Source organism: Colius striatus, chromosome 5 (assembly GCF_028858725.1).
Source record: "Colius striatus isolate bColStr4 chromosome 5, bColStr4.1.hap1, whole genome shotgun sequence".
Taxonomy (NCBI): Eukaryota; Metazoa; Chordata; class Aves; order Coliiformes; family Coliidae; genus Colius; species Colius striatus.
In genome coordinates, this window is record NC_084763.1 from 12,818,993 (window position 1) to 13,107,350 (window position 288,358).

Sequence of the window (288,358 nt, forward strand, 5' to 3'; positions counted from 1 at the left end):
CCAGTTCAAACCCCTGCTAAAGCAGGTCCACCTAGATCAGGTCACACAGGAACGTGTCCAGGTGGGTTTTGAAAAACCTCAAGAGAAGGAGACTCCACACCCTCCCTGGGCAGCCTGTGCCAGGGCTCCCTCTCCCTTACAGGAAAGAAGTTTTTTCTCAAGTGGAACTTTTTATGTTCCAGCTTTTGTCCATTACCCCTTGTACTATCACTTGACACTACAGAAAAAAGTGCTATCCCATCCCCTCGACATATACCTTTTAAATACTTTTAGATATTAATGAGATCCCCTCTCAGTCTCCTCTAGAAATGTCATTCAAATGTCTTTTGTCAGGTTGTGACCTTTTAACTAAACCCATCAGACTGTCATGTAGGCTTGCAACCCTCCCCATTTTTTTTCCCTCTTGCCATGTGTTGCACAGTTATGGCAGTGCATGAACGGGACTGTGGTTTTTCTACTCCTTCCTTCTCCCCATCACAACATTAGGCCCAGTGCTGATATTTCTCACTTGGGAAGAGGCAGCAGGCAGGGCTGAAGCGGGCATTGAGCAGTTGGTTCCTCTGGAATAGGGCTTTTCTAGTAAGTGTCCAGCCCAGCTCAGGCTGAGGCTGTTAACCCATCATGTGGGTGATTCATATGTCATCTAATAATAGCAGCTCCTGGCCATGCCAGCAGAATAACTGACCATGGAAAACTCCACACTGTGCTGGGCTGCGGGCCCAACAGTGCTCCTGAGCTGAGCTGGACACAGCTGATGGTTGGCCTTTGTGGGGCTCAGCGAGAGGCTCAAACGGCCCTATGGGCATTGTTGTGATCTGTGATGGTTCTCCAGCCATGAGCCCTCTGTCCTAGTGACAATGCCACCACCTGGCTGGATTGGGAGCTGCTGGAAATCAGACTGCTTCTCCTGATACTTTACATACAGCAGTCACAATTCATCATCTCCTCTGCTGGCTAGCAACCAGCTGGTAACTGCACGTAGCCTAACTACCCCCTGCCTCTGGCCCTTCCAGAACAAAAATGTGTTTTTTCTTACTTGCCATGCCAAATGCTGTTTAGAGCATCTGCAAGATGCTGCTACATGGCTACCAAATTCTTCTTGGAGGCAGAGCTGCTGCTGCCTCTGCTGCTGCAAGGCAGAAGGTTCCCAGGGGACACCCATCAGTCCTTTGTCCTGATGTGCCTGGGGAGAAGGGGTGATGGGAGGGCAAAATGACACACATATCCTCCACATAGACTCCTGCACTACCTTCTCTTGTGCTTCTGTGGTGTTTGAACTGGCTAGTGAAAGGCAGAAAGGTGGAGAGTGGAGATCTCATCCCTGGGAATGTGCAGCTGAAGCCTTGTCAGGCCATGGGTCCACGTCTTGGTTACAGAGCAGAAGTGGCGCTGGGGAGGGTGTGAGAAGCACATCAGTAGCCTGTGTTACAGCCCTGGTCAGTTAATTAAGGATCTCGCTTTGCATGAGTACAGTGATCCAGAGCAGAGCCTACCGGGTGGGAGCAGGGAGGGGTCCTGCAGTCTGCTGTTGCAGCCAGGCTGGCATTGCACAGCGGACTGAGACTCCACTGCCTGGCAGCAGCCAACTGCTGACAATCTTGGGACCTTGGTCCCAACCAGGGCTTTCCCCTTCCACTTCAAAGCCTGAGCACCTCTGTGGCCCAGGGAGACAGTGTGCATCTCAGCGAGATAAGGTTCCTGCTGAGTCCTCAGAGGTGTGCACTAAATACTGCAAGAGGTTTAATTAAAAGCCAGAAAGCCAATGTGTGATGGAGCTGAGTAGATGTGTGTGAAACAAGCAATACTGCAGCACAAACCAGGCACAGAGACAAGGCGAATCCCTTTCCTCCTGCCGTTGAGCACCATGGCTCCGAGTGCAGCTGCTGCCACAAAACCTGCTGCATAGGCCCTGGCCCTTCCCCACACACTCCTTGCCACTCGGCTGGCACTGCCACCATGCCCTCTGCTCCCCTTAGCAGGGAGTTGGACTGAATGATCTCTAAAGGTCCCTTTCAACCTCCACCATCCTGTGGTTCTGCCATTTGCCCAGTGGACCCTGGCTGCCTGGGGACAAGGCCTGCTGCCGCACACCCACACTGGCTGTGGGACTTTCCTGGGAGGCAGCTGGCTCATCCTGTTCACTTCTGTAATTTGTTTGCCTTTCAGGAAAGTTCTACTTTCATTCCTGCCTTAACCTAAGCTGGGGCTGGGGTTTTCCAGCCCCCAGGGGCAGAGTGGCACAGGGCAGCTCCCTGCTCTGGCTGCACTACCTTGGGGAAGGACTAGAAAGCCAGAAGTCAAGGTCCAGCTATTCTGACACTAGCAGCAGTAAGGCAGCTGTGGGACTCACCTCCCAAGGGTTTCAGATGTGTTTTGGAGCCTTCGTATATTGCAAAACACACAGAATTATCCCTGAGTGGAGGAGGAAAAGTTGTCCCTGAGGAGGTCATACGTGGCTGCAGCTCTCAAGGATGCCTCTGATTTGAAGCTGGGCTGGTCCCACTTTTGCTGAGTGCTTGTGGTGTCTCTAAAATGAATAAATACTGTCTTTTGGCTTTTTTTTTTCCTCCAAATCTGATGGTTTCATTACAGTGGACCAGCATTTAGCACCAAAAAGACGTTGACCAAATACTCATTCTCAGCAAACACACCAGTCGCAAGAGCAAATCTTAAGCTATGCCACAATCTAGGGACACAGAGTAGCATTTTGGCTTTTGAGGCATTCCATTTTTAAGTTTAGGGCAAAGCCAGTCAGGCATGAGCTGACTTTCCCGTACCTATAAGGGTCTCTTTTAAATTGAGGAAATTTGCATCCAAACCTGACGGAAAGCCTAATGTTTTTAGGGCAAGGTTGATAACACAACTCATCACCTGGTGCAGGAGCAGAGAAGAGATCCCGTCACTGCAGCCTGTGCTGCTGAAAGAAAATACTTTGAGAACATACACAAAGAAAGGAGGATCAAGTTCAGCAGTGGCCATATTTGACTGGATAAACCAAAGCCTTTACTACTTGCTTCAGGACTGTAGGTGTTTTTTTGTTTGTGTGGGGTTTTGGGTTTTTTTGTGTGTGTGTGACAGCTTTACAATGAAAAGTCCAAGGAGATTTTGTACTTTCCTGGGCTTTCTGCAAAATGGTGTCCTCTGCAGCACTTCTAAGGGAAGCATGGCACAGAGGGTTTGCAGACAAGCTACTGAAACCAGAGGAGCTGCTGAAGGCAGAACTGAGCCTGCCACAGGCGACCCCAGCCCCTAGTTGTGTTTCAAACAGAAGACCACAGAATCACGGAATGGTAGGGGTTGGATTGGACCTCTAGAGATCATCCAGTCCAGCCCCTGCTCAATCAGGTTCATCTCCATCAGGTCACACAAGAATGCCTTGCAGGCAGGTTTGGAAATGTCCAAAGAAGGAGACTCCACACCCTCCCTGGGCGGCCTGTGACAGGGCTGCCTCATCATCACAGCAAAGAAGTTTTTCCTTAAGTGGTCCTTTTTTTGTTCCAGCTTTAGTCCATTACCCCTGTCCTACCATTGCACACTACAGAAAAAAGTGTTGCCTCATCCTCCTGACATCCACCCTTTAGGCACTTACAAATGTTGATGAGGTTTGCCCCTAAGTCTTCTCTTTCTCAGGCTGAACAGCCCCAGTTCCTGCAGCCTTTCCTCATAAGGAAGATGCTCCAGTCCCCTGATCATCTTGGTGGCCCTGTGCTGGACTCTCTCCAGCAGTTCCCTGTCCTTCTTGAGCTGAGGAGCCCAGAACTGGACACAGGACTCCAGATGAGGCCTCACCAGGCCAGAGTAGAGGAGCAGGAGAACCTCCCTCAACTTGCTGCCCACACTCTTCTTGATATCCCCCAGGCAGCCATTGGCCTTCTTGGCCACAAGGGCACATTGCTGGCTCGTGTTTAGTTTATTATCAACCAGGACTCCCAGGTCTCTCTCTGCAGAGCTGCTCTCCAGCATGTCAATCCCCAGCCTGTCCTGGTGCATGGGGTTGTTCCTCCCCAGGTGCAGGACTCTACACTTCCCCTTGTTGAACCTCATGAGGTTCCTTTCTGCCCAAATCTCAAGCTGGTCAAAATCTTGCTGAAGATGCAAAGACTGCAGTCACAGATCACAGTCAAAGTGAAGATCTTCCATCTCAAAAGAGGTACTGGTTTCAGCATCAGTATAGAGGTTGCTGGGCAGAGGAGGATTCTGTTGCATTTTGCTGCCTGATGCTCCATCCCTCTGCTCTGCTGATGCTCCAGATAAATTGGAGGCAGTACTTTCCAGCTGCCCATGATAAGCAGAGCTCAGGTGAAGAGCTGATTGAAATCCAAGCACTTTCATGAAGGTAAGAAGTACTATATTGGTTCAATACTGCACTCCACAGAGCTAAGAAGGGCATTGCTGCCTCCCTAATTGGGTGAGGAGCCTTTACACAGCTTCAGGCAGTTTCTGTAATTGGGAGAATATAGCAGCAATCTCCAAGGGACCAGCCAAGCAGAGGAAAAAATAATGTGCAATGTTTTTGCTTTTACTCTATGCCACAGCCCAGCCCAGCCTTGAGAGGAGGAGGAAAGGGCAGGGAGAGGCATCCAAGGCAGGGGATTCAGGGCAAGCATTGGAGCTGTGCCACAGGACTCACTCACACTGTGCCAGCCTGCAGCCGGGCCATGTGGTGGGTATGGGTTTGGGACACCACATTGTGGACTTCAATGGGATGTGACTTCCTTGATTTTAGCTGGAAAAGAACCAAGCATAGCCTGGCATGTCCCCAGGGATGGTGTCAAAAGGAGACGCCTCACTGGGGTCAGTAGTGGAAGCCTGCCTGCTCCACAGGTGACGTGAAAGGGAGCAAGCTCCAGGGGACTGGCCTCACTCAGTTATCTGAAAGGTCTGTTCCAACCAATGATTCTATTTCCAATATGATTCTATGCTCAGGTACAGCAGGAGTGGGGTCGTTCAGCTCAGCTCATTAGTGCTACTATTTCTGTCTCTGGTCTTTTCTCAGTTCAGGTCCATCTGGGGCTCTTTTCACTCATTATAGAGTTTTCCACCCTCTTGGGTATTTTTTCCCTCTGCTCCTGTGTCTTCCAGATTTTTGCCACTGTTTCATATTGCTGTCCAAGTTATTTGTCTTTTCTGTCTCGCTCTGGTCGTGGGAACATTAGTAATGTTTTTCTGCAGAGCAGGGTGGTTTAGAGACTGCCTCACAGACCTGACAGCTACTCTGGCGCTGCTGGCAAAGGCTTGAGCAGCTCAGCCAGTCCCTGGGAAACGATCCTGTTTACAGTTCATCATCATCTGATCTACCCACTGCTTCTCACTCCTGCCTGGGCCCAACTGTGCTTGGCCATGCTGTGCCATGCCATGTTGGGAGATACCGTCCAGGCCACTCACTCCCCACTCTCCTGCCCGCCTGTGGATGTGAAGGGAAGCGTGACTCACATGTGCCTCCCACCCATGAGTAACAGTGTTGGTCTATCACGTCCCAGACAGCTGGGGCAGCTCGGAGGGAGGGCAGTCACTTCTCCAGCAAGCCATGAAACAGGTCACGCTGTCCCTGGGACACGGGTGAAATGGGAACAAGATTGCAAGACACAGCAGCTCTGAGCAGCCTCGCATCAGACACAGGGGCTGTACCCCACAAGGCAGGCAGGCAAGGAGAGATGTGTGCAGGGACTCCCATTAGACACAGTTGGCTCTTCCTTCTTCTTTGCCCAAAGCTGCTCCTTTTTTCCCTGGGAAATGCATGGGGCCACAGTCTGAAACCACCGAGGACAGTGGGAACATGGAGAGCGGAAACACAAAGCAGTTATGTGCTTCTCAGAGTGGAAAGAGGCCCGGGTTCTTAAATGGGAGGCAATTTGAGCATGAGTTATTAATATTAGTTGTTTGTACTGGGAAGTGGTGCCTAGGGGCTCCCATTGCACTAATCACGTAACAAAGCTGTGTTCCCAACACAAATAGCTTGTGTTTCAGCCTGCAGAGAGTAAATCCTGTCCTTCCCATTACCCCCTCTGAAAAAAAACAGCATCAAGATTGCACAGCCAAGACCACAAAAATGGGGAAAGAAAAAACACAAATGACATTGGGTTGTCTTACAGTGCCATCACTTACACCCAGCCAGCCCAGAAGCTCCATCAGCACCTTGGGCCCACACCGCTTGCTCTTCCCCTTAGGCTCCCCTGCTTCACCCCTGACCCCAACAGGTCTGGCCTCAGCATTAGTGGTCATTTTTGTCTTGTCCTTGCATTTGGGTGTAGTAATGATTCATCATCTCTTTAGGACAGTGGGGAGGCTGGGGGGGGGGGGCTTTCGTGCTGTGTATCTGTTGGGGTTTTTTTTTCAATCTTTGCAAACAGCAGTTCTCCTGGGTACATTCTTACATCCCTTCTGAAGTAAGCAGCCAACTTAATGAATTTAAAGCCTTGGCACTAAAGCACAGACTAAAAGTCAACAGCATTCACTAATTTTGGATGGCCCAAACCATGCTGCCCCGCTATGTTTTGTTCTCATGAGGACTTATTTTGCATTATTTTGCATTTTACCAGGGTCCTCCTGCCCCCAGCTGCAACTTTTCACATGCAGGTCTTCACTGGCTCAATCTTGATTCAGGCTGTAGGACCAAGAATGGAACCTGCAGCCCCAGGTATTTGCTGGCAGTGCTCACCTCTGCAGGTGCTCATCTCCCACTGCCTGCAGGGGCTGTAAGGCTCAGAAATGCCACGTTCAACTCAAAGCCCCTGATAGACGTGCTCTGTGGGCAGCGTGGCTTCTGATGCTAGAACCCCCATCGCCACAGTCCTGCTTGTTTCCTCGCTGCTCCACCATGTCTTTGTCTGAAGCTGGTCCCATGCCTGTTGGTGGAGGAAGCTGAGGGAAGCCACTGTCTCCGGTGCCCCATTCATCCTCCAAAGCGAGATGGTGCTGGAGTACTGCCAGACTCTGGGAGGATTTTGGGTAGCAGCTTATGAAATGAGGCCTCCCTCACAGGAGGGTCTCCTTTACCTCACCAGACCCCTCTCAGGCCTCTCCTTCTGCCTCACTGGCTTCTCAGTAGAGCACCAGCTACACCTCTTTCTTCTGCCTTTTGTCTCTCCCAAACCTTAAACCCTGTGCTAAATGACAAAAGCCTAATAATGGCTGAAGAGTGAACAAAAAAAAACCCAACCAAAAACCCAAAGCAAAAATCAAGAAGATAAGATGAGAAAGTAATACCATCAGGTTACCTCCCTTGGCTCACCTATTTTGGCTGAGAAAGGATGAAGGCAGGTACTGAGCATGGCTCAGCAGAGTGGTCTGGATCTTGCCAAGGTACGAGCAATGGAAGCAAAAAGTCCTGAAACGAGAACAGTTCAGTCCCCTTAAAACTAAGCAGTGCTACAGCTTCTTCTATACTCTTTGCCATCAGTGACTTGACATTGCCCACAGCTGCTATACTCACCAGGAACACTCATTAAGTACATCAGCTTTGAAGGAAGGCCTCTTTCAGAGGCCTAGACAGCCCACTAGAGAAGAACCTAACCAAGACAGAGGAGCTTCTCTTCCTCCTTTCTGTGCTTCTTCATGGATGGCTGAGCCTTTGCAAGAGACTCGCCTCAGTAAGAGAGGTATGGAAACGCAGCCCCATGGAGCAGCCCAGGGCCCAGTGCAGCTTGGCTCACAGTGGAGTTAACCAGGCTGGACTCTACCCTCATTTCAAACATTTTATCTATGTGGCACTGCATTTCTATTTATTTCTCCCACCAGGTACCCCTCAGCCATTTCTCTTCAGAGAATCACAGAACTATCTTGGTTGGAAATGACCTTTAAGATCACAGAGCCCAATTGTTAATGCAGCACTCCCAGTAGACCATATCCACATGGGAGAAGGGTCTGCACCCTGCTTTGCTTCCCTGTGGCTTTTTAAAATGTGAATGAAGTGAAGCAACAGGCTGGGAAGCATAAACAGAAGAGCTAGCGACCACGAGTGGAAGCGGTACGTGTGCTGATTGCAGCCAGGCTCTCTAGCCAAAGGAAAAAACCAACTCCCTCCCCCAAGGAGATACTTTAGAAGCTGAAAGCTCAGAACTTAAGTACAAAGGCTTTTGTGTTTTTATTGACATTGTAAGAAACTTTTTTTTCTTTCTTTGTTACAAAAGAGCTAAGTGGTTCTGAAAGCAGAAGTACAGTTTATAAGTACACAGTGCTACAGACCCTTCAGATCAACCTAAGGCTCGAGAAACATCAGATCATAACTGCAGGTTTATCAAATGCAGGCCACTAAGGCCTGTTACAGCTGAACACTATTCCTACCGTACATAAATGTATTTACACACTTTTTATTGTTTTGTTTTTTTAAAAAAGGATTACAAGCTTTATAAAAAACAACAACAACAAAAAAAAGACCTTTTAAAAAACTTGGGAAAAAAACAGAATGAACGAATTTTTTTATCTTACACATCTGACAGACTGACAACAGTAACTGTTCCATAGGAGACATTCCACCAATCCAAGGACAATAACACGTGAATACCAGAGGTTTTACAAGACATTTTGGACACTATTAACAGTGGTATGTGCTATTATTAGCTGAATGGTGAGTAGAGCCTCATCGGGACAATTTGGCAACACATCTTGGTCCCTCTCTTTTACAGGATCAACACAAAATAAGGCACATACATTGCAAGAGTGTAATAAACACTGCTGTTCAGAAGGACAAGCCATTGAGCAATGGGCATGGGTGAGCCAACCCTTCAGGGGCTGGGGGGAAAAGCAGGGACTGAGCGCGAAACATCCCCTGCCACGGGGAGGGACAGGACCATCGTACTCACCGGCCAAGCCCTCTGGAAGCCCACTGACTCCTCTGCCTTTCCTCCTCCCTGCTGCACCTGCCAGATGAACTCTCACTAGTGACTCCCACTCTGTGGAAAGCAAAACCACCTGGAGAAAGAGCTTCACTCAGGCAGAGCGAGGCGGATGCACCCACAGCCAACAGTGATCAGTCTGGAAGACCCTCCACAGAGCCATTAGAAGACAAGGTGACTTAGATGCAGGCTGCAATGCTTTAGAAATGGGAAATTCACAGTACATTCTGCATTTTCTAGTGCTCTAGGGTGAGAAGTGGTTTTCCAACTGCTATCGCAGTGCCAACTGATGCACCTGGTACACAAAAGCAAGCTTTGGCTCTGTAACTGGCAGAGCAGGAAGGAGCTGAAGGGGTGTCAGCAAACACGTGAGCAATATTGGTGGGACTTTCCACCAATGTTTTCCCAGACTGCCATACAGTGAGAAGGAGGTTGACAAGTGGAAGCTGGTGTCCAGCTTAGCAGTGCCATAGACAGCCCCGTCTACCTTATCAAAACAAAGCCAAATCCCAAGACTACGATCTAGTGATACCCTCACAGGCACCAAAACAGGTTCTTTTGTGTAAACCATAAAAGTGTGAGAAGGTACTAAAAGCTGAAAAGTGACACATGAAAGTAAGTGGCACATACGTGCTTAGTGGTGAAATGATAAAGCATTTGCACAAACCCCTGGGGACACGGTGGAGTCAATTCTTCAACTTTGCCAAATCAAAATGGAATGACTTTCTGGGCATGTAGTTTCAGCCAAGACACATTGTTGGCCCAACCAGGCTGAGTGAGTGACAAAGGTTTGTCAAATCTGGGAAAGCAAATTAGCTCCTCAAGCAGTCCCTTTTAGCCTCGAGCAATATGAATGGCTCCCTCTAAGCTCTGATGGATCACATTTGTTAATAGGTTCCCAGCTTCAGCTGAACCAGCAGATGCAATTACGAACTGGAAAATTGAGTTTAAAAAAATAAGGTGTTTTTTTGTTTTGTTTTTAGTACATCGGCTCTGTAACAATAAAGGCGTCTCTCCCAAGCCACCTACTCCCAAGCTGGTCATAAGCCTCCCCGTTAAAATTGTTTATCAACATGTAATTGATGGCTTAATAAACAGCCAATGAGTGGTTACTGAGAACCAACAGGAGCTGGATGATGATAAAAGCTGTAGGATATTTATGTCTGTCCTGATTCTAGCTCACAGTGCAAATCACTTGGTACAAGCTGTGATAAGCCCAAACATGGCCCAGGCACAGGCTTCCTATGATATCTTCCTACTAATTTACAGCTTTTTCCTCTGCTTCTAACAGCTGTTAATAGATCGGCGTTATGGGACAGCTACACTGAGGCTGTATTCCTACACATTCCTCATGTGCCATGCCCTGAATCAGCTGCTATGTCACCTTTTTTTAACAGTTAAAATAACATCTCAAAACAAAAATGTGTGCTATGGCCTTCTAGCCTATACGAATCACGTTCTGGTCCTACTCCTAATGTGGACTGGGCTAAAATTTATCTGTCTTTCAAAACTGACCCCACTCACCCTTCTCACTGTAGAACCTACTCCACTAGGAGTGGGTGAACTTCAACCTTGGTCTTGGTAACTGCTCTTCATCCCAACTTGTTTACCCGGGAGCACCGTGTGTCCAGGGGTGCAGACCCAGAGCCCAGCATGGACAAAAACATGCTCAAAGAGTAGTCACTTATGGAGCAGATGCCAATCACCTCTGTCACTGAGCAGCTCCACAACCACAGCGCCTTAGTTCCAAGTTTTCCTGGTGTAACTGAGCCTGGGCATTGACCCACTGGTTTGCTTTGAAATGAAATGCACATTGGTGTCACTGAGAGGATGGGTTGGTCTTTTTGAGTTGTGATTAGTTACCAGGCAGACTTGCTTTCTTTGCTATTTTTAATGGCAGTTTAAATTTCTTAATTTTGTCACACCTGGACACAGTGAAAAAACCAGTTAAGATTCTCAGATTGCTTGCAATTGCTCTGATTTATTTGGCTAGTCTGAGAACCGGGACATTCATTTTCTGCTTGTTTTACGTGCCATGACCATGATGCTTTTGAAACTGTAACTGTGTGTTACACCAATTTCCTTACTTTAAAATACATGATCCGACCTGATCTAGCTGGATGTACTTTAGTAGGGGGGTTGGACCTGATGATCTCTAAAGGTCCCTTCCAACCCCCACCATTCTGTGATTCTGTGATCCATCCCTGAAGCTGAATACACTAAAAGGGATGTGCAAGACAGTTCTCCCAGAAAAGGAATTGCTACTGCAAATAAGAACCAGTGTCTCAGCAAATAACATCTCAACAGTTTGCATATAAAAAAAAATAAAGTCCCTAGTGTGGAAAACTGCAATTTTGTTATTTCATTTTATGAAATACTCTGTAAGACCCTGTTCCTCTCTCCACAAATGTGGTAGGTAATGAATGGGTTATAGACTACCCAAATCACCAAACATCCCCATAATTTTACTATCCAGTCATTTTAGAAAAGAAGAAGGCCGAAAAGCAGAATACTAGATACTGTAAAAAATGATAGTTGGGCTAAGAATTGCTTTTCTCTTAAGTGGATTAAAGATGGCAGGATCTCGGTACCATTAAGCAAGGCAGTGACAGCTATCTGCATGTGCTTACAAAAACACGGGTTTACACTTCTTATTTACTTCAACCTCCTAATTTCTTGTGCACCATAACTCTGAAACTGCAGCCTAGGAGTACCACAGCAGGGCATTTCTGAACTGGTTTTCCGCCTCAGTGAGATGTATCCAACGCACCCCGAGAGGAAGTCATCACTGTGGGCTCACTTCACGCCGTGCCTTGGTTATTTTGTGCCTATACGTGTAGGGGGAAAAGTCGTAACGGTTTTACAAGGTCTAGTTTCTTTTGAGTAACAGAAAATTGCAAAGTCATTTCATCAGACCTTTCTTCAAAAAAAAAAAAACAAACCAAAAACCCAACCGAACCCAAACAAAACAAAAACATGCACTTCACACGTTTACATTGGTTTACAATTTAAAAAACAAAATAGAAAAAGGAAGCATACAGACATTCAAAAAGGAGGTGAGAGAGAGAAGAGACAGGGGAGGGAGGAATGGGTGTAGCAATACTGATTCAAAACTGAAATGGAAGACAGTTTCTCCCTAGAACACTTTAGGGTTTTCTGAGTCCTTATTCCATAAAAGGAATATACTTGAAACACATCCCATTTAGGTGAGATGAGATTGCTAAAATACATACACAACTAAAAAATATGAGTCTTTTTTCCATCTGTTATCTCCTAAGGGTTTTTTTTTTCTTTTTTCTTTTTTAATGTCTATTGCATAACAGCAAGAAACTTGCTTTCTTCTGCAAGTGAGGTCAACAAAGAGCTCATGTCCCCAATAGCCATGTTGGTTGTGCTCACGGGCATAGCTGGGAATGTAAGAGACGCTCGGGGAGTGGTGAGGCGTGAGGAATTGCGGGAGAGATTCTGAGTGATACTCGGGCTCAGGGCTCCTGAAATTAAGCTGACATGGTCCCCATCATCTATGATAGCATCAAAATCAATCTGCACACCCTCTAGGCTGTTGCTGTCAATGCTGTCAACTGTGCTTGACACTTGGTTAGCCCCCGGGGAAAGAAGCTCAGATGAATTTGCAGTCGTAGTCCCCTGCAGCAGGCAGTTAGCTTCCGAACCAAAGAAAGAACCTGTTTTCATAGCTTGGTGGCTAAAGCCCGTGGTTTGGTCATATAACTGACCAGAGTAATTCTGCACGTTAGAGCAGAACTGCTGTGATTGACCTTGCATCTCCATCTTAATGGTGTTCACCCTGTACGTCTGGTTGCCATCACTTATGTGTCCTTGCTGTTGTGACAGGTTGTTTCTCAACACGTTTTGCCGTCTGTTGCTGCCGTAATTGGAGCATGGCTGATAACATTTGGCCACCAACAAACCTGAGGGCTGGCTACCAATGGTGTGAGACACTGGTGGACAACTCTGGAGCCCCTGGTACAGGCTGCTTTGTGAAGTAGGACTAACCTGCCCCAGCATCATCTGACTGGATTGATTGACTCCTTGGTAACGAACGCCATCTTTGACTGGTTGGTTTGGCAAATATTCCTGTTCCATCACATTGCTGCTCTGCATCCCATTTGCCATACTGGTGGCTTGATCGCTGGATGCCATGGGGTGGCCGAAATTTTGCTGGTTCCCACTCACTGGCAAGTTACTGCTTCTCAGCTTCTGCCCTTGAACTGCCGCACCACAGGAATTGTCCATTGCCCCAGACATCATTGCTTGCCTGCTGATGCTTTCACTGTAAGGCTTGCTGGGCTGCACGCTGAAACAATTACTGGCCCCACTGCTGGGAGCCATGCCCTGCTGTACGCTGCAGGAACCGTTGGCCTCCAGCAGGTTCTGGTAGCCATTCTGCTGGGCCACATTGCTTCGTGCCAGGTTTTGCTGCTGGACCATCATGTTGTTATACAGCCCGAAGGCCCGAGTCTGCTGCACTGCGGAGCGCTGAGTACACTTCAGTTTCGACGGAGATAAGTCAGAACTTCCTGAGCTCACTTCGTTCCACTGAATGGGCAGGTCGCTCTTGTTTGCCTCAGCTCCTGCCTGCTGGCTGCTTGGAACAGGGGCTTGGTCAAAGCTGCTGGGGTTGCTGTTTCCTAATGCTGAGCTGTGGTGCATTTTGTTGCTGTCTAGGACATTGTTCAACAAGTGGTCGTACAGGCCCTGGTTCTGGGAATTCAGATACTGGACCACATCATCTGGCAGGAGATCCTCATCATTCAGGCTGCTACCTGCTTCCATAGCAGCAGCCTCCAGGGCGACGTTCTCGCTGATGCTCGGGGGACAGGGGGAGCTGAAGCCGCGGAAGAGGCCGCCTTCAGAACGGGTGTAGTTCTGAAGAACGAGGTTGCGCTTTTCCATGGATGGAGGCAAAGCAGGAGGGTTAAAGCTATTAAGACTGTTGAAACGCTGGACTCTAGGGACAGAGAGATTGTCGGAGGCCATTCTTACTGGATCACTGGCTCTCCTCGTCCCATTTCCCAGAGCATCGTGAGACAGAAAATGCCTCCTGCTGTAACCATTTGCCCCATCATCACTACATCTTCGAGGGGCATTCACTGGAGGCAGTGGAGATACTCCAGACTCCCTGCAGTCACCTAAGAGTGCCATCCTTGTTTTGAGGCTCATCCTCTCCATGTTAGGCAGTGGAGTTGGAGGGGGTCCACCAGTAGCTGCTGCATATTTAGCTTTCAGCCTGTATTGCTGGGCAGGGGTGAGGCTGAGAAGACTGGGCAGGTCATCGCCCTGGCTTGCTTCGCTGGAGCGCCGGGAAGCATCCGTGGAGATGGGGTCATAGGAGTCAGCGACACTCACGTTCTGCGGCCTGCCCTCTGCCTGGGAGGCATCGCTGGACCGCCGGCTGGAGAAGCAAGGAGAGATTCCAGAGGACCTGCGGCTGCTCAAGTAGGCTGAACTGATCGTGCTGGTATTGCTGTCCCTCCTGTTCAGCATGTTCAACACAGTGATGTCCGTGCTCGAGAGTTCGTTCCTGTTTGGCAGAATAGTCATGGGTCCTCCTACGCTGCAGCTGCTGTTTGACTGGGTACCTGCAGGTAAAAGTCACAGTTAAACTGATGGCTAGAGAAAACACCCAGTAAAGGAATAAAGGGAGCACAGAGGAAGAGCCTGAATCATCACAGCAAATCATTGCAATGCTCATTCTCAAAAGAAGTAGCGACAAAAACTATGTCCTTAGGTTAAAAGCTAATTTGGAGACTCAAGGATAACATTTCAGTGTGAATCCCAACACAAAATATATAGGCCATAGCCACAAACTGTCATCAGCTGGCATAGTGCTCCAGCCTGCAGTGCAGCTATGCTGGCTGATGTGCCAGAAGCACACACTGGTAACCAAGTTTTTTATAGGCAAAATATAACTGAGCCAGCATTCTCAGAGAATGGCAAAACATACAAATTGGAGGCTATTCAAGGTCATTTCTAAGACTTCTTGAAATATTGTTGAAATAACTCCTAACAACTGCAAAACATATTTTCTGTTTTCCTTGTTTTGTTTTGGTTTTAAGTTAACAGACTACATTTCTTCACTCTACATAGTTTCTTTCAATTGAACAGGTTTCAGAAAACCTGGGCTGTCGCTGCTGGGTGAGATGCAGCCACATGCAGAGGCAGCAGGGACATGCATTTTGGCAATGAGCAGCTCCTTGTGTACAAAACCAACTATGGATCTTCAGAGTTCAGTCTCGCCTTTCTCTCATTCATGAGTATCTGCCCTCTGGGGCAGATGTACGGCAGTAGCTGTACATACGATTACTTATACATGTAGAAACAGTTTAGAGGGCAGCCCAACTCATCTATGCGAAGGGTGCCTTGCTAAGGGCTCATCTGAACGATGTCCACACAATTAACAGGCAGGTATTTATTTTATCTGCCTTGCTTCAAAACAAGAGAGGATTATGATCATCCTGAGTCCAAACCTTTAGCTGCAGCATGATGCACAGCTCCCTTGCCAGCCCCTGGTCTGTAAAACATGGGACTACCAGACTTCTCTCAGGGTAGGCAGTAGGACTTGTAATGCGAGGATAAACAGAGTGACCCGTTTATGAACCACTCTGACAGCTGCTGAGTTTCATGAGCTGCACTACCCTTTTGCAAGGATTGCAAGTTCGAGCTAGCAAGCAATGAATTTCAGGACAAAAAGCATTGCCGCTCCTGTTACGTGTGTCTCACCATTTCCTATGAGAGGCGGCAAGGTCGGGGCTTTGGAAGGTGGAACGGGGTTCAGTCTTGGAAGCATTCCATTAACTTGCTTCAACCTTTCTAATTTCACTTGCTCCATCCATTTGGTCCCTGTCATATTCCTCCTGGCCTGCAAGCCAAGTGCTGTGGTGGCTGTGGAAATGGTAGAGTCCATGATTGGGGTTTCATCGATGACACTGAGGTCTCCTACACTACCACCACCGGTCAGAGTAAGCTCGATCCCATTGTTGGAATAGTTGCTGATGGGGGACTGTTGGCTGCTGCATGTAGACTGACCACCAGGGCTTGGCTGAGATGTCTGTTGGGGTGAAGTAGGAAACAAAACAACGTGAGGATCAAGAAAGTACTATTAAACAACGTAAGAACTGTAAGGGTTAAAGCAATGTAGAGGTGAGGGAGCCCTGGCACGGGCTGCCCAGGGAGGGTATGGAGTCTCCTTCTCTGGAGGTTTCCAAACCCACCTGCACACATTCCTGTGACCCTGACCGAGGGGAACTTGCTTTAGCAAGGGTGTTGGACTGGATGATCTCTAGAGGTCCCTTCCAGCCCCTACTATTCTATGATTCTATGGTTAACAACAGCACTTGCTGCAAATGCAGATCTAAATGGAGCCAAAGAAAACCAAATGCAAAGTTTAGCATTAAATGACAACAGTGATGGTTCATTAAAAGGCTTTCTAGATATTGATTTTAACTGCAGTGGATGACATTGTAAATCTTGAAATTAAAATCCACTTTATTATCTTGCTGATAGTACACAATATATCTGTGAGATTTATTTCAGTTAATCTCATAATTGCTTCTAATACGTCATGTCATTCATAAGTATGCATGCATGGATCCTCTATGTTGGGTACATGCTGCTCTCAATTGAAGCTGGAGCTCAATAAACTGCAATCAGAATCCAATCATGTTATGAGGTCTAATTTACACTTCTAGGCTTGCAGCAAGCAAACAAACAAGACTCCAACACCACCGGAATTTGGTTGGTTTTTTTTAAATTAGACTTGTGGCTAAAGAATGTAAGTATTTTCCAAGCTTCAGGCTCATTGTTATGAGCAGCAGTTGGCCTGAAATCCTGGCACGTAACAAAACAGGGACAAAGCATCAGTGAAAAAAAATACTGTATCATATTATCCATGTCCTGTCACCCCAGCAGCACTAGGGTTTAACTTACACCTCTTCTTAAACCTAACCTACACCATCTCTGCCCTGAATGGAGGAGGCAATGATCTGCTGAATCAAACCCTTAGTTTCATTAGAATTTATGATGCTAAATTTACAAATGTAAGTACACGGTACAGGCTGCTAATCTACAGGGGTATCAACCTGCCACAAGAGCTTCTTTCTTAACAGTGTTCTAGTAGAATTCTTGCTGTGGGGAAACATGGGTTTGGTTTATTTTTTATACTCGTAAAAGTTATTGTAAAAGAATGGAAAAATTTCTCCAACAAACCGAAATTCAGACAGATAGACTGACAGACAAAACAGACAGCAAGACAGACAGAAGTTTCTGGATGTACTACCCCATGGTAGGTTGCATCAGCAGTGGGGCATGCAATGTCGTTTTGCTCCCAAGAACAGTTTCATTATCTTTTGGGTCTTTTTTCTGCTGTGCTTTGTATATATCTCTTTGTTTCTGAAAGCCTGTGATTTTTATGCACCTTTTACTGAGAAATGCTGGTTAGAACTTCTGAGGTAGTAGTGATGGCTCGTACTTCTAACATCAGTGAATGAAGACACAGATAGATTCATGGCACTACTGTAGCTTCATATGCCTCCGAGGAGCCCATTAAGACGCAATAACCATTTTATTATTTCTAACTCGAACGATGATACTTAGAATTTACGAGGCCACACTGAGCAAATTTGTTTCCAAATCCTGGCCGTGGCAGATTTAGTGACAAGAATAGAAACAACCATTACTATACAAAAGGGAGCTTGTGCTTCTGGACAGTAGCTCCGTGCCATATGGAAGAAGAGTAATAACGGTCAGAAGCCTGTTCTTGTAGCCACATGTCAAGATCACAGTGAGGAAGTTACTGAAATAAGTACTGTATTATGAGGAACACACATTTCTAGATGTCCAATACAGGAAAAAAAAATGGATGTCTCATCTAGAGGGGAAGGTACAACAACATTTCAGAAGACATTTCACCACTACAAGTTAGATTTTTCACAAGTCAAGTGTTGCAAAATATCACAGCACATTACAGTTGGGAATGCGTTTGATGGAATGCACATTACTAAATAAAGGAATGATTGGACAACAGGCAGAAGTCTAAAATAAAAACATAAACAATGTTGCAATAAGAAAAAACAGCAGAAAAATTAAAATGCCCTCACCTTATTACCCACTGTCCTTAGGAAGTTAGAATAAGACATTTAAGAACATTAGACAGAAAAGACATCGGATTAGTTGAAAAACAGAAAACTGATCTTAATTCATACAAGCAATGAAAAGCGGGAAATCCAGAACTGTTTTTAGAAGACATTTTTCAGCACTAAATATTGAATACTATGTAAGAAATCAGCATCCTCTCCTCCGAATTTTATTCCTGTTAAAACCACCTACTCTCAACATGCCTACAGATTTACCTAGCTATGAAAAAAGAGAATGGGATTTGCTGCTTTGTAATCTGAGGTAGTTATCAACAAAGACAGTAAAAGACGTCCTTTAGACTTCAGCAGGAATTAACTCTGGGCCTTTGGAAGTTTCTGAATTCAAGGCTAATACTCCACACATTTTGGGCACAAGCCTTAGGCACAATCTATTAGTAACTCAATGAGTAATCCTTGGAATAGCAGCATGATTAACAGCATGAGCAGAATTTAGAGGGCCTGTATTTGTAGTCTCCAAGGGCTGGTACCAGATAGAAGAGGAGGGAGAACCTGCCTTTGCTAGTTTAAACCCTTGTAGAGAGGATGGATGGCACGTGAAAGGCAGGCGAATAAAAAAACTTCTTTATTTAGGACAGAATGTAAAAAAAATGGAATAAAGTCCTTTCAAGCACTCAAGGCTATATTGGTTTAATGCAATACATTAAGGTAAACCAGTTAAAAGACCTGAAGAGACTCTTAATTCAGCTTAGTTTAGTTAAACTGGAACTAGTTTAACTTGGTGAAGTGAAATTCTCAGGTGAATGTACAAGGTCACATCACAATAAAGAGTTAACGTTGTCAAAAGATCTCTTCCTGCTGTTTAAGAAAATCAGTTTATCCTGAATAAGTGTGATCCATGACCTGAAAAACTCAACCCTCTAAAATCTGGCTTTTTCCCCAGGTTGTCCAAAAATCAACATCATCAACATTATCATTTTAGTCTTTTGGATTTGTGGGGTTTTTTTCTGCATGCTGGTTCTGAGCCTGCGGCATTCACTTTCTCCAACATTCTCCTGTAAATGGAAGAGTGGAAAACCCCCCATGTTTTTAAAAATGCAAACTGTAGTTTTCTCATAATATGCAAATTCCAAAAGATGGAGCTTTAAGAGAATCAATTATTGTGAGAGTTGCCAACACTGCACTTAACTTCATATTGCACAGACTAGACGTCATCTTTTTATTTGCTATCTCTTAGGCTTTAAAAACCTTTCACAATGTAAACAAAAAGAAGAAAACTTCACAAAACCCGACCTTGCCAGGTGGAGTTTAGGGCTTGAGCATTTCACAAAGGGATTATTAACTGGTTGCAAGAATGAAAAGGACAAAGGGAGTGGAGCGGTGTGTTGCATACCATTGGTTTTTCCGACTTGACTGCTTTCACTTGGAGGCATTCATCACGCTTTGAGGTAGTGTTGCTGAGGTCCTTCTGCTCACCAATTGCACCCTGAGTCTGATGGCCCGGTGACCTGCTCTGAGAGTGGCTGCCTGGGTCTCTGGGTGGCGGAGGCCTCGGGTGGATGTCTCCCCGTTGCTTCTTGGTGACGTGTGCCTCCGGGCCGTGCACGGTTTTCACGTGCTTACGGAGAGAGCTGGGGTCTGTGTAGCGCTTCGTGCAGCCCGGTATCTTGCAAACATATGGTTTCTGCCAAGACAGGAAAAACAAATTAAGATTTAATTCCACGTGGGACTCATGAAGAGCTCCTTAGAGCACAGCTGGTGTTACAGCTATAAGCCTTCAGAGTGCATTTTTTATCTAATTTATGGTCTCTACAGTGACTGCCCCCGGTCAAACCTATTAATGCTCCTTTGTTTTCATAGAATCACATAATCATCATGGTTGGAAAAGACCTTTAAGATCATCGATGCCAACCACTATAAACTAAACCATGTCCCTCAGCACCTCATCTATGCATCTTTTGAATATCTCCAGGGATGGTGACTCCACCACCCCCCTGGACAGCCCATTCCAATGCTGAACAACCCTCTCAGTGAAAAAGTTCTTTCTAATGTCCAGTGTGAACCATTCCTAAAGCAATTTGAACCAATTTCCTGGCATCCTACCACATCTTACTTGAGAAAAGAGACTGACCTCCACCTCACTATACCCCCTCTTCGGGTAGTTATAGAGAACGATCATGTCTCTTCTCAGCCTCCTCTTCTCCAGGTTAAACATCCCCAGCTCCCTGAGTCACTCCATAGAAGACGTGTTCTCTAGATCCTTCACCAGCTTCGTTGCCTGTCTCTGGACACACTCCAGTAAAGATACCCATTAATGCTGTATAGCTTACAGAGGGCAGAGCCTCTCAGAACTGGCACAGCTTTGACTTATCTTAGCAGAAGAGTCAACAGACCTATGACAATTTATGGCCTAATTTTCTATCCTGTTTGCTGCCCTCAGCAGTTTGATAGCCTGTTTCCACCATGCCCAGTACTCCTTGAGAGGCAAACAACCCCCTTCAAAACATGTTGGGACATTTATTTGGGCAGGATTATCTGAAGAAGGATTTTTTTCCTGTCTTCTTCAGATCACCAGTAAAATGTCAAAGCACAGGGTACTGTATCATAAGCATTTTCACACTGCAGAATTCTAAGTGCTAGCACTGTTAGTGCTACTAGCGTAAGTACCTCCTCACTTTTTTTAGAACACACTTCTCTGTGAATTTCTGTAGTTCACTAAGCAATGTAGAATAAAGCAAATTTACAGTCTTGCAACTTAGCAAAGACTTTTTCTTCTGTTATGAGAGGATTTGAAAGAAGTGTTGAGCCCTTCCTAAACACTTTAACTGACCCAGGAAACAAAGTTTTCTTTCCTCACTTCTATTATTGGTTTCCAAGAAACTACCACTTTAAAGTTTTATTTAAACTAGCCTTCAAGAAAAGAAAAAGAGACTCCCATGTACAGTTCTTCAAAGGGGTTTTCTGCTTAGCTATGGCACTGAGGAGCCTTGCACAAACATAGCTGCTTCATGGCTATCTAAGGCCTGAGCCTGCTTCCACTGATGTCAGCAGAAAAAATCTCCTATTCATCTGATAGGTGCAAAAATGGCAATCCTGAGCAATTTCAAGTCAATGCTGAGCTACTGAGGCAGGTTTTCTCAAGAGGTCATTCAAGAACGAGTCAGTTAGCTCTCTTCTACATGTGTGTAAGGCTTATTCACAGCAAGATATGTCAGCTGCTTTTAAATCTGTCTAGAGGTTATGCACTTAATAAAAGTAGCACTGTGAGGAGGTGACTGGTTGGGTCTGAGCCCTCCACAGTACTCATGGCACTCCATCAGTATACATGGCCTAAGAATATTAGCTTGTTTCGTTGTGAAATAACCTAGAAAGCAATTTTTTTACTTCCCTTGCTGCTACATCTGCCAGCAATGATGCACAGCAGAATTCTTTTCCTGGTTAGACATGAAATTCTGACCTTAAAAGAGAGGCAGTAAAGGGCATTTCTGTAAGTTTGAGAGGATCTTACCCATCAAGTAGGCAACAAACAGATTGGTTCAGACTGTGAATGAGAAAAAAAAGCTCTGTCAGTTTTGGGTGAGACCCAGTGAACTTTTCTCTACCTTTGTGACAACTCACAGCACTGTTGCTGGGCTTTGGTGCAGTTGTTAGCTGAGGTGCTGAGAGCACTTGCTGCAGGAACAGGGCAATGCTCTCTGCTTCCCCTGTGACTCAAGAGATGCTGCGGGGAGCAGGGGACTGGAAGAAGACGAAAGCTCCTGGGAGATCCTGCCAGCCCTAGAGAATGCCTGTAACAGACTTGACAGCTAGAGAAGGATACAAGCCTTGTGGAAACTGATATAACTGCTATGGTTTCCACACCATGCAGTTGCCATACTGGTATGTCCTCTCCTTCCGCTACTTCCAGGTTTAGGCTAGAAGTGAAGGACTATAGACACAGGTCAAGGAGGAGAGACTGAGACTGAGATGATGGTACTTTGTGTGTAATATGAATGGAGGCAATGAAATAGGCCCAGGGTATGAAGACAGTGCCATTCCTGAAAGAGGGAGTGCAGTAACAGGAAAGACAATAATAAAGATGTGTCACAGTGAGAGTTTAGGAAACGGCTGTGACTGACACAGTTGGGTTTTTTGAAAGATCAGATCCACCTCACCTCTACTCTGTGACATCTGTTCAGGATGAAAAGAAAGAGTGAAAGAGCCCAAAGAAGAAGGAAAAGGCATAACTCAGAACTTATAGGGCAACTCAAATTTTACAGACCTTGCAGATTTATCCTCAGCTGCCTGCAGTCGCCCGAAGGGACTCTATAAGACATAGGGAGAGCTGTGGCTCAGCAGCCCCCTGGCCCCAGCACTGACCCAAGCAAGAGTATGTGCTCCAGGAGTGGGACAGACCTTCCAGCCTGGAGGGAAACACAATTCCAGCTTTTCTGGGAAACCAGGATCTGTCCCTGTGTGTTTCCATTTGACTCTTCCTTCAATTAATAGGAGGAGTCTCTTACACTTAATAACGACCCTCAGCCTCACTAGGTCTGTATGACATGGGACTGTTTGTGTGGGTTAGAGTCATCTAGAACTCACATTCCTTTCAGGTTGCTGAGGGTTCCTGTGCCTGTCCTCTGTAATCAGTTGCTATGACCATGTTGTAAGTCTGTTCGAGGTTGGATTTTTATTATGTTTTTGAAGCTGTGCTTACTCACCTCATTGGAATGAGTCCTGTTTTGGTGCTTGGCCCGGTCAGATGCATTGGAGAAAGCTTTGTTGCAGCCTTCATGCTCACATACATATGGTTTCTCTCCAGTGTGAGATCTCAAGTGCGTTTTCAAGTTTTCTAGTCTGGAGTAGGCCTTTGTACAACCTTCAAACTGCAGAAAAGTAGTATTTTAATCTTCAGACTTTCAGGAAATGGTAAAGACTGACCTATAAAAGTTTAGAAACTTTCCAAGTCTTCATAACCTTGCCCCATGTAATTTTGGTTTGATTTGTTGGATTTTAATTTACTCAGGCAAACTTCACCACAAACCAAGTGAAAACGCTTCCAGCATTTTGTAAATCTTCTCTTGCAGGAGAACACAGTATTTGTGTACTTTGCCTGAGACAGAAATCCATTAGGATGCTGGTGGCCAGCAATAACACCCAGCTCTGTACAAGTGCTTTTAAATAATTAAGCAAACTGAGCCCCATTTAATAGTGCCTTTTGGGGCTTCATTCCACTTTACACTTGAGGAAGTGGGTCAAGTTATCCAGTGAATCCCCTCTTGGAAAGCTCTTGTCACCTGGATGAGTTGGATAATGAAGCAGACGTGGTAGTCTGTTCTCCAACCACAGTGTGACAGACAACAGAGCAGGGAATGCAACATCTGTCCTGCTCTGTTCCCTCACAGGCCCAGCTCCCCAGTCCAAGCCTGGAGCTCATGCCCCTTTACTCACAGTGCATTTGTGTGGCTTTTCCCCTGTATGTCTCCTCATGTGGACCACCAGCATATACTGGGCTTTGAACGGTTTCTGCTCCCGGGAACAGTCCAGCCATCGGCACACAAACTCTTTCTTCTCACCGTGTATATGGTCATTGTTTATATGCTGTTTGGGTAGAAGAGACAGTACAGTTTAACAGAAATGTAACATCCTCATTGGCCTTGCTGCAGCTTTGTGCTGGAATGGCACCCGGGGATCAGCTCTGAGCCGGGAACCTGAAGCACTACAAGAGTAAGAAGATTGTCAGTGCTCAAAATCTAGCACAGGGCTCAAACTACACGTCTCACTGGAAGTCCAGCAAGGCCCATGAATTTGTTTGGCATCAAGAGGCTTTGAATCAGGCCTCAGGGATACAAGCTGTTACATGGGTCCTGTGTAATCTCATGCACAGTACCACTTGTGCAATTTACATTGAGTAACATCTTCCTGGATCAGGGATGCCTTATGTTAAATACCAGTCAACACAAAAGTGTATACAAAATCAAGCCTTTAAAAACACATCCTCCAACCTGAAAAACCAACAGAACTGCTAAACCAAGTTTCCACTAAAACTTCTAATTCACTCACTGCTAATCATATTTTCTTTCAGTAAACACACTGGGTTAGTGTACACGTTGTGGCAGGGGGAACAAAACCCTACTCATGCAAAAAACCTCTAAGCACTGAAGCATCCATCAAGACAGCTATTACCAAATATGGCTGAAAGTCTTTGGAAGCAAGACCTGCTCCAAGCCTGTTGACACACCGGCACGTGTCTTGCTGTGGTGTCACCTGTGTGAGCATATCTAGAGACAGGCTAGGGCTGTGTACCTTTTACTCTTCCAGAAAATCCACTTGCTCTGTTCCCTTCACTAACACCCAGCTCAGCAGAGAATTTAAATATGGATTTCGTTGTCACCGATTGTGTTTCTGAGCAGAAACACACAGATGAATCAGGGCCAGATTCAAGATCCGTTACTTTTTTCAAGCTTTAGCTGTTTGGAATTTTTACACAGCTTCACAAAACAACAAAAGTACTCTGCACCCGGGCTTTCAAAATCCTGCGACCTGACTCATCCTCCCGGATTCTGTTGGAGCTACCCTGCCTCAGAGTCGGAATTTCCATTGCTGTACTTTCCAGCCCAACTTGCAAGCTGTGCCACTAGATGGCTGCATTTCGCAGCAAATGAGATGATTTCCATTCGGATACTTGACAAAATCCTGCCCGAGTTGATATTTGATGGCAGCACAGAGATGAAATCTGTATCTACTCCGAGAGCAGTTCACAGAAAAAGCCAGCCATCCACAAACTCCACAGTTCATACTGGAACACGAAGAAGATAATCCCAGTCTTTTCTAAAGCCCCCAAAACAATCAGAAGGCCAAATAAAATCACTTATGTTCACAATTATGCAGCATCACCATGACAAGCAGATATGCCTGGCTTATAAAAGATGACTGACTGCCCTTTTTCTCTGAAACTTTATTGCGTATCTTAAAAGTCATGATGGGGCACAGAGCACAGGAACAGAGCAGATGTGCTGGACTTAATACAATGTGATCTGCAGGAGTTTGTGTTTGAAGTGCAGATCTCTAGTCTGTTTGTACCATGCACATTTGTACCAAAAGTGTACAGCTGCCCTGTGCTGTAAAGTAGCACTGAGAGAGAACGATGAGGTTAACTTTCACTCTTCTGAAAGAGAAGTAGTAATGGGACAAAACACATTGAAGTAACTCTTGGCTAAATCTTTCTGTAAACACAACAGATTGTGTTATTTTATTATACCTACCCAGCCAGGAGGGAAATGACAACTGAGTTTATCACAGGCTTTCCACTCGATGCAGGACACTTGAAAGCTGGTTCACTGGGTTGACAACTTTGCCTCCCTTCCAGCTGTGTGGACACTCAGGCACCATGGAAGCTTTTTCTCTTTGTCCCTGCAAATGAACTTGGTCCTCACCCTGCAGACCTCTAGGCTTTATCTGTGTGCACATTCTCTAAAACTGGCCTTTATCATGGGTGTAGAACTCCTCTCCTCACTTCCTCTCCAACAGCGGATCACTGCAGCAGCTGACAAAGCCTGTCCAAGACAGTGATCATTCGTCCCTCTCTATAACTCCACTGTTTCACCTGTCAGATATCTTGTGATCACCGTCAGGTCACTGCATAACTGTGTCTTCCTCCATACTCACCTGCCCTGCTCTCTTATCCTGGCACTCTTTTCCTTCTCCATCTGCTCTTCCTACCATCAAACCCCTGTTTATGCTGTTTTCCCTCATTGTTCTGATGCTCCAAGTGGCCTCTGAGAGCTCACCTGCAAAACCATCTCATTCTCATTCAACTCCTCTGAGGATTCTCACCTTCAGGTAAAGCCTAGAAGAAACAAATCTGTGACATCACCTACTAATCTGGGTAATTTCTTCACCTCTCAGGTGAGCTGTTCAATTGCTTTTTACACAAGAGTGATATTTCAGCAGACGTATAAACGCTCTCAAATACTGGAAGGCTGATCTGGAAGAAGGCACTTGCTAGACATTAAATCAGCACAGGTAAGAGGCCAACAGGCAGTGCTCTCAGATAAGGAGATTCACAGCATTTGTCACCCTGACCACGTAGGGCCAGATTCAAACATCCCCACTCACTCAAGATACATATTATTTCAAAACTGATCAGTCACCTACTATGAACACATAGGCAGAACTAAGCAAATCCAGAACTAAATCGACAACGGGATGTTTTATTGTTATCATTTAACAGAAACAATGTGCAATATTTACAAGAAGTTTAAAGGATGAGGGAGGCCTCACTGTGCAAACAACGTCAATTAGGAAAGTTCAGAAGTTTGTGAACTCTGGCATTCAGGTTCTTTGGCTCAAATAATTACCTTTGGATTTTGCACGGTGTTTTTGGCTCCCTGGTCTCTATTATGAGGGCGAGTGAATAGTTTTGAGCTTGTAAAACAAAGAACAGCCAGGAATAAGAGTATTATGCAAAGCAGAAGCTTTGGTACAGTACAATAAGGATTTATAGGGTTTCAATTTATAATCTGTTTGTAACCTTATTACACCCATGAAATGTCACATTCCAGGGACTAGATCAGAAGGATTTTTTTTTTCTGGTGAAATTGAATTTTGATGCAGTTTCAGGGTGTGAAAAGGCTTTTCTTTTAATTTTGTCAGCCCAAATCTGCAAGTTTTACTTACATTGGTAATCCTTCTTACAGTAAATAGGCGCATGAAAGCCAATATTACTCTCTAGTGTCAGGTTTGCTAACATAAGGCTCTGAAGCACCAGCTTGGTATTATTAAGAATTTCAGCCCTGAAAAGGAGCCCCTGTTAAAAGCTAGCATTCTATTAGCTATCTCCCGTTGCACACAGCTCCAAAAACCTGCCAAACAGGAGTTGTGCGAAATACCAGCCACTTCCATGCCACCTCACTGCTCATTAGTGAAACTCTGTCTTTAAAAAATGTTATTATCATCCATCTCCAAAATATCTTACAGTGAACACAGGGAGCTGACCTAAGTAGTGATTTTGGTTTCAGAACACTCTGGCTTTGAAGGATGAAGATCTGAGATGGTTTTCAATTCCAAAGCAAAAAGAAAAAGCCACCAAATTTATTGAAATCAAGGCTGAAGCTGGCTCATCATCTCTAATAGTGAAACTAAAAAAAATAACAAGGTAACAAGGAGCACAACCTGCAGTGTCCTGGAGGCAAAAATGCTTACATGGCAAGAAAAACCATTTTCAAAAGAGACCACCTTAAATCTTGCATATTCTCATATAAAAAAGGACACTGTATGTGCTACTCTGTATTGTAGATGATGTGACACTGGAGGTAGGATCTGTAGGAATCGTAGTGTTTCATCTCCCTATTCCATATGTTTCTTAGAAGAAAAGAGTATCCAAGCAAATCCTAGCTGACTGCTTGCTATTTAATACACACACAAAGGCCAAATCTCACAGTAGTCAAACAGCAGGAGGAAAGCCTCTTCATACAAGTGGAATGAGTTAGGAGGAACAACGGAAAAACAATGACTGTCACAAGCAACTGAGATTGCATCTGAAAGCAAAGTATTGCTTGGTGGGTGAAGCAGAAAACATTGGGAAAATCTCCTGAATCTGCTTTCTAACATAAACACCACCCTACTGTATGTCAGGAGGAGACCATGCTGTACTGGTATCATGTGGTAAGTTAGTGGCACAGTGGAGGCCGTCATGGACAGAAACCAGTTTAATTTCAACTATACAATGACAGTTTCACACTTTTATCTTCTCACAGTTATCTCCCTGCATCTTAAAAATTTATAAAGGAGGTGCTAAATAACTTCTCACTAAATCTCACTACTGACATCAAGCAGAAGAAACATTTAAGCCATTTTTAGCACAAAACTCCGCCTGGACTGTACTGCCACACAATATCACTCAAACCAGTATAGTCTGCTTTGTTTAATGTCTTTATCAATGACCTCAGTGAGGGGATTGTGTGCAACTTCAGCAAATTAGCTGATGACACCAAGCTGGGTGGGTGTGTAGACCTGCTTGAGGGCAGGAAGGCTCTTCAGAGGGACCTGGACAAGCTGGAGGGATGGGATGAGGCCAATTGCATGAGGTTCAACAAGGCCAAGTGCTGGGTTCTGCACTTGGGCCATAACAACCCCAGGTAATGCTACAGGCTTGGGCCAGTGGCTGGAAAGCTGTCTGGTAGAAAAGGACCAGAGTGTTAATCAGCAGGAGGCTGAACATGAGGCAGCAGTGTGCCCAGGTAGCCAAGAAGGCCAGTGGCACCCTGTCTTGTATCAGAAATAGTGTGACCAGCAGGACCAAGGAAGTGATTGTCTCCCTGTACTTGGCACTGGTGAGGCCTCACCTCAAATACTGTGTCCAGTTCTGGGCCCCTCACTACAAGAAGACATTGAGGTGCTGGAGTGTGTTCAGAGACAGACCACAAAGCTGGTGAAGGGTCTGGAGCACAAGTCTGATGAGAAGTGGCTGAGGGATCTGAGATTATTTAGCCTGGAGAAGAGAAGGCTGGGAGGAGACATGATCAGTCTCTACAACTACCGGAAAGGGAGTTGTGGGGGTTGGTCTTTTCTCTTAAGTAACAAGTGAGAAAACAAGGGGAAAGGTTTAGAGGTTTAGATTGGAGATTAGGAGGAACTTCTACATTGGGCTGTTAGACACTGGCACAGACTTCCCAGGGAGCTGATGGAGTCTCCATCCCTGGAGATATTTAAAAGACATATAGATGAGGTGCCGAGGGATATGGTTTAGTGGTGGGCTTGGCAGTGTGACGTGAGTAGTTGGACCTGATGACCTTGAAGGTCTTTCCAATCAAAATGAGTCTATGATTCTATGATTTGCTGCATAGGAGAGTAAGTGTGAGTGGCAAAGAGGTGTCACAGTGGAACGGCTGCTAAATGCTGCTCATTCACAGCTGCATGAGGCAGTTGCAGAGCCCAAAGGCTGCAGAAAGGAAATGTGCAGAGACTGTGTCTGGCAGTAACACACTGGATGGCTCTGAGGCTGGTTTGGAAAGGGATTAGCTGTCCCTGACCTGCAAGTCCTGCAGGGAACTCTCTTACTTAAGGGTTTTATACAGGGGGATGTAGATTTGTCTTTAAGCCCACATACAGTTAGAGGCAGGAGGAGAGTTCCTGGTCATTAGGCCCATCCCTTGCTGTGGCAAGCCCTGCTATACATAATACCAGCCATGGACAGAGCAAGCTTCATCTTCTAAGTATACTAGTGATCTGCTCCCTATGCTCCTAGTGGAAGGCGTCTCTAGGAACTCATTTCTCTGCTGGTTAAAAAATAATTTCCAGCTTTGATTTATTCATAGCCATTTTATATTCATTTGTTCTAGTGCCAACACTATCCTTTAGTTTAAACCGCTCTGCTTCTCTGCGTGGTGTTTATTTCTCTCCCTTCTTCACCTCAACTAACTGCCAGACAGCACTCTCTTCTCTGCCTTCAGTTCACAGAATCACAGAATGGTAGTGATTGGAAGGGACCTTTAGAGATCACTTAGTTCAACCCTCCTGCTAAAGCAGGTCCACCTAGATCAAGTCACACAGGAATGCGTCCAGGTGGGTTTTGAAGACCTCCAGAGAATGAGACTCCACACCCTCCCTGGGCATCCTGTGCCAGGGCTCCCTCACCTCACTGGTGAAGTATTTTTTTCTTATGTTTAAATGGACCTTTTTGTTTTCCAGCTTCTTTCCATTACCTCTTGTCCTGTCACTAGATACAACAGAAAAAAGTGATGTCCCAATCTCCTGACATCCACCATTTAGATATTTGTGAATATTAATGAGATCCCCCCTCAGTCTCCTCTTCCACAGACTAAACAGCCCCAGTTCCCACAGCCTTTCCTCATAAGGAAGATGTTTCAGTCCCCTGATCATCTTGATGGTCCTGAGCTGGACTCTCTTCAGAAGTTCCTTGTCCCTCTTGAGCTGAGAAGCCCACAATTGGACTCCAGATGAGGCTTCACCAGGGCAGAGAAGAAGGAGAGGAGCTGGATTAAATATGCTGGTTCCTTTTGGTCTTCTCTAGGATGACGAAGTTCTCTTCTTACCCTGCTTTGGCTTGCAGTGTGGAAGCCCATCATTTTGTTCCCAGGTTCCTCATTGCCACTTCCAGGACTGTATTAGACTATCCTTCTTCAGTGGTTCTCAGCCCTCTTCTTCACCTGCTCTAGTATGATATCAACCTTCTTAACAGTGAGAAGTACACCAGCAGTCACCAGATCTGGCTTAACACAATTCAAACTTACTTGTTCTCACTTAGGTCTAAGTAACAGATCTCTCTTTTGCATTGGACTTATCATAGAATCATAGAATGGCAGGGGTTGGAAGGGACCTTTAGAGATCATCTAGTCAAACCCCCCTGCTAAAGCAGGTCCACCTAGATCAGGCCACACAGGAACACATCCAAGTGGGTTTTGAAAACCTCCAGAGAAGGAGACTCCACACCCTTCCTAGGCAGCCTGTGCCAGGGCTCCCTCACCTCAAGAGTGAAATAGGTTTTTTCTATCATTACCAAAGCATCAGAGTACCTCATAGCTTATGAATGTACCCCTCCTAACAACAAACTGAGAAACAGTATCTACTATTACGGTAGAGGTGGGGTCTTAAAGCCCGGGAAAGCTAAAGCCTAAGTGCATAAAAGTATTTAGGTGTCTGATCTGCACTAAAAGTAGTCACTTGTTCATGAGTGGTGTGCATACTTTTGAGGTTCTTGACCCATACGGCTTCCAGAGATATCCAAGTGGTTGTAAAATAAGTACCAGCACTCAGAAAAGTGACAGGGTAGCACTTAAACAAATACCCAACGCATGCTTGCCTGCACCCCAGGGATGCATCTCATAGTTGCATACTCATCACTGCTCCTCACTACCATTTTAGGTAGTCAGGCAACTAAGAGATGACATCAGGCAGGCCTCCCTACCATCTCATTAGCATCTCGATAAAGATTAACTCCATGATCCACAGCAAGATGGACAGACAAAAGCTTTCTAAAGAAGTCAGGATATAAAGGAGGTCCTGGTGAGGCAGGAAGCAGTCCGTGACAATAGAAATCTCATTGTGAGGAAGAAAAAAACCTGCATCTCTGTGGAGTGAAATCCCCAGCAGACTCTTTGGACACATTCCAATCACTGCAATTGAGTCTCTCACTAACCTCTGTGACTCTCTGTTAGAACAGTGCATGCATTTTAATTTCCTCTTATCTGCTGGAAAATAGGTACGGATCCTGTCTGTCCTTTCCCTACTAAAGATCATGTACAGGCACAACCAGGCTAAACAACCACAAGAGACTAATGCCTCCTCCCTGCTGCAAAAGTCAAGAGTATGTTTTTGACCTCATGTCCTTAGGGTGGCATAAGTACTTAAGCCATTTTTAGGTCCTGAGACAGAAGCAGCACTTAAGCTGCTTTAAACCTTTATGGTGGCATAAATGCTTAAGCTGGTTGCAGTTCTTGAAGCCAAGTTGAAGCTATAGCTATATGTGAAGGATTCTGCACTTCTGCATAGGGACATGTGAAGAAGCTCAGATAACTATCTTCAACTCCTGCTTCCTTTCCTTGGGATGCATTTATTGTTATTCTATTAGAGTTCTTGTGGTTGTCTTGCATACCTTATAGAAGATTTAAGAAAAGCTGTTGTGACAGATCTCTGCTAACACTGATTAGCAACATGACAATTTATACAACCTGCTGGTCTGGCCCAAAGCAGGTCAGAGCCTCGGCAGTCTTGACATCTTTTGCTGAAACGGAATACTCACAGTTAAAATCAGCTGGATCTGAAAAGCCTGGCATGGCAATTTCCTCTGTGTATAACGAATGCACTAAATACTCTGTCTGCACACCGCGCTCCTCGCCTTGCAGCGTTTGATCTTGTCATTCTATCTCAATACTTAATTTTCAAAGTTTTCCACTATTAGCAAATGAAGTCCCCTGCTACCCCTAGATTTGGTCATGATTGTAAACCTAAATGTGGGCTGGTAGCATACCACACTTCAGTAATCAGATATTTCGGGGTTATGTCTGAGAGAGAGGAGCGTGACTTTTTCAACAGTATAAATATATATATATATATATATATATCCTGCAAATGTTTATAACTCCAGTGTGTCTAAAAAGGTTTCACTAATTTTGAAAAATCAAATAGCTAAATAAAGTTTCAGTCAGAAAGATGCTTATTTAAAAAATGAACATAGTATCTGGAAAATAGGAAATATAACTTACATTATTTAAAATAAATCTTAATATAAGAATTCTGTGTCCATGGCTGTTAATTGCAAGAAAAAAAATCAGACCTCAGTCATCACTCCAGCTGAATTCAGACTTAAAACTCATTTGCTACTGTGCCATTCTGGATTCCCCATCTCTTTCCCTTGACAACTGGCTATAGTGGTCAGTGGAGAAAGGGAGGGATCAAAATCAGAAGCACAAGTCAACTGAAAAACAATGATTTGTAACTTGAGAGAGTCCACAGAAGTGACTGGGTGGGGATGACAGGCACAGGAGAAGAGCATCACAGAAATCACCATCTGGAAGATGGGTTGGCAACAGTAAGAAGGAAGCAAAGTGGCAGCAGTGGGGGGGGTGCAGGGAGGATATCACACCATGTTCTAGCTGTGCTGAGACGCTGCAGGGTTCTTCTCTGTAATAGCTTATCACCTTTTCTCAGCAAGATGCTGCTGTACTTCCAGCAATACTACCTCATTGGCTCATAAACTTCTTATTCACCTGTCTCAGACCGAAGGGCTCGGGTTATTCTGGCTGTTTGACTCCAGCTTCTGAGGGAATGTTCCCTTGTGAAGGGCAGACTGAGGCGAACCTCAGAGATGTTGCAACAAGCAGTTGGGGTCAATAGCTGTATTGGGCCAGCACAGCTGCCACTGTGAGAACACTGGGTTTACGTATTTTCAAATGTGTCAAAGATCTGGGGTCAGTGCAACACATGAAAAGAGAAAGTTCTTGTCTCAAGAGACATACAAGTTCAGAAATGTGGAATGCACCAAGACCAAGAGCAGTCAAACTGAAAATTAATGAACAGTTGCATTTTGTGGAGTTTACTACAAGCCTGAACAGGGGTCATCTTTTCGCCCCAAATGCTGTTTAACCAAGCCATGTCGAATCAAATGATTTTTTATGCATGAGCTTGGTGAAGTCTTGTTCTCTAAATGTGAAACTGTATTACTAATAAACAGGAATATAATAATTCAGAGGACACAATCCAGCAGGACTGTTTCCTTCTAACCTCCCTCTTTTAGCTGCAAATATAGGTCTGATTATTGTTTTTTTTCATGTCTCTGCGCTAACAATAGCATTAAAAGTTCTGAATCCCCAAGTTAAAAAAAAAAGTTTTCTTTCTACTTTTCCTTTTGTTCTGTTACAATAAATTCTGTAGCAGTCTTCATTGCCTATCAATAGGTTAAACATATCCAACTTGTACGCTTAAATGCTAAAGACAGAGAAGTCCCCAAGGATACGTCAATCGTTGGCTCTTGTACAAAGAAAATACTGTATTTTGCTCAGAACAGCTTTCTGTGGCAATTTAAACACAGTGAGACAGACACAATATCCTGGAGAGAGGAAAACCTGCCTTATTACATTCCTGACCCAAGAGAAAGGATCTGCCCTTAGGACATAAAGAGAATCAGTGGGGGGAAAAAAGAGAAAAGTTATCTAATCCTAAAAATAAAGGCAGCGGTTCGTAATACAGCATGACCTTCCTTTAATCTCTGATATAGGAGTTATACTGTATGAATGTGCTATAATACCAACAGGGCAAACACAGCTCGCTCATCCGGCTGGGAACCGACTCCCTCAGCTTGTATCTACGTTTCCAGGTTTTGGACAGCTTTTTGATAGGCTTTGGGATATTCTGTGAAGGGAATGGAACTTATGGGATAGTGCAGGGGATTCTTTCCCAATAAGATCACATCTTGTTCTTGTTTCATTTAATATATATATATATTCACGTGTACAGTACAGTTAAGCCTGCAAACTGCAGCTTCACACAGGGCAACATTTTACAGCTCTGCCTTGATTCCCTGTGTAAGAGCATGCAGCTATAAAGCAACAGGCAGGAATTCCAAGTGTTCATGGCCAGGCTGGATGGGGCTTCAAGCAACCTGGTCTAGTGGAAGATGTCCTTGACCATGGCAGGGCGGTTGGAACCAGACAATCTTTAAAGGTCTTTTCCAACCCAAACCATTCTGTGATTCTGACTCTGTCATCAACCTATAAATGTAATAATTTGTCAGAACACCAACAGCAATGTTATGCACATTAATCATTCCATTTCCACAATGGTAGGAAGGAGGCTTTGATGACTCTCGGCTTTGTTTCTTCTCTAATATTTTCTTCCATAACTCAGTCTAAAATCAAGTGCCATATCTTTCATTCTTGTACTACTAGCTGGGAGGTTTAATAGGTGAAGCTGGCATGTTACAGGAATTCCATTTTTCTTTACTTTTTTTCTTCAAAATGTATGGAAATAATTTTCCAATGTCTGCAGCTGTGATAACTGAGCTTAGCCAGTTCCTCCAGCACAGATGCTCTGTATTACATTTGCTTTAGCTCAAGCAAGGTATCACAGCTTCCATATTTTGTGATGTTACCAAAGAAAAAAAGGCCTCATTTGTCTTCAACCACCTACCTGTGACCTGCCTAAGGACAAGGCTAATTGCACTCCTGTGAGGGAGCTGTGGCAGAGAAGTGAAGGAATTGAAAATGGAAACTGCAAACCAGATGTTCAAGTCAACTGTACTCGACCAGGGATGTTTTGGTTATGTCTCTGACCTCCAAGAGTATGCCCTGCTGTTCTGAGAACTGTCAAAACGGGAAAAGACACAACAGATTTACCATGAGGATGACTAAGTTCCTGGGACACTGGGATGCAGAAGCCTGTAGGGAAGCCATGTCCCAGTACTGCTCCTGAAAAAGTATGAGGGACCAACTGTAAGAGGATCACACCTGTCATTTCTGCCAACCACCTTCTCCTGCTGCCTGCATCACTTCTTGGCTGCAGCTGCCCTTCCTCCCTCTGCCCCTGTGTGCAGCCTCTGCAGTCTGCATCCTGCACTCCACACCATGGCCTGGATGCTACTAAACTCTCCAACGTCCACTGACTGCAACATCTTCCCTGGTGCAAACTGTTTGTGTTCATCCTGGCTTGTATCAGAAATAGTGTGACCAGCAGGACCAGGATAGTGATTGTGTCCCTATACTCAGTGCTGGTGAGGACTGTGCCTCGAATACTGTGCTCAGTTTTGGGCCCCTCATTGCACAAAAGACATTGAGATGCTGGAATGTCTCCACAGATGGGCACTGAAGCTGGTGAAGGGTCTGAAGCACAAGTCTGACTGGGAATGGATGAAGGAACTGGGGATGTTTAGTCTGGAGAAGAGACTGAAGGGAGACATGATAGCTCTCTACAACTACCTGAAAGGAGGCTGTAGTGAGGTGAGGGTTGATCTATTCTTCCAAATACAAGTCATAGAACAAAAGAAAATGGCCTCTGTTGTGCCATGGAAGGTTTAGATTGGAAATTAGTAAGAACTTTTCCCTGAGAGGGTTGTTAGGCACTGGCACAGGCTGCCCAGGGAGGTGGTGAAGTTCCCATCCCTGGAGATGCGTAGGGTTCACTTTTGTGTTTTTTTTAACCTCCTCACAATTAGGTTCCCAAATTACACCCACATTTTGTCTGCTGTGTAAAGGTCACATGAGAAAAATGTAGAGTAACTTGGTGCCTGCAGCATAAACCAAGAAACCCAAAAGAGACTAGCAAGGAGAAAAGCAGAGGGAGAATTCAAAAAAAAAGAGACTAAACAAAGACCACTTGCTGAAGGGTTTAAGACCCACTGCTGACTAAGTGATGAAATCGTGATGCTGGCCTTTACGATGCAATACTGACTGAAGGTGTGCTCTTCTCCAAAATCCTATAGTCTAGCCTTGCACTGATGATCTTCAGACTGCTCTGCCTGCTTTCGTTCCTTCTTTCTCTATCACATATGCACACAAACTCTCCCCATAGGCTTTCTGAGTGGTGACTGCAGGCAAGAGTGCTACAGCTTGAGATACAGGAGGGTTCCCTGCCTTCAGGAAACGGTTCTATGGCATGACTGCAAGGAGATGCAATGCCTTCTCCTGCCATAAGTTCACAAGACAGGAGATCCTCATTGCTTAAAGCTCCATGTTCCTGGCGAATCTGTTACACATTCCTCTCTCAATCTAGTGAAAGCAGCAGGGCAGAATTTGAGGGGGAAGAGGGTAAAGACTGGCCTGAAACCAAACATCTGCCCTTTGCTAGGTCTGAGGTTACCAGTGAATGTTCCCTAAAAGTGCATTGTCTGATACTTTCTAGGAGTGACAGAATAGGGAAAAAGAGAAAATCACCTGAGGCTCAACTTCAAAATTTTCTGCTTCATGATTTTTGCATTTAGGGATAAAAATTGATTTCACGTGCAACTGCTACAGAATTTCCAGGAAAACCCAGTTAAAGGCCATTAAAACTCCCTCACGGGCAGTACACAGCATGAGCAATGGCTGATTTCCTTCTTTACGATTCTGAGCTCACGTACAGCTGCGTACAATCTTTAACAAAAGCTTACATGAGAAACAGGCCTTACCTTAAAAAAAAACACCCCAAACCCAAACAGCCTGGTGCTTAGCACTGCTACAGATGTTAGCGTAACACACTTAAAAGCATACATTCTATTTCTGGATTTTTCTCACTGGCAACAAAAAAAAAAGACCACAGAGGACTCCTGCCAGCATAATTGAGAAGGAAGCCATCATAAAGAGGCATTACAGTCAGGTATTTCATCTGATTTGCAAACAGTATGAAGAATGAAAACACTGTCCTGATTTTATAAGAAGCACACCAGCACACTTGAGGCAAAAGAACTAAATACTTTGGACGTTTTCCCACATTGCTGCAGAAGACAAAAATCTATAGGCCTCCCTCCTGCCACCATAACTCATAAGATTTCAATGGAAATCAGACCTGCTGTATACATTAAACCTGAAATTAACTATTTTCCTCCCATACTACTTGGCTTTGAAAAATTCCAGCATTGCTCCTAGCAGAGATGTTTAGATCTTGGTTGTGTGAGCTCTCATGGCAGCCCAGAGGCCCCTAAATTCAAAGGGGTCTAAACACACCAAGCACTCTGTAGGAGAGGGGCTTTAGCAGCTCTTACAGTTAGTTATTGGGCTGCAGGTTCAAGCCATGCTCAAAGTTGTAATATTTTCCTTTAAAATGATCACAGGAAAACAAAACGGGAAGAAATTTCTAATCTTTACATTCCACAGCACAGACCAGACTGCTGGAGCCAAGAAATAAGTGTTTAATTCTAACGAGGCCCAGAGCAGGAAAAAATAGGAAGTAAAAATGTACCCAGTAAAACGTCCCAACAACTGTGGTGCACCAAATGCACAAACAAAGCCAGGGCTGCTTCATGAACATTGTATGGCCTTAAGAACAAAAACCTGTTAAAAGTTACATTGTCTTTCAGTGCACTGGTTCGGAAGCACAGTGCAAGCAGGTTAGTACCAACAGGCTCTTTGAGTTAAAATGTAACCCTATATTACAGCAGATTTATATCTTTTTGTATTAGTAGAGACAAACCACTTAATCCCGTGAGCCAATTTATAAATCTATGAAAGGCTACAGCAAGACGGAACAGGGAAAAGCTAAAACATACCATTTTAACAAGATTTTGAAACCTCCTAAACTCCCAGACTGGTACAGTTGGTCATTTATCTATGCAGAAGGATCAGCAAAACACTTGATCTCTTACAAAACAAATGTTAAATAATTGCCTTCTTTTCCTGAAAATCCTATGCCCCTAGTGGAGCAAAATACAAAGTAAACCACAGAATGTTAAGGGTTGGAAGGGATCTCGAAAGATCATCGAGTCCAATCCCCCTGCCAGAGCAGGACCACCTAGAGTAGGTCACACAGGAACTCATCCAGCTGGGTTTTGAATCTCCAGAGAAGGAGACTCCATAATCCATCTGGGCAGCCCCTTCCAGTGCTCCCTCATCCCCACAGTGCAGTTCTTCCTTACATTTCTTTGGAATCTCTTATGTTCCAGCTTATACCCACTGCCCCTTGTCCTGTCATTGGCCATCACTGAGAACAGCCTGGCTCCATCCTCCTGACACCCACTCTTTATGTATTTGTAAATATTAATGAGGTCACCCCTCAGTCTCCTCTTCTGCAAGCTAAAGAGTCCCATCTCCCTCATCGTAAGGGAGATGCTTCACTCCCTTCATCATCTTTGATGCCCTGTGCTGAACTTTCTCCAGCAGCTCCCTGTCCTTCTTGAACTGAGGGCCCCAGAACTGGACACAATATTCCAGATGGGGTCTCATGAGGGCAGAGTAGAGGGGGAACAGGACCTCTCTGGACCTACTGCCCACAGCCCCTCTAATTCACCCTGGGATGCCATTGGCCTTCTTGGCCAGGAGGGCACATTTCTGGCTCATGGTCATCCTGCTGCCCACCAGCACCCCCAGGTCCCTTTCCCCTACACTACCCTCTAAAAGTTCTTTCCCCAACCTGTACTGGGACATGGGGTTATTCTTTCCCATATGCAAGACTTTACACTTGCCCTTGTTGAATGCCATTAGATTTCTCCCCACCCAACTCTCCAGCCTGTCCAGGTCTCGTTGAATGGCAGCACAGCCGGCTGGTGCGTCAGCCACTCCACACAGTTTAGTATCATCAGCAAACTTGCTGACAGTGCCTCTGTTCCCTCAGCAAGGTCATTAACTGTATATTGAACACTACCAGTCCCAGGATGAACATTACCCTGGTCCTCAGGATGTGTGAAGCACATGGCCACGAACACTAAGCATGTTGACAAGACTTGCTGAACAACATGTATTTTCTTTAGTTCAGCATTGGACCAGATTCTGTAAAACCACATTTGCTTCTGCTTTTAGTACTTTGTTAATGATGACAGCACAGATAACAGCAATCCACCTGAAATGAAAGAAAATATATTCCTCATCGGATCTTCCTGTGTAAATCAATCAACAAGTCTTTTTAAAGAGACCTAAGCTTACCACATGGATACATTCAAACTGTCTGTATGACAAAAATACTGCTGCTCTGTCTGCATAAAGAGACTGTTGACTAGCAAGGTTTATTTCAATAAATGCACATAGTGTCTCCTTATATACAATCTACAAAAGCTGCAATTAAGGTTAGGAGATAATGTCTGATCCACTTTTTGCAATGAAATGCACAAAAGCCCTAAGAAAGCTGGAACTCTAGTGACTTAAAAACACCGAATCACAAAAACTACAAAGAAAAATGATAGAAGTGATAAGCATGACCAAAATCTTTACTAGGAGATGCATGTTTTAATGTTTGTTTAATCACAGAGGAGACCGTGACAGAATTAATCCAACATCAGTGGGTGACAGAAGCAGCAGTGTGTTAAAGCCATGATATAACAACTGAACTGGAGAAAGTATCTGAGGTGCTTCCATCCTCATACCTCTAAGAAACATTTCTAACAAGCTTCAGCACATGCAAGTTTACTGCTCCTCTGAGACCTCTCTTGGCTTTTTTCCACTGGAGATCCATTGAGAATTTACCTTTCATATCCATGCTAAGCTTGATCATCCCTGTCAACACCTCACAAAGTCAGGGTTAGCAAAGGTCTCTGTCACACGTTGGAAGTTAGTTGCCCTTGATGCTGCAGCGAGCAGCAGCAAAGGTACTATTTTCTATTCTTTCAAATATACCATAGGCAGTCTGGCATTGTAGGTAGACTACAGGTGTATGTTTGAACTTTGGAATGAAAACTGTGCAGGATCTCCTAGTAGAACATGGAGGTATCACCTAACACATGTAGAAAAGAGTCCAGGGCAATTGGGTTTTTTCTGCCTTGCATTTCATACACTGACTTTAACTGATTTGCAGTGAACTTACAGGTGCTTCTGGCAACTAAAAATCAATCCTAAATAGTCCATTTTATCTTGCAAGTTCATCTCTTCTCCTATATACTATTGTGGCACCTCCTGAATGGGCAGACTTGTGCTGGCAGTCAACGCTAGAAGTCTGCAGGAGTAAATCTAAGGGTAGTTCTGTACCTCTGTAACTCTCTCTCATCCAAAACCTACCAGAGTTGGAGCCTGGCGCCTCCAGAATGTAATATAAAACACACTTCTTTGTTCAGGTTTTTTTTTACTAACCCTAAGTGTCAGAATCCCCTTGGCAATTAATTTCCTGGCTGGTAATCCCTTGGCTCTGATCCATGCAGAGAAAGTGGCTGCACTGGAGGGAGGTGTGCTGGGCACATGCTTTGCAAAATGAAGTGGTCCCTTGATTTAAATGACAGAGGCCAAGTCTGAAAACTTATTTGCCCTGCATAATGAATTAAGTTAAGCTCCCTGTTAAAAGCTCTGTAAGCCAAGTGTAATGAGTCAAATACTGCAGGTAGGGTTTTCTCGGTTATCTACAATAATATGGCACAAGAAAGATATGCAAAAACTATCCTAAAAGTAGTGAGATTCAGAAATATACATTGTACAATAATGAGCACTGATGACAGTTTAAAGGATAAAGCCTTTACTTTACTAGCTTTAAGAAAAATTACACTAACACAAAAAGACAAAAACATCACTATGGCATAGACATAGTGTATTAAGCTTCTGTAATTTCACCTCCTGTACAGAGGTACAAAACTCTTGTAGTAATGCCTCTCCCAAGCAGTCAGGCTAAGCTGCTTTGATTGGTTTGAACACACATACATATTTATATATTTTTATATATATATAGCTTAAGGTCTTCTGAGATAAAGGGATAGAGAAACTGTGAGGACATTATTCCTACAAGTGGTCAAACTCTCAAAAACATTTTGACTAAGTTTCCTTTACTTTTAGACAAAAGGCTCTTGCAGGAGGAATAAAGTTGGTACCATGCTCATATGTGCTCTGACGAATGAGATACTATCTTTTTAACTACCTCAGCCTGAAGTGATTCAGTCTTAGCTGAAGTGTTCTGATCCTGGATTCCTCAAATTAGGAAGCATTAAAGGTAAATAAATACAGGAAAGCCACTTGTCCTTCACATTCTAAAACACTATAAAACCTTGGTCTCCCTTTCCACATTGTCCTCACATGGCGGGTCTACCCACGAGCATACCTCCAACAAGGATCACAAATAGAACCAATGCTAAGTGAGTAACAGAAGGAAAAAAGGACTGTGAACATTTTAGGTACGAATACTTGTGGAGCAAGATCTTGCCCTCAGTGAAAACACTCTGAAAAAGATCCTTAAATTCAAGAGGTGTTGCCCTTATCTGGCAGAAATCACTCCTGAGGTACAGTCAGTGCTAACTAGAAACAAAGGACAGACTATGTTGTGTTTCTCTCTCAAAATTTAGTGAGTGCCTACTTGCTGCTGTGCTGCTGCTGGTCTTTCTTTTAGTGCTTTCTTGACACATGCAGGAGAGGATAAAAGCCTAATGGGTGCGAGTGTCAGCACAATATAAATTACTGTGAAGGAAAACTTGATGCATGGCTTGGGATCTGAAAGAGGAATGTCCACCATTGTTTGTGATTATGGATCACATCGCAATCTAATAGCAATTTTTATTTAATCAATAATTTCCATGCTGAACAGACAGCCCTGTTACAGAGAATCGACAAGCAGGTACTGATAGCGACAAGGCTTGTTATTAATCTTTACCCTGCCAACATATCAACCAACTATTGTAAAAAAGCACCAGCAAGATGGATTTGGAAGTAGGTCTTTCTTGCTTGCTTTTCCTTCCATCTCTCTTTCTTTTTTCTTTCTCCTTCTCTTTGTATCTCTCTCTTTCTTCCTCTGCCTTTCTTTTCTTTTTAGCTACACAGCCTCATTACCCTTCTCCCTTTCCAGGTACATAATGTTTCATACACTCTAATTGTAAGTTTATTCGAAAAACCCGGGGCTTGAATTACACAAAAAGGCAATTCATATTAAGCAATTTCACAAATCAGTGGGACCTAGCACAGTGCTCAGTGTTAGCCATTATAGGCTAATAAATCATACTTTCTCTTTGAGATGTCAATCGCCAAAATGCTTTGTAAAAATGTTGGCATCTGTAATTCAGCGAAGCCTTTTCATCTTGAAATAAGATGCTCCAGACTGATAACAAGAATAATCCTCTCTTGATCAAAAAAAAAATCTGCATTTTACCAATTAAAGCCGCTGCCAGAAGCCAAATGGAGCAGCACTGAGACTCCACTGTAGTTTATCTCTGCTAAACACAAGGAGGGATACAGTTCGAGCTTTGTTTCATTTTCAGCTTGACTACTTTATCTGACGGAAAACTGCAGCATCTCGGCCCTGTGATACACATAAGAATGGTATATGTGGACCTCATACCTACAGTGCAAGTCACCAGAGGACCCACTCCTGACAAAACCACCACCCATTCATTTTATAGATTAGTTACCTAACACCTTGAAGAAAAGTCATGCTCACACAAGAGTTTAAGCACTGGAAAACACTCAGTTTGCTTCAACACAACAAAAGGCTCATCTACCTTTTGGGTTTTTTTTTTTCATTCTTTCTTTCTATTAAGGGGTTACACAGACAAATGAGACTGTAAAAATTAATCCATGCAGCCCAGCCCTCCCAAAATCAAATGCAGAAGCAGCACATGCACCCGTATTTAGCTTGCCTGTCCCTGACTCCATTCATGCATGCTGATCAGCCACTTTTGTCTTAGGAAAAGAACTTCCACATGCCACTGCTGGACCAGCACTTACAGGCTTCTGTTCTTCCAGGCATCACGGTTCTATGGGCAAACCTTTTGGGTGGAATATGGATGGCTACAAGGGGGAACACAGCACTTCTGATTAAGACATCAAGATGAGCTGAGCTAGGGGTAACATTCTATTCTTCTGGAGATGACAAAAGCAGTGCAGAGACACACCACACCAGACAGAAAGTTCAAGACAGATCTTTCACTGGTTCACCATAATAGCACAGGCTATGTAACAGCAAAGCATTTGGCCAGCAGTAGCAAGGCAGGAAAAAGCTGCACAGAAACCACAGCTCTGCCCAGGCTTTGTCCTGGTCCATTGGTCAGAACAGAAAGGTACCTGGGGTCAATGCATAAGTCCAACCTTCTTCGCAGCAAAGAGGCAGCAGAAAAAGCAGGCAGAGGTTTCCCTTTTCTCTTTTTCCATGATATGTCAACAAGAGTTGGGAGCCAAAGAGACAACTCAGTTTGCTGCTTTACTCTTGCCTACGAGTTTGTCACTCAGCAGAGGCTTCCCTGGAACTTTGCTGGCAGCTTCTTATCCTACATTTCTCCCTAAAACTCAAAGTTACCCATGAAACACCACTAACTTGAGGAGTGAACTCCCAAGCAAAATAATCACTTAAAACAAGTACATATATCCACAAGCCATGTAAATAGTGATTAAAGGCATGGACAGAGGCCAAACACTGCTCCCTGCCACACACAGCCCTTTCCACTCAAGTGCCCAGTTGTTACAACGTCAATCTGAATATCCAGAGTAACTTCTTGGGGTGTAGGAGGAGCACTGCTCATCTCTTAACCACAGCAGTGAAAAAAACCTGCTACTTAAACAACATGTCAGAGTTAGCAATCTCTTTCAGGGATACCATTTCAAAGACAATGACTTTGGACAGTAGCTGTAGCAGCAGCAGCCTAACAACAACTTTTCCTAATACTGTGAAGGAAATGCTAATTACAGAGGAATTAAAATGTAAAAAAAAAATATGATTACATTTCTCCCTCTAAATCCCCTCTTAATACTTCACAGATTAGGATGGATTTATTTTTTTTGTAAACCTTTCTCTATCAAAAAAAGAGAAATCCCCTTTATGTTTTTTTTCCTGCTTCTCCTCTGTGATTCATCAATAGCCAGACTCTAGGTAGGGGAACTGCCGATGTGCTTGTGTAGTGGAGTGCTTAAAGAGGGCATGAGCCAAAGCACAGCTGGCCTTTGGGTCAAGCCCAGAGTGAAAAAGATCACAGAAGGCAGCAGCGCTGACTTTCAATACTGCTGGAAGGGAGAGGGTATCACGGTAGCTAATGTTGAGCAAAGATGTGCTGGGAAGGCACACATGGGCCGTGCCAGACTGCAAGGGCTACTGAGGCTAAGGGCAGCAGTGAAGTCTGTCTGCAGTTACTTTGCCTGAAAATCTGACAGCACTTACATAGTTACCTTTGATAGGAGTTTAAAGACTTGCTTTTTTTAAACAAGCCAGCGTTAGGTATGCAGAAGGAAACTGAGAGAGAATGAACGTGCACTTAAGAGCACAGGTCTGTTTACTAGCTTTCTTATGCCATGTAATGAATTGCTGGCCTATAAATGATGTCACAGTTCAAAACTATGGGCAGCCTATAATCCAGCACAGTAAATCGGTGCCTTAATTATAGCTCAGCCTTTAAAGAAGCAGTAAGGAAGAGATTTCGAAATAGAAAAACTTATGGACAGATGTCTCGCATGATTATTTGCTACAATTTCTCCTCCCTCTCTCCTCCCCTTGTTCCCTCACAGTTATGAAGGTCAAATATACTGAGAGGATGCACAAACTGGAAGAAATCTTCCCATGGCACTTGCTTGCCTCTGAAATAACTCTCTGCTTTCTCCATCTTGTCCCAATCTTCAGCCCTAGCCCTGGGCTTGTCTCACTTGAAGAATGGTTTCTTTTGTCCACAGCATTGCTTCTCCAAATATGGATTAGGATCCAGATCACAGTGAGTAAAAAATAAGATGAGACAAAATAGAATAAAACCACCAACAAAAACCCCTTTGCTGTTGTACATATAACATTCTCCTTTTGTCAGGGAAAAAAATGATTACTATAATGGATTTCATGTTCTTATCTATTCCTTACTCTTTTCAATTTAAAGGAAACATTTCTGAACCTTTCAGGGCAGTAGCTGTCACTGCCACGCACAATGAGCCTGCGAATGGGCTGAAGTCTCTCTGTGTTACTGCACTAGAGCCAAATAAAACTATAATGAAAATACACTGAAAACTGCCTCTGCAAAGAAGAACTAAAAAGTAAATAAATCCCTGTATGTATTTAGAGTTGCGTGCAGAACGGGATGTGTATTTACATCCCTTTGGGACTGTGAAGGCACTTCACATAGCTAGGACTGCATCTGTGTCACAACCAGCTCGAAAGCACACCTCTGGTGCCCAGAGGCAAGAAACCCGAATACACAAAGGATAACCTGTCTTTTGGGGCAGATGGAGCTGCCTCCTTTCAGATGTAAGCACCTACCCACATGGCTGTGGCAGCTTGGGGCTGTTTGCTCACAGGGTAGTTTCTCCTCCTGCAAGTAGTGTCTGACTCTTGGAGTTTTTTACAGCTCTATCACTGCAAGTATTGCTTGGGGAAACTGCTATATCCGGCTTATTCTGCTGCTGTGACTGCATCTTTTTTTAGAGAAGAGAGGTGACGCTCTCTCCAGTTCTTACTGATTGTTCTCCTACGGAAGAAGAGTCAAGGGAGAAGCCAGAGGACAAGCATGGTAGAAGAGTGAGCAGGACTTTCGAGTCTCTTGACTTCGAGTGTCCTTAATTCTGGGCATCCAAAATGAGCCACTCCAAAGAGGTCTACAACTTCAAAGACCGGTTGGGTTCCTCACCTCTCAATCAGACACAGTCTCAGACACGTGTTCCAAAGTACATGTCACTGATTAAGTCACCTCATTCAGCTGGAACACAGAAAGTTCCACTTAAGGAAAAACTCCTTTGCTATGAGGGAGAGGGAGCACTGCCCAGGGAGGGTGTGGAGTCTCCATCTCTGGAGGTTTCTAAGCCTGCCTGCAAGGCATTCTTGTGTGACCTGATGGAAGTGAACCTGTTTTAGCAAGGGGTTGGACTGGATGAGCTCTAGAGATCCCTTCCCATTCTGTCATTCTGTGATATCATGACAGATGCTGCAAAACCAGAGCCACATTTCATGCAGGTCTCTGGATCACTGGCCAATTTCTGTCGATCAGAGCTGAACCCACCCTCTTCTACAGGATAGAGGGGCAAAAACATGAAGAAAAGTCAGGGAACTTCACATTCTGGGTATCCTCAATGCATCCTGGTTACCTTGGGAATATTGAGTACCTAAGAAACACAAAGAACTTTCCTCTGGAGTGATAAGGGAGTGTGGTGGAGCACTTCAGCAGTTGCCCCCGGGACTGTCGAGGGAGCGATCCAGTTACCAGGGCAGTAAGACCTCAGCAAATTATATCCTGAACATAAGCCATCACTATCAGTTTAGGGCTTTCTAATCTCATCTTATCAAATGTAACAACAATGAGAGAATTTCATTGCTATACAATTAAGGAGAAAACACACACAAAAAAATAGCTCTACAGTTCTTCAAGCATGTTTTTGAATAAAAAATAATTATCATCAAGGCTACACAGCAAGGGGGATGAGAAACAGGCAGCACTGTGCTTTTCTGAGTGCCATTGTATTAATATTTAACAATAACTTCAGTCATCTCCTTGAAGGATAATTTTCTTAAACAAACTTTTATCTTTAGTGCCTAACCCTTTTGCAATATTTTATTCTTAAACTGATTTCTGTCGAGGGGAAAAGAGACAAACTGCAACAAAAAGCAGATTTATAAAAATATACAATATCTTATTAGCTTCTGGGCACTCAAGTGCATTTATCACATATTTAAAACAAACTTGAGCTCAGCTAAGCCCAATTATAGTATCTCGCTGGGCAGAGAAATTAATTAAACAGTGGAATGATAAAGACCCCAGCAGCAAACTGAGGCTTTAAAATAAATAAGGGTTTTTTTTTTTTAAGGAAAGAATGGGAAAGAAAGAAACCTCTAATACACACGTTCAAACAGTAATGTAAGCAATCTTTTCATGAGTGCAGCAGCAAAGAGGACTATGTGGCAGATGAAAGCAGGGGCGGCTCTACCGTAGCTCTCCAACTTTGTGATTTGCTAATGCACAACACGCACACCCCTTGGGCACCAACTCCCAGTCACCCTGGGATCCCAACACTGCAGCTCAGTGACTGAACCAGAACAAGGGCACAACTTGTCAGGATTTAAGAGCTTTCAGCAAAACCCTTCAATTGCAGCCGGTACCCTATTCCATAGAAGGATATCAATTATAGATAGTGACTTGCTTTAGCAGGGCAGTCGGTCCTGTCAGGCGCTAGATAGACAACCATGAAGAATCATGAATCTTTCTATTAACTGTAAGAAAGGGGGGGTGGGAGAGGGATGGATAGGTGCTATAAATAAAGCAGAGCATCTGAATGGCTTAACACCTTGCCTTTTGGTGTATGCATCACAGAAATTTAACCATGCTGAATCCTAAGTGGTACATATCGCTTCAAAACGAGAGCTCCCGCTCCAAAACCATTTCAGTGTCAAACCCCTTCTGGGTGGGTCTATAATGATTCTTTTATGTCGTTTTTCAGTTATTTATTCATAGCAGGTTCTGTTCATAAACTCAGTCAGAAAACATTGCCTCTTGTGGTCTAAGCACACATTCACTAGTGCCCAGATTTTACAGTAATAACAGCGGGACTTTGCTACAGAAAGAAATGCAGAAAAATGCCATCAAAGGCTGATTATTGTGCCCAAGATTGCAACTTCTGCTCTAAAGCTATACCACATATTCAGATACAGACCACATTTGTATTTACCATTTCATACATGCTGTATCACACATAACTTTGTAATGCAGATATTGCTAGAATTTGATTCACCTACAGTTGATTTCTAAGTAAATCAGGTCTCATCATTCCCCAAAAGATAATAAAACTATCCTCATGTGGTAGAAAGAGCAGAAGATGCACAAATTCTTATTTACCTCTTTCAAAACACATGCATATATGCACCCTCTATATCATAGGAGCAATGTCATCTGTAATGTGAACTGAGTACTGTGGAAAAGCTCTCCTGAGCTCTGCTTAACCCGGCGTGACTACAATTCACACCAAGGTATCTAACCCTTTAGGAAACAGCCAGAAACATACCTCCATCTTTTCCCTAAACGCTGCATTTCCTCCACAAATCCAGTGTTTCTGGCTGCAGTGTCTGGCAATAGCCTGTTTTGTGCTACTGTATGTTTTGGGCACAATATCTTACTATTAAGTATGGCTACATACAATAAGTTTATTCTCCTGAATAGAAACCTCAAATCCATTAATTTGAAGACTTACTGCTAGCCTGCAGAGGTGCTGAAAATTCAGCCTTATGTACAAGATGTACAAAAGTGCTTTTTAGGTCTTCTTTTTTCCTGAAGTGCTGCATTTTACAATTTTTTTCTTCCCAACTGAACTTCCAAAGCCCAGGGAACTCGTTTAGAGAGTTATAGGGGTGTAAGAATAATCTCTAAATCCTTCCAAGTCAAATATACAAATGCATTTTCCCTTCTACTGATTATACACTACATACCATGTACTCCTTGAATTGAGTGACAGAGAAAGGGTTTCTTGCAATCCTTTGTGAAAGTCTGTATAGTTCAGTCTGAGTTTCACTGTACAGTTCACTTGGCTATTTGGGCAAGTAGGTATATGTACATAACAAGATGTAGTATATACGTGTGTACTGCTGTATTACACCCATCCAACTTCTGAACATGTGACTGCAGTTCATGCTTATCATCCTCTCAGAGTGCCAGGGAATATGGGGAAGCCAGCAGATGTTATCTGGATGAGTCTTGCTGGGCAATTTCAGCTTTTATTGCCTTTATCTACGCTAGTTGCCCCTGCTTTGATGATTATTACCTGTCTGCCAGTGAGCCTGCAGAGCAGCAGCATGTGTAGCCGTGAGAGGCAGAGCCCTGCTGCAAGATTTGAGGGTTAATAGCCTGATCCAGCTACAGTCTCACCTGCACACAAGCCAGCTCAGATACCTCCAGACAGCATCCATGTACATGGCCCTGAGCTGCAGGGTGAAGACCCCATGGCCAGATCAGGATCGTTCTTGATCTAGGCGGACCTGCTTTAAAGGGACAGTTTGACTAGATGATCTTTAGAGGTCCCTTCCAACTCCTACCATGCTGTGATTCTTTCTCTTGCATTGGAACAGCATCTGGCATCACAGGACTCTGGCTTGATGTCTCCTGCTGCTACTGCAATGTAAATATTACTGAGTAAAGGATGTACTCATACCACTGAGACATACACTTGTGCCTAGTTCAGGTACATGCACACACACGTCAAGACAGGAGCTCACTCAGTGCAAAGACACTGAGGAAAGGACAGTTATGCAATCTGTGTCTACTCAGATTTACCTATCAGCATTTGGGTAGGAGGCATGCAGGAGCCACATCAGTGGAGAGATTTGCAAGGACCAAACTGCTCTTCAGGGACTGAACACTTTCTGTTGTGAGTCACATACCTAAGCAAAACCAGGACTGTCCTCTCCTGAGACACTACTGGGACACAGACTTCATTTCCCCGGCTTCTGCAAATGTACATCTGTGGCAATCAAGGGCAGACAAAATGTGGGACAGACTGGGGTGAAGGGCCAGCCTTTCAAAGAATGTTAGATGTCTAAAGCCCTTTGCAATTCTGGACAGAAATAACACACTCAAGTCCCCACAGCAGGGCTCTGTCAGAGCAGCAAAAGAAATCACAGACCAGAGCCCCACCACTGAGTCACACTGACTTTTATGGTGTGATTTGTGCTACTTGAATGTGATGGTTGCAATGATGAATTTATTGTCTTCAGGGTATCGAGTCAGGACTTGCACCTCCTAATCTTAAATGCCATCATAACATCTGAATCCTGATCCCTGACAAAAAGAACTCCTCATATCATAGAAAAATCTTTCATATTCCTTTTTTTGTCTAGAAAAGCCCATTTCAGATGGTGCCAACATGCAGAAACATAATAAATATGCCTTTTTTCAGAGGAGTCTTGCTGCTGAGCCTTATAACACAGTCAGATATACTGTAAAAACCACACCAGAAACCACAAATGTATTTAGCAAAAACCCCTAAACAGCCAAACTATCACACTGTCTATTTAACTCACCTTATACAACAAAACATTAGCTATTAGCTAACAGGCATAGTGGAATGGAATTAAATTGTACATCGGAAATGTCAAAAAATCCTCTTCTTTGTTTTTCATTACCAAGGGCCCCTTTGTTCTGAATTTCTCTTTTATTTCATATATTTGGGTGTAAATTATTTATGATCTTTGCTGGGATAATTTCTGAATATGCAGAAAGGTTTGCTATATATCAGAAAGCTTTGGCCTTACAACAGGCAGATAGAGAGACTGTGCCTGTGCAGAGCCCCAGATGATGTCAACGAGTCTGTTTGCACGGAATCAATTACAAGACCAACACTTGATCTTTTAAATGTGTTCAACCCTTTGCAGCAGCCGTTCATATGGCATTTCTTCCCCAAAAGATACTGTGATACCCAAAGAGTCTCTCCTCACATTTCATTTTGGCCTATTAAAAGTGTTAAGTAATTACTTGTGTGAAATATGTCCAAAGGATTCTTTTAAAATGTCACAGTTTTGCCATTACTTTAGTGTTTTACAGTCTTTCATTTATTATTATTGTTGTTAGTGGTGCTATTACTACCTAATAATAACAAAAAACTGAAAATACATCTTGATGAACAACACCAAGAGGCTCACACACTCCAGGAAGTCAAAGTTGGTGTTGCTTTCCTGAAGTCAGTTTTGCAGCACCAGTTTACCATTTTGCATAGTGTTTGGGAAAATATGGTGAAGTTTTTAAATTGGTTTTCTTTGGAAAGAAAAAGAAAACATTTTCCAACAAGCTATTTCAGTAGTAATGGGCACATTGTGCAATAGACTCTGCATGATCTCCAGGAAAGTATTAAAGACAATAAATATGACCCTGACATAGTGATGATGTGCTGAAGATCTTCTTCTCTAATTTATGCTAGGAGTTCCATTTTTTTTTTTCCAGAGCTTTTGCTATGTTCTATGAGGCTGGTAATTGAGAGAGGTGTTGCAAAACAGTAAAAATCACTTATTTTGAAGAGGTGGTAGAGAGGAAGAAACCACAAGGCAGACACGACTAGTATTTAGTGTAGCATGAGAAAGATCACAGAGTTTGCTTTGGCTAAAAAGACTGAAATAACTCAGTCTCTATGTATTTAACCAAATAACTCCCTTCAGTTTGTACACAACTGTACACTGATATCAAACCTCCCCTTAGGGAAGGGGAAGAATTTCCCTCACCCATTTCTACTGTTACAGTCCCTTTGGGGAGAAAAAATCAAAGTTGGCTAAAGGTTAATAATAATTCATGTCCAGCTTACTATTACTCAATAACTATCAAAGCCTCTAACTCAAAATAGCATTTGCTGGCTTACAGGATCAGAGCCATTACAATCTCTATTGAAGACTTTATTGAATTTTACACTAAGCTTTAGCTGACTGAACAGGTCAAGCACTGTGGCTCCGAGTTTTCTTTATTCTCAGAAACTCATAAACCCCTCTCCAGTTTGCAGCGCTGTTAGCTAAGAAACTTGACTCAGCACAGGGTCAGAGAACCTGACACCCATGAAAAAGGTCACGTAGTTTTAAAACTCAGTTCCTGAATACCATTAACTTACATGCACTAGCTGTTCCTGCGTGTCAAACTCCCGGGAACAGCCTTCCCAGTGGCAGTTTGTCTCATAGACCACTTCAGGCTCCTGTTTGCTTTCATCTTTGTCCCCTTCCTCTTTTACCAGGGTCATTCCTTCTGGCTGCTCCTGGAGAGAGTCAAAAAAACAAGGGTGAAGAGAGGGGAGAGGAAATTCTGAAACCAATGAGGAAGAAAAGGGAATTACTTCAGCATTAAAAGAAATATGATGGGGGTATGAGGGGGATCGTTTTGCTCACAGTTCACCATGTTACTCCATTTTACAAAACACAGAAGCCCAAAATACTCCTGGTAAGCCAGAATCCATCTGCAGGCTATATAAGTAAAGTATTTTTGTACTCCTTGGAAGTACTCACTGCAGAGAACTTCTACAATTTTTTTTTTAATTCCTTTACATTTAAACCAGAAGCAAATAACAAAAGCTTGGCATCCTTCTTCCTGTATTTAAGTAGTTTTTTATTTGTACACTTGGCTCTTACTCTTCAGTGAAACCAGTAGTGGAAAAGGTACTATTCCATATAGTTGAATTAATTGGAATTTGACTTTACTACTAGGGTGAGACACAAACTGCATCACCAGTGACACCAGTGTGTTTTCATTGTTACTCCAGTGACAGTTTTGCACACTAAAACCTTTTCCAAGAGCAGACTGTCAATTTTCAGACCACTTGTTGGTCTGTTCTTGCCCATAACATGTGCATGAAAGGGGTGAGCCAGGGAAGAGAGTATTTCGGTTTTTGACTTTCCACCTTCAGTTCCTCAAGGTGCCTCATTATCCCAAGCTTGTTATTTGCTGAGGGTAGCAGTCAGATGGCAGCATAAATATTTGGTTCAGATTATGCACTCATGCTATTTTTCTCTTTCAAACCTGCTGAAGGATTTAGACAGATCTCTGCTTTGTTTTCATGGATTCATTCACAAGATCGAGTCTCTGATTTTCAGCTCCCCCGGGTCACTGTAAACCAGGAGCCTCTCTACTAAAACCAGTGGCATTAACTGGTATAGAAAGTATAGGAAATGAAACTGGAGCCTCACACTGAGGCCTCAATGCAGTTCAGTGGTAAAAGTCAAATATTTTTCTGAACAGAAACACACCCTCAATAAAGACCTGAATGTCTCTTGTTCACATTTCCACAGCAAACAGAGGGTTGAGCACTGTCTTATCGATTAAGAAGGGCCTTTCCATCAGCCTCCTTCTTCCCTGCCCTTGTTCTGCAAGAGATCCCTTACCCCAGCAGCCCCTCACCGCTCACGCTTTGCCCTTGCTAACTGTGAGCTGAGGCTGCCTGTGTCTGTACTATACAAAGGGCCGCAGGAGTGCAGGAAGCCTGAAAACATGCTACAGGCAAAGTGCATGTTCCCTCTGGCAGAGAGATGAAAAGCTTATGACTGCAACCTGAGTGTCATACCTGCAGGCTGCCTGCTCCTGGGCTGGGGAGGTCCTCCTCAGGCTTCATCTTGGAGCGCTTGTTGTGCATGGGATCTCCAGTGCTGCTCACTGCAGATTCGCTTGTGGGTTTATTCTGCTGCAGGTAGGTGATGTTTTGGGTTTGGTTTTTTTCCCCAAAAAGAAGACAAAATTAGACTGTGATAAATATGTAGCTCCAAACAAAAATATGAAGCATCTGTTCAGCAACTTTATTTGGAGAAGCTACACTGTTAATTATATTGGATATGCAATTACGTTGTACTTCAATTACATAGCATTAACTTGTGGAAGAGCTGCATCACTCAGCTTTGTAATGCAGCAGGGAGAGAACACAAAGGAGGACATCTGATGTGATTCCTTGCTATTCAGGCCAGAGAGGGGCAGGGGAGAACTTGTTTTTCCACATAACAGTGACTTCAGAAAGGCAATTTGAAAAGCAAAATGACTGTGAACCCTTCAAATAAACACAAGAGAAAGATTTATTTATTTCATACTTGAAGGAAAGGTTTAACACTTAACATCTGCACACAAGATCTCAGCTCTTTTACTGCATTTCCCATTTTAGTGGTGGATAGGAAGGAAAACGGAACACCAGTGTGAGACTCGGCCAAAAAACCCTTATATGAAGTCCTGGATTCTCCCAAGTCAAAATACAAAAATACAAACAGACATAAACAGGCCAGAATCTGTTTTTTCTCTTGCTGTGTGAGACTGGACACCATTATCTACACTTGCAAATGGATCTTGTAGGAATCCAAAGATCTTTTAGAGATACCTGAACTTGCATGGAGCCCACAAAAAATCAATATGCTTCCTACAGCAGCATGTTCTGCTTCGACATTTGTAAAAGCTAGCCATGAGATAAACAGCTCTCAGACTGATAAATAGCCTATCCCAGGTCATCTGGAAACAGACAGCACTAGTTAATAACAGGAGAACCACGAACTGTGATAAACTCCACATTACGGGCCCAATTCATTGCTGTACGACTCCGGCTTTTCAGAGCACATTTTGGTTCCTTGAAATAATTAATTCAAACTCACTAAGTCAAATTTCACACAAATCAGAGAAGAATCTTCAAAGCTTTGTACTATCTTTGGCTTCCTCTGTTGCTCACAGATTGAGTTACTCACACCTGTGCATATTACAGTCAGCCTGATTTGGAGGCGAAGCTGCTAATCTTTAAAATTGTAACGTTTTGATGTGTGTTTTCCCCTTTTTCTTAACTCTCTACCTTTACTAAGTTTCTGTCTAAGATCCAGGAGGGACAGTTTGAAATGAGAAGCTTCTACAGCACACTGAAATATTTATGAGGAGTAAAAAGCACCCTACCAATCAGGAACCGTGGATATCCTCCTGTGATTTATTAATAAAGGGATGGCAAATGCTATAGCTGCAAGAAAACTGTTATCGAAGGGTCTCAGTGACAGTGGTGATTAACTGCCATCGAGACAATGTCATTTATTTCATTTTTAAATTAATGGGATTTAAAGGTTTCTTTTGCTGTCCTCACCTGTGTGGACTCAGAAGGTCCAGAGCTGACCTGGACAGGGTTCAGTACACTGGGGATGCCAGGAATAGGTCGCTGGGTAGGGAAAGTTGGAGCAGGATGGATGAGTGGAGGGCTGTGTCCAAAGGCTGAACCTAGGGTTTGCTGACGACTTATAATTTGCTGATGCATTTGCTGGAGGGATACCGGTGTAGGAGGGTAGGTGAAACTCAGAGCAGGGCTGAATTTGGGAGAAAAAGGAGGGAAGAGGCAGGAAAAAGATGAGGGTCATTACAGATGGAACCATACAGAGTAAAACTTTAAAATATATTTGATATATTTACATTAACTAAAGGCAGGACCCTCCCTCTCTCTCTTGTATCTTTCTTTGTGTCCCAAAGGATGATAAATTCTGGTTAAACATCCAGAGTTGGCTGGGATTTACTAGTGAGTGCAAAAATGATACTGTAAGAAAACATCACATTTTTTCCTAACTTTTACCAGGAAAGCAGAGAAAGCCAACCGAAACAAAATTCATAAAAAACTGAAATAAAAGGCAAGCAGTTCAATAACAGCTATTTATTGCAATAACAAACTTTATATAAAGAAAAAGAATGGGTGCCTACATGCTTTATAGTACTTTTATTGATAATGCAGTTCCCTATGTTCGTGGGTACGGAGCAGTTCCTTTAATCTTGGCTCATGCTACGCTCTTTCATATGTCTCTAGATCTTATTACAAGAGGAGAGAAAATCAATTGGTTAAATGTGTTCTGAACACCAGGCTTGTCATATCACTCATTTGTTTGCAAAGATGGAAAGCTCAGTTCATCCAGAATGTCACCTAAAGAATTTCCATCAGTACCGTTTGGTTACAGAAACTGATGGATTAACCTTTCCCCTCTGAAATTGGTGATCAATGGGTTTCAATGTAGAAATATTCCAATGGGAAAGCACTTCTCTTTCTTCCAGTTAAACAACATTAAATGTCTATTAAAGCCCATTATGCATGTTAATACCTGTCATCACTTCATTACTTCACCGTATTTCCCAGACTACAGTGACTTTGGAGGAAATTACACTGCCATCTAAGGACCTATTTTGTGGGTAGTGCCAAAGCATTCTTTGTGTCACACTCGAGAAACAAACGGTGTGGAACGAAATCTTCACTCACAGGATCACGGGATTCTCATTTAAACATTTGCCAATAACTTACAATCCTAAATTTTTTGTGGGTTTTTTTAAATAAGAAAAAGTAAATTAATTGGGTTTTTTCCTTAAAAAAACACTGAACCACGACAGTTCAAAAGAACCATACAAATTTAAAACATTAGGTCTTGAAAGAGAGAGGTGCAAGAACAATACCCTTTAAGAATCAAGGCTTCTTCTAATGTCAAAAGGGTGGATTTTATCCAAATTTACAGTCTGGAGTCTTAATTGCTATTGCTGATAAGTGCATTAACTGAAAATACTGAGATACAAAAAGAGCTAAAATCATTTCAACCGTTTTAAGCAATAATTCTACAGAAATCCTGTGTTCATTAATCTGACTATACATTTTGTCTGTTTGACTACAATCCATAAAGAGACAGCTTCAATGTGATTACATTACTATTATTCTTGGTGAGAGCTCTGCATTACAATACTTTACCCATTTAGGACAGAATATCATTAAGAATACCCTGGGAGAATTTTACCGGTCTTTGAGGAACTCTCTTTTCATTTTGCATTGTATTCTTTTTAATAAAGGGAGGCAGAAATGTAGTGAAAACAGTAATTGTTCACAGCAAGAGTTAGGAAGAAATCAGTAATAATATTCAGTTATTGCAGCTCTACACTCCCTGTTAGTGTTCCTGTAAGCAGCCATGAATGATTACAGCAAGACTTAGCTAAGGTAGCCACTATGGATGATTGATAGGACATTAATCAAAAGATGCATATCAGGCTCAGAATTTGTTCACAAGCTTTCTTCTAATAGCTGATTTCATGTTCACTGAGCTCTATGCCAGTTTGTTCAATTTATTCTTCAGTCTACAAGCCATTCATCAAAGAACACAATGATTTAACACCCCTTTTCCTTTTTAGTGAACAAACATTACTAAGTGTAACTACTCTGGTCTGTTCATTAAAAAACATACAATTACAATGTCATACATGGGGCTGAAACAATGCCTCCTTTACTGTACCCCGGCATGTTTTGCTTCCATTTATACACAGTGAGTTCATCCCATGTACTTCAAACACTAGACGGCACCATCCTGAAGGTGCTAGCAAATTCACCAAGATCAACAAACACAACATAGAAACAATTTGGACAAAGAATTTCATTTCTCTGTGAGTGGTTAATGCCTAGGACATCTTCACCCTTCGTCTCAATCAGTTTAAAAGAAAAAAAATAAGTGGACTCACTTCACTGGAAGCTCCAAGCACAAGGCAACTTTGAAAATACATGTTGGGTTTTTTTCCTTTCTAGGTGTTTAAGCATGCAGATCAATACCTAGCTTTGTAAGTCCAGGTTCAAACCTTTGGTAATATTATTCAGATCTTACATGGTAAAAAGACAAACTTACAATTCGGCCACAAGGCATGACTGGCTTAAGACGTCAGCTCAGAGATGTCGATCCTGCCCATCACTGCTCTGTCACTGCAGTCATATGTGCATCTGCACCAAACAATTTTTAAACCTATCCAAAGCAAGAGCACTGGAGATCCCTCTCAAACAGTTCAGGAAAGACAGGGAGGAACTGCTGTAATCTGAATATATTTTTATCTCAGTAAGAAGCTGTTAAGGTGCCACTGATTAGAGACTCAGGAACTCAGATGCTGAAGACTCACCTTTGGCCCCAAGTTGGAAAGAGACTGTAGGAGCCTCAATATGTATATCAACAACTTGCACTTTAATGCAGTTCACATGTATCCACTCAAGTTTAGCAATATTCTCCACTCAGTCTCTCCAAAGATGGGAAAAGACAGCTATGTTAATAGGCTATTTTTACTCACTCATACCTCCTTTGCTTCCTCTGCCCCAAAGAGAGCAACACAAAAATTTATCATGCCTCCCCAATGGCAAAATACCTTGTTAACAAAAGGACAGAAACAACTCTGCTTTAACAGATAAAAATTCTAGTTTAATTATCTTGCAGTGACGTGTCTTGCACCAGTACAGTGTAAGTGCTTAAATGTTAAGCATATTTGCTATTGTCCTCTCTGTATAAACAAAAGGGTTTCCATCAAAAGGACAGATTTTACCTCATAGAGATATCTTCTTTATCTACATTTGCTTTAACATCCTCTAGAAGGAGGATGTTAAGACAGGCATTGGCAACTTTCGTTCAACTTGCAAGCAAGCCAACTTGTAGGGCACAGCAGAGGAGAGAGACATCACCTTAGCTACTGGTTCTTACTAGAAAACTCACACCAGCAGCAGACGCGTAAAGACACAAGATAGAGAGATGTTTTAAGGAAGGGAGGAATCCTTATTTCTTTAATATCTCTCTTTTGCTCTGTGCTCAGCAGCAAGGATTGAATCTGAGGTACTAGGAATTTCCTACAGAGCCTGTCAACCTGCACTTCATTCTCTCCGCCTCCAAACTTCAAACATCTCAGATGGAAATGAAAAGGATATCACGAGGGACCAGAGGAATGGCTGGCACAGCTCAGAGGAGTACGCAGACAGGGTAACAACGGTTCAGCCATCAGGGGGATTTTTTTAAATGGTTCAGAGAGCTGCCTTCAAATAATTCTCTCCAACTGTTTCTGGAGAGTTCTTCTTAAGGCAGCATGACCTGGCTGGGTTTAACGTCACTCACATACAAGATACTGTCACAGGGCAGCCTGGATGATTTTTCTGATCTGAAAAGATCAGAAGGATTGGAAGAGAACAGAAGGTGGCAGGTCTTTCTCTGCGTTTCAGAAACCATTCAGGCTACTTGACAATAAAGTTGATGTTGTGGGCCAAAAAGAAGAAAAATAAATCAAAGCTTAGAACTTTGCTGGCATGAAGCACACACTCTTGGGGAGACCTGGATTCCTGCTCCTCTTCCCAAAGTTTTTAATGTGCTTTGTTCAACAACTTTTGAATACAGGATGTGTGAAGAATTCCTAGATTCTGAGCCCCCTCAGACTGCACGGCGTCCCTCTGCCTTCACCAGCAGTTGCATGTCTCCTTGCTGGCCCCACCACAAGCTCACGTTGGTTTCACAGAACCACACCAACTTACGCGTCCTGTCAGATGCTCACGCTCCACCTTCCCAGCCCCATGGTGCACCCAGGGCCTTCATGCTCGATGTGTCCAGGATCCCACCTCAGCAGCACACTGGGCCTCATCCTCATTTTGTTCATTGTCATGCACAAAGATTCCTTGGTCAGTGTTCTAAACCAGGGCGGGTGGGTAACCAACATTGCCACAGATCCCGAGCCATTTCTAGCCATGAGGAAAGGTGAGCAGCAGCACCAAATGATGCAGTACTTAGAAATGCACACCAAGATGGCACCAGTGCAGCTCAGCAACTGTAAAACTCATGCCCAGAGGCAGTAAACAAGACCTTAAAGACACCATTTCGAGAGTCCAGAATTACTAAGACCAACAATCACATTTTTCAAAAGCAATGAGCGGTTTCAAAGGCCTTAATTTGCATCATGTTTCCTTTAAGATACCTTAAAGGGGCTGTATTTTAGACAAGGGATGCTCAACACTTCCAAAATCCAGATGCCAGAAGAATGCAAGATGCCTGCCCCATTCCCTCACATTTTCCAAATCAAAAGTCACTTCCAAAAAATCTTGGATTTATAGAAGTGTAAGCAAATTATGAACTTCTCTCTTCCATCTACTTACTGAGAAATGAAAGCCTACACCACTGGCGTCAATCTGATTTGTATTTACTGTTGGAGATTTTTTTATTTTAAAACAAAGTAGGGAAGGAAAAAAGAAAAAGATGAATGCATGTAAGACTTATGCAGGTTATCTTTTTAGTTGAGTAGTTCTATGGGGGGTAAGGGTTAGAAAAAGTATGTCATACTTCTGCTTAAACATTCAATAACTCATACACAATGATAGAAAAAACGCATCGGTAATACTCTTTACTTTTCCGTACTGTGGGCTTCTGTGTCTGTCTGTCAGTCTGTCTCTCTCTTTTTCTCTTCTCCTCCTCTGCAAAGTCTCAAACTCCCTTCACCAGAGGTAAAGCAGGGCAGTGAACTACATTGCAATTACATGAGCACATCAAATTTTAAGCAACAGACTTCAAGAAGAAGAAAAACAGACGTTATAATCAAAACCAAACTTTGTGGCTACTTTGTGGCTGTCCTACTAACAAGGTCATCCAGTTTCTGGTCACAGCTGTGGAAATTTACCACAAAACAGCTGTGAATTTGAAGTCAGGATACATTCCTTCTTTCCTATACATTGCATAGGTGTGCCTAAAGAGGGAGGCTGACACAAAAATGACCATGATACCTTCCTGTATCACAACAAGCATGCAGTTCTGCAAGATCTGATACACTGAAGTGTAGTGAAGTGCTTTCCCATCACTGGTTCTGCTTTGCAGGGTTTTAGGAATAGAGCTTTTCAAGCATGTAAACTAGGGGGCATTCAATAACATCTTATTCACAATCTTTCTACCATTTTTATAATATGAAATAAGAGTTTTTCTTTAAATCCTGTTCGTTTCCCTCTGCTTTCTAAATTATATACTCAGCTTTGAGTAGACCATGCAGACAAGTCATCAGTTGCTTTCCTGTCTTGTCAGTTAAATACAGAGGAAAACAATAGCAAACTGTGACTATGAAACCAAACATGTATCGTGATCTTAAAGGCAAGTATGAGGCTTGAAATCCTTTGAAACAAATTTTCAAAACTGACTAGGTTTCATGAATATCCCTCTGCATTTGTAATGCTGACATATTTCATTAAAAGTCACCAACTTGGAGACAAGTCATCTAAGTGAATTCGTAAAAAGATCAATAAACATCGATAAAGTATAGCATATATTATACTTTTCATCAGATAATATTTATTGTTTTACAACTGCATTTACCTCACATACATCGCTGTGTCTTTTTTCACTTTTCTATTACCAGGTTATATTTATCAGTCTGTGGTTTGTACTTTCTGTTTGGCTTACCATATTATCTGTTCTGTTTTATGTACTAGGCTAGGTGAAATTCCTCTTCATTAATACATTGCCATATTCTGGAGCAAAATGGCACAGTTTCACTGGGAGCAACTGAGCCACACTGACTGACCATATGTGCTCAGATAGCATAGACATCTTTGTCCTTCTCATTGGGATATTCCTGTTCAGGATTTCCTAGGCTTTTAACTGGACTTTGTTTTAACCATAACCTGTGTAATTCATCTGTGCTCCCTCCATGAAAGCTCACGATCCTCCTGGCAAACATCATTTTGGAATTAAATTTGCAGCTAAGCATTTTTGGATTTCTAACTGACATCATCAGTTGTATGGAAAGTGCTAATTATATCTGCTTTTAGGGTCTGAAAAATGGAAGTAATGAAGTGTTAAACTCCAGCACACTACTCTTAGCTCCAGAACTTTCCTGGAATTTTTAACTCACTGGGTCCCATGACTTTAAACTCTTTGAGCAACACTGAACAAGTCTCGAGCAAATTGAAAGTGACTTTTAATGATAAGATCTATGACATACACATTTACAGGCATGCATACATCATCACATGTGTATCTGTGTATTTGGGGATCTCCAAAACACTTTCCCTGAATGTTGTCATCCTATAATCTATATGAGCTTTCTATAGCGGGGCAGCTGCAGAATTACATTTACACGCAGCTTGAATTAGATGCAACTTTCTCTAATACTAGTGATTTGCATTTTTATTCACCTTGTAGCCCTTCTCTGCCATTCACGTTTCTTGAAAGAGGTTATAAAATGAGGCTATTAATGGCATGATAGAGCATCATATACCCCTCTTTAGACTAACCATACACAGCACAAGACCAGTGAGAATAAAGCCCTGTGCTGCATGTAAGTGATGTATCTAGTTGCAGCAGGACCTGTTTTGGTGGGGTTACACCTGATCTGAATTTGACTCAGTCTGAACTGCAACTAAGCCTTCATTTACAACACACTACTTGCAATTAACTAGAGATCTTTTAATGCAAAAGCTTTCACTCAGGCAGCTTTGCATCTCACTTAGGCAGATCCCAGTAAGAGGGATGATCAAATAGCAAAACACCTGTAATGCTCACATAATTAACAGACTTTTTATCCTGTACATCCTATCGTAAGGAGCTTCTTGCAAGGCACTGCCATGTTGTGTTCTACCTGTTCTACTCTAAACATGTTCTTTCCAAGATTAATTTCATGAAGCAGCATTTGATTGTGTCCTTTTACACCGATTTAATTACATAAACAAACAAGCTTATAACTTACAGTCTAAAGCAGAAATTAAAGGTAAGAAGAATAAAGTGGTCGTTTGTTCATAAATGTTAGACATAGATTCTCAGATGAGGTCTTCTAGGATTCAGTGCAGTTGTCAGCAACCTGGGTATGGAGTTGAGCAATGACAAAATGAAATCTGCATATATGCCAAAATTATTTTGAGCAGCACGATGAAGAGCTAAGAGGTTCCCTTCAGAGCCAAGCATGCTAGAACGATCAATACAGACAGCAAGATCTACACTTGAGGGGGAGTCTAAGCTGCTTGTACACTGGTTCTAAATTAGCTGAGCCAGCTCATGAGAAGTGCTCAATGTAGAATTCAGTGGAGGAATGAAAAATTGATCAACATGAAGCTATGGCAAAAAATGTGTTAAGACAAATGGAATGGGAAACAGAACACAGAAAATCATGGTGCATTTGAATGGCTGGTCCTCTTCTGAAACATCCTTGCATAGAGTAAAGGGAGACTGTTCAGACACTATTGGCAGAAATGACAACACAGAACTCTCTGAAGAGCAAACTGAAACCAACTGTTTGCCTCAGAAAGGAGTTGAATAAGAGGAGACATAATAAGAATATATAAAATATTGAATAAAGAAGGAAGACTGAGAACATGAGGGCTTCTCGTCTTATAACTATGAGAAATTCTGTTAAATTCAAAACCTGGATAATTTAAACCTGAAAAAAAAGGATACTCTGCTTTTTTTATACAGGGCATAATTAGAATGTCTCTGCTGGAGACACTTTCACTTTTCTCTGTGATAGACTTATAATTCAATTGTCTATCTTAACTCTGTTTTTATTTTTGTGTTTTTCTTTCCATGTTTGCAAAGGGAAACACAGACTCTCGTTTTCCTCGCTGATACTAATGGACTGCTGCCTAAGCTCACTCTAGAAACCTGGCTATCCCTTTCTCGTGCTCTTTGTGAAAGTTCTCTCCCCACCATCCCCCGATGCTCAGCTCCAGAGCAAAGTGATAAAAGACAGAACAGCCACAATCTGTCTGTAATTAACGACACTATGTTAATTCCTCCTTCTTATTCTGATGTCATCAGGGAAGCAGGGCAGAACCTGGGGGAGGTGGGGTGAAGTGCTACTGGGCTTTCTCAGTTTCCTTCAGACCTTGAAGGAGATCCCAAAGGGCTCCCATGCTCACATGAAACTGAATTTTAACGCATTATGGGAGAGCTAAGGTGTATTCCCAGTCACATCTGACTAGATCCAGAGAAAGCCTTTTGCAGTAGGTGGAACTTCTGATTTAAATACCTTCTAGCTAACAAGGAATTCATCTAATTTTCTGAAAACTGACTTTATAAATTTGGTATGGGAGGACTGCTAAGGAACTAGAATAATACAGAAGTTCTGCATTTCAGATCATATAGAACATGAAGTCCCAACCTCCTTTGTTCATTAAAGACCAGCTAATCTTTTGTAAAGATTTGAGTCGGTACTCTTCATAACATGGGGAGTGATTACTCCCTCTATACTCACTCTAGGCCACGCTGCCTCTCAGAAAGAAGTGCTACTGAAGTGCAAAGTCTAATAGTTGTCACAGGTAGCAGATACAACATTAAGTACATCCTGACAAAAGATTAATAGCAGGGGTGCTGCACTGCAGGACTGTGGCAGGTAACCAAATGAGTAAATGTCAAATGAAGGATTATCCTCATTTGATGCTCTTTCATATGCCTCCTTTCTGCATAATCTCTCTCCCAGCTGAGACCTAAACCAGGTGTTTTCAAATGCACAAAGTAGAAGCTCTACCTGGTGTGCTAAAGGAGATCCACTATTAGCTGTCAGCAGGAGCGACATCTTCTTTTCAAGTACTCAACCAGTAGTCAGGATATAACATTATACTGCCAGCTGACAATGACAAAGCACCGCCAAGTCAGGCCCTATCTGGATTGCATTAAACTATTATTATTTATTATTAGAACTGCACTAGTACTCATATCAAGGACCAGAGCCCTCATGTGCTTGACTCTCTAAAAACACAGCCCAAAAGTGTCTCCTTTCATTTGATTTCATCCTCAACATCCCACAGTGCTCGTATAGAGGATTCTACACTGAAAAGCTGTGTGACGCACAGGATGTAATCTTTTAGCTACAGGATGTACTTTTTTTAGCCAATGTAAAGACTAAAGAGATCCTGGAGAGACAAGCAGCACCTTTGCAAGAACAGGTAAAAATAAGAGTATCAAGCCCGCAAAATCAAACATGTCAGAACTAAATCTGCCCATACTTTCATATGCTGACTCATCAGCTTTTAGTTATGTGACCCTTTCCCCTCTTGCAGGACTCATATCTCATTCAGTGTACCAAGACGCACATTAGCCCTCTGTGAGAGACCTTCCAATATTTTATATCTCCTTGCCAAAAGTATTGCCCATAGGCCTTCTTTCCACTGCATTTAAACCATCAGTGAATAGATAATTACTGATATCCTCCTGAGCTTCTCTACTGCACTCATCGGTGTATAATCTAAGCGCTTCACAAGACATTGCTGCTTTTAACCTCCCCCTGATTTGATGGGGAAGGACTCATTTTGCACAGGAACATGAATCAAAGAAAGAAGAAGGTAAGAAGTGCCACTCATTGTGGCTGCCCAATTTCAGGCAGGGAGACCAGATATCTCCAGTAATGAATGACAGAAGAGGAAAAGAGCACAAGATGCACCAAAGGAGGTTTAAATTGGAGATTAGAAAGAACTTTCTCACCAAGAGGGTTATTCAGCATTGGGACAGGCTGCCCAGGGAGGTGGCGGAGTCATCATCCCTGAAGATATTTAAAAGACACCTAGATGAGGTGCTGAGGGATATGGTTTAGTTTAGTGATGGACATGGCAGGTTAGTGGTTGCACCTGATGACCTTAAAGGTCTTTTCCAACCATAATGATTCTATGATTCTGTGTTAATTAACAAGACACGGTACATGAAATGTTCAAAACAGCTGCCATTAGCTTCAGATCATGGCTGTGCACACTTCAGCTCCTCTGCAGAATTAGGAGTGGTAGGCTATGCCTCCGGAAGGGAAACTCTATGAGCTTGGTGGCCACTTCAGATATAATCATCTGGCCCAGTATCAGTCTGGGACTATGCTGCAAGAGCAGGGTTCACCCTCCAGGCATCAAAGCACCAGGTAAACTACTCCTTCCTCTTTTCTTGCTGCCTGGGACAAGGGAGGAGGGCGGCTTTGACTGACCCAGAGAGGCCGTTCTGCCTATGCACTGAAGCAGGCAAGGGCCCTTCTTCAGTGCACAGACAGAACGGCCTCTCTGGGTTCAGTGGGGGTTTGGTGGTACGGTGGCCTCAGCAGCAGCGGGCAGTCCCCGGCCTCAGCCCGACATGAGGCCGTATGGCAGCTGCAGCAGCAGCAGGCAGTGCCACAGCTCCTCTCAGCCGCACCCACCATTTTGCAGCCCTGCCGCTCTTAGAAGCTGACGGAAGATCGTGCTCCACCAAAACGTTTTATCCTGGCTTGCTCAACCTGGAAAGTTCCAGGTCTTTCTCTTTCACAAGGCTGCTATGGCTGGGCAGCCAATTTAGCCTCCACAGGCTGCCCCAAGGAGGTACCAGATGAAGCAGAGCTGCAAGGAAAGGTGCTCATTCTTCCCGGTGGAACTTGCTGAATGCTTACTCTATTTCACACATGCTAATGCAAAGCTCTTAAGGGCTTAGTTAGCACTTGGCTGAATGGGACAATTTCTTGAGAACAGCAAGGATTCTGCCTCTAGCATCCAGGCAACATTCTTGGCACACTTTAGCTTCTCAGTGAAAAGGTAGCAAGAGGTCTTCTAGTCTGTACAGGAAAGCCTCTTCTTCCCTAACTTCATTTGGATAAATTAATAACTTTGCTGATGCTTTTTGGAAATAGTCAGCATTAGGTAGGTATCTGCCATGAAACGTGCTGCCGAGAGTAAACTATCTGGGCTCAGTTAAAAGTGATTGGAAATCAGATTTAAAAGTAGAAGGATTGTGTAATGAGAAGTGTAGGTAATGCAATGGTTGCCTAAAATACAAATACTTCCTGTTGTGCAAATCCATCTAGTGGCCTGCTGCTCTGTACCATATTGTTGCACCAACTCCTATGAGATTTACTTGCAAGTCTCCAAAGGCTGGGACTTTACACTAAGAAAAGCTTTCCCTACAATTTGATCACTGTCATGGACAGGATATTAAATGCATGAACCTACAGCTTGATTCAGCACAGCAGTTCTTGTGCTGAATGCATCATTTTCAAGATGAAGTTGCAATAAATTTTTACTGATGGTCTTGTTATTTAGTCCTGTAATTTATTAAAGCAATGAAATGTGGCTTGGGTTTAATACTTTATGTGACTTTATTTTGGTGTAACTCTTTTATAGACTGGTGCACATGACAGAAGTCAAAGGGCATCAACAGATGTGAATTTCAAAGCTGGGAAAAGAGCTAGCTCTCTCCCTTCCACCAGGGAGAATGGAGATATACACCTGCAGCTTTTCATGTGGAACTGGCGTACTCTTAAAGAAAAAAAATATTCCTCTGAATCACGTGAAATTTTGGACTATGCATTCCTGAAAAGCATGACCAGGAAGGGCTGAGCGCTTCCATCAGCCATAAGCTCAATGACACAAGTCTTGCTTTCTTCAGTGCCACCAGTTCACAAGATTCACCGTTGGAATCCTTAGCATCCCTTACTCAATCTCTACCCACAACTGACTCCAGTTCCACAACTGCCTTCAAGAAAACTATTCATCTGACTTCAACTTTGGAGGCATGGCCCTTAGGTTTCCAATTCTATGTGTCAAAACTATATACCAACCATTTCCAGCTGTAGAGAAAGTGTAAAAGTAGGGAAGACTTACTGCACTGCAGAGACTACGCCAACTTTCATGCACTTTACCCAAGTGACAAGTAATGGAAAAGGAGATTGGTAATTGTAGTGTCATCCCATCTTAATGACAGTGAAGATATACCCCTCCACACAGTAGATGTATTTAACAGATGTGGTCCAAAACTGCCTCCAGCTATTGCCATAATTCATATTCCCCATTATGGAGCATCATAATAGGGATGGTGGTTATGGAGATTGCAGACTTGTATTGCAAAGCTATGATATCATACCTGTGAAATACTATACCTTTTTTTCAAGTACCTCAGAGCTATCAAGCATGACTATTTAAAAAAGAAGTGCTTAAAAAACCCAACAGCCTTTACACTAATACCAAATATTTACAGTGCTGTCACTTTCAAAGTTTGTCAGGCTCATAGTTTCTAACACACCAGTTGCATGCCCCATTTTCTCCAGAAATCCAAAGCCCCATAGCCAGCTTTCAAAGTTGTTAAGTGTGTCATTTTTGCTGGAGAGGTGTATTTTGAGCCTTGCCAGAAAAAAGCTCTTTTAGATCTAAAGAAATGGCTGTGGGGACTTGCTCTTTGTCTCATTGCAAATGGAAGGTGGAAGCTGCTTTTAATCCAGGGACCAGCAGCACTCTTTGTTTGAATGCCATAAATGCAAAACGAGTACTTTCTGAGACTTTGAGGTGGGGAATTTCTTTATTTTTTTCTTAGTACCAAAGGAACTTTTCTCAGCTGACATGTAGCATTGTCACAAATACAACAATGTTCTGCAGTTGCATTTTTTATTTTTTCCACTACTTCTCTTAATTTTCTTCCACTTCCTTTTTTTTACATTCTTGCTTTTCTCCCTGTGCTGTTTGCTTTCCCTTTCCTGTACAACTTCTTCTCACCATCTCCCCTTGCTACTCTGCTCTTCTGCCTCCAGAACAACAATTTTTGGCTGTCTTCTTATACATGCAAGTGAAGCAGCTAAGTGAAAATCACATAATTTCTGATGATACTGGATGGTAATGGTACTCCCTCGGTACAAAAAAGATAACTTAGACACTGAAAGTCTAATCTTTCAATATACAAACTAAAATATGAAAAAAAAAATCACTTGTAGATAAATACCAAGAATCTCTAACTAAACATTTTAATTGAATGGTGTCAAGTGTCTGTGCTTAACTCTCTGATGTTTGTGATGCAGGAACATTTCGCTGTCCATAGTGTCTATGGCCAGAAGAACCCAAGTGACTGAAGTCACAAACCTATCCTAGAGCTTCATCTCTGAAAATAGATTCCTGAGTGCACACACATCCCCTGTTACTACCGGTCAGATGCTGATTACCTGCACTGGATGAGATAATAGGGCAAGAAGTCTCTTGTGGTTACCTTTCTGAGCCAGAAAAATGAAGTATTATGCACTTTAATTTAAGCTCCAGTATACATTATAGAAACTGCAAAATACATATATTCAGCAAACAAAGATGTGGGCATAATTCACCTTTACATGAGTGCATATGACACATAGGTGAGTATATACGATACAGGTAGAAAACGCTGTTCTTACCTTATTGCACTTGCAGATAAGTGTCCGTAAGAACCACTGGCTGAGGAACTGCTACGAGAATTATTGAGAATTGTGGCCAAGGAATTTGGAGATGTCCTTATCATGGTCTGAAGGTCAAAGCTGTGATCAGATAGGGGGGATATAGATAACGTACGCTTTCGGCTTGGTCTCGCTGACAATCTCGGACTTGGAAACCTGGCGCCTGTTATGTAAACACAAATAATTATCCACTAGGGTACTTAATCACATTTATTTGTTATCAGTGATAGGTAGAGGGAGTCGTAAGACACCAACAGACTATGACAAGCCCACTTTCTCCACTTGTGATCTACTGGCTACGATTGAGGAAAATTAGGAAGAAAAATCTATCTTCCTGTGGCTTACCTCAGGGGAGCTCTGTTTATTAATGTGCAAGCAAAATGATAAATTGCTAAACAAAAGGAAAAGACTTTTATGAGTTATCCCTCTCATTTCTGGTGATTTATTAATCTGATGGCTTCTTAGACATTCACATCATTAATTCAACCATGAGCGATGAGACAGTGGTTCAGATCCAGGCTACCAGCAAACCCAAACCCACATCACTTACAGCCAAAGCTAAACTACTTTTAACTTTTCCTTTGTTGATCATTATTCTACCTGGTCAATACTTCATGTAAAACTAAAAATTGGGACTGAAAAACCACCATAAATGCCCTCTCTATCAGCAGAGGTCAAATTGACATTCACAGCACCAGACTGAGAAAAAGTCCAGGATCCCATGATATTCTTGTGCTGGGGTGGACAGGTATCTGTGATTGCCAAACTTTTTAAGAGATTAAGCTTTTCAAAGCAGGGAAGAGAAGGCAACCATACAGACACTTAAATAAATACATTTATAAATTTTCTGCTCTGAAAAATCTGTACCTCTTTTGGTCTATTTTACTGTGTCATCCCAACTCTCTGCAGTCCTGACAGACAATAGTATCACCTTAAATTTCTTCCCTTTGTTTAATTATTTTCAATCTCGGTTGAGACTGAGGAGGAAAGAATTAGCTTCCCCACTGCGTATTGAACTATTTCCTTTTGCAGTACTGCTGCTTCTACCTTTTTAATCCCTTTAACCTGTAATAAAGGACTGACTTCTAACGTTCCTGACAGCCAGGGCATGCAGGTCTTGGGTTTGATGCCTACTTTACAGCTAGTTCTCCCAGAGTCCCTGACATTCTCTGTAACTTGCTAATAATTCACAGTTGGCCACAAGTCTCCATTACAGGTCTGCCTTTCTGAATGCTTTATCACATCTCAGTGCCCAGGGCCATTTTTCAGCAGGGTATTTAAGCTTACGTGTCTAACACTAACCAGGAGAAGAGCCCAACTGACTCCAATTAGACTCACCTCAAGGACAGAACTGGATTGGAATCTGCCACTACGGTTTCCATACACACCTAAGTGGGTTGCCCTCCTTTCTGTGTGTGCTATCCAAGAGCTTCATCTGGTATCGAAAGCTGCCATTTTATTGATGCTGTGACTGTGTGATCAGATCTCTGTTTATAGTTCTTCTCCTAATCTGTATTTAGATTTGTCCCAACCTGGGTGTCAATTCTCTTTAACATTTGCCTAATATAGAGGTTTTCCTTTATGCTCCATCTCCACAACAGGCCTGAGTCTTTCAATGAGTATTCAAGCTCTTGATTCGTCATTTAAAACTTAGACATAGACATTTATTTCTTCCTAAAAGCTACTACACATTATTTTATGTAATCTGTTTTATCTCCTTTCTACGAGTTTGCTGTTGCGCTGTGTCTGCTTGATATTTTGTAAGTGCTGTGCTCCGTGTCTTTCAAAGGCAGAGATCTTTTATTTGTGCTAAAGTAAAAACCAACAATGATCAGCGGCTATTAGAAGCTGCAATGTACTCAATAAAGAAATACAAGATATATGTCATAGTAAAACCAAACCAGTAATACTTTACACTTCCATCTTTCATCTACAGCTCTCCTCTGCTGACTGTCAGCATGAATGAGAACAAAACCCCTGAAACCAGTAGTGGTAATGTAATTTGCCTCAGCTAAGAATACAATGTAAGTGCTTTACAGGTGAATAAATTCTGTTATAATGGTTTTACAAGAAGATAAGTAAGTAGACATGTTCCTGGTTAAACAGCAAGTGAAGGGCACAAGGAAGACCTGCTAGACACTGGCTGATCAGCAAAATGAAGTGTTACTCAAGCACTGCCACCAGAGTATCATTTATTACTAGCAGCAACCCTAATGATGGGCTATATGACAGCAAGAGTTTGCAGGAGAAAATCTTGAAAAATTACTTCTTATGGATCTGAAGTCCAGTTTTGAACCTGTACAACTGCAGTGGGATTGCCCCTTATTTGAAAAATTCATCACAAGCCTGCTAAACATGGACTGAGGGCTACTGATGTTAACTAGAGAGAGGGTGCATGGGTTTGATCAAAAAAGTGGAGCACTTGTTAAGAATGCTAGCACCTGAGCATCTCTCTTTGAAGCTAAGATTGGGTAACACAACAAGGAGACAGTAGTTGTGCTTTGCTGCTTCTGTGATCAGACACCTCTTACTTTGCATGCCACAGCCACCCAAGCAGACCTGCTGGTACCTCATTCTGCACCTCTGAGGGGACTGAACAACCATTACTGACAACTGCTCAGAGCTCTTAGTATCTCAGAGACAAGCAAGGTCATCCTTTTCATATCATATAGGAGGGCAATTTATACTCCTTGTGGTGCCCTGCAGATTATCAAAAACTTCAATGACTTCCCTCCTCCTCCTCCTTGCCCTTTCTGGATTGAGTCCACCTCCTTTACCCCTTGCGTAAGGCACGCTATGGCTCTTATAAGAGGCCCCTCACCACCCGCCGCTCGTTAAACCTCCTTCTTTGCCTGCCAGCTTCTGCCAGGGCATCCCTGTCCCCACTCTGCAGGGGATGCCCTGCATCTGAAGCCATTGATAGATGCTCCTTCCAGCTGCGAGGGGCAGAGCCTGGGCTTGAGCCACACCATACAGCAGTCTCAGACTTCTTCTCTTCCAGACAGTCCCTGGTTCAGAGCCTACTTAGTACTAGGAATTAGTCTCCTCCATCTACCTGGCATGGGAAAAACCTCCTAATGGTCAACAGTCTCCTGCAAAAAGGAAATATTTCTGCTCCACAGCAGGAACCAACATCTGAGGCTGGGCAAGCCTAACACAGAATCTAACACAGAAGAGGGGGATTCACTTCAAGGGAGACCACAACTTTCAAACTTGAAAATACAATAAAATGGAATAACTGGGGATTTTTTCCAGATCTTTATGGTTCAATTAGGTTTCACATGCCTAAAAGGTCTTAACCATGAGCTGACCACTCGTTACTCTGCAGGACATTTGCTAAACCATTCATTTAGCAAAACATCAGTCTTAGTATGTTACTATGAAAAGGAATCGCTCACAATTTGTCTGTGCCTCTGAATACTAACCCAACTTTTCAGCCTTGAGCAGGCATTTATTTTAAAAACAAACACTTCAATATTTACTTAGCACTCTGAGATCTTCATCTGCTCATGGTATTCTCCCACCAAAGTGTTACTTTCCCTACTCAATAACACTTTAAAACCAAAAAATGCAGTAGAACTGATTCACTAAAAAGCCACTTAACTGTGTGCAAGCAGTGAAAAGAAAAAAAACCCATCAGCTTTGCCAAAGCATGCAAATGGAAGCTGACAGTGAAAATTTGTTTAGGAGTGTCACCTTTTTGGAGTAGACGTCATAGTAATAAAAGTCAGTAGTTAATAAAGATTCAAGTGTGCCGACAAAAATATCCAGCAGGTGTCAGAAGAAAAGATCTTATTCCTGGGATGGAGATCAATTCTAAAATAACAGATATCTATCTCCATCATAAATTTCAAAGAATGGAATATGCCATCCAGCAAATCTGCCCATGAATTTGATTTCTGAGTTGAAGTTTTTAGCATTGCTTAATCATTTATAGGGCAATCTTCAGACATCTATCATTTATTCCATTCCTTTAAATCAAACTTCTTTGAACCTGTCTCAAGCACTAGTATTTGTTGAAGTCTGTGAATGTGGCAAGTTTGATTTATTTTTCTTTTAAATTAAAGCTTTCTTTCCTTTCCTTCTGTTTTTTTGCTTACAGATAGGTAAAGTTTGTTTTCACTTCATGAAAGTTTAACACAATTTTTGTCTTAGTTTTCAAAACAGTAAACCTGTCGCTAGTATAAGAGGAAAATGAATGGCTTTGCTACTCTACCCTCAGTCTCTGACTGTGCCTGAAAATCAGAAATCGAACCTAGTCCAAAGCTTCTCACATTGGTTTAACTCTTCAAGCTGGTCAGATATGCCAATTGGTTTGTTATCAGTGTCTCTAGCACAAAAAGAGATAGGTGAATGATGAATACTTTTGAAAAAGGAAAACCTCCCATTCTGATTGAGCATAAGTAAAAGTTACTCAGAGTGAGTATCTTGATACTCTCAGGGTAACTCTCAGGGAACATGGTTACCTTCCACTGAACATCCTTTAGAAGCAGAGTAAAATATCTTCCTTAAGCGAAAAAATCAGGTATCAAACCCAAGAGGCTGTCATTTTTGGAATTACTGAAATGCTTAAAAGGTAGTTTTCATATACGATACCTTTACAGTCACAACAAGGAATTTCACTCGCTGCTACTGTGGTACTGTCAATACCTTCCCCACTTACTCCTCTCCTACTTTAATATTTCAGGGTAGCACATCTGATCCTCTGAGATCAAGCAAGATGGGAAGAGTTGGTTAGGGATTCTGGTCACCAAAACTGTAGAAAAGCTTTATAGCAGCAAAGAAATTTCTGGTCCATTTTTCATGTCACATACACAATCTTGGCCTTATTCTTCCACAATATATTACACAGTTCATGGACAGTGAAGTTCAGAACTTCAAAAAGTCAGTACTTCTCTTTAGGCAAGATTTAACTTTCCTATTAATGTCTCTCCCAGTTGTATTGTCTCCATTTTGAAATCAGTTTTCCAGCACCACAGAGCAAAACAAAAGGCCCAAAATGGCACGAACTCTATGTAACATGCTTTTGTGCCCAGTGCACGCTGGTGTTGGAATTATCATTTGTACTACACAAGAGAGCAGAGATGCAAAATTACTGTGCTAGATGCTGCATATATACATAATTAGGAGACAAATTTGCTTCACAAAAGAACAATGTTTTACTTGCAACTATTTGGTTGTTGTGTGGAATAAATGAGCAGCAGCCTTTGAGTGAGTTAGCTTGCTCAGAATTTGATAGCAGATAAGGAGGAAAACTACCAATCTTCCTTCTCTTTCCTTTGGCAAGACTGAGCAAGAGCAAGGGCAAAGGAGTACTTTTAAGATCACTATACAAACCCTTATAAGAAATATCCAAACAAATAGCACTGCTTTGCATTGATCACTGTACTTTGTTATTAAATGCAAACAGAGGCAATCTTATTGTGCTTTTGGGTTTTTTTAAAGTCTTAGTATTGGTTTCCTGCTAATTGTTTTGCTCTTGTTTCTAATCTAAAACTCTGACAAAGAAGAAAGGGGTTTTCTTTAGCATGATGAATGATGGGACATTCAGATTCCTACTTAATGACAATTAATTTACTGTACACCCATGCAAGCTACGATAGTTTTAATTAGTTCTTATAAAGTAAAAGGGTAACTTCATATTCTGTTTAGATAAAAGCAGCTATTGCCTGACTAAACACATTCTCATCAAATACAGAAGGTGAGCTGAGTGACCTTACTAGGATTCACTCTTATTTTAATTCTCTATTTACTGTTTAAAAATAACCCATTTGCATAATAGTGCTACACATTTTTGTCTTTAACTCCAAAATAATCCCTAATTGAAAAGCTGCTGCTATAATGAATCTCAAATGAGTGATCTTAATTTTTAAAACCAAACACAAAACAAATTAAGGTGCATATTTCAAATATATTGTAGCCTAAACCTAGTGACAGCAAATATCCTTATTATAGAGAAGGTTGAGGTACTTTTTATGAATCAGAGTGAAGTTAGAGGCAAAGGTCAAAATATTTTTCTCTTAAGTGGGAAGTGATGCTGTTCTTGGGATGCAGAAGCTGGAATTCTTTGTAGATTACATCATACATAATCTCTACTAACACATGAAAGTGCCATTATTTGTGTGAGTACTGTAATGTCTTCTGGTTTTCTGAAGTTTCCTGACATATATCTGGGTATCCATCTTCCAATAGACTGGATAGACCCATTGAAGCCTGCATCCAGATATGTGGTTTGGTACTGCTGCCTACATGCATTCATAAATTCTCTCCCAGTAGGAGCTAAAACCACTGAAAGTATGAAAGTACCACTGCCTATTGCAAGAGGCTAGGCTAGATCATCTTTAAAGGTCTCTTCCAATCCAAACTATTCTATGATCCCTTTATTTCAATGAAACCCTGTCCATTCACACAAGCTAGAGATTTGTCCTTGCAGCTGGCACATAGCAATACATTTACACTACCTGAACCATTCATAACAGTTTCTGTTCTGCAAGATATTAATAATAGGTATCCAATATATTAGCAGTGTACCTCATCTCTCCCTATTCCTCTCAAGATTCAAATCAGGAACTATTACACTCTTAAGCTTTCAAGCGCTGAAGCTTCCACATTACTTTCTGGTTTAAGTCCAGACTACTTGTCTGGGTTTATTGTGTTTCTGAAGTGGGTTCAAGATATGTTACATTACTGTAAAATCACTATGCCTGCTGCCAGTGTATTGAGACTAATAACAAACTGAGTTAAAAAAATCCTTCACTCTCAAGGTAACAGAATGAAAATAGAGCCCCTGCCCAGTTCCACAACTGTCTGTCTTGCCTGATTCTTCTAACAATTGTTGGTTGGTCAACTACTTCACACTCTCAGATATGTCTTCTGCGGGAGTAGCTATCTACGTTCCCATGAGTGCCAGAGGTGAACCTCCCACAGTCCTCTAGATCCACAGATTTGTCATGCAGCCAAGAGCCGGAGAGAAGAAATTGCATGCTAACAAAGTTTTTTAAAAGCTGTGGAACAACAAAGTGGTCTAATAATATTGTATTGCTCTGTACTATCACACAAAAGTCAACAGTCATTACCATTTCTTGTCACCACCCTTTCTTTTCCATGTTGGAAGGAACTGAGTACATCCCAAAAAGCATTTAAGCATCTTATGACTAGAGGGCAGTGCTCTGCATAATCTCTTCTGGCTGATCAAAAACACCAATAATGAGCAGTTTGGAATGGGGTGCTCTCTTTTCCTCCTTCACCAGAGAAAAGGATACAGATTGGAGGTCTGAAAGATGCTGAAGTGGATTAAAAAAAGGCTCTTACTCTTATAGAAAACTAAGTCAGGATCCTTGAGAATTCCGCTTCACCTTTGAAGTGGTCTCAAGTCTATTGGCCTATGATATACAATCTGTAAGCACGGCTGTCACTCTCTAAAAAGGGCATGCTCTCCTAATGGAAAAACAGATGTAAACCTTTTATTAACAGGAGTTCATCATAGAAATACTCACTCCAGCAATGAAAGTGAGTTGCAGACTGTGAACCGAAAAGGACATTTTCAAAAGCACTCAAGCCCTGCTGGAAATAAAATTTCAAACCTGTTTTCAGGAGCAGTCCTGTTCCTCTCCCTACTTACGTCCTTTTCAGACTTGACATAACTCTTATACATCTGGCAATCAATGCTTTGACCCTCCAGCCTCATGAGAAGGCTTACATTGACCCCCACTTCTCTGTCTTTGTGGAGGCCTTTTGGGTCAGACCAAGCACAATCCACGTGGCTCCCTTTGTAGGAGTGTTTATATTTCCAGGATATGTCACTTACTATCCATGGCATGAAGATATTCCATGTGAAGAGCCCCAGCTCCCGCCGTGGCAACTGAAGGAATGATGTCTGCGTATGGGCTGCGCTGCCCTGCCAGCAGAGCCATCTGATGGTAATATTCAGCTGGGCTGACGCCAGCATGTGGAGCTAAAAACACAACACAGAAAGCACAGTTAATGACTTACAATAAATGAGAAGGAAAGTTTTATCACATTGCTGGCTTCTCTGGCTAGTAAAACAGCTTGTTTATCTTTTCATGTAATGCAAAGTCTGTAGTATGACAGCACCGGTCAATATATTTCAACCAATCACACTGAAAAGATGTCATTCAAAAAACCAGCAAGGCATAAAATATTAATGAGCTTGGTGATCTCATATTTTTTATATTTATTATTAAGTGACTCAAAAAGTGGCAGGCTGACAGCAATGGAAACTAATATGATTTATTTAGTGACATTAAAAAAGCAGCAAAGCCTTGCTAGACCGGTATACCCATTTACTTCATTCCCAGCCCAAAGGGCTCTGTTTCTAAGGTAACAACACAGCTGAACTTCTACAAGTATTCATGTTTCTGAAGTCTCTGCTTAGAGGAACAGAAGATTTTCACTCACACTGGAAGTTTGTGCATGAGTTTAGGAGAAAACAAGGACAAAGCATGTTTTCCGGACAAATACCCGTTGTCCATGAATAACATAAGGACAGTTTTTTGGGAGGACAGACTGAAGTCAATGAATATTGCCATCCCATCTTTCAAAGTTCATACTTTGACACACAATCACGTTTGCAGAGTTAAAACCACAGACTGGATAGGTTCTACATTCCATCAGCAGGATGAGGAGTAATTATCAGTGCTCTGATAATGACTCTTAGCAGCCTTTCTCTCCTGTAAAAGCAGTATGCAAGCTTTCTGTTCCCCTGCGTGCCATCAGCTCACGTGCAACTCTTGACAAATGTAAAGTTCCACATCATTTTAATATCATCTCACCTGGTAGGCTTCAGATGCTGCAGTAAGCAGAGGGTCATTTCATGGGCTTATGTAAGAAGTACTCATGAAATAAGATGGGCTCAATCTCTTTGAGCCTGACTGCCTTGCTGTGTGACCTGAGGTGAGTAGCCCTCCTGTCTTCTCTCTAGTTGTCCCACTTGCAAAACAGTTACAATCTGCTTACACTCTGCTCACAAGATCATGGTATTTAAGTTTGCCTACAACACTTAAAGATTTTTAGGTTTATAGGTCACATCCCAACAGATTATTTCTATATTCTGTCATATTATTGAATGAGATTTTTCTTTGATCCCAGCAACTGAACTTTGAATGGAAATAAAATTTTAAGCTGGTATTTTTGAATTAACAACTTAACCTTAACAGTATCACTTTATCAGTACTACTAAAAAGGTTAATTTATGTTTACATTAGTGAATAAGATCCTAAATGCAAACCTTAGAAGCAAAGAAGAAACATTTACACTCAAAGGCGGTAAACATGGCACTGGAGTTTGGATAAAATTTTATTCAGCAACAGGTTTCTAAGGTGTGTGATCTCTATTTTTACCAAAGAAAATGGAAGAATGTGCTTTTCATATTATAATATCAAACATAAGCAATTTCAGGAAAGGTTCAGAAAAATAAAAGCAAATTGAACACGAACAGGAATGGCATAAAAAAATGAGCAGAGAGAAAGAAAAGGTTGCTGGTATTTTTTCCGAGTTAAAAATTGATTTCTCAATTAAATGTAATCTAGTTTAGCCACTACCACTTTCTGTGAAATGGCAAGAAATATAGACCAAATTTTAAAAGAAGACTCACACTGAATCACTGAGTTTTAAAGTTTTACAGTGGTAGGCAACCATCATGTCTTTCCAGACACATTTAAAATACTTCCTGAGCTTTCTGACATAAGTGTCTGGGTTAACTAACAATAACATTGGCTGCAAGCTTTAAAATGAACTGCTGTAGAAAACAGAGTGAGCACATAATTGCATTACTAAATGTTCCATATGCTGAGAAATGCTCTGGTGCTCTTTAAAGATCATTCCTTACTACCTTCTTCAAACATAACAAATTAGCCTACTAAATGATGTATTGCATGAAGGGTAAATGAAGGGTAAATGGGAAGGCCCACAGCCCTGAATTTTCTCCTGTTTATTCCTGAGTAGCTTCAGCTCTGCCCCTGCTTTTTTTTTATTCGACAAGAGAAGGCATTTGTTTCTGCATTGTGGACACTGCTGAGCCTCATTTGAACACTCTGCTCTACACACACTATCAATGGAGTCCTTACTCCCACCCCAAACCCCCTGTGTTACTTAGAGCGGTCCTTGGCCACCCTCAGCCCACCAGTTTTGCCGGGTAGGTGAAGTGACAAGATGGAAGACACTGTGGCAGTCATTAATTACAGCCAGCAAGACTTGTAGTGAACATGTAACTGCTCTTCGTTATGTTGCTGATTGTTTTGGCTCCTGGCCATCCCCAGGTCTGTGAGTCAACAGACTGAGCCCAATAGTACACTGGCCTTATTATCTAACTGGCCTAAAGCAATTAGGGCAGCAAGAGAAATCTCACTATGACTTTCAGAAGAACAGCTTCCAAGTTTTCATAGTTCAAATGTTATATGACTTAGTCCATGCTGTCCATGATGTTATTAGTCCATTATGTACATGTATTCTTTTAAATCACAGGAGGGGTTTGTTTGCATTCCATTAGGGCCCAATCTATGACTTGGACTATCTGATCCCAGGAATCCATTCCTGAAAAAAAAAATTCACTGTGTAAAAGTATTTCACTGATCACACAATGAACTGTGGATTCCAGAGAGCTAGTCTAACAGCTCTTCAATGAGCAAGCTCTTTACTGAAGTATCGCCAATGCCTCAATCAAGTTACTGTAACTCCTCAAGGTGCTGCACAACACTCAGGCTGCAGTAACTGATCAAAGATGAGCTGTGAGCCTAGAGAAAATGTGAAGTAACATTTATTTGTTTAAGACCTAAAGACAGAAACTTGAGCTAGTAACTTTAGCTTGTACTTATGAAAGGCTGTTAAGTCAGCAATCAAAAGTCAGGGGATGAGCATTAAGACAGAGCATCCACACCTGAGTGTCACTGTGTCATCTGAAAGCCTGTGGGTATCCAAGGTACCTACATGAGGCTGGCAGGTATGAGACAGGCCTTAAGAGAGGAAAACTGCCTTTCTGAGGTAGCAGCTGGTGTTGAGGCAAGGAACTTAACAAAACTAAACTGACACCAAACACCTACATTGTAGACAGATGAATCTGAGCACCATTGTAGTTACGATGTAGCTCCAGATCCAGCTGGTAATATTCAAGTGTCTGTATTTGGGTGAACCAAACAGTTCTCTAAAGCTCTGCTGATTGCACTATCAGAACTAACCAGAAGACAATAGCAAAATAAGCATACCAAAATCACTGACAGATTTCTAAATTCTTTCTAGAGACCTAAATTTAGGTGCCATCACGTGGAACCAAATTCTATCTTGAGACACCCTAGAGTTTCAGAGAGATTACCCCTGTCCCATTGAACATGGCAAAGCACCTCTAAGAGATCTCTGCCTTTCTGGAGTGTCAGTTGGGTGCCAGGTCTGACACCTCAGTGTATCTCAGATAGCACTATGTCCTTACATCTACACAAGTGAATTCAGAGTTTTCTACCTGAGACCAAGAACATACACTGGCTCATGTCATATAGTTGTGTGAGAGATGGTTTCCTTCCCTGGTTTCTTTGTGTGTGCACCTTGAGCATACCTTAAGCATAGCTGAAATTCTGTAGGAATGGGATCTGGAGATTGCTGAAGGAAAGACAGTAAAGTATTCTGCATATCGACTTTTCTGAAAAGCCCAAATATACATTGCAGGAGTTTTCCCAATGTATTCCATTACATTATAGCTCTAACATGTTTATCAAAAGCTCCAAATCTCCTTGAGTCAAAACATGTATTTCTGAGCAAATTATTCCTTCAAAATATTTAATACTTTGTCTAAAATAACAAGGGTGGCCTTAGCAAGGACTCACACAACATCCAAAGCGCTGCTAGGAAAGCCCTATGTGCATGCCATGTACTTTGACTGACAATAGGTCATTAAAATTTATTCTCATAAGAATCTGTGCCCATAACTAATGGATTAACTGTAAAGGTATATGTTCTTATAAGCGAGGATTAATTAGTTATCCATTTGGATGGGGTGCACCTCATTTTTCAAATTCAGCTACAGGCAGTTTAACTCTGGGAAGTTTCTGTGTACGCTGGGAAGATCTTTCCTATAGTCAAAATAATAGTTTCATTTTCTTAATTATACATATTTGTTTCAGAGTACCTTGTATTTTAGCACTCTTCAGCAAAAGCTACCATTTTGAAATGTCAAACTTCTTACTCTGTTATTGAAAAACCTATTGCTAGCAAGACTGAGCCTTTTTGCAACTTTACTCATTGCTTGCTTCAGCAAATTGAAATGAGCAGGACACATGCCAGAGTAACGACAAGAGTGATTGCAGGAGTTCACTTCAGCCTAAATAACCTGGCAAGTAACAACTACCATCACATCAAGACCTAAAGCATCAGTATTTCAAGTATACTCCCCACCATTTAAACTAAAGGGGCTGGTCCTGATCATCAGCCACTTATACATCAGCGTCATTTCATTGGGTCATATCATTCTCTGTGAGGGTGACAGCGCAGTGGAACAGGCTGCCCAGGGAGGATGTGGACTCTCCTTCCTTTGAGGTCTTCAAGACCGGCCTGGACATGTTCCTATGTGACCTGATCTAGGTGAACCTGCTTCTGCAGGGGGTTGGACTAGATGATCTCTAAAGGTCCCTTCCAATCCCTACCATTCTATGATTCTACAGTAAACTAAAATAATTCTATATAACTTTATCTGAACTACTGACTAAATATAAGAAGCCAGTACAAATAATTACATGACTGAAAAATATTACTTTTATTAACAAGCCTTTGACACCTGAAGAACTCCATGGTTATACACTGATGTACCCTCATAACGAATTTAGTTCAGCTCAGTGCAGATACAGCACATTTCTTAGCTGAACCTGTAGCAGGGAGTTGGACTGGATTATCTCTAGAGGTTCCCTTCCAACTCCAACCGTTCTGTGACTCTTAGGAAACCAGAATTACACCCCAAGTCAGCTCTACAAACAAAAGATACCACTAGACATACACCACCCTTCCAGCTTAAATTTTGAATGAGGCAAGGCTTTTTTTTCTTTTTTTTTCCCCTTCTCCCTGAAGTTTCAACATTTGTGAGATGTACAAATGAGCCATGATTGCCTGATGAAGTATTGAAACATTTATGACATAATGAATATGTCTGACAAACCTGATGAAGCTGCTTTGAACAAGAGGGAAAAAAATGTTGACAAGATTAATATAACTGAAGTTGCTACAATGACAGAAAACAGAAAGCCTGTCTTAACCCACCGTCTGTTGGGCTGAGTCCACGGGCTGCCGAGATCATGGAAAGGGATGGGCTGCTGTGCAGGGACCTGATGTAGTCCATGTAGGGGTTAATGTATGGGTGAGAGGTGCTGAAGGGAGACTCTGATGTGGCAGCAGGATTTCGGTGTGGGGAAATTCTAAGGAATGGAAGCTCTGAGTATGTCGGGCTACTAGATAAGGCAGAAGGCCTAGAAGAAAAAAGAAGAAAAGCACAAACCAGTCAGATTATCTATACAATGAAGAAAAGCACTGTAAAATGATACAGTTTCTTGAAGAATAACAAATGTGTTGCACATGTAATAACTTCCACTAAAATCAACTGTCTAGAAAGAAAAAGAATAGGAAATGAATTTTTTGCTTTAACCATCGTTAGTAAATTTCTCTCACCAACTTTAAAAAGAGATTATATTTGGTTAAATCTTTACATCCCTCAGTACCCCTTCCCCGTGGAGTTCAGCAGAAAATCACTTTAATCGATATGAAATATGTACTCTATATACCACATATTAATTCTTGCTGCAATATGGAGGACATACTGAGATGGTGAACCATTTACACCTTTCAAAATCACAAGGCTATTGGAGTATCGGGAGTTACACTGTGCCCACTCCCTTCATTTGGCAGCTTACTTTTCCTCAAAGTGCAAGACTGCTCATTTATAGAGAAGATTATACAACATTCTATGATACTCTAAGTTGTTTCAGAAGACTCAAACTTTGTAAGTCATTTCAGACAGTTAGGTCTTTTGGAACATATTTTTGTTGGTGTCCCTTATCATGAAAGATGCAGAAAACTTGGTGGCAAAGGAAGAAAGATTGCTGGGTATGTTTGTTTACAGTGTGGCACCAGAGACTGGTGCCTTTAACAAGATCACATTAATTAACCACCTCGTTCTTGCAAAGAGAAAGCTGTTACGACTTCTCGGGCTCCATGTATGAAGCTTTGATGAAGCAAGGCTGAAAGCTAAAATCACAGCTGAAGAAAAATAAATAACCTGCTGTAATGCTTCCTACCATCCCACCCTGTGGATATGACAGTGTCCAGGCTCTGTGTGGAGACCCTTCTCTCACAGCATCCTGCCTCCATAGTCACTGGAAAAAGTCCAGATTTCATCAGACGGGGTTGGAGTGCCTGCCCTTGCCAACCTGCTCTTTGGTTAAAGACAATGATTAAGCCTGTCATGCATTTGCTGTAGTCCAACTGTCTGACCTGAACTAAATGCCTTTTTGTCCCTATTTTTCTAATTAATTTAGCATATATACAGCACAGACACAAGCAGCTGCTGTGAGAGCAGTGAGGGCAGCCTATCCCTTTGATGCTGCTGGCTTACAAAGAATAATAAAACAAGAAATGTATTTTTTGTTCCTTTAACATACACAAACTGGTCTCAATAGAGATTGTTGTCATCATCCAAAAGGCCAACAGAACATAATCTTACACAGAAGCCAATTCTGCCCTGCTGTCAGCTCGGAAATGCTGGTGTATGAGTGGGACAAAGATCAAAGTTATACATTCCTAACGTGACATTGGCTTCCCTGCCAAAAAATCCATGAGGGCTCATAACATCTGGGGAATAAAGATTTTCTTTTTCTTTTCATGCTTTTCTCCCTCTTTTCCCTCCCTTTCTCTATTTGGCTTTCATCTGTTCCTTGCCCTTCTACAGCTTTCGACAAGGTAAGCCTGTATAGCCTTTCCATTTGAAATTATCTCCTAGCTCCAAAGTTTGTTAGACAGCTCGAAACAGGTACCAGGAGCATAATCACTTCTTTGGCACTTAAGCAAGTGACCCACATAAAGCCCAGCCACTCGCTGGTATGTCTTCACTGAATTTAAAACGCACTGAGAACCTGAAGCGAGAAGCCTTTTTCCATCACCGTGCAAAACAGGCATAACAGGCATCTCCTTTCCTCAGAGCACTTTTTCTCTGTGTGGCTTTGAAGCACCTTTGTTTTACAGTGGAAATGCAGTTTTGCTCTTGTTGATACTGTGAAACCTGACCAGCCATGAAGTATTTGCTGTCTTGTGGTTCCCTGTCAAGCTGAGTGTGGAAGGCAGAAGCCTTAAAACTAACAGTGATGTAGGAAGCAAAAATACCACAGCTGGATATCACATTACAGAGTGAATTTCCCATCCTGGCAATGAGGAAGATACAGTAGTATAGCAAATTCAATACAAGAGTAACAAAGAAACTAAGTTTGGATGTGATTTTTCAACTTTTTTTTTTTTAAGGTGATCTAAAGTCAGAAAGAGTTAGAAACCTGAAGAGCATGGAAGCAAGCAGGAGCCCTGGCCTTATCTGGTGCATGTCTAACAGAAAACTGCTTAAAAGCTTCTTGCAAGAAGGCGGAAAGTTTGTATCAGCCTCAGTGATTCATTCTCCAGCTGGCCAACAGCCAAACATTGCTGCAGGAGCAAGATTAAGAGCCAGGCTGTCAGCTTCTCCCTCCAAATCCAACGGGAGCCATTCAAGGACACTGGGACTCAACTGCTTCTACTCCCCAGCGCTGCCTCTTCCTCTCTCCACTCCTCTGAGCTCAGTTTTCCAAGGATACTAAGGAAAGGATGCTGACCTGGGTAGCATCAATCAACAGCAGGCATGTGAGCTGTATTATCAGAGGCAGAAATAAGGAGTTATCAGATTCCGCATAAAATTCCCACCTCTGGATTCTCATGTTTTCTAATCTCTCTCCAACGTCTGATTTCAAAATGCTGCTAACTTCTCCACTAACTTCTAGACTGTACTTTTCTCACTCCTCCGTGTTTCCAGACCCTCCTTTCCCTACAGTCCAATTTTCCCTACTGCATCCATCTGCTCTCAGCTACCACTATTTTGCCAGATGGGGTTAAATCACAACAGCCCTGGTTTATTCCAATAAATACCACATATTCTTTCCTTCCTTCCCCTCCATGATTAAACTTCACTGTGAATATCTTTCAAAAGTATTGTTTAACTCCCTCCTTCAAAATAAAATGTGATTTTTTGAAAGGGTATAGTCAAACACACTTACCATGAACTGCTCATTTGCAACCTCTTTGTGTACCAATAAAGAATGACCCTTGCCCTGTAAACAACAAACAGTGCAGCCCAGAAGCTGCTCTGCACGCTCATTCAGTGACAAGCAAATCTCCAAATGTGGGTGGCAATCAACTCCCATCATTTTTATTTCACATGTACTTTGTCTCCAGTCTTGGCAAATGGTGGTCTGTCCTGGGTCTGAGGCTACTTCATGAGATGCAATGAGGTTTCACAGTGTGAGAAAAAGAAAGGACATTTTCAATGAGGCTGATTGAAATTGTATGTCTCACCTGTAAACCATGGGAAAGCAAAACTTGCTCTTCGTCTTCTCCTAGACAGGGATTTTCCTGCTCAGCAATGTGCTCAGAACCCTAAGGCTTTCTTCAGAGGGAGTAAAGCAGATGCACACTCTTTTCTGAATCAGAATCTTTGTGTCTCGTTCCAGAGACTCTGCAAACTCAACTCAAATTTAATACAATGCCCATCATACTTTCAATACTTATTTGAAGTTGGAAGTCTCCAGATTTGGAAGTAAAAGAGATCCTATGTCTGTGTTTTATCTCTACAGTTTTTATCTTTTATCTTTGTTAATTCTCCCAGTAACTGTGATGACATCTACACTCCTGATGTAAAAGAGAAGCACCAGAGTGAGGCTGGCTGTGAAGGCCTCTGCTCCTTTCTGTCTAGACATTGCTTTCAGCTGCAGCAGTTGAACTCTGCACAAGACTGGCTAGCAGCAGCTTTGGATTTCAGCTGCCACAAAAACCAAAGTGCAATCCCCTTTATAGCTCATGGAGTCCTTTTTTTTTTTCAATGTGGAAGGAAGATCATGGGAATCTGAGAGTTGATGCAGCAAGCACAGGGAGTTACATGTATTTCAAAATGATCTGCTTGTACAGATCATTATCCAGTATTATCTTGAAAAGATCACATATCTTTTCCATCGGCAGAGAGAATCAGGGTAAGTGGGGATCATAACACGTAACTGAGGTTGGTTTTTGTACCTAAGCACTATAGCCAGTTTTACAACGAAGATCTCGTGTTTCAAATTCAAGTGGAAATCCTATCCCTTTTTTTGGCAGTAACAGAGTAGCTAACTCAGGCAGGTGAAATACTGCAGCCTGGCTATGACTAGAAGTTAACATGCCCAGGCAGGAAAGCAAGAATAGAGTTTTTTGACTATGTGGTCCTTTAGCCACACCCTCAGTGCCATCCAGACATGATTCAAGAGCGCAGTTTCCAGACCCTGGTGCAGTAGGCTGAGGTGTGACAAGTGTCAGATTAGCTCCAGATATTATGCTAAAGAAGGCACAGATTATCAGTCAGAGGATCAGTCAGAGGATCAGTCAAAGTCCCATAAAACTATGTGGATTTGGAACTGAGTAAGGGTAGTCAGCCCAGGAGCTGAAGGGGGAAGAGGATTCGAAGAGACCCAATTCAGGGTGTTGGGGAACAACAAGGGCCAGTTGCTCTGTAAGGGAAGGCAAACCAAGGCCCAGAGGCAGGACCAGAAATGTGTGCTACCTACAACATAGCTCAGGCAGGGACTAAAGGCCCCAAGCTGAGTTTAAAAGGGGCTCTTTGATGCATGGGGCCTGGGTGGATGTCCCTGGTGAGGCTGTTCCAAGGCAATCAAGGCCTGTTAATGGCCTCAGTATTCTCACACAGGGCTTATTTGCTTTGGAGTCCTTGAACCGCTCTAAGATATGCCAGAATATCAATAAAGTGCACATTGTCCCTGTTCTCACATCTCTCAAACTGTGAAAAATAGAGTGGGCCCTGGGGTATACTGCACACCCTGTGCTCTTCAATAGCAACGCTTTCTGGAAACAGACATAAAGCCATTCAAGACAGCCATAAAGGTCTGTGTCACAGGAAAATCTGGATGAAAATTGGATGGTTTGGTGTTAGAGAAGTGATCTGTCATAAATGGTTTCCAAATACCTTTAAGCTGTGCTTGGGTAAAAGCCTCTTCTGCACACAACCTGTCTTAAAAAAAAATCACGATGCTTTAAACATTTCCTCATTTTAAAGGAAACTATAACTGCAGGACTGGAAATTTTAATGCCAAGTTTTGTCCTGATACATTTTTAAATGGCTCTTTCATGAATCTGTTGAAAAATACATTTATATTGAAAACAGCAAGTGATCCTTAACTAGAACATTGTAAATATGACACTGAGCTGAGGTTACAGATGGAACAATAATCTATCTCACAGAACAAAGCTTGTCAACGAAGTGGGATGAAATATGGTAACATAACCTAATTTATTATTGCCTTTTCATCCAACTTGTTATATTCTGAAAGCGTCAAAGTTCAAACCTCGATATTTAATCATTTAACAGTAAGTTATTCAATGCTGGAGCAAGCACTGATGGCATAACTCTCATACCAACAATATACACACTGTTTCTCTGATACCTGTTCAATTCAGTGATGTCTGGAGAACTGAAAAATGTTAAACTCATTAAAATGCCTGTGTGATCTTTCTCTTCTCTTCCCTCTTCTCATAAAGACTTTCTTGTTATGTTGTGACTCCCATTTTAAAGCACATTGCTGAATTCCTTTGGTAGCATCTGCCATGTTAAATGATTATTGTTTGTTTAATGCCATAGATGCTTGTACAGACTGATCCTTCGACACCCACAGTCAACAACTGGCTAATAAAAGGGTTTTACAATGAGAAAGCTGAACTCTAAGAAAGTAAGGCTTGATCTTGAAAATGTAAGTGAGAATAATTCTAATAGCTAATCTAATAGATTAGCCCAAATTATCAAGTTACTCCTCACTGTTACAAGCACACACACCCTTGCAGGTGCTCAATGAATCAGGGTCAGGCAGCTAACTATATGCTTAAATGATGCAGAAAAATTAACAGTCAAAATAATCATCCTGCTTCTCAAAATCTTTAATTGCTATTATAGGGTTCAACCCTACATAAACTGCAATTGGTGTAAAACTGCCCACTGATTTAATTACTAGAATCCTTAACTGACCACAGATATAGGCTTCTTAAGCACAAAGTGCTGGCTCATTCTGCTGTCCCCGAGAGCCACCAGTAAAACTTCCACCGACTTCAGTGCAAGGAAGAGTGATGTCAGCACAGACTGTTTTTAAAATGCAACTCCACAGTCCCATTTCTCTTTGCCCTTCTAATTGAATTTGTAAACAATCAAACCCATAAACACATAGTATGGGAAATCAATAACATCATCTTTTAATACTTAACTTTAGGCAGCTCATTCTCCTAAAATCACCCACTGACTCAGAACTACTGTGTTGTATTCTTTTTCTTGAGGAAAACTAAGTTTATGACTTTGAACGTTCAAAGAATTAGAGTTAGCTGAACACACAGAAACGTCAGAGCACACTTCATGTAAAAGAGCCAGTGCTACGAAAAGGTAATCACTGTTAACTATATCTTCTCAGTGGTCCAAATGAAGAAGAAATCTAGTTTACACGTAAGAGGGGCTAAATCAGGGTTTAAGGCAGACAAGCTCTGGTTGTCAGAAGACACAAATGACTGTTCATGGTGCTGGAAATCACGCACAGCAATTAGCCGATGACCCTCAGCAAAAGTATATTAGTCTGATTCCCCTTTTCTTCTTTGGGAAGTGTTTAACATTACGTAGTTACAGTTAAAAAATTGCTACATTAATCAAGGCACTAAGTCCTTAGTCAGTGACTGTATTCCTGTTTTTCAGCTGATGGACTGCCTGAACACAAATCTAGCTCTCTTACATATACCCTCTGCTACTTTTAATACTTCATAAATAACCCAACCAGCAACTTGTGGATGCCGTCAAGAAGAGTTTATGCTGTAAATTGCAATGCATAATCATTATATTATTTAACATTTTGATTGTACAAGATCAGCTGTAGCACTGGTGACCCTCAATGCACAGTAACACCTGTATTGACTACAGGGACTAACTCCTGCTTCAGATCCCACTGAGTCAAGGTATATTCATTTCATTACATGAGTCTTGACTAGGAGTCTTGATGTGTGATCCTTAAATGTGTATGCAGATGCACTTATGATCAATTCATTTTTCTCTTCTTTATGCAAAAGACAACTAAAACCATGTACTGTCTTCCAGTATTTGAACATGTCAAGCGCAGGCTTCTTGTTCCCTTCCTCACACAATGGTCATTTCTGCAAAACAACCTGCTTCTGCTTTTCTTCTTCCTTACATCCTCCCACCAGCCATTATCACTGTTGCCTGACACTACTCTAAAACATTGTCCAGTTGGCCTTTGCTCACAGAGCATCCCAGCTTGCCTCTCTTTCCTCCAAATCCTTCTTAGAACTGCTGCAATGAAATCAGTGACTAGGGGAGGATTACGTGGATTTACTTGCCAAGTTCTTTGCTTGTACAAAGGATGCAAATATAAAAAAGGACTACTCCTACCAAACAACACATGCTTTTTAGGCTTCTAGTCCAAGCCTTCTTGCAAATTTTGCAGCCACTGTGTAAGCTTTCACTGTTCCCAACCACCCAGCTCCTGCCTCCCTCAGCGTATCTCTGCATTGAAACACTTCAGTGCCCAGTTTCAGCAGGCCAGAGCAAAGTTGGCAGACTGTAAGTGGGACAAAGGCACATCGCCTGATCCTGCTGAGGGACAAGACATAATTCTGGGGGCAAGGAAAACAGCTGGGGTTGGTAACCCCAGAGGCCATCAGAGCCGACTCCCCAGAGTTCATTTGCCAAAGCTGTTCATCTGAGAGCAACTTCTGGCAGAGCTCCTTGCATTTGCACAACGTTCAGCAGAGCTCTGATCCTCCACAGAGCTGCTGGGACATTGCAGCAACATAAATAAAAGTAATGCTAACAAGACAGGCTGTGATTTCCATCGCTTACTTCTGCTAGAGTCTTCCCAAGCCATTGCCTTACTTTGCTGAGCTCACACTGACTTCTATCATCCATAAGTAGGGTAAGACCCCAAACCTGCACAGCACAGCCCCATCTCAGTGCTGGCAACTTTTTCTTCCCTTGTCTTCAGCTGGTTTCAAGTTTATTAACTTGTGGTCATTAATATATTGAGGATAATGTATCAATGTTGCATTTAATGCAGAATTCATCATCATAAATACAAAACTGATGTGCAGGGCAAGCAACTGCTATTTAAATAAACCTTGGAAAAGTATTCCTACACGTTAGAGGAGAGGTTGCCATGGACCTCCACATATCATTCCTTCTACAACTATGCTGCAGCACAAAGCACATCAGAAAAAGCCAAAAGGTCTACAGCACACTCATTATCTGTTGTTATTAAGAACAGTCTGGACAGTGAAATTACCAACTGCATTCCTACAGCAAACTTCCCTGCTCTGCAATTCTCTTTTGATGCTCTAGAGGTGGTCTCATTTGCTATTCAAATTTCAGCCTCCTCTCAGTTACAAGCAGGACCTGCCATCTCTTGAAGTGTTTAACCACAGTGGCACCATCATATGAATATGTGGGCACATACAAACCCTGACAGCATTCATGTACCTCTTTCTTCCTTCCCTTTCCCCTTCTCTTCCTCCCGTAAAAGAGTGGGTCAAAGGCATGTCAGAAGCTTTCTCACACTTAATACTGTTAAGCCAGCTAATTGAATAAACATTTGTTTAACATTTGCTCCTATTTCACTAATGCACTGTGAGAATGAGAAGAATTTTATTCCTCTTCTCCCCCATCCTCCCCCTTCCTCAAGAGTGCCACTAGCTGTTATCACAGTGACTAATGTGCTGTATGTGGCCATTATAGTCTTCAACTCTGAAATTACACCCAGGATGAACGATAGGCTCTGCCTCTATGCTGATTGGAGTTGGATGATGATTGATTAGAAGAAAGTCAGACTACATAGCCATGCAAAAAGAACTGCACTAAGCCACAAGCTTAAACAGTAAAGAGCGTTTCACCAGTGGCTGCAGAGCTATTAGATGTTTTCGTATGAACAACGTTTCTCACATCCAGGTTTGCACATTTTATCTTTATTCTTTCAAATCCTGAAATTGCTTGGATAAGAGGGTTTTATATATATATTTATACACATTTCTAAGAGTAGCTTGAACTTTTAGGGGAAATTGAAGAGGCTTTGTGTCAAGTACAGCTAAATCCAACCTTTCTATATCAAACCCCTGCTAGAAAATTACTGTGCAGATGATAAGGCTGAAAGATATAATAAAAAGTGACTCTACTCAATTTACACTGCAATATTGGTATGACTGAATATTTTTCATTCAGGTGACTGATAAAATCACTAAAGTGTATTGCAGATAAATAAAGGAGGCTTCTGTCAAGAATAAACACCATTAATCATGAAGTCTCACCCTCTGAGTGGCTGTGCTATGCAACTGCACAAATGCACCATCACAAGTGGCATGTGACCCAGTGCCTCCTTTCTTCCCCTGTCTCTCTGGTGATGCTGTCTTCTCAGGGAACTTTTATTTCTTTCTACTGCCTTTGCAACATTTAGAAGTCCTGTAATATCTTTTCGCTTTGAGTTTATGCACTACTGCAATCTAAATTTCAGTGACAATACATTCAGCTAAAAATTGATCCCATTTAAGACAAAGTGAACCAATGCAGACTGTGGCCACATTGCTGTAAATACAGCAGTCCAGTCAGAAGCCTGTATTTAAACTGGTGAGGATGAGATCTTCGCAATTCTAAATCTGAAAAAAAGTAAGAAAATTTTATCAGCTCTCCCAAGCCTTCTTCCTCTTTTCTCCCCAAACCACATTTCCTTACTGGTTTTATTACTGAGATTCACTATTCCCAAATAGTTGCTGAGTTTCTTTTTGAATATACAAGTATAAAATTTCTCAGCATCACAAATCCACCTGAGCAGAATGGATGAGTCTCCTTTCAAAAAGCAACTTATGCGCTAAAACTGGACATGTGCTGAAAGAAACTGTTACCCAGCAAAAAACAGTCACACAAAAAGAAAACTGAACAACTTAGGCAACCTTTTTGTAACCTGTTTTAGGGCAAGTGATGATTCAATAGTGGCCACGTTATTAAGCTGGAATGAAGCAGTGCCCTACACACTAATGAGGTTAAAAAATGCAGTTAGGTCTTCGTGTTAAAGGCACTTAGCAAGCAGTTTGCTTGGCAAAGACCAACTGTGTGTTGAAGCACAGGACTAATCACACAGGCAGAAATCAAATCGACTGGAAGAATTAGGAGACTTGCGGCCCGGAGGAATGCAATTCATGCAGAAAAGCAGTTGTCAGAGTGAGGCCAGGGAACTGTGTGGGAAGAAAGCAAAATAAACAGCTCAACAAAGAAAACAAAGACACTCAAATAGTGGTTTTTCTAATGCTTGAGTACACTGAAACTTCAGTGGGTGCATATGACAAAAACCTCATCAAAGACTACCTCTATACAGGCAATACATTGGTGAATGGTGTGCTGGTTCAAAAACACTTAGAAAATGCCTGAAGATCTCTAAAAAATAACCTTGAAGTCGTTATGCACAACAGAGAAAGTGTACATACCTATGTGTGTGTATGACTGGGAGAAGAAGAAAAACACTCCTATGGTACAAAGCTAAAAGAGCTGAAATGGTTTCCACGATTACTCCTGATTTTTCTCTCCCCCCTTCACAGATCAGAGGAGGCTGTAGCCTGCGTGCAAAGAGCCCTCCTGCCTATGTGCAGCGATACTCTTGGTGGAAAAATGGCATTGCTAATTGGGATCCCCTCCTGCCGCGAGAGGACTAGACGACTGCACCAGAGAGAAGAGCCTGAGGCTGGTCCTAAAGCTCAACAAAACCCATGTGGTATTCAGAGGAAGTTTTCCTTGTGAGGGGTAGGACTCGTGACAGTAAAATCAAACTTTGAAATCAACTGACATGAATTTCACAATCTCTCTGTTCTCTCCACAAACCAATATTTTCAACTAATGCCTTTTTACTCTCCTAATTTAATATTTTTCAATCTTTCGAGAATGAAGCTTTTAGCACTTTTAGTACCTAAGTACCTCTCTCCTTGTTTTATTCATTCGCTGATGAATTTTCCAAGCCCCTTCCACCTCCCATTGGAGAATGTCATGGCCATTATTGTTTCAGCAACTTTCAGCTTCTCTTCTTCCCTTAACTCCTTCCTCTTGCTAAAGCAGGTGTTCCTTCTCCTGACAAAGCACCTGCAAAGCCTCTCATGTTACCTCAAATGAACACTTACCTCAATCCCTGTTCTGGGAGTGCTACAAAACACTCATCTTCCAAATTCAAAACCAAAGCAAAATAAGCCCCATAGGTTTAATTTCCAGTGCCTACTGTAAGTCACATCCATGATATTACAAAACTGAGATTTGGGGGAAGAGAGAAAGCTTTTCTTCAATTCTAACTTCATATGCTAAAAAGATCTAAACTGTTTAAAACAAAAGCAAGTTGGCAATAACAAAACAGAAATTCAGTGACTGAATGTCTCTCCTTATGCACTTGCTACCTTCATTTGGTTGTGAAGGGAACATTTGACTAAAATTCTAATTTTAAAGGACTACAAATCCTGACAGAAACAGTGATGTGAAGGCTCAGCATTAATAATTTCTGTTGAGATATGGCTGGATTTGCTTCACATCTCTATACTAACATTAGCAGACTGCCCAAAATTGATGTTCACAAGGATTAGTGTTGACTACTACTGAACAGAGAGAGTACCAGCTAGAATTTCTCACCTAACATTACTACTTGCAGCTGGAAAAAAAAGTATTATGCAGTGTACAGAAATTTCTGTGTGAAATTGTATATGCATTTCTGTACAAAATGCACAGATTATTTTCTGAAATGTCTCCTCCCTTCCTGACAAACCCAAGATTTGGGGAATAAAAGCCACTTTATTGCATCCCAGTAATAGTAGCAGATACATATTAGACATATATGCTGAAACCAGGACTGTGACTCAAGAAGTGAGTCTGTGAAAACGTAACGGCTCCTGAGCTTCTCCCATCCTCTAAGAACCACTGTGATCAGCAGGTTAGAAGGGAGGAAGAAAGATATTCTGCTAACAGTCATGTTTCTGTCAGTATCAAAGGTCCAGCTGGACCTGCGGGAGCTGGCTGGGGTGCAACTAAGAGTGGGAGAAAACTCATTTCTCGTGTTGGGCTAAGGAGTTTTGTCTCAGTCAGGCCAGCTTTTCTATTTGATCCTCCAGGCACTGAAAGCCATTGTGACACCACATAATCCGCACTGCAAGTCGGTTCTCACAAATGGTGAATATAAAATAGCTGGAACATCACAGCCAGCAGAAGCAACAAGAGATAAAGGCTTCACACTGCTTTTTTTTCTCTATTTGTGTGCAAAACTGGAGTTTAAAAAGCATTTTTTGGGTAAAGACATAACTTTGAACAACATTAAGAACCAGAAATGTGTGGGGTCACCGCTTCTAATGTGACTGTAGAGGAAAATACATGAAAAACAAGTACTAGGTGTGAAGTAAATGAATGTCCTGGCTATATATTTTTTAGAGTAGTAGTAGTAAATTCAGCTTTGAAATCTTTGAGGTAAATGCACTATCTAAATGCTGGAAGTATTATTAGTTCCCTAAAAAGAGTAGGTAGCTAGGTGTGCAGATAAAAATCCAAAGGGGAACAAACTCGCTTGGGGCACACCTACAAGACCAGGACAACCTACACATTTGCTCCCTTGGCACCTCTGCAATTCAATGTAATCCCAGGAGTAGAAACATAGTTCCCAGAAAAGATGTCAGGATGGAAGCCTAACATTTGAGGAAGCAGTACAGCAAACCAAGACAGAGGCAGCTACACAAGCTTTCTGGGTACTGTCTTGATGATGTACACTAATAGCGATCTTCCAGGGTGAAGTAAAGAACACCCAATTGCCCCTGGTCATTCAGCTTCTGCCTTCCCTGACAAATCTGTCTACAATGTTGTTAAATGGGACTATTTGCGTTGGTGGCCTCTATAAACTGGACTAGACTATCAATCTTTTCTTCCACAGGCCAGCGGAAAAGGCATGATAAATCTAGGCTGAATTTCACCAGGAGATACAGGACTGAAAGATGTGTATCTTCAAAGAGACAGGCACTTAAATCTGATATGTTTAGAAATTCTCCCTCATGCAAAATACTCCCTTTTTTTCTGTTGATCCTTAACACCAAACATCACAGTATCTCATAAATAATGCTTTCAAGAAGGCAACAGGTCTGTTCATTCCTTCAGAAGCTTTGTATTCCTGGCTCACAGGCTTCAGGATTTTTGCTTCTTTCTAACATCTGTGGTGTCTTCAGAAAATTACCAACACTCCTATAAAGTTGACTATAAATGCAGTCATAATCTACTGTAAGTTCAGACCTACATATTCAGTGCTGGAAGGAAGCAAGCGATATATTCTTGTCTGGTCTTTAATGGTAACTTCACAGGGCTCAGCTTCGATTAAAAGCTTCTTCTAAAATAAGGTCCCAAATAAATGGTCTTGGACTTGTAAAGCATCCCGAGAGCAAAAATCAAACAGCATAACATTTTCCTTTAAATTCCTTCCTCTATTAATTGATAATATCAGTCACAAACGTTGGCCCAGCCTACCCTGAGCACACAGATAAAACGCTCATTGAGAGCATTCCTTTAGGTGGAATTAGAATCTTGTCTTATTTTATTCCTAGCATCATATAACAGAGAATATGAGAGGGACAGCTACCTAGTGTCCTATATCTCAGCAGCACACCTGACACCAGCTTGAGAGCCTGCTTTTTGTTACAAATATGCAAACAAATCTAGACATATATACAAAACCACAACGGGTTGAGTAAGGGTGACAAGAAGGAAAACAAGGTGTTATTTAACTTTGATTTTTTTTTTCCTTTAGGGGAAAAAAAAATAAACTAAAGACAAACCATACTCCAAGATGATAGGTCATGATGTCTTTGTTGGGGGAGAAGAGAGTCTAAGTTAGGAAAAGATTGCAGGAGGGTAAAATGAAGATGCACTGTGCTCCTGCATTGCAGATGTACACATTGCTTGCATTTCTTCCAGCTTATAGCTACTCTCGTTTTAGGGACTTCCAATTCACAACACTGAAATCTTACCAATACACCTTAAAAAAAAAGAAAGTAAAAGAAGAGAAAGAATGCTAAGACTGTAACATTTCAGTTCTCTTTGAAGCAAGATTTAACATGAGTGGAAGAATTGTACTGAAAAAAAAAGGAGTCTGTCACAGTCCAGTACCTCACAGGCCACTGCAACAAGTTTGACAGCAGCCTCTATAGAGTTGGCTTGCTTCTGGTTCACTGCACGTGAATACCACAGTCAATATCTGCTCACTCGACTAATACTGCTGACTACAGCACAAAGAACACAGGAATTTTGTCCAAGAAACCACAGGCTGAGAGCCTCTGAATGTGTGCTATATTTAGAGCTTGCATTCTTTGCAGCTGATAACAGAATGAGATAATAGAAATTTCAAGCACCAGAACTCTAACACTGCAGCTATTCTGTCTATTTCTGGTTAAATGTTAAATTAAGGTAATGATCCACAAGTGATGGTTTTACCCACTGATATTTTTCCTACTTGTTTTGTTCATGTTTTTCCTCTAATTTTTCATCTTTCTCAGACTCTATGTAGCTCCTTCTGTTAGTTTTAAGCATAAAGACATGGAATTACTTCGTCCTTGACAAATGCAAGCACACAAACACGCACATTAGTATTCACATCTACACACAGGGAGTTCCCCAAAAGCTTGGTCACACCTAGTTATTCCTCAGTCTCCAGAAATATGTTACACACACACAGTGTCCTGAGGCATGACTTTGCTGGCCATTCATTTTGCTTCCATCATCTCTTAATTCATGCTGGTTTGAAAGCCCGCTTTGGGAACTACTTCTCAACGGCAGCCAAGCACCACTAACTGCCCAAATGGGATAAAACAGCTAAGTGGCAGTGCTGTCTCGTGCTGATGGATACTTTACTGCTGATAAACCTAAGAACTGTTTCTCTGCAACAATATAAACCATATAAATCTGTTTAGGAATCTGTTTTATTGGATTGGGCCCCACCAGATGAAGCTGTGCCGCTCTGTCTCTCTCCTGGGGCTCAGGCAACTGATCCCCTCCAGATTACAGAGGAGCAGCGTTCCCAAGGACCGCTGAGGGCTTTCCCTCTTTTTTCCTCCATTCATGGCCACCCCAGGAAGTTGCCCTGTGAGTTGTTGCTGCTCTGGAGTGACCGCATCATGAGCGGTGCTGAGGAGCAGCCAGCTGTGGAAGCCCGAGTGCCTTTTTCACTAAGGCTGGGGGGTTCCTGCCTCTCTTTTTTTCCCACATAAAAAACCACGAACAAAAGATTTGGGGGAGGTTTCTACGAAAGGAGTTCTAACAAAACAAGCCATTGCATTTTATAAACTTCTCCTTCTACATTAAAAAAATCTCACCAAAATCTTCCTCTTATCTCAATCGCTCTAACTTCCCCAGTCACCCCCAAGTCAAGCTGGCTGTACCACAAGAACAAAGAGCCTCTCAACGCAATATTTATCTGCTGCTATTGTTTCTCCTTTATAAATCTGTAGTTCCTTAGCATTACAATTAGCTACTCCAGAGAAAATGATTATGTCACAAAGTATTATCTGCCACAGAAACAGATGAATGATGTGAACCAAATGTAATCTGGTGCGCTTAGAGGCAATTCTGTTGACTTTCATGTAAATGTGCTTGCTAAAAATGGGGATGATTTTTAGCAGGGAATCCTTATTTGATCTAGAATTTATTTGCCAGCAGAAATGAACCTTTTAAATAAGGTATTCTTTTGTGACTACTGCTTCTTCCTAGTAGGAAGAATGCAAATCTGTGAAAAATACAGAAGAGTTTAATTGAGTGTGCAGAAACTTTAGACTACAGCTCGCCTAAACAGAATGTAACTGCTACACTGAAAAATATTTACCTATTTTTACCCACATTTTAACCTACTTTTTTTCCCTTTTAAGCGTGTCAGAATCAAAAATTTAAGAGACTCACATAATCTTTTTTCCCCCTCTGCAATTTAATATATGCCACCGATAATTTGTTTTCCAAACTTTTCCATTTCAGGTAGTCTTTAAAAACGGTCTGTTTCTGAAGCAAGCCTGCTTGTACAGGAGAATTTATGACCTACAAGTCTTCGGGTAATTATTACTAAACAAATGCCAACAGCTAAACAGAACACTGATTTACTAGTTTAAATGATGCAACAGTATATACTGAGTGAGAGACACTGCAGTTCTGGTCTAGACTCACGCTTCCTCTTCCCTCCTTTGTAAAAGGCCTGGCACTGAAAACTGCAAACTATCTGGTCAAGTTTAAGCGTGGGTATCCAGCCCTGCTATTTTACTTCTGTGAATTACCATCACTGCTCTGTCATGAAGAAAAGGGGCATACATGTTCTTTGCAGAGCCTACAACATGCATATCCATTGCAAATAACAAACTCTAAATAACATTAAGGAGTCACTGGATCATGCTGCTTGCTTCTTAGAGACTTGCTATAGAAATCCTCCAGGCTATTAGCAGCTGCTTATTCTCCACCCTGCACTTCACTTACAGGGTCAGGATTCTTTCTTGGGATGCTTCTCATTTAATACAAGATTTCTCCCTGCCTACCGAAAATACTTTCATGGATGATTCTGAAAAGCGGTAACTGTAGTCATCTTTTCACATTGCAAGAGCTCCCCAGTACTTCTTCCACGGCTCCTAGCTAAACTATAGAAGCCCTTCCAAGTCTTAAAGCAATTAAAGCCAATTCAAGGAGGGATGTTTTCTCACACTGGGTGGGGCTCTCCTTCCCACAGTGAAAGGATCAATGAACACTCTGACAAGCTGATGGACTGCTTGCCAAGTCTCCAGTTTAGAGGTACACTAAGGTCAAGCAGCAGGTAAAAGATTTAAGGGGTTTAAACCCCAAGATTTTTTTAAAAGAAACAAGAGTTTAGGAATAAAAGCACAAAGATAAAAACCAAAATGTCAGTGATGAGGCTGGGAAAAGCTAAATATCCTATCAAATGTACGACAAGCACTTTCATCATCACGGATATTTTTTGGAGTCAATGCTTTAATCTTCTCACATTTAGATATCCCCCATTGTACTGCAAGGCCAAAAAAATCAGGGGCTGATGAAAGTCTGGGCCTGACTTTCCTTTTCATCCTTGTGTAACTGATGTCTGTATAAATCAGATATGAAATAACATACCTAAGAATCAGACTCTGTTTTTATCAACTAGAGGCTGACCGCAAGCAGAACACATGCTTTGCTTTAGTACCAGTGCATTCACACTGTTCAAAATATCTGCTGAAGGCATTTATGTTAGCTAGTGCACAATTACCTGCACGTGCATCATTTCAAGACCTAAGACTGCCAAACTCAGATGCAGCTAGCCTCTATCAGTAGTTACAAACAAAAGAAGCTTGGAGCAGCGTTGATCCTAGGAAGCTACAAGACAGTAGCTTTCTCCTGCATTTTTTTCCTTGCAAAGGCAGCCTCTCCTGGCCATAAGCATATGGTTAACATCAGTGCACCTACCCTTAGATTTACCTGCTCACGCTTCCCTACACACAATCCAGGGCTGAGGCAAAATAGGATGGCAATGGAAAAAGAGATGGAGACTAAATAGACACATGTTTTGGAACATGTGCAGTCTGTCTTGCAGTACATTCATCCCTGGAACTTTTAACTTTCTACCAACCTCCTCTGACATGTACATTAAGCACTCTGAGACATACACAGGCCACCACCCTGGAGCCATTCCTGATACTGCCATCTGACAGCTGTTCCGTGCTCACTTCTGCAGGAGTGTGCCTCCTTCGCAGCCACTTTAACAGCTCCTGGAAATACCAGGTTAGGTCACCTTCAAAGACTGTCTAATTCAACTTCAAAATTGCACAGATTGGGAGCAACCTATTAACACATACCTATTAAAGTATGGGAATGAAAGAATGACCAGGGATGGCAGTGTCCCAAATCACTGCAGTTAAATATGTCAGTAGAAGTTTGCCTCTGCCTTAGAAGCCCTTTTTGGTTTGTTTTTGTTAACAGATAAATAAAAACTCTCATCCTGGCTAAGTCCGATTTTAAAAGCTGTGAGACTATAAACTTGTTTACATTTGCATTATCATAAAAATAGTCAAGACACCTTTATTCTTCCTCTGCTCACTACTAACAACTCTCCCTCCAAGAAAGTCAACATCAAAAAAGACATCAGGCAACAGAAAAAGGCAAAAGGAAATTTATGCTTTGGTTCTTGAGGAGTAAAAAGAAAAAAACCCAGCCTGATCAAACTATTGGTTTATGTTCAATTAAATACCCTTATTAGCAGCATGATTGTGAATCGCTGCATGCCAACTGGGAAGGCATCGCTCTCTATTGGATAGCCTAGCAAATGTTAAGGACCAAAATGTAGTGTAGCTTCAGTGTCTCCTTTAGTACTTTATTTCAGAAATGAATTTTGAAAATTAAGAAAGAGCTAGACAAAACAACAATGAAGAAAAACAAAGCAAGAAGTGGGATTGCTAAAGCCATGTCTCTTTTGATGTGTTTTAATCATATGATGCTTAACAAGTAATTTCATTTGCTAGTTCAATGAAAGTAGAAAAACTGAATTACAGTTTACTGGAATATTTGTTTTTAAAACTAAGATTCATGCCTTGAATTTTGAAAAAAAAAAAAAAAAAGGAAAGCACAAGCTGCAACTCCAAATTACACTGTTCATATGTTGCTATTAAAGAACAACTTAAGATTCATACATCTTTGCTGAAGTACAAACTGAAGATGTACTGTAGAAATTCCAGGATATCTACATAGTCCTAACAAACAGGTTTTCCTAACACAAGGTGACACATTTCAGTACATATTCATAAGGGTTTGGGGTTATTATTAGGCTGTAATTGCAGTTGTTCTAACACCTAATAAGCCATGGCTGGAAAAACAAAGGCAGGTTAATTTGTGATTTCCTCTACTCATTCAGAGGCAAATTAAGTGTCAAACAGCTAATACAGAACATATTTCATTTTATGAGATTTTAATTTAATTCTGCACCATATCGTTGATGCCTTAATGTAGGGTGGTTTATCTAAGAGGAAGAGCAATTTATAAACCTCTTTCAATTGAAATCTTTAATGATAGGATACGATAGCATAATTACAGCAATGCCTGCTAGTCCTACTACACATAAGCATCTGTCAGCAATTCCATCATAAACATAAACCCTTATTTTAGAGGTTTGTAACTCAAATCATAAAATTTGGCTCCAGGCTGAAATTTGGGATACAATGGTTCTGCCCATCAGCAATTAAACTACCAAGAATTATACATATAAATACATACACATCTTTAGAGCTGCAAGTAACATTAAGAGCTCTGTAACATCTTAAAGATTCCTCCTTTCTTTTTCCACTTGGCCATTGTTCAAAACTATGTGCAAACACTGTATGTACCATGCAGACAAGGCCCACTTGTTTTTTCCTGCATTTGTGTTATACCTGAACTAATTCCACTAAGGCTTGACAGGTTCTGGAACACATTTCTAAGAGCTTGGATATCTGCAAAGATGCCAATTTTTTTCCCTTTTATATTTATATTACACACACACATTTGAGATTATTATGAAGCTGAGGAGAAAACTACTCATACAAAGAAGTCATTGATGAAGCTGTGGGTAAACATTTGTATCCTGACTGGTGTTCTTGCCATTTTCTCACAGAATTCTCAAAGAACTTTTCAGACCCAGTTTATTTGGGTTTGTTGTTTTTTTTTCCTAATGAGTGCTAGGACAGCATTGGCTCCAACCAATCCCAAATCTAACATTTCTAAGTGAAACTCATACCAGGCTCCGTAAAACTTGCAAGAAAACTACTGGATATCTACCTCATACACAAATTAAAATGTATTCCTGAAATTCACATAAGTCTGACAAACTTTAACATCTACAAAGAAGCTGTTGGACTCTGATAGGGTTTTTCTGTTTTTTAAGTTGCTTAAGTTTGTGTTTATGTTTAATAGCACTAACCACAATGGCTCTGAGGGGTCCACTACAACTCATCATTCCAATGGTGACACAAACCAAATGAGCAGAAGAATCGACAGAAGTTAACACAAAAAAATAAATGATTGGTATCAAGGAAATGTCGTGTTTCAAGCTGGGGCTGGTATTAGAGTGTATTTCTAAAGCAGCTGCCTGCAGCCATATCACATCATGCTGAGATCTCCTCATCTCTAACAAGCCTTTGCAGGGCCCAGCTGAGTCACCGCTGCGCCTCAGGGCCTGGCGGGGAGCGGGTGCACAGCACCTTTCCATGGAAGGGCCGTTGATTTTGGTGTCAGAGGGGACTAACAACTGAACGCCAAATGAGGCATGAAGGGGCACATGTCCTGGCACTTTTATCAATGGAGGCTGCTAGTCCAAATCTCCCACTGTCACCTGACGTGGGAAACGGTGGTTCACCCACCCAAAAGCCCTGCCCGTGGGCACAGAGTGTCATGGTACAGCGCTGGGTTCATGCAGCTCAGGCTCAGCACAGCAAACACAGCCAGGCAGGATCTCACGTGGCACTAGCTTCAAACGGGGCAGGATCCTCCCCCTAGCTCCCAAAAACATCCAGGCAAAATATTCACTGCACTGCAAAATCTAGGATGACAACATAATGACTCTGTCTGAGTCTGCCACCTTCAGCTTACAACAGTTTTTAGCAGAAAATTCAAGCATGTATTTAAGTATATCTTATGATGTGATTGACTGTGGTGTAAACAGTGGTGCATCACAGGAACTCTGAGGAATAAATCACAAGTTTCTGTACTCTTTTTCTATAAATATCCACTTTTTTTCTACTACCCAAGAAGATCGCAACACAGATTTATTACTTACCTCCAGGCAAATCTGCTCTGGAATTACAGTTCAGTAATAGAAGACTGACCCAAAAAACACATTAGTAAAATATTGTGTGCGTATTTGGGCATGCATTTAGGATAGTTAATATCAATTAATTCCGCTCACAGAGGAGGACTTGTTTTAAAACAACTTCATTTTTCTTCTGCATATATGTAATTACACAGCTGTAACTAATAGCCATAGCAAAGCAATCTGCCATCTAAACAACTAGCATTATTCTTCAAATATTACTTGTGCTTTTCTTCTTGTATTTTCTCAGTATGAGAGGTGATTAGTAGATATGATTAAACGTATATATCAAACCTTTTAGCAAAGTACCAAGCTCTGCTTTTCAGCTCCATTTTTAATGGCCCAGTTTTCCAGACAATGCTGATATCCATCTCCCCATATAGAATAAGATAATATTTATTTCTACAGGATTTCACCACTAGCATCCTTTTTTAATGCACATTATCACTGGTATTCATTTCTTTTATCTTTGTGTAAACCATGTGCTCTATCACATTTGCCATTTTGTTTGGGTGACATTCCCATCAATCAACCGATTGCCTGTGCGTGCACACAACAGGGACTATGAAAATTTACCAAAAATTTCATTATGCTTCATAGCAGTCACAGGGGGGAAAAAAACCCACAACAACCTTTGGCATGAGAGGAAATTGTAGCTATGAAGAATCCCAAGCCTAATACAGACAAAATACATGTTTTGTCTGGCTGTATTTCACAAGGTTCTGAACGTTTTAATTTAGTATTTATAGAACGACAGCATACAGAATAAATGTCAGCAAAAGAGATCAGTAACACTTGCCAGCCACCTATTATAACAGGAATTCCTCAGGCACCAGCCTGGGTTTTGCTTCACAAGAAGATAATCTTCACACTTTCCAGAAGTGAATCTCACTTCTTGCCTTCTCTGGCGAGGCTGGCAAAGCACTCCAGGTGCATGGCTTTAAGTACTGCAAAGGTTCATATACTTGTCCATTCTTCCATGCAGCTGAAGTTAGGGGAGACATTGAATACTCACACATGCAGAGGAGGAATGGGAGATGGTTCGTAATGGTAGCGTCCCTCGTGATGTCTCGCATCAATTGGTACAGGAGGGTGGAATGCCGGAAAGAGGTGAGGAGGATCTGAAAAAACAAGAGAGGTTCCCAAATCTGAGTATCTCCAAAAACATTCATAAAAACAAACAGATATTTAAAAACACATGTCAAAAGCACTACGACTTAAGGGTTGCACTCTTCTTCCCCGCTGCAGTCAGTCATTCTCACGTACTATGGAAGGTATGTCTGTGAGAAGAATCTGGCCCACAGTATTTATGTGATTATCTATTATCTATGCATGGTTATCTATTATAATCTATTATTATCTCTTTACTAATCTTAATATCCTCTTTTTATAGTTTAAATGGAAAGGGACATAAAGCAGTCTTTAATAAATGATTACATGCCTATATGTGAAATGTCAGATCAAAAGGACCAACAAGCCTTTCATAAGCATTCCTGATTTATTTAGTTTTTAGTAGAATAACAACAAAAAATCATCCCAGGATAAATAAGAAAAGAATATAGTACAATAAAATAAATATCTATCTCTTCAGAGATGTATAACAAAAAGCAAAACTGAAGCATCATGCTGAGAAATGACTATCTGGAGTAAACTGGACAATGGAGTTGAAAGGCAAACACAATTGGAAAAGGCCATGCTGGAGATGCTTAACTGCATCCCACAGTGGTTGCATTCAGGGGAATGTGCCTGAGGACAAGGAGAATCATTTCATACACCACTCTTAAAAAGGACGGGTGCTTTCTTTGTCCCCATGGTTGGAGACACAGGGACTCACGGCAGCAGCAAGCTCCTCTGCTCCATCTCCTCAAAGGCTTTTGCAGCTGCCAGGGCTCTCTGTTTCCCCGCTGCTTCTGGAAAGCCTCGGTGACGAGGCTGATAAAAGAGGGAATGTGCCCTGCGGCTCCCACAGGCTCTGCCCTGAGGGGCCAACACAAGCCCTCTGGGCAGCCCCCACCAATCCTGCCTCTGAGCCTTGGACAATAGAATGCACACGGACAGCAGTTCTCCACGTCAGCACACTGGCATGAGTGATCTGTGTGCCTAAAGGTTATTGCTGACCACCAGTGCTGCTCACCACTGCCTCCCAAATGCTTAGAATTCAGGCTAAGACACTGAGCACCTCAGAGGCACCAAACAAGCCGATCCTGCCCAATTGTTACTCGACTGCCACCTTGGATGAAGTCATGTGTTTATCCAACCAAAAGCTAAGAACTACAGTCATTAGATCACATAATGGAGTTACTGAAATGCTTCTAGAAAGAAAGAAAACTTTAATTATGCACTGGCAGTAAAACTAAGCCTATTTTAGTTTTGCCTGCTGACTCCTGAAGGCATCTTCTCTTTGCACATCCTTCCTTTCCTATTCAGTAAAATGCAATCTTCCTCTTAGATTATGTCATCTGGGATAAGCAGTTCCCTCATGCCAACTAGAGATTGTTAACAAGCATTTCTCCCTTGGTGTTTGTCAAAAGTTGTGTTGGGTTGATTTGGTCTTATTACGCTTTGAAGTTGGAGAAAGAAATAGAGGAACAATCTGGATAGCCCTAGAGGGAGTAAACAGAGGGGACAAAGAGGAAATCATGTAGATTCTGAGGAAATAGTCCCAGTATTTCATGAAAATCTGGAAACACATGACATGGACTGTCCAATTTCATGGCTTGATTCTCGTGAAACACCACCAGCACATGATCAGCCACAGCACGTTTCTATCATTTACTGCCTCGGGACTTAGGCACTGTAAATGAAAAATAATTGTGGCTTACTCCTGGGAGCTCAAACTCGCGGTAGCTTTGATTCCGGTTCTGCTGCAGCAACTGTGCCTTGGCATGCAATCTGGTACAAGCTTCACTCACCACACCAAACACTCCTGGGCTTCAGCAGGAGTAAAGATGGGTCAAAAATGCTTGCTGAAATACATTCCTCACCAGCTTCCAAGGTGGAGAAAAAAAGGACGGAATAAGTGTATTTTAGTACATCTCCCTGTCTGCCCTGTTATCTATTTTGCTGGTATTTGACTACAGCCACATAAGCCGAAGGGAGGAGGTTTTAAAGCAGACATCTGGCATTTCACCATAAAAACTCTACCACTGTTTTTGCAGCAAAGGAAGAAGTCGCTCATGCCCTTGTAGATGCACAGGCAAGTCCTTCTCTGCCCAATGCATCTTTGAACAGTGAGTATAGGGAGCACAGGTGAGACCACAAGTATTTTGTCACCCTTATTCAAGTCAGACGAGACGGTCTCCACCTGGTCAAGACAAGCAATGCACTCAGGACGCTGAGCCTCACCCAGCCTGAGCACCTACCCATTAAAAGCAGTCTCAATATTTATGCAGTGAAATACCATTTAACCCTGCTGAATACCATCATCTATCTTCCCCTATCAGGGAAATGGAAAATGAGTATTAAATGACCCAAAAAGGGTATTCCCCTTTGTGGGGCCTATGCAGCACAGAGCACCAACAAGTCATATTTAAGGCATGGGACATAAATCTCCAAGAACACCTTTTGGAGTCCTCTCACATTAAGCTCCTTTGTATATCTTGGTTGCATCTTATTTGCAGCTTCCATCTGGGAAACAGCCGCACTCCATCACAGCACAGGGAGCTGTCTCCGTCAGCCCAGCGCCGACCAGAGCAGAGCTGCATATCAAACCCCAACATAATTATCCATCTCACAGTTTATTATTTACACATGAGCAATACAGCTGGTGAACATCATAACTCAAATGTATATGTAATAAGTTACTACACTATAACCATCTCCTGTTGCAGTCCTTCGGAAAAACCACATGATGACTTTTCCAAAGTCAGGCTAAAACTGCTGAAGCGGAATAAAGTGCCACTAAACCTGGCTACCTCCTATTTATCATATAATTTCCTCACTGATGGTTCCACAAACCAGCTGCTAAGTGCTGTGTACTCTACTGTCAGCAGACTAACATGTTAAATTGGAGACAAGGAGAATAATGTGCAGAACTAGCAGAGTCAATTTTACGGAGGCAATTCAAATTCTGCCATGTGTGGGTCAGCCCTGAGTGCAGAGGTAGGCAGTAAATTCTACTTGCTTGGGGGTCCAAAACCACTCCACTTTGAAGAGCATTGAATATTTATACAGGTAGACTCTTAGATCAAACAGAGACCTGCCAAAGCAACCAGTGTCCAGGGCTTCACTTGGAATTCACTTTAAACTACATAAAAATGTAATCGGTTGACATGTATTTATATGGAAATACATAGTAAAAGTTTGCACAGCAGTAACTCAGGCTGTAGCCAATTTCACATTGCTTTTTCATATCCCACTCAGTAACCATTTCATTAAAGACACCATCAGAATATTGCAGGCATATTCTGACACTGTTATTTATGCTGGAGTTAAGACTGAGACTGCTTACAGGCTAGGATTGAAGCTGGACCTACCTGACTCCTGGCTCTGCTTGTCTAGAAAACCAGGGGACAACATAGTGTAAAAGACAGGATATACCTGCTCTGACAACGTTTCAGGATACTCATTTAAACTGTGAGGAACAAACTCATAACAAAGAATTCCTCTCACCAAAATGAACAAAAAAAATGTAACTTCCTATTCTGCTAGTGAAACTATTTATTACCATTTCATAGAATCACAGAATCATTTGCAACCTGTTAAAATTCTGGCTGATATGCAAACTACCACAGGCAGTTTTCTTAAAGACATTCAAAGGCAACTGTACTTTCTGGACCAATCCTTCAATTACATCCTTACAGAGACCCCCTGACATAAGCGTAGAGTACAAGAGTTGAGCCGTACAGATGGTGTCTGTGTATTTGGAGCCCTTAGCTCCAATTCAGCAGGAGTATCCGATTCCATACTTAAATCTCACTATTTTCAAGAACCTGTAAGGACACACCAAGGCACTGGAAATGCACTTAAACAGATTCCTCATGCACTGCTGAGTTTGGTATCTGTTGTCACTTTCTGAATTCTCTGCTGCCTACTACTGTAAGCTTCCTTCAGATGCTCTTCTGTCTCCTGCATAACTAACAGGGTCTCCTCAAAATGGGAGATACACCTGCCCGAAATGCTACAAACTCATCCATTTTAGCACTGTGAGATTTTCTGGAAAATATGTCAATTTATGCTGACTTTTGTTGTGTAAGAAGTGCCTTTTTATTTCTTCTTCAAGAATCTTTCTTGCCTTCTTAAAGAAAGTGAATAGGATCATCTCTCTACAATTACAATCACTCTCATACAGGGGAAAAAAAAAGAAGAGACCTACACTTGTTCTCTGGGATTCAGCAACCTAGGGCTCAAGGAAAAGAAAGTGGGAGAAATGACAGGTATGGTCCTTGCTGCTGAACAGCAAACCTGAACTAAGTGTGACGAGATATAGCAGGCAGAAGCGATTCTCTGCAAGATCTGGTAGAAAGGCAGATGATGCTAGCTGGCTCAAAGGTGCTGCACAACATTTTGAGACAACAATAAAGAGGTCAGGCAGCTCCAAAGCTCACTGAAGTTAAGAATAACTTTTCTGTAGACTCTATAGTCTCTCAAATAGGCTTTACTCAGATTTGAGATCTCTCCATTTGGACAGTTCGGCCACAGTGGTAAGGCTAATAAAACGCTCTGCTCTCAGCTAACCCATGTGCTCAAGCACCCTGCAATTCCTGCCAAATCCTTGGGGAAGATGGCTGCTGGAATAACGGGTTTTTCAGCATGTTAAAGAAACATTTGCTGCCATAGAAAACACCTGCATCACCTTGAACGTGCCCAGTGTGGCCCCAATACCTGCATCTATGTCATAAGACGAGGCCAACCAAATACAAGCAAACACAGTGAGTTCTCATTGGGTTTTAGAATCATAGAATTGTTTCAACTGGAAGAGACCTTTAAGCTCATTGAGTCCAGCCTCTGTCCCAGACCTATCAATGCTAGACCATTTCCCTAAGTGCAATATCCACCCATCTCTTAAATCCCTCCAGGGATAGTGACTCCAGCACCTCCCTGGGCAGCTGTTCTAATGCCTGACAACACCTTCAGTCAAGAAATTTCTCCTTTCTTTAGCAGATTTGGCCACATAACTATCAGGTCACCAAACCAAATGTCAGAACTGAGCCAGGTGCAAACTTTATCTCAGATATAGCCTCGTTCGAGATGAAATCTCTTTCTCACTTAAATTCATTATGGTCATAATGTTGAATTCAGTGGCACCAAGCTTTCACACCAGATGTAACAGTAACAATATCAGGCAAAATGTAACCGCTCTGCTAATGTTTTTTCAATATGCAGAACAGTTTTGAAGAGTTAGCCAGTAAACTTCTACACTTCCTTTGGTTCATAAGCTGATCACCAGATGGGAATTTTCTAATATTAAAGGTCTGCAAAATCCCTGAGGGCAGCACCATTTCTTTATGTACATTCACTTCAACTGATTTGAACTTAATGGTATTATCTCAGATTCACAGAATGGTGGGGGTTGGAAGGGGCCTCTAGAGATCATTCAGTCTATCCCCTTGCTAAAGCAGGTTCCTTGCAATCAGGTCACACAGGAACTTGTCCAGGTGAGTTTGGAAACCTCCAGAGAAGCAGAGCCCACAGCCTCTCTGGGCAGCCTGTGCCAGGGCTCCCTCACTCCGTATTGCAAGGTTTTATGGCAGGAATTAGGTTCTTTTTTTGCCAAGCAAAGATCTTATTTTGGACTTCTGTTTAATTACAGCTTGCATTGCATTAGGGCTTAATAAGAGCACATGTTGTCTTTGAGAGGTTTTTAAGTTCTCTTTCAAAACGGGTGAGTTATGTTCTCTATACAGATACACAGAGGCTTTAATCAGGAAGAAAAATGACTGAGCCACAGCCGCAAGTTAATGCATGCACTTAACTTTGTGCACTTTGAAGAGTCTCCCTACAGTGACCAGGGTTGCTGCTTCAGCGTGGCTGGTTGCTATTTGAACCACTGCTTATTTGCAAGCTGATCCACAGATGTGCTACAGCCAGTTATCTCAGGAGGCTTTTCCCTGTGTGAGCGCGTGCAGGCGCACATTTCCCATGTGGCCAGGGTCATGTTGACATGGACACGACTACTCACCCCCTGACTTCAGAGAAGGAGAATGGAAGTAGGAAAAAAGAAAAAAGCCATAAGAAAACTGAAAAAAACCCAAACCAAATAAATGGATAAAGCTAAGAAATGGACAAAGGGGGAGTGAGAATAAGAATTTTTAATTGGTATGTTCTTTCCAGTTAGTAACTGGAGAGTTTTAATTGTGTTTTAATTGTGATAACAGTAGATATAACACATTCAGAGGGGAAAAAAAACCCCAATTTTCAATCAGATCATACCTATTCCATGTGTCTGTGTGTTTTAATGATGGTCAGACTTTCCCTCCCTACTCTCTGCTTGTGCTTGCACAGACTATACACTGACCTGAAAAATAAACCACAGGAGTTCCAGGCCAAACCTCACAAACAGGCACAGCTCCAACTCTTTGCCTCTTGTTAGGGCTGAATTTCTACATTTGCAAAACTGAAAATTAAGACTTCAGGGCATCTTAGATCTCTGCCATCCATTTTACCACTTCTTAGTTTGTAAACTTAAACGCCTTGTGGGAACATGCTTTATTGTTTTTGGTAGTTCCACAACAACCATCATACCAAACACATGAAGGAGGAGCAGCTATCGGTGTGTTGGAAGAAAAGTAGCTGGAAATGATTTCATCAGCTGGCACTGAGATGTCTTTAATATGCCAAATTTGCTGCAGGTATTGGCTAAATAACTGCTGGATTGATGTCAGTTTGAACACTTTATTATTCCTCCCAGCCACCGCAACTCTGCTGTCTGAGGAGCGGGACTGCCTTCTGGAATACTAACCAAACTTCCTCTAGTCCATTCAACTGGCTCCAGTGCTCCTTACCATCCAAAAAAACAAAAATCATTTTTAAAAAGTATTAAAAGACAGATTTGCAGGGTAATAAATGTATTGCATGAACAAACTCCTTTGGACTGAGAGTCTCAAATTCTTTAAGAATATAATTTGTGATTCTTCACAGCCCAGTGACTTACAAATGAGTTTTTCACTGGGATGGACTCACTTGTAATTGAAAGAAGGATTCCTTATGCTGCCCTGATCATGCAGTTATGAACTTGTCTGGTGAGTAAGGTGGGTACAGCACTGCTGCCTCACAACCCTCTCAGCACACAGGTTTTCAGAGGAGGAAAGCCAAGGAAAGCCCCAGTACAGTCTGCCCAAAAACAAACAGCAAATTGGTGGAAACATACCAGGAACATCCCACCTCTGGAGCTTCTTCCACCTAAACAACACTATCTGCTTCATTCTATAAGCAACCTTAGAGTAAGCAACATTTGCATATAGCCAGCATTTGTACATTGGTCCACACTTGCAGGAAAAGACAATGCTGGTTGGACACCTTAGCCTCAACACCATGTCACTTGGAGGGAAAATTGTTTTATCTAACGCAGCTGGCTCTTGGTATGGCACAGCTCATCTTTGTTTCATAACCTCTGGATCCCACGCAGCATTTCTTAACAAACTTAATAATGTTGTCTCTGCAAGAAAATGACAAATTATCCTCTGCCAGGAAGCTGACAAAAGAAATCCCTCCCTCTGCTACCTCCAATGGACTCTGCAGAGAAAAAAATAATTCAGCTTCTGTCTTGCAACACACTTGCTGTTTTCTTATTGCTCCCTCTAAGTTCTCATGACACCATGTGTCGGGGCATCCTCCACCACTTAAAAATCCACCCCCAGGAATTACGGAAAACAAAACAAGCATCCATGTTTAACTCTCAACAACCTCAGACAAGTGGTTTCACCCAGCTGCTCTGGAATGCTTCCCACCTTTGATTACACACGTGTATGAAGGATCACATCCTCCACGTTTCCTCTTCTACAAGCAGCAAGTAACTGGATGCATAACCGCAGTACAGACACAAGTAATTTTTACCTATGTATGTGTGCATACCCATTTCTGTAGCACACAGCAAATTCCAGTGGTTGAAGGTAAGCTACAAAGTGGAAACTAAGGAAATTAAAAGATTATAAAAGAAATAAATCCTGAGTCACAGTGGAAGGAACTAAAGGAGAAATCTCACAGCAAGGCTCTCAACTTCAAACTACTCCTAAGCAGAGTTTTAATGTGTGCTTCTTGACCAGTGGGAACAACGAGCTGACACACAACAGCGTGGTTTTTCCCTAAGACTCTCAAGAAAAGCATTTGAAAACCCTGCTATCAGTTGCACACATTACTTCAGCAACAGAAAATATATGTAGGATGCAAAGGTAAATATGGCTAAGGAGAGGTAACAGAAAACTAGAAATTAGAACAAAAAACTCCTGGAAATATCCTTGTATTTCTGCTGATTTGATGTGGGAACAAATAAAGACAAGTTGGGTAATTCAACAAGCTTTGGTGGCATTCTTAAAAGTTTATGAAGCAGCTGCATGAGTCAGTCTGCAAATGTTACTTGTTTAAATCATGCTTTGGAGATTTGTGTGCTCTGCTGTGTGTACCAGAATCAAGTGTAGATGCTGTTTGAAAAGGATAAACCTCAAACGGTTGGATATCAGTATAGCACAATGAAAATCACTGTAGCTAAACAGATTTCCAGCAGCTGAAGGTCTGGACCACAGGGTGAAAGACTTGGAAATAGGTTATACTTCACAGCTTTGATGAGTAATTTATGGCATGATAGGAATTAGAGAGGGAAAAGTATAATTAGATCAATTATGTCTATTTTTAGATATTGAAACAGTTCAGATTCTACAGGATGCAGAATCAGATGAACACTCAAGAGATGTTTCATTTTTCCTGCTGTTCAACCTGATTTTTTAAAAATTTCATCTAAATATTCATAATTATTTAGCTTCTCCCTGTACAATCCTTAGCAATTGCTCTCCTTCTGTGGTGTTTACACTCTTGAACCTCTCGCAGATGAGCAGATAGTTATCACATGTGCTGAAAGGCCACTCGATAATACACATTTATTGCATCCTTTCATCTCTATGTCCATATTCTAAATTAACCACAGTCACTTGGTTTTGCTCCCTGGGTTTTTTCCAGCTTGGGACAGATGTATAGTTGTCATCCCTGCACTCTTGGGCATCAGGCTTTCACATAGGCTGACATGACACTGTTTAGGAAGGGGCAGCCTTAGAAATTCATACTACTAATAACCTATTTCTGCAATTTTCTCTTTCTATCAGGGCAAATTTATTTCTTATATACAGTCTCAAATACCTTTACTTTTCCCACTATGAGACAGTGACCTACTCTACCATTTCTAGGGGACTGCTGGTGAAATGGGCACTGATCAAATCAAGTAAAGGCAACACAAAATGCCTCTTGGTTTTTACTTCTTGACATTTCTAAATATCTGACTTTAAGCTGTTTTCTTCCTCCTTGCTCCCTCATCCTTCATAAGCTTCTTAGAGAGTTTCTCCCTTATATTTCTTTTTTATGCTGGGTTCTTTTTGTTTCAGATCATTACTGAAGATGGAAAGCATAGCAAGTTCCCTTAATTTGCCCTATTGACAGTTATCCTAAGTGCTCATTCACCGTATTTTTGAGAATGTCATATTGTCGATATTCCAGTCAATCTGAGTTAGTTTTTTCAGGCTAAACTTTGAGGCAAATACTTTTAACAAAAAAGACCATAGTCAAACTATGTCACCTCCCTGTCCCTCACTCTGGTCGCTGTTAATATAGAGATATCCTTTCTAAGACACCCTGATCCTCTTCAGGGGAAAGTCATAAAGAAGAGACAGAATAAAACTATTTAATTCACTGCCCATTATTTATTCAATTCTTTAAGAAGAGTGGTTCAACCGTGATTCTTTGTGAATCTCACTTGAGTTTTGCTTATAACCTTTTTTTCAGTCTGTTTTTCTTTACAGACAACTTCTTGTTTCTTGTTACCCAGAAGGTGAAAGTATCAGTTTTAGATAACAGTCATGCTTTTTGTTGGGTTTTTAGGATTATTGTTAGGATCCCCTTAATTTCCTCTTCCCCATCAAAGGGCTTTTCTCTCTGTGGGAGAGTATGAGAAGTTCCTCACAAAGTAATATCAACACCTTCACCTTCATCCCCTCCCTGTCCTTTACAGACACAGTGGCAGGATCTGGCCTACATTTCTCTTCCTTTGGGAATTAAGCACTGTTTGCCAAAAGTGGCAAAGCTGCATCAGTCACAGCTAGCACTACTGCTGAGAAATGGAATAAAGGGAATGTATGCCTGAACTTGCTCGTTTAGAAACATAAATAAAAGAAATGATTGTTGGTAACCTCAGCTCAACTAATGCTCATGGCCCTTAGTTAGCAGTGTGGTGAGTCAAAATCTGGTGGCATCCAAAGCTGCAGAGTAGGGGTACACAGCTGCAGAGGGCACCTAGAGTACCAGCTCCAGCATACCCTAAGCAATCCTGCCCATGCTGCACAAGTCTCACTACTAGGACTCAAGTGCCATGGACTGCATGGGTAGGTTCAGCCTCAACACAGACCAAAACCACTGCTGTCAAAGAGAGAAAAGGAAAAATGGAAGAAGGGAGATGTGAACAGGCATACAAATGCAATAACAGGCAAAGCAGCCCGTAGCACCTGCAATTATTTTTCTGTATAGCAATAGCATAAAAGCAAACTCTTCAGAGCAGTTTCCATCTTTACATCACCTGTACGCAGTGCTTACCAAAAAAAGGCCCCAGTCTCTGACCAAGCTTTCAGGCACTACCACAGATAATTACAACAGCACAGCTTCCTCCAGCCTGTAGTCCAGTCAGACCAGAGAAAAAGTTCCATCACATGCCTAAGCAAACCCAGGCAATGCTACAGGCTTAGGGCAGAGTGGCTGGAAAGCTGTCAAGCAGAAAAAGACCTTGGGGGTGTTAATCAACAGCCACTTGAACATGAGGCAGCAGTGTGCCCAGGTGGCCAATGGCATTCTGGCCTGTATAAGGAACAGTGTGACCAGCAGGGCCAAGGAAGTGATTATCCCCCCACAGATGAGGCCACATCTCGAATACTGTGTTCAGTTCTGGACCCCTCACTACAAGGACACTGAAGTGCTGGAATGTGTCCAGAGATGGGCAACAAAGCTAGTGAAGGGTCTAGAGAACAAATCTGATGACTTGCAGCTGAGGGAGCTGGGGGTGTTTGGCCTGAAGAAGACGAAGCTGAGGGGAGACATGATTGCTCTCTATAACTACCTGAAGGGGAGTTGTAGTGAGGTAGGGGTCAATCTCTTCTCTCCAGTAATGAATGACAGAACACAAGGAAATGGGCTCAAGTTGCACCAAAGGAGGTTTAGATTGGACATTAGGAAGAACTTTTTCACCAAGAGAGTTGTTAAGCGTTGGAACGGGCTGCCCAGGGAGCTGGTGGAGCCACCATCCCTGGAGATATTCAAAAGACGCATAGATGAGGTGCTGAGGGATATGGTTTAGTGATGGGCCACCCCATGTGAGGTGACTGGCTGGACTCAACAATCTTAAAGGTTTTTTCCAACCATAATGAATATTATGATTCTATGAATTCTCTCTTTATTTTCCTAAAGGAAAAGTCAAGGGTGCTAAGAGAAGACAAGGGGAGCCAGAAAAGGGGAAAGATAGCCAATGGTACACAGACCACCGTTCCCTGCCAGAAGAGGCTATGGACACAAAAAGCTTAATTGGCCTCAAGGGGAAAGTCACAAAAAAGGCATGCAGTGAGGGCCCAAATGTGAAGAAGCCATTTACACACCAGGAAACTCCTGGACTGCAAATTTTGAGAAGTTGGGAGAATGCCTTGGGGCAAAAGGAGAGGAGAATCACCTGCCATGCTCTTATATTAACTTCTGGGCATCTGCTTTGGGTCATTGCTTGGAAAGATCACCAGGTCAGAAGGACCTGTGCTGTGGGTTAGCATGGCCTCTAATGCTCTTCGCACTCCTAGTGTTCCTTAAGGCCAAGATAGCTGCAAACTCCTTCTCCTGACATTTAACCAGCATATCACCAAGAGCAATGCCCAAGCTGCAGGATTTCAGCCCATACAGCTCTGCAGCACAAGTATGAAGACTTTCTGAGCATGTAAAAGTCCACCTTTCAGTTGTAGGTTTGCCCAACGTGCTGCACAAAAGAGAGCCTTGGTCTATGGCTAACATCAAGCACATGGTGGTAATTAAAATCACTGCCCTGCCCACTGAGATGCAATCCTCCCTTCTGTACTTCTGTGAGGAGTTCCAATGCAATTTACCTATAGGAAAACAGAGGACTTTGGGGGGACTTCATTTACTTTCCAGCAAAAGAAGAGGAGACAGCTCTTCTCAGTCCCATCTTCTGGCAGTCTTGGAGCTTTTCCAAAGCATTAAGCATCAGTTTCCCTCCAGGAAAGTGTTTGATGCTCTACTAAATGCAGTGTCACTAGGAGAGGTATAGTAACCTTCCATATGGAAAAGCCATTTGACACAAAGGTTGGAGGTCAAAAGTTTAAATGTTCTGACAGAAAGGACAGCAGTCAATAGCATCAAAGGATTTGCCAGTTCTTAATGCTACTATTGTCGCCTTTTTGGATCCTATTGAAATTCTAGCATATTTATTGCAGTCCTGGAGCATAAGGACTTTTTGTTTGTTTTAATCCCTGTGCTGAACCCAAGGAGTCTCAAGTGTTTTGACTCCCCTTGCTCCCGAAGAGAATGTGCAGAGAAACAATGCCAGAGGATGCAGCATTGTAGTCCCAACCAACTTGGCACTTTCTTCCCCACCAAAAATTATAAATAATGGATGGAAACATATGGTCTCTACTGGACAGAGCTGGAAATCTCTGCTCCTGTACTCCCCACATGACCGGTTTTAATTGTTTTGTGCTATGGCAGGGGGGCGAAAAGTGCTCCCCATCATCCAGTTCTCTGCTTTGCCAGTCATTGTTGAGAAATGTCATGTTGCAGTCGACTAAGGCTCCCATCAGGCACGGCTGCGGCAGAGCTGGGAACAGCAGCGAGGCTCTCCAAAATGAATTGTAATGCCATAACCACAAAGAGTATCACTTGTCCCAGTCCTCCTTCGCTCTCTGAACTTCTGCTTGCAGTTAGGCAGAAAGTTATTAACAGAGCTCTGCGGTGCATGTTCCAAGCATTGTATCAGCCATCGATACTTTGTGCCTTGCCAGGAGCAAGATCCAAGTTCATTTGTTACTACCTTCCTCAGATTCCTCTTCCCCTCTCCACAATAAGGATTAGCAGTTTAAGTTATGTTGCTGACCTCCATCTGGCTAGGCAGAAACAGATGTCTGCGCGCTCAGGCATGATCTTATTTCAAAGTGGGGACTCTGGGTTACTAATGACGTTATAAAGGCAATAGCATATGTTGGCTCTCAACAGTCTATTGTCTAATTGGGATGGTTTTAATCAAATATGAATGTACCCAAGTTTTCGCAGCTAATGAATAAATCCCCTTTTTAAATAACGACAGTAATGTTGAGCTCTCCATGGAGGCAGCATCCCGAGGAATGCCTACATGAGCAGCAGTCGACCACGGAAAGCCTGTAAGAGGCTGCAGCAACACCCGCTGCAGCCCGGTTCCTTATTTAAACAGCTCCTAACTGCCCTTCCCAGAGGTAAGCTGCAGCCAAATTGTTTTCCTTCACTTCACAAACCAGATATGCATGGCTTATTTGAACAGTTTACTTTAGTCTCTGTTTAAATACCTTCTACCACATATTTCAAACAAACAGTTCACTTCATTAGAAAGGCAAACAGCCTAGCCACAGAATACGAGCACTTGAGTCGAACCACGCAGGGCAGAGAAATCCTCTGTCCCTGTGTAAACACTGCCTGCTCTGCAGCTCCGGGCAGCATCTGCCTGCACCACCACTTCAAAAGCCTTTTCACAAATACTTCACACGTCTGTTTGTAAGTAAATGATAACCCTGAAGAGATTATCTGCAGGGCTGAGAGCCCCGGTGACTATCACTGTTGCTGCACAGGCAACGAATGAAAAGTCAAAATGTTCACTACCAGCACTAGGTGAGTTATGAAACTACAATAAACTCAGTGACAATCCAGTAACATCAGCTAAACCTGTCAGACTGGAAACGCAGTGCTGCTTTGGTAGCTTGCTTTGGCGTATTTGGGTCCACAAAGGGATGCAAGTTTTACCCTTAGCAATGGAAAGGTTACTGCACCTCTATCGCTAGAGTAAGTAAACTGGCACACAGCAGGCAGTTACACAAAGAGTGAGAAAGCTGCATAGCCAACAAATCACCAGATAAAGTACTTCACTACTTCTTTCGGGACAAAAAAAAACCACAAGGCGATTCAAACGCCTCAGGAGCACGACATACTCTCAAATCCCAGAAAGGAAAAGGTACAAAAGCAGAAAGAAGAAAAAAGGCAACTAGACATGAAGAGGAGAGGCTGTGGAAGGCAGTCAGTGCTAGAATGCTCCGTCCCCTGCCCTCCCCTCCACAAGCCTACTCTGCTCCTGGGGACACCCCCAAGGGAGCAAAGCAGCTCAGGAACAAGAGCTTGCTATCACTCCCTGCTGGTTTTACTGCTTTGTGCCAAGCGAAAAGTTTTAATAAAAACAGTGGAATTTGCATGTTTAAGGGAAAGGACACAAGGTAGCCCAGTACAAGTAGGGACCCGTTCACCACATCCATCACTGCCGTCATCATGAGAGTGATCACAGAAAGCTACGGGGATGGTATCTCTTGGCATCAGTCATAAAGCACAGACCCCTGGTGTACCCAGACCTTTAGCATAACCTTAACAAATGAATTATTAAAAAGGAAGCAATCAAAAATCTAAAAATCCTTCAGGAAGTTCATATGCAGGGCCTGACTGCACCTGGCTGGAGGGCGAGGGTTCGTCAACTGTGAGAGGGCTGAAGTTATTCCAACTATCATATAAAGAGGAGATAACATTTTTTTAAGGGCAATCAAGTATTGTCAAGCATGGACATGATGGTTAGGACACCTCAGCAACCATAACTTAAACCTTGCAGTGACTCAAAACGTAATTTTCAGTTATTTTGATTCTCAAGGTGAAACTAAGTCCCACAAAGTCAACGACTGTTTTACCATTCATTTCAGTGCCGGCTGCGTAACCAGCTCTTGTGATTTTATCAAGAATCTTACTTTTCAGTGGCTTTTTTTTAAAAAGCTCCAGTCTTTTGAGTCATGTCACTAAGTAAGAATCTCAGCTTTCATTTAAATAAAGATCCCCAAACCAAACAACCAGAAAAATCCCACACGTGTGTTTCCAGCTGTTACAGTTGTGGAGAAAAGCTGGAAAATAAGAAACCCTGAGGTTTCGTAACCTGTGGGCAAATTAAAAGTTCCAACAAAATCACATATGAGGTGTGTAGATACAGGATCTTTCAGTAGGCATGTGTTTCGTATGCTCACATACAAAAAGTTATCTTGAACATCTAGATGCAGGGGCTGGCAGGATGGTACATCTGCATTACAAACGGTATCTGCTGGCATTGAAATCTGTGGGGTTTAATTGTCATCATCTGTAAAATTTTTTGCAAAGGTTTTGGTCCATAGCAGAATTACTCTTCACATATCAATGATTTTTTATTTGACTACACAGATGCTTCCTGTACAAAAGGTATTTTTTGTTCTCTCTATTGAGATCTGAGGATTCTGCTACATGTTGCTTTAAGACTATTATCTGGGTTTATGAGGATTGTCTACTAAAAGACATGAGGCAGAAAGATATTTTTTGAGCATTTTAGTGGAAAGGCTGGACTTAGATTCAAAGTGGAAATAAAACTCCCTAAGTTTTAGCATGAACTAGGAAAAAAGAAAACAGTCTTAGCCATCTCTTTGAGGGGCTACGATAATACAAGCAATAAATTTACTATTATTATTACAACTGATAACACCAGCTGAGCTAATGGAACTAAAATATCTTCTAAACCAGTTCTTGGAGAGCTGATAATATTAACTTTTAGGTGCCAGGAGTTGGGGATTTCCCAGCATACCAAGCTGGCTGACTTACTAACACTAAAAATAGGACTCTAAACCCTGCTGTTCTTGTGGGCTATGTACAAACAATATGATTTTTTTCAAGCAACTCTCATCCATTCAGAAGGGTAAAAAAAAAAAAATCCATTTCTTTCAAGATGTTCATGGCCTGAGGCTTTTCTAAAACAAAAAAGGGGAAAAACAATTTATTTTTTATTATGCCATTCCCCAGTCTTCAACTGAAAGCAGATCACTCCTGTAGAGGTTTTTACAACATTCCAGTGAGTCCTCTGTTGCAGTTTTTTGTTCCCTAGCACCCTCAGCTACTAGCTGAAATTTGCCTGGCCATTCTCCTTAAAGTATCTTTAGTAGAAATAACTGTAAGTAGTACAAGACTTAACAGATAATAACATTGTCTATTGCTTCACTGCTGCACATATCTATTTCGTATATTACAGTATCAAAATTACAATAGCTTGCATGTCTAAGTCGCAATTCTAACTTCTGCCTGATCACTTGAATCAAGGAGACACACTAGCCTATCCTGGTATTTAAGACCCATCCTAAAAGTTATTTGTCGGTGATCTCACATTTAGCAAGAAGTCACGTCTACTCAAACAGCACATGGTTTTGTTGGGTTAGTGGTTCAAGGAGTCAATCTAAACTCCATCTCAGGCAGCAGTCAACAGACTACAACCTTTCCTTCCGAATCCAATGAACCCTCTTGCCACAAAGGGACAAGCACCATGATGAAGAGTCAGTTCAGAGATAAGGAAATCTGATCCACAAACACAAGGAAGAGTCCTAGGAACACAGAAAAAGCATCATCCTGTCTTCCTCTGCAAATGTCATTTCTGCTCCTTTATTTGAGCAGCCTGCAATTAGTTTCATTTCATCTACCAATACTGCAGCCATAAACCTCAAATCAGCTGAAGAGAACAACTCATGTAAGCATTTTATGAATATACTGTAAAGAGTGAAATACCTAGTAAGCTTTCACTGAAGAAATACAGGTCCCTGTTTTGGCTCCATGAGAGATCACCACTTCTTGTCTTTTCTAAGTGGTTAACTTGGGGTGACATCCCTTTGGAAAAAATGGCCTCTCACGTGATGCCCAAACCCAGGGTCATCCTCAAGAGACTCTCAATCACACTTGAGTTCAGTGGCCTTCTTAATAGAAGAATGTGAACAAGCTGCATCAACAATAGCCTATGCTCCTAGATTCCTCCTGGTGACATAGTCTCGTTAGTCAAAACAAGATGACAACACTTCACTGACGCTTACAATAATGGTGGCACAAGCTGCCTTTCAGTGCAGATAAAGAGCAAATAAGAAGGGTTTGCCCCTTCTTCACGAGTAAACAGGACCAAAGTCATAAAACAGCAACAAGTCTAACATTTAGCATTTTCTTAGTTCACAAAAAGGGATCTCTAGAACTTGCTGAACAGTCTCAAATGGTTAAAGCAGGTAGGAGCTGGAAAATCGCTTTTCATAGGCCTGCAGATTCATTAGTACATTATGGGTAGAAGTTGAAAGAAGCAAGTGACAGAGATAATCACCAACAACAAACTTTAAACTGAGACACAGTGAACAATCCTGTGATGAAGTACAGTTGAAGTTGAGACCAACAAAAAATGTTTCAAATAGACTGTCAACTACCAACTTCTCCTTCACATACAAGGCTGGTCTGTTCTTGCAGAAATCTAAAGAGGTACTTTCAAAGGCACCCCAGCTTCCTAAAGCACTCCAGCTCCATTCCAAGCAGATGGGGCTTGTAAATCCTCAGGACAAGAGGTGCATGCCTCTTCCCTCTCACATGAAAGATTTTGGGAAGGTCAAAGTGAGGCAGCAACAACCAGGACTCAAGAGAGTTGAGAGTCGACACTTGAACACCAGACAAGCCCTCATGGGGCACTCAGGGAGGGCTGACTCATTGTGCCAGGCACAAGCAGGGATTTCTTAGCCAGGTGGAAAAGCAGTTTTCAAGATGAAAAGCTCCCTTTGGCTGTCTTTGCTTGTGGCATTCATTCCTATTTGTATCTGATTACAGATTGGCATGGAATTTGCTTTTTGGGGGGGAAAAAAAATCAAGGGAGAGTCTCCTTTTCAGACATAGAAAGAAAACAAGGGCCTCATGCTCTTTCCTCTCCCCTTTCCCAAGCTGCACGTAACAGGGTGGCGGTCAGGGGGGCTCTGTAAGTGCCCCTTACCCTCTGTAAGTAATCCATAATTAAGTTCATTCTTAACTGAAGCACTTGGCTCCTGGATAAATGGTGTTTCTCCTGCACACGTGAGCTCAGCAGAGAGAAATCTCTGTCTTGGAGCCGTGCACCTTGAGCAGAAGGAAACTCTTTGTTCCCTGGTGCTGAGCTGGTGGATGAGAAGGACCGTGAAGACCACTCAGAAACGTTAAAGAGGATGTGCACAACTCCTCATTTGCACCAATGGCCAGCTGTATGCATGACAGGACTGAAATAAATGTGACTGAGAGCCAAGTTAATTCACTTCACTTCCACAAACCCAGCAAAGCACCCATCAGACTCCAAACACAATGACTTTTTGGGAGCCTGATGGAAGCCTGGCAGGAGAAGGAATGTAACCAACACAAAGCAGCCTTGTCAAGGGCTGTGTTGTGTATTCAGTTCTTTAAGAAAAGCCTTTCTACCAGGACCAGGGACATCTGGTACGTGTATGGAGCAGCCCACTGAGGCTTTGCCTGGTCATGGAAGATGTGACTGGCACATGTAGTATCAGAGAACATTGAAGCTCTCCTCAGGACTGGGAGCTGTGTCTCCCATGTGTGAGCCACACAATGACTGGGTTCACTCCTGCAGCCCCAGAATGGCAAGAACAGCTAAGCTGTCTCAGGGAATGCCCCCCACAGCCACTGAAAGAGGATCCAGCCCTGGCAACCCTCCACTTCTATTACCTCACCACAGTTCCGTGCTAGTACAGGGACAGGACAAAAAGCCTAGAGCCACCAAACCCACGGGTGAAGCCATGCTTGCACTGCATCCACCCAGTCTGGTTCACAAGGTCCCAGTAAGAGTGAGTTGTAGTAATATAATGCCTGGTATTGCAGTTGCAGTCCTAGTCTGTTTATTAAGGCAGTGAGCCTGGAGCTTGGGTAGCATAGTGCCCACTACACTCAGTATCACCACCTGAGCTGGTGGGATGCTGGTGGGCACAAGCATCAAGCACACCTCCAACTGTGATGGACTCGCCTGTGGCCTAAAGATAAGTGTGAAGGAGTCCAGCTTGCAGGCTGGCAGGATGCTAAACTAATGCTCCAGTTACACTCCCAGGGCAGTGGTGAGCAGAGCCAGCACCTCAAGCAGGGCACGGCTGTACTAGGAGCTCTTCGACATATACGGACACATTCAGCCTCCTATAGAGGCTCATACCTTACCAGCCCTTAGCAGGCTGAAGGCTAAAGCAAGCCAGGGAGTTTCCAGCACATTAAATAAAATATAGATGTGTCTGCCAGGAAGAACTTTTCCAGCCAAAGTTCTCTATTTAATATCCCAGTGCCTCTCCATACGGTGTTAACCCCACTATGGAAAAGAGAAAAAAAACAGCTTTAAAAAAATCAGACTTTGGACACAATCCAAAACCCACATTCCCAAAGCAGCTGAGAATCACTATGTGGACAATTCAGTACACACTGTTTTTCATTTGACAGCTTCAGCCTCAAACCCCCAGGCGCTGGCATGTTGAACTGTGTGTTTAAATCCTGCCGCACTGCTCCAGCCACGGCATCTGGAGGGGCTACAGCAGCCACTGCCGCCATAACAGGTATTACTTTTGATGCCAAACCAGCCAGGGAAGAGGGATTGGCAAAGATCTGGTTATAGATGTGTGCAAGGGCCTTTGAACATTTTATTCCCCTCTTGCTTGCTGGCGGCAGCCTGTGCCAGTACAGACACTTTGAAATGACACAGAGAAAGTTGAGGAATCAGGCAAAAAAGTTAACAGATGAAAAAGAAGAAAAAAAAAATCCCCTACAAGCCACAGTTTGGCATAAATGCAGGTTTTAGGAAGCACAGTGAGAAAGATCTGTGTGGATAATGAGCAATACTCAGGGACCTCTTTGAGAAGGCCTCATAGAGCTCATTTGTTGCTGAAACAAATCTGGCAGGCATCAACCACAAAGAGAGGTGAGAAGGAAGAGGGGGGGGGGAAGAGACCAGAGCTTGGCTCAAGGATAAAGAGAGAGAGGGAAGCTGGCCTCCTGCCAGGATTTTTGTGAATGGGTGGGTGTGTAGTATCCATTTCCTCCCAGTTCCATGGGGGAAAAAACAACAAGAGGGTAGGGAAATGTTTCGAATGATATGTTATTTGGTAATGCTTCAAATATGTGCAACTACTGTCACATAATTTTATATTTTCCTGGTACTATGGGTATTTTCTAGCAGCCTGACTTCCTTCTTCACAAAGTTATATTTCATCACGTGCTGACTGTATTAGACTTTTACATGTATTCATAAAAAATGCAAGGCCCTCTAAGTGAAGAATTCTGAATTTATGAGTATAAAAGACATTACTGTACCTTAACTGTCTTAAATACTCATGCTAACTTCTGCCAAGCTAACGTTTTCTTCTTCCAGGATAAAGGGACAGCAAGAGATGTTGCAAGAGGTCTAAGATGCAATCTCACAGGTGTTGCAAAAATCAGTTTCTCCAAAGTATGTTTGAAGCATCAATATTGTACTTCATTGCTGGCACGACAAAGAAGGAAAGAAGCACATTCGGTGACAAAAAAAATGAACACATGAAAAAAATTAGAGCTCGAATATGGCAAAGTTTGGAGTGTGGTTGTTTTTTTCCCTGGTTGTATCATCAAGACTTGTCCTTGTCTTTCATTATTTGGATCAAGTTTTTCATTACAAAAGTTGCTTAATTATAAAGCACGTGAATTATGTGGTGGAGATACTCTGAGCTGAAACAATTATATAACACTGAACAGATTATATCCATTTGCAAAACAAAGCAAACAAAACTGTTCAGAGTATGTCACAGATTCAAATGAGGGATCAAATCTAAGAGAAAGGAGTATACAATAATTACAGCCAAGACTGAAAGAGAAGGGCCTAAAATTAAGCTCCTCAGCAGAAATGAGAGTACACAAAGTTACAGTTCCCTAAAGTCAACACATTTTAAAATGGGGGAAGAAGGGGGCTGTTGGACTTCAGTGGTGAAAAATTACCCCTCTTCATTTTCATATGTATTTATTACTCATTCAGTGATCAGTCCCAAACTTCACCACTATTGCTAGCTGATTTTCCAAACTTTGTAACAGAGGGTTGTAGAAAATGTTCTGTTTTCAGTGCTCAATAAGAACTGTAAAAACTTCCAGTTAGAAAAGGAGGATGGTGTTTATTCAGGGTGAATACCAAAAACGAAATATAACTTAGCCCTGGAACTCCCCAAAAAAGGAGCTTTAGGTTTACTCTACCCAGCATAATAGTTGCAGGATTGCCCTGTGGGGACCCTAGGAACTGTTTGTTTAGTTTGTTTGCCAACAGCTTCATAAAAGAGCTTCTAAATGAACGGCCCTCAGTAATTGCAGTGACTCTCCAGCCACATGCCCCAGAGTATGCCAACCTCTTTGAGACTCTTTCTGTGCCAGGAAGAGTGAGTGGGGATCAGTGAAAGTCAAAATTCAGTTTCTAAGTCCTCCCCAGCTCAGCTCGGCTGCAGGATTTAAGTAAGACTTCAAGGCTTGCCTGTAAAAAAGAGCAGCCTCCAGCTTTGCAAGCGCGTGCTTGAAAAGTGTTTTGAAGATGTAAAGAAGAGGCTGTCACTTAATAGAGCGTAAGTATTAAATAACGATAACCATTTAACATTCCTGCAGAGCTTTTTGAGTCAACAACTTGTCACCTTGGGCTTAGCTGACAGAAGCATAGAGCAGCCACAGAGAGCAAACAAAGTTCTCCCGCATCTCTTCAATCTCTCTCTCGGGGTTTGAATTTCTTGCAAACAATTTATTTTTCTTCCACTATCTTACCTTCAGAACAGGTTATATATTTTGGTGCTGCCCTGCCACCTTGTATGAATTCCATTTTTATTGGAGTACAGACATACAAAAGAAAAGAGAAGAAATCCTTTTTGAGAAGATCGTTTTAAAAGAAATATACATTCAGTACCTAACAGCTACTTGATGTTTCTGACACAATTACTTTTTATTAGGATGTTTTGTTTTAAATAGATATATATTCATTATCATTATTATAGATGGCTCTGTTAAGCTGTGTACCCCTAACCAGAGTATATCATACATGTTGTCCATCATGCACCAACAAAGAGATTCTTATTTTCAGTTTAGCACAAGTTCATTCAACAAGCAGGATGTGATCATCCATGCTGAACATCTATCGTGGTATATTCTAAAAGGTGACATCAGTCTGAAAAGACTCCATGCTTCTAAAGTCAAATGGATACTTTACTGAGAAAAACACCCAAGGTAACCAGCACTGCAGATACACCTATCACTTCTGGCACATCCCTATAGACTGGCATCTCAGTTGTTTCTTACCAAACCAAAACCTCTGCCATCATCTCCAACTTTAGTGATGGTTTAATAGTTTGGGGTTTTTTTCCCAAAAAAGAAAAAAAAACCCAAATCCTTATTCCTGCATCTTTTCCACAAAATGTGTTAACTTATGGGGATTGGCATGTAATATGCCTCTTACCACGTTCCTATCACATCCTCTTAGTCTTCCCATCACTTTGTGTTAATACCTTTAGTTGATGTTACCACTCTGATCATCTTCACTGCTCTGGGAAAATTCACTTTACTCATGTGTGTTGCTGATATATCTAATGACTTCTGATCTTCCCACTACAGGAGGGCCAATTGGTGAGCCTTACACCTCTTTCTCCTTTGCACTAAGATGTGGTGTAGCCTTCTACACAGCTCATTTCCTCTTTTACTGTCAATTATTATGAACTCACAGTTTCCTCATATAATTTAGATCTTGCTACTGCTTACATCAGGCTGTTCCCTTTCCTATTGTCTTTTTGTTGCTTGTTCATCTGCTGGATATAAGCAAATATTTAGTGACATCAAAAAGTCTTTTTGATTCTCAAGGTGGAGGACTGGTTTTAAGCTTGTTTTTTTCACACCTTTCTGTCCCCATCATTTCTACCAACACTGCAGCACCTCAGTCCTTGCTGGAAATCAAAGCAAGATTCTCCAAACTAACCCCTCGCTGATCCTCTTTGCTCTTTGGGTAGGCATCACTTCTGCCTATTTTGTCTTTGTTGCCAGATGGAGCACAATCCTTACAATTCCTGATGTTTCAAAGTCATCCTGGAAAACATGAACTGTGTTCAAATTCCCAACTGCACACTTATTTTACCTGAATTCTGCAAAGTGACAATGGCTCATTTCCTAAGCATTGATTAGAAGGCATGCTACACCCACCAAGACTTATCTTTATGACCTGAAGCTTACTATTGTGGGTCAGAAAAAATGGTTTGGTTTCATAGTTGACAGCTGCATGAAGAAGTGTAGGTACACAACTATACTACAAAAACATAAAGACTATTGAAACTGAAAACTTCTGAGACATACTACTTGTTACAAAAGCTTCCTAAGGTAAAAAAGCTTTAAATTAATTTCTCACTCTTTGGAGACAGAGTAGTTAAACATGTAGGTTTGGAAGGACTGTGGAATATTTAATTTGAAATCAGATTACAGCAGGGATCAGAAGCTCCAAAAACTCCCTGTGATTAATACTTAGAAAAAACAGTGAGAATTTGCCATTCTGTCTGCAGAATAGATAAAACCATGTCTGAATTCAATTTCTAGAAGGAAAATAAAACAATCACAAAGTACCAAGGGTAACAAGCTTCAGATCTGTTGAGGTGATCAGAAGCAATCCTCTAAGAGGCAGCCTGCAAAATGCCAACAGCAAGAGGCAGAAGGAATCACGGTTGTATGTGCAGTGGAAGCAAACACACCTATAGGAAGTGTCCTGCCTGCGGACAGAAACAATGAGGTTTTGGAAAAAATGGTAGTAAAAAATTACAGAAAAGGGACTGAAATGAGTATATGTCCAAAATAAAGCAGAATAATTGCTTTGCAAGAGGATTTGAAAGGATGTTTAGTGAAACAAAGCCCTGAAACACAGATGGATCCTTTTTACTTACAGGTAAATTGGAAACAGAGAGTTTCCACAACAAAAATATCACGTAAGATGTGAAGCACAGAGTGGGAGAACAGCTTATTAGTGGGCATCTGACAGCTTGGTGACAAGATTGCCACCTGGAGTGCTGACACATCCTATTCCTAAGATGAGTGTTCAGTTTCCTGAATGCTGTTTACATCCACTTTTACATATCTTACACTAGGCATTTGAATGAGTGAGAAGACTGACAGATATGTTGACCTCTTGAAAAGTTTAGTGCTCAGTCTAACATGGTTTCTCTACACCACCAGAAAAGTGAAAGACCTGAGTACCTGCAGGACCAATTCAATCCATCTTAGCAAAGGTGTCTACGTGACACAGGCTGCTCCAAACATTTCCAACTCTCACCACTACCTAATGGAAAACCCAAACCTTTCAGCAGTCATCAACCTTCACCTCATTATGTTCATCTTAATTATTAGCCTTTTTCTTTCAACTATTCCTTTCTCAATAAGGACCAGCCAAAGGAAACAAAAGGAACAACCAGAACACAGGCTATGTAATGGAAGTCCTGCAATACATGACATATACATTCATACATGAACAGAGCAACAGAAATGAGCAGCTGAGGTACTCCCACGCCAGGAAGCTGGTTCTGACTTCCATGGGGAAATTACTAACTACAGGTAGAGAAACAGAAAACACACAGGGCACCTTCGGTTTCTTTCACTAAAGAAGAGGGAGATACCTATAGATTCTGGAGCATGGAGAGTAAAGACAAAACAAAGTGACACATCAAACAAAAGCCTGTGGGGCACAACAGAGACCAAAGATGAAAGCAACTGACAACAAATGCATGTATATTATCAGCTGCATATGCAGTTTCCCTCTGTATGGTAGTGTTTGATTTTAAGAGACTGCTGTTTAAACTTGATCAACAGAATGAGGTACATGAGCTCTTTTCCCTAAAGTTTGCTGGCTTATCCACTGGTAAATGAAAGACTCACCAGAGCCAGGTGTTTTGAGTCAGTTCTCATTAATCATTATGTGAGTATGCTGCAAAGACACTGCATAAAAAGAGAAGGAAAAAGGTCTCAAAGAAATAAAGCACAGAGAGCAGAAGCCAAGAGAAAAAACCTAACAGGAACAGAAGCAATCCAAGTCTGGAATAGTTGGAAACTTGAATGGACATTCCTCACTTATCAGAAAGACATTTTCAGTTCTGCTGAGAGGCTTTGTATCCTCTTTCCTTGATTCTAGCTAGTCTGTAACACCACTCAATTAGGCAATATGAAGTAATTGGTGGGAGCCACAAGTATGCTACAAATCCCAGGTCAAGTCAGCAGGGTTCTACTGTATATTCTGGGCTTTTTTTTCTTGATTACTTAAAAATGTATACACACAGAGGGACATAATGAACTGCTATATAAATTCCTCTGACTTCTTGGACACTTGACCCTGCTTCCAAAACTATGGATCTTTAGAATAACCCAGAAGACACAGTACAGGCATGCTGAAAGCCATTGACTGACCTAGTGATCGCCTGTAGACCAACACTGACTTCTGTGAAAGATTTCAGTGGGTCTTCAGCCAAGATGTTGAATCAGGCCCTATTTTTTAAGGAAAGGACATTAACACTACTATAAATTTTCTTTCCCTTGCAATTAGAATTCTTTCTATTTGAGTTTACCAATATCTTGTGCTTTCTTCAGCATTAGAAAAACAACAGCACTCATGAAGGTTCTAAATTTACACCTATTAATAGATTTAAAAATAAATATATACCTGTATATCTCGGGGAAAAAAAATGATGGGTAAGGATGTAGCATAGACCTCGTGGTTATTTTTAGCAGACATTATAGGTTAATTCAGTGCAATAAAACCTATCAACTAGTGGATGACTAAAAAAAATCACTTGCTTAGTGAAGGTGAAAGACCTGTACTCAATGCATTCCAGTAATTTTTTCTTATGCAGATATGACTATTACCAATTTTTTTTAAATCTTAAAGTTGAATGACATCAGATTAGATTTAATTCTCAGAACATAAGGAAAAACTTGCTTGAAAATATGCCAGTCCAGAGCTTTTTAATGTCTGTAACTTGCTAGTGGCATCTATACAATTAAGCAGAGCAGTTCAGCATAGGATAAACTTAAAATCTGCCCTCTTTAGCAGAGGCTTTAAGACTGTATAAACTAAGTGACCCAGTGTGCAATGAAGCAGCCCATTCTTTCTCCAGCTTGCACCTGTATGTTGTGAGCTCAAGTCAGAGCACAGAGCTGAGTCAGACCAGACATCCCAGCTCACATAACATACTACATGCATGGAAATGTTGCTTTCCTCTTCCCCAGCTATACAGACGTATGAATGTGGTTTTCCTGTAGATAGCCAAAAGTGGGTTATGCTGGTTCGCCCTTAGACAGGAGAAACACAGCATGTCAAGTTTCACACTCCCCATTCCACCCGGAAACTTCACAACAGTCAACCACATTCCCTGTTGACAATGTATGGATGTAACTGAGTATTAACCAGCCCAGCCTCAGTGGTGCTTCTGTGATGAGTAGTAGTACTTTTCTACGAGGTCAATAGAAATGGTTAATTCAGACAAAATCTTTAGGCTTACTTTAGCATCTGGTTTTCATGTCAGCATTATATGAGTATATGAGCATCAATGAAGATGTAAAAGATGACAACAGAATCATCCAGGTGACAGGCAACTGTACATGTAAGAGCAACCATGAATATCAAACAGCTAATGTACCAGTTTTGAGAAGAAAGCTTCCTTGCTGACAAATCATTCATGTTCATTGAAGTCTCACACTTGGTTATGGTAAAGGACAAACATCTTGGGATCTTACAGGAGAAAGCTTTCCTTTGATACATCTGCAAGCTTGTCATGCTTTTTTGACTTACTGTAAAATAAAGAAATGGGACAGGAGGCTTTTGAGACTCCGAAAACATGAAGAAAAATAATGGAACTCATTACTGAGCACAGTTTTGACTTGTTTGAGGTCTGCTTTTGCTGGTGAATGGAACAAATGATGTTACCAGGTGAAAGCTGCCAAGTTTCATTAGAGTACTTCTGTGAAAGTGTATGATCTCAGAGGCTATACATGTTAATTTACAGTAGAGTTTAGATTAAAGTGATGAATGTGTATCTAGTGTACATTTAAATGCTATTTTAAAAGAAAACCATGCTGAGGCCTTCCTGTTCAACATGCCACTGCAGATTCTCCAGCGTAAAAGCACAGCACCTCAAACAGTTGCTACAGTCTCTATTGGTAGAACAACATTGTATTTAATTAAATGTCCACTATAACTGTAAAGTTCCTTTCCTAACCCTGGGTACAGCTATCAGAATATAAGTAGTTTGAATAGTGTTTCATATCTGCTTGATGGGTAAAAGCTGTCAGAAGGTCCTGTCAAACATGAAACAGAGTAAAAGATAAGATGAATTTCCTAGTAAATTCAGTTGAGTCTTTTTTCCTCTGGTTACCATTTCACTGTTTCTCTTTGCAGTGAGCAGACCTAGCACTCATCCCTCCTGAAACCATTTTTGTATCTTCTGCTCATTTTACACACAAAGTCATACACTAATCCAGGTGCATGAAGTAAACAAGATGAACATGGGTGCTATCTGCTTACATAGAAATGAATCAGGTCCATTCTTCAGTGAAGAGTTATTTATATATCTTTATCTCCCCATTTAGAACAATGTGCCCAAACCACAGCTAAACTTAAAACTCCAATTCAGTCATCAATTTAATAGAGTGCAGGAGCAGGCTTCCTGCTTATGTCTCACACACCTCCTTTGAAAGGGACAGGTGGTGTGACAGGCCAGCTGGACCTGCCTGAGGAACCACACGTTTCCTACCCACAAAGGCTAAAACACTGCAGAGTCTCCAAGCAAAAATCTCCTCGACTGATAACACTATCAGCACAGAACAGTGGACAGGATGGTCTTGGGAAGAACACCAAGCGTGCTGCAGGCTCAGCCCAAGCTTTGCAGGAGCAGCTCCCCAGGCTGCACTGACCCCTTTGGTCTCTGGGCACTCGACCATGTAGCAGCTGACTGTGTACTACTCAAGCATCACTAGTTTAGAAAGCAGTGCAACTTCATGGTAAGTAGATGCATGCATTTCAATCCAAATTCACTTCTTTTTCTTTTAAAATTGGGTCTGTTTAAATTGAAATTGAACACTGTGCTGGTAGAAGCAGGACTTAGCAGCATCTGCTAACAGCTGTGCTGGTACAAACACAGCTCCTCTTCAACATGTGATATAGGAAATGGGGTAACAGATTCTGCTTTCTGATCTGTGACTTCAGCAATGGTATCTGGAGGTAGCAGACCAAAAAAGCAGGCCCAGAGATGCAGGGAGACACCAGCCCAAGGAACAGGAACGGCTTCACAGAAAGGAGTGTGACCATTCTCCATCAACTGTTGTAGTAGCCTTGTGCAATCAGGTGAGAGCAGGACTTTGAACCCTCTAATGAGCTGAAGAATGAGGTAATTGTCAGTAAGCTAAGGTATGGAAAATAGGTATGTATTTTTAAATGTCAGGGGAGATTCCAGCAGATAACAGCAAAGGAGGTAGATAAGTAGTAAGGCATCAGAAGGATACTCAAGTGGTATTTTCTTTTACACTGAAGCCCTCAAGTTAAAAACAAAGGCCAGTAAAATAAGAAGTTATGTTTACTGGGTCCCTAGACTTGCCAGCTAATGCAGCTATTCATCAAAATATTGCATATTTTTTGCATGACACGTGTGTTCGGTTCAATCAATGGCAAGCTGCTAAAAATCTCCTAAATATCCTATTCTAAACAACACTTAGCAGCTAAAACCAGAGCCTGATTTTGATTTATTGAATAATTTGACTGGAGAACACCTTAAGTCACAACAACATTAAGTTCAATAACTTTTCATTCCTTTGCTGAACACCATATGAAATTAAACAAAATAAAAATTGACAGCACCAAGCTATCCTGAATCTATTCCAGATGGATTAAGTTCACTGTATGTACCAAATGGAGATTTTAGCTTGGGCTTGACATTGCACTCCACTGAACACAATTTAGTTCCATTGAGTTCCATTGACTCCTAAAAACAAATCAGAAATAAACCTAGGATGTGTTACCAATTCCATTTTAAATCGAAATATTTCTGATATTAATTATGGAGCAGAAGGAAAATGTTGAAGACATTTCAACTTCAACAGCCCTGCCATTCTGATTAAAAATATCAGCTTTACATCTGCAAGAAATTTATAAAGTGGACTCTTTACAAATTGTTATGGAGCAATTTGTGCACAGTTAGTTCTTTGTTTAATCGAGAAATCTGCCCAAACCCTGATTGTGTGCTTATTTCCCTAAGGCTGGGAGTGAAGGTTATTTCATTATGCCTTTTGGGAGCTGCAATCTATCTAATACGTTTCTGAATTATTCCAGACTGAGCCGAAGCTGAACATAAGAACAAAGCCTTGCTTCCACAACAGAAAGACCAGCCTAACTCCCAGCTGGGAAGACTTAGGCAGAGATTTATAAGTACAAACACTGAAGAAATTTGCAAGTAATTGCATGTATTTGCTCTCTGTTGTGGTATGCAGTAAACTAATATTTATTAAAACATATCAGCACAGTACTGCTTATTATACACTTCCCAGTCTCTCCTTGCAAGGTTTAATGGAGATTTGTTTTGGGTTATTTCCTTTAGTCTTTCAGAACTAGAGTGCTAATGAAAGAAAGTAAAGAAAAATCGGGATCATTGAACAATGCTGTTTGTGGAGGTTATAATGTACAAAACCCCTATCTCTAATGAAATAGCATATTGGAATTGCTGTCAATGAGCAGACACCTGGAGAAGTCATGGCTTTCTCATTTTGGAGAATGCTAGGGATACCCAGATTTATTCCATCCAATGATGGTTCAAAACTGCCAATTCCAAATACAGTTTGTTTCCCAAGTCTTTTTAATGTGCTAGGTAAGAGGAGCATACCTAGCTAACATTATCATTTTCAAAACCCTAGCAATTTAGAAGTAAACAAAGGAGCAGATGTAGACATAAGTTTGACTCTGTCATTCTATCCTCATCAGGTAAGAGAACATACATCCTCCACATATCTGAATCTACAACATCACAGCCTAAACTAGTGAGAGTTTACAATCCTATTCTATCACATTATCAGATTGTTTTAAGAGGGCACATTCTCTGTTTTGTAAGTTTATTTGAAAGCAAATATTCCTGATCAACACTTAGCATGTCCAAAAAAAAGATTTTCCTCTACAATTCCGTACAGAGAATTCAAAAGGAAATGTTTATAACAGGATAACTTCATGTATAGCAAGTGACTTGTACTTAGAGTTTAAAGGAATATATCCTATTGCCTATATATCAAGTCCTTAGCATAATACTCTAGTTTTATCACTCTTTCATGCAAGATATTTGTGTGGCTCTTAGTATTTTGACATTACAGCTACAAGAGCAGCACTTGAGGATTTCAATAGTAAGAATTCAGCCTGTCTCCTACTAAAAAATGAAAATTTCAACTAGTAATTCCTTGGGGTTGAGGTAATGTAGTTTAGAGTTGATAAGAATAATGTGCTTATTTACTGTGTGGGTAGTGTAAGATTTATAACAGTCTTAACTATTAATTTTCATGTTTATAAGCGCTGGGATTGTATAAGCTATAAGACAGGTTAACTCCACCACTGTCACTTAGCAACTGTAACTGGCTAATAAAATAAGTGTTTTCTTTTGGGAATTCCCCCTTAAGGTCCCTGAGCTACCTTTTTTGTCCAAGTTGCCTTTTTAACTTCTGTGATTGTATCCAAAGTGTCAGCCTTATTGCATGAAAGCATCTTACTAGAGACAACAATTAAGCAGATGCTCAACTTCAAGAGACTTTCCGCAGTTTGTGGAATACAAGGACACAAGTAAACACTCCAATGTGACAGGAAGCTTAGGAGTCTTTGGTGATTTTAAAAAAAAGAAATAAGAGCACAACTTCCATTAAGCAAGGAGGGAAAAAAAAACCAGGCCCATCATGTAAAAATCTAGGTGCAAGTAGAGCTGGCCAGGCTGATTATTGCTCCTCTGAGATCTGCTGCATTCACTGCACACCTGGTAACACCTAAACTTTCGTTATGAAGCAAAATTAACCACATGTATTACAACACAGCCTATTTTCATCTTGGTTACTGGCGAAATACACATAATGAAGACATCCAAATTTGAGACTAGAAGTTAGGGCCGAGATTTTTAGAAATCAGAACTCGTAAATTGGGCTCTAAGGGTAAGATCTTCAAAAATATTCATCTTACTAGGAACTCGGTGTAACTCGTATTAATCTAATACTTAAGTTAGAGAAAACACTCATCATTTTCAAATTACCAAGCATCAAACTTCAAAAAAACCTTCTCAATGCTCAGCACTTCTGAAAACCCAGTCATTTATTTACATTGCTGCATGAGGTCATAGTTTGACTACACATGGTTCTTGAAGTAGTGTTTATGGTTTAAACAGTAATTAACCATCAAATCACTGACCCAATCTCAATTCTTAAACGGCTTCACATTGAAAGCACTGGCCACACTTTTTTCAAGAGCTATAAAATGAAGGCTTAAAGAAACTGCCCATATTGAAAACTAGGCTAGGAACAGAGATTTAAATCCACTTTGAAAGTCTTTCTAGTTAATTAGTAAGGTATAAGCTTAGAACATTAGACAAAGATTTTTATTTGTGGCTTTGCCATAAACTTCCTTGGAGATCTCCAACAAATCTCAACCTCTTTGCATGTCAATTACTACAAATGGGAAATGGGACTGTGTACCTCTTTGAAGGAAAATAGCACTTCATACATAACACAAAATACAGGGCCTCTCTCAACCAACCCCTGCAGTTTTGATTCATTTTTGGAAAAAAATAACATGAGTCAATGATGAAAACATTCTCCACTGACTTTGCTCTATATTAACTTTGTTTATAAGGAATCATGTCTAACAAATCCTTTATTATCTTAGAGAACTGATTTCTTGAGCAGATGGAAATATTTCCTTTCCTTTTCACCCCCAAAAAAGTTACACCTTGTAAAAAATAGGGTATGTACCAAGAAAAAACAAAACAGATAATAGACTAAAATTTCAAAAAGGAATCACTTCCAATTGAGCTGTTTTCATAAGTACTTCATCTGTTTTTACAAGGTGAGATCTAATTTTGAACATACTTGCAAACCTTCAGCTGCCTGAGCTGGGGAGGGGTTTCATCTCTAACAAGTCTCAAATCAGTTTGTGTACTTTACAGGATTAGACACTCAGCTCTGCTGAAACAGTTTTGGGTACCTGCAGAGCCAAGGCCAGATCCCACTGTTTCATCCTGTATCACCCAAAACAAAAAAAGAAAATCTCTATTTGCCACCTTTTTCTCTTGTTACAGCATGAACACAAGACACACATCCCATGTGGCTCTAGTTTTGGGAGACGGGGCCAAGAAGAAAGTATACAGAGAGGTTAGGAAAATGGCTGGTCTTGTAGATATAAAAGCATAGATGAAAATAAGTCTGGAAGATACGTGAGCATGCACACGATTCATAGAAAATATGGAGAAAAGTTTGGATGGCCTTGATGGAAAGACCAAAGGGTTTACAGAAGGAGACCCTAAAAGTCTCTGAAAGACAACAATTTGGAAATTCATCCAGTTCTTTTTTTTTTCCCCTCAATCAAACTCTTACTATAGATTCAAAACATATTAACAAAGAGTTTAAACACAACAGTTGGCAACTAGAATTCACTGAAACCATTGAACTGAGATTAACTCCTATAGTTCTTGCAGATTCCATTGCATTTAGTATCACTTCTGAAAGAAATTCCATGCTGCCAACATACATGCATTCAGGAGCTGTAAGGTATGTATGTAAATACTTAATACACAAACACTTCTGTTGTATTGCCTTTTTCTTCCCAGATTGGTATTTTCTAAATGGAAACAAAGACAACCATCAGACTTACTTTGAAAAACTTGTAGTCTGTTCTACACTTGTTGTCTGAGATTAGTTTTGATTACTATTTTGTTCCTCATTAATAAAAAAGATAAGATTCTACTGCTAGTAATAAGGAATTTACTACCATTGCAAAAGTTTCAGCTGAGAGAGATATAAAGCTGAAAAACTGCAACTAAATTTTTAATGTATGTAATGCAAATATATATATTTTCACATATATATATTTATACATATAGAGAGAAGTTTGGGTAGCACCTGCAGTAGTAGGGTTATATAAGGATTTACAAGATCCTATTTTAACCAATTATAACTTTTGGGAAACTTCTTTTTCACAAGTTATGTTTTTCACGATTCTTGTCCTACTGAGAAAAATCCAGTACAATAGTTTTGTTTTAAAACCCAGACCCACTAGGTTTTAATTTACATATATTGTTTTCCCCTCACAATGAAACAGAATGGCTTAACTACATGGGTTGAACTCCCAGGATAGCTGATTCCCACTGATTACTAAATATTTCTGTATTAGGCATCCGTTTCTTGCCTTGCTGCAGACTGCAGCAGTTAAATCCTTGGACCACAGCATCACATGCCCATCCCCATCATGCTGTCTGAAATCAGCACCTCCTCTTTGTCCATCCAACCCACTTGCTTTTAGGATGAAAAAGAAAAGGAGCCAGGGCTCCTTGCAGAATAGGTCACAATTTGGCCCAGTGTAGCTGAGCACATTTTTCCAACCAAAACACACATTACTGTGCTAAACTGCTGTTAAACTGCAGTGGTGGCTTTCGATATGAAAAGATGTTTCACAATGGCATCTTGCATTGAAATCACACAAACAGCCATTAAATTCAATTAAATACTTAGCATGGACAATTTTCATACATTTGTCATTGAAGGGGAAAAAAAAACCCCCTCCCATTCTCTGTATTTTATGAAGTCAGAAATGTATCAGCAACTTTCAGAATAGTGCTATGGAGCCTAAATTTCTGACAACTATCTCTAAGGTAAAATTATAGAAGGGGACATAAATTTAACATCATGTTATTGAAAGTATTTGCATCTTAGAGACAGGAAGTATAGATTATTCTACTTATATAGATATTTAATATATACATTAAGACTACAGCTAGAGCACTTGATTGCATGTGTATATATGAAAGATAGGTGTGTCTATAAAGTTAGGCTGCCAAGAATATCACTGTGTTTCTTCAGAAGACAGGTCTTCTTGAAGGCTTCTACAGCACCTCACCTCTTGATATATTTTATTACTTTTATTTTAGTTCATCTTTTTTTCCCTTAGTTTCTGCTTCTCCCCCATCCTCCCGCCCTCTCAGAATTTGCTATTAGGGAAAAAATTCACATGGGCAGAATTTAATGGTCTTCACAAATACAGTAAAAATTAATTATGTGTGTTACTCTTAAGTTATATGCAGTTTGGAAATGTTAAGCATATATGAAAGTCACTTGAATATTTATGGTAATAATAACACCATACAGGTTTACACAGCATTAGCTATAGGGTTTCCTGTAATACTTCATATATAAAGAAAATTAATCTACTATACATGCATTGCAAGCATTTTTCAACAAACCACATAACTTCCAAACAGAACACTCAAAAAACAACCCAGAAGGCTTGTGAAGGTACTCTTTTGCTTGTTTTTTTCTTTATAAAGTTCTTAAAATCTCAACACGATTAATGAACAGGTAGTCTGTAGGCAACAATGCACAACTCATTTCACCCCAAAAGGATTCAACTTAAAGCTACTGCTGAGTTTTCTAGGTAGAAGTATGGGGATTTTTAAATAAAACATGTTACCACCTTTCACAGTACTTTTAAATAGGGCCATTATGCTGCAGAACATGAGTTCAGAAGTGCCACACTGAAAGACTTGCCTATGAGATAGAGATGAGTTCCTTAAGCTATTTATTACCTTCAGTGCAGTAAGTCTACTTTTATTTATCAGGGTCACTGATACTGTTTTCACTTATCCAGCATGAACTTTTGTCTTCCTTTTACCTCAACCACCATCTTTTAGCATCAAAATGACTTTAACACCTTGTTCAATTAGGGAAGTAATGAGGGATACGGAAGAAAAGAAATCCTGTTCAGAGTACAGCTCCTGCCTTTGGAATTAAGTTTGTATGCCTTTTTATCCACCTCCAAGACATAGATTTAGAGTAGAATTACAAAAACACAGTACCAATAACAGAATTTATCAATGAGCTGGAAGGCACTTGCTTCTCATTGCATCACCAAACCCAGGGCATGATTCCTACACGTCATTGCTGCACTCTGCTGCTGTTTCACCAAGAGCAGGCTTTGCCCTCTGAAAAAAGCAGTAAGTGGGTTTTTTTCATAAACAGATGCTTATAAGTGCTGATGCATCTTTTTCATACTGATTCATACTGATAATGTACAACATTTCCCATATCCTGAACCCTCTTCCCCAAGCAGAACGGCACGAATGCAAAATACACTAGTGCAGGCACGGGAATAAACTGGCAATAGGATGATTTCTGATTGTGAAGCCAAACACCATCACTCCCCTCTGGTAAAAAAAGGAGAAAGAGGGGTGGGCACAAGAGAAGAAAAGTAAAAAGAAAGGGTGCCAAAACCAGCAGGCTAAGTAGAGGAACCGGAAGTGTACAATTCACTACTAAGGGTTCAGTGTCTGCAAAGAACTGCTCAAGCTGTGCTCAACAAAAACTCAGAAACAGCCCAAGAGGGAAGTTAAAAAAAAAAGACATGTTTGGTTTTACTGTCTGTCAAATACTGTTATATATGAGTCGCTTAAAAAAACTGAATGAAAGAATGAAATAATGCTTTGTACAGGTGGTACTGAGGTCCCTGGCTGGGCCTTTAGACAAAACCATTCCCATGTAAACCTTAAAGAGGATTAATCCTCAAGGACCACTGTAATGAGACCTTAAAAGGCTGAACAACAGCAGCCTATCACGGAGGGAAGCAGTAGCCTGCTCCCATAAGTCCTCTCTAGCAGAGTTACATCAAAGCAAACTGGGACCAGATAGCAGGATTCTGCAAGAATCCCTTATCTCGGCGCTAGCGGATGCTTCTCCTCTGATTGTCTTGAACTGCCACCTGTCCCAGGCATCTTTGAAGGCAACGCTAAGCCTGTGATGGATCTGACCTCCTTGAGCTGAGATTCTTTTATGTCTTTCTTCATTTTCTGCTCTGTTACGTTCTTTCCCTGCAACGCACACTACATGAAACAAAGGGAGTTCTCACTCCTTGACTTACTGTCCCCAGCTATTTGAAAGCAAAAAAACAACGTTAAGGATTATACTCCACCGGCAATATGGAGCCGTCCTCAGGAGACAAGCTTCTTATTTTTGAGAGTTATAACTAGATGGCTTTTACACGAAGGGACTTTACAATGAGGTTCAACGTTGCTGGGAGCCAAGATATGAAAGCTGCATATCAGAGATAGCTTAAAAAACAAAAAGGTTCATAATACAGAAGTATACGAAAAATCACGTTACAAAAATAAGCAGGAAAATAACCAGGAAGCAACAAGCCTCAGAGAAAACACCAAATGACTGTAGTGTGTGCATGTATTCCATATTGCATACAAATATCCTGTAATACTGGTGTCCGGCCTACTGTAACAGTGCTGAATTCATCCTAGATTAAAACAAAAAGGGTAGTCCATTTCCAGTAAAACAGCAGCTCTGCTACTTGAGACACATGCATGTGCTGACTAAAGTGTACAACCAACTCACACAAGGGGTATAGCTTTACAGTGTTTATTTATGTCACATGTCAGGGTTCCAGTTTGTAAACAGCAATATGCTGGCAACCCTGCTCCCATCCTCTTGGTGATGTGTACCTCCAGTAGGTATTAGCCAGAGTTTGAGTGCTGAAGGTGAGTTCATGGAGTTGTTATCAGACTTTATTCTGATCACTACGAGCCACAATGTACAAGTCATCATAATCCTAAAAAGGCTGGGCTGAGGAGGAGTGCTGCTACAGCTCCCACCCCTGGTTTACCACTCTTGCACCAAATCAATTCTGGGCCAGTTTAAGTCCTTTTCTTCGAAGTGCATAACACTATGAGGAAAACAAGCAGCAAAACATAGCCAGGCTGAAGATGATCTTGTCTGCCAGCAGCATCTCTCAGTTCCATGCACTGACAAAATAAAAGGATGTCATTACTTGCAGTTAGGTGGGGGGCTCATGGAAGTATTAAGCAGTAGGATGGAAGAAGGAAGGAGAAAGCACCTTCTGCTTTTGAAGCTTCATGGGAAATCACAGCTAGGAGAATTCAGCCCCAACCATGTAAAAAGCAAGATTCTGCAATAAAAAGCTGAGCTAGGCACTTGATTGCTCATCACTACACATAGATAAGCAAAGACTGCAGCAAACAAGGAATAGACATATAGTCTGAATGTTAATTTAAAAAAAGGCATTACATGGAAAACACTGAGGACGCAGCAGTATTTTTTGTAGCCAAGACTTATTGGTATATGTTGACAAATTAACCTGACCTAGAAAGGTGCTCAAAAGGAATCTGAAGTTGAAGATGACTCCTCCCCCATCCATATGGAAATCCCCACAAGAGGATACTGTGCTTGGGGACCACAGAACAACGTCAAAATAGCACCAGCCTCCCATAAGAGAATACAACAATCACTTTTCAGCAGCCATCAGAGCACAACGTTTCACAGAATCATAGAACCATAAGGGGTTGGAAGGGACCTTCAGAGTTTATCTAGTCCAACCCCCAGTGCTAAAGCGGCTCCACTTAGATCAGGTCACACAGATATGTCCAGATAATGTGTTTCAAATAACTGTTCTCCTCAAAGAGCTGTGTCCAATACCTTATGCAGCATTAACATGCAGTTGCCTACATTATTTCTTGAAGGCAGCCCAGAGACCTCTTGTCAACCTTGCAGTTTCCTAGTCCTTCAAGTATGGCTTCAGAAGCAACTGGCCTACATCCCCCTGTTCTGGCAGCATGCTGCATGCCCAGGCCAGCTCCACGTGTCAGCACAAACCAGGCACCACTGCCACCAGCTGTCTACCAAAAAAGTCCCAGAGAGCTTGTCAGGATGCAGAGACATGGCATACTTTAACCTTCCAGTACAGACTATCTTTACAGAGCAGTGTACACACAAAATTAACATCTTATTGGAGGAATCACTACACCAATCCATGTCCTCAAACTGCCTTTCTGCTTTATGATACACAGAGGATGGAAAGCACTGCCTAAACACAAGATCTCCCCACAAGAACCCAGAAACATTTTCACAGGCCAACTTTCTGTGCTTCATTCAGGCTTTGTAATTTGTTCCACAGAAGCAGAAAAAGTCAGATCAGATCTTTTGTCTTTATTTAAAAAGGGGTTTCTTCCAGTTGACTTTATGTGTTTATAAGCTTTTTTAAACTGTCTGTACTCTAGGAGACAAAAGAAAAAATGAAATCCTGTAAGAGTTAAAATAAGCATAGATCATGGTCGCTGCCAGTCTCAGGCAAAAACAAGGGCACATATGAGCAGGCCATACATTAGACTTCCCAAATCAAACATCCCAAGTATTGGGCAGCTTAATAACTAGCCAGTGATATATGACTAATGCTTCTCTTCTCCTTTCTAGTTAAAAAAGAATTCCACTTGTATCATAGCAGCAATTAATGTTTTTTTTATATCTGGCACCAATCTTATTGTTAAAAGCACTGTAAGATCACTGGTGTTGATGACAACTTAAATATTGTCCATCTTGAAATGTGGCTGTAGTGCCAACAGCTTCTTATCACTGTACCATGCTGGTCCATCTTGGTAAAGTGAACAGCCACTGTTTATGCATAACATGGGCCACGATCCAACAAACCTTATTCACCAAGAAACTCAGTTTCACGTCAACAACATCTAACAGAAGTCAAGGTCAAAGCTGGTGGCTTTCAAGAGGTCTATCCACAGGCAGGTTGGGGAAAAAACACATTAAAAAAAAAAATCAAACTCAGTACCTTTTTACACTAAAGAGTGTGACGTTGGAATTAAATGTATTTCAACACATTCTACCTCATTAATTATTTGGTTCATCAGCTTGGTATGGTGTTACACTCAGTTGTTAACTATAATCGTACATTTATTTGAGAGTATGTCATATGCCATTACTTTTGGCTTGTTACCATAAGCTACTTCAACATGGGACTGCAGATAGAGGAATAAAAATGTTCAGCTCTTTGTTTGTGAAATGGTAACATGGATCCTTGGGAATTACAATTTTGAACAACAACTACCACAAGTAGCAGGTAAGATGAAAGAGTAGAATATAAGGCAACTGGGGATTACTATAAAGTTCATTGAAGCCAGTAGCTGTTGATTCATTGAATTCATTGGGTTCTGGATGAGCACCCTTCATCTGTTTGGGAAAAAATGATGACTTGGGGCAGCATTGAAATGTGAAAGGGAAATCAGAATGAACAATGGGGGACCCTTCTCCACTACCTTAGTCAGCGTGATGCAGGAAACAAGTATCATTTAGGTTAGAAAGTGATTCTGTTATCTGGAGAGCTTTCTATGCTGAACTCCAAAAACTCATTAAGACAAATTCTAAAAGTCAATACAAAATACTCTTTTGCCTTTTTCATTTTACCCAGTGATTATTCTTAAACCTGTACATACACAAACGCTCCTATGTACATACTGCCATTCCTCCCACTGTACACTGACCACTGCCATACGTGCCAGTGATCACAGCAATGCAGCAGCCATACTCTTTAAGATGCAGCTACCATGACATTGATATTTAATACAGTACTGGTCCCCTGCATTTGTCATTGCTGCCTCAGCTCTAAGTTGTATCACCACAAATGAAAAAAGGTAGCCAGTATAACTCTGACTGAAAGGGGGAGGGTTATTGAAATGATGTCTAAATTCAGATGTGACCCAGTAGACAAGTCCAAAAGTCCCAGTTCCAAGTAATTTAGGCAGTGTTTTAAGTGTTTAGAGAGTATGGTGTGAATAACCCAAGAGTCAGGCTAAGAGGCAATTAATTGGATTGCTAGGTGTGAATAAAAGGAAGCAGAGGCTATGGCTGTGAGGCTCTCCTCCTAGATACTCAGCTCAATCAATAGGAATAAAGCTGTATCCGCAAGCAATCCTGAAAATGGTTCAGCAACCAAAGCATTTAAACTGTCTTCAAAGTACAAGCTTTTTAACCCTGGACTCCAACAGGAGCCCAAAGCTGGTGCTGAGAGGCTTCCATGGGACAATCCTGAAACTGCACTTTGTCAGCTGGAACCACACTGCTTTTCAAAACCCTCCCTTGACAAGCCCATGCCATGGAGAGAGCAGATCCATAGGTCCTCCACTGTCTGGCCTGAGGCATTCTCAGAGACAAAACACCCTTCTTCAGTGCCCATACATTTGGGCTTTCACCCAGCCACACGGGCAGCAGCAAGGGAGGGCAGGGCACATCCAGATCTAAGTGACAAGCAGCCCAGATGCAATAAAATTAACACAGGGAAACATGAAAGAGAAGCTCCTGTAGACATTAGCTACTCTGCAATCCAATTATTTCCACAGATTTCTTCACAAGAGCTGGGTGATAGTAGCAGACAAGGGGATAAAAAGAACTGAACTTAAACCTTTCTTTTCTACGTTTCACACACTGATTAAAACATCCAGTTACGAGACTCACAAGGCTCAGCTACCTGAATACAGACAGATGCTACCATCTTGGAGCCCTTAGGTATCTGAGGCATCCATTCAGAGCTAACAGATATCATACAGGATGTCAGGGTGCGAGACACAGACCAACTAGGGTCTTCCCAGGCATAAAAAAGGCTCTTGAAAGCTCTGCTTAGGCAACTGTATTCCCTCTGTTGCATTGACCAGATGGAACGTCACCCATGCAAGATAACTATCTCCCTGGCAGTGTAAAGCACTGCACACTGGTTAAGTACATGGCTTGTATCAACTCAGGAGAATCTGCTTACAGGCTGGAGTGATAGGCCAAAGCCAACCATATGAGGTTCAACAAGGCCAAGTGCCAGGTCCTGCACTTTGGCCACAACCACCCCAGGTAACACTACAGGCCTGGGGCAGAGTGGGTGGAAGCTGTCCTGCAGAAAAGGACCTGGAGGTGTTAATCAACAGTCACTTGAACATGAGCCAGCAGTGTGCCCAGGTGGCCAAGAAGGCCAATGACATCCTGACTTGTATCACAAATAGTGTGACCAGCAGGACCAGGGCAGTGATTGTCCCCTCCCCCATATTCAACGCTGGTGAGGCCACACCTTGAATACTGTGTTCAATGGACAACAAAACTGGTGAAGGGTCTGGAAAACAAGTCTGATTAGGAATGGCTGAGGAAACTGGGGTTGTTTAGTCTGCAGAAGAGCAGGCTGAGAGGAGACCTGATGACTCCCTTCAGCTACCTGAAAGGGGGTTGTAGTGAGGTGGATATCTGTCAGTAATGAATGATAAGGCAAGAGGAAATGGGCTCAAGTTGCTCCAGAGGAGGTTGAGACTGGAGATTAGGAAGAACTTCATCACCATGAGGGTTATTAAGCATTGGAAGAGGCCACCCGGGCAGGTAGTGGAGTCATCATCCCTAGAGTTATTTGAAAGACACATAGATGAGGTGCCGAGGGACATGGTTCAGTTATGGGCTTGGGAGTGTGAGGTTAGGGGTTGGACTCAATGATCTTAAAGGTCTTTACAAAACAAAATGAATTTATTATTCTGCTCTATGATTCTATGCTTCAGTTCTTTATGAAAATCATGATCACTGAACCAGCATCTGGTTCACATGTTCCACATGCTTTGCTATAAAGACTTGAGATATTTACAAGACATATAGATGTGGTGCTGAGAGAAGTGGTTTAGTGGTAGATATGGAAGTGTTAGGTTAATGGCTGGACTTAATCTTAAAGGTCTTTTCCAACCTAAATGATTCTATGAGTTGTTGTAGCCTTACATACAGAGGTAACATATCTGTCACCAGAAGCTACATGAGGCTGAGTCTTGACTAATATTTTTTTAAAGCTCTAAGCAGATAAATCCAAGAGGCAGTTTTTCAAGCCATATCTCCTTGGCCAAGAAAGCTGACTCAAAAAGGCTGACCAACAGCAACCTCAGGCATTACGGCATGCTTCAAAATTTGCAACAAACAATGCTTATTCACTTTGGTCACTAGCTCTCTACATACCTGTCACACTTGGCTAACCCTTTCCACAGCCTCAGTATCAGCACAAAGATCACTCTGATATCTAATAAAAGAAAAATAATGATCTTGCCTAGTGAAATAGCAGTACTGAGCACAACAGCTATGTGTCAGGCTGTTGGGGTTTTGGTAGCTGTTGGGGTTTTTTCAGAGAATGCAGTCTACCTCCTGCATGCTAGTAGATTTCTAGAAGGAAAGAGGAAACTTTAATAAAACTTTTCAACTCAGACTTTCATGGCTTCTAAGCTCTTTTTTCCTCACCTTCCAGCTGCTGATGGTATAGATGTTACCACACAGGGACACAAGATCAGTCCAAACCCGCTACATATCTTGTCACAAGGCTCTTAGAGATAGAAATGTCCACATATCAAGGGACACAGTACTTTGAAGAAGCTTTTCATTCTCTGCTGATTTAGGACAGCTGATCTGCCTTGAGGCTAAAGAGATGGATTACATTATTTCTTGGGGGTTTTTTTCAGAGTTCTTAACTATGATTCAGTGGCTCTGAGCAATGTATTCTGTCTCCTTCCTTGAAGACATTATACAACAAACACATTCTCTAAAGCATCTAAAAGAGCTTTAGCTGACAAACCAAATTAAATCTGTGTAAGAGGTGTTATTGCATTTCTCCATCTGCATCTTCCTTATTCCTTAAACAACAACAAAAATCACCACCCAAACATCTCATTTCACAGCTTACTTGCACTTGAACAACCAAAAAAAGGAGAGATTAGCAGAATCCCACAGAATTATACATATGACCTCGTTAATATCTTATTCTACCCTCCACACACAGCATCACCTCTTTCCAAAGCACTGCCTATGGTTTCTAGCTGAAATTAATACTACTGGTAATGACAAGAAAAAAGTCAGTATTCAAAGTCTTCATCTAAATTTAAAAACAAAACAAAGCCAAAAACCCTAAAAGATCACCTTTCAGCTTCTCAACAACATTACATTTCAAGGCCTTTCAGATATTGGCAGTTTTACATTCTATCTCATGCCGAGGGGAAAAAAAAATCCAATGGAAGAAAGGACATACAGATGTGTGACTTCTAGCTGTAAAACTGTGGTACAACTGTAACTTCACAACGAAAATAGTACACAGGGGCAGCAACTCCAGGGCTCTCAAAAGACCCTGGTTATTCCACAGAAGAGGTCCAGAGAAATGGGCAATACTTTTAACAAACAGAACTTCTCAAACGCAACCCAGGAGTGTCAGGAGGCATCTTGGAGAAGACTTTTCCATTTATAAGCTGCTGTTAAGCTTACAAGCTCTGCAGCACCTTCCTAAATTTCAAACTGAAGTTGCCTCTGCCCCTGAGTGTGATTTTGAGGGCAGTAACTTCTTTTTTATTGGAGGCTGTTAAAAGATACTATTACATTGTAGATTTTTATCCCTCAAACATTTGGGGTTTTTTTGCAATTTTACTTATTTTCTTCAAGACCAACATTTTAGTTGCTCAACTAACACTAGTAATCCAACATTCACTCTTACACTAGAGGCTTTTCTCCCTTGTTAGTTTTATTAAAAGCTTTAGATTTTACTTTTTTTCAGCTACCCTTATTTGACAACATTTGGAAACCACCCCATAAATCATTGTCAGTGGAGAGTTTTGTTACTGGAGCACTTAAGCCCCTCCCCTGTTAAATGCTGCAGAAAGAGCTGAAAAAGTCAGACTGATTATCAGAGGTATTTAAGAGGCCAAACTCACTTTGAAATTGAAGAGCCTCTAGATGTCTTTAAAGACTCCAGCCTTAAATCTCTACAAAGATTCCTCACTGACAGTACCACTCTCCAACAACTCTGGGGGAAGTCCTCAAAAAAGAAAAAAAAAAGCTGTCAGAACCATGGAATCATTTCAGCTGGGAGAGACCTTTAAGATCATTGAGTGCAGCCTCTGTCCCAACCCTATCAACCACTAGACCATTTCCCTAAGTGCAACATCCACCCAACTCTTAAACCCCTCCAGGGACAGTGACTTCAGCACCTCCCTGGGCAGCTGTTCCAATGCCTGACAACCCTTTCAGTCAAGAAATTCCTCCTCACATCCAGCCTGAGTCTCCCCTGGTGCACCGTGAGGCCGTTTTCTCTTGTTCTGTTGCTTGTTACTAGTGAGAACAGACTGACTCCCACTTCACTACAGCCTCTTTCAGGTAGTTGTAGAGAGTAGTAAGGTCTCCCCTGAGCCTTCTTTTCTCTAAGCTAAACTGTCCCAGGCTGCTGCCACCTGGTAATACTGGGAAGCTAGAGGTGCGCTGTCCAGAAGTGTCACAATTGTCCCTCTGGAGTTAAAGAATGTGCCAAGGAGTTGACAAGGGAGACCACCAGCTCTCCCCTCTACAAAGCAAGAGGGGATCCTCTTCCATGAGCTCAATTTGCTGGTGGCTACCAGGACTGCTCTCCCTTCCCAACGCACCACACAATGCGGTTCAAGTCACGTTGCCATGAGAAGTCATTGCTTTCCAATTACTACATTTTCCACAGGGAAATGAAGGAAGGGGAATTCTTGTCAATAGAAATTAAAACGCAGTAAATGAACAAGTGCACCTAGTGAACCAGCACTGTATTTTCCTTCTGTGGTCTTTTGTTCATGTTTCAAATTGATTTTGAGATGACACTAACACTAAGTAATCTAACCCTGACAGTTATGCGGGGCCTGATCCTTACAAAGAACAAGTCTAGGCACAGCCAGTAGGAACTGAGGGCAATCAATACCTTTGGAGGGTTAATCCTATGAAATGTGCAATAAGCAGTTCCCACTTCCCTAGATAGATACAGAAGCTTCAAAACCAGCACAATAAATCCTCAGGAAGGAGCAAAAAAACAAAAATAAATTTAAAAGGTGAGGGTGAAATAAAAAGAAGTGAGTTCCTGCTTTCAGCTAGATTTGGTGCAATCTCTTCGAGATGAAGGGATGTACCAGAAAGAGAATCCTGCCAGAGCCAATCCTGTATATACAATTTTTTTAGATCAGAGACAACTGAACTGTCACTACTTTTTACTTAAGCTAATTCTTCCAGCTTTACTAATTAGGTACTAACAATTCTTTTCAGATGAGCTATGAAACCCAGGGAAGAATACCAGCAGTATGTTTTAAATCAAAGTGTTTACATCAGGAATGATTCATTTTTTCCATGAGGAATGACTTGAGACAGGCAGTCTTAGCACTGCCATAAATCTGTGTGGGAATTAAAATTGGGGAAGAGAATAACAAAGGGAAGTTGCTATCCCCCCCTCCCCTGCCTCAGCCCCACCTCCAGAGACAGAATTTACATTAACAAGGGGCTCCAACTACCACTGCAATCAGTGTTTGAGAAACACCATTTTTAAAAATCCATTTAAGAAACACTGTGATTAAGCTCAGTAGCTCTGCTCTCCTCAAGAAAGAAAAGGTGCAACACATGAAAGAAAACTCCAGCATTTTTATCATCTGCCCTAAAGCTTTTAAAAAGAAAAAAGTTTTTAAAAAGTAAAAAAAAAAGCCCCACACTAAAACCAAAACTGCCATGCTTAGTGAGCAGTGTTTAAACACTGCTTAAGAAATCCATAACAAAAACAGACAGAAACCAAAATTTTCTGGTTTAGGCTTGTATGTTTTCCCTTTTATCTGCTGGAGGCTTAAGGGCTGAGAGCTGAGTGTGAGGCTGAGCTCTCATTCTCAGTTGTTAAATGGTTGAGGGGCTCTGACAGTGCAGAAGGGCCACCAGCTCCACGGAATGTTTCATCCCAGCTGTTTGAAAAGCTGGTCCGCTTGAAACAACCATTATCCCCACTCATACTCTGCAGGACAGCAAACTCTCCCTCAATGAGGTATTTATTCCACGTATATGGTAACTATTATTGCCAACATTTACAACATCAGTCATTTTAATTAGGAAAAAAAAATAATAACAACAAAAAACCCTGCAACACACAGAGACATGCATATTTACGTGTGGAAACGAAAAGCATTGGAGCTGTTCCGAGTAACTGCAGCTCCTGGAGGGGACATGCGTTCCACACACACAATTGACTTAAATGCTCTTTCTTTTCTTGACATGACAATGTACAGATGTCCTTCTTCAAAAAAGAAAAAAATATTCTCCCTTTTCCTGTGTTACAGGAAGGCTGCCCACACTTTTGAATACAACATGGGTATAAATAGAAGCACAAATTAGGCATCTTGAAAAGTCTGTATTTTCCAACCACATGGAAACTAAGGAATGACTGTGAATGTTTACATACCCAACCATGTTGAATTAAACCAGTATTTTCTATCCATATGCCCAGCGAAAGTGGCAAGAAACTTAGGAAGGGAACAATAGCCTTGCTGGTTTCTCACCTGTTGCTATAGTGGGGCTGAGGTATGTTTGCATTATTCAGTCTTCTTCATATGGACCACTATAAGTGCCAGCCTGAATAAAGTCGCCACTTTGATGAAAGCATGTCTTACATACATAAATGATACAACTGCTATGAAAATTTCAGTAAGCCTGTCTGCTTTCCTATAAATCTAACTAGACATTTGTCTCTTCCGTTGTCCTTCTGTATCACATTTAAAGGTAAATAAAAGCATGATGGCTCATTATATGACATGAATAGCTTGAGGGATTTTATAAATCAGCGAGTACAAATGCACAACTCGCTACAGCAGTGGTGAAGCAGGTCTGCCTACCTGATATTTTCTTACTTGGACTTCTGCTTTAAGATCATGTTGCTCATTTGAAATTAACTCATCTCCTGTTTCTATACTGTTATACACTGAATAACTTCTGCTGTTCTCTCAACTGTTGGCATCAATGTTTTTCTAGCAGCCCACATGCCCTTGCTAGTGTTATATGTCACAATACAGACTTAGTAGTTTCATTACATCTTGAGAATTCTGATCGAAAGGCAAATTCAATAAAATAAACCAAAATAAAGTCAATGCGAACCACTCAGACTCATTCTGACCACCCAGCCCTTTTTCTTCAGTAGTATCGATAACACTTTGAACTAGATTTAAAGGGTGAGCTGGCAACAGGTCAGATGGTCAAAACGGCAATTGTCGCCACTAAATTCGGCATAAGGTTTGTTGTTTGTTTGGGGAGTTGTTCTTGTCATACATTTCATCTCTCCCCAGCTGTACTGCAAACACAAAGAAGTTATTTTGTTTCCCCAGTGCGATTTTGTTTTTCAAAAGTGAGATTTGAGGGCTGCATTAACAACCCATAAGGTACCAGTGGTGTATCCAAACCACAAGCTACTATTTCTATGGGCTGCTGCTCATGAGCGATCATTAGCTCTGCACATTCATGTCTCTCTTGTAGATGAGTGCTACAGCACATCCTCCTCGGCAGAAAGATGAGTAACTCTGCCAGAGGGTTGAGACGCGCTGTGCGAGGAGGAGGGTGTACAGAAACCAACTGCCTACACTGAAAGAGAGCTCAAAAGCTTAACTGCAAACTTTTCCACTAAATACTGATCTAAACTATAAAGACAACAAGTGTTCATTTTCTCATAATACCTCCAACCTTATTAACAATCAGGCTCTTTTATTTTTTTTAAAGGAGGTTGGTGAGACTTAAGGTTGTGTGAGACATACTTTGATCTGCACCCTGATGAGTGAACATTCCCCTTTGCTGCTAGCCCAACTAATGAAGGGATAAAATTAGCTTTTATCCCTGGCACTTTCTTTAGCAAAAAAACATGCACTAATCAGCTGTCCTCACTAATCACTCATCTGGCTAATGACCTTTTGCCTTAAAACACTAAAATTTCTGAATGATATGGAAAAAAAAAATCCCAGTGCAGACTGGCCCCTCTTTGTGGGTCTTAAGTCTATCATCTGGAACTGGAGAATGGAAGGTTAAATGGCAAATCTGTATCCTGACTGGGTGATAAATCTATAATAAAAAAGGCACAAGCCTTGACACCTCAAGATGTACTTCGTTACTACACAACTAAATGATTTTTTTTTCTCTTTTTTGTAAACTAGAAGCAGATGAAAAAAAAATTGCTTAACTCCCTCATATTTTGCCTGTGCAGAAATTCACTCCACATCTGTGTTCAAGTGCCAGTTAATTTCTTACTTTTTTTATTAATGACTGAGCAGGAACTCAAATGGTTGAAACCATTTGCCTTGTTTTGCCCCTCTACAACTTCATGGAACTTTAGACAGGGAAGAAAATTCCAAAGCCACTCCATCAGCCTGCATACTCAAACACACATGTGAATCCCTAAAAGAACTCCAAAACAAAACAAAAAAACCCCAAAACAGCAATAAACTTTCTTACCCACCCCCTACCCCAAATCCTCACTGCACAAGGCACAATTCTTGCTCCTCTTAGTCCCATAGAGGAATTTTAAGGCCTGTTTCATTTTCCTTTTGTGCTTTCTTTAATGAGGCATTTTTTCTTCGTGTTTTAAGGAGGTGGAGCAAATGCAGCCCTGGATGGCTTTGGAGGATTAGCAACAGATGAGGTGTCCTGTGGAAGTTGCTCTGAAGAGGCCTGTGATAATTTCAAGCTGCAGTGCAACTGCCCTCTGGTTTTTAACTTCAGAAAAAAAGAAAAAAGATGGTATTACCCCACACCCCCCCCAACCAAACAGCTCTCCCAGGGGACAAGGCAAAGTGACAAATAAAAGCACATTAAATTTCACAGCCTTGACAATTTGCATCCCAAAATGAAGTGTCAGTCGATACTCACGGTAATGAGGTTCCATGTAACCATTTCGGGGGTCCATGGTAAAGAGTGTCCCACGGTATGGTACAGAAGGTTCGGGAAGGTGCGATATAGATCCATGGATCTCCTTCTTGATTAATGAGGCCCTTTCCTCACTCGACGTGGAAGGCTCTTCACTGATCTTGCCGAGGCCTTGCCCACCCTGCGGCTGCATTGTGATCGCGTTCCTTCTCTCTCTGTGATAGGTCTGCCCAGGACTTTCATCCTCTGCAAAAAAAAAAGAGGAAGAAGAAAGAGAGAAGGGAAAGAGAAAGAAAGACGCACTTTTAGTCCATTTATAGTAAATACAATAAAGAAAAGTTCTCTCCCCCCCCGTTCTCCTCACTACCCCATCCTCACAGTGTGAGTTTGTGACAGTAGGTACATCTGTGGCTATGAGAGATGGTCTGAGGAAGCCGGCCTGTTCTGAGCAGGCGGCTGCTGAGCGGTAGATCATCATCACCCATGCACCGATGCTCCTGCCAGCAAGGCTATCAATCCTGTGTGCACAGACATGGGCTTGCTGTTTTCTTGCCTCTGGGACAAGGAGACTGGGAGTTTGGGCTGCCTGATGGGGAGGCAAAAAACAATTTGTCAAAGAGGAAAAGATGAACCCTGCTGTCTGGACCTAAATCAAACCTAGCCACCCACCACTGTTCTGCAGCCTGGCTCCAGTCTCTGGAGGTTTGCTTGTGTGAGAGGCTGGAGCCGAGCAGGAAGGTCATTACCAATCAGAAGGAAGGTGGGAAACAATAAAATGGGTAATATTGCTTAAGATATAGCACCAGCAACATTAGGCAAGCACAAGTGAGGCCATTCTAACTGTTACCACAAGGATGCATCTGCAGGGTGGTAGAGCATACTCCCCCTCTATCTTTTTTCCCATTTACACACACAGACAAATCCATAAATTCCTAATGAACATTGAGGGGGAGGAATGGGGGGAGCTGTGGGACAGACACAATTGTGTGTCAATTAGGGGCATCAAACCCAACCCTTAGTCCCAAGTAAGCCTCTAAGCCTATAGTACCATCTGTGCCAGGAAAAGGGCCTCCTGACAATGCGTCTCTTGAAGGTAGCCCCAGAACCAGGTGCTTAACCAACTCTCTGCTCCCATATGAATTTTAACCCCAGGGGACCACGTCTACCCTTCAAAAACCAGATCACATGGTTCTGTTCCTCAAAAGCTAGATGCATGTTCCCCAGTACCTTCCACTCATACCATGTGACAGAGGGGTGTGTTTTTTTAGCAACACAATTCTCTACATTTTTGTTTCTCTAAAACAAGTACGATTGCTGGCTGTAATCCTTGGCCAATACTCACACTGCTGGTACAACTTGTTCAATGAACCACTGTGCACATGTGGGTGTACGCAAATGCTGGCAAATATGTTTAGCTTCAAAAGTTGCTCAGCAGTTTTAGAAGTATGTGAGGAACTTTTGATTATTAAACATCAGGCACAAAAAAAGGTAACTGGAAATGAAAACACCCCAGGAAATAAAACTAAAGTACACTTACTTTACAACCCACATGCAAGGAAGGATCGTTGACAACAGTGCCAAGATTGCACTTCCATTCTCGGAGATTTGAGGTCAGGGCTAAATTTTAACTTGTACCTTGCCTGATATTCACACAGCAAAAGCACCAGCCAGCAACTCACTAGGAGGCTACTACTTTCACCCAACCTGACACCAGTGTAATTCAACCTATTTGCATTCACATGAATTAGATTAGAAACAGGATCTGTACATATGAAGTAGAATTTTGGCCATTATGTGCATCAACTAGCTATACCACTGCTTTCAATGCAGCGCTCATTAGGCTTCTCTCTGCCTCTTCTCAAGTAGCAACACCATGAGATGAGAACCCTGTAGCATAACCTATTGAGCACTTAATTATTTTTCTGACTCCAAGTATTACAGCAAGCAGGCTCTGCTGACTTATCTGCATCATTCACGGCTGAATTCCTTTTACAGACAGCAGTAATTCTTGATACATACCATTTCCAGGATTGATTCTGAGGAGAAAGAGTTAATGGAAATGGACAACACCACAGCAGAGTTTAAACTTGTTGCCCTCTTCTACTTTTTATTAATATGCACAGGCACCAGTCCCTGCTCTGGATTAGCAGGGTTTAAGGTTTCAAGTTTTTACACCAAAGCTGGTTTTAGTTAGAGAACTGCAAAAGAGAGTCTAAAACTTTAAAACTTAGATGAGGTTTTTAGAAAGCTGCTTGCATAACTCAAAAATTAAATCACCCTAAAGTCATATTTTCCATCACATTTCTCCCTAGCCAGAGTCCTTTATGTTAAATTTCAACCTATAGTGAACTTTCACTGATGAGATGTAAACTCTTGTAAAAATAGGAGATTAAACTCCATTTGAAATCCTGACAGAAACAGAGCAAGCTAACCTGTGTTACCACAGTACGGAAAGAAGCAAGCTGGAGTGATTTGTGGGGCTGTATAATATCTGAGGATCAGATAGGATTTCAGTTCTTTTACTCTTCCATATAAAGGTAATATTTGTTAAAACTGCCATCCTGGGATACAACAAGAAGCTGACATCTGTCTGCAGGCTCCACTTTTATTCTTTCCTTCTCAAAACACGCATGTGTCATGAATCAAGGTACTGCTATAGAACAAGCTGATTTTTCCAAACTGCTGAGTGAAATTCAAAACCTACTTGCAGTAACTTTGAAACTATAAGAAAAAAATGTGTTCTGTTTTAATAAGCTTTAGACAGGGGAAAAAAAGAACACCAAAAAAAGCGCAGTATTTTTCCTTCTACGTGAACCACCCCTCTTCTCATTATGAAATTACTGCCATGTGCTCTTAGAAGTCACGCATTTCTGTATGTTGTCTGCCATGTAAAAATCCCCCCAGAAGTCTTTCTTTTTCTCAAAAAAACAAGTATATATGGTCACATTTTTGTGATAGGGCACATTCAACAGCCAAACATATCGCTAAGCATTTACTTCATGCTTTTATTAGGGGACAGATGAGAAACTTGACAGCACCCGTGCTCCGGGACACGAACGGGTGAGGGGTTTCTGCAGGACCTCCCCCGGCGCTGAGCGGGAAGCTCCTGTTGCGGTAGCACTGCCACCTCTCAACGGCGGGAGAGCCACTCCAGCGTGCCAAAAGGCAAAAGCTGTCTAATCTTGTTCTGTTTCGGCTAAAAAGCTTTAAACGTAAGTGCAGGCAAGCTGCACTGGGCCAAATTATTGACAGAAACATACCATCCACCATGGCAACAAGTGGGACTGTAAAGCAAAAGTGTAAGCAAACAGTCCACTTCTCCAGCAGCATCTGCCAGTAGATTTACAGACGAATACATGGCAACTGTTACTGCTCTGCTCACGTTTTAGAAGTGGGCAGCTTTAGGGTCAATAGAAACATCTGATTTACTGAATTTTTGTAGACAGACTAACGTCAAAGTTAAAAGGGCTGATCCCCTCTTATCTCCACTTGCTTCCCACTGGTGGGACCCCACTGACTCCAGCTTATCCCACTTTCTGCGGGTGTAAGAGAGAGGGGTTAAATAAGAAAAGAAAAAAGGTTAATCAGGCTCCAAGAGCAATCTGCATAAGCTCCTCTTTCTTCATGTATACTCTGTCTTAGCAAGCCAGCAGCCAGAGACACGTGCTACAAGTGCCCAGCCTGGAACAGTAACAGTAATCTAAGATTCTCCCATCTGCTGAGAAATATCCAATTTAGTGCTGCTATTCTGACCAGAGGCAGTTTTTATTAGGAGTTCTGAGCACCAAGGAGCACTTCATTTAAGCAACAAGCTTTTTCCAAAACTCACATCGGACAGCATACCTGAATAAACACTTTTAATTGCTCAGCTTATTTACCCAGACAATTAAAAGTCAGGACAATTCAAAACCTAATGCAAAATAATCCATTAAACTTTCTTTTCCTGTTGAACTTTTTTTGCACTTGTTTTTATTGTAGACTAGAACAAAGTAGAACCTTTTTTACTTTAAATATCAGCCACTAAAAAAAAAAAAGTTTAAACCTATTGATACACCACACTAAAAACCAGTCTCAACACACCTTCAGAGAGCTCTCTGCTTAAACGAGACACCACCAGCCTAGCTAAATCTGTTTATGTATTAAGTTTCCTTGCCACATTTCTGCGTGCAACTTGGAGAGCATTACTGTCTCACAAGCGAGCTGCCGATGCACTTCGGCAGGGGAAGAGAAAAGATGAGGTACTTACAACTCAGTCCAAAAGACCCTGGCTGACGCTTCCTCCAAGCTCTTTTCTGGACCAAAATTCTCTGGCTACTGGGACACAGGCATTCCTTCCTCTCTTTTCCTCTCTCTCCCTTTCCCCCCCTCTCCCGGTCTCCCTCCCTCTCTCTCAGAGGCAGTGCTTCTCCCATTAGAGGAATTAAAAGTGGTTGGTGCCATGCTAAATTTAACAAGCTCATTAGTATTCTTCCTGTGTGCTTCCTAGTGAACTCTCCCTATTCAAGCAGCTCTCTCTAGCTGAGGGGTCAGGCAGCTAATCATTAAATCAAACTAATGTCACCCTATCACAATCGGCCTAAGAGAAGGAGGGTTTATTATTTCAGTTTATGCTAAATAAACGGTTTTACAAATGGTCTCCAAGCAAGGTCAACAGCAGCTTCAATTACAAGACAAACTTAACAAGAGTTGCTATAAACCAAGTGCTCCATATTGACCTAAGCACAAGCTCAGCTCCCTATATTGCCACTAGCAGGATTGTACAGGAATGCATATTGTAAAATAAAGGAAAGGGTAATCTTTTCTTTGCCAGAATTTGTGACTGCACAGAGACTGCTCATTCACCTCTCCCCAACCAGCTTGCTGCTCAGCTCAATTCACCCCACACAAAGGCTGAAGACCAGACCTCAATGGACCGAGTGAAACATGTTCAAAACTAGGCTCTCTATTGTGACTGAATTTCTTAACATCTTTTCAAAAAGCGGAGAATGCCTTGAGGCTAAAGGAAGAAACAGGCTAATGGTGAATTGGGAATACTGAGCAAATTTCAGAGCCCTTTCCTCCTAGCTTTTGAGGTTGAAAGCAAGCTCTTTCCTTTCAAGTTTCAAAGTCCTTTTTCCTCCCGCAGTGTCACAGAAGGATTTGAAAAGAAGGTAATTGTGCTCACAGTCCCCCTGATCAGAGCTTACGTCCTATTTCTGGTATTTCAGAATACTTCTTGCAATAATGGTGCATATAGCTCAATCCCTTAACCGTCCTGCACTCTGCAATTGCTCATTAAATGAACAATTGCTGGTATAAAATGCCTTTTATGTTCAAGGTCTGGATATAAGATAAGCATTCTAGTACTCTAAATTTCGTTTACTAAGGAAACTCTCCATCATTAAATTACAAAACTGAAGTCAGAATATCAGTCTTTCCCAGAAAAGTAGCATTTTAGGTTGCTGTGAGACATAAGGCGGGAGGCGGGGGAGTGTAAAAAAGATTGACTATTTAGATTCTTAATAGAATAGATACCTAAGAAAGCAAGCAATTTCCCTCATGTTTAAGGTCTAAGTTTTTGAGACTTGATATTTTCTTCTTGAAATGATGCAACAGAGCAATTGCCAGGCTCATTAGGACGTGTACCTGCACCTTCTTGCATACACACGCTGATCACTGCTCTCTGGCCACCTTAAGAGCAAAGCAGGAGGAAATACTTCTGTAGGATTGTGGCTGCCTTGAAAAACAGTGCATGTTGTACCTAAAGTTTTGGTTTGAGTGGGTACAGTAGTTTAAACTGGGCACTCTTGGTTACAACTTTGTTATTTTTCTGCATTCGGAGTAACTGCATGTGAAGAACATGCTCTGGAAACATTAACACATATTAAGTACAATGCTTATAAATGATCTTGAAAGTAGACTCCAACCATATGAGAGGCTACGAAATCTGTTAGATAACATGTATAGTACTCGCTTTACTTGCAATGCTTCAGCATACCTATACAAGACTTTTGTGCTTATAAATAGCATACATTATCTGAGCTCACCACTGAAAATGTATTCCCATTTGTAGTGGGTTTTCAGCTTCATTATTTTACCATTACCATATGTATAGTATTTTCCAGGAACTGATTTGTGATCTTTGCAATATGAAGACACAGCTCTTTTCTGGGTTTTTTTTTTTTGTTTATTTTGAGAAACTTATATTCTTTTGTTTATAATTTTTAACTTTCACTTGAAGAAAAAGGATTTATCAATGAGGCAGAAAGCAGACCCAGTCCCACCCATATCTACATAATACTCCACCTCCTCATTGTTTTTCATGAGTGAGTCGTACCTTCATTATTGCTGTGCCTACAGAAGAACTCAATTGAGTCCTTGTTTTCTTTGAAAGTACACAGTGCACAGAATCACAGAATGGTAGGGTTGGAAGGAACCTTTAGATATCATCCAGTTTAACTCCCCTGCCAAAGCAGGTCCACTTAGATCAGGTCACACAGGAACGTGTCCACGTGGGTTTTGAAGACCTCCAGAGAAAGAGCCTCCACACCCTCCCTGGGCAGCCTGTGCCAGGGCTCCCTCACCTCAACAGTGAAACAGTTTTTTCTTAGGTTTAAATGGAACTTTTTATGTACCAGCTTTTTTCCATTACCCCTTGTCCCATCACTGGATACAACAGAAAAAAGTGATGTCCCAACCTCCTGACATCCACTGTTTAGATATTTGTAAATATTAGTGAGATTCCCCCCCCCAAGTCTCCTGCAGACTAAACAGCTCCAGTTCCCTCAGCCTATCTTCATAAGGAAGATGCTCCCATACAGAATATGCATCAATACAGATCCTATGATTTTTGAATAGAGCCTCTGTTCCCCTGGGTCAATGGCAGAGCTCCTGCTAACCTGGTGAAGACAAGACTGGGCCTGTACAGAGCTCATGCTGCTCCAACACTAACGCGGTGACACACTACTATAAGCAGAACATGGCTCGCAGCCTTTTCCAGCTGTGCACATGACTCTTCCCCAAGACTGCTGAGGAACCTGCTAATGGTACAAAGCAGCTAGAGTTTTTCAGACATACAGAACGGAGAAAGCTTTGTTAGCATAAATGTCTTTACCTCAATTTTTCGATTAGTAAGATGAATTTATACTGCTTGGTGCCTCCCCAACTGCTCCCAACTAAAAACATGTGTCTGATATTAAACAGAGATATCAAATTATGTTAAATAAAACTATTACTAAAGTTCCATATAAGCAAGCACCTCCTGGATGTAACTGGGATTCTGCATCTGCAAACTCCAGCATCAGACTATAAAACTCCTAATTCAGGAACACAAGACACAGTTGCATAAACACAAACGCACAAGGTGCTGTGGAAATCTCCTTGTCAGTCCTGGGATTCTCACCCTCATAAGATGGACAAGGAGGGCAGGGCTGGGCTGCCTGATATCTGATTCTACATCTCGCTGATCATGCAGGACACAATGAGGAAAAATGAAGCAACATTTGGGTGTATGTCTGCAGTTACTGACTGAAGGTTCTGGCCATCCCGCTGACTTCAATGACTTTGGATCAATTTGCTTGCTGTGCACCAGATTCCCATGGTATCCTGTTGGCCAAGTTTGCTTAGAGCCACCCACCTGAGTGGCCAGCTGGCTGACATGCAGAACCTGATCCCCCCCAACACCTGGCCCGTGGGGCTGCGAGTCTCAGGGAAGCTGATAGAGGCACTAATTATCAGCAGCTAGCAAGGTCAGACTCCAAAGAAGTGTGAGCCATACTTCTGAACAAGCCCTCTCCCATCCCTGCTTCCACACAGGCTTTAAAATAACAAAACCTAACAATTTAAACCAAAACAGCTGAAAACCATTTTCTCTGTTCCAAAGTTCAGGGCTCTGTGTTTCTACCACAGCAGAGAGTGGATTATTGCTGAGATATTTAACACCATGCGCGAGCACAGCCCGCGGCACTCTGGTTTAGGTGTTAGTGACGACATTGGCTGCTGCGGGAGAAACACTAATCCCTGCACCCAGGTACCAGGCAGGTGATGAGATTTTACATTTACCTTTTTGAGGCTTACAAGGCCCAAATCCGACTTGCTTTACCCACACTGTAATCCCAGGGATTCAAGTAGATTGCAAGTAGATTGCAAGTAGAGCAAGAGGGATTCATCTCCAACATCAGAAACGCTCCAACCACTGGGCACAAATGATTTCTGCCTGGAATATCTATGGAGATGTTTGTTAGCATGTGGAAATGCTGTATCATCAGCTTGATAAGAAAAAAAAACTTTTAGTCTAAAAGTGCTTTGTAAATTCTGATGGAAAAGGAAAGAAAGAGAAAAGCCTTAATGCAGAAGAAGACATACAAAGGTAGAATTAATTGGCAAAATTAACATGTAGTATGTGATTTCTCCTTTCAAATTGCAGAACTAGAAAGCAGGCAAGAACATTTCTCTTTCTTGGTATAGCAAGTTTTATGTTTTGATTTTGCTACTTGAGGCCTGGGAAACTCACACAAGAAAAAAAAAATCTCTTGCAAAAACAATCTTACTTCATTTGCCTTTGTAAGATGGAACACTAAAAAAAACAGCCGAGACTATATGTTACTGCAAGATAGCCCTAACTAACTAGAACATTTGCTCCAAGTCTGCTTATTTGAGCTAAAACTCAAGCTTCACACTTTGAGAATATCTCCAGCATTATTGCTGTTGTCCAACATCTAGCTTCCTCAAAGAGCCAGGAGACACAAATGTAACAGAGAAAGAGGACTATGGACATCAGGATCTGACTACTAGCAACCATTTCTCAGAAGGAAAAATCTCCTCAGCCTCTTGCAAAAGACTCAAAAGGATCCTGATTTGAAAACATTATGAAGTTCCTTCCATTAGCCAGTTATTACACTGTTAGTCACTGCTTACTTTGAGCTGGCTAATTAGTTACATCAAAGGCGCTACAATAAATTCCCAGGAGGAGTTTGGAGGGGGACGAGGGGGGAAATGTATTTCTCAACCATCTAATAGCGCATTTATGCCTGTCTGAGGGTAACTGCCTCATTTCACTCAGACACTGGGGGACATATTCTGTGGTGCTGTCATTTTCTACCAAGCCAGTAGCAACACTGGGCCTTAAAGCTGTTTTCCAAAGCTGTTTGTAGCCTGATATAAATTTGATTAGCCATGCTTAGAAGCCACAAAAGTGAAGGAGGAGTTATAAACCCTCTGGTGTAATATCTCCCTTTATAACATCTACAGTCCAGACACTTTGTCTTGACAGAATAAAAAAGTTACTTTAATTAGTGTTGTATACAGGAGAGTTGATTTTGTTCTCCTTTTTCCTTCAGTGGGTTCAAACTGTTAAATGCAATTATTAGCCAATCGCTAAGTGGTTTGCAACAACCCAGAGCCGTGGCAGCCCTTCAGTTTAGATGGCAGATATCACCTATTTCATTGCAAAATCTACTTATTGCCACATCCTTTTACACAGTTGTGGTAAGAGTCAGTGATTCCAGTATATCCCTGCACTTCTGGCCACTGAAGCATACCAGTTATTTAAAAACGTTATGGGTTACTCTGTCCTGATTTACGGTCGCTGCAATCGCAGTTGCAAACAATTATTTCATCCAAGTGTCAGGGCAGAATCTGAATACCATAAAAGTTTGTGTACAGATGTATATGTACTTCAAGATAAACATAGACAAATGTGATCACTAACACAAACTCAGCTCTGCCTTTAATTCCTTTATGGCAACTCCAGCCGATTGTAGATGAGGCCCTACATGGCACAGATGTCTGCATGTAAGTGTCCACACAGACATGCTAGATACCTGAACACAGTAATGAGACTTTCACATTCCTTGTCAGTAGTCTACATAATTCAGAGGAATACTGCAAAAAAAAAAAAAAAAACATGCAAGACAAAGTGAAGGATATTCACAAGCAAGGCAAAAAACTTCCTAGAAAATTCTCCAAACAATTTGATGCCTTGAATGATCTTTCATTCTGACATTCAAAACCCACCTGGATGAGTTCCTGTGCGACCTACTCTAGGTGGTCCTGCTCTGACAGAGGGGTTGGACTAGATGATCTTTGGAGGTCCCTTCCAGCCCTTGAGATTCTGTGATCTTCTGGACATTAGTACAGTAGTTGAGAACTGCAGAGATATCTACTAATATCTACTGATATCTACTAATCCATAGATATCAGCAGCTATTGCTTTTATCAACACTGCTTTTCCCCCAAGAATTTAGTATTCTGAGAACCTCAAACTTGATGCCATTGTTTACCTATAAAGTAGATGCACTAAGTGGTGAAGTTCAGAGGTTGGCTTTAAAATGGCTCACTTCCAGTTTTCTCCACTAAGGAAGATGCTTGAGCTCTGGCAGAGATGTGCACTGCCATACTAACTCACGTAGTTGCCACCTTCACATTCCAGTTATCAAAAATACTACTGACATCCACAAGCAAGCATCAGACTAGATCCAACAATGGATGCATGTGAGTGGACAAACAGGGATGGAGAGCAGAGAGCCTGGAAGGAAATGAAGGAGCAAATTCTTCATACTATGATCTCTACTCTCCTCACCTAGGGGAAGGAACACTCTTAAAAGCTTTGGAAAGAAGGCTTGTGACACAAGGAATTGAAGAATTAAGATAACTGACTAGAGTTTAATAGCCTCTGGGGTCCCTTTCCCAGGACAGTGGCTTCCCCTCTTCATCCCTTCTTCACTTCATGCTTCTGGACAGACTTTCCAGCTTCAGGCTGAGTCCATTAGCCTTGCCTGCTACATTTGAGAAGGAGCAAGAAAGCCTAAGATACATCATCTCTTTCCAGCTTCTCAAAATAATCCCACCACACACCAATCAGATCACTTTATGGATTAAAACAAGTTAATGGCTAATGTTTTCTTGTGAGTTCTAAAGATGAGCAAAACTAGTTTCAAGACTACTTCTGCATTTGTCTTCCTAAACTTATTTCAACAATTCAAACACATGCAGATACTGAAGTACTTATAACCATCTTAAGCAATTTATATATTTCTGTCTTTCATCATGCAATGGATACCTGAGATCAGAAAGATAGCTAAGTTAGAATAACACTCATATGTTCAGAAAGAAAGCATCAGAACAATTTTATTACAACGGCATTCTCTCTTCCTATTACATTAGCCATGGCAACTCGAAAAGAGCATTCTTAACTTGTTAATCATGTTTTGGCGGCTTCATCCACATACAGTCTGGCAAAAGGAGGTTTCAGTGTCTCATTATTTTTAACTACCTAGATTTTCAAGCAACATTCATATCATTAAAAAAAAATAAACTAAGTTTCTTCCCCACAAAGAGTTAAATATACAAGATTTATATGGGAGGGAGGTTGGGGAAGGAAAAGGGAACCACCTGAAAAGTTTGCTTGGCTATATACAGTCAAACAAACAAACAAAAAGAATCACTGCACATTGCCCAGGAGTATAATTACTTCTGTGTACTGAGAAAGAATGCAAAACTGTAGCCAGGAAAGAGGGATCCATTCCAATCCAGAAAGTATTCCAATAACAAAAGAGAATTACCAAATTTTACTGAAACAAGTCTATTTTTAAAAAACAAACTAGGCCTGTCTCTTAAATGTACTACTAAGTATTCTAACTCTGTGCCTGCCACAGACTCTTATCACTTTAGAGCTAAAAACCATTTTTCTCCATTTCTATTAACTTTCAAGTGATAAAATAGTGCAGCAACTGTTGCATTGAACAAAAGCCTGGCAAAAAGAAATGTAACTGATATCAGGCAAGGGGCTTTCTCTTGAAAAACAAAGGAAAAGAAACAGATTTCTTTTATAGAAAAATTTGAACTCCACAAGCACTTCACACACAACAGTCACGAGGGACTGAACCTCCAAGTTCTTGCACAATTGAAATTGTTCTAGGATAATTCACAGTAGACTCTGGACTTGAAGATCTTTCTGCTCCTCAGTCTCACCCTGGTCTTCTATAAACAATTTCACTTCTCACGACTTTGTTTTCTTCACTCACCAAATGGTAAAATACTCACTCTTAAGAGAAACAGTATTTTTATATAGCAAATCAGCATACCAACGACAAAAGGATTCAAGGTCCATTCAACATCCAGCTAGATCTGAAGGTAAAATATGTTTGAACAGTCAGCCCAAAGCTGCCTTACAAATCACCTCGTATATTAAATTTTCCAATTCTGAAAAGTACAGCATGCCTTGTATTATTACATGCAAATGTAATAACTTGCACAACTTGTCCACAAATACATAAGTATTGACAAATAACTATTCACTATGTCCCTCTGCAGGGAAGGAAAAAAAAATGGAAAAAGTAAAATTAGGAAAACAAAACCAAACAAATCAACTTTCAAAGCATTATTGCCCCAAATTCATGATGCCTACCCCATTCGGTTTTCCTACTTACCACGTCAATAGCAGAGCAATCTTTCCCAATGAATACTGCTTCCCCCTCTTCATAGCTGAACTACCTTAAGTTCTGAATGATAGCTTTTCCTATGCTTCCTGAAACAGTCCTCTACAGACTGCTACATATTTGAAGTAGCTTTTTCCCAAAAAGTGGCCATGTTTCTTCTTTCCCAGTGCAGGACAGATGGTCCATCTTCCCAGCTCCCGTGAGAATTCATTTTTTTCCTTTATAGAGAAACCATAGCCTTTTAGAACTACAATACAGATCTCTCTCACATTATACTGCAAAATGTTTCAGATTAAGAATAACAACTTTTTATTAATCTCATTGTCTGGTCCAGTTTTACCACAAGTCTTGTGCATGTGAAAGTGGTGAAGACGACCTGTAGCCTAAACACCTTGAGGTACTTCTACATTTATTTGTGCCACTGTTATCATCTATGCCATAAGCATTTGTTGTATTACCGTATCTTCCTTGCAGATGAGGATATTAACAAATATTATCACATTTGTCCTATAAAATTCAATTAGCCTTTTTAGAAAGTCTCTTCGAGCTGAAATGATTCCATGATTCTATGATCAAAAACAACTAACCGTAAAGAAGTAATTCCCATTCGAAAATGCTGGGAAAAAGACTGACAGTCCACACAGCCTTCTTACAGCAGAATGCATATTGGGCTTGCTTGTTGCAACTCCTTTCTAAAGACTAGAAAAAAATCCAGTCTTTTCCAGAGCAGTAAGGTTACCATTGTCAGCTGCACTGAACTATGTACTTCCCTTTCTCTCAGTCTTCAAAAATCATGGAAACAAAGATGTAAACTTGGACATTAAAGAGTGTTAACATCAAAGTACATGCACTACTTTTGATATTAACCAAAGCCTTGAACCAGCAATCTAACTGGTACAAATCAGCGGTGTCTATGTGATTTCAGGAACAGCTGAACTGAGCTCGCCACCGTGGCCTGCATTTGCTCACTCACTTTTCAAAGTACAGTATCACAGTGTGTTTTTACAACCAGCTGCCGATCAAGCAAGCAGCAGGAATCCAAATTCACTTCTTGGCATCTTTACAAATTCATCTGTCCACATTTCTGAACACATGAAGCCTACTATTTGTTTCCTTCCCTTTCATACATTTTAAACCTATTGCCTTGCATGGGAGCAAATCATGGCCTATACCACATCACTGACCTTTGGTTTAGATAATAATTACTGTATACCTCAAGTGGAAAAAAGAATATACAAGTGTATAAAGATCGTATGTACATAGATGATAACAACATAATTGTATAACACAGCACATACATCTGAGTCTACATATCCCAATGGAGCTTCAAATTCTCTCATTGAAAAAGCTGAGCAAGAAAGAACATTTATTCTCTCAATACCTTCACCGTTTCTCACAAAAACCTGGGGTTTTCGTCACCATTCACACACACAGACCACTATTCTTCAAGATAGTTCCAATGCAATCTTCATCACTTGGATTCAGATTTGTCTGGCTCTGAATTTAATGGCTTTGACGTAACAAAAGGTTGGCTAACACACACTTAAGCTAACATGACTCTTGCAGAAAAGGCAGGTAGAAAAGGCAAAACATACAGGTAGATGGCTGGACATCACTTTGATTTTTAACTTTCCCTTATGCTAGTAAGGCTAAATAACAACTATCAAGGGAAGGCAGAAAGAAAGGAGTTTGCTATATGCTCTCTATAGCTTTCAGATTCACTATCAGTGAATTTGCAATAAGTCATTTTTGTCTGAGGAACAAGTTTCTGTACCAGATCTCTACCAAAATGAAATAAGAGCAAACAGGTGGAGGAGATGCTCTATTACCAGCCCCTTCAATGCCAAGGTTACAGTGATTTCTCTTTATCATACACGAAAGTAGTTAAGGAGCAAGATGCTATAAGCATCCCATCAGAAGAAAAATCTTTGATCAGAGCCAACATCAAAGAATCAAGACAGATGGCCATGCCCTGGACAAAATTCCCAGGAAGGTCCATTCCTACTCCACGCAACTTCGTTTCAGAGCTACTGATTAGGGATGTGACTTAGTGCAAGTTTCCAGGATAAATCTTACAACACCAGAATACAACAGATTCACACACAATTCTGTGCATTACAGCAGTATCTGGATTATTAAGTTGTTGAGTATTAGTTGTCTTCCATAGTCCCCCTCAATCACCGTGGAAGAGAATACACAGAAATGCTTTCATATACTCAACAGGCTTGTCAGCAATTTGCAAAACTATGTGCAGACATGATTGCCAAGCTCACTACAAAACTTATCACAAATTGTCGATTAGGAGAACTATATATGCAGTCTTAATTCGAAGGCTAGCAAATAAAAGCGTGGCCCAGAAGTGATCATCATAGAATAGGAGCATGGTTGTAGAAGTGTCAGACTTGTCTATCAGAAGCTGGGTTTACTGGCAAAATGATCTTCTTCTCAACTCCTCCACAAGACAAGACCACTCCTCATTTCAGTGGAAGTTACACACAGGAAACAAGGTAGCAGGAGCAGGCCCTAAGAAAGTGAGGAACAAATTCTCCTTTAAACCAATAAAATACCTGTGGTTCAGCAAGTTGTCTCATTACTGAGCAGTCAGTAATTATCATTTTAACAGAATACAAGCAAGTTTAAGGCACAGAACACAGTGTCAACAATATGGCTGAAAAGGACAACAGAAGAATCAAACAGCACTGCTTAATCACATAGCACAGCCCTGCAGCTGCTTACCTGAGGAGTACCATTCAGGAAAATCTATTAGATGACTGCAACTATCTAGTCTCTAGCAGTAGATTATTAATTTATCCTCCATCTTGCAAAATGGTAGTGTTTCACTTTAAGGACTTGAGAGTATGTATGCATTTTTGCCACAAGTGTAAAACAAAACTATAATATACTGTTTATGAAGCATTATATGTGTATGCCTACAGAGTTATTGGAACGTAAATAATACAGCAAAAGGATAATTTCAATGTAACATCAAGTCCACAAAAGAAAGACACGACAAAAATCCAGGATGGCCAGTTACGACCTCATATGTGTACCTGCCATCTGCTTCAAGATGCATACAAAATAACACACCATTTTTGTTCTACAGGCCTTCAGCCTCATCCAGCCCACAGGGTAGACAGCATGTGTTTAATAAGCAGCTTGTCACTACCTAGTTCTGAGAGTTCTATGTGTGGCTCTTCTAGTCCACCTACTGCACTTCACTGAAGCCTAGCTTTCCAGATAGAACTGTTAATTTCCTCCTGAGTTTTCTCTGGTGCTCGTCCCAATAACATCTGAGCACTCCATTAATATGAACAAAATGTTAATATTCAACAGTCCTGCAAAGTGACAAGATGGTATCCTCCATTACCTACAGAGACTACTCACTCAGTGTCCCTAGTTGTAGGTGTCCATTCTAAAGAGCCCGAGAACCCACGTTTTCAGAGGATTTAACATCAGATCTGCTTTATACAGTTTGTGTTTTCAAGAGTTATCTATGACTGCATTTGTTAGCATTCACTAGTGCTTGCTTTTTCAAAAATCAGCTGCAAGTCACGTATCAAGAAGACAAGAAACCCACCATATATTGGTGGTGTTGACTTGCCCCAAGCAATCAGAGTTCTAGGTGTGCTGTAATTAATGACACCACAAAAGTTCCTACATATTTGCACGTGTGCAATGAATGCGTTTAAAAGGGCAGGATTTGTGACTGAATATTTCCTTGCTTCTGTGAAATTTAGAAGAGAGAAGTCTCTCTCTTGAGCAGATATTTTATTATCTAAAAGATTATTTCAGTCTGTACCATCTCCTTCTATGGTAGCAGAGAGACACTCTGTCTTCTACTTGGCTAGTGTATTTCGATGTAAATACAAGAAATTATACCACCGAGACCTCCACCTCACTGTCAATGAAGCAAAAGTAGGCCAGGAAGGGTGACAGGCTATTGTAAGATGAGAAAGAGGGAGAGGAGAGAGAAATATTAGTCACATATCCTGTTTCTTGAGGCCATCACACTACAAAGGGATGAATGCATGTGGTCATATAAAGATCACATTACAATGCACAGGCAAAGAGAATTCCATGTGGCCATTCCCAATATTGTGATACAAGTAGTATTCCTTGAATTTACTGACTTGCATGTACCTTCATGTTGCATAAAAAAGCAAAAGACAAAAGCAGAATGGAAAGTTGAATATGACAGCCATAAGAAACAGGTGGTTTTGATTCAATGCACTGAACCCTTTGAAACCTCAGGCAAACAAACCATGTTGTAACCTTTGTGACCCCAGACAACCAAGGCAGAAGACAGTGGACAGCCTGTCTAGGGTTCACAGGTAGCTGCCAATGACAGCAAATTTTGCATACTGAATCTCACCCCAGACTCTGAGGAGAAACGTTGCTCTAGTGAGAAGAACCGTGCTGTTTCTTCCACTGAAACATACTTCTGCTGTCCCATCTTGCAATTCATTATTTTAAAAACACTGCATCTACTATCTACTATCTTGTCCTCCCAATTCTCCCCCTGATGATTCCCTGTTTCTCCCCTCCAGCTTCCCCATCCAATCTCAGCACACTGAGCTTGGTCTTCTTTCTCCAGCTCCTTTTTGTGGAATCTTTTCTCTCCTGCCCCTTTCTCCCTTCTGACAGAACTCACACTCTCCAATCTACATTCAATTAAAGAGCAGCTTTCCCTCATCATTCTCAGCATCAAACCCTGAATCAGCACAGGAAGACAGAGGTGTGGATGTCTTTCACATATTCAGAACAGTGGGGATTCTGCAGTATCTTCTTGAGTTTCTTACAACTTTCCCTTTATGTCATTAGCATTTCCTTTTCTTTGATGCAGCTGTTTCATAATAGTGACAGACAAAAACCACAGACCTAAGGTTCACTTGCATGCTTTGCAGGAGGAAGGAAAGATAATACCTGAGGAGTAATTATCCCTGCAACTTTCACAGTTGCAGTTAAGTCTATGGAAGCTGAGAAATGCCAGTTAATACTATCACAGCAATAAAGCAGGATACATCTCATCTAATTCTAAGGTAATGTAGCTGTCTAGATGCTTTCTATCATTAGCTGAGAAAAGACACCTCCAGACAGTGATTCAGCCTATCTCGAAACGGAAGGACTCTTTCTTTGAATGTACATCACTGACTATTGATGAGCTGGATGATTAATGCCAGTTAGACATCTAGCTTTCAGAAAGATAAAGGTAAGGTGAACCCACTTCCTACCTTTTAGAAATATGGGGAAGATAAAGTGGTTTTTTTCATAGTTTTCTGTAGAAGGTACTGTTTTTTTCATCCAGTAATCATAATGCATCCAGTATTCAATTTACCTCTGCAACTGTTTGGTCTGATTTGATCTTTCAGTAACACAAGAAGTCAAACTAAAGCTAATAAATTCAATTCTGTGTTCTCATTACAGCAAACAAATATTGCAGGGGAATTTGAAAAGCAGTGAGTAATTATCATTTTCAAATTCTTCATCTAATCTTTACTGGGAAAACTTAAGTCTCAGTGATACATGCTATTGCTTGGGACAGACCAGATCTCCTTCTCACTAGTTAGGTAAGACAGCCAGGCCAAACAGTACTAAAACTGGAACAGGAACACTGAAAGAGCAACCAAACAATTGCATTCTTACAAGCGAATAATATGCCTTTGTCTTGATTACTTATTTTAATCAAATACATATCTAACATTGTGTAATAAGGTACTATCAATGACAATCACAAAGGTGAGATAACACAGTAAAGTCAGCACAATTTTCTTTAAAATGTAAGGAGAACACCTTTCAGCCTTATTACCAGTAAGACATTGATAGGCATTTTGTGAGATCAGTAGGTGGCTCCATTCCAAAAAACAACCCCAAAATGTTCTCTGGGTCAGATGTCTCACTTTAGACACTTCACTAAAGACATCTGAGTGTTTGAAATGCATAGGTACCAAATGCTCCCAAGACCATTTACGTCAGTGATTCGTTCAGAAACCCCAGAGTCTCTTCAAATTGGGCATCTGAAAGCCAAGGCCTGAAACAATATGGACTACAGCATCACAAAGTAACTGCAGTCTTGATTTGCTGAAGCAGACTGTCTTTACCAACTGAACTTCAAAACTCTGTGTATCCTAGTGAACAACTGGTGTCAATCTGTGCCTGCACAGAGAATGGAGATGCAAGAGACCAAGATTTCCATGAGTGATGTGCAGCCAACTACTTCTCTGACTCTCTATCTGTCTGCTTGTGTCTGTTTTGGCTATTCAGACTATAAAATCTCCGCAGCAGGACCTGTGGAGACTGTATATATCAGACTATATAGCTGCAACTGAGCAAAGTGATGCTTCTCAGAATGGGTCCTTTACAGCACAACAAAAATGTTTTTCAGGTTGCACAATATAAGTCCCTCAGAAGTCTACTGGAGAGCCCATATTTAAACATCAGTTACATATCAGTTACATACAATGTGCATATAGTTCTCTTTGCAAAAAAAAAAAAAAGGGCATACTGCCCATTAAGTGCAAATACAGTGAGGTCTCAGTCATGGCTGACTCTCACAAAGGACTTGCAAGAAATTCTGCCTTTGCTGTCATGTTTAACTGGCAACACTGATGTTTTAACAAAGCAATCTCTTGAATGCAACACTCAGAACATTCACCCTTCCTTTCTTATTTTCATTTGAATGTGCCTTCCCTCGCTACTGCAGAGGTGGTTTGCCTGGATAGCAAAAGGTTGGAAGCTGTCTGATACCACTGGACTCCTGATCACATGGAGAAGGAAGCACGGAGAATCACACGGCCAAGAGGATGGGGTCAGTCTTTTTTCTGTAGCGACCAGTGTCAGGACAAGGGGTAACGAGCAAAAGCTGTAACACAGGGAAGTTCCACTTTAACATGAGGAGAAACTTCCTTCCTGTAAAGGTGAGGGAACCCTGGCACAGGTTTCTCAGGGAGAGTGCAGAGTCTCCTTCTCTGGAGGTTTCCAAACTCACCTGGACACATTCCTGTGGGACCTGATCAAGGAGAACCTGCTTGAGCAGGGATTGGAATGGATAAGCTCTAGAAATCCCTTCCAACCCTTACCATTCTGTGAGTCTGTGAAAAGTACAAGCACCCTACCTTGCTGGGAACACTTCTTTTTTATTTAAATCCAGGATCCAGTGAAGATTTATGAACCATACAGTACAATTAATTGTCATTGTTCCCAGATGAGTTATTAAAGCTGTAGAGTAATTGAATCTCTCCCATCTTTCTTCTTACACGGTCAGGACAATCTCCATGTTAGAGAAACACAGGTAGAAATAAGAAGCAGGAGAAAACCCTTATATTTTTTTAACTTGTAAAGCTTAAGGCAGCTTTGAAGCAGCCCACTGCTGGGAGACAAAATCATGGAAGATCTGTTGTGAGAGTAAGTGTGGGTGTTTAAAAAAGACAAATGGTAACCTTGGTAGTTTAGGAAAAATTCCCAAGCAATTGTGCATAGCTGGCATACATTTAGATTTCATTTTTTGAATTTGAACTTGCATTGCCAAAATGTTTCATTTCAAATCCAAGCAAGGCTGTATATACAACTGAGGGATAATAAATTTTAAAACACTATTGCCATCCCTTAACAAGCAACAAATCTGGAGAGAAAATCAACCACAGAACAAAATTGGGACAAGGGACTTGTTAAAAAAAAAATACTTCTCCCTTCAGCTCTACAAAGAGATCACAGAACAGTTCTTTACTCAAACCAGATTTTAGATGCTTCCTTCCGTGCACAGTACATATGGCTTGCATCTATTTTTTCTTCAAAAGGGAGCTACATTTCTTCCTGTTAGTAAACATATGAAGGCTTCTATGAGAACTAACAACAACAAAATTTCTCCTGCTTTTAATGTAGATTGAACATGGGGATTTTAAATGGGAAATAATTTCTCTGATCATACGAATCAACAAAATAGCTTTGAAAGAGCTAACAGGTAAAAATACAGCCTTACATAAGTCAGTGAAAATGTGTTCACGTTTATACAAACAGCATTTGAGGGACTTGGTATACCACACAAAAGTTCTTTGATAAAAGCTGGACTTGACAAGAATACCAACATTACCTTTTCCCCTCCAAGCTAATTTTCTCCCTTTTCTCCTTGTTCCACTTTTTGCTTTTATCTGCCACTCCTTTCTTACTTGTCGTTTTTTCCTTATAAAAAAAGTCACTGCTGATTAAAATACAAAATGCTAACTTCTGAGTAAATAATTCCTTCCCGCTGCCCTATCACCCCTTCCTCTCCAGTCCTGAAGGCAACACAGTCACTTGGAGAGGAAAAAAAAGTTGGGAGTGATTTTAAGCAAGGCTAACAAATGAATTATTGCAGGTTTTCATGCTTCACACTTCCAAAATAACACAGCACTGTCCACCCGCTCCAACAATTGGCTTGGAAGGATTTAATTTCCCTCTCAACCTCCTCAGCTTGGTTTCAAATACAATAGTGAATTCAACTGCACATGTAAGCCACTATGCAAAAGTCCAGAGTAATAGTAATGCTATTGATCCATTTTGTGCACAGAAGGTTAAAAAAAAAGAAGCAAGGAACTGCATAGAAAAGTGTGCAATAACCAATTCAGCAGTTACATCTTGCTAATATTAACAATAAGCCTGACTGGCGAAAACTGAATAGAGAATGAGAGCATAACGGATGAAGAGAGATAACAGGATCTGGGGGCCACTTATGTAAGTATAGGCCAAAAAATGCTCTCTGCTGTATGGAAACAGTGTGCTGGGGCTGAGGTGACACTCAGCAAAGAGGAAATCCAAGCTGATCACTCAGGCTACTCAGCTCTGTATGTGGGATTCACCACCACGTGCACAAACCTGTGGGGGGAAACAAGAAGGATTCTGGGGAAGACAAGTCTGAAAAGGGGCTGGTGTTGAAATCGTCTACAAATAAACTTCAAAAAACTATGCACACAAGAGAAAAATATGCCACAGTGATGGCATCCAGCATTACCTTGCTGACAATTACATACAGCACTTGGAAATAGCCAAAACAAGTCATTAATTTTGAACAAAAAGGTCTTGATGTATCCACCCAACTCTGACAGACAGTTACTTGATCCTAATTGGGCTCTGCTAACAGCATAGCAGGAAGAGGCTGTACTTTGGGGCTACAGGTAGAAGTTATTTATCTAAGCTTAACATGGACTTTCGTTATTGCACCTTGGCATCAATATTGTACTGTCCTCTGAAAGCCTCCTATTCTGGTGTCTCCACAGTTGCTACTATGCCAATGACAAGGACTTTCTCTGCAGTACTCAATTTTCCTAGCAAAAGTCATACACTAAATAATTGCAAGCCTGAAGCCCTCTCTCATTAACAACTTTTTCCATCTGTCCAGCCATCCAAAATAAGAGCATGTTCCAACTTTTGCCCATACTTCACTTCCCATGCCAAGCTGACCAGACACACAAAAGCATTGCAACAGCATCCTTGTTTTCATGGGCACCATACATCTCTTGGCAGAGCAACATACCAAACTATGTTTCTTTCCCCTCAGAACAGATACAAACAAGGTTCCTATCTTATCAGGTTTGCACACAACTTTATACCACAGATATCATCACTGATATTTTACTTCCAGCCTTTAGTCTTGTCTGTTACAGTAAGTATATTTCATTCAAAATAGAAAGCCACCAGTGTATCTGTGATGACAGCAAGAGCAATTGAGCTGTGTCCACACACCATTTGGAAGGACCCTGACTCGTGCTTTTCCTGAACTCATTTTTGGAAATACTTTGCCAGTTACCCCTGAGGGCTTTAGCAGAGGGCAGAGTGAAAACAAACCAATGACAGCATGCACTGGAATGGCTCACTGCAAGAAAATGGGTGAAAGAAGAACTGCCCAAACCAGACGCAGGAAGATGGTTACAGCAGCCCATTGAAATAAATGCACAACTATACAGTAACAGAAAACAGATCTGTGCAGTTCCAAGTCTGCTGGCCTTCATTATTAGCTCTCAGGATTCAAACCACATCATTGCTTATAAATTCTTCTCAGAAGTTGTAACTTAGATGTCAAGAGAGAAGGGAGGCAGGGTTCAATAGAGGACTTCTTTAAAGCCCCTGACAGCTATCCCTCATTAGCAGATATGAACATTTCTTGGAATCAAAAAGATAAAATTTGAGGCTAAAGGAAGAGCAAGTTTGGTGTCACAGTATCCATAAGGACATCACTTTGAAGTGTTGCTTCTTTGAAGTATGAACAGTAACTGCAGAAATGTGAGATTCTTGTGAATGAAACTGAGAACAAGGAAAATAGTCAAAACATCCCTAGCATTCCTGAAGCACATCAGTAAGCAAGAAACTGCAGTTAGCTAGGCTGGCATAAGTATACTCCCACTCATGATACTGCAGTACCTGGTCCAACATGAGAACAAGACTTAGAGAGGAAGAGTTTTAACTGGTATTATCCCATAAACTCTCACTTTTTACTTTCCAGCCCAAAAAAGAGAGAATGCAAAACTGCAAACTAGAGAATACAATCTTTGTCTGTCTTGTCAGCTGCCAGGAACACCTTTCCAGGACAAAAAAATCATCTGGTTATGCATACAGAAAGTTCACACACTATTAAAAGATACTTTAATGGTGAGGGATAAAGATTCATCCTTTCTCAGGAAAGTCTCAGCACTGAGAATCCTTCAACCAACAGCACCACATTCTGCAAGATCTCTAGGTTTTCGGAATAAGACAGCGACAGTCAGCTCCAGGGATGCCTTAGAAGGACATTGCCAGTGTCAGCGAGTCCCCAGGGCCCAGGGTTGAGTAGTGCACACCAAGGCAGAGAAGTTATGCTATCAGTGGCAGAGCTGGAATCACACCATGGCAGCTGCAGTTTAACAGAATCCCACTCAAAACACTTTGAACTACTAGAGTCCATGCAATCAAAATAATATGTTAATGGCAGTGAAAATTGTTATTGCACCAAGCCCTACGTTTTTTGGGCAGCTAAAAAGCAAAAGAAACTTTAGTCCAAATGCAATGCTTTAAGATCACTGTTTACTCTGTGTGACCTCGTGTGTTTGACACACACTAGCTTGATATACTGGGTCAATATTAGTTCAGAACAGTCTACATTTTATGCCAACTGCTCTTGCATCATTTTTTTATCAAGTCAGATGGAGTTGTTGTATCCAAAATCCAAATGTTTTGGTTTATACCTTTCCTGTACAAATTTTGCACTGTTAAGCATCTGGCAAAAGTTGATTATACACCATTAAATCTCTTCTTTCACAGCAGCATAAGTGGGTTCAGGGCACCTATTAACATATGGGGAGGTAAAACAGCATCATACAATGTGATCTCCATTTGAAAGAGCATCTTAAACATTGAAAACCAGAAAGAAAACAATATTATACCTGTTCATTTAACATCTGTGCTGTTATTCTTCCACTTACAGAACTTTTCCACCTTGGGTGAAGACAAAAGGTGCAGTCTGATTCTTTAAAAGAGGAAGTTTCCAGTAAGTCTTGTGCTTGACACAGTAAGCACCATATAGGTGACAGCCAAAGAACGTATGTTTGATTTATACAAGCCACAGAGTTGCCTCAGAGTACTAAAAAGCCACAAAAGTACCCACATCCCCAGGAATGATTCATGTCAAAGGAAAATACAGCAAGGTGCCTCAAACTTCTTATGAGGTTGCACAGAACTTATAATTAGGTTGGCTTAGAACCTAATATTCTTAATATTCACATGAAATATCTTGACAGCAATGACAAAAATTACCTGTCTAGAAAGAATAAATGCATGCATCTTCTAGCTGTGCCCAATGCATTTTAGCAGCTCCAAGCAAGTGGTCACATCATTATGTGACCACTCAGCAGAACAGCAGCAAAGACACAGCTGATCAGCAGTTGTACACCAGTCTTCCCTGGGAATAATCTAACATGAACTCAGAAAATATTTATGGTCCTGGCCATTTAAATACAGATGACTAGTCCCATGCAAGTTGCCACATACAGACAGGTACCACTTTGTCCACAACATTGGAGATTCATAGAGGACAGTGGATAATCCAGACTTCAGCATGGAGAAATCACTAGCATCTGTATTACAATGTTATGAGTACAGATAGTTTACGTTGTGTGTGCTGCCTATAAACGTGATTCTGTCTACACAACTTAATGAAATGTTATGAGATATTAAGTTAAGGGATTTCAATGGATTCCACAGAAATAATTTCTTCAGCTTCCTCATCTCCCAAGGGCATGCTAACAAGCACTAGTAGCCAAATATCAAATCCTCACTGGTATCTCAGTGTTACATGGGTGTCATTACTCCCCCTTTAACAATGAAAGCCAAAGGCTGCTCTTCCCCACATTCACCTCAGACAGGTTGCAGAGTGTAGCTGTGGAAGAACTTGAAATTTAAAAATAAAGGGAACCAGGTTCTCTTTCATTTATTGAATTTATGATCGGTCTCAGCAAGCTGAAAGAGGAAGAACTGTTCTGCTTCTGAAACTGCTCCAAACACTACAGCAAAACTCTCAAGAAATACTCCCATTTCAGTTTGGAGAAACTGTCAGAGTAAGGGCTGATCTTCCACTGTGGAGTTTTATCATTCCTAGAAATGTGAGAACACAGAAATCTTAGAATACTTCCTCATGCAGCTTTATACCACAGAATAAAACACATTTAGACTCGTGCACACTTTGGTTAATTTTATTGTATTCATCACGTTCAAGGAATCTGGTGGTAACAGTTTATGACCCATGATACATTTGTTCTATATCATTTCTGTTTATAAACCACACAGACCCATCACTGCTACTGATCTTACACAGAAGGCACTCAGCATCACCAGCCCTGCTCAGTAATGTACATTCACAGGCTTCCCTGTGGCTCTTTGGTGTGCCACTCTGCTGTACCAGACAATGCCTGCTGTCCTCATACGTCAATAAGATGACCCATTCAACAGGTCATTTTCCTATCTGAGGATCCTTAGAGCTAACAGCTGGCTTAGCCCAAACCAGCCTCCAGGATGGTGGCAGAAAAACTGCTGCACATCTGGATGTGGTCTTAAAGGAAAGTCTTATTTTATTTTGGTGATGTTTCTGTTAGCTTGTCCAAACTCTTAGTGCAGGACACTTGCAGGAAAGGAATTAACAAGGTCCTAGGTAGCTTCATTTGGATAATAGCAACCGATTAGCACATCAAAATAAAAGACAAGGAGAATAAAAAGCAGCAGGCAGAAGACAGGTGGGAGAAGTGACAAGCACAAGACAACCTTTCATTGTACCTTTAAACATTCTGCACACATGCCAAACTTTGTAGCACCTTTTCAACATGTCAGTATAGTCCCATAGCAGTCAAGACAGCAATACCTCAGAACTGTTGACCAGTATTTACAGGACTAATCAAAGTCTAACAAGCCTTGGTAGAACTTTATTTAAGAAATCCACTTATCTCAATATCAACGTTTGGCATTGAAGCTAATGTTTATAAAAAGATAAATTGTTTTATTTGTATTTATTATCAATAAATGAACACAAAACATCAACACATACAGTTTGCATACTGCAAAACTTGCAACAATAAAGTCTGTATCACATTCACTTCTAAAATACCTACAGCTTGTAAACATCACCATCATGTGTCTATGAAGAACTGCAGTCCCACTATCTGCAACCATTTATGCAATATGATCCTGTGTTTTGTGTACACTGACATATCTTGAGGGCGTGCTCAGTCTAGTGTGGTGTATTTTTCATTAAATGGGAAGACTTTAAAAGTATATATAGCTTTTCATCAGGGCCCTGAGGCATTCATTCATCACCTTATCTTGTCCCAAGTAATTTTTGAAGAGAGACATACAATAGAGGAGTTCTCACTTTGCCAGCTGTGTAAAGAACTTAAGGATGGTGAATGAACAGAAGGAAATATCTACTTCTACCTTTTTTTAAGTGTACTAGCAGTGTCACCCATTTCATTCTCTCCATCCTGCACAGTGACAGTCACTTCATTAATTCAATGCTCAAGTTTCTCACTGGAAACTAAAATAACATTCTATAGGTGGCAGAAAAAAAAGTGAACCTTTGATAGATCTCTAACCCATCCGTAATAGGCTTGCAATTTCCTTAAATAAGACTGAGTTAAAGAACAGCTCTAAAAAGCTCTAGGAACATAGAAGGTAGTAAATTCTACTCCAATTATATCAAGCAGTAAATAAAGCATCAGGGACAGGCACTGCTTAAACCAAATAAAGTTATGCTGCCAAAGCAGCGTAAGATAAGCAACCAGGATCAGAGATACAAGGAAAATCGTGTAGGACAGCTCCATGAAAAAAGGAACCACAAAGAGACCTGCAAGCAAAGACAAGAAGGAGATAAAGCAGATACTGACCCCAGAAGTGCAGGGAAGTCTTAAGGAAGGTAAACTTAAGAAATGGAAAGGGAAATAAGAAAGAATGGGAAAAAAATCTCAATGAGCATATGAGAATGCACACCAAAAAATTAAGAGAGCAAACAAGAAGAGGAAACAACAGGAAACTGACAAGGAGAAATACATAACTAGGAGATGGATGATGGACAGAAGAGTCCTGAGAAAACTGATCAAGGAAGGTAAGAAAACTGAGGAGGAGATAAAGGCTGCAGAAAACAAAATAGAAAAAGCCAGGTTTACTACAGCATACACAAACAGAAATGGCTAATGGGAAGAAGCAGAAGTACTAGATCTGAAATACAATGTAAAAAGAGACATCTGAAGAACAATTCTAAAAAAAAAAGGCAGGAAAAGCAGCACATTATCTTCAGCATTAGGTTCACATTACGTCCCCCAGTAAGGCAGGGTTCCAAGTTCTGACAAATTCCTCCTGTTGTTTTTACCCTATTCTCTCACTTATCTCCTCTTTCTGCAGCATGGCATTGTCCTGCACTGGTAACAGCTCCCATCATCCTCGGCTGGACAAACCCACTGGGAACTCTGCCACCAAGAAGCCAACACCAGCTGATTTATGCTGTTTTTGTAAATCCTGCTGTACTTCCATGTTTACCACTACACACTACACCACTCATCCCTTGTAGACTTGGGATAATGAGAAGCCTAGTAACTCTCAAAATACTTGCAAACTGAGGTTTCCTGTCATGAGAGTCATTGGTTGGGGCTTGCCTGAAGATTGCCATAAAAAAATATCCATGGGAGAAGTTATTTTTGTTTCAGGTTTGTTTGGCTTCCTTAAGGAAAAAAAAGCAAACCACATTTCTACAGGCTGCTTCTTATACATGAGATTGCTTGCTTCAGCAGAATATCTGTGTTTCAGCTCAAGCTGTGACCTCACCGTCTCCTCCAACTTAAAAACACTCAGACTATTTTTTTTAACTCTCATCATCCTAACCAAAACACATGACATCACTCCTTCTATAGGTGTAAAAATGCCGTCTCTCTTCTCCACACACCATATTGAATTACTTCATCAATCAGAATTAACTTTGAATTTGAGAAGCAGGAAGAGTAGGGCTAAAAGCTGGGGTTCAGCGTGTTAAACCAACAGCACGTTGGTTTGTCATTGAATTGTCTCCTTTTTTCTTCAGACATACAGCTCTCCTTTATAGATATTTTTACCTACTTAGGGACATTCTGTTTGTTTCTCTCAGTCTTGTTACTCTATCATCTTTTCTACTTTCCTTGGGATTTACCACAGATGTTCTTTCTGCAAAAATACCCAAGTGCTCATCTTTCTTTTCCTTGTAAGCTTGTCTGTCTTCCTCCATCCATTCCTTTTCATTCTCTTAGGTTATCTCATCTATAATTTACTTTTAGCTTTCTTTTGGCCACTTGACTTTCTACCCATCACCATGTAAAAGATTACTCCTCCCTTTTTTTTCCCCCCTCAGATACCGATATTATTTCCTTTACCCTGTAGGGAAGTCTCCTTGTGTCTTCAAATGCCGTCTTCCACCACTCCCCATTTCATTCTGCAACATCCCGCAGCCCACTCCTCCCAGTCCAGGACTGCAGCAGGCAGTGTAAAGTGCAGGCAAGGAAACATCAACTGAAGTAGGTAGTGAAAACAGCCCCGACCCAAATCCCCCGGGTCACAACTGGGCTGGTGCCACCACCAGCTGGTGGGAGTCCGTTCCCTTTTCTGAAAGCAGGGAGCAGCTGCCTGGCTGCAAAGGCACCTGAGCTTGGAAGTTCTTCTTACCTTTGTTGCCTTAGGAGAGAACAGGATCTGCCTCCTGCATTGCTCTTATCACACAGTAGGTCCCTCCTCATTTCTCCTCCCTTGTGTTAGCAGAAAGAACATCAACAGCGTTAGCTCTGCACTGAGCAAGGTTAGTGTGATCTACACTCCTGCCTCTACCAACACCTCCAGCTATAATACATGCTGCCTGTTACCACAGGCAAAACACACCAAAGGCCTGGGAGGGGGGAGTAGCAGGAACTAAGAGTAGTCTTTCACAAGGACGAAGCCTGCACATCACCCTGTGCTTCCTCCTCTACTTCCAGGCTGGGAAAGCAAGGGCCTAAAGAGATCTTTCCTCCTGTAGGCTGCTAGTGGAATCCACCAAGAGTTGGTTTATTGTCCTGACTCCTTTCCTCTTCCTTTTGAAAGGGGTTGTATGGAAAGGACAAAAAATCCTCATTCTTCTGGTGAAGTAGTGCAATATCTGGCTTCAGAGTAAAAGCAAAGTCCTCTGGGAAGGAGGACAACAGGTTACATGCCCATCAAGGTACCATCTTAAACATCTATGTCAAACAACCCTCTGTACATCAAACTCTTCCTAAACAAAGAAAATAAAGTGTTAGATATATAATCCTTCCCTTACAGAGGAAAATAACATGCTCTGAAAGAACAAAGACATGTGTCATACAGCAAGTTGATCAGACTCAGATTGCAACTGGTTTGATTCCCAGCTCTTGCTCCCTACAAAACAAGGCTGCCTCATTTAAACTGTAAGAGACGGCTTAACATTTAACAGTGATTTTTAAGAAGATCTGGCTAGTGTAAGAGTTCCTTTTATTGCTCAGAAGCAATTACAGAACAGCATTTACAGGCTCTGTAAAGCTGTACTCTGTGACTGAAAGGCCGTGTGGAACCGGTTATGGCCAGAGCAAATCACAATTGCTTTAAAAAAATTAAGGATCTCACCTCATGTTTAAATAGTCCTGGGGAAGGTCTCAGAAGGCATTTCCAAAGGGGACACCAAACAAAGCACTATGAGTTAAACACTGAAAATTTGTTTCCACTCTCATTCAAAATCAGTGTAAACCAAGAGGAACCATTCAGTAAAGCAACACCAAGATAAAACTGATCCAAGTGTCTGAAGGAACAGAGTCTTGGAAAAAGACTCTTTTTCCTCCTTGTCTGGGCTGGTTTCCAATCAATGAGTGTCATTGTTTTTGCTGCTGACTTGTGACTTCAGTGATTCTTATCTCATGAAGTTTCATGAGCAAAAGTTACCCTCAGTATAATAAAGGCCTCCTAAGCCACTCTATCACTAGTTTAGATGCTAAGCCAAGCTTAGCTAGGCTGTTAATGCCAGCAGCTCCCCATTGGCATCTAAGCTGACCTTCCCTGTGTACAATAGCTCTAACCATACTTTGATTTAACAGCACTGCCTGTTTAATCTCAAATCACGGTTACTGCTCACCGTTTTGTTTTCAGGTCTAGAGATCATGACTCCTTGTTATAAAATTAAGAAAATAGCACTAAAAATGCTTCACCACTGACAAACAGAGTTGTAGCTGCACTGTAATAACCAAACAGAAGTTCAGTCTACAGTTCACATTAAAACTCTCAGTGAAATGGAACAAGAAACGCTGCTTCATCCTCACAAAGCTGCAGAGTGTGGAGTCCTCCAAAATCTCAAGATTTATTGGGACAAAATAAAATCTGAAGCCTACATTACACATCAATGGGCTGTTCATTCTTAACAAAAGCAATTATCTTGGAGGACAAATAGGCTGCATATACAACAGCCAGGGACTTGCTTTTCTTGGTGCTCTGGTGATTCCTGCAGAATTGCAAGACTGGCAAAAAAAACACCCAAAAAATATTTATACTAGCTTCCTGTGAAATAAAAAAAAAGAAACACCTGGCATTATTTTAGCTTTAACTTGCCAGTATAATAAAGTGATATCAGGAAATCAACTGAACATGGCTGGCATGGTTTTTTTAAAATGTAATCTTTTGACACCATTATCCTCACAGGAGGCAGCCTTGAGTATTTTGGGGTGTTACAAAGTACAAGGATGCAATCTTCCTTTTGATTTCAAACATTCAGCTTGATTTGCATTTGCACAGCACCATCCACCTGCAGCAAATCATTTGAGACAGTTGGGAAGACAATGTTGTGTTCAGGATAAGACCCAAACAGATGAAGTTTCAGAAGGTGTCAAAATGTTCGTTATTGAGTTGAGTTTTGGTGGGCTTTTTTTTCGTCCTTGTATTAAAAAGGATATGGAAAGGAACATACGATGAGTATTTCCAGTGCAGTGGCCATAGCCTCATGATCCATCTTTTCAAACTTGGCAATGTGCACAGATGTAGCTTGCTTTGTGCTGCAGAAAACTCACTGATTTCTGTGAAAGCAAAGTTCAGACAATGCAAAGTATAATCCCACACTAAATGTATGTCAATGCATGGATACTGGACACCCTTCTTTGCTTCTCTCATCCACATGGTCCAAATCTGTGCTCTGGACTTTGCTGAAGCAGACCCTATACCCTTAATCCCACATGGCCATTCTGTGACAGACAGACTCCTGACCCCTTTTATTACCATGTTTCTTCAAAAAAATAAAAGGATACACAAGAGATACAGCTGAAGTAAAGCCTTACATCAAGAAAGATCACTCCTGCATTGTGAAGTCTAAGGTATTGTGGAAAGATCAGTTTAACTAAGTGCAATGTCACAATATCCCTATCATTATGGCTTTTATCAAGCCACACAGAACCAAAGAGGTCAAAAAGAAAAAAATCCAGAAAAGTCAAGAAGTCAACAAGAAAAATCTGACAAAAATTAACAATCATAAATTAAATGAAATATTGCTTCTGTGAAATAATTCTTAATCTTGGAACTCTGACCCATTACACCAGAGGAAACCAGCCTAAGTGCATTATGATGAGACATTAGTAAGAACAAAACTTACTTTCTCTGCTTCTTTATTCCAAAGGTACAAACTTTGAAAAAAGAGATTTGGTAAGTAACTAAACTGATCGTTTGATTACTCAAACCTATAAGCAGTCTATGTATATACTTAAACACTGAAATAACTGAATTCCTAGTAGCAGGGATGCGTTTCAGGACACACAGGTTACCTTGAATGTCATGGTATTTTGGTTACCATATTACAAACCAAAACCGAGGGAATCTACAAGGCTGCACAATGCAGCTGTAGCTACTGGTTGAGGATTACTGAGATCAATGGAAACAGGAGCTCAGAACTATGACAGTATCACAAATTTGCTCGGCAAAAAAAACTTACCTAGAAACAGCTAAAATTGCCGGTTTTCTACTCAGAAACACAGGATAAATGGAGAAAGGATTGATCCTGCACATGAGCTACATTCAGTCACCCAAGAACTACACTTCCCTACCAGCAATCCACTAGAAATGTAATCAAGTCAGGTTGCCAGTAATGGAAAGCAGAGATTAGCTCTTCAGCTAAAAAGTTTCCTCACATCTCTAATAGGGAAGTAGAGCCTGTGTTTGTATCTAAAGAATGTGGGCTCAATATACAACAGCACTAAACATTTTATCTTCCAACCAAGTTTGGTACAAAAGAGTCCTGATTAACACTTCATTGCAAAAGATGCACCACTATACTAAAGGCCTTAAAAATCTACATTTAAATGGAATAAAAAAGTTACACAAAAGCATCCTCTAGGCATTCCTTTTTAAAAGCAGTAGGTTAAAGATTCACTTTATATGGATTTTAAAGAGGTTATACGTTGCCTTTGTTACATTGCAGTTTAACTGTGTCATTTCACCTCAGCTTCATGTTTATTAACTGGATGAAGACAATGCCATTTCTAAAGTGCAAATCCAGACTTTTTTTGGTCTAATAAAAAAAAATCTCTTTTTGGCACATATAAATGGCAACATCTAGCCTTTGAGGTGTTTCTCTCCTTTTTAATTTTAACGTATTTCCCTGAAAAACTAACATATGCTACAAGTTTTAATTTTATTTTACAGTAAGCAGCACATGAAAGGGCTTGCTGGAATATGCATTAGAGTCATCTGTTATTGTTTTGTTACATGATCTGCAAAGAAGAAAAATATACTCAGTTATGCAGAAGAGAGCATGGCTGGTGTACCATTACTGCAATATGCTCAGTCTTTCCTGGGCCCTATGCTACAAATGAAAAAAAAATCTTGTCCTTAGCATAGTTCAGTGTGTTATGTGTTTGCACAAGCAATGTTGTTTGAACTATCTAAGCTCTCTGCTGTACATCGCCTATGGACTAATGATTCTCATTCCATGAAAAATTCAACTGGTCTAAACACAAGCACTAAAGGTAAAATTCAACACTTTCTAATCAGTCCTTCCATAGAGAAACATAGCACAGAGAGGGCTCACAGGGCAGCCAAAGCATTCAGGCTGGGGGCCCATCTTCTCACCAAACTACAAGCATTTACACAAGGAACTGCTGAGAAGTACTCAGCAAAGACACCAAGCCACAGGACAGCAGCCAACACTTAATAAATGCAAAACACATCACAACCTAAATATGTTAGCCTAAATGTTGAATGACTCTTAATTATTTATAATCAGCAGTCATTAAGAGTCATGCTTTTCCCCACTGATTCCTTCAGTAGAAAGGAAGCAAGCGTGAAAAATGGGTTAGCATCCTTTCTGTGGGCCAACTGCTCCTGTTCTCATAGCAGCTCAGCCAAAATCCATTAGGAAGGTACTGACCTCAATACGCTATGGATCAAGCTCTGAACTCCACAAAAGTCTCCAACTTCCAAGGAGGCTATGCTCCACCTGGCTTTACAGGCAGAGGGAGAAAACATGGGCAGCCTCATACTACAGCCTCTTTCCCAGAAGACTTTTGAGCTTCCAATGAAATGCAGCCAGGTGTTAAACACAGTGTAACTTCCACCTTACTCTACAGATTTGTAAAGTGGTGGCCACCTTCTGCAGACAGAAAGGAGGGGGAGGAATAATTCATTTATGCATAAACTGAAACACATGACAAGGATGACCAGCATAGATATGCCACTGCAGTACACCTTTACACCTGCAGATTGCCTGCTCTCATTCTTAACAGAGAATCTGTTTGCATAAATGATGTCCAGGTGGGTCCCCTGGGAAGGTAATGGTGATCTGATACAAAAAAAAAAAAGAGCATTTTTGAAGCATTCTGCAACATTCAGAGAAAACCATACTGCAACCAACTATTTTACACATCCTACCTTGTATCAGAACTTTGTTATCTCCATCTGTTTTCTGCTGGGAAGGAGTCCTACCCAGAGTAAGGGTAGTCTGTATGAAAAGGCTACTAATTAAAATAGCTCCAGAAGTCATCAACCAAATTATCTTCCCCATCATCCTCACCCAACAAAATAGAACTTCTAACCAGAAGCTCAGCAAAGCCAACTGACATACACGTCCCTTGATGGTGTTGAAGATCCTAAAGGAGAAACACTTGACAAGATGTTTGTGAAACATTAGAGAGCCACTGTGCAATGTTCTGTAAATAAATGATCTGAGAAGTTATACAAAGTGAAAAAAAACCCAACTTTTGCATTTCCAGCTACTTAGCACAAGCTCATAATCACACTTGTAAAACTCTGGGAATCTGCACTGTAGGATACTTGATGACATAGCAAATAACTTTCATTGGTGCAGCAGTAGCAGCTCTCAGACACAACTCTGGCATTTACACCCTGAGAAGTAAATATTGACTTAACAGCAACTCCCACAGCATATGCAAAAGCCATATGAACAACTGCTTCCGCCAGTGCAGACTCACACATTCACAGTGGCACCTGCCTCATTTATTCTAACTCATTCAACCATGTAAATCATGAGAGAAATCTCCTTTTACATCTGCGATGGATAAAAACCAAGAGATTCTCCTTAAATTTCATCCAGCCTATAACTCTGTTCTTAAATGGGCATTTTACATACCACATCCCAGTCCCATCAACACACACATGCATAAATGATTCCAGGGCAGCAGCCTGTATAACACCCATCACTATCCAAAGACCATTTTACACCATGTGGATCTGGGATTTTTAGGTCAGGTCCTTATCTTCCAGCAATCACTGTTTCAAGTTATTTTTACAGTGAAAGTGACAGATTAGAAAGTGCTAGAGAACAAAATTTCCTCCACCTAGCTTAGTGGGTTTCAGGCAAGGAACAAAAAGGAGTTCTCAAGGAAAAGGAATGGCTCCCAACAGTTAGGGAGAGAGTAAGGAATAAAGATAACATAAGTTGTTGCTGTACAACCCCATGAGGTTCCAAATCTCAACAAGAGGTGTACAATGCAAATAATTAATATCAACAGAATTAGTACCCAATTGTAAGGGTATTTTGCCAAGCTGAGGGCAATTCTTGACATAAAATTAGGCCAGTAGATAATGAACCTAGATTGCTGCCTACCAGTATAGACTTTTAAGAGCATGAGTTCATGGTTCTGCATTAAGTAACTCAAGCAGAAGCATGCACTGGTAAACTGGAGCATGTGTAGGTGCATTGAAAGTGTGCTTGTTTGCAGGTTCCAGGAAGGAATTTGCATGTTTGTTCACAAGAGGACGAGGCTGTCTCCACAAATAAATGCTTCTCAGTGCGAACGCCATGACACAGACAAGGTTCAGTCTTCAGTGCTTACAGATTCACAGCTGTATATCTGCCCCATCAGTGAATTTGCAGTACTGGTCTCAAAAGTGTGAAGCTATCGGGAGTTTCCTTTTGACAAGAACAGCTACCTAACAGAGGTAAGGGTGAGACCTCAAATCCCATCTTAACTGGGACTAAAAGTCAAGAGCTGAATATACATCTTCAGAGATAAAACACCAGCATATACAAGCTGTGATGGTTTGTTTCTTGAAACCCAACCAGAAGGCAGTCCAACAAGGGAGTCATGCTTCCTTAATTAAGCTGGCTCCACAACAAGTTTAACTATCATTTAGGCAACTCCAAAAACATGTCAATTGCAAAATAATTTATAACTCAACCATAACTGCTTATTGTGAGCAATGTGCATTGCATGTTACTTTCAGATGGCAGCTGAGAAGGGTAGCACCCTGATTTGACAAAGGTCCCCAATGACCATGTTTTGTTAACCCTAGAAAGGAGAGAGATAGTCATCATCACCACCACCATTACCGATTGGTTACTTCTGGCATCCCACAGCTAAAGGAAACACGGGGATACCCATCCTGATAGAACACGTTACAAAACAATATTCCCCAGAGGATACAGCCAAGCTTATATAAGCAGTAGTGAAATTGGGCAGCTTTCCAGTGAACTTATCCAACTGCCTGCAGTCTCCCATTTCAAGGTAGCTGGAATGCTGAGTGTTGAATCCAGTCATTTAATCCATATCCCATCCATTTTAATGAAGAATGGGAAAGAACAGACAGCTATTAGTGCTTGCTAATTTTTGTTTCCCAGAACATGGAAATCTAAACCATTCTCCTTCTTTCCCCTGCCTATGTGGGCCTTTTTACTTTTAAATCACTCACAAGCATGTCCAGCACTGAAACAATCAGAAATACCTGATTATGAAAAGAAGCCTTATGAGTGATTGTAAAAAACGTGCATGTTGTACCAGATACCGGTGGGGGGAAAAAAGTTTAAAAGAAGCACTGTAAACTCCAAGTGGAATCTCCTTTTCCCTTGCCAGCCCCTTCCATCTCTCCCTTTCAATTATGCTCCTTGAAATAAACAAGAATCTTTGGGATCATATGACAGTAGTCACATGAGCCAATTTTGTGCTCTTTTCTGACCTCTTAAGTGAAGATGGGCCGATCTAGGGGAAGGGAACAGATGAAGGAGCAGTGTTACTGTGTTGCTTGCAATATCTGCATATTTTTACTTTTATGTTTCACTTTTCAGGTTGGAAACTGATTCCAGCTGACTTCCAGAGAGAGGAAAAGAGAAGACTACAACCTGAAGGGACAGAACGCTGTGAAACAAATTTTCAGTGAGGTCACTTCATCTTCCTTCATGGCTTGTGTTTACCTTAGTTAACATCCACCTAACTTCAAGGACTCTACATTTTGAAGAAGAATTAACTGTTGCTAAGTTCTGAACATTCTCCCTTTCAATTTCAACTTGATAGCCTGAGATATACTCACTGCTCCCCTTTTGAACTCCTGCAGCAGAACCAGGGAAAAGTCTTTTCACTGCTCTTCACTGTCAGGAAAAAATATAAGCTCAACAAAATAAAGGCTCTTCCTTAGATTACTCTGAATTTCTCATTGTTTTGGTATGTTCCACATTAAAATCAGTCTAATCCTACAAGACAGGGGGCTTTCACAACCAGATTGACAAGGATATGGTTTCCACAGCAGTCAAGATGCCTAAAAATCCAGAAGTACCTGTAAAAGGCAATACTGCATAAAGCCAGACCACATCCGAGACCTGCAGATATGAGCTGAGCACATGCTCAAGGCAACCCCACCTACACAGAAGCCTGGCCAGTAAGTCTAACTTATCCAGGACTGCAAAAAGCCAGCGGTCAATACTATGCCCACGTTCCGCTTCGTTCTTGCATTGGGATAAGGTTCTGCCTTCCCTTCCCAAAGAGCCTACACACCTCGGTGGGTAAGTGATGTCATCCGACACAGCACACTTGACCAAATACTAATACAAAAGCAGCAGCCTAAATTATGTTCAGACACTCAAACAAGTGCTCTTCCTTAGTGTCTGTAGATGAACGCTGTCTGAAGGTAACATTTTTCCCTGTAATTCAGGAGTCTGAAATACAATGTTTTCTGAGGGTCACCTACTATGAAAATTCATGTTTACCATCTACTTCTGTGTGCCTCCATGCAAACTCTTTCACCTCTGCAGTTGAAGCACTAGTCCCATGAAAAACAATTACTTCTGTCTACAATGCTCAAATACAGATTTTTTTTCCCAGTCCAACTGTGATAATCAAAAAATTCACCTGAAATCTGTTTAAATGAGAGCACCATAGAGAAGCAGAGCTCTTTCTTTTTTTCCTTCCTTCCCTTCTTCCTTTTCTTCGTTCCTTTCCCTTTAGATCCTGTCTTTCTTCTTTCCTTTAACTATTTCTCACTCTCCCTCTGTTGTAAATACCCAGTGGAATTTTTGACATCTTTGCTCAAGGTTCTTACTTACTTCTAGACATGAGGTGTTTTTTTTAAGAGCAGGCTTATTTTTAGTATCTGTTTTGAGCCTTGAAGACAAATGCAGCAATAAATCTCAGTCCCTTGAAATATATTTTATTATTTGAGATGTTTTGGTATCCTTCATACAGAGGTTACTTCTCAGAGAAAAAAGAAAATAATTGTGTGGTGCCAAAGGAAATTAATGCCAGGCTTTAATTCCGATTTAAGTTGGATGAATGAAGAAAAAGGTCTCTGGAATTTTAAACAGCAACCCCAAACTACCTCTCCCTATTCTCTGAACAATCAAAACTGTTCAAAGCTGAGAACAGGACCTTAAAATTGTCTCTGCTCTTACATATGCAACACGAACCTTTCTCATGTCAGCAAACAAAAGAATATCTTGGAACAGATATAGCCCAGGGAGACTATCAGAAGATGCTGATGCACGTAAAATTGAAAATATTAAATAAAACCTACCATAAATATTTTTCCTTAACATATTCTGGTGGTTTAGCCCTGGTTAGGTGCCAGATGACCACCAAGTCGTTCTATCACTCCCCCTCCTAAACTGGATAGGAGAGAGAGAAATATAGCAAAATGTTCGCCAGTCAAGATAAGGACAGGGAGATCACTCAGTAATTACCCTCACAGGCAAAACAGACTCAGCTTGGGGAGAAACGGTTTAACTTTTTAATCAACAAACAAAACAGAGTAGGGAAAATGAGAAGTAAAACCCAAATCTTAAAACATCTCCCCTCACCCCTCCTTCTTCCTAGAATGGAGGTTGCAGTCAGTTCATTACAGATGGTCTTTGCTGCTGCTTCCTGTCACAGGGAGGCCTCATCACACTTCCCACTGCTACATTGTGGGGTCCCTCCCATAGGACACAGTCCTCCACAAACTGCTCCAATGTGGATCCTTCCCATGGGCTACAGTTCTTCACATACTGCTCCAATGTCGGCCATCCATGGGGGAAACAGTCCTTCAGGAACAAAATGCTCCAGTGTGGGTCCCCCACAGGGTCACAAACTCTGATTGCACACCTGGTCCAGCATAGGCTCCTCTCTCCATTAGTTCCCAGGTCCTGCCAGGAACTTACTCCAACATGGGCTTCCCACGGAGTCACAGCCTCCTTCGGGCATCCACCCACTCTGGTGTGGGCTCCTCCATGGACTGCGAGTGGATCTCTGGTGTTCTCACATTCTAACTCCCTTCTGCTGCTGCTACAGTTCAGCATCTGCACAGCAACCTCTTCCCCTTCTGCAAGGGAAGACATTACCGCCATCACTAATTGGCTCGGCTTTGGTCAGCGGTGGGTCCATCTCAGAACTGACTGGCACTGGCCCTGCCACATACAGGGGAAGCTTCTGGCAGCTCTTTGTTTAAATAACCCACCTCTGTAGCGCCCCACTACCAAAACCTGGCCACACGAAACTACTACACTTATACTTACAAAACATGGCACTGGCTTAGACTGGGATGAATGTTGGGAATGAAGTTGGGAGAAATCCCTTGAAGGATTCCAGATCCATGTTTTTTTAGCAGAGGTACTGTGATCCTGTACCCATCCTGGTATCTGGAAGACGCCATTTTCCATTGATTCTAACTCTTCAGTCAAAAGTCTCTGAAGGCAAGAAATTATTCATCATACACACATTCAGAAAAGGAGGTTTAAAATAATGTTCAGATAACAACTTACAAGCAAAATTATGCTGGTTTAAGCTTTGCTTTCCAGTGAGAGGTGTGATCCATTATGAAGGCACTGAAAATGCCTGCGAAAACCAGGAGAGTTTTATAGCACTTTGTGACTGGTTATTTAAATATTAATTAATTCCCATACACTCCCAAGGAAAGCAATGGCAGTTGTACCACTGGTTTCATGATAGAAGTAAAGTTTGTAGCTTAACAAATCCCTGAAACCTGGAGTAGTTCAAACTACAAGGAATCACTCTGACCACTACAACTGCATGGGAATGAAGTCATAAATATTTCTTTCCTTTTTTTTTTTCCTAATCATACAGAAGAGCCTTCAAATAGGACATCTGCAAAAGAAGGCACACTTCCAGGATTTGGATAGCTTCATGAGAAGTTATCTCTAGTTTCAGAAATGAAGATTATAATTCACTGACAAAGGGTGTCAGAAGCCCAGGCATCCCACTGGAGAGAACCAACTAAGAGACAATGGCTTAACTAAAGCGACTGGAAAGCAACACATAAGATTAAATATTTAAAGCCTGGACTAGGGAAAGTTACTAAAAATCCTTTCAGTACTTCAGTGAGTTGTGGACTGGGGTCTTAAATGAAATAAAGCTCAATCTTGCCATTAAGACCAATATGAAATTCTGACTGTGAATGTACTTTACCGTGCACCTTTTGTGGGGTTAATTTTGTCTTGTCCCTGTCTCACTGCGAGTCCTGCATGTGGTGCTCCCTGTTTAGAGTTCTCACCCCAGGAAGGGGTGGATGTCCTCTAACCTGCAGAGAGCATGCATCTTTGCCCTCTGAGTGCAGCCCCACCATCATCACCAGTATAGGAAATCCACACTGCCAGTACCACCAATACTGAATGCTCACACCATGCCAAAGCCACGAAGGAATGCGGAAGGATGACAGGCAAGCTAAGGAAAACAGTGCAGCTGTGGAAACTAAGCCTCCTCTCCTTCCTTCCAATGGGAAAATACAAGGAGTTGAGAGGGAAAGGTGCCAGACTGTGCAGCCACCTCGTGAGCCCCTCTACACAGCTCTGCCTCACGGTTGGCACTGAAGCCAGCCCAGGGTTACGAGCTTCGTCACCACAGGTGCTGAACCTCCGACAGCTCACTGGCTCCAGCCTCCTCCATCCTCTCCAGTATAAGTACAAATTCAAACATAAAAGCAGGAAGACGGTTTATGAGGAGCATTTTATCTGAGTTAAAGTTAGAACGGGCTGTAAACTCCCACAGGACCTCTAGGTTTACACACTTCAAATGAAACTGTAAATTGAATATTAAACACACACTTTTATCAAATCATATTTCTCCCAGAGAAGGCTGAGGACTGTCTGTTTATTTTTTTAATCTGATTTGCTATGTTTACAAGTGGTAGGAAAGCTGCTTATATCAGCCACTCCATCTTTTTAGTTCTATTCAAATGACTTTGATTTTGTTTTTCTAACACTGCTAAGAAAACTATAATGCAAAAAAAAAAAACCCTGTAATCTGTGAAAAGGCACTCTGAAATCCATCAACCAAGTTATATCCATAATTGCTTCCCTGGCTTATCAAAAAAAGGCTCATTTGCATTATCTGTTATCTTTAGATATTCATCCTGGTCTATAAACAGAGTTATCAATCCCGTTCAGAGGCCAGTCCACAAATTGAAGTTTTCTATAGAGGGAATTAGCTATAAACAAGCCTGAGGCAATTTTCTTTGACAGCCAATGGTAAACCATAGGAAGTAACTTTAATAGTGATTTACAGTTCTTCTCTGGTTTCCATCCAACTTTTCCTTCTCGTGCTTCTGTTCCATCCAAAAAGGAATTTTTCAGATGTTCTAATTTCCCATTCAAGATGTAATCAATCCCAACTCTAGGTGTGTCTAATCCAATTTTTACGGTATGTTCATGGGCCAGCACCAGAGAAAAAGAATTCTCTTTTTATTTTCTTTCAATTGCCTCTGCTGCAATGGCAAGACTTGTCATCTCCTGGTATGAAATGCACAACAGTAGAAGAGAGAGCAAAGGAGACTTGAGAGAGCAAGAAAGAAATGAGCCAACCTACTGAAAAGAAAGGGGAAAAGAGACACATGAAAATAACATTAAGATTTTTAAATTATCCTACACAGTGAAAGCTTCCATTTGCAAGAATAATTAAGATTTTTAAAGCCTGTGCAGAGTTTTTAAGCTTTTCTTATAAATCACAATACGCTGTTAGAAGTGGGATATTTAGGAACAGACTCCAGCTTCACACTACCCGTTTTCCCCATCTACACCACAGCAAAGTCGGCTTCCAGTCCCATACCGCTTGCTCACACACACCACTCTTAGGTACACGAGTAAATCCCATTGCCCAACCTCCCACACCAGTGAGAGTCAGAGGACTGCTGCTCCTTTACGAATGAAAGATATTTCCTCTTAACAGCTCCACGTCCATTCTAGCGAACTCAGAACTTCCAAGAGATGTATATTTTAAAATATTTATCTTTCAGTCTGTAATTAAAAAAAAATCTCTAAGCCATTGACACACAGAGTGGATCTTAGCGTGCATCACAGGCAAAGCAAAGAAAGAACAACCAGTGACACAGTTCCTCTCTGGGTAAACTACGGCAAATGAAGGTAAAGCAGCCAAAAATCCACTGATGAGAGACCTACATGGCTTTGAATCTTTGAAGGCAGCTGCAGAACAGAAAATCACATCCAAGATTTAGCAAATAAGAAATATCCCCTATATTAACACAGAACACTAAAAATTGCTTCTTTTTACATTAAAAATACACACTCAAATCATAAAGCCTGCACATCCTCCTATTCCTTTCTTGTATATATGCCTATATATCTACCCATATATATATGCATATATCACAGACACATATATATGTGCACAGGTTACTTTTGTCCTGATTGAAAGCTACCCTAATGGGTAGGCACTAATGGATTTGAAGTGATAAGGAAAAAGCAGACATGCAAAATACTTCAGAACTTCTGTTCCTAATCAATCACCAGAGATCAGTGACATCATTCAAGCCTTTGATCAGAGCTCCCCTTTCAAGCTTAAAAAGGGGGGATAGATTGACCCACAGCAGTGGAGGGACTGAAGAAACACCTAGGACACAATTCACAGCGAAATACGAGTCGTCGGCATCCCTCTTCGGAAAAACTATCCCTTCCCACCTTCCTCAAGGAATACAGCTCGCATTCCAGAGCAACCGAGCACAAACAACAGATCTGTCTCTTTCCCCAGTACTTAGAAAACGGCCTGGGAAACAACACATCACAAAATCCTTTTAGTTTTCAAAGCCTGTGCATCACTTTTATCCCAAGCAGGAGGTTCATTATGTTTGTTTGCATTTAAAAATCTTCTCAAGTCCATTAGTATTAAAAAAAGGAACTTCTTTTTTTTTTTTTCCCAAATGCCTCAGCAGCTTTAACAACTAAAGGCTGACACTTGTTTTTAGAGATGAAATAATTTTCAGGAGGACCGGCATCATGGCAAGCATTCGCTACACTGAGCACCAGCCTTTGTCCACATCAAGGCATTCAGAGAGTTCGGATCACTAATCCCACTTCAGCTAAAATTGAGCTCCATTGTTTCTCAGTTCATCTGAGTTTCCATGGCACTTACTAGGACTTAAGTGTTATTTACTTAGTGCGGCTTGTTAAAAACAAAAAACAATAAGTCTTAACGTGAGCATCGTGATTTGCATGATTTTTTTGTTTCCTTTTCACTTTCAGTAAGCTCAAGACGCAGTCAGCATTTTACAGCCTCAGAGACTTCTGTCTAAAAATCTTCCACAAAAGCAAAAGTTGAAAATAGACGTGAAAACGTTCACTTCATTGTTTTGGTGTGGTTTTCCCCCATCTATACTTTAAAAAAAAAAAATCTAATTGAGCTTCCTGAACAGGAGCAAAAATGTAGTTTATTATCTCTCTCATCAGGTGATCAATGATTTCATTAATAAGACAGATAACAAAACTGTCATATCATCGACACAGTTATGAAAGATGATCCTGGCTTGTTGCTCCATTTTCCAAGGTCTGGGATTCTCTGTGGCAGCTCTGAGTCCATTCAATATTTTCCACAGACAGAGAAAAGTGAAAATCCATTTTGAAACCAATTTCAATTAGGATCCAGAAGCTGTTATCACAGGTGTCGCAGAATGGGCCCGTAAGTGGAAATGTCGCCTATCCATTCTGAAATGAAACCTTATCAGGGGCTACGAAGATGGCTGAGGACAGCCTATCTGTAAATTACTTTTCGTCCCGTGTTAACTCAACCCTACTTCTGTCATATGGAATTCTTTCCAGCCCTCCGTAATAATCTAATGACTAACTAGGCGCTGCACCAAAACGGCTTTTATTCTGCTGGGGCTTCCCCCTCCGAATGGGGCTGCAAATGCAAATAACCGGAGGCAGCCAGGCGAGCCGGCGTATTTAGTAATATCATTTAAAGCTCTCATAGTTTATTACAGGGAAGTAACAGGCTTGCATTTTGAAGCCTGTCTCCACCCATTGCATTCCTGGTGATTTTTCAATTGCAAACTCCAAGGCCCAGTTATTTCATTAATTCAGCACCCAAGTAGTGAGGCTTTTCTCTCACATCTTTCAGTCTCCTTTTAGCAAATTATCCCATGACGGAGGATTTATTCAGTCAAAGACCTCGGACTTTGAGAGGCAACAAAAGAATCAAGAGACTTTCTGGTCCACCTGCCTGGCGAATGATGAGGCAGGGTAAAGCCTCCCCTAGAGAAACCAATCAAACCATTGTGTGGCACAGTCAGACCTTTTCAACTGTCAAGCCAGGAGAGCAGGAAAAGAGATGAAAGAACTCAGGATGAAGCTACCATTTACAGAACCATGTGGGAATGGTCTCCGAAGATTTAATAATTGGGATGGAACTCAACTTTCTGAAAACTGAAAGAAAGGAGGAAAAAAAAGGTAAAAGAAAAGAGAAAGAAGAGCAAGAAGGAAAGAAGGAAAGAAATAAGAAAGACCAGGAAGAGAAAAAAACACTACTGGTCAGGCCCAGAAGGAACTTTTTGATAAAATACTCTGTTGTTATGTATGAACCTCTATGCTGGAAAAGAAAAGCAAGCAGGCAGCGGCAACAGAAAGAGAGCAAGCAAGAGAGCACACAGTCTGTAATACTAACTTAAGTTTCAGCAATTTATCATCTCATCTTAGGAAAAACTTCATCAGTACAAGCCTTGCATTAAGCAGAATGAAAAAAATCCCTTTAGTTTGAGTGCATTTTCAAGCTATTGCAAGTGTGCATTTCCACTTGGCTGCGTGTGGAACATGAGAAATCGTACTAAAGGAATGGAAACTAGAGTATTTCAAGCAGTTGGCATGTGCAAAGAATGTGCACACACAGCTTCTGTGCAGCAAGACTCCAGCTGATTGCAGGCACAAGATTAGGAACTGCTTTTTGATAATCTGACCCATAAAGCCTTACAAGCCAAATTTTAAAACCACAGTATTTTCTGTGTACAAATTCATCCCTATGTCCAGAGGACAGTTACAAGCAAACCAACACTTCCGAATTGCCAGCTTTACAAACAAAAATAGACTCTGCAAGTTACATTGTAACCATTTGTATCAAAGGCAAAGACTTTGAATGAGAAACAATAATAACACAGCAATAACACAGGCCACCTCATTCCCTCCTAGTTAGGATGGCAAAAGAATGCATGTCTCGCCTCTTGCACTCTTACCCCAAAACAATGAGATATGGCTTGCAAAGAATACAGAGAATGCAGTTTTAATCCAGTACCTCCTGCATCTAATCACATACCATACCCTTAGCACACTTCCTCCACTTATTGGTGTATGTATTTAGTAACAATTTCACTTAGTAACAATGTAAGCAGGAGCTGAGGTTTTCTGTCTTTTGGAGAAAGAAAAAAAAATTAGATGGGAAAAAGTTAATGGAAACATACAGAGCAGGGATAGAATCAAATGCAATGCTGAAGCCTGATTATTTCCTTTTAACTGGAGATAGTTATGAAACAGAAAACATGTAGTAGAGAAAAGACAACATCATTTGAAAATCTGCTGAGTAATTTAAGAATTTCAACTGCCTCAATTTACACAGCTCAAATTGTAAAGTCAAATAGCGTGCTTGGCAGAGGGGCTGCCTGGTTTTAAGTCAACTACAAGGCTTTTTTAAAATTCTTTTTATTTACTTTAAGAAAATCTACTCCACATAGCTTGTTCACCTGTAGGTTACCAAGTCCAAGTCTTTCTCAGGACCCACGATGAGAGAGTTTTCTGCCTTAATTTTTTTGTGCCCCTCCACTCCTCGCCAGCTGCCTCGCATATGTGTTTGTTTACACCCATTTTGAGTGGCTGGGAGGAAGGTGCCATCATCACATGCAGCCCTTCCACTTTGGTGGCACAAGCTGGCACAATGGTGCAAGGTCATTAGGAGGCCCTTTCCTCTTTTAGGGTATCTGTCCCAGAGACCAGCACTTAATGGCAGCGAGCAAACCCTTTTCTGGAAGGTTAATGATACCACTGAAGCTTCAGCCGCCAGTAGCTTTTTCCTAGTAAAAATGAAACCTCTTGGTTGCTGTCCCCCTCCCCAGCACCATGAGCTCTAATGCCTGAATTTTTTTGAGGTTTGATAGTGAACTCCTGCAAAGCACAAGCTACAAAGCATGGTACCATTGTTATATTGCAGAGCCTCATTTTAAACCTTATAAATATTATCACTTCTCACTCTACTTGAAAATCCAGGTACAATTGTGGTATGGTCACTTAGGTTGGTTTTCTTTTTTGGTTTATTTTTCAGGCAAAAAAAATCCCCCTGTGTATAATTCCCTAAATTTAACTCCCAGTTTGTCCTGGTAGCAAGCTTCTGCTGCTAACTAATGTTTTCTCCCGATTCCACCTCATGTTATCCAGCAGGATGTTAAGTCATTACTTACTGATTACAGTGATTGCAGGGATAAGCCACTCAATCATCTCTTTCTGGAACTTGCAAAGGGATACAGGAGGATTGACATTTAATATCCCTTATGCTATTAACCACTGCAGGGAGGGGAGAGAAGGGGGGTAAAAAGGAGGGAAATCTCACCAGAATTAATGAAGCAATACCGTATTGCACTTGCAGATCATTGGCTTTAGAGCAGGGTAAGGGTAGGGCTGGCTCACTGAGCAACAACAGTAGAAAATAGCATCAGGCAGAATGAGTTATTACAGTCCACAATAAACCTTCACTTGATGACTGAATTTTTATTAGTAAGCATGAAGGACCACGAGTGCATTACTCTGAATGAACACGTATTTAATCAGCTACTCACATCACATTACAATATACCAAGATATGCAGTACCTACTTAATTACAGCCTCTAATACTTTGGCTTCCAGTCCTTCCAAGCCTATCAGGGGAGCCTATCTTCCCCTGATATGTACCTTAGTTTAGTTTATCTTAGGCCCTTAGGACCTGGGCATGACAGAAGGGTACATAAATCTTACCACTTCAGGTCTTTGCCCTTACTTTTCTGTGCCACATGTGACCATTCTACTCTTACTTCTCATGCTGCTGTATGCCACCATTACAGATAGGAATTGCTTACAATATTTGTCTTGCTAAAACCCAAAACCCTGAGAAAAAACTATATGTGGAAATCATCACTTTGAACATCTAATACCACAGGATGCTGTTTCCTCCTTGACCTGAAAATGAGAAATGAAGAGGGCCTCTCCATCCCCTTTGATTTCAGGAGAGGAAGAGGGCATCTCCTGATCACTTTGTAGAATCAGGTCTCATATAATCAATTTGGGACTCAATTTGCAGGCCACTAGAATAGTACAGGCAATGTTTCTTGACATATAACAACCTCTTTTGAACCCTGACCTCTCAATGGGACCCTGAGCACATCAGTCCAATAAGGAGGCCTAGAATGGGTATTATGATTAACACCTATTTTATGGTGACCTTGAAAGCAAGCAGCAGGACAAGTAACCAACTGAAAGTTTAAACAGGAAATGTGACTCTTAGAGGACTACAGACTTATGAACACTTCCCTCATTCAATCCTGAAAGAACTAGTAGGAAGGAAAAAAAAAAAGAGAGACCTAAATGAAACTAGCTCTTCTTCTGAAAGAATGAACTTCCTCTCATTTATTCATCTATCAAGCTTGGTTTTAAATTACATCATCATTAAGATAACAATTTCTGCTTTCTATCACTTTAAAGTACGTTCTCAATAACTATCTGATTCTGTTAAAGGTAGGCAAAGTCCACAACCTACATACGTTTATAATTAGCTTTTTTTTAAAGATAGAGTAATAGGTTAATAAGAAATATCAGATTACACTGGAACAAGCTCATGGGTCAAAAACTAGACAAAACACATCAAACTGAAAATAAATGTTTGCCCGTCAGACACTGAAGGAGTTCCTATACAATAAGGGCATTGTTTTAATGCAACATTAAAACCATCAGTTTAGAACTAAAAGGTGCAAGAGGAAAGCATTTTAGTCACCAACAAAATTCACAGGTAAATAAACCAGGATTGAACACAGTACTACAATCTCATAATATTTTCCAAGCAAAAAGTGCAGCTTTGCCTTGTAAAAGTATTAATTCATCCCTCACAGAAATTCCCTATACTTTTTAGAAAATAAAGCAAAAAAAAAAAATTATATCCATACTACAGGTCAAGTGAACACAATAAATTGCATATAGCTGAGGGCTGTGTTAGGTTAGTGTGGGTGTTTTTGGTCAATGCCTTGTAGGAAGTACTCAAACAATAAATCTGAATCACTTACACAGCAGAGTGTAGAGTTGAAGCAGCCAGCCTGGCAAAGTATTAAAGCAGTTGCCTGATTGTAAGCATGCAAAGACCCATGTTAGGGCCAATAGAGCAAGTTGAGTGATGACACAAAACTGAGAGAGTGGCTGATTCACCAGAAGGCTGTGCTGCCATTCAGTGAGATCTGGACAGACTGGAGAACTGGGAAGAGAAGAACTCCATGAGGTTCAACAAGAGCAAGTGCAGAGTCCTGCACCTCATGGGAGGCACAATCCCATGCACCAGTACAGGCTGGGGATAGATCCGCTGGAGAGCAGCTTGGCAGAGAGGCACCTGGAAGCTTTGGTGGAAAATAAACTGAGCATGAGCCTGCAATGTGCCCTCATGGCCAAGAAGGCCAATGGCATCCTGGGATGCATCAAGAAGAGTATGGCCAGCAGGTCAAGGGAGGTTCTGCTCCCCCATTACTCTGCCTTGGTGAGGCCTCATCTGGAGTCCTGTGTCCAGTTCTGGGCCCCCCAGCTCAAGAGGGACAGGGAACTTTTAGAGATAGTCCAGTGCAGGACCACCAAGATGATCAGGGGACTGGAACATAGTTCTTTTGAGGAAACGCTGCAGGACCTGAAGCTTTTTAGCATAGAGAAGAGGAGGTTGACTTACCAACGCTTAAAACCACTTAAAAGTGCGAATGTCAAGAGGATGGGGCAAGTCTTTTCTGTAGTGCCTAATGACAGGACAAGGGGTAATGGGCACAGGCTGGAACACAAGAAGTTCCACTTGACCATGAAGAAAAACCTCTTTCCTGTGTGGGTGAAGGAGTCCTGACACAAGCTTCCCAGGGAGGGTGGAGAGTCTCCTTCTCCAGAGGTTTCCAAACCTACTGCACATATTCCTGCGTGACCTGATGGAGGTGAACCTGCTCTGCTTTAGCAGGGAGCTGGACTAGATGATCTCTAGAGATCCCTTCAATCTCAATTATTCTATGATTACGTAATTGTGTGGTTCATCTGATTTCTTTTAAGTACTGGAACGACTTGAAATTACAGGAGATATCACATTATTCAATGGAGGTCTAGCAAGGCAGGTTTCAAGACTTTCAGTACCAGATGAAGGCTCTCCAAGAGGAGCACAGAACTCATTTACATGAGTTTATTAATGATTACCTCCCTTCAGAAAGCCATTTTTTGCACAACTTCATAGAAACTTGCATGTGCATGCAAACAGCTTTCAGGATGATGACCTAAATCCATGTACTGACATGGAAAGGAGTAGAGTCTTTCTGCTTTGTCTCCCCAAAAAGTGGCAGGGATGTGCATATAAGAAGACAACGTCTGACAACACAGCACTGTGGTAGCAAGATGGTCCAGGAGACCAGCCTCATTACTCCAATGTAATAGCAATGACATGGTCGCAATGTAAACACTATATTTGTTCATGTTACTACTTTGCCAAAGCAGGTCAGTCTGAGGCTATCAAATCATACCATACACAAAAGTAAACTTACTTTATACCCCTGCACAAACTTTTTATCCACACAGTCTTTTGTGAATTAACATCTCTGTTAGTAGTTTCCTTTAGCAGTTCCCCCTTTCCTTGGATATTAGCCTAGCAGTAAATATAACAGTTGAACAAAGAAGGAGTAAAGTGAACAATTTGCAAAGACATGTATCCTAGTAAATGGTGTGCAGCTTGGTTGAGATACATAAAATGAAACACAAAAGGGAGAAAATCAAAAGCTTGCAAAAATGAATTCAAAACAAAGCCAAAGGGGGCCCCAATTACAAAGTTCCCCTGGAGATCAAAGTGCACTGAAGATTTTTGTTAGTTATTACAAGTTATGGTTTGGGATTTTTTACATTTTTGATCACATGTATTTTAAAGGAAGTTTTAATTTGCTCCAGCACTAAGACCTTCCCCATATGTTTCAGCCTGGAGCAGATTTTAATGGCCTAGTTATAAATCCCTGAAATTAGGGGTTTGTAATGGAAACGCTGGCAGGCCTTTATCTAACACAGTGCAAGTACTTTAGCGATACAGTCAGAGTTTGTAGTTAGGTGAGTGCAGAAGAAACCTTTTTTCTATCAAGTAATATCAGGAAGTCAGCAGAAGTGGCTAACATGTAAACTATGGCCCAGGCTTGCTTATTGTTTGAGTCTACAGTGCATCTGGTACCTTCCAAGGGGCACCCACAAGTCTGGGCCTCTCAACTTGCACCATGTAGGTAGGGTTAACAGACAAGCTCCACTTGGCAGGTCACCTTTTCCATTTTCTTCCCCTTGCAGCTAGGTGTACATCAGGCTTTTCAATAAACAGTTTGCAGATCATACGATTTAAAAGTTTTCTACACTCAATATCCATTTTAACAGAGGTGGGTGTGTTACTTTTGGGAGCGGCAAGCTTTGCATAATCCCTGTAACTAACAGCTTTCTATCTATTTATGATCCAAGTTCTGACTCCTTCAGAAGACAGTAGAGCTACTGAGAAAATACTATTTTATGCATCACACCTGCTAATTAATATCTTGTCCAGAAGGAGAGAACCACTGATTTCAGACTTGCTTTAGAGGTGACACAGGCAGCTGGTGATAGGTAGATGTTGCTCTGGAATGACAGCAGTCTTCTGACAAAACCAGCAAGGATCATTCTGTCTTTTTTGTTATTTTTAAAGGGTACCTTACCTTGTTTAACAGAGCATTCAAATGCAAATTACAACCATTTAACATTACCACAGCCTTCCCCCCTCAAAAAAGGCACTAAATCAACCAAAGCTACATGTTTTGCAGAAGTGGAGTCTTATATCAATTGACGATGTTCCCCTAGTAATACTCATTGCATCATTAAAAGAACAAAAGATGCAAATGCCTCCAAGCTCCAGCTTTCATGCAAATTGCTTCTTGTAACCAAAATTCATTATCATGACAATCACATCTGCAAGAAGCAAAACTTTAAAACATCACAACAATAAAACTTATGTTCATAAAGTTTTGGTACTATCATTTAGTTTGGTACACGCTCCATGGAGTCTCTACACTAAAAGGAAATCTTTCATATCCAGGAAGAAATGGAATTTTTCTATCCTTTTGAAGTCCAATCCTGTATCTCTGGAAAGTTATTTGCTTGGTTATACATGAAGGTAGATTTGAAACTCAAGTCTTGAAGATCCTAGTAACTTCCCAAAATACTAACAAGACCAACAACATGTTACCATTGAAAACAAACTGTCATTACCTCAACCAAATGCAGCCTCAGGCCCTAGGATGTGTACTACATTAGCATATAATTCCATGAACAGGAGACAATTCCAGTGACAAACATTTCTAGTCATTTATTGGAACCACTCCAGGTCTTGGGGGTTTGATGTCCCTGACATGCAGTAATATACCACCTAGATTAAGCAGGTACTTAAGAACTAATATTCCCGTTAAAGCTGAAAAGTGGAATAGAGAGAGAAAATTATTTGACCATGGGGTAAGTCAGTGTCAGAATTAAGCAAAAACATCTCAAAGGCTTTAATTTTAAGCCACCAAATCTAAATGTTTAACAATAACGTTAAAGCTAGCCCAAACAGTCAGAAGTATGTGGACAGTGAGTACAAATCCCTGACACATCAAAGAATACCCATATGTGTTTAAGTGTGCCTCTGTTTGAAAAGTTGGGCCAATGTGGAAAATCCTATTATCAAAAAAAAAAGTGCAATGGGAAGCTCTTCAGCTAATGTGAACCACTGTAATTCTATTGACAGCAATAGATCTGACTTACACCAGACGAGGATCTAATTTCATATGCCTTAGAAAACCGATGCAACATTTTCCATAGCTGCTCAAGAGTTTCTATACTCTCGTGGAGATCAGCTTCAACTAGGAGGTCAGCAAGTGCTGAGCTTGCTTTGAATATGAAGTCCAGTCACACAGAAGGATACTGGGACATGTGCCATCTAATTTTTACTGACCCACAGAGATCCCCTCTGGTACAGCTGTGGGATTCATGTGTTTTCCACTTTAGTCTAATGGAAGATACATGTTTCTTTGAGAAAATAGAATCTTTATTCAAGATATCAAAGTGAGAACCTGACCTGGACCCAAAGCCCAGATGAGTGAGCATATGGAAGCAGAAAGGGTAAACAGAAAATGCTTTGCCAGTAATATAACAGGATTCCAAAACTTGCAGCAAGACATCTTTCGCTTTCAGACATTATTACAATTATTTGCAAAAATCAACAGTTAATCTGCAGCTATCAAAAATCCACAGGTCTAAGCTCTGCCCATCCCTTTTCAAGCAATTTTCACTCCACAGGTCTAAACTCTGCCCACATCTTTTCAAGCAATTTTCTCTCCTAATGCAAAGGGAGTTTTATGGTAGTAGGGACCAATACACTCAGCCCTCTTACTACCAAACAATGCAAGGACCTGGGCTGGGATTACACACTCCAAGAGGCAAAGAATATGTAAAATTGTGAAGTGAGGTAACCTCTGGAGCAAATTAAGCAAATTACTCGAGTTTTGCAAATCTATGAGCTGTACCTTCACAACTTTGAAATTAATTCACAGGGGAAAATACTCTTAGCTTGATGTTTTGTCCCTGGCCATTAAAGAACTTGGAGGGGGGAGCAGCCCTTCTCGAGGAGCAAGTTTATTTGTAAAAGAAGAAAAAACTCCTTTGCCATTAATTTTGAAAGAGCTACTTCTGTCTCTTTTGTAACAACTAATTATGTAACTTGTGTAAGAGATTTCAATGGCCAAATGCAAAGCACTTGCAAGCCCTGCCAGGCTAATCAAGACAATTTCCAAAACACCAAAAACAGGAACTTCCTATAATAAATAACTTAGCAAATTTACATCTCAAATTAGAACATCTGGAAGAAAAAGACTACGCCTGATGCCAAAACAGGCCTTATTGTATCCTACCACTTTCCACCACCACCACACACCTCCTCTCATTTGTTTTCTTTAGCTTTCCTTAGAACAAACACTGATCCAGGTGCAAATGCTCAATTCACAAGGAATGCAGTGAACATAAAATTACTGTAGGTTTGGCTGCTAGTAAATCCCTGCTGTTACTCACCATTGGAAGTTGTGCTGGAGGCAACAGCTTTCTCACTGACATCTGTTCGACTGGAGCATTTCACAATGGAATTCTCCACCTTTTTCTTCTCGGTTGTGGTAGAGCTATGGGAATGTGCCTCCATGATGACTTCTCATTACTTCAGCTCTCTTTGTACCAATGCCTGAATAAAACAAGAGAATCATAAACTTTAAATACTATTTGAAAGCTTATTTCAAAACCTCTCACACCTCTAATCTGGAGAAGAGCCTGCAGCACAACTGAATTAGCAGCCCACAGGCCATTTCTGGATGCCCATCAGATCATGTTTGCATGCATGAATTACTCAGGAATTTAAGAAAACACTAACACTAATCTACACTAACTCCTATGCTGCTTGATGGGTAGGTCCATTTTTTTGCAAGCCTGTAGTTGTTTTAATAGACCCAGGGGGAAAAAATGCCAGTCAGTGCTCTCCTATGTCCAGAGCACTTTGGAATAATACAAAAGAAATCAAGACAGGTCTTCATGTTGACTATAGAAGTCAAATATTTAAATTTCAACATTCACACTATCTGAAAACACTGCAGCAAGAATTATCCTGTCTACACCTTGTCCTACTCATGTAAACATCTCTCACTCTGTTTGTTCAGAAATCTAACTCAAACAGAAGTCCATTGGAGAAACACCCTGAAAGCCACAGGGAAAGGCAAATGTTATTGCTAGTGGTAGATAACGAGATTACTTCCTTTTACATGAAAATGCTGAAAATGGAAAACTCTGCAGAGGTTTGTGTCTAGTTACTCTGTCTTTCCTGGCTGTTCACAGGATCATCTCCAGTGATATATTCATTTTATACCCTGCAGATCACTGTGCCTTATCCTCGAGAGCTTTTACATTCCTGACATAAACACAAGAAGCCTACAAGCTTTTGAAGGGTAACACTGCTTTTACAACAGCATATCCACTACAGGCCTCAGGACTACAGGGATGTGGGGCTGGGATGAACACAAGCATTTCCAAGCACTGGTCTGCAGCCTAACTTGACACACGCTGGTCTGTCCAAGCTTTACAGAAATCATCAACATTCAGCACAAACCATGCTTAGAACTGAAGAACCTGGGTACTTCAGTAGTTTGAACATGATCCTATCCAACAACAACAACAAAAAAAAACAAAATAAAGAGAATGCCTTCAGCTCTGAGGAGCACTGTGGTCATTAACTGAAGAGGTCTGAAACAGAATTAGTCACACTGTTCTAGAACAACACTTAAATGAAATAAAACACCAAAGGCTTCAAAACAACCCACAAAGTAAACTATAATCAAGTGTAATTACATTAGCAACCTGTTTTTCCAATGCTGAAGGTTAAAAAAAAGCACCCAAAAAAAACCCCAAACCCCAAAAAAGGCTACAAAACCAATTCATCACAAACACAGTTGTCTAGTAAACCTTCCTCTTCCCACCTCCCTAGTAGGAGTTCTTTTTAATAGCACAATAAAACACTCCAAAGCCTCATTGTTATACAGTTAGGGATCAAAGAAGAGCCCAATCACTAAATCAATCATTATTTAGCTAGGCAGCAGAGCTAGGGAATTGAACTAGATATCAGAGACTCTCTGCTGGTGACCTACTGATCTAACCTTTGGCAAGGCATTTTTCTTTCCTTGAGTTTCTCTCTTGCTAAAAACAAGAACGACAAAGCTCTGCCTGCCATGGCAGAGTGCTTCTAAGAGTACTTTCAAGATCTACCCGTGAAAGTGCTGTAAATATTATTGCAATATGTGAAACAACTTTGCACCAGAATGAGAAAGGGAATGTCAGGTGTCTTCAAATAGGGAGCAAGAAATATCTAACAATACTCAACTTGCAAGAGTCCTCACTCGTACCCAGCAATGCACAATCCTTCTAGAGAAGTGGTCTCGTATCATCTTTATAAACAGCATCTTCCCAAGCAATTCATATGCTTGCTCCCCCGCTCCTCTTGCGCATCTCACACAAGAGCATCCACAGCTTTATTCAGTTACCACATTATCAGGCTTTTCAGTCCTTTGCATTGGCAGAAACAGGGGGAAGTTCGCACTATTGCCAAATTGTTCACTCCACACTCACACGAGCATGCTTGTCTTCCCTGTACAACCTTGGCCACATAAACACCAAAACCTCCTTCTACCCAGTCTCTGGGCACCACATAAGCAAGTTCTTCAGTGTATCCTCCTGTGCTTTGACTATCCTCCTCTGAGTTATTTAATATTCTCTGAAAAGATTCACTTTCTGTGCTGTCTCTGAAGGAACTTCAAAAGCTACACATTTTCAGTGGTGGCTATTTTTCTCCTGTTTTGCCTTCTAAGGGCCAAGGCAGCATTTTCATTTGCATCAAAGAGTTTGAGAGTTTGGAGAGGGAAGCTGCAGAACTCGTCTCTCATTTTCTTCTGTCCTGGATTCATAAGCTTGTTTCTTTTGGCTAAGAGCCATGAAAGGAAACAATTATGTCCTCAAATAGAAAGGAAGAAGCCACATACTCTGCCCCTCTTCACAATGCCAGTAGAGTAGCACGACACATTTGGGCAAAGATCACAAAATAGATGACAGGTATCTACAGCAGTTCCACCTCCTCCTGCCACACGGAGATCTGTGCAGCTATGAGCAAGGAACTCTCACTTATGTCCGCCTCCTTCCCATCTCCTTCCCCCATCCATCATGGCAGGACAGGACCTCCATTACAATCCAATCCCACTGCCACTCGGAAAAGGAAGCAGATTAAGGTACTTTAGGGAGTTAATACAACTTCAATCTCAAAAAAAAAGCATCTTTGGATACTCTGCAATTCAACAGCAACATGTGGCTGGTCAGACTGGCACTCATTCATTTTTTTTAGCTAATTTTTTTCTTTCCCCAATAGCCTAAAAATGATATTTTTCTAGTGCTCTGGTGTTTTCTTTAACAGAGAGACTAACAGATGTATTTTCCATCGCTCTTCTCACCTTTCCGTTTTGTTCTACCTAGAGTGGACAATGATACAGAAGAGACGCTATAAGTAGCAGCTCTAAGTGAATTTTTGGTCAGAGAATTGTAGAATTTGCCACAAGCTAATATAAACATCTGCTCTTAGTGTCTGTCCTGGTTCACGTCTGCATAGTTTACATCCAGAAGGCTGCTTTCATTCATGTCAGCATGGAAGAGTAAAGTGTCTAACTCAGCTCTACAGTCAGACAATGGCCCTGGCACTGCAGACTCTTCCTCCCGAGCCTGTCTTCCTCTGCTCCCAATCCATGCACGCGTGGTAAGTGTGTCTTTAAGAATTCCAGCAGCTCCAGTTACACTCCAGTGATGGATCAACTCCATGGTGGTATACATAGCTGTAGAAGTAAGGAAGGCCAAGAGGGATGGCAGGATTAACAATGAGAGGCGTGTATTTTCATACATTTTGCCAAGAAGGCCCAATAGGGAAGCAATCAACTGGAAATCAACATGGTGCCTCAAAAGTCTATTTTTTTCCTGAAGATAGACTTAAGTCCAAGCTGAAAACACAAACCAGACACATATGTCTTCTAGAATCATTCACCTTCATCTTGGCTGCAATTTTTATTTTCTCCCAGAACTTGTGCTGAAAGATGAGAATTGCAGTCTAATAAAAAACCCTAAAAATGCCCAGGACGAAGGGAAGATTTCTGTCAATTGGCTGTTAATCCCTACCAAAAAGCATTCTTAAAATCGGCAGCCTGACGTCATCTTCACATTAAAATAAGCAGTGGTTTATATTATGGTGGCTCTCTCCAGCATGTGGGTCAGTGAATTCTCTGTTCCTGCCCCCAGGCCTGAGGCAACATGTATCTATTCTGCAGCAAGGAGCTCTGCTTTCAAAATACTAGAAAACTAGTTCCTGTCAGCTATCCAGCATCTCCATGTGCATATGAATGACAAGAAATGCTATAACAGTATATGGACAAAGGCCTGAACTTTCATAGGTAAATAGAGGGATAAACATTCCTTCCTGAGAGCAAACATTCATGGCTTTTTCCCATTCAATCATGCTTGAACCTTTTGTAATTTCCCTAAAGCCTGAACCCACTGCACAATTAATTTGAGTTCCCCATTTTAAACCTAATCCTTCTCAAAACAGCAACCATGCTGCAGGTGTGTCTCTTCTTCTTAAATGATAAATGGAAACTTTCACCAATTGCATATTAAATTTGAGGAATTTTAGGAACAAGCTACTGGAATGAACTAGTTAACTGAGAAAAATTGCCTCTTCTGAAAGGAGCGTCAAAAAATAACGGTCAGTTGGAAACGCATCTTGAAGAAAAAAATCTCTTTCAAGCAATTTGAAATTATATCATTTCCAGTCCTCACGTATACTGGTCATAAAACTGTGCCTCACAATAATAAAAATAATCATATTCATATCCTAGTGAGATAAAGCATCTTTTTGTTCAAGTTACTCAACGGTGCCAACTAACCAAAACCAGTGGGGAAGCCCTCTGCCAGGCAGAGCAGGAAACGTGACCCGTTCTGAACATAACACTTCGATTTTTCCAAAAATTCTTCAGCTCTGTGCTCTTCTTCCTCTCTGAATGCATTTACAATGTATACTTCAAAAGCCAGATCATGCAAATCTTTATTCATAGGAATAGGCTCATTGACTTCAACAAAACTACTTGTGTCAGTTTTAAGTGCTTGGGAAGGAATCAGCATCCAAAATTCTCAATTTGCATGTTAGACTGATTTATGTTTCTTGTGAACTTAAACCTTTTTCTGCTTTTGTTATTTTTTTTTGAGGGAGTATCTTTTAATGTGTTCAGTTAAAAGAAAAATCCAAAAACCTTTCCCTGTATTATTCGAAGCTGCAGCAGTTGTATTCAATTCATTAACAAGTGGTTTGCATCCGCTGAGAAGAGCTGTCTGAAATAGCAGTGTCACAGCATTCATCATCATTACATCAGCAGTAGGGAAGTTCATACTGATTGCTATCAGCAACCGGAGTGCCCCAATCAGCGTGCAAGCAAACATAGCATGTTTAATTTCTCAGAAATGACTCTGGGTAGTTAGGGTGTTCATAGGTACTACTTTGATCCACACTACTGGAAGCAGTCTTTGGGGATGCAATACATCTTGAACAGCACAAATGTATGAAAGTGAAAAACACAGGGGAGGCAAGAAGAACAATCAGGAAATTACAGTCTCTCTCAACCATAAAGGACCCTTTATCAATTTGATCAAAATCGGTTACACCATTCCTTGGGATTATTTAAGGATACAGAAAAATCTGTCTTGTTCAGATACATTCAAATGCAAAATTTACATGAGACAATCTCATGCTATTATATGGGAGCTATTTCACATTGATTTATACAGGCTTGATTCAGGTACATTTAACTTCCCAAACCCACGTAGATTTCAGCATCGCTTTCCATCAAACCTGCTGGCAAAGCTGCACTGACAGTGTTACCCCTGACAGTACTTGCTGAAAAACACACAAGTGCTCAGATATTTTAAGAAATATCTTCTAGTTCTAACGTTAACCTCTTGGTACATCTCACCATTTTTCTAATACTTATAGGAACCAATCTAAATGCTCTATATATTTTTAAATAGCTTTATCTTTTCTCAGTCCTTTGTAAGCTAAACCAGAATTCTGCAACCCCCATTTACCATTCCTGGGCAAATTTTCTTCAGATTCCTCCCTGTTGAGACAATTGGTCATAATAAAACTATGATTGATAGAAACAGCACAAATGGTAGTCTTATATCCACTGTATACAAAATCACAACACACCATTAGCAAATTGGGGGAAAAAAAGATATCTTATACTTTGAGATACCTATCTCCATTTAAATTAATATACATGACATATACATGTTACCTGCATACTTCTCCTAAACGTGTTTTGAAATACAAAGTAAAATTACAAACAAAGAAAAAAATGTTAAAAAAAATTAAAAACCCCAAATCAGAACCAGATAGGTGGATTTGTTGCTTGAAATTAAAAATTACCCCAAGTTATAGGGCATCATATGTATTAATACAATCTTTCCAAATTGATGACTATCTGCTCTCTTTTCCTGTGTTACATTCCTTTGATTTCCTTCCCTCATAAAGACTGAAAAACAACTAGACCTAAAGCCTAGTTAATGATGATATGATCTTTTCCTGATAGGTTAAATAGCTTGTGGCAACAATAATGCAGGATCACAAACACAAATGCAATCAGCTAGGCAAAGCAGTGCTATTAGCAACCTTGTGATTAAGATCCTAAGTGAGAAACTATTCTATGGCATATGCTGAGCTACATCTTTCTGCTGCAGATAAATTGGATTACCAAAAGTTCTGAAAACAGTTACAGATACAGTAGGATCAAGAAGTGGCACTTGAGTAGAAAGACAGCACCTCAGTTGCTTTTAATACACATCACCCACATACTCTTACAAGTAGATTATCTCTACTTTCATTATGGGATTTAGAAAGCTGTTAAGTATAATCCCAATTAAATGTTTTTACTATTACTCCAACAGATTAAACTCTGTCTCTAAATAAAGCAGCTTTCCACCAGGAAAGTGACTCTCAGTTTCTTACACAGTAAACATAATTTAATGGATAAAAACACTGGAGGTTCGAGTCAAACTGTCCATATCCAACCAGTCCATATCTCACAGAAGCTGTTGTTTGGGGACAAAGCTGAGGGATACAGAGAGAAAACTTAAAGCACATCTTAATGGCTTTACCTTTCAGATATATGTATCCTCTGAGATAAAAATTCAGGATCGATTCATTACCCAAGAGTCTTTACAACAAGCAAATGAACTTTAACATAAAAAAACACAAACAAGAAAAAAACAAAACACCCAACCCTACAATCAAAACCAACCAACAAAACCAGGTCATTAACTCTGCATCTAAGCATTTTTTATTTTTATCACAAGATCTTGGGTTTCTTTATTCCTTATTTTGACTCTCTTACAATCTAAATACAGACAATGGAAAGAACAAAGGTTATTTCTTTAAAAATAGAAAGTGCCACATAGTTTTCAACTCTCCAAATCTGCAGATAAGTTTGGGCAGGAAGGTGGGTTTAAAACTAGTAATGCACTTACCTTTAAGAAATCAGAACTACTGTCAATTAAATTGCCTAATATTGCTCAAAAATTCAGAGTAAGCTGTGTTACTGCTTGTTTTGCAATTCTATGTGTCCTTGTGCTTCAAACTCTACAACAGGAAAAACCCTAATAATTATGTCAAAGCAAGATTAGCTGTAAAAGAATTAGCACAGGGAGAAAAAGAAATGAAATATCCTGTGGACTTTACTGTTTGTAGCTATAGGTTAAAAGGAGTGGTGGCACTTCAAACTTCCTTATCATGTCTACCCTCATTTTTTGCCCTTATCTTTCTTCAGGAATTCAGCAGCATTAAATCCGAAAGAAATTTAAACAATACCTTGGTGACTTCCTTCTCCAAAACACTTGTTTTATGAAACCTGAACTAGAGCATTCATATGCTCAAGATTTGAAAGGACAAGAGAGGAAAACAACCAACAAGACTTGCTGTGTTGATAACATACCCTACTACTTCCTCTGCTGATACAGTTATTACCACTAGGAACACTTCTGGTGACGATATAGGATGTTTTCTTCTTTCCCTTCTTGTCAACAAACAACTTGGTAAACCAAATTACAAACATTTGCAATGAATGTGCTTTGGATCACCATTTATTTAGTTCATCAAATAAGAAGTCACTGCAATTGCCACAGAAAAATGCAGAAATAATCTAATTTAGAGCACCAGAGCTAAACACGAATTCCAATGCCATGACCACTTTCTTCACACTTTTTGCTTTATCTCATCAATCCTAACAGATGAAAGTTTCCTTAGAATCAAAACTAGATCTATATATCAATGTCAATCTATACAGGAACTGAGCTCAAGGAAGAATATATTTAATGTACATCTATCATGAAGATGTGCCTTCTGTTTCCAACTTCTGATATGCAAATGAAAGAAGAAAAGACTATATTCCACATTTTACAATTAGCATTTTGAAACAAGATTAAAGGTATCAAGTATAATCTTTTTGAAAGTGACATGTTTCAACTACCAGTCTCACTCCTGGAAGCCTGTTTGTCTCCTCAGCATACTCTCAGATTAGAGAGATGTCCTCATCCAGAATTTCATGTTCTAACCCAATGCAGATGTTTTAAGACGTAAAAGAGCTAGGAAAGCTCCATATAACCAGGAAGAACTTCCAGTGTGAAAGGTACTTTGTGAAACTTTATCTTCAGGTTTTACAGTTTACTTTGGGTTTTACCTGTCTCACAGTAGCAGTAAAACTGCATCATAATTCCTTCACATTTTTGTAACTTGACAAAATGCAACAGCACAACTCTACGGTATGAATTACTTTGCAATCCACTATCCCTGTTAAAATAGTGCTATCATAGAATTATACAGCTGTTCTGTCTTTCCAGAAAAAACATCCACAGTGAACTGAAGAGCCAAGTAAAACCACACCAAACCACATGTCCTGTTATTTAAGAATCGGCAGTGCTAGGGTTTCATTTTAGTATATGCAGTTCACAATAACAGACACTGTGCTGAAGTGACGTTAACTTGGTCAACACTTCTGACTACTCAGTTCCAGGTATTCATGCATCTTATCTACACTAAAGGCTTCATTCTCTTGGCAGCTGGATGAAGCACACAGTTGATTTTCTTAACCTTAACAGATTTGTATATAAACAAAACAGAGTATCATAGGAAGCACTAAACATAGCTAGTAGAGGTTCAGCTCTCAAACACCAAAAGGTTAGTTGTGTCCTTCAGTCCTGGCCTAAGCATCAGATACCAAAAAAACACAGCAGCATTTTCAGCATCCTTTGAAAGAAAATGATTAATTTTCTTGTGGGAAATAACTTGACATTAGAGTGGAAACTTCAGCTAGGAAAATTATTCAATCAGATCTCTTGGTAGTGGATTCTGATAGCATTAGTTCTGACACCCAGTAGCTGTTTAGAGACAAACACATTCCCTCCCAACCAGTTTGCCCCTTGTAATCTAAATAATCTTGCAGGCATTTTTAAGATTAATGTGTCATCTTGCTTCTTGTTTTGTTCTTAACAAGAGAGAGCAGTCAAAAAAAGAAAAGAGAGAGGGAGAAAACAACTCTTAGATCAGCAGCCAACTGAATACACTTCCAAGGTAATGCAGGTACAATTTATATGTACAGCGTTCACCACAACAAAACCACGGTATGATGCCAGCACGACCTTCAAGGAAGTTTTCCCCTAAATCTCAACAGAAAGCAGCCCTAAAACAAAGCAGGGATTAGAGTGAGCTGGAAGGGACTTACCTCAAACCCAGTCAAGCGGAAACCAGAGCAGTAACTCTGCAAGTCGGCAGAGTACACTTTTAGAGCTGTAATGGTGTGAAGAAGTGCTGGGCAGCATTGCCTGAAGGCAGCACTAATACACCGATGACTAATGACTGGGCCATGCAGACAATGAATTTGAGGCTTGAAAACTAACAGAAAGCAGGCAGAACCTTGACAAATGGGCTTTCAAATTTTCATTCATTGAATAACCTTTAAGTACAAAATTGGCTCAAGTTCTCTCGGGAATAACATGACACATGTTGTTGAACAATAACTATTTTCTTTTTTAATTACACCAAATACATAAACATCATTACAGTGAATAAAATATAAGAGTTAACTACTTAGTAGCTAGAAAAGAGTACCGGACCTGGAATTGGAGGTAAAACACCGTTCGTTCAGAAGGGTCGGCAAATCCCAAGGCTAACTACCTGATTCACTGAAATTCACCCCTGGCAGAATACATTTTCCCTTCCTTGACACTTAAAGGAGAACGAGAACTTCAAAGGTATGTTTAATGAGCTGCTACAAACACAATTGGTTAAAAAGAGGCTCAGAAATTATGTACTAAAAGCTGCATTGTGCTTGGAATTGTAACTGGAAACGTCTTTTAAAGAACCCAGTCAAAGTCAAGCCCCCATAAAACAAATCAAGCCTCCTATAAACTTTGTAACCTTGTGTACTAACAAACCCATGAAGACAACAGAATTCCTCTTTAAAAGAGCTCTCTCTTTTTTTTTTCAGTGCAACTCGAATTCCAATTTGAAAATAGCCATTTTGACCATTTTTACAGACAGAATGAAATATCTGAAGTGTCTCTAAATTAACAAGTACCACTTGCCATAGACAGCATCGCCTTTAGCAGCTCCTAAAAACTTCAGAAAAGGTTCTTAAAACAGGAAGCTTAGAGAGCTCATAAAACTGTTGTTGGAGCCAGGAACACATAGCATATTTAATCTGCAAACTGTGAGAGTCTACAATGATTTCAGCAAGATCTGAGGCATGCCCTCAAGGTTTGCTGGGATCTGGGATTAGGGAGTTGATAAGAACCCTCTACTGCCCATGGACATGTTTTTCTTCTGCAGTTAAACACAAATGCATAGAGACATTTGACTGCTGCTTGGCGTTACTGCTCAAGTTATATAAAAGCTTTGCAGCTCCTTTTGCTGTCAATATATCAAAGTTTAAAAAAATCATCAAAGTGTGAAATTTCATTTAAAGTCTTTGCCAGTCTACAGCTCTATTTCACAGACCTATCAAATAAAAGTAAAGATGAAAAATGCACTGAAGGAACTTGGAAAGTTTGCAGCAGCACCCATGCCCTATTTTTGTTTATTCTGTCTCATTTTATTTGGTTTTAAAGTATAACAAATCAATTCCCTTATAAAAATGACAAAGTCTAAAGGGAGGACATCTATAAAACCTATGGTTAAAAGACAACTTGAAATCATTATTACAGCTGAACCTTTTGCGGAATAAGAAGCTTCTTCTGTAGTCATTTTAGCATTTTAATTGCCTAACTGCAAATTGGCAGAAAATTTCTTGAATCTTCCAAAACAATCGGAATGACTACAGAATATGGGTGCCAGAAAAACTAAAGCCTTCTTCAAAGTATCCTTTAGCTAGGGATTTACAACAATTGCATAAAGAAGAAAAATCTGACTTTTAAGATAATCTACTATAATCTAAAAGCATTAACATTCCATTACTAAGGTTTTCCTGAGGATTTCATGACTCATTGATTCACTTTTCCTTCAAGTTCGTTTTTTTTTTCTTTGTACATTACTGCCTCCATACAGTTGAGTGCATGAAACTCTGATCATTAAACTGTTTCCTTCCGTAACTCCAAATAAATCCCACTTTAATAACCATCAGATTCCTTTATTTATCAGGTAAAGATGACTGACTTTTCACTAAAACTCTGAAACACAAAAACATTGCATTCTTTCCTTGAATACACAGGATGAAATTCAAACACCCTACTGAGGGCAGGTAATAGTGTAGCCTTCCCAAAAATGAGGCAGGAAGTGTTAACTGAAACTTTTGTAAGTATCAAATGCACACATTTATTTTGTTAAAAAAAATTAAGGTGAACAGATTATTATGATTTCTCAGAACAGGTATTTTAGTTTCTCTAATGCCATTTCCTAACTAAACAGTAATTCTTTATAATCACCGATATTATTTTCTTGGTCACACAATGTTTTTGTGTTTGAAAATGCACAACCTGTCTCTTGCAGCTGAATATTAATTATAGCCGTAAAAACTGCCTTGGCCTCTGCACACCTTCTCAAGACAAAAACGTGACTCCACTTAGGCAGGAAAATGCAGGTGGTGTCTTTTTTTTTTTGGTAGTACTTCCACAGAAAAGCTTTGGCAAAAAGCATGTCCTACTGAAAATCATGTGCAATTATTGGAATGCAAGGGTGCATTCATTTAGGCAACCTTAAGCTATAGTTTTAACTCTACTGCTGTTTAAAAGAATATACATACACTGAGGGAGTCCTTTTCTTAGTCATTCTTCTTACTCATTCAAATCACATAATCCTGCTTTAAAAAAAAAAAAAATCCTCCCCCTTAAAACAGCCTTCTCTCATAGTTACTATTATTTATGTTTTTAGAATTGGGCTATACACCAAACTGAAAGTATTTACATACCAACTAGTTAAATCCAAACCTTCATTATATCAACAAACTCTCAGGAGGCTGTCTGCAGTTTACATTGCTAAACTCATTCACGGTTACTTCCTCAACTGAAATACAGCGGTGTGGACACCTCAGTTTCTACATGTTAGGGTTACTTTACATTTAAAACACTGCATTTGTCTTCCTTCAAAATAATCATGACACATGTAATTAAGAAACTGTCAGATCATTATTAATTTTTAATAAAGGACCTAAATGAAATAATTATAGAAATCAATCAGTGAGGCACCTTTCCAAATTACAATGCAACTGCACAAATATTCACACTACTTAAGACCAGTTCTTGCAAATTTCAATCCATAAGCTCGCTGAACACTGTATCAAAAACAATTCTGTATCACTGAGAAACTTTGTGATTTCTTGGTATTCCACCGACTTAAAACAGTTTTAAATCAGATACCTACATCATCCACAGAAAGAGGGAGAGCCGTGCCCTCTGAAAAATTTGTTTGTTGATCTAATCAGTCAAGTATCTCGAGGCCTCTGAAAAAAATTTGCTTCCAAGTTTTCCTATAGCACACACAAAAGAAATGAAGCCTGCACGCTGTAGCTTAAAAAAAAAATAACGTTTATTGAGCCTTGCAAATCAAGCGGGAAGTAGCAGGGACACGACGGCGAGCAGTACTGTGCTGTGGGTTGCTATCTAACACTCCTTTAGTGAATCAGTCCCTAAAACTTGACACATTGTATCAAACGGACTGCTATCCGTACCTTTGACTAAAAAGGCTCTTAGAGACCCGTACAGTCCATCATTTCAAACTGAAGTGGCAGCTGGAAAATGTGGAACAGCTGGCAATGAGCTGCGAGAAAACGTTTTACATAAATATATCTACATACAAACTGGCAGAAGGCCACGGACACCATACCCACAGGACCAGATCAAAACTACGCACCAGAGGGTTAAAAAGAAAATTTGGGGGGGGGTGAGGGGGGAGGGTGTCCTTTTACCTTTTCTCTTCACGTGGTGTGAGGATTTTGGAGCGGGCAGCGGCGGCCGAGCGCCAGCGAGCCCCTCCGGAGGCGCAGGAGTTGTGCCAACACCCCGACTTTACGGGCTAATCAAAATTGCGGGGAATCCTTTTTCCTCGGACCGTTCAAAGTTGCGCGCCGCGAGGCCGGGCCGCGGTGGCCGCTCGCAGGGGTTCCCCCGGGGCGCCCCCGCCCGCTCGCCCCGCCGCCGGCCGGGCAGCCGCCCGCTCCTCCCGCCGCGCCGCGGCCCGGCCCGCCGCCGGCCGCCCCGGCTCCCGGCCTCGACGCGCTGCCAGCGGCGGCCGGGAGCGCTGCCCCGCGCCGCACACGCCCCCCTCACGCGCGAGAAGACGCACGCTCACCCCGCACCCCCACCCCCGCCCGGGACGCAACTTTCCTTCCCCCCCGCTTCCCCTCAGGGAGCTGCCGGCGGGGATGCGGGGCCGCCCAAACGGCCGGCCCCCGCGCCCCTCCGCCCCGCCCGATGTGACAGCGCCTGCTTCCCCGCTCCTCTCACCGCTTCCCCCCCTGCAAAGTTTGCGGCCGGCCGCCAGCCTCACGGGCGTGGAAATGCCCGGGAGTTGCTCGGGGAGCGGGGGACAAGAAGGGGATGGGGGGACGAATAAAAAAAGCAGCTGCTGCTCGCTAATCGGCGGTTCCGCCGCGGGACGTGAGCAGCCGAGCCCGGGCGGCCCTGGCCCTGGCCCGCCGCGGGGAATGCCCCCGCCTCTCCCCGCACCCGCATCTCCCGCGCTCTGTGACAGCCATTTTGGGGGTTAGACACCTCGCTCCCCCCTACCCCCCGCCCCCAAGTTAGGGAAGCGGGAAGGGGGCCGGGAGCGGGGAACGAGCGCTGGGAGAGGAGAAGAAAGTGGCCCGGAGCAGAGCCCGGGGAACAAAGAACTTCTCGCCTAAGTGGGTACGTACCTGCCGCCGCTGCCGCCGAGCCCCCGCGCTGCCCATGGGCGAGGGCCGGGGCCGCCGCGGTCGCCCCCGCGCCGCTCCCCTGCCGCCGCGGCTAGCGGGGCCGGCCCCCGCCGAGGCCGGCGGGCATTCTCCGGGGAAAAGGGGCGACGGGACGCAGACGGGACTGGGGCGGCAGTGGAGGGCCGGCGGGTGCTGTTGGTGGTTGTTTTATCCCTGCCCGCCTCCCGCGGGGAGCAGCCCGCGCCTCTGCCTCTGTGTGGGTGTGTGTGCGCGGATCCGACATCAGTTTCAGTGATCCTGTAACCCGATCCCCTCTGACTCACCCGCACTGACTGACATTTCTGATTTGGTTCAACAAAAAGAGCGGGGAGGGAGGGGGAGAGAAGGAGAAGAAAAAGAAAGGGGGGAGTAAGAAAAAATCTCCCCAAATCCACCGCCAGGTCTCAAACAGTTTTCGGAGGGAAGGGGGGACCCTTCCATCCCGTCCTAGCTCGTCCCGTCCGTCCTGCCTCGGCCCCGCCACCCGGCATTGTTTTGGCTCGGCGCGGCCACCGAAGGAGGGGAATAAACACATCGCGTCGAGATACTCACGTGTCGAAAAAGTTGTCCCTTTTGCTTTCCTCCCGCTCGCACACTCCGCCGCCTCCTTCAAGTTTTACAGATGTTGCAGGGCTGCTCGCCGCCGCCCCCTCTTCCCGGCGCTGCCCTCTGGATCAGAGCAGGGGAAAGGCTCTTTAGGGATAACTCTTAATTCAAATACCCTCCGCCAAACTTTTCCCCGCGTCCCTCCCTCCCCCTTCCTTTAAGCGGCGGAGAGGGCTCCGCTCGCCTTTCCCCCCCCTTCCCCTCCGCCCTCCTGGACGCGGCTGGCTGCTGCCCGGGGCGCGGGTGCCCCGGGCCGGGCGGGAAGCGGGGCCGCCTGCCTGGGGGAGCGGCAGAAGGCGGTGACAGCCCGCCCACAGACGGGCTGCAGCGCGGGGCGACGCCGGGGTCCCCCGAGCGGCCCCTCCGCCCCGGGTCGCGTTGCCTCCCGCTTCTTGGCCTGCTCCTCCTCTCCTGCTCCGTCCTTAAGCGCAGCCTGCATCAGCATCCCCGTTTCCCCGCGCACTCGTACTCTGGATCCCCCTTTCTCCCTCCCTGAGGGGCTCGAGGCCTTCCCCACTCCAAAAAAAACCCTGGGTTTTGGGAGGAAAAATGTGCCCTCTGCGTGTGGTTTTTCTGAATGTGATGCAGCTCGTGAGTTCAAATCTGCTCCCGTGCCGCGGGCTGACTTGACCAAGTGACTTCAAGGAAAGTTTCACCTAAGCCATGTGACGCTGAAAAATAGCGCTTTCAGGGGGGGAAAAAATGCAAGCACTTGGGCAAGGGAAAGAGAGAAGGTGGTACCTTTGGTGGTGCCTTCTGCTGCTCCTCCTGTCCCAGTCTACCCACCAGCCTCTCCGGCACCCTTCTGAGCTCCTCTGGCCTTCACCCTGCAAAACGGGGCTCCTGGCTGCCTCCATTCCCGCCTCTCATCCCTGTTCAGCCCCGGGCTCCATGTGAGCAGGTCTCTCACAGCAATGCACACTGGGGGTCAGAAACAGCAGGAACTAGCATGCCAAGACTTAGTTTTTCCAGCATGTTCAGAAAAAAGATACATCCTGGCAAGACACCTTGTGTTTTTCTAGTCCTGCAGATTACTCTCCTGATACTAAAGTAAGTCTGAGAAACCAGAAATGAACATTAGCACGGGCATTTTCCATCAAGTCCAAAGGCAGGGCTGGCTCTTGGGAAAAGTCTGTGTATTTATAAGTTGTTGCTATCACAATGTCAAATACTTCATGTGCACCTTTGTTCATAACCTGTCTCACCGCAGAGCCAAGCCAAGATTTGATACTGATGTAGGTGATTTTGCAAGGTATCTAAACTCAGGCTACCCTAAGCATTTAACAAATCCCACCAAAAATATCAGTGGTTGTCAAAGAAAGGCATGTTTGATGATGGAAATGAAAGACTGGCCTTTGATGCTGCACATTTCATAAAGCTTCCCGTAGTCTCACCATTGAAAGTGTTCATTTTATTGCAGAGTAAAGCTGTAGGTATTTGTGGTTAGGAGCAACTTGGTTCATGAGGTCTTCTAAAAACAAAGAGAAGGCAATCTTACCTGCCACAAAGGCCACTTCAACCCAAATTTCCTCAGACTCACTGCTGTTTTGTTTTTTTTTTTCACCTGGAAGTCATCTCTGGGTGCAAAGAGGCAGCTTTGGACATGGTGCCTATCATTTATGAATGTCCCAGGCCTAATCGCATTGGCAATCCCAGGGACGCTCACTTGTGTGCATGTGTTACAGCACCAGGTCAGGACACACCCCGAGTTTCAAGCAGTCGGACGCTTTCATGTTGAGGAGACATCATCCAGTGTGCCACACATGCCCAGCGCCAGCAGAACCCGCACTGCAGGGAGGTAAAGGCGAGCCTCAGAATGCGATGGGAAGGACAACACGCTGTTGGCTGGTGCCATGACTCTGTAGCCAGCGATTTCACCCTGTACCATGGGGCAAATGTGCCCCTGCTCAGAATGAGCGGCCCTCAGTGGCCTGACAAATACTGCTGACAGGAGAGGAGGTTTGTGCAACAGAAGCAGCTGAATACAGATTCCAGCAGCTAATATTCTTCCACCTTTTCCAGTCCTATTTGCCTAGGAAAATGTTAGCTGTTCCATGATATTAAAATAATAGTGATCTGGTAGTGCAAATGTTTTGGTTTAGATGTACGTATATATACGGGATATAGCGGGGGGGGGGGGGGGGGGTGTACAGAATTTTTAGGCAAACCTCTGGTTCATTTAGAGATCTGTTTTAGACCTACACAATTCCTTCAGCTGATAGTTCCACTCTCTCTTTTTCTCCCTATTACCTATTTCTTTGTATTTCTGCAATCAATCTTTCTCTTAAATTTCTTTTTTTCCTCTTTAGAGTAAAAGTAACAGGGGAAATTAACTAACATACCAAATGTACAAAAGAAACAAATTAACGTGGATAATCCTGTTTATAATTCAGTATTGGTGATCTTTAGATACTACTTTTAACAGTTGGTAGAAAAGATGTTCAATCAGGGTCATGATTTTAAGTTGAGGGTGGCCCTTCAAGTTGGTATTCCTCTTAGACTTCTGGAAAAAAAACAATTGCTGTTTCCTGAGTGCTTGGACATATTATTGTATCTTTTAGACTGGTTTTCTTGGGGTTTTGGTTTTTTTTGTTTTTTTTATAGTCTGAATCACCCTAGCTCTGTTCAAGGCACACATTTCTGATTTAAGATAAAAAAAACCTAAACATTTCATTACCCTCAACTCACATGAAAATTGAAAGAGACAAGTAATTAAAAAACCTGAAGAACAGAAAGAATGCTTTGAGCTCTGCTTATGAAAAGTAAAAAGAAAATACTCCGTTTCTGAGCAGTGAAAGTTTTGAGAGAAGGGAAACACGGAAACAACCACCAAGGTTTCTGCCCATGCTTGTCTGTGAATGGTCAGGCCCAAAAGAAAATAAAAACCAGTGGAGAGCGGGTGACATTTGCCATTTGAAACGTATTGTAAATGTTTCAACACCTTCACAATGAAGCACATAACAAGCTGAGAGCATCCAAGACCCTTCAGCTAAACAAAATGAAATTGGGCAGCTCTGTTTAGGGAGATGCCTTTCCTAACATCTTTTATGTGTGCTTCAGAGGAATCGTACTTGAAAGACACAAAAGCACAACAAAAAAAAGATATTAAGAAAATGTAATGATTTTTCCATGCATCTGGATTGCCCCTCCAAGAAAAAATGACCTCTGAGACTTATCTTTGATGATTCCCTGTAAATAGGAATTGGCTTTTGCAGAAGACCTATTGGTCAATGCCAAAATCCATTTTTCTGACAGGAGGTACCAATGACCACAGGACATTTCTGCCATAAGTTACATCACCTGCATTTCTTCAGCCTATCTTACATCTCCACTTCTTCTCAGTCTATGCCTTGAAAACTACAGGGCACCGGGCTGTGCACTTACATTCCCTTTCTACTGGCACAACCAGAAGGCACAGGTGCTCTACTGACATAAACTGTGATGCCAAAGACTTTATATCATATAAAGTCACGCCAAGAGCCAATCTTCTCACCACTCCCAGTTGCACCACCCTTCACTTTCTCTCCAATCCTAGTGAATACTCCTCTGGTCACATTCAAGGACCTTAACTGTTGCTGGTTATCCAGTGTTGCCCACCAGCAGACAGAGCTATCAAGATAATAATGGTTTTGCCAATAGGCAAATACTTATTAGAATAAACTTTATGAAATGGCCACATCTGCTGTGATTTCCCAGGGGCAACTGCAAGTAGAGCACTAGAATATGGAACAATAGCACCAGTTTCTGGTCATTTATGCAATGTCCATCACAAGAGAACTTGGCCACTGCATCTTGCTCCCATCCAAGCAACCCTCTTGTTGCATGGCTACCTAGTACAGTAGAGAGGTCTCGAGAGGTAGGTGGTGAAAGGAAAAGAGGGGTATGAGGTGCTGCTATGTTAAAATCCTCAGAGGCTGCTAAAGGAGCAGCTAGAGGCACAGGGAAAGGCACGTAGTCTAAAGTAGGATGCAGAACTAAGGTGTGGAGATGACCACATTTGGGAGGGATATAAAGGTGAAGACTAAAACTTCATCTGCAGTACTAACAGGGAATTGATGTAGGGCACTCAAATGGGATGGAGCCTGAGTTGGGAAAGAATAAATTGGAATATCTTCATTTTGAAAGAAATGATAAACTGATGTACCACTGCACAGTAATCAGATCTAGGACTTTAGCAGAAGTCAAATTTCTTTTGCTTTTCTGTGAGAAAATGATAGAATCATTATGGTTGGAAAAGATCTTTAAGACCATCAAGTCCAACCACTAACCTTACACTGCCAAACCTATCTCTAAACTAAACCATATCCCTCAGCACCTCATCTGTGCATCTTTTGAATATCTCCAGGGATGGTGACTCCACCACCTCCCTGGGCAGCCTGTTCCAATGCTTCATAACTCTCTCAATGAAAAAGTTCTTCCTAATGTCCAATCTAAACCTTCCCTGGTGCAACTTGAACCTGTTTCCTCATGCTCTGTCATTCATTATCTGAGAGATCAACCCCCACCTCAATGCAACTCCCTTTCAGAGAGTTGTAGGGAGTGATCATGTCTCTTCTCAGCCTCCTCTTCTCCAGGTTAAACACCTCAGATCCCTCAGTCACTACTCATCAGGCTTGTTTTCCAGACCCTTCACTAGCTTCAGTGCCCATCTCTGGAGATGCTCCAGCACCTCAGTGTCCTTGTAGTGAAGGACCCAGAACTGAACACAGTATTTGAGATGTGGCTTCACCAATGCCAAGTACAGAGGGACAATCACTGCCTTGGTCCTACTGGTCATGCTGTTTCTGATACAAGCCAGGATGCCATTGGCCACTTGGGCACACTGCTGGCTCATGTTCAGTTGCTGTCGATTAACACCCTCACATCTTTTTATACCAGGCAGCTTTCCAACCACTCTGCCCCAAGCCTGTAGCACTGCCTGGAGTTGTTGTGGCCCAAGTGTGGGACCCAGTACTAGGCCTTGTTTAACCTTATACAATTGGCCTCAGCCCATTGCTCCAGGCCTGTCCAGGTCTCTCTGAAGAGCCTTCCTGTCCTCAAGCAGGTCTACACTCCTGCTTAGCTTGGTGTTGTCAGCAAATTTACTGAGGGTAAATTTACTCTCTGGGCCTGGCCATTCAGTTTTCCACCCATCCAAGTGGGTCCATCCAAGCCATGGGCATCCAGGAGGATGCTGTGGGAGTCTGTGTCGAAGGCCTTACTAAAGTCCAGGAAGACCACATCCACAGCCTTTACCTCTTCTACTAAGCAAGTCACCTTGTCATAGAAGGAGATCAAGTTGGTCAAATAGGACCTGCCCATCATACAGCCATGTTGACTGGGCCTGAACCCTTGGTTGTCCTGTATGTGCCTCTGGATGGTGCTCAGGATGATCTACTCCATAACCTTTCCCAATACTGAGGTCAGACTGACAATCAGCATAGTACCTGCTATACTCCTAGGGGAAGACTGGGAGATGGACTACTAAACTTTAAAAATGGAGCCAATATCATGATTTTTCTTTCAATCTGCTTGATTTTTTTTACTCTTCTAGATTTATGGCAACATAACATAATATGTTGTGGGATATACTTAAACTTACATTGCAGACACAAATTATTTGTCAGGGAAGTTCGTTATTTACTTACTTGCAATTCTTTGCGTTTCTTTTATCTCTTAAGGTTAAACTGGTCTTATGAATTTCGCTATCAATTTCCCTTTTGGAATTTCTTCTGCTGGCACATTTCAGTTTCCATCCTCACAGAGGATTTTTGTTTTGCTTTAGATTCTTTCATTATTTGGACTTTTGATTGTTATTAGTGCCATTGAAAAAAAATGGAAAATTGTCATCAAATACCCATATTTTTCAAAATAACAACCCTTAATCAAGAGTCTGAAATTTCTAAGGATGTTTGCTATAACCCATCACAGGCTTTGACTTACATCATTCCTTTTGCTGGCCCTTAGCAAGGAAGTTCTATGTCTTTCTACTTCTGCTAACACTGGGGATCTAGATTTCAGTGGAAGAAGGACTGATCCTTAGTGATCAGGATTATCTTTTTCTCCAGCAGATAATCTCTTATCCACCATCCTGTTTCTCTGAATGTCTAATCTAACCCAGCTAGCTATTTATACTATATTCATCACTAGGTGTTTTGAATGCCATACAAACATGTCAAGGCCCCCTGACTTTATGTTTTTTAAATCCCCTTCCATCTTAAATATGTAAGGATTTAAAAGTTGCTGAAGGAAGACTAAGGCCAAGAGCTAGGTTTTACACATGGACAAAAAGAGCATTAGTTTCCTCAGAAACTTCTGCACTTTTGGGCTGGCTACACAGAAACTCTTAGCTCTCCAGCTCTTAAATAAAAACTTTTGTTCAAGATACTTTTACTCTCTTTGACTTCAAATACATGGTTGCATTCAAACACTTCCATTATTATGAATATAATTCTTGTAAGAAGAATGTTTCCTTCTTCCAAGAAATTTGAACTGCTGCTGTTTTGTGTGAGATATTTTGTTAAAAAAACATAAATGTACCAAACAAGCAAGCAGAGTGAGTTTCTTTTGTTTTCTATCTAAAAGCACCCTATACATGTTAATTATCAGGCAGGGAGCATACAGAAAAAAGCACACTTTCTCTAACAGGCTGCATCCAAGAGAGACACCAAAATCATAACATTCTACACGGAACAAGCATAAATAATCTGGTTATTTCCTTTTTGCCATGCTATACTAAGAAATGAAATTGCTAATGGTGCTGATATTTAGGTTCTTAGATAGATCATCATAGGGATAGAATATCCCCTTTAAATGATCTAAGATACTTTCAACCACTCTCTAGGGAATTGTCTCTGCTTCTCTCCCAACTGAGCCATTGGACTACATGTAAAAGGATTTTGGAATACTTTGCAGGGTGTAGCCAGAAGCCCTGCTTCAGGAGATGGAGTTTATGTAGGCTCTTCTGGCAGAATTTAAACCAGTTCATTGAATGAAGCACTCTTTATCAGAAAAAAAGACAGTTTTTCCTAGCGTATCCAATCCTACTTTAACATTGCCTCATACAGTTGTGTCAGTCATGGGTGGGAAACATCACATATATAAAGGATCCATCAAAATGTCTGGTTTTTTTTTTTTTCCAGTTGATGCAGTGAATTGGAAATACACATTCTGAGGTGAAACATGCCATTCAGACACTCCCCTAGGAAATGACTAGGCTTTTCTCTAAGCCTTAAATCTACTAGCCAACATTTTAAAGTTAAAGCATTCTCAAATAGCATGGAAAGCTTGCAGTCCTCCAACTTTCTGTCAGCCCCTTAAATATTTTGTTCAGTAGCTGTTAGATACCCATTGTCATAGTTCAAACATACATACAAGGGCTTTATTTGCTTTTTTTAATGGCAACAGGAAAAATAAGTTAATGGCATCTAAGCAATCTCAGCCCAATCTATCTATAGCAAGACAGATTAGTGAGCATTTGCTAGTATCTTTTTCATAAAGTGCCAGTGCTCTACTACTATAATACTAGCAGAACATCCCCAGTCAAAGTTGTCCCAGGTAAAGTGTGACAGTAATGTTTGTAAATCAGGTAGTGTGCTGTGAGCATTAAAGAGCCCTTGAGAAATGCTGGTTTGTCCTCTGGGCCACCTGTGTGCAGACCCCAATCTAATCAGGAATCCAGACAGTTTACTGCCCTTTGTCCTTTGTGGACAACTGTCCTTGCAGAAAGATACAGTACAACATATTTGACAACACCTGGACAGGAAACATCTGAGACTGGTGAATCTAAAGCATTCCATCCACCAAGACCTCGTGATATAGCTATATCTACCTCTCTGAGATCTGAGAGTCTTTCAGCATCACAAAGAATCTTAGGATGGTAGGGTTGGAAGGGATCTTTAGAGATAATCTAGTCCAACTCACCTGCAGATCTTTCTATCTGTACCTGTTGCCAGCTTAGTCTGGTGAATGGTACACCGGGTTGTGCACACACTGAGTAGATCAAATAAAATACATATACTTCACCAGATGAAAGGACTATCAGTGACTTTCCTCCCACCCGTAAGGGGTGATGCCGACCTGGCACCATGCCCCATATCAGGCTCCAGTTCAGAAAGATACTACGTCTCACTATAGCTTCTAGTACTGGATCAAGAATGCCACACCACTTCAATATAAAGCTATTCCATTGGTAGGAAGTCAAGACATCAAAAAATTCTAACGAGCTTGAACAATCAGAATATATACCAGATGAGACATTTTCTGTTCCCCTGCAGCCAACATAAAACTAGCACAAACTCTATCTGGTTAATTTAGGAGAAAAGTGATCAGGTACTCATGACAGGCCAAGTTATTGACCTGCCATGAGTGTGACACAGGTGTGTGACCCAGCAGTATGCACAGCTCTCATCAGTGACAGGGGACAATAGACCCATGTACTAATATGCATATACGCATATACAAAAATGCTCTTATAGTCCTTTATTTTCAGATTTACTTGAGTTCTTCTTCCTTTTCCTCTTCTGTAATAAAGAACATTCACAGGAGCTCAGGAGGAACTGAGAAGTAGAAGACTTGCTCTGTTTCACAAGGGAGTAACCTGAAATACACCTCTATGTTCCCTAGATTGGAAGTTTGGGTAACAATTAGGAGACAAGAAATCTGCAGCTCAAGTTTATGTAGTGTTGTTCAAAGGAAAGGAAAGACCAGACACTTCAGAAACAAAAAATAGGAAGCTGATGTGCCCTGCACCACGGCTTCCTGCTGTAGGTTTGTCTAAGTAATTTTAGCAGAACAAGCCAACCAAAACCTAAAGGGTGGGTGTGAGGAGGTTGGGACATCCCTTTTTTCTATAGTAGCTAGTAATGGGATGAAGCTGGAACACAAAAAGTTCCACTTAAACTATTTCCCTGTTGAGGTGAGGGAGCCCTGGCACAGGCTGCCCAGAGGGGTTGTGGAGTCTCCTTCCTTGGAGGTCTTCAAGACCCATCTGGACATGTTCCTATGCAACCTGCTCTAGGTGACCCTGCTTCTGCAGGGGGTTGGACTGGATCATCTCTAGAGATCCCTTCCAACCCTATCATTCTACCATTCTATGAATCTCAGGATCACAACTGATCCCACAACATGCCTGTCATTTTTGAAAATATCTTCGTATTTAGTTCTTTGGTACTATTTAAATCTCTTAGTCACAAATCTGAGAAAGATAAAATACAGTAAAGTTGAGCTCTCTACATCCAGATTTGAGATGCTGGACTGAAAGACTAAGCACAGATAATTCTCAAAATTACACCTACCTTGTTCATTATACAAAGTGGAAGTTTGAAGAGTGGATCAAAAAACAGCCATTCCCAGCCCTGGCTTGGCTGTAATGCCCACTGCTAGCAGTCTGAAGTCAAATACAATGCCAGGTGGTAGCTAACAGTACTGAACTTTCTGGGTCTTTTCAATGTCCTACAGCAAGCCAGGGCATCCAGGGACCTGCAAGTCTTAAGTGAAAGCAGATGTCACATTTTTACCATTCATTCATGTCAAATATGAATCTTGCCTCCCAATTTAGTATCAAGGCTCCCAGGTTTCACTGAAGTTGGTGGAATTTTTGCCATAGGCTTTGGTGGCCATGAGGGACATAATTTCAACAGTAAATTCTGTTGAATTTACTGGAGTTGCTCACACACTTAAAGTAAATGGTAGGGTTTTTTGCATGTTTACAGGATTTCAATCTAAGGAAGCTATTTGGAAAATAAGGAATAGAAGAGCATTTTCCTTATAGAATTATAAAGCTTTGTCAACGTACCTCAAATTTGTCAACAGTTGGCAGGAATGTCTAAAAAAATATGTAACAAATTGGAAGAGCTGCATGTTATTTTGCTTGAACCTAAAAGGTTTCAGTCCTGCAGTGCTCAAGCAAACAAAAAGTCTGTGAAATTTTACTTGAATAAACATTGCAGGCTGGTGCTAACTTGTTATTGGTACTGACACAGCCCAGTAATTGGCCAACCAGGAAAACAGCAGACAAGGAAAACAATGTGAGAGGTGCTACAATATAGAGTCTCACGTTTCCAGACAGTAAGACAAAACCAAACATAAGTTTTGAAAGAAAAATCACCAGGGTTTTCAGGCAGGAAATATCACTTCATGATCTGTACATTTACACAGCACAGTAAGATCAATGCTCCATCAAAGGCCCCAGAACCTTTTACAATGGAAACCAACCATGGCTTTATGATTATTGTTGCCAGTTCAAGTAACCACCACAAATAGCTACAGAGGAAAAGCAAGCTTGCAGAATATCTGAAAGTGAAAAAAAATTAAGCTGTTAAAAATGAGACAAACAAACTAACAAAATCCAAAGACACAGAGGATCTTTCTAGGTATTCATTTTACTAGCATTTAGGGTAAAGCACAATCCAGAGGAAGAATGTGAAATAGCATAAATGTGCATCTACCCTAAGTTCATTTCAACTTTTCCCTTTCCAAAAGCTTTACCGTGGTGCAAATTATTTCCTTGATTTGTTGTTTTACACTCTTAATTTTATTCTGCCCTCAGGGTTTTCTTTGTTTAGTTTGTTGAACTATTAAACTAGATTTAGAAATCAGATTTGTCCTACTTTTCAAAACATTAGTTAATAAGAGCACAAATGGGATCTAAATCACTTTCATTTTTTAATAGCTTTCTGAATATGTTGTGTGAATGATGCACATGGTACCACACACTACATAATCACAATAGAGTCATCAAAGTGTTTGAAACCAGTGAATTTGGTTCTCATGCTATCATGAGATGTGCTTAAAGATAGGGATTAAAACATAACTGAAATACTATTGAAATCTCCTCAGCTCTTTCTGGTTATTCAGTTAGTGAAGAGCATGCTATAAGAATTGAAACTGCACTAGACTTGCAAGTTTTACTTTGCAACTGTGCAGGCAGGGGAAACAGAGTTAAAGCAGAACAATAGCTGATGCTTGCATGATTTTGGGATCTAAGAGAGAGAAATAAGTACTCAAAAAAACCCACATGATATCATGGGATACCTGAGCTAAGAATTGGAAATCTGAGGACACTGCACAAGGGATTTAAGAAGGCTCACAGGAATCGAGGGAATGTACTTTCCATTTTCATAAGTAGATAAAACAACAAATTCATAAGCAGAAGATAGTAATATGATTAAAAAATGATGGAAAGATCTACTCATCCTTCACCATATACAACTTCACGACTGCTCATGCCATAGCCCAGCCTTAGATAAGATCAGCTAATGGGTGGAAAAGAAGAAAGTAAAGAAACAAGGTAGAAATTATGCTGGTGAACAGACAGGAGCTTTATGAAGAATTTGCAGCCATGACACTCTCTCCTTCATCTAAACATATATAAAAGCATTTAGTTGGTGCACTCCACTGTTCATAAGACCCTGTTCCTCACGCACATTTGTGAGCAGACATCATGTCAATTCAATTCTAATGAGCTAAAAGCTCATCCTCCAATTTGAATTTCTCATCTGGACATCCTTGACATTCCTTGTGTTGCTTTGCACTCCTCCCAAAACAGGTGACTAAGGGCAGATTAATCAATCTCTTGAAATCCAGGGCCAATTAATCTTGCTGGCTGCAAGAAAGTCACAGAAAGAGGTTACATGCAGGTGTCTGGCTGCCTCAGCACTGCCTGGCGAGACAAATCCCACCTGGACTCTGACCTTCTAGCTCTTTGGGCAGTGCTTTCTTCCATTTGTGGTTCTTTCTTGGCAGCCAGTGACCTTGCCTCCAATGCCTCTGCGTTTCTCTTCTTCATCTTTGCTTGATAAAAGTGCCCCATATAATACTTCTCTATAATAATATAAAAGGAACTCTGCTCATGAAGCATCTTCAACAGCATAGACTACTACAAGCAAACCAATATTGTCCTTTGTCCTCTATACAGGCTTCCCAAAGAATGACAAAGATAATGAGATTCCTCAGCTTACTGTAAAAAACATGCCTAATGCTTCGAGGTGATAACCACAATAATAACATAATTCCTCAGACACACTGGAGCCTACCAGAGTGAACTTTGTTTGTATAGGAAACTGAGGTAAGCCAACACTGAGAAACAATCTTTACCATCTTCTGTTCCAACCGCAAAGCTGCGAGCTTCTACCTGCCATCTCCATACAGGGAAGAGAAATGAAGCACAGAAAACTAAAACCAGGAACCTTCCAGCCATCAAGGCAGACCTCCATAGTCTGTGTGCAGTAAGAGTGCAGAGCTCTGTGGAGTTTGGAAAAGGCACAACTCATAAGCAATATGGAGGATGAATCATTCTGAAGGGGAGTAGAGGAAAGCTTTATTTATAGTTATGACCCTCAGATCCCATTTAGCAAGCCAAAGTGTTATTAATTTGTTATGCCACGTTAGGTTGTGTAAAAGGATGTGCTGAGCCCTAATATATAAGCAGTCCAGTATCACTCACCATATCAAACCATTAAAAGCTCCTTCTTCCAGACCCCAACCTCCTCAAGGAGGTTACAGATAGCTAGCAATCTGCCTTTGCTATATAATCTTAGATGGAATTGTATCGCTTCCTATATCTATTTATAAAGAACATAAGCAATGGCCAGAGAACACACACTTTATTAAAAAATTCTTGGATCATACATAAATTCTTTTGCTATTGATATTCTTCATGTACCACACAAAGAACAGCATATCTTTATGGTCTAAGTCAGGTAATTTCCGTGGAGCAGGGAGAAAATGTGTTAGCTTCAGAGTCACAGATGCATTATACATACTATTCTAGTAAGTTTTTTATAAGCCCAGGTATCAAACTGTGATTGATTGATGTGCTCTGTTCCTTCTGCCTGGGCTAAGGTCAGTGGGCCATATTCTGCAGACCTTATCCCATTGTCTCTTGGGTTTTTTTACTGCTAGAATCTGGGAGACATCAGTGAGAAAGCTACCTTCAGCAAGAACAGCTGAATAAATACTTCAAAAACTGGTCCTGTATTTGGTCTACTATCTCTTGAAAAAAATCTGTTGAGACTTGTGGTAACAAAATGTTGTTGTATCTTCTCCAGAGCCTGAGTTTTGAAACACAGAGCCAAAGGAGCAGCAATGCTTTCTGTATCCCAGAGAGCAAAAAAACACCCAAATCAGAATCCTGTTCTGCAGAGAAGAACACAGTCTTCTTGCCTCTTCCCAAGCGTGTAAGAGATGAACATTGCAATGTGGCCTACAGGCAGCACATGGGAGCCCCTTGGGGCTGGAAGAAGCTCAGAGACTTACTGAGGTGTTTTCCTCCCCAGGGCTCTGCCTGAGGCTCCCTGTCCTACAGGGAGGGAGTGGCAGCAGGAAAACTGGCAGCAGGAAAACTGCTCCTGATGCTGAGCAGAGGGTAAGAGCTGTCTTTGCAGGTAGGCCAGACTCGGGACATCATAGACCTCACAAATCAAAACAAGTGCCAGCACCATACACCCCAAGCAAGGACCCAGCTTTTCAACAGGGCTTCCAAATGTGTCCGAGATCGGGCCTGCGTGGGGATGAGTGAGGCAACGATGACTCTGAAGGTGGTAAAGGCATGAATCACAGAAATGAGGTCTGCTTTGGACAAAAAGTAACTAGAGATATCGAGTTATCCAGCAAGAAATGGAAAGCTAACCAAAACTGGGAACATGAGTAATATCAGTGGCAGGTACACACCCTCCCAAAGGGGCAGATATTATCCCTACCATAAATCCTGATTGTTTTCCCCATGTTATTAACAGCAATGTGTTCTTATCTGGATGGCACCACAGCCAGCTGGCCCTCCCTCATACTCCAACTTCACATGCCAGGGGAGGCAATCAACTCCTCTAACCAAATCAGTAAAGACTAAAACAGAGCTGCATTTTATCTGCAAAACCAAAGACACAGCAACCCACACATTCTCGCTACCTGCTCAATCTACAGGTAAAACAACCTGGTCCCTAAAGTGGGTCTGGCGGATCCAAAAATGAAAAAGAAACTCTCTTGAGTTTAAGGCCAGGCAGCAAAGCCCATGGTCAAGTGAAGGGCACATTCAAAGACTGCTCTGCCTTCAGCAGGTTACTTTGCACTTATTTCTGGGTCAGTTGTGAAGCTGTTTCTACTTAGACTCAGTTTAATGGGTTGAGAAACCCCTCCTTTCTATAGGGGATAATGCTGCTTCTTTTTCCGTTGTTCTTTTTTTTGCAGAACTTCAAAGGCACCTGAACATATTCTGCCTTATTCAACAGACTCACAGTGATTTTCATCATCCTGGATCAAATACATTAAATAGAAATGTTTTCCTGATAAATGATGTTCAATTAAAGGATTCATAGAATAATATCTCAATCTTTGTTAGTTCTGGAGATATTTCCTTAGTGTATAACTGAGACCAGAGTACCACTCTGCCACGTGATAATCATGAAACTGAAGCTTATACCATTTAGTCTCTTTCATTGTCAATCCTCCTTTGCCTCACGTTTCAAAAAGCTGGAGATTTCATAATTTGTTTCTCTTAACTAAAAGAAAAAAAACCAAAAGAAACCTGAAGTATTTCCACCAAGACAACCTTGATGACAGCCAGTGGGCTGCCAAGAAAAGAAATATTCATTTCTCCCAAACAGCATTAACGTTCCCCAAAATACTGACCTCTGAGACAAGGAGTGCTTTGAAAGCATCATTTGCCTCATGCTATTTAAAGATGGGGATAGGAAGAAGCTTTTCAAACAATGTCAGGCTGGACACAGTCCACCTTTCATCATATTTCAAATGGATTGCCTTTGAAATGTAGGTAGAGTAAACCACCTGACTGACATCCACCTTCTCACTTCATTTGCTAAAGTTTCTCTTGCCATGTAGAAATGTTACATCTGTTACTGAAGATTTGAATGTACAGAGGTATGGGACTTAAATTTGTGCACACACAGATACGCATTATTTCTAATATAACACTAGGAAGATTCCAGATATATTTGTGGCTAAGCCAGACCCGAATGGTGGAAGGGGGGAGGGGACAGGACGGTGATTAAGGATTGAGTATTTAGACAAGTAAACCTTGATAATTTCAGAGCTAAGTATCTCAATACCTAAGCTGGCATTCAGAATGTCAGTCTTAATCTCTGTATGAATATCTTTCAAGATTTCAGTCATCTGAGTGAAAAGGACTAAACTCTCTTTTATAGCACTCAGGACTTTTCCTTGGTATGAATGTATTACTGCATATAAACCAGGAGAACCTCAATACAAACAGGCTGCTCTCATTTCGCTTTCCAACATGACATTAAGAAAAGAACTATTTTAATTCTCCCAAGTGTTGGCGTTGGGAAGGGATTCTTTAAAAACACGTACGCTTGGTTTTCATCATACTAGATCACAAGCAGAGCAATTCCGCTGAACTCATTGAAATTCTCTCCATGTAAATCTGGTTTCAATGAGACAGACTTGAACTAAAACAAAGTTATATTTTTGACTGGTCATTGTCAAGTTAATGTTTTTCATGATCAAACTCAGAGGGCCAAGCTCAGACTCGCAGCCCATTTCAATGCCATTGCATCTGCATACATTAGCCGTCCATTTGGCTCAGAATCTTTCCAAGTTGTGTATTAGACAGACAGCAGATCAATAAACAGCACAGATAAACAAGCATCTTTAGAAGTGTGCGAGCATTTCTGCAGAGGAAGGAATATGACCGTTAGGATGTTCTTAAAACTGTAAACATGTCATTATCCAGATGTTTAATTCCCCTCTTAGACTGCACAATAATAAGTATAAATAAACACTTTTTAAAAAAATCTGGTTAACATTCTTCACAGCAACTTATCAACCTATTATTTTTTCAAGGCAAGGAAATTGGGTTCAAGTTCCTGCTTCTTCAGTACCAATGCACTTTATATTTTTACTCAAATGATCCTCAGTGTTGAGCGTCCTCAAGTCCCACAGGAACCACGGAGCGCCTTGGAGATCTAATGACCAAGTTGGCAACTCAGCATCCTCAGCTATTTTCAAATTTAGCCAACATTTATGCAGTTAATCTATCCCAGAGGTGAGTTGTAAACAATTAGACTGAATACAGTCACTCTTTTTACATCTCTAAAAGATGTCTTGTGAAAATATTTTTGCTTATTTATTAATATTTTAATAGGCATAATGCACTTCTGCCCAAAATATCCACACAGGACACTCAGTAAGAATCTGTTTAGTGTTTATTGGAAACCCACTTCCATTAAGAAACTGATCTTTGTTGGTCCCATGAGTGCTCACCATAAACAAGTTCACTGTATCTGTTCACACTACCCGTCTCTTTCCTTCCTCCTGCAATCTGCAGCACCACTGACATACCCGGAGCTTCTGAATCCATTTATTTTCTACCATCTGGCTACTTAGTGTCCTAGAAGACACTGCCCCATCACTTAGAGTGAGAAAAGCTCTTAAAACCTTGTGGGGAATAACAGAGTTTCTGTTAAAACAGAAGTTAGTCAAGCCCTAAGCACAGAGATAGGCAAGTGACTGGTGATGGGAGAGGTTCTTTAGGCAATGATGGAAAATGTTAGAGGTGGAAGGAGGAGAGAAGGCATAGGAGTGGAAAGGAGTCAGATATCTGCCTGGAAAACTCAGGAAATGTTAAAGCAAAAACAAAGGAAGGTTAAAAATAAATTAGTCCATGACTATCACACTTTCACAGGTTAGTTATAGCAGTGGGATGATTTTGGGATGAAGGAGCTGGCTAATACATCAAGATGAGGAAGACTTTGATATTTTAAAAGATGCAGTGGGAAAAGAATACATATTATTTTGCTTTGACTCATTTCTTTTGCCTTTGTTTTTTGGGTTTTTTTTTTTCAGCAAGACCTTGCAGGGATTTGCCCTGCCAGGGGCACTCTGCTGTGCTACTCCTCTCTGGTTGCATTAGTCCCATTTCCAGCTACAAGCTGACTTGGGGGCATTGCTGAACCAATGGGAAGAGCTTTGCTGGGGGTATGGTCGGGAGTGCAGTGATCACACAGGCAATTAAAATGCATGGAAGAAGTATGTGTTTTCTACAAGCAGGAACACTTTTCTGAGCATTCTGCCACAAAACAACTGTATGCCAAATGAAGAGGCTGCCATGGCATCCAGCTGCTACAAACACTTGGAAAGAGCCTGTTTCTTTGGATACATACATAAGAGTTTAAACTTCATTTTCCTAACCTCTCAGGTTCTAGTCCCAGCTTTTTGGGAGGAAACCACACTGATTTTGCATTTCTGTAAATGCTACAATCTCAAATTTCAGGAACTTTCTCTTTCAATATTTTTCTTCCTTTGGTTATTTTATGTTGCCTTTTTTCTCCCCGTACATGTTTGGAAATTGCCCAAATAAATTAATTAAACTTGAAGGACACGATATTTGCTTCTTGTTTCAACCTCTTTCCCAGATTCCTGCTGCTGGGCGTTGCCCTTAATTAACAGCATTTTTGTTTGAAATCACATACTTAATGATCCCCGTGTTCTCACTCTTTTGTTTGGTTTAGATTTTTTCCTCCTATTTCCTTCTTCTGTTTCTTGTTTTGCTTTGTTGTTATTAAAAAAATCTAAGTTTATTTATTTCCAAAGACTATACTGTTTATCCAAGTGAACAGTATCTTTAAGTGGAAAAAGAAAAGCCAGGCCAATTTCGCTGCTTCTTTACTGTCTCAGCTTAATAGCTCTGTGGTTTCTATTTTTTTTTCCTTTGTGTGTGTGTTTCTAATTCCAGCTGTGCAACACACATCAAACCAGTCTGTGGTTATACTTCTTGGTAAACTATGCTACTTAACATTTCATTTAAAAACAATTAGTCTTTCTTCTCCCCAAGAAAACAAAATGAAACTACAATCGTATTCTTTTGGTTATAGCCACAGATACTGGATAATTGATTTCTACTGTACATTAAAAAAGTATTTTTCTGTTTTGTTGGCAACACGAGATCTTTTTAATTTAATTAATGTTTCAAAAGGTAAATTGATTCAATTAGGATAATTTTTTTAAGGGAAATAGTGAGACACAGAAGAAAGTGATTTTCAAAGTTAGTTGAAGGATCTTGTGTGACTTCCCGTGAGAGGAAAGCAGCCTGCTTTAAATCAGCTGGGTTTCATCAATAAAAGGAGAATAGGGCCTAGTGGAATCACTCTGGAGCTGAACTGCTTGCAAAAGTATTTTATTTCCCATGGTAATTTTAAAAAAAACTTCTTTTTTTCAATTTAAAGAGACTCCCCCCCACCTCTCCCCACCACAGCCAGCCCCAGTTTGTCAAAGACAGCAAACAAAACACTTTTCCAAAAATTATGAACTCCTCAGGAGTGCAAAATCAAGAGGAATTCTTGCAATAGAAAATTGATATGACTGGAGTATATAAATGTGTAGCAATGCATTATGTCATGAAAAAGAAAAGCCACCTTCCTAGGAAGTTTCATTGCTCAGGGCCTCCTTTGTTGTAGGTGAACAATACCACACTGCTTATCTGCCCAGTAGCCATTTGAGATAGGCAGCACCTGTGTGAGGTGACACACTGACAGCAGTAACTAGGCAGTGAAGCTGACACACTTTCCACATCCCTTCTCATCCCTCTTCTCTGCAGACACAGCAGGAAAAGGATGGCTCTTCTTCAGTCTATGACAGGATGAATAGTGACTTCACACAGGGACGAACACGAGGAGAACCAGAGAGCACAGGCAGTGCAAGCTGAGGACTCTGAGGTCTGAGAAAGCCCAGGACTAAAACCTACCAGCTTTAAAGCCCTTACCCACTTTAATAGTTTACAAGGGCAGCAACACTCTTCTATGGGACCCAAAAATCATCCTCTCTCATTAGAAACAGTAATTCTACTTGTCATGTTCAAACCCAGTCAGTTTTGAAATACATATTTATACAGTTCCTACTAGAGCCTCAAAACCCAAGGAAATCTATTCTTTGTTAAGGCTTTGTGTCATATGCCATTCCTCTACATGCACGGGCCCTCAGTGATACCAGCTTGTGAGACTGGAACACGGGACAAAACCAGTGGGTATCCCCTTTCATCCTGCACTTCTTTGCTGGATGTATTTAAACCTAAAGCTGTAAATGGCTTAAAATTCCGGCCCTGCACATCTCATGATTTATCCCCAAACTTCCCACTGATGCTACTGAGGAGGGACATGTAGGAAGTACAGGATCTGTTGCCTGTTCTCATGAATGGAGATTATGGTATCTCCTTCAAAAAATAATTGTCATCATCATCAAGAACATTTGCTTTTGGTGACGACAACTCAGAGAAAAGAGGATGGGAAAAATACCTCCTGCTTTCACCTCTGAAGTGACTAGGTAATCATTTGTCTTTCTTACAAAGCAGGAATCATGTTGTTTTTACGTTTAGAGAAGGCAAATGGAATGCATTCAGGAAGAAAACACTAGTCATCCAACGGACAGAAAACAAAAGTCAGATGATTGCCAGCACTGAAGAAGGCTCACTTAGGTGGGCTTGGGAAACCTACTGAAAAGAACTTTTCCTGAATTCAAGCCCCTAGTTGTGTAACGGAGGAATACAAAGTCTCTGAGAACACTGACCTAGTAGAGTGTGCATGACACTCAGAAGTGCCTACACAGCAAAACCTAAAGGACTGGCTTTTAGTAAGTGGTCAGCCAAAGAGACTTTTTTTGATGATGTAATAATTGTAACTTGATAATCTGCTTGAGAAATATGATTAAAAAGTTGTTCCACAAACTGTTTAAACTTCCTTGGAGCCTGTATGTGCATTTGCAGCTGAAGCACTAAAATAAATCCATGTTAGAAAAACACCAATATCTACATTAGTTGGGCTTGATGCAAAGTACAAAGCCCATTTCTCTTCTCAAGCTCAGCGGTTTGGCTAACAGGCCAGACAGTAGCTCTCAGCAAATTACTAATTCCTTTCACACACCTTGATAAGGAGATGAGATAAGACAAAACCAGACAGGCTAAGGTGTGACACCTTGATATCCCTGATCTTACCATGTCCTGCTCATCTGCTAAGGACTATTAGTAGCTTTGAATTTAGAGGTCAGTCATTGGCTGAAAATAGCAGGAACAGTAATACTGCTCAGACCACGAAGCAGCAAAAGGTGGATCACTCTTTCCTGCTGATGAGGCTGGGCCATGGTGGTAAAAGAACTTAAGTCGGACAGGGAGAGGAACAACGCAAAGCAAAAGGCTTTTCTCCCTGAGTCAGGAAAATGAGATCTCTTCATGCTCCCAGCCCTGTCTAGACACATCATTTAATGATCCAAGTAGAAAACCTTTAATTCATCCCTGGGGCAGGAGGCAGAATTCACTCCCTCAGTGTCGTGGCAAATCCACTCCAACAAACCCCTTTGCTATCTCAATCCTGCAAATTGCTAATCAGACTCAGGGGTACCAACCATAAGAGCAACTTACAACCTGGTATCACAACACAAATTTACTCTATCAGCACCTTAATAAATTAAGCAAGTACACTGCCACCTTCCTTCCTCCTCCCCTAGCCCCCGCCCCAAATTCCCACTGGGAACCAATATTCAAGGTTGACCATTCCCCCATCACGATTCCTGTATCATGTCTAGCTTTCATATCACATTCATGAGGTAAGGTTAGTTGCAGTTCTGGTACTAAGATCATGTTTTCAATATGCTTCATGACATCTCACATAAAGTTGTACCAGTATGTTTTCAGAAGGTAGAAGGAAGGTGCAAACACAATAGAAATAATAATAATCAAGCAACCTTAAGCAGTGGGGGAAGGAAATGAGCTAATTTCCAAATGCTCAGTGCCCAGTTATGGAGACCAAGGGCAGGTAAACAGGAAAAGAGAGGAAGGAGAAGGTCATTGCACCTTTGGCTGGAGAAGCTTCTCTCGGCACATTTGTTTGGAGCAGCTGCTACACTTATCTTTACAAGGTGAGGAAAGATGTAGGATGAAGGATTGTCCAAGGCAGACTAGTCCTTGTTCAGATTATGGAGTCTGTATAGCCAGCCATATAAGTCAGCTGAAATGTTGTAGTGACTTAACATTATTTTTTGATGTTTACTAAGACTACACATAGTCCTGCAAAAATGTGGTTTTGTTCTTTTATATTTCTGTAATTTTGTATTTCTTTAAATCTACATTTTTAATTATTACATTGAGTTATAAGCATTTTTACTTGGCTAGTGATAAAGTTGATTCTTGGCAACCTGACTCATGGTACACTCATGGAGATAAGATGAAGCCTCCCCAGTCTCTGCTCCCTTACACCACACACCATTTATTTTCCTTTGAGCAGTGGTGGCTGAAACCTGGAATAATACTAGTTCAGATCTGTTGAACAGGCTAGACTCACTCTGGGTTTACTGTGATATGCAAGAGCAGAAGCCCATAGGCTGAGAATTCACCAGAAGAGAGTGCTGCAGTTTCACAGCACAAGGGTAGGCTTTTATCCATACCTAGGATATAGGGAGTTGCCAGGGGCATATTCCATAAAGAGACTTGGGTGTTTGGTGCTCAGCCATGCAATATAAAAGTCAGGCAGCCTGCTGAGAGAGGATTTCTGGGTGATGATCCAGGGCAAGATTGTCATGCTTCCCTGTAAAACATGTCCTAGGAGTGAGAGTGGAGGATGCTTAAGACACTATAACGTCAGATTAGCACAGGCCCAGCAACACTTAGGCATCTGCAAAGCTCTTAAGTGTCTTAAAGGTAGGGTGGTAGGGCCAGAGAATCTCAGGAATTTGCTGATTAAGTGATTTCCTTCAGTGTGAATTTTGTGGGATCCTGGACTCAGTTGTCCCAGTGGGAATTGTGGCAATAGGACACTGATGGTAAAATGAGTTCTCTTCCTTTGCAGTTCAAGAGGGATGCTGGCACAACAAAGTGAAATTTAATTTTTTCTGCTCCTGTTTCAGGGAATCCATGTCTATGTCTTTGAATTTGCATTTAATTCTCCTCTTTACTGCTTGTATTATTATCTCCTTATCCCAATAATCCAAAAGTGTTATTTTCTCTCTAATTTGTTCCCACAGATGTAAGGGTAGGGAAATCAAAAACAGAAGTCAGAGACCTTGGGAGTATAATGAAAATGAAATCATATGCCTCCAGATTAAAAAGAGGAACCGTATTAAACCTTTAAAAATACAGATTAATCAATTATGTATGCAAAAGAGGACACAAGAATTATAGTCATGAAAAGCAGAAGGAAATTCAGAAGTACAGTAGATGCCTCTGGGATCCTCCTGACTCAAATCCAGCAAAGAGATGTATTTTCCCTCCATGCATGTCTATAAATCCCATGAATGTCAAAGGGACACTGTTAATGTAGAATAGGCCCAAAATGTAGGTTTAGAGAAGAGAAAAAGACGTTTCATAAAACATTATTGTGACAGCAACAGCTTTAAAAAGTTAAGTACATTTCAGTGCCCATTAAGGGGAGGAGAAAAAGGGGGAATTGAACAACTTCTCCCACATTGTTAAAATTCCCACACCAGAGACTGTAATTTACAGCCAGTGACATCTTGGCTTTCATTATGGATTGTACTAGTGGAAGAGGCCTGTGGCAATCCAAAATGGATGCACCAAAGAAGAATATAGAGCAGCACCTTGGAAAGGATGCCTTATGTTTTCTCCAATAATCTCATGACTTGGCCTGCCAGCGATACTGTAGGAGAGAGAGGGATGAAAATGCCAACACCTAAGTTTAGTGTTAATCATTCTGCTGTTGCAATCCTCAGGAGATACTCAGAGTTTCTTCCAGGTAAGATCATAAAGCAGGATAAAAAGAAAATTAAGTGTCCATTTATATCTGTGTGCTTGGAGGGCCAAATCTCATTCTATCAAGTGTTCCAGAACAGCAAACTACTTCTTAAAATGAATTAAAAAGTATCTACTCACAGTATTAACAGTGTTTTCCTACCACTCTTCTACTATTCTGACTAGGTTTCCAGGACAATGTCTTTTACCATGAAGACTGAGCATACATCATCGTTGGGTTGACAAATTACATAAGTGAAAAATGTATAATATTTCATATGGAAACATCAACTGACAGAGATCTCCTCATGGTATAAGTCGACATCTTTATTGTCTTAACCAATCAGTGATACGTTAAGAACGTTTTAATTAGTGTCAAAACAAAACCAACAGAATATTTGCCCTAGGCTCTCTTTCCAAACTTCTCAGGACTGACCCTGAGTTTACTTACTGGGTTATTTGCCTTCAAAAACTCTTGCAGGATTGCTCTTTTAAATCTTCACCACTCTGGCAGTTCAAAAGTTTCTAGTTTTAAATATGGATACATTTGTGACCAGCAGCATTCCTTTGATTTTGAATAATGCTGAAATACTGCTTTTCCTACCTGTTCTTTATCCTCTCTACTGCCAGAGAATTACATACTTCGCCTCCCAGACTTTGCTTTGCCAAGCCATCTGCTTTCATTTCATCCATCAAACTTGCCACTCCCAGATCATCCTGTCGGCTTTTTTTATGTGTCTGTTCTAGATTCAGTTAATATTTCCTAATACACGAGGACACAACTTACACACACAATGATTCTAGCTGGCTCTTACTCACACCTTACACAACACTGTTACAAGTTCTCTGTCTCTACTGGAAATGCCTCACCAGTGCAGTTGGAATGGCATGTAACTGCTGTGGACATGTATCCATCAGTCTTTTTCCACAGTTCTTGGCAAGTCAAGAGCTCTTGGCCTAACACAGACCCCAAATGAACATCCCATTACTACTACTTCATTTCTCAAAGTCATTCATGCAATTCTTTCTGAAGAGTATTCTGATCTTCCCAAATATCAGCAATGCTTTCCAGTCTTGAAGATCTAGAAAACTTTTAAGCGTGACATTCATTAAAAAAAATATTAAACAAGGTCCCACTGGCTGCTGATAAACTCTGCTAACTAGACCTAGAAATCACTATGTTTTTATACATTTAGAGTAAAATAATGTTGTTTTTGTGGAAGAGAACCACATGTGTCACAGCTGGTCTTAAGAAGTGAAGATTAACAAACAGAAGAGATGGTTATACTGATGTCAAAGGAGATTTTAGTTTTGGGTTTCTCCCTGTCTCCAGAGAATCTTTAGGTCTGCATAAACTGTGAAAGACAAATTTCTTGTCTTACCAAGGTATTTTGCTTTCCATAGTGTCAGAACTGTCCATAATAAACAGTTAACGTTTTATTGCGTATCTATAGCAGCTTCAAAGTGTTGACATTATGGAAGCTTTTATGTCAAGCAGAAAAATGTGCACATATAATGTAATAAATAGTTATGACCATGCTACTCACATGTTATTGCAGATATCATGGAATTTCACCAAGAGCTCTGGAGAGTCTGCATCACTTTGCAACAGATCAGCACCTGGTCTTTTGCTATAGGTTACATTACAGCTTACAACTACACATTGCAAATATTTTTTGCCTACACGACTGTTTGAAGCATCCACCAGTTTTAATGGTCAGCAATAACTTCTTAGAAATTATTTCAACTCATACAAAAGAGACAACATTTCTTTGAGGGAACAGTTAGATAGCATAATCTAGTACACAATTTTATCCAATAGATTTCAGTTTCATTTAACTTATCTCTGATTTACTTTTCCTTTAACATTATATTATAGGTGTATTAGTCTTACCATTTTTATTCAGAAAAGTATATCAGCTGATAGGATTATGACTCCAGAGGAGGGTCCTTTTTTATTCTTTTTCCACTCCATGTCTGTATTTCCATCTTGATTTTTATTACCACTTCACTTCCTCAGCTTTTTATGGCTTCTTTTCTGACCTTCTGAATCAATTTTCAAACTGTCATCCTATTTGGAGAAATAAAATGGGTTAAATATGTCAAATATACAGACAAAAATTAACCTAAGAAGATACAGGTAAGCAAATATTATCCTGGTTTGTACATCTGAAGAAAATATTCTGTCTTCACATTTCCTGATGAATCAAATGCTGTGATTTTTGTGAAAGGAAGCAAAGTACATTAAGAAAATAGTCTTTACTGCAACTTTGCATGTTTAGGCCTTGTGCAAGAAAGGGAAAAGTCCTTTATTGCACAGTGGTGTCAATCTGCAGTAAATACTACGTTTGTAATGAAAGCTGAGCAAGTTTTACACACATGCCATGCTAAACATCACAGTACTGTAATCATCCAACAACTAGAGGCATTTCCCAATTCCCTTTCCAATTCGTTTCAACATTAAGAAATGTATCCCTCCACAAATATCCACACTGACTTCATGATGCAACTTAAAAAAGATATTCAGCCACGGTAGAGACTATCATGAAGGAAGCAGAAGTGAGTATTTGGGGCAAGGTCCTATTACGTTAGGTGCCTACTCATTCCGAGTTGGTTGCAGATGGATAATAGGTAGTACACTGTGATTTCCATGCAGCAAATGGGGGTGCTGGGAAGAGATGCTGCATGCTCTCGGTGGTTCTCAAGCTGTTTCCATCTCCATGATATTGCCCTTCCAGTGACCTCCTTTCTTCAGATTTTCTTTCAAAAACTAAAATAGACTTCCAGAGTATTTTGAAATTAGTTTACTTTAGGATCAGCTTACCTTAAAATGAATATAAATCTGTACATTGATAGTTGTCTGTTTGTTCCCTTCCAGTTTCTAAACTAGAAGTTATTGTGAATACTCCACCTTTTTGTCCTATGTGCATTTAACTCATAAGCAATTATACAATATTATGATTTTGTGTAGCATGGGATACCTTTACTATAGTATCAGTAGGATGTTGTCCCAACAGCTTATTCTTACAGTATGCTTTTGCCCCTTGAAATATAGATCAACTTCCTAACAGTGCCTGCCACACGAAGCTGTTACTCTGCATTAGAAATCCAACACAGCTGCCTGACCTATCTGTGCTTACAGGATTTATTTCAATCATAAAATTCTCCTAATTCACCTATTTGAGTATCATTTACTTTGTTGTCAGTAAGCTTTGTTTTCCAGATCTTTCTATACCCTAGCTCATGCAGTTTACAAAGCATTCTCTTTAAAATATCACGTGTTTAAAAGACTGTGTAACAAATTGTGATCTGCAAAGATAAAATACCAAACTGCAGTTTTAATGGGGCTACTTCTCCAGATCAATCAGTTAATCCAGAAATCTAACTATAAAATCCAGGTCAGATGTCTGTGCCATTCCCTGAAAAGCACTACCAATGCCAATACAATTATATATTCCCCTCATCCCAAAATGCAGCTAATTTTCTTCTGCTCCATATAACACAAGCAATATTTGTTAAGTATCACAATGCATGTGCTATTCAATGGAAGTGTTAATGTGAATTCAAAACATTCATTGATTTACTGAAATTTTCCCCAAAAAGTACACATTTGACAATGTGCATGAAAGACTTGTCTCATTTCATCCTGTTTGCTAACGACTGTGTTGATTTTTCACTTCGGTCTTTATGCTGTTCTGAAGCTGATATTTGTGTCTGCTGCATGTTCAGAAATGCCAAGGAAAAATAATGAATTTCAGTTTTGAATAAACATCAGAACTCTCGTAAAGAGGGAAAGGAAAACTATTTGAAGGTGTTTTAAACTGTCACTTTAAAACCTAGATGGAACTTGGAAGGTTAAATCCCAAGTGTCCTGCCTCCCTCTTTCAGCAAAACATTACTGTCACAGAGCAAGAGGTCCTGAAGATCTGGCTCCCTGAGCAGGCAGTCAGGCAAGATGTTTGGAAAACAGGGAAGGTTTCATCAGGATGTCATTAGCACTTTCTCAGAAGGTTTTTGAAATGGATAGGCTTCTGGAAAAAGATTTCATTTAAAAAAATGTTAGCTTTTTCTGATGGATTTTGAGGAATTTTCCGGTGAAGCAATTAAATGAAGTGTCATTTTCAGCAGGATGAGACCATGATATGCTCGGGAATTTTAAAACATAAACTATGAAAACATGCATTAGTGAAGTATATCTCCATGGACACAATGTGGCCTTCACTAGTATTCCGATGCAAAATGAACACACATTTCCAGTTCTGTACTCTCCAGTGCTCTTCTACCTTTGAAATAGGTCAATGAGAACACAGAAACCCATATGGCTTCAGAAGTTTTTCCACTGTTAAAACATGTTGTGTTTTTCTTTACAAATGTCCTGTTTCAGAAACCTGCACTGAAAGCTGAGCTGCTTCAATTAGCATGTCTTATTTGTCTATGTTTCTTGACTGCAAGTGCTTAGGTCTTCAGAGCAGATCTTCAGGGCAAATTCTTGTGGATATCTATTCCCAAGTGGATTTCCCACAAATAGCCTGTAAGATATATTTAAAAATCAGATATTTTGTTTAACATTCTTTCTAGCTGACCTTTTGCTTGTCACAGTGACCTCATACTACCCTTTCTTCCAGTCTCAGTGTTTCCTTTTATCTGCTCCCTTCCTCTTTCCTTCACCTCTCTTTCTCATTTAGTTCTTTCCTCATTCTACAAAAAATGCCTTGTTTCTTCTAAAGTCTCCCACCTTTCACCCCACTTACATCTATAACTTCCACTCCATCTCCCATTTCCCTGTAAGCAGACTGAAGATGCTCTTTACAACAACTCCCTGAATTCCTCTCTTCTGGTTCTAACTGATATTCCCCTTTCACCTTGCAGAAACTATACAGGCAGTTCCCCAGATATACCTCAGAACCCTTACTCCATTTTCAGCTTCCTGGACCTGTCACCATCGCTAACACTATCAAACAGAGTTGTCTTGGGCATCTCTTCTTTCTTGATTCCGTGTATCCCCAGTATCTTCCCTTCTCCTGTTTTCTGTAGGCGTTTCACAAGATTCCCTTCTCTTCCTTCTCTGTACATTGTCCATGTACCTCATACACCCATGCAAACAAATCACAATTACCATAATAGAAATTCAGACCTCTGTTCCATATCAATCTATTCCAAACACGTCTCCTTCTATCTAAATGGGAATCCTGGTCAGTCTCATATCACACTTAGGATGACTAAAAGATCCGAATTGTTCCCAAGTCCCTTCCCTTATCTTCATCTTTGATCGTGGTAAGCAGCACTGCTTCCAGCCATGGATGTTCACATGCAGAGACATGAGATCCTGTCTTCACGCCAAGTCTCCCATCTGTGTTCTGATTAACTCTGCATCATGTTTCCACATTCTATCTCTAAACAACAGTCTTTATTGTCTCTGCTGACTGCTGAAGTTCTTGTCCTGCCGCTCATCTCGATTAGCGCAATGCCCTTTTCTCTGGCCTCCACAAAAGCACTCTTGCCCTGCTCATTTTGGGCCCCAGCTATATAAATCATTTTCCTGGCCTGTTGTTGTGACTGTACCCATTATCTTTGAACCCTTTCAATGATTCCTTTCTCCTCTGGGACATCAAGCTTACTGTGACTCTCTTAACTTTCAAAGCCCTTCATGGCTTACTCCCAACTTGTCACTTTTTATTCACTATCAAAATATAAATGCCCAGCATCAGTCGGCCCCAGATGCCAGCTTCAATTGATCAATTTGTTAAATTTTCCAACAAGCATCTTTTGTGCTTTCTGCCTTGCTGCCCCTCAGGCTTGAGAAGAGCCTGCATGTGCATTCATAAAACCAACTGTTATTCTCCTTTGAATCCCTTATTAAAATTCTCCTTTGCCAAAAACTTGAGAACGGTTAGCTTACAGGCACACTGAAAGCACCCCTACCATGATCTTGTTATTCCCTTATTCTTATCCATCTGTGGTCACTGATCTTATATTTCAATTATATTGTTATAAGATCTTTGGGAAGGAGGCTGGCTGGTTTATGTTTCTGCAGCACTTAGTGCACAGTGGTTCTAGCCCACAACTTAGCCTGCAAGGTGCTGTGGTAACACAAACGGGCAAGAAAAAGTCATTATAAAGAAAAGCAGCAGACTCATTCCTGAGACTACCTCCAAGAAGCAAATGAGCAAGCAGTGCAGACTGAGTTCTCTTCTTTTTTTTGCATAAACACTTGCAAGAAGCTTCCTGCCAACTTCACTTGGTGCAGAAAGAAAGACTGGACTGCCTGTTCTGGTTTGGTCAGCCAGGCATAGGCAGAGGAGCACGCAGACAAATAACACATGAGTAAAGACCTTTACATATTCATGGCTATAAGCTAAACACAGACTGTTTTTTCTATTTTAGCTTTGGAAACACTCATAGAGCCAGGTCAGTTACAGCAAACAGAGTATCAGACGGTTTAAGTTCATTTGAACTTCCAGGGCATACCTTCTGTCTCCAGGTTTCTTCATTTTTTTTATTTTCTCCAGACAAGCCTAGGATTGATAATTATTTCAAACGAGTCAGTGGTACAATAATAATCTGTTGTTTACCTGCTGTTTCAAGTACCCATCTCCCTAACAGAGCATTTCTTTCCATCTCAATGCTGTTGTGCAAAGCTTTATGATTATTTTTTTGAAGCCAAATAACATAGTAAAAAAAATAGCAACTCTAGTCCACACTGCACTGACTGTGTGCTTTCTAGGGTGCTGTCCAGAACACTCCTGGCCTTCCTTAATTTGAAAGAGATGGCTGGGAGGAAAAGTACCCGACACTGTATCCAAGATTTTAAAGTAACCACAGTGAGCTCTCTTATAATTAAGCCACTCCCCTCCATTCACTTTCTTTCTAAGTTTATTGTAACCAAAATTGCAGTGCTCACAGCAAAGAATTCAAGAGCTTTAGTCTCTTATTATAGTTAGACTTTTGCTACAACACTGATTCTTAAAAGGATAATTGGTGATTCTGATTTTCTCTCTGGCTCAAAATCATAGCACCTATCTCTGCTTCCGTACACACCTGCTCACCAAGGTGAGCTTACAAGGCAGCGTTTGTCCTGCTCTGGGCTGGCTTTACAGGACATCTCTATGATTTCTGTACCTTAGACTTGAGCTCTGTAGGAGCTTCATCTTTTCACCTTTCTGATGCAAGGCTCAGTGCTGCAGGAACAGAGCCTACTGATTAGAAGCTGTGTGCTAGATGTTTGCCTTCAGCAGCAGACTCGAGACACAAAGGGGAAATAGATTGGCCACATGAAAAGCTTTGGGTTTGTTTTGACTTAGATTAATTCAATTATGCTTAAAAAAAGTTAAGTTCCAAGTAGAAGAAATAAGTAAATTTACATAGAGATTAGGTAATAAAAGGTCTGTTGCGCTGTATTCTCATTGGATGTCACAGCTTGCACTCCAAGTCAGAATTATAAAATATCACTGTTAAGGGGTTACAGGTATCTTAAATTCTTGTTAATTTTTTTTTTCTTTTAAATTTTACCTAAGAGCTTACCTCCTTTGCCTTGCAACTGAGAGTGCTGTATGCATATCAAATCCTTACTGCTGTGCTTTTAAGCTGCAATGCCCTGCAGGCTCCCCCTCCCCTCTGCCTTGTATCCTATTTGAAGACCTTAATGAAAGGGCCTGGTTCCAGAATCACAGCAGCTTGTCTTCACAACCAAATTCCATGTCCTAATGAGTTCCTCTAAATCTGCCATCAGGTGACTTTATTGACTCTATGATCATAATGAGGTAGCAGCTCACTTTCAGTAGTTTTGCTGGTTTCGAGCCTGAAGTTCTTCTCTGCTCCTGGACTTTAGCTGATATTTAATGATCAGGAATCAAGCAGGGTTTTAATGTCTGCAAGAAATGTCCCTGAAGTGCAAAAAGCCCCAGACAGCAGTCTTGAAACTTTCCAGAGCCGTGTGACTCTCTAATGGTACACTAACAAACAGGAAATCAGCCCATCAGTAGCTAATTGACATATCTGAAGATTTAATTGCTTGCCTATTACAAAAGGTGATGCAGTATTCAGGTTGCCATTAAAACAAACACACTGTTTAATACATGAGGGTTTATCTGAAACACATAGCACTCACTTTCTCTACCTCATCTCCAAATCGTGCATGATTTAGTTTGAAACTGTGCATCTTCCAACATTGTTTCATTCTTTCATTCCAGGATAATTGGAAGATTATTATATGAGATGTGAATAGGTACAAGCTGTTCAGGAAAAGATGCAATTGTTAACGAGTGCTGTGCAGGCAGCTCAGACACACGTGGAGACCCATTACCCTCAGGAGCATAAGAGAAATTTTAGTTAGCAACAGCATCTCCCTATGTGGCTGTGAAGCATCAAGCACACATTTGCCCTCATATATCTAATAAGGAAATGGAAGTATGGACCATGAAATTGAAGAAGCCATCTGCCTTATTGTTTTACCAGGGTTTTCTTTAACTTTGTCACCTGTAATATTTAAATAGTTTTAATTTGTTCCTTATCAATTAAAACTGGATGATGCACTTTCAATTATATTTGAACTCTGTAGATTCCACTCAGTCCTGAACTCACCTAGAAGTTGAGCAAATTGTATTCAGGACTTAGAAGTTTGTCTTCACTTCCATTTTTTTTTCTCCATGTCTGTTTTTGGTATTTGTTTCACTTTAGGTTAGAACTGGTGGTGTCCAAGCAGCAGCACACCATCTGTTCTGAAGACAATTAACTTTCAAGTGCTAGGAGCAACCTCAGAAGCGTTGCAATATCCAATGTGTTTTTTGCAGATTGGATAGAAACTTTCTCAGTTTTTCTAATCCATAGACTGAACAGAACTGAAGTTGATCTTCTCTACTCTAATTTTGGTAAGAACTATGAAATGTCAAGTGAGGCACTTTGCTAGAGAACCTAAACCTCTCTGATTTAAATTTGAGAAGAGAGATTTTTACAATTCCATTTTCATTGATCCAATGTTTTTCACTTTTTCCCCTCCAGGCTTGTAGAATTCTCAGGTTGCTGGTGGGAATATGTATGCATATATGTGAGTGTATGTGTAATGTAGTTAGTTGTAATCCTTTAGGTAGTAGGTCAGGACTGTTCCCAATAATACCCTCTCATAAATAGCACCTTTTAGCAGAACATCTGGAATTGGTATTGATGCTACTACCCTTTCCCTTGTTAAGTCTTTACATTCATTCCACACCACTGACAAGAGGAAGTTCATAGTAAATATATCGCTTTTGGATCTCAAATTTTATCCCAATACTTTAAAAAGCATTCAGTTAGATACTGGTAATGCTGTGCATCACAGTGATGGAATAGCATTCACTGCCTCCTGTAGCTCTAACCACAATATGTGTACAAAACTCATGAACTTGAATGGAGCCAAAATGGTCAACCTGAAAAGATTCAATCTGCCCATCACCAGTGGAAACAGGGAACAGAAACAGAAAGGCATGTGAGAAGAAAGATATGAAGGTCAAGTGTGAATGTAAATAATGGAGACAAGTATCTCCAAAGGATGCTTTCAATAGCAACTCTCTAAAATTGGATTTGCCAACAGAGATGTCCCTGCTACCCAACTAACACAGGAGAGATGACTTTAGACATTTGAGTGCATACAACATGAAGTAGATGTATGTTAGCTGCACAGTAAGACTGGAGTCACACAGGCAAGACTACAACTGATGTCCATACAGTAGACTGTCTTGGTCTAATCAAGTGTCCTCGTTTCGCAGCACCATGTCTCTGACCAGCACTGAACTCAAATGGAAGCCTCAGCAGAGAGTGGAGGCTGCTGATCCCAGCCAGCCCTTGTAGTAGCTGCGCCGAGGGGCTGCACCATTAGCTCAGAGCCTGCATGGCCAAGCTGCTACAGAGGTATCATTACATTCGTCTTTACTTATCGATCAACTGGTTTGACATTAGAGGAAATAAACTGCTGATATAAGAAGAAATAAATTGCTAAATCCACTGCTCTGATGCCAAGGAGAAATGGCTCTGCTTCACCATTTCAGTAGCACTGTAGCTTGAAGTCCTAATTAGCCAGCATAAAGGTGTTTAAGGTGGGAATGTTTATTGCCATGGCTATTTGAAAAGGCTGACATTTTCAGGGCAGTGGCAGTAATATTATGTGTATCACAGGTGTGTCTCTTAAGGTCCTTCAGTGATGTGCAGTGCAGCTTCCCTGGACCCACAGGCACTTTCTCAAGTTGAGAAATTTGAGTTGAGATTTCAGATAACTTTGTCTTGCAGATGCTGCCAAGCATTTAGGGAACAAAATGACATCAAAGAAGTGTTTCTATGTCATCAGAGTTTGTGACACAAAAAACTCCCAAAAGACAGGCTTTTGGACTGTTTGCTTTAGAAATACATTACTCTTTTATAAAATACCATAAAGAATATCATTAAGAGGATGTGGGGCTTTCCACATCTTAAATCCCACTAATATTCTTAAAAGTATAAAATTGTTATCATATCTACCTATCTCCTCTTTATCAGTATGAATGCTTGCAAACTGGGAGAAAAATGTCCATTCTTTTTGGGCCTACAGGATTTTAAACCATATGAGAGCTTGCACCATCAGGAAAGCATTCTAGAGACCTGTGGAAGCAGGTATTACATTTAGTTGGAACAATAACAACCATTCCTGTTTCTGCTCCATGTGTCTAATGTGTATGGCAGGCATGCGACAAGGCATTTTCTGTTACTTTGCCCGACGGAAACTCAGATGAGGGCCTCTTGAGGTTGTCAAACTCTGCTTGGGATTGATGAAGACAATGGTACTCTACTGCATGCTTGGTGCAATACCAGATAAAAACACCATCTTGTTTTTTTCTCCTGTGGTTTGTATGGAACGAAGGAGGGAGCCTGTTTTGTGTTCTGATAAGCCTGGAGAGGATTCTATAGCAAAATGCTAGCTAGCACTGGGGTAGGCACAACATAGAGTCTAATGATTGAGTAGTTCATTAGAATTAAGGAACAGTTTTCAGCTGTAGCCAGATTTGCTTAAGCAACAGTTTTTTTTCTGTGTCATTATGGTAGCTACCATGCCACAGAACTTAACAACAAAAAATTAAATGGAGGAAAGAAATGAAGTTTGATGATGATGATTTGAGTTCCAGGGACAATAGAAGTGAGCATGCCTTCTCATAGAATCATAGAATGGTAGGGGTTGGAAGGGACCTTTAGGGATCATCTAGTCCAACCTTCCTACAGAAGCAGGTCCATCTAGATCAGGTTGCAACTCCAGCTCTGAAGAGTATTGGCCAAAGCAAAGCAGGGAAGAAAGTCCAGCTGGTGAGAGGGCTAACCTGGCTGTGCATTGCAGCTGCTCAATGGCAATTGTAGTATCAGCCACATGATTCCAACACCACTCTCTGGCTAGTCTTCAGATATTCCCTCTGGGCCAGCCTTTTGCTGATATATTTTTTGTGTTTGTAGAGATGGAGAAATGAAGTTTTACTAGCAGACACGTTTTAACAGTACCTTGGATATTGCTTCTGCCTGGGAAGTTCACAAGAGTCCTTTATTTTTATCAGGATAGTTCACTAGGCAGAGACACATTTGGAAACAATTAAAAAATAATGAGCCAAACTCACTCTGGTATAATCTCACTGAATTAAGTCACTGAGTTTAGCCTGGGGAATTAGTTTTATTGCTTCAGTGATAGTTTTGACCTTAAATGATTTTCCCTTAGTCTGCTTCAGACTGGGAAAACTGAGCTTAAGTGTATTTAATTGTTCTGTTCATCTCTACATGGTGGTGATTCCTCTATATATACATGTGGTCCACTGCAATCTTGATGATCACATAAGGGTTAAATAGGCAAAATATAAGATTTGGGGTTTTTTTTCTTAGGTATGAAAGTCAGTCTTTATATAATTGTTAGGAATAACAAAGAATATAGGTTTTTAATGGACAAGGAAGCCCGGTGAAGAGAATATTTGATGTCCCCATAAAAGACCACTGAGGTTGTTGCAGAGGATCTGAAAGGCAAGACTGTGCACAGAAAGATTGCCTTTCCCTTCCACTATCTTCTCTCTGTGTTGGGTGTCTTTCTGTGATCCCTGGAGTAGGAAAATAATAAAACTTTGAAAAGGACTTTTTTTTCCCTCTCTCACATAGTCAACAAAACTGCTGGTTACATCCCAGACAGAAAACACAAGCACCGAGAACTTGGCTCGATTTCAGATCCCAGCTCACGATTGCAAAGCCTGCAGCTGAGGGTGGGCAAAAGTAGTTACACTTTGGTTTTCACTAATTCTATCAGTGCAAGAGGAATCAAACTTCTCCCTCAAAACAACTTAGATTAAACCCAGCTGAATTCCTTGCCTTGCTGATGTGATCACTTACTGGATTGTGTTATCCCTCAGAGCAAACAAAATTAATTAGAAGTGGAGTAATGAAACCAACTAGTAGATAGAAGAATGGATCCAATGGACATTGGTCTCCTGTCTGAGCAGGTCAAGGGATATGTCCAATACCTTAGGCATTTCTGGCTTTTTGTTGCTCATAGAGATGAATAATTAAAGACTATAGGGTGTGAAGTCTACCACAGACTCTTGGCTACTGAGAGCCAGCCACTATGTGTGCTTTATTAAAATTCTGCTTAAAATATTGGTAGTGCAGCATTACCAGTAAGGACAAACTGATCTGCATTGTACAGGGTCATTTGCTCCTTCCCACTCCTGCTTACTAATTAATTCTGGCTGCAGTCGTGCATTAGGGGAGGTGCTGGAGGCATACAGATGCTGTGATATATTCAAGTCATACATCAAAGGAGGTTACTGAACTATTAGCCTTGAAGAAAGGATCTTTGGCAAGATTATTAACATTCATGCTTCTTCGCCCTGGATTCCATCTTTTGTTTGGATGTAAACCAAGAGTTTCTTGTGTACACCTAGCTTGTCCTGCGTTGCTATTTGTGCTGGCAATCAGACAAACTTCTATGAGATACAGAGGCAATAATCCCAGTGCCTGGCTTGTGCAATTCTGGGGAGAGGAAGCTAATATTTTAGTGCATTAGTCCTACGTGAGTTTTACATTATGTTCACTGTGCTCTCTCTCCAGGGTTATTTGCTTGTTAGCATCACCGTGAAAGAAATGTTTGCATTCCTAGCACTTCAGAAGTGCATGCTTCCCCTTCCCCATTATTCTCCATATCTAATGGCATTTGCTGCTCTAAGTTTTACTCTTATTTGGAAGCCCAATTCTCATGTGTACTCCTTAGCTAGACAATGCTGCAAAGCTATAATGCTGCTGTTTGGGGAGAAGTAGGGGAAATATAATTTTCCCCATGATCTGCTTTCCTTATGCTTTGGGTATGATGCTTTACGTGACTATCCTCATCTAAAAAGATTAGGTTCTAGTTCCTTATATCTCTAAAATCTTGGAGTAGGAGCAACTTAGACATGAATGAATTTAAGCTTGAGAGAAATACAGCAGAAGTTGAGAAGAGGATCTGAAAGAGAAACTATCAATAGGCAGTCTGAAGCCCCAGGGAAGTATCATACAGTGTATTATCAGCAAAGGTTTGAGGATGAGTACTGCAGAATCAAGAACTGGAGGACAGTAAGACTTCAAAGCCTGGGAACCCATGTAATGGGGAGATTCACCACACAACTTGACTGAACTGAAAAGGGATGCTAAAGAGAATCAAGGGAAGACTGGAGAAGGTGTAAATTGCATCAATATGAACTATGGTGTGACCTGATTTAGCCTCTGGGAGTTGCAGGTTCATTGTTTCTTGAAATATAGGGGTTATCACAGTTCAAGTTGTATATTTACACAATGCTTGCTGTCTTACAAAAGAGAAGAAAAAGCCTTAGCTTGGAGCTCTGTTTGGAAATGTGAAAAGAACTGAAGGCATACATAAAACTCAAGAGAAAGACACAATATTCACTGCAAACCTTTGCTTTTACTGAGAAAGTCTGCAAGAACACCAAGAAAAAGCCTTAAATCCGGATGAGCGCTCTCTGTGTTAAAATCCCGTGTATCCTCAAAATGTGAGCTTAAGAAAGTACCAGTTCATAGAAATTTAGGATTTTTTTTGTTAGCAAATTCAGCTTTGTTAACACAAAAATGAACGTTTTCTGGAAAAAGAAGCTCAGTTCTGAACATTTCTCATTTTGACAAAATTTGGAAGAAAGTTTTGAAAATATCAAAATACTGGATTTTGAGAGTTTTAAAGAAAACTACCCCTTTCCCTGTAAAATTTTACTCATTTTAACATTTTGAGTGATCAAACTGATTTTTCATCTCAATTTGATTTGAGACTTTTTTTTTTTTTTCAAAAAAATCTCAGCATTTTTCAGAGGAGAAGAACATTGTTTCCAACTCACCCACACTGGCTGGTATCTATTTCAACAGCAGTCAACTTATCCATCCCATATGCACATTCACTGATTTGAGCCAACTCCAGCTGTCTGAACTGTCTTTAAACACCCAACACCGTGGACTGACAAGTTACATCCCTTTCAAATTTCTCTCATAAATATCATCAGTTATAAAACTTTTGAAGCAGAAGCATCTTGACTCAGACATGAATGGAAAAGGAGCCACTTCTGGGACATCTCCAACCAATACTCAAATAGTAAACCGTGAATAGGCCTCAGTCAGAAGTGCTCTACTTTGCTTTTTAATTAAACAATAACGTAGGGAAACATTTCTTGACTATTTGTTTATCAAAAAAAGCTCTTAATCCTTTTAAAAACATGTTTTGACTCCTCAACCTTTTAAAAACTTCCATAATCAGTGTGGCAGTTTATGTTTGCTACTGTGCAAAAATTAGGTTATAGTCTGAATGTTTTCTTCATTTGTTTTTTCTTACATTGCCCGCCTGATGAGTTCCATGTGTGAATATGTGCAAACGGGCATTTCATTTTGGGGGACATGGGAATGTAAAATCATTTTTTGGCCTATCATCTGATTGCCATTGGTCTGTGAAAGGAAAAGTGAGTAACATAAAGGTAGCAAATTTGTCTGATAGTAGAATTAGTAAAAACAGCGATGTCTGAGTATGTTAGTAGAAAGCAGAAATAACTAAGATCTGAAATTCAAGAATATTCAATTGTGTTGATTTTTCAAAGCTGACACATGCCCAAATAAACTAAAATAGTTTGGGGTTTTTGTTTGCCTGTGTTTGTTTCAGTTTGCAAAGTGGCAAAACCCCAACCTTGTAGTTTAAATCTAAAATGAGAAAAAATCTACATCATTACTTTAAGAAGAAAGAGGAAAGAACAGGATAAAAGAAAGCCAGTTTGATTATCAGTTTTGGAAATTCCTACTAATTTACTAGACACAAAATTGTTTCATAAATTTTGGCTTAAACTGTTATGAGTTCGTGGCAATTTGAGGAGGGTTTTGAAGCTTGAAATGGAGACTGAGATACTGTGAGATACAGTGAGGCCTCTGCCACATGCTGACTTTATGGGAGGCTCTGAGTCCTCCTGTTTGGTGGGGCAGAGAAAGGCAGGATGAGCCTTTGAAGGTGACTGACACTAGATCAAGGTTTGGGCTGTGAGTCTGGCACATTACCTTGCCCAAAAACTGCGTCTAAGTTCATCCCACCTTGAGCTCACAGATTAACTCAAGCAGTAAATGAGCCCAAGCACTAGGCCAAGACCTAAGATGACAAAGAGCAAGAAGAATATAAACTCTGATTAGGCCAAGAAAAGCAGAAAAGACCTACTATGTCACAAAGAGGAAAACAGACCATTTTAAGGTCTCTCTTCAGAGTGTGCACAACTGGCATGAATTAAGGTAAATTTAATATTTACCTCAAAACTTGTGTGCCACATGAGTAACGACTGGTCAATAGTAAAACTAGTTTACTGCTAAACCTTCAGAGCAATTTCTCACTTTCAGCTCATCAGTCAGTGTTGGTCACTTATGTGTAATGTAAAGTTAAATACAACTGATGAGCACAGCACTGATCATCCTCCAAGCAGTGAGGACTCCTGTCTCCTTTATCATTTAACATCATGCCATTGGTGAGCTGGATAAAGTAATGAAAGAGGTCTGGAGCCTACTTCAAAGGTTTATATTGTGATGGTTCAGGCACTTTGAATTTCATTCAGCAAGAACTTTTCCTGAGTGTACTAGACACTGGGGCCATGTACTTTTATGGATCAGCAGCTGAATTATAGAATCACAGAATGGTAGGGGTTGGAAGGGACCTCTAGAGAACATCCAGTCCAACCCCCTTCAGAAGCAGGTTCATCTAGATCAAGTCACACAGGAATGTGTCCAGGCAGGTCTGGAAACCTCCAGAGAAGGAGACTCCACACCCTCCCTGGGCAGCCTGTGCCAGGGCTCCCTCACCTCAACACCAAACAAGTTTTTATGTGTGTTTGACTGGAACTGGTCATATTCCAGCTTATATCTGTTACCCCTAGTCCTGTTGCTAGACACTACAAAGTGTTGCCCCATCATCCTCAAATCCACTCTTTAGGGACTTATAAGTGTTGATGGAGTCACCCCTCAGTCTTCTCCAGGCTGAGCAGCCACAGGTCTCCCAGCCTTTCCCCATAAGAAGGATGTTCCATAATATACATATGTACACAAATACACACACAAGGTCACAGTGTGCATAAATAGCATTTGCACTTGTGGGAATTTCAAAAGAAAGCAGGAGCTCAGCAACAGCAGCATGTTTTGCAGAGCCAGGATAGAAACAGGCACTGGTATGCCACATGAAAAACATGTGAAGCAAAGCCTGTAATCAAGTATTTCTGTATTTTTTTTTTTACTCTTTGGAGCAAAACAAGCAATCACTAAAGCTAACTAGCTAAAAAAGAAAAAGCAAGTGTTATAAAGCTCACCAAATAACAAGATTCACAGTTCATTAGTGAAAAAGTTACTCAGTACAGGTGGTTTTGCAATGATGTCCTGAAAAATAGCTGTGATGTTTAGTGGTTCTCATAAACATCAATCTATGGAAGCTATAATGTTCCTGCTTGCCAGACACAGATCTTCAGACCAGAGCTCCAGACAGGAAAGGCCTGTTGTCTCTAGGAAATGTGAATATGAGTTGGCGCTAGCACTTTGGTGACGTTTCCATGGGATCAGCATTCTCTTTCTAACCACCACTGTGCACCATTCGAATCAAAGATCTGCCTTCTCCAACAAACACACCAGAACACAACAGACAGCTCCTTTAGGCTAATTCCTGGGGAATGACTGTTCCTGTTGCTCAGGCAAGAGCAGACACAAGCAGCACACAGCCTTTCTCCCATCTGGCCCCTTTTGACTGCCTATACATCGGCAGTGCCTGTGGAGAAAGTCTGTGGCTGGGAGATCACTTATCACCAGTACGAGGGATGATGACCTACCAAAGTGCTGAGGGGTGACCCACTGCCCACAGGCCAGGGGAAGGGAAGACAGGCCATGACAGCCCACACTGCTGCTGCCCTGCAGGAAAGCTGCACTGAACTGTGGTTTAATGGTGGCTGCAGCTCTCCCCGAGCAAAATTGGCCATGCTGAGCGGAGCCACAAGCTACATTCAGAGCCAGTGCTGGCTCACTGGTTATGAGCTCTGCTGTGCAGTCACATAGGTACATCTGCAACTGCCAAGCAGAGCAGGGCAGTGGATGGCTGCTGGGAAATCCTGATTTACCCAGCTCTGGGAACACACAGGGTTTCAGTTCCAGTGAAGTCAGCTCAACAACCTTCACCAGGTCTGGGTGCACCTGAGAAGGCACACAGATTCTCTCTCCCGCAAGCGTTACTTGGTGTCCTGCAACTGCAGAGTCCCACCCTCGTGCCTGCTTTGAGATAAGGACTTATTCATGTGTTTAAAATAATACTACTCTACCAAAGCAATATTTCCCTTTGCCCTATCATTTCCAGCTGCAGATTCCCACCCAGTCCCTGTTTTGAGTTACACTTTAATAAATATTCTTGCAATTGAAATCATCTTTCCTTTTTGTCCTCCTGTACTACAGATTCCCACACTGACCCCTCCTTCAAGCCACAATTAATACATAATTTATGTCTGAAATAAAAATCATCTCCTCCTCCTGCCTTACCCATTCCAGCTGCAGTTTCCCATCGCCATCCCTCCTTTGAGCCATGATTAATACATATGTTTAAAATAAAATAATAAAAAAGTAATTTCGACCCTCTGCTCCCCAGCTGCAGGCTCTCATTCCTATCTTATCCTCCACTTCCAGCCTGCAAGCTCCCCCAGCACTACCTCCCAGTTGACAAGGGAGCCTCCTTCTCCTAGCCCCAATGGCCTATGAGGTATCTCTTTACAGCTCACCCCCATCTCCTTCAAGGATCAAACCCTGCAGCATCTGAGAGGAAGGCAGCCACAACCCTTTCTTACATCACTGACACTTTCAGCAAGGAAGGAAAAAAAGAAATAAACGGAAGAAGTTAATAGTCACTGAAACAGGGACCTGCTGGTGAGGGGCACGTCTGGGATTTTCTCTTAGTACCCTACGAGGGTTTGCTGTGATGCCTAACAACAATGGCTTAAGCCTCTACTTCAGTTCTGCCTCAGCAAAGATTTCCAATTGAGCAAAAATGAGCCTGAGCAACAGCAAAACCTGATGAGAGATTTGGCCTTGCTGGGTAGCCCATGGCACTGGTTCCAGGGCCTGGATGAAGCTCCCCATGGAGCTGATTGGGACAAGGATACTGAGCAGTAATCAGTTCCTAATCCCTTCTACTCCCAGCAAATACAAATAGATAATCTACCAAAATGCTTCCTGTATCCGCTTATTTACCCAAAAATCCTTCCACAGGTGAAACTTTTCAAAAATGGTGGTGTTGCACTGGAAAAAAAACATATCAGTTTTTGCCCTTCTCCTTTATTCAGTAATGAAGCATCAATAGCCTTCAGTGAAATGGGAAAGGGGCTGAAACTGGTGCTGGCAGAAGAGGACAGCCTGCAGTCTTTCACCATCAGCCTCAGAACGGTAGTTGACAAGGATGACTTCCAGAGCTCTGTTCAGATGGGATTAAGATTTGAGGCTGGTTTCCCAGTTGTTTTGGCATTTACCTGATTTGCCATCTGAAACCCCTCACACTACCTCCATCTTGAGATTTTTTTTTCTTACTCTCTTTAGCAGCCATGAAAAAAAAAACTTTTGGAGTGGGAACAGTGGGAGGAGAGACAGAGAAGAGGGCCAGGAAGGGCCTGAGGTGGATTTCCAGTGCCTCTGGACCACAGAGCAGAGATGGGATATCCTGGATGCCATAGTCCTGCTGACCTGACCACCACGTTGGTGCCTCCCTGCACTGCTGGTGCAGTCAGTCTGGTCTATCTGTGCTTGGTGGCATGAAGCTGACAGAAGAGCTTTGTCCTGGACCAGGGTGTTTCCAGCTCATGCATCTACTCCTCCGAGGGACCTGTGCCCAAAGGACAGGATACAGGGTGGTCCCGCTGTAGTGGTTAAACCCTAACTGGGTGCCAGGTGCCCATTTTATCATTCTATTCCTCAGCTGGACAGGAGAGAGAGAAAGAAAACAAAGGGCCTGGCAGCCAAGATAAGGACAGAGAGATCAGTCAGCAAAACATGAGCAAAACAGACTCAGCTTAGGGAGAACTGGGTGGATTTATTAACAAATAATCAAAAGAGAGCAGGGAAATGAAAAATAGAAGTTGAACCTTAAAACATCCTCCCCACCCCTCCCTTCTTCCCAGGTCTCTTCCTCTTTCCCCACAACAGCACAGGGGATGAGAGATGAGGGTTACAGCTAGTTCATCCCAGATGGACTTTGCTACTGTTTCCTTTCAGGGAGAGGCTTCCTTACACTTCCCACTGCTACAGTGTGGAGTGCCTCCCACAGGAAACACTCCTCCATGAACTGCCCCACTATGAATTTCATCCATGGGGGAAACAGTCCTTCAGGAACAAAATGCTCCAGTGTGGGTCCCCCACAGGATTGCAAACCCTGACAGCGAACATGGTCCAGCATGGGCTGCTCTCTCCATGAGCTCTCAGGTCCTTCCAGGAACTTACTTCAACAAGGGCTTCTCACAGTCACAGTCTCCTTCAGGCATCCACCCACTCTGGTGTGGGCTTCTCAGGCTGCAAGTGGATCTCTGTTCCCCTGTGCCCTCCATGGGCTGCAGGGGCACAGCTGCCTCACCATGGGCTGCACCACAGGTCACAGGGAGTCTCTGGTGTCCTATGCCTGGGCACCTCCTCCCTCTCTTTCTCCACTGACCTTGGTGTCTACAGAGATGTTGCTCTCACATTCTCACTCCCTGATGCTGCTGCAGTTCAGCATCTGTGCAGCAACTTCTTCTCCTTCTCCAACACGTTATTCACAGACGCATTACCTCCATCACTAACTGGCTTGGCCTTGGTTAGTGGTGGGTCCATCTCAGAGCTGACTGCCACTGGCCCTGTCAGATACAGGGGAAGTAGACTTTTTGTTTTAAAGAAGCCACCCCTTTAGCCGCCACTACTAAAACCTGCCCACACAATTCCACTACACCTGCCCAGGTCCTGACACAACTGCAACAGCCTGCTCTCGTCCCTGTCATTAGCTGTAATTTGTTACAGATACTTCACTAACTTATTTCTGTTGCATTAAATAGTTTTCATATGGTATAGTCTGCAGAAGTAACAGCTTGTTAGTTGAAAGCAAATGTCCTCCCAGAAGATGAAGCAGTGCATTAGCACGCAGACTGTCAGCTAGGTGACCTGGCTCTGTCTTTGCCCGACAATTATACCAATCCTTATATTATATTATACTTACTACAATTATACTTATGCTTCCTTTACCTCAATATATCTATTTAGCTCAGAATCTCACTAGCTTATTTCCTTATACATTTACACTGTGCCTTGTACACTAAGGCCTGAGTGCAAGTTTGGTGCCTAGAATCACAGAATCGTAGAAAGGTAGTGATTGAAAGAGACATTCACCAGGACTCTCAGCTCTCTCTCTGTAGAGCTGTTCTCCGGCAGGTCAATCCCCAGCCTGTCCTGCTGCATGGGGTTGTTCCTCCTCAGGTGAAGGACTCTGCATTTGCCCTTGTTGAACCTCATGAGGTTCCTCTCTGCCCAACTTTCAAGCCGGTCAAGATCCAGCTGAATGGCAGCACAGCCTCTGGCGAATCAGCCAGTCCTCCCAGTTTGGTGTCACCAGGGAACTTGCTGAGGGTAGACTCTGTCCCCTCATCCAGGTTGAAGTATTGCTGTAAAACACAAAATAACAAATGTTTAAAATCACAGGAATTTGGGCATCTGATTTGCTCATGACAACAAATATCTAAAACCTAATTTTTAAATCCATACATTAATTGGCTTTTCTGCCAATTAATCTGCTTTTGTAACCTCAAGATGAAAATGGTGTTAGAAGGTATGTGGAAAGAGATTCTGCTTCAGAGACATTGCTTGTGGTATCTCCTGGGAACAGGGAATAGCTTTTCAATTCTTAAAGCTAAATCCAGTAAAACATCCTCTATTCCACATGCCTCAGTGGATGCTGGAGCACCTTCGAGGCATAGGAGAGTGTCAACAGTCCTGCCCTGCAAGCAAATGAGACCTGCTCTTCTCCAGGAAAGCACAAAGAGGAAAGATAACAAGGAAGGAAGAAGCAGCTGGGAGAGGTGGATGGATACCCAGGAGATGTGTACTTTTAGTTAAACCTTTTGAGACCTGCTCATGGAAAGTCACACAGGCTAATTAAAGCTTTTCTATCTTTCTTACTTGGTAGGAGATGAAAGGCAGCTGTTGGTATTTTCTGTCCTGATAGCTGCAAAGATATTGGGCCATAACCCTGGTCCTGTGGTCATAGCTACCATTGCTACCTGCCCTGCTTCTCAGCCATGATCATGTCAGTTTTCATTTCCTTATTCTTGGATGAAAAGTTTCTGTGATGCTTGTTTTAAATAACATCACTTGCCTGAGAGCAGCTGAAGGAAGACAAAGGGCTGCCCAGGGCATGCAGATTTGGTGAAGCACATCCACACATTACATGGCATGGGCCTCTCTGGTTGCTCTGATGCATTTCCTGCTCCATCTGCTGAGCATAACCATCCAGTCAGACCTGAGCTCTGCATGTCTGACAGGGAATCACCAAGAAGCTGGAGAGAAGTGCTGGCCTTATACTGCTGGGTCTGCATTTGCAGGGTCTCATCTTGAAATTCTGCTTGAAAGCAAGTGACCTTTTGTGCCACATCAATCTGCAAAGACTAAGCAAACTCAGCTGGCTTCTGTCTTGGTGAAAAGTATGTTAATAAGGGGAAGTGTCAGGGGCCCAGGAGGCCCATAAAGCTCTGAGGACTGTGAAATAGGCTTGGCTCATACTGAGTGTTGCTACTGCAGTGAGGTCAGTCAACATGCATCCAACATGATCACTTACCTTAAACATTTAAGTATGGATTGTGTATGAAATGAGGGGAGAGAAAAAAACAAAATGAAGTTAGGATTTAATAGTGAGCTTTCAGCTTTTGAGGAATTTGTAAATACTTTGTGGATGATGGATAGTTCTGCAAATATGACTTTCCCAAGAAAATCAGTCCATTTTGCAACTGTAATGAATCGTGATATATAGTAGTCCAAATTCCGCTTGCTAGCCAGCTGCTTTAAGACAAGATGCTAAGGGAATATTTTTCTTGATTAGATAAAGGGCTGGTTGAATCTCCTTCAGCTTTACCGAAACAGAAGTTAGCAATTTCAACCATATCAGATGATGCATCAATTTTCTGTAAACAGAAGACTGTGCAACCCACTTTATTGAAAAGCTCTTTACACTGCGCTAGATTTAATCTCTCAATTTGAGAAGCAGCCCCATGAAATAAGATGTTTGCATGCAAAATCTCCCAGATTTCCAATGGAAATATAAAACAAAGAAGAGCATGTTCCCTTGGGGACTGCACCTATCTTGGATTAGATTTTCTCTGATGTTTTTGCATCATATTACCAATGGCTCCAGGGAAGTGAAACAGCAGTTTCCTTCTTGAGAACAAAGGCTCGCAGAGTTAAAAAAAAAATGTTAATATATTTAAAGTACTTTTGCCCACTGTTCTTTTTATTACTCTGAGAATTCTGGAGAAAAAAGGTATCTTATTGTGTTATTTTATCATCTATGTTAATGACATTTGAATTTAAGGCTACAGCCTGAGAATTCTGTAAAGGAAAAGGATTTTTAAATGAGTACTTTGTGTTTCTCATGGATGACGTTTTAACTACTAGTAGTGCTCCCGTAATACAGAGTTGGCTCCATAACCCACTGGAACTGTTATAAGTCTTTTTTTTTTTAATTCCATAGATTTTGAAAAGGCCACACACAGAATTATATGTAACTTTGTAGAAAGTTTTGAAGACTGGAGAGCAGAATTGTGTTCTCCTATCCTAGATCTCAGTTCTGACATCTTCCACTCTTTCCACACATAGATTTTCCATTGCTAGCTATAACTGATATTAAATCACTTACAAGAGTAACTAGGTGCGATAGGTTCTGCTCATAGGATTTGTTCCATTGAATACAATGGGTAGGTATCATGGGAGGGAGCAGCATTAAGCACATTCGGTAGTTGGTCTCCTGTTTGGATCCAAAGGAAGCTCTTTGCTTAATCAATGTAATGGATAGTTATTATTAAATTAATTAATACTTTAAAAGTCCTCATGTATAAATAAATAATTTAAAAATGTGAGCTTTGTCTTCTCTGTTTGGATAATGCAAATTAATAAAGCTGTTTGCTAAGACATTATTCTTTTTACGTCAGATAACAATGAACTAGAGATGTAGAAAGACTCATTTTGGTGTTCCTGGTTTAATCCTATGGAGTGATGCAAAGCTTTCAGATAAATGCTTTAAAAAGGTGTTTTTAACAGATCATTCCTCTACCTCAATAAGATATTTATAATGTTCTTAAGGTGTGCCAGTACTATATTTTACACTCCCAGTTCACAGACTAAGTGGAAGAATGGAGAGGGGTAGGAGGAGGAAGCAAACACTCACTTTCTTACCCTTAGGTTCTTTGCTAATATAAGGAGCTTCAGAGTGGCCACCTCATTTGCAGTGTGAGGGGAATCATCATCCCTCCCGCTTTCCAGTTTCTTCTTGTCATCCTTATGAATGCACCAATTGTAATCGAAACAAATCGATTAGTTAAATGAATTCACTCAACCATCAAGTTGTATAAGATAAACTAAGTACAGCCCACTCAGCAAGACAATGTGTGTTTTAGAGAAAAGAAAGAAAGATGAAAAAAAACAAAAGAAGAAACAATGCCACGAGTAAAGCAGCAATAGCTGTGATTCTATAGCTTGAAAGTTCAGGAGATTTAAACTTCACAAGGTCAAGGAATACAATCCAGCCTACTGTAGAAAGTAAATGACATAACAGAACATAACTGATTAGCACTTTCTCTGCTTGGGAAGAAAAAAAAAAGACAAAAAAAGAGACAGTATCTTCTTAGCCCTGTGGACATGGAGAGAATTTCCAGCAGCATGTGTCAGTCAAGAAATCAGATAACTTTCTGGTAAGTTGCTCAATCAGTTGTCTGCAACCCATATAGGCAGTTATTTGAGTAAAACTGTAGTGGCTGTAAAGTAAATCAAGGAAGAAGGATAAGAATTAAATTTCATGCCTGACATATAAAGGGCAACACAATTAGTAGAGAGTGCCAAGGCACTAAAAATAATTGTACAAAGCAATACATAAATGTATCCATCCTATTGCTGGACACACATTCTGTGGTTTATATCCAGTAAATTCCTGCAAGTAGCTGCTAATAAAGGTCTTTGCAGTGTTTTCCCAAATGGTTAACATGAAACTCTACCTGCTCCTTATAAATTCCTTTTGAAGAACATCTAAAGTTCAGTTTAAGAACAGCATAGTTCTGCTCTGCATTACTTGCCTTTCATTTTCCCAGAAATACCTTTTTGTTTCAATGTCCATACATATAAAACGTGATGATGACTGCAAAATGTGTGTGTCTATGTTTATATGTATCTAATAAACACATGATAAACTGACACATATTTATTGCAACAAATTCTGTATATAATGCTGCTCTGCTACCTGTATCTAAAGTGATATCCAGAAAGCTATCCAGGAGGAACTGGAGTCTTCATTTTGTCATTGTTAACATAGACTCACAAGAGGAGTTCACCTCAGTTGACCTGGGGCCTCATCTTAAGGAGTACTGATCCTTACTCCATTCATAATCTGTGGAGAAAAACACATCATTCTCCTAAGGACCTTACACAGATCCTGACAAATCTCTCCTTGGAAGAGCTTGCCTCTCTCTGAGTTATCTGGAGAGTCCAGAAAAGGATGCCAGAAGTGCTACTATATCAAGTAGTCACGGGGAACACCTAAATAGGATGTCACAAAGTCTGCAATGGGGTCATGTTAGTGGAGATCTGACCTTCCACAGAATTATAAAAATGAACTAGAGCTGAGCATTAAATATTCAATCTTGTATAGAGTTGCTTAGTCCTCTTGAAGCTCACTGTCCCAAATTAGAGGATCCCTTGGATTGACTGATTGATCTATTGATTGGGGTTTTTTAATGCTAGTCCTTCTTTTCTCATCTGTAAAACTGAGATAAAAGTACCACTGCATCTCATATTTCAAATGTCAGTCTCAGTATTTGTAAAATGTTCACCCAACTCTCGCTCTCTTAGTACCTGAAAAGGGAGCCTACAATTAAATTAACGATTCTATACTCACTGCAGGGCCTGATGATATGTATTAAATAAGGCCCAGGGCCCCACGTCACCTTGGGGAACAAAAATAAATGATGGATGTTTGTCTGAATTGTAAGGCATCACAGAGCAGTGACACTAGCAGAAGACCAGAATAAAAGGCAGGCAAACTGACCTCTTAAATTCCAGTATTAAACATAGTGTGCTGCACACAATATCACTTATTTGTGCATATACCCATTTACATATGTTTTCTGTCATCATCTTCACTATGTCATGGCTTTTAGAATGCAGACTAAGTAGGAAGAGCTTGAGAGGAATTATATCTAAGATAGTTCTTGGCTGAACACCAGCATTCAAGTACATACGTGAAAAAGCTTTATGTACATGGCCTCGCCTCCTCCCAGTTTTTAGAAAAGCCAGCTAATTGCTACCAAGAATGAAATACCACCAATATTCATCCCTCTAAATATGGAGTGAAGAGAGATCATCTTAACTGGTCTTAGTATTAGGTTTCAGGTTCTCAGCAGTGGTATGGAGATGTACTACTGTATTGGGGGGTACTTACCTACAGCACCCAGCACATCCCTGTGCTGTAAGACACAATAAATACACACAGGGAGGCAGCACAGCTCTCTACCTCAGAATTAGAAAAACATAGAGAAACAGAGCAAAAATCCAGACTAATATGATCAAAATGTTCATATGTGCTAGTCTGCACACTCCTTCCCTTCTCCCTGAGTCATCTTCTCTTAAGTCCAAGCTTCGGATAAAGCTGATTTGCATGCTTAACTCTGGGCATCCTTATCTTAGGCTCATTGGAATGAAGAGGTTTTGCTGTAAGTGAATTTCATCTTTGCTGTGAGGAGGGCAACTCTCACTTCAAACTCAACATGACCCTGAGGCACATTGCAGTGCATATCATCAGGCCTCTACTAGGTTATCTGCAGCCCCTCTGCACTGCTTTTCCCTTTGAATCATACACTATAAGATAAAAATGAATGAAACGTGTTAAAAAAGCACACAGCTAAGTTGAAGGGACACAAATGTATGAAATCATGTAGGATTTTTGAAAGGACAACTGAAAGAGAACTCTTTTCAAGCACCTGGTTGCTATGATAAAAAGTTCTCCTTGTCCCTTTGCCATAGGTATGATTTCATTTCAGGTGGTTTTAGAAATCATCTCTGAAATGTAATTAACTTAGAAAAACATGAAGGTTTTGGAATCAATGCTTGGATTTCCGGTGAAGTATGGTTGGAAAATGCAGAGGCAATATCACATTCCTTACCTGATGATGTGAAGGTGACACAGCAATGCTAGAAAGGCAGGATAGGACCAGAGTCGCTGTAAGCATCCAGCGCCTGCAGCCCTGCTTGCTAACTATCAGGATGCGTTCTTCAGGGACAGCCTTTGGCCTAGCTCTCTCATGTCCCTTCCATCCACACAGCTTGTATTTCTAACTCACTCACAACTTCCCAAAGTCAACTGCAACCAACCAAGAATCACAGTGATATTAACAGGACTTGACTCAAAGGACAATACCCAACGAAACTAGAGACCTCCAGAGGTGGACTGGAGTCATGCTCTTCTCAATGATAGGACAAGGGGCAATCGGTACAAGCTGGAGCAGAAGAGGTTCCAAAGAAATACAAGGAAGAATTTCTTCAGTGTGAGGGTGAGGAAGCACTGGATTGGGCTGCCCAGATGGGTTGTTGAGTCTCCTTCTCTGGAGACATTTAAATCCCATCTGAATGAGTTTCTGTGTGACCTACTCCAGGTGATCCTGCTCTGGCAGGGTGGTTGGACTAAATGATCTTTTGAAATCCCTTCCAACACTTGAGATTCTGTGATTCTGTAACTTCTTTTTGTGGCAAACTCTAATTGCCTTCATTAGGACTTCATGGTACAAGAACAGCCATTTTTTTCAAGGCTGAGTGACTTGAAAAGTGAAATTCTTCAGTTTACATCTCAAAATATAAAAGGTGCCAAGACCAGTACTCCCACTAGGGTGGATGACTCTTTTGTAAGCTAGAAGCTGTGCTTGGCTAGCTGGTGACAGCTGCCTATACACGTGACAACATACTGCTTGGCTTCTTTCAGCAGCTGTCTCCCTCCTCTAAGGTCCCAGCTGAAAAGTGCTATAGAAAATACACTATCCATCCTTCATGTAGGACTATATTATTTTAGGATATTAGAAAAGCCTCAAAGACAATAAAGCTAAGAATAAATATTTTGGATATTAAGATCACACAATGTACAACTTTACATGAGTACAGTTGCTACGGCGTCTGGGGTCTTATCATCAAAATTCAAATGCTGATGGATACAATCACCTATACAGAAGGATCTTGCAAATGAAAAGTACTGCAGAATGCACAGAAAGAAAATTTAGGTGTCTTTAAAAAACACACAGAAGTAGCACACTGAGGCTTTTTCTCTCCAAGCTTATCTTCTAACACTCACATAAGCAATGAAAAATGCAAAGCTGAATGTTGCATTGTGCATGAAAGGTTTTCACAGGCATCACCCAATGATCTGTCAGGTATTTCCCATCTGAAAATAATGATAATTTTCCATACCTTAGGATATGTATGTTTTATATAAACGTCAAAGAACAACTCAGCCTTGCCATAATTGGGCTTTCTCTACATTAGGAAAAAAACCTCATACAATTAATTGGTAGTCACCTCTAGTAGTGGGACTTGCAGAAAAGAGATATGAAGTATTGGATCCTTAATTTAGCCAAACATAAAATGTAAGCATAATGGTACTTTAAAGAGATGATACTTTCAGCTGCATAAACTGAGATTGTCTGTGATGACCAGATTGCACTTGCAAAAAGATTAATTCTCTGACACTGAACACCGTATTTCTATGTTGTTGAACTTATAACTGTTTAAAGATTCTTTCTAGTATAAACTTGGGATTGGCACATGAGTCCTGTGGATTACTGTGTAAAGTCCCAGCTGGAGCATAGCTCTGAATGTATTGTGTAGCTGACTTACACGGGAAGAAAAGGACAATCCGGTAAAATACTTCACTCGTTTATAAAATAAGAGCGAAACTCAGCCCTGAACTCAATACAGTCACACAGGTATAATTGAAAAGAGGATTTGTCCACTTGTAGAAACAATAAACCTGGAAAGATTCTATTTGATTTATTATTTCTTAGCAAGTTACAAAGTAAAGCAACACTGGGTGGTTTTATAACTACAAAGTTTATTGCCACCGAATTCAAAAAATGTAGGAAACAAGAAAAAAAAAGCAGAGCCTGCCTATAAAAAAGAAAACCTTTAGAAAGGTTGCTGCTTTCCCTTTTTAATAATTTCTGGGATTCCATCCTAAATGATATCAACTCAATAAGACAAAAAAAAAAAGGTTGGGAGAAAATTACAAACAAAGGGCCAAAGCAGTCAAAATTAAGAAGATATTTCTGTCCTCGGTCCTACTTAGAGCCATACAATCCACCAGGGATATAATGACGTAATTCCACTGAGATGAAACAGTCTGAGCAAGTTTCTTTTAAATGGGTAATACTGGGAAGCACAGGTAGTAGCAATGAAGTTGACTACAGTGGAGATTTTTAGATCCCTAATATACAGCCAGTTTGTGATCAATGAAGCAGCTTAATCAGCATATGACCAGGCTCAGGTTTTCTTGGGCAGTGTATAAACCCGCCACATATCATAGTACTTCCTAATAACTTGAAAGACCTAATAACAAAAAGTACAGAAGGTGCAAGTCAGTAAGAAAAAAAAATAAAGTTCTTGTTTTCTCTTTTCAAAACATGTTTTGATGGGCTCCTTCAAAGGGTTCTACTGCCAGAGTGTGCCCCTCGTGTGAATCTGTTGTTATGTCTAGCACCATCCAACTGCTAGTGGCTCTGCTCCAGGTCCCAGAGGTAATTTTGAAGTGATGAAGCAGCTCACTTGCTGATTCCCTTCTTAAATGTTGCTCTTGTGTGTCAGTCTTATTCAATTAAAATTGGTTCTGAAGTATGCACGCAAGCCCATGCATATGAAGAAGCCTACAAACATACACATACATGTGTGCAAACACACACACACACACACACAACTCTGCAGGTCTGAAATTGTACAGAATTTTCATCTGTGAAAGAGATACTCATGTTTCATCCAAAAAAATCTCATTCTCCATAGTGATAGTGTCATGGAGTTTCCAAGTAGAGGATAATACCACAGATACTACAGACTACTTGGCATGAAAAATTAGAAGTACCTAATAGAAGATATTTCAGGAAATGCACAGAAAGGCAGAAGCACAGTCACAGAATACTCTGTTGTCCATTCAGTTCTCATTTACCTAAATCTGATAGTAATTTAACAATTCTTTTGGATATTTTATTCTCAGTTCACAAGCCAAAATTAACATCCTTGTGAGCCAATACTCCAACCATCCCTGTGCCTAAGGTGAGCATCACTTCATCCAAATATTCCCTGCCAAAAGCAGTTGTAACACATGTAGAATAGGGGTATATGTTGTATTTACTTTAACTTAATAATTAGTCTTCTGGATGACAATGACCACATCCTAAACATTAATATCACCAGAATCTATCAATCATCAGTATCTATCACAGCTGTTCCATAATGAATCTCATAAAAATATTCAATCAGTGATGGAGAGGGCCTTTGAGATCCACAGAATGAGTTTCAGATGTTTGTAGAGTGCTCTGAGGTAGGCTGCAGCTCACACAAGGGAAACTCTACCAGGTGTTTGCAGTTTCATGCCTGCTGAATAAGTAATGTAAAACATAAAAAGGATTTTTTTTCCTCCCTCAGAGCAGCTCAGCCAGGGGAAGCAGAACAAATAAAATGATAAAGAAGCACTTTTGGAAATGGGAATTTTGGCCAATAGGGCTTAGTGTTATACAGGGCTTAGTGTTACAGTATTGGATAAGGAAAGGCTAAAAGATGTTTGTTTGGGGTTTTGGGGGAGGTGTAAAATTTGAGGTGTTTTAAAGGTACGAGAATGCATGAATACAGAGTCTGAATGTTGAAAAATAATGTGTCTATAATGTGTCCAACTCTATGAGGGAAATATTCTGTCTGTTTTGTGGGCTATTTTCTCTTCTGTCTTGCAGACAAGATCTTAAATGGAAATAAATAAATCTCCACTTCCATCCTGCTTGCCTTAGTGTCTCAAGCTGTGCATCATATTACTTTCTCCTTAAAAGCTTCCCTTTACTGAAATGTAGTATACAAAACCCCACATACTTGATTTATACCACTGAGGCAGCTGCCTCAGATTTGAAGACAGCAATGAGGGTATATGTTGGTTCTCTGTACTATTATACAGAGTGTTATGGTCTTTCAAGGCACAGTGGGGCAAGGATCCAGAAAGTTTCAGAGTTGGTTTCAATGACATTTCCTTCCAGAAATCGAGACTACGTCCACTAAAAGGAAAATACATTGCAGCCCTGTGCTCTGATCTTGTGTTGAAGATTGCTTGCAGGCCATGCATCACCACACTGTTTCCTCATACAGATCTCCTTTTCTCTAAATTCTACTTTTCCTGTGATTATTACATGGTCTGACAAGAAATTTTAGCCCTTTGCCTCAGTATATTTGTATTAGCGTAGGTGTAGGATTCATTCAATCTGTGCTTACAGACATGACAACCAGTATAATTTACACACCAGTTATCTCATCCCTTGTATCTGCAAAACAAGGCCATTACACAGTAGCTCTTTCTCATGTGAAAGCTGCCTATGAGTAGTTGTCCCATTAGTCACAAGTAGGAAAAAAATCCCACAAATCCAACAAAAAACCAGAAGGGCCAAACCCTGAGAGAGAAATCTCATGAGAAAAAAAAGTGTTAAAGGTTCCATTAACAAACCAAGACACCTCAAGAGTAGCTTTCTGTGGTACGCTCAACTATTTCCAGTGACAGGTGAGGATTTCAAACTGGGACAGATTAGGAGGGGAAAAAAAAGTTAATGCATATTTTTGGAGCTTCAAAAGTACTTCTGGGCAGTGGACACCTCTGTTGCATCCAAATAGCACATCCTGAGCTAAATACAGAGGTTTGAGCAGAGTGACCATGGCAGAGGACAGTCAGGGTGTCAGTCAGATGCACTACTTTGATTTCCTGCCCAGTTCCAGTGTAGCCTCCAGCAGCCTGAGGCCAAGGGGCAGTCTTAATTTGTGGCAGCTGGTCATCCAACCACCATATGGCAGCTGAGAGAAGCCAAGTCAGGCTCTTGCCTTCCCCTGCCCTGGGATGGCCTTTGCAATGGTGGGAGAGAAGCTCTGGTCCCACAGGGACACCTCCCAAGCCCCATGTAGCTCCAGCCCTGGGTCCTGCAAGATGTATAATGAACTGCAAAGGGCTTCATGCTAATCTGCCTTCAAATATCTCTCCAGGAACACCCTCCAGTATCCAGGGAGACTACAGTCCCAGGCTCCTCCAGAGAAATCTCCCATGGAGTTCAATACTCTTACAGATTACATCAAAAGCAAGACCTCTTCACCAAGCCCATAATTTCTGCAGTATCATGGTAGCCACCACTGGGACACCCTCCTGTTGTGTGTCTCAGGCAACAGCAGCTCCTGGGGCTCACAGCTTGGACAAAGCACCCCTGATTTGGGACCTAAATGTTGCAAAAGCATCTGGTTTCAATAAAACTGGAAACCAGACAGTTTGGCATGCACAATTTTCTCCCAGGTACAGTACTGATGTCTTATCTCAGCAGTATCTTAGCATTTCCATACCCTTGCATTAAAAGTCAAGTAATGTGTACGCACATACACTTACAGTTTATAAAATCATAGAATCACAGAATGGTAGGGTTGGAAGGGACCTTTAGAGATCATCCAGTCCAACACCCCTGACAAAGCAGGTCCACTTAGATCAGGTCACACAGGAACGTGTCCAGGCGGGTTTGGAAACCTCCAGAGAAGGAGACTCCACACCTTCCCTGGGCAGCCTGTGCCAGGGCTCCCTCACCTGAACAACAAAATAGCTTTTCCTTCTGTTTAAATGGGAGGTTTTGTGTTCCAGCTTCTGTTCATTACCCCTTGTCATGTCACTAGATACAACAGAAAATGTGATGCCCCAACCTCCTGACACTGGCCATTTAGATATTTGTAAATATTAATGAGATCCCCCTGCAGGATTATGTGGCAATCTTGAAAGACGAAAGACATTAATGTAATATCTTCACAGATGGGCCAGTAAGAAAACTAAAATCATAATGACAGGGAACAACGGATCACAATATGACACTGAACATCCTTTATGCTCTTTTGTTTGTGTTGCAGGATATAGAGTTAGGGTTGTTTTTCTTCAAACAAAAATCTATATGTAACCTAAGACAACAGCAGAAGAAAAAGAAGAAATGTCCCTCCAAGTTTCACATGTGAAAACTGGTTTTCCTATAATGTTTAGTCTAAAAAAACAAGTCTACCTTCCACAAAAGGCCCAGACATAAAAACAACTTTATTTGTGGCTTCAGACATATTCAACAAGGTGCTGGATTAGCTTTAAGCATTAGGTAATGCCAGATTCAAAAAACATTACATCTTTCATAAACCCAATTCATAAACCTTCAACTGAATAATGCTTTCATGTATTTCATGGATGCAGAAGCCAAGAAATAAAAGTTTAATAAATTATTGTATTCAATGACTGGATCAGAACATATGTTTTCTCTTTACGAGGTTAGGAGGTAGATGCTCAGACTGAAGACAAAACTCAACAGCTATTTCCATCCATTTCTCACTCTCCTCAAAAGTCACTTGGAACAGGATAATAATGACTCAAATTAACTTTTATAAAATTTCTTCATCTCGCTCCTTTTTGAGGTTCATTAATGTTTAAAATATCTCTCTTTTTTTTGGACTTTAAATAACAAAAAACAGATCTGGTAGGGCTTGGCCTCTGATATGCATTGATATCCTCTGATATCCACTTGGCCTCCACTGTCAAATATCAGTTGATGTGACCTGCTGGTAAAGGAAGAGATCTCTTAGCTCATCAGGTTTACACTTGTACTTTTGGTTTCAATAAAGCAGATATCTCCTCCTCAGAAGACCTTGCTGTCTTCTGGGAGGTTTCCCTTGCCATGTTTTCCCCATCATTGCCCCACAGAGCAATGACCAGGGCTCCTTACAGGCAGGGAAAGTTTTCCTGTTGGCTTCAAGATCTTTTGGTGCAGACCTCTGAGTTCACAGAGACTGGCATTGATTTTGGATAAGATGTGTGACAATGGGAAATACAAAACATATTTGGTGCCAAAGATATTATGCCACTGAAAAACAGTTGAATTCTTTCCTTTACTAGTTTTCAATTAGTCTGTATCTTGCAGTCTGAAGCTGCACCAACACGAAGCTTTGGGTATTACTCAGCCCTAAGAGCTACATAAACAAAAGTTGAGAGTCCCAGTGTGCACCATACCTGAAAACTGCCACAGTAATGAATCCCAGCTTCACTCCTTTCTGCTGGCTAAAACCACAAACCCATCAGTTAGTCATGGGATTACTGAGCTCCTCTTCTTTTCCCTACCCCTCCTCAAGTGGATAGGGAGAGGCTGTGACCATCCAGCACTAGGAAAAGGTGGTGAAATCAGAAAAAAATGCTTCTGATAGCAAAATAATGTGGGGCAAGGATGGGCTTGCCTTGCTAGTACAATGAAAGACTGTACATTACTGTAATGAGATTTTGTTGACAGATTAGTTTGGTATTGTTGAACCTCAGGAACTTTCTGCCTCCCATGCTTTTATTGTATTCCTTGTCAGGGTTTCCCTTTTGGAGGGTGGGGAGCTGTTGTGGTTCAAGCTGAAGGAGCAGTGAAGCCCCATGCAGCCTCTCGCTCACTCCCCCTCCCCACACTTCCCATAGGATAGGGAGAGAAGTTGGAAAAGAAAATCAAAACTCACAGGTTAAGATTAAAAAAAGAAGTGTAATAACTAAACTAAAATATAATAACAATAAGAAGAAAAAAGTGAGGATGACAGTGCACAGGCTGCCCAGGGAGGGTGTGGAGTCTCCTTCTCTGGAGATAGTCAAGAGCCGCCTGGAAACATTCCTGTGTGACACCAAAGTCAGTGGTGAAAGAGTGGGAGGAGGTGTTTAGGCCCTGGAAGAGAGATTCCCCTGTGAGCTGTGGCACAGCCCACAGTTGTGCCTCTGCAGCCCATGGAGGCCACTGGAGCCACTCACAGCCCATGGAGGAGTCTACGTCGGAGCGGGTGGATGCCTGAAGGAGGCTGTGACTCTGTGGAAAGCTTAACCTGGAGCAAGTTCCTGGTAGGACCTGGGAGCCCATGAGGAGAGAGAAGCCCACGCCAGAGCAGGTTTGCTGTCAGGACTTGTGGTCCTGTGAAGGACTCAGGCAGGAGCAGTCGGTACCTGAAGGATTGTTCTGCCTGTGAGTGACCACTTTGGGGCAGGATGTGAGGAGCTGCCCACAGGGGAGGCCCCATGCTGGAGCACTTCATGAGGAGCTGCAGCCCATGGGAAGGACCCACACTGGACATGTTCATGAAGGACTGTCTCCTGTGGGAGGGATCCCACAGTGTAGCAGTGGGAAGTGTGATTAGGCCTCCCCCTGAGAAGAAGCAGCAGCAAAGCCCATCTGTAATTAACTGACTGTAACCCCCATCTCCCATCCCTTTTCCCCCTGTGCTGCTGTGGGCGGAGGAGGGAGAATCCCAGGAAGAAGGAAGGCTGGGGTGAGGTGTTTTAAGATTTGGTTTTATTCCTCATTGTCACTGCTTGGTTCTGATTGTTCATTAAAAAGTCGAACCCTTTCTCCCTGAGTCTGTTTTACCTGTGAAGGTAATTGCTGAGTGATCTCCCCGTCCTTAACTTACAAACCTCTCATTTTATTTCTCCCCTGTCTAGTTTAGAAGGGGGAGTGATAGAACTACTTGATGGGCACCTGGCACCCAGCCAGGGCTAAACGGTCACAACAGGGTACAATGAGATCATAGCAGAAAAGCCACCCAGATCCTCCTAAGTCCCAGCACTTGGATAGACAAAGTGAAGAACAGCACCTCTTTGGGGACTTTACCAAATTAGACCAGCCAATACACTGTACACCAGGAAGAAAATGTTCCATGCCAACACAGATGCTGCTGTGATTTGTATCAGTGCAAACTAGAGACACTAAATGACAAAAGAATTTGGCAGTACTTTGAATTTGGTAGTGGTTGACTTTGGGTCAGGATGAGACACACAGGTCTGAAAAGGCTAGAAAGGGAAAAATAGACACAGAGCAATGTGTGACAGCAGAATGGTATGTTTCTAAACAAAAAGAGATAATGAGAGGACATATTGCACCAGAATAATGTTTCAGCAGCTTCAGACATATGAAAGTCGAAATGGTTAAACTATTTTAGAACTCCTTTTGGTCTGAGTATCATGAATATTATAATCAAGAGATTGATAATTTGGATATCTTAGCAGACCAGAAATACACAGACCTCAAAAAGTGTTAGATTGTATCAGCGTGGAAATCTCACTAACGTGAAATTTCAAAGATCTCCAGACAGATCCTTAACTGCTTCTGTGGCAGTCACAGTGCTCCCTTCATCAAGATTACATTTTGTTATTTATTTTTATAAAACTATCTCCAACAGAGATTGGTATCTGAGGAAACGTTCTCATCTGCCTGTTAGGTGGAAGGAGATCAAAACTTTGCCCAGTGACAGTCCCAGGGGACAAGGGGTGGCAGCTCCACAGCATCTCATCAAGCTAATTGTCACTGTCACTGGCAGCAGGAGCCCACAAGTGCTAAATAGAACCTCCACTGGGCACTTTGTGACTGAGCCCATCCTTGACAGATTTTCCTGAACAACCTTCCCAAGGAGGGGAGTCTATGAACACATTATTCAAAATGATTGCTGTTTAACTAAACCAAGCAATTAATAAAACAGCTCACACAAAAATTACTAACAATCAAAATTACTAAAAGCAGAGAAACCATCAGGCTCCCTCTGTGTCTCATGCTAGAGAACTTACCACTGTGACAGAGGTGGATGTCTTATTGTTGCTGTGAAAGGTAGCAAATACAAATTCATCCATAAGTAGTAATAATTATACCACTACTGAGAAAGAATATAGAGGGTAGAGCCAAGTCCTCAAAATAGACATGTTTCAGGCCACAAATGGCAGCTCAGCTTTCCTGAGTTGAACTGTCAATGCTGTTGTTGCAAATTTCTGCCAAATTTCTTCTACTCAGTTTTTAGTCTACCAAAATCATATTCACCTCAGTTGGAGTTTTATTGGCATTAGAAGTGAATGAAGAACCTGAGCAAGGACTTTGGAATGTGTTTGAGATATATGTGTTTATTCATTTTTAAACATCATTATTTATACCCTCTGGAAGCAAAAGAAAAGGGGAAAAAAATAGAAGGGAAGTACTATAGGTTAGTTTAACAAAACAACAATGATTTGCATTGCTGCTGACAACTATCTTCAGTGTCCAGGAGGGAGAAGTGCCAGATGCTGAACTTGGAACAGTTAGCAGCAGAAAATATGACCATCCCAGGTTCAGGGAATCTCTGAAAGGAAGATTTGGAAACTAGAACTCCACATAAGGATACAATCCAGAAGCAGATCTCACTTTTATTGAAGAGGTGGCTGTGGGTAGCATACAGTGTATTAAAAGTTTTAAGGTTTGTGTCCTATTATTTGTCCCATTCAGCTTCTGAGAGGGAGGAAAAATCTCTTCGGAATGCATATATATATATATATATATATAGTGGATTTTGAAGAAGACACCACCAACACAGAATTAAGCTTAAAAAGGAATATATGTCCCTGCAAGCATGAAAATGGAGCATAGTTACAATTCAATGTTTTTTGGGAAAGATTCAAGGAGAATATTGGTTATACTTGCTGCCAAAACAAGCATTTTCAACTGACTGATGCTACTTGGTGGGATTTCCCACCTACGCATTTTAATGGCAAGGAATAGTCACATATCTGGCCAGCCAGAGATGAATCAGAGTAATCAGCTGGGACAGCTATGTCAGGGACTGTCCTGAGAGTCAGATCCTTCTTTCTTTCTCTTTTCTTAACATATTCAACATTCATAGAAGACAAAAGCTATGGTGTGTGGTATTCATGTCCCATAACTTTTCATATTTAGCTAGTTAACAGGGAGCCCTCCATTCCCCCTAACACCCAGAGGCTGACACAGAGTCTGGGTGAGTTGCTTCACCTTAAGATGAAAGATGGCCTCTTACTGCTTCCCCAAAAGGGCATTAGTTTCTTGTAGATCAACTCTAACTTTTAAAGGAGTATTTTCATTACACTTGCCAATCCTGACCCAATGTCTTGAATACCTCTGTGCACATTTACAGTGGTGCCAGGCACTCAAATTGCTCCCCTAATCAGGGAGCAATTACCAGGTATAATGAAATCTGGTTTGTGTTATCAGAAGTTTTTGCACAAGAGCAAGAGCTATCAAAAGCTCTTTTCTCAGCAAAGAATGAGCTACTCTTTCTCCAACTGGGGTAGTTAAAAGGATGCTTAAAGAAGAGAAAGAACAAGACAGGCATACATGAAACTTCCCATTAGTAATCTCTTCTCTAAATATTTTCTATTTGAGAGTTCTTGATTAAGATGTTGTGCCTGTGTATTTAATAGTTGTCATTGGGTTTCTCTTCCAAGAACATGTTCAGTCTGTCCTTGAACTCAAACTGACTTTTACCAAAACCAGAAGCAAAAAAAGACAAACATCCTGCCTTCCCCAGCTACCTAGCAGTACAGAAATGTATCCAAAAATAGAGAAAATCCTCAAAGATTATTGCTAGCTCAGTGAAAGATAAACAGAGTGACAGAGCAGAAATCATTTCAAAATATTTTCTGCTAAAAATGATGTTGGGACGGGTTACAGGTAAGGCTCTCACTTAAACATTCACTAATTCTCAAATGATCCCACGACCATGGCCTGAGACTAAGTTAGTACTTGGTCTGAAGAACTATAAGGAATTATGTCAAGATTTTTTTTAATCAATGCTAAGCAAAAAATAAAACTCACTATAGATGAAAAATCAGATTCCTTAAACACCCTGTGTGCCTTCTCACTAATCTTCCAGTACAAAACACACCTCCAAAGTAATCTTTCACTATCAGTCTTTACAGTGTTACATTCTGCTTCTCTTCATTTATCCTGTTCTTTCATTTATCCTGTTAACCTATTCCTGGGTTTCCAGGCCTCTTTTTCATTTCCTTTTCTGTCTTACATATTCTATTTGGTATTCCCAAATTTAAAACACATTCTTCCAAACATCATCCATGACTTTAAATTTTACAATTGTATTTATACTACCTTACTATTTCATAGTTTCAGCTATTAAATAAATTTAGATTTGAAAATACTGGGGGAAAAAGTTTTTTGTAGAGTATCAATATTTATTTGTAAAAATAGAAATGTGAATGCTGAGTTAGGCAATGACGTCGATATGGAAATCCCATTCAGTAAGTAGCATGAGATGAAACATATTATAGGAAAGGTGTTTATTTCAAAACCACATGTAATGAACTCAGAAAATTCATAATGAATATAGGAACAAGCCATAGAAAAGTGCAGAGGTAGAAAAATCAACCAACCTGACAATGATCTCAGAGGAAAATGATTTTACTTTTTTTCCCCTCTTTTTAATGTCACCAAAGGGCAGAATTCTAGTTGTCAGAGATGTAAATAATTACAAGATAAGATGATAAATTAATTACTTGGACAGAAAAAGTAACATTGGAGTCCTGCTAAGGAATTGATATTTAGTTTTTGCTTTATGATCTAGCTGAAGATACGGGAGGCCTAAAGTGAAAACGCAGCACCTCTGCAGAGGCTGCTGTTGTTCATCGTATCAGAAACTTTACTTCAAATGTTACCTAGCCAGACTCTGAGGTCACTAACAGTTGTGCAAATCAAAATAACTCCTCTGGCACCTCTACACATAAACTCCAGGGATATAACAAAGTGAGACACATGCCCAGGGGTCTTCCATAGGATTAGATTTTGGATCTCTGGGGCTGAGGACATCAGAGGATGCTGAACAGAATAGCGGTAGGAACTGGAATTCTTTGGTACAGGTTTTCATAAGTTTACTGAGTTCAGGAGTGATCTCTTGAGGAAAAAGGATGACTAATACATAATGCCATAAGTTTAAAAGTGAATCTATAGAGACATAGTAGGAAACTACACACTAGTCAGTTGACATGAGTTGTGAGCAAAAGCCTTTGAAACTCTTTTTAAGAGTCAAAAGGGAGAACATTTGGAAAAGTGTAGATTAACTGAAAATAGCCAGCGTGGCTTCAGGAAGGGAAGGTCACCATGGCTCACTAGCAGAGGGGAATTCTTTGTGTATGTTACTGCTGGGCTAGGCAAGGGGCTACAGTGCAGCATTGCTGGGGCTGGGTGCCTCTCAGAGCAATCTGACAAGTTTCACAGATGTAATTAACAGGCAAGGTGCAGAGTTTAAGGAACTGGAGGTGACTTGACACATTTGGACTGAGTATGAGCATGAGCTAAAGGAGAGACTACAAAAGATGACCCAAAATGGAAAATTTTAAACATGAAAAGTAAGAGAGAGTTACAAAAGAACTCATAGGTACTTGAGATAGCTTGAATGAATTTAAAAAAAAAAAAGGAAGAAAACCCCACAAAAATTATAGAGGAAGGTTTATTATTGATTCCACAGATGGTGACCAAGATCACCACATCATTTTCTTTAAAACACTCTGCAGTGATATGGGATAGCACTGTGTTGCCAAGGATTTCAAATAACAAGCCCCTCAATGCATAGTAAGTTAGGTAAGGATTGGTGTAGCCTTTGTATACAAGAGGGAAAACAGAAGCACCACAATATTAATGACTTGCCTAAACTCACACCTCCTACTTCAGATGTCTGGCACGTCAGCAGTGCTCACAGGAGAAAGGCAAAACCTGGGAATAGGATCCTGCTAAGGTGAGTAAAAGGGAAAATGTTATTTCAATACCTTGTTTTAAAATAAATATGCTTAATATTTGGGAAGCAGCTCTTGTGATACGAGGGAATGATGCTGATTGTCACTCCCTGGGGATTTGTCCATTGAGGCCTACCCTCTGCCCTGCCTGGCAAGGTCTGGTGAGGTCCCCACTGCTGGGAGCTCTCAGACACCTGAGCAAGATTCAGGATGGCTTCTTCCAGGGTCATCCTCGCAGCAGGATGATTTTCAAAAATCACCACCTTTTGTCTCCTGGTACAAATATGTTATATCCACCTGAGATTTCAAAGATGCAGATGGAAATAATGCCACAGTGCGATTGCACCTCACCTAATTGCCAGTCAGTCAACTCAACCACAAGCCCCTCATACCACACAAAAACAACTTGGAGGAGGCCCAAAACCACAGATTGTTGTTCTCACCATATTGCTGACAGCACTAAAAATAAAAACTTTTCTTGTTTTGTCATAGCATTTTTCTGTCACCAAATGCCATGATGCCCAGTTGCCACTGCATGGATTCCATCTCTGGGAACCATAGAATCATAGAATTGTTGAGGTTGGAAAACACCTTTAAGATCATTGGGTCCCACCACTAACCTAGCATCGGGGGTAGGTACAGGAGAGAGGATGTGACTGCCAGAGTGGGTTTTTTTCAGAACAATCTGAGTGTCTAAAACCCAAGTCTGTCACCTGGGTGAAACCATCATTCTGAAGTGCCATTCAACCATCTCAAGGCCAAGAGACTTTATCCTGGGCACAGACATGCAGGAGCTGCTCAGTCTAGTTCTCTGTGTTAAACCTTCCCTCAAAATAATGAATCACAGAGACAGGTATTTCGCTGTGCAACCTTTTCCAGGCTTCCTCTGCTGTTGAAGGGAACTGTAAAGGCCAGGGCTTTCCACTGACTGCCTGTGCATTTTGAAGCCTGTTTTTCCTTTCCTTTTCTGGTGTTTTGCTGCCCTGTCTTACATATTCTAATTAGCTTTCCTGAAGGAGTTTTACAAGATGAAGATAAGCAGCAGGTTATCCTAAGCAGTTGTTTGTCTTCATGTTTTCCCTCAGAAAATAATAAAAAAAAAAAAGACTGAGTTTCCTATTAGAACTGTTATTTGAGGGGCTACAGGACAAAATTGCTCTGGGCAGTCAAGCAGGGAACTTTAAAAAGAATTAATCTGAAATGCAATAAAGAAAATATTTTCAAGAGTTTTTTAGGAATCCCAGCATAATCCACTCCTCTCTTTCTGTTAGACCAGTGCTTAATGAGATGCCTGCATTCTCCAAGTGACTGAGAAAAGCCATTTTTATACCGTCATTTAAGAAGCAATTTACGTGACTGCGTGATGCTGTTGCTTTTTGGAACCATGATTTGAGATGACATTTCCTTTCCCCAATCTCACTGTTTTGGGAAGAGAAATATTTGCTTTCCTTCAACAACAAGCTTTTTGAATCAACTGAGTGTAGCTGGGGGACAGCACAATAACTATTGTCAAGACACAGAGTAATTTTTTCATAAAAGATTGTAATGTTTCTCTCCTTTGGCAGATACTCTGGCATTTATTAGTTCTGCATCCTGTGAGTTTTATTTTGTGGTGTATAGCTTGGCCCACAAATTCATTGCAGTAATGATTGTAGCATCATGACTGAGGTCACATTTGCATACCTTACCAAAGTGAGTTTTCAGCTTTGGAAAAATTGTGGAGCTCTCACCCATAGCAGGCTGTAGGGATTAAAATCTCAAAGGGCTTAGAAAGCACAATTAAACAAATTAATGGAAGTTTGAAAGGGCCTATCAAAGAGAAAGATGCAGTCATAGCCTCTAGTTCAAAAAGTGCCTCGAATACAGATTGACAGAAAGAAGGCAGAAATTTTGGGCAAATATAAGATGTAAGAGAGCCCTGGTTTAATGCAAAGATATCCTTTTTGGTGAAGCAATGGTGTGGTGACCACTAAAGAGCTAAGTAGCCTAGCAGATGTTAAATGCAAAGTTGAGCCCCAAGAGGAGGAAGCCATTTTTCACAACACTGAGCTACAGCACAGATATTTTATTCTGCACATGTCCCTGTTGTCATTTCTCTTTTTTTTCTGAGTTTTGTTTTGATATGTGCAATTGGTGTTCAGCTTACAGAAATCATCCCAAGAACAAGAGAAAAAGCAGGCATAGGAAGGGACAAGAGTACTACAGCCTCTGTCAAAGAGGTGTCCAGGTGCAAGGCTTTAGATCCAGATAAGGTTTCTATATGAGGAGATATGGGAGGGGATTTTGAGATGGATTGCTGTTTGGATGGCAGAAGATTTGGAGGTTTGAGGATGGAGTTTGGAAGAGCTGAGGTTGGTGAAAAGAAAGGAGGACATTTGGTTATTATGTGAGGGGACAATGAAGAAATGGTCTGTCCACGTGGACATTTGTAATCATAGTCTTCTTTCTGAAGGGAAGAAAACTAACTTTCCTTCTCTCCATCTTCCCTTTCTCACAAACACATGGAAATAAATGCATATGCCCCTGACTGTACAGTACTTACTCTCCATCTCATATTTACTACTATGTTCATACTCTATTAATAGAGTTTTGGAGAGTAAGAATGTCTTCACTTCCAGTGGTGGCCTTGACACACTTCAAATACAATCAGAGGCTATGTTACGGACATTACATCCCAGAAGATAATCAAAAAATCTGGACTATATTGTGTCTCCTGGGAGGCAAACTAGTAGCAGTTTGGAGGTAAGTAGCAAGAAGGACATAGTCTTTCAAAGACATTACATGAGAAGATACTTGCCAAACATATAGCTGACCAGAATAATCACACATGTTCAAAGAACCAGAAGAAAGGTTTAGATAAACAAGGTGCCAGAATACTCAGAAAAACATTATTTATTATACACAGGAAAACATTACTGCCAGAGCCTGTAGGTGTGTAGGCAAGGAAGGCTAAAGCCCTTCTAGAATTAAAACTGGCCAGAAAAGTAAAGGAAAATAAAAGAGTTTTTCACGTATATCTGCAGCAAAAGGAAGATTAGGGGGAATATGGGCCTGTTGCTGAACATAGAGGGTGCCTTGCTGACAGAGGATGCAGAGAAGGCTGAACTACTGAATGCCTTCTTTACTTCAGTCTTTACAGCCAAGGCCGGCCCTCTAGAAGTCCAGTTCAGCAAGGACAGTAGGATGGCCTGGACAGCGGAGGACTTGACCTTGGTAAGATGAGGACAAGGTTAAAGATTTGTTAGGCAAGCTTAATGCTCATAAGTCAATTGAATCTGATGGAATGCATCCAAGAGTGCCAAGGGAGCTGGCTGATGTGGCTTTTAGGCCACTGTCCATTATTTCTGAACAATCATGGATTTCAAGCAAGGTGTCTGAGGACTGGAAAAAGGCCAATGTCACTTCAGGCTTCAAAAAGGGTAGGAAGGATGACCCAGGAAACTACAGGCTTGTCAGCCTCATCTCCATCCCTGGAAAGGTGATGGAACTCATCCTGAATGTCATCACTAAACACATGAAGGAAAAGGTTATCAGGAGAAGTCAACATGGATTCAGCAAGGGCAAATCCTGTTTGACCAACCTGACAGCCTTCTATGAGTGCATAACCAGCTGGCTAGATGAGGGGACAGCAGTGGATGTCATCTACCTTGACTTCAGTAAGGCTTTTAACACTATCTCCTATAACATCCTCATCAGAAAGCTCAGGCAGTGGGGCTTGGATGAGTGGACAATGAGGTGGATTGAGAACTGGCTGAATGACAGAGCCCAGAGAATGGTGATCAATGGCACAGAATCGAGTTGGAGGCCTGTGGCCAGCAGAGTTCCACAGGGATCAGTTCTTGGGCCAGTCTTGTTCAACATCTTCATCAATGACCGGGAGGTTTTAGATATTTGTTGTCATGAGCAAATCAGATGCCCAAATTCCCATGATTTTAAACATTTGTTGTTTTGTGTTTTACAGCAATACTTCAACCTGGATGAAGGAACAGTGTACCCTCAGCAAGTTCACTGATGCCACCAAACTGGGAGGACTGGCTGATTCCCCAGAGGCTGTGCTGCCATTCAGCGGGATCTTGACCGGCTTGAGAGTTGGGCAGAGAGGAATCTCATGAGGTTCAACAAGGACAAGTGCAGAGTCCTGTATCTGGGGACTGGAGCATCTTCCTTGTGAGGAAAGGCTGTGGGAACTGGGGCTGTTCAATCTGGAGGAGACTGCAAGGGGATCTCATTATTTACAAATATCTAAATGATAGTTGTCAGGAGGTTGGGACATCACTTTTTTCTGTTGTGTCTAGTGTCAGGACAAGGGGTAGTGGGATGAAACTGTAACACAAAAAGTTCCATTTAAATATAAGGAAAAACTATTTTACTGTTGAGGTGAGGGAGCCCTGGCACAGGCTGCCCAGGGAGGGTGTGGAGTCTTCTTCTCTGGAGATCTTCAAAACCCACCTGCACGTATTCCTGTCTGACCTGATCTAGGTTGACCTGTAGCCGGTTGGACTAGATGATCTCTAAAGTTTCCTTCCAACCCCTACCATTCTGTGATTCTGTGATTATTTTAGTATAAATAGTAATAACTGGAGTACTTTCTCTGCATTATTATGGATTTTACAAAAGTTACACATGGATATATACCAAAAAAATACCTCAGACATCAAACTTTAGGGAAGATTTACTTGCACGGCTTTTTTTCACGTCCTTCTATGCACAAGATTTTTGCAACTCAAGAAAAAATGTGAAGTATATACTTAAAGATATTTACTATGAATTAAAGGGTACCATCAAATTTTCATTATATACAAAGTTTCTAGAATATACTTATATATATTTTACTTGCCTATGTAGTACATGCATATCTACTAAGTCTACTGCGAAATAGAACCTAAATGCC

At 41.3% G+C, this 288,358-nt stretch overlaps 1 protein-coding gene across 1 annotated transcript; it reads right to left on the reverse strand.

The window, feature by feature from the left end:
• Positions 1–12,110: 12,110 nt before the first annotated feature.
• GLI3 (GLI family zinc finger 3) lies at positions 12,111–220,241 on the reverse strand. The gene is made up of 15 exons (XM_061996474.1): positions 220,163–220,241; positions 205,629–205,791; positions 152,414–152,656; positions 103,452–103,557; positions 81,543–81,748; positions 76,096–76,242; positions 68,250–68,451; positions 54,469–54,685; positions 52,936–53,052; positions 51,496–51,636; positions 23,375–23,524; positions 22,645–22,809; positions 19,338–19,628; positions 15,576–15,903; positions 12,111–14,434 (listed from the first exon to the last, which is right to left on the reverse strand). The coding sequence occupies exons 2-15, from the start codon at positions 205,750–205,752 to the stop codon at positions 12,144–12,146; spliced, it is 4,728 nt and encodes a 1,575-aa protein (XP_061852458.1). The 5' UTR covers positions 205,753–205,791; positions 220,163–220,241; the 3' UTR covers positions 12,111–12,143.
• Between the last annotated feature and the right edge of the window lie 68,117 nt (positions 220,242–288,358).

What these genes read in the sequence shown, in the direction of transcription:
- GLI3 (XM_061996474.1), bottom strand. Translation starts at nt 205,752, where the DNA reads ATGGAGGCACATTCCCATAGCTCTACCACAACCGAGAAGAAAAAGGTG. An exon ending in TTACATGGAACCTCATTACC is followed by an intron (nt 103,558 to 152,413) that starts GTGAGTATCGAC and finishes TTGTTTTTTCAG; the next exon opens with ATCCTCCTCACCTCTTTCCG. An exon ending in AAAAGCCACACAAATGCACT is followed by an intron (nt 22,810 to 23,374) that starts GTGAGTAAAGGG and finishes ACTTTTCTGCAG; the next exon opens with TTTGAAGGTTGTACAAAGGC.